This window comes from Rattus norvegicus, chromosome 14, assembly GCF_021556685.1.
Source record: "Rattus norvegicus strain SHRSP/BbbUtx chromosome 14, alternate assembly SHRSP_T2T, whole genome shotgun sequence".
NCBI classification, from domain to species: domain Eukaryota; kingdom Metazoa; phylum Chordata; class Mammalia; order Rodentia; family Muridae; genus Rattus; species Rattus norvegicus.
Window position 1 is genome coordinate 70,284,704 of NC_141547.1, and position 288,358 is coordinate 70,573,061.

At 40.2% G+C, this 288,358-nt stretch overlaps 2 long non-coding RNA genes and 1 pseudogene across 6 annotated transcripts; 1 reads left to right on the top strand and 2 right to left on the bottom strand.

The window, feature by feature from the left end:
* Positions 1-2,565: 2,565 nt before the first annotated feature.
* Positions 2,566-3,180, bottom strand: Kdelr1-ps1 (KDEL endoplasmic reticulum protein retention receptor 1, pseudogene 1; annotated as a pseudogene).
* Positions 3,181-24,214: 21,034 nt separating this feature from the next.
* LOC120096620 (uncharacterized) lies at positions 24,215-158,744 on the top strand. Of its 5 annotated transcripts, none has more exons than XR_015637458.1 (6): positions 24,224-24,311; positions 46,731-46,788; positions 47,591-47,689; positions 127,883-128,005; positions 128,238-128,303; positions 157,680-158,744. It is a non-coding gene; the product is annotated as an uncharacterized LOC120096620 (long non-coding RNA). The 5 variants fall into 5 exon arrangements; XR_015637455.1 differs by lacking the exons at positions 46,731-46,788; positions 47,591-47,689 and adding exons at positions 125,815-126,081; positions 127,658-127,759 and having other exon boundaries at positions 24,274-24,311; positions 127,896-128,005; XR_015637454.1 differs by lacking the exons at positions 46,731-46,788; positions 47,591-47,689 and adding an exon at positions 127,658-127,759 and having other exon boundaries at positions 24,215-24,311; positions 127,896-128,005.
* A 59,330-nt stretch (positions 158,745-218,074) lies between these two features.
* LOC148001381 (uncharacterized) lies at positions 218,075-231,706 on the bottom strand. The gene is made up of 3 exons (XR_015637459.1): positions 230,906-231,706; positions 229,391-229,482; positions 218,075-219,306 (listed from the first exon to the last, which is right to left on the bottom strand). It is a non-coding gene; the product is annotated as an uncharacterized LOC148001381 (long non-coding RNA).
* Between the last annotated feature and the right edge of the window lie 56,652 nt (positions 231,707-288,358).

Genomic DNA, 288,358 nt, shown 5'->3' on the forward strand with positions numbered 1-288,358 from the left:
GAAATTTATCTTAAGGAAGTCGACCTTGGAAATTCTGTGTTTCATGGAAATTCATCTCAAGACAATCTTAAAAGTCACCCTTAGCCCCCAGTTCCTCAAATTAGGCCTCAGCTTCCATATTTTCCACCACTTCCCAATAACTCCGTCAGTTATCAACCATTCAGTGGGTTCATTCATCTAATCGATCCATCAGATCAGATCCATCAGATCAGATCCATCATGAGTCCATCATATCCCTCAACTCTCATATGTGAAAATTGCATTTGGGACTAAATCTTCAACACACAGACCTATTTGTTTAGGGACACTTTATATCTAAACCATTTAAACATTCTGCTCTTGTTCCAAAAGTTTATGTCCATCTTACAATGTAAAGTATATTATCTATATTTAGCAGTCTCCAAGGACTTAAAGTTACAATATTTATCAAAAATGTAAGCTCAAAATCTTCTCTGAGACTCAAGTCAAACTCTTGGCAATGAGACTTTGTAAAACCATATTAAGTTTTACTCAAAATATTATATATTTAACATTCTCCCAACATGTAATGTCACAAAATAAATATTTCCATCCCCAAAAGGATGAGTAGATAATAGAAAAAAATAATCTTTTTCCAAGTGAAATTAAAAACCCCACAGGGTAAAGTTTAATCCCTAAAGCTTCATGTCTGGTCTCTGAGGTATATTCTGATGTAATGTAAGGTGTAGAGGTCTTGAGTAGTCCTGTCTTATGGCCTTGACAGGTATCTCTCAGGGGCTGTTTCTGTTCATTGCTTGGAACTTTCCTTGGCAGATCTTCCTGGCACCTTTAACTTCCTAAGCTCTCCACTATGGCTTTGATCTCCACACTTACAATTTCATACATTGCCATATCAAAGGTATCCTGAAAAGACTTCAAGTTTGGCTCGGTGATAAGTTGCCTAGTATTTCTTGGTTTCTTTTGGAAATATGAGTGAAAGATTTCATGATTCAATATCGTTTTCATTTTGCATGATAGCCAAAGCAGCATCATGTGGTTGATACAATGGTCTGCTGTTAGCTTAAACAGGAGACAGGCCTACTTGGATTATGGCTACAGTGGGGCTAGATTTGAATATGGGATACCATAGAACTTTTATGTTGACATGAAGCAATACCATGACTTATAAAAGAAACCATTTAATTTGGGTTTTACTTACAATTTTGGAGGGCCAGAATCCATGACCATTATGACAGAAAGTATGGCAGGAGACTGGCAAGAATGATTTGAGAGCAGTAGTTGAGAGCTTACATTTAATCCAACATCAGGAGATGATAGATAGATAGATAGATAGATAGATAGATAGATAGATAGATAGGTGGATGGGGCTGGTGTGGGTTTTTGAACAGATTTCAAAGTCCATCCCCAGTGAAACACCTCTTCCAACAAGGCCACATATCTTAATCCTTTCCTAACAGTTCTATCAGCTAGGGACCAAGCATATGAGCATATGGAAGCCATTCTTGTTCAAAACACCACATGGGGAAGCAGAAAAACTTAGAATTATCTTCCCAAAGTAATATCTTTTAAGTGAATTTACACTTCTGCATGCTTCACCCTTTGATAAGGATGGCGCAACTAATTCCCAAGCTTTTCCTACATCATCTTTCCTAATGACTTGATAAAAGTACATGGCTTCTTTTCAGTAGCTTTCATCTCGGCCAGCAGTTGTACCATCCTTGAACTAAACGCTAAAAGCTCTCCTATTTAACCCAGGCAGCATGTTTGTCAAATCTTTCTGCCCTAGTTTAATAGGTCTTACTTTTACTCTAAATATGGCTAAAAGAAGCCAACAATAACCATGCCATTGCAGGCACTCTAGGTTGCTTTGTAGAATAATGATCACCTTTACTTTCTTTTTTTGACAGTTTCCCTTGGTTTATTTAAAGAGAACAAAGAATCAGCCAGTACAAAAACATGTTGTCAGAGTGTAGTTAGGGTCAGCCAACCTCTTTCCCATGCCTAAACCCATAGCTTCTCCTTATTTATCAAAAGCATAACAACCCCCGCCCATGAAAGCTAACAAATTCTGGGGGAAAACTCATGAAAAATTAGTAGATCCTCCTTAACTTTCTTCCTTCTTACCACCAATCCAGGAACTCGTAGGGAAGCATTGTGGTCATAGCCAAGGTGGGCAGGCAGACATTAGCAGATGTAGTGTTTGACAACCATGGGGCTAGGGTGGAACCTTGGAGAAGGGGATAAACTTCCATCAGACCTGGTTCAGAGAACACTCAAAACACAGTTTATGAAAAATCATGGCCATGTAGAAGAGAAAAAAGTCATCAGAATCAAAAACCAAATAGTGGAAAGATTTTTTTTTTTGTTTTTCTTCTCTAAAAGAGTAAAGACTAGAAATAGCTCAGGTCCTGAGCTCCCCAGGAGAGGAGGTCTTCCATGGACCCCAAAACCCAGCTTTAGGGGTAGGGAGCCAGGAGAAGTGAGCTCTTCACAAAGTCAACTCTGGATGGGAAAGCTCTTGGTCTTCTGCAGCCTTTCTTTTCTCTGCTTCCTGCCCTGCCTCGGAGAAGGCTGGTGAGGCCAGGGTTATGGCAGCAAGTTCAGCTTCTTCCCTTTGAGGACTTTGGTGATATAGAGGTAGAAGAAATCGCAATAGAGGACTGTCTGGATCAGGCTAGCAAGGATGTCAATGAGGTCAAAGAAGCCCTAGAAGTGGTAACACCAGATCCAGTTGAAGAGATAGAGTGTATGATAGACACCCAGTGCAAACAGGTAATGGCTGGTGATGGTTTCTGCCTCACCAACTTGCTCACCATGAACAACCGTGGCAAGATAGTCACTGACTCCATGGAGAAAGTCCATAGAATCTCCAGAGGGGTGAAGTAATGCTATTTTTGAATGTCAAAATAGCAGTAGGAACAACGAAGAACTCCACCTGGAAAGTTCATGGTTTCCACCATAAGTAGCTTTGAACTTGCTGTAGATCATCCACACTATGGTAAAGGAACAAGCTATGTAGACCACATTTATGCAGGTATTGTAGAGTGAAATGTAGTTGGTGAACAGGTCCAGATATCAGGTAGTGAACACCATAGTAACAGGACTTGGCTCTAATGCCTGCACACGATCACGACTTACAGATTTTGAGTAGTAACAAGATGATAGGTGGGAGAGGTCTCCCAGGAATCGGAAGAGGTTCATGACAGGAGGATTCAGGAAGGTCTGAACTGTGAGGGAGGCTGGCTGGCCAGGCTGCCCTGGAGCTGCGGTACTGCCAGGTTGAGGGTGGGAGAGAAACTCTTCAGTAGCTCAGCTCTAAGGAAGGGTCTCTGGAAGGTGAGCCGAGGCCGGAGCTGGTGGTAAAAGTTGGCTGAGAGAAAAGGGAGAAGAGCCGAGGTGGGTAATGTTCATCTTTAATACATTAGCCTCTACAAACTCTTGGGAAATAGACAAAATCTGGACAAGTTATTCATTAGAATGAAATGTAGATGACTCCTAATCTAACTTTTAGTATAGTCCCAGTCACATCTGAAATTTCAGAGCACAGTTTCTGCTTTCCACATTACTATCAGCATTCTGGCATATTAGACTCATACCAGAATTTGTCATTAAGGTTGGCTTGTAAACTTCTAAGTTTTTCCTCTTGGCTGGCTTCTTCAAATCTTTTGAAATTCTTCCCTCAAGCCAGTTTGAAAGTCTAAAGAATATAGACAGGAATAGGCAGACAGGATCTCACTTGTGGCACACATTTTCTATAGTAGTCAGTATTTTTGTGATAAAATTCCACAGGGAAACTATTTAAAGGACAGAAGAATTATTTTGCTTCATAGACCTGCAGTCCATGGTTGACTGACAGTGTGTGTGCGTCATTTGGAACACCATGGTGGGGAGAACAGGCTAGAACAGAGCTTCTCTCACATCAGGCAGGAAGAAAGGAGCAGCAGAGATAGATAGAGGAAGAAGTAGGGAGTGAAATAGCTTTCTAAGTCTTGTCCTTAGTGATCCACTTTTTCCAATTAGGCACCATCTTCTATAATTTCTGTTCACTCACAATAGTCTATTCAATTAGGAGTCTCTCAGTAGATGGATCAATTGATTAGGTTAGTGGCCTCAAGATCCAATTACATTCCAAGTCATACCTCTGAACATTGCATTAGGGACTATATTTCCACATGACTCTTTTGGGGAGACACTTCATATCTAAACTGCAACAGTATCCATAACAGAGTTGAAATGAGACATGTGACTTCAGTTACTGATTATTTAGTTGCTGGTACAGGACATTTATGAATATCTTCTATGTCGGTATGGTAGCCCATGACATTCAATATGGTCCAGTTGGATCTGTGAAGAACTCGTTGAGCAGAAACCCCTTATTGACCCCTTCAAACTATGACATTAAAAAGAAATCAATCTTAGATATTTCCAGCCATCGAGGCACTGAAAGTTTGTTGTTGTTAACATGGTTCATCATGGTATATCTTGATTCATGCTGGAATTTATTAATTTTTGCTATGTTCTGGAAACTTAGAAAGTATTTTGCAATTGTTATTTAATGTTGATTGTATCTTCATGAAGTAAGTAAGCACGGTTATTGTCTTAAGTTATAAGCAAGGAAGCCGAGGCATTGAGCAAATATCCTGTCCAAGGTGCCAATTTAAACAGAGTTCAAGATCTAAGTTTAGGAGATCTTACCCAACTGAACTTCTATTCTCTGTTGGCCACTGAGTCAAGACTTTAGGAAAAAAAAACCAAGAAATAATATTAATTATCTCCAGACTTTGAAGCCAGTCCCAATTTATTAGTGAAGAACAAGAAACATTAAAAAAATGTTGTAAAAAGACAACTGAATCTTAGATACAAGGCATCACATGAATGCAAAAGAAAGATATGATCATTTTGAATTTTTCAAAACTATTTTTATAGTTACATTTCTTTATTTGCATGCATTGTGAGGGAACATGTATGTTCTGTGGAGTTCATGTGCAGGTCAGAAGACAATTTGGCTCAGTTGTTTTTCTCTGTCTATTGGGTGGGTTCAGAGAATTGAACCCAGATTACCAGACTTTGTGGCAAGTGCCTTTTCCCACTGAGTCATGCCCCTGGCCCAGCCTATAGTCAGGTTCAGAGAAGAGATATTTATGAGCTTAGAAAAGAAGAACACTTTTATAGGTTGGACTTGAGTTCTACAATAAAGAAAAGGGGGGACACTTGGAGAAAATTTGGATGGGCAAAATTTTTGTATTAGTTTGGAATTTAAACTAAAATCTGGATTTTGCTTGAGTTACCCAAGAAGTATGAATTTCTGAAGGACACGGACATGCTTTGTTCTCTAACTACATGATTGTCAAATTAGCTTTATCTTGTAGATGTTAAGCAAATCACACTGCTCTACTGACCATAAGATTTGCTGATCAGATTAATATTTCTCATTGTCTCTTTTGCATCAAGGCATGGCTTCTCTTTGGCATCTCATTTGTCCAAACTTGATCCTTCATGACTGATTATGCTAATTTCCACCTATCCACAAATATAGCAATCAACACATTGCTCGTTTCTCTTCTCGTTTACTCACCTCTATTAGATTGGCCAGAAATCTTGGGTGGGAGATTCAAGAAATAAATAATTCATGAGTTTTAGGCTGTTTGCCATTCTGAATAGAATGAGGAAGCTTTCAATATCCTAATCGATAACTCCCAGGATGTGACTCATCCTTTTTTTCTTTTCTTCTGTGTATCCATGTTGTATATACTACCCTCCCATTAGTCCCTGTGTAGCTGTGTGAGTTTTCAGACACTACTGAAATATTACAGTGCTTGTGCCGGACAACTTTTATTTTACGTAATCATGATATTTTCTTACTGCTTTAATAATTGTTCTACTATATTATCACTAATGTTCTGAGCCTAATGTCTGCAGTAAACTTTACCATAGGTATATACACAGAGAAATACATAGAGCGTACACAGAATACAATATTATTCAATTCGAAGTCTCCACTGGAATATATCCCTTCTAGTGGAGCTTCAGTATTCGGTTATTTGAGTCCAGATCTTCCCTTGTACTAGGTGGTAAAGTCTTCTCTTAGGAGCACACATCTGCAATCCCAGTACTTGTGGAACTGAGGGAGGAGGGTCAAGCTAGCCTGAGACCTTGTCTCAAAAAGCCAAACAAATAACAAACAAATTGAGGCAGCTCACACCACAGAACAACAGGTATTGATTTTTGTTTCCACTTAAGTTCTTTCAACATTGAGGATATTCTGTAGACTTTTACTCATTTGACTCTTAGCAAAATGTCTTCATTTATATATAGCATTCTTGGGTATTAAATTGACTGTGCTTGGAATGGATAATTTAGGCATGGAAAATAGCTCAATAAAAAAGAAATAATCATATACACACAAAAACCAAAAAGACCTGTTCACCTGGTTAGAACTGGTCTAGAATTTCGAGCTGTCCAGGGAGCATAATTCATTACCTAAACTTCAGAATCACACCATTACATTTTTTTCTTTCAAATCTATTTACATGGGAATATAACAGTTTAAAGTTGCATCTGGATTCTATTCTCTGGTGACAAAGCCCAAGGCTTGTGCCACCTTCCTTGGGTGGATTTATTGGGAGATGTGGCTTTTGCTTTGCTTGTCCTCTAAAGTAGATTGTCAGAATGGATATCTTCCTGTGCTTACAGCCTTGCTGATGGGATATGAGGTACTGAGGACCACCTCCACCCCCCATACATAAATTTTATATTCCATGTGGAAGAAAGATCAGTGGGTATGATCACTGTTAATCACGTGAAATTACATTAGATGTAAACGTATTTTTCAGAGAACACATCCAGTGTGTTTAAATGTGAACCCTTGAAATCCTTTGGCCATCCCTAGGGCTTATCCCATATAAGGAAACCAAGTTGTTTTCTATATTTTCCCTGTCTGCCATCCCTCTTCTTCCTCTGAACTTTTCAAGGTTATGTTTAAACTTGGAGTTAGAAGCAGGAAGTACAATGCCTTCTCTCTCTCTCTCTCTCTCTCTCTCTCTCTCTCTCTCCACAGACACATACACACACACACACACACACACACACACACACACACACACACACACACCAGTATTAGTTCAAAACAATGCAAAAAGATACCAGTAATGTGCTATAAAATTATTTTATACTCATATATACAACAGAACAGCAAAGTCTTTTCATTCCAAAAGCTAATTTCACCAGCTATTTATATTAAAAAAAACATTAGTACATATGGGGAGAAGTTTGTGATTCTACATTAACAGCTAGTCACTGGATATTTTTAAATAGTTCTTCAGATAAGGACAGGCCCTTGCTTTTGAACTTTTTGTGACACGAAGTTATTATCTTGTTGCAGAGTAGATTAGAAACAGTACCCAGTTTCTGTTTCAGCCACAATTAGAGGTGAGGTCATAGCCTGGTTCATTAATCTTAAGATAAGAAATAAACTTGTTTTTCCTCAAGAGTTATGAGATTGATGCCCCTGCTACTGTCTTGATTCATTTATTTGCATGTAAGCTGCCTGGGCTTGTGGGCATCTGGCTTGGTTTGTCACCTCAGGATAAGATAATTTGGGATCTTTCACATTTCCAGATTATGTGGAAGCCCAGCAGTTGAACCAGCTGACAAATGCAACGTGCCTGCAGTTTCGAAGCAGGGCTGCAGTGTGGGGCTGGTGTGAGGGGTGCGTTGGTTTATTAACCAATACACTTGACTCTTCAGGTTCATGCTTCTGTGCACAAGACCGATTACATAGCACATCATGTGCATCCCGAAAGGAGATACAGGGTGGTTGTGATGTAGGTTGAAGACTTGGTTCCTGTAAGTTCCTACAGCTCCATGAACAGTAGGAATGGGCACCCAGGTTGACTTTCTGTAATCAGATGCTTTCTAGCATTTTCCAATTGCCTATGTAAACCAATATTTTACTTTATAATTTTGGGAGGAGATTTTGAGAATGTGGGTCTGTGAATAAGGTTCAGTCAGTGAAATACTTGCGGTGTAAGCATGAGAACCTAAGCTGGATTGCCAGAACCCATGTAGAAGGGAAGGCTGCCTGTATCTGAGCACTGGGAAAGAGAATCGTTGAGGCTTGCTGGCCCACTAGTCAAGACAAATTAATGAGTTCTAGGTTTTATGAGAGATCCTGTCTCAAAGAATACAGTAGAGAATGTTCTAGGAAAACATCCATTGACTTACACACACACACACACACACACACACACACACACACACACACACACACCATTTTGGAATGTTGCTGGCATAGGCAACCTGTTTTTCTCTCAGTGATGCTGCATGATGCCATTGTGGTAATTTGTAATTCAGGTAGTGATTGTAAGGAATAGAGGGCATTTGTTGAACAATGGCTACTTGCCAGGGGCTGTCTTTAAGAAGTTCTTTGGTATTAACTTACCTGATTATCACATTAAGATGATGTGTATGCTTGCTCTTACCCTCTTACAGATGAGGAGACCGAAGCATACCAGTAATGAAATAGCTGTCCCCAAGGCAGTATTAGAGAGAAGCTGTATGAATAACTTTAACCTCAGGTCATCGCCGTGTAGCATGGGAGTGTGACAGCTATTCTGAATTATGGCGACATGCACCTCACCCACTAACAACACCCCACTTGGGGATCATTATAATTTCTTCTTCTGTTTCATGGGGTGCTAGGCACTGCTATTGGCTGTGACTATCAGGGTCTCCTTTGTCAACCTTTAGACTAGCTCCTGGAACATTAGTCTGAAATGGAAAGACATTTGGTTTGTATGGGCTTTTATGTCGGTGGCCAAGTTTCCAACCAAAGTTTCTAAAGGTTCTAAAGCATCTTCACTCCTTGGGTTGCTATAGCTCCAGGCTTCTCTTTACATGAGTAATTTGATATAAAATGGCGTCTCTGTTTTCCTCACCATTTTCTTCCTCTTGCTCCTCTTCTGTCCTTTTTACCTTTCAGTATTCCTTCTAGAACGGGGCTATTACCCTTCAGGAGTGTCTCAAAGCTTCTCCTTGTTTTTTGGTTTTTGTTTGTTTTTGTTTTTGTTTTTTGTTTGTTTAATGGCAGGAAATATAACTGGTTGCTTGATTACAGTCTAGGAAGAGTCTCACATTCCCTAAAGTCACTGCATTTATAAACAAGTGCCTTGTCCCAATTTGTGCCTTTCTGATGACATCTTCAGCACCTCAAATTTATGGTCATGAGTTCATTTCATGTCTGAAGTGAGTGACTGACTTCGTAGCAAAGCCCCACTATTATAATTTCTCAATTAAAAAGAGTTTGTTTTTATTATTTAAATTGTGTGTAGGTACGTGGAGTGCAGGTAACTTCAGAGGCTGGAAGAGGGAGTTGGATCCCGTGGCACTAGTTAATTGTGAGCTACTCCGTGTGGGTGCTGGGAACCCAGTTAGGGTCCTCTCCAAGAGCAGTATGCACTCTTAGCCACTGAACCATCTTTCCAACCACAGTTTCTCCATCTGAACATACACGCTTATCTCCATATTTCAATATCTCTGTACTTGTCACATACACTGCAATCTATGAGACACAAAAATTAAATGGCAACATTTCTTCTTTCTTAGGGATATAAAATAATTTTATATACCACCAACCAATGGGATTCAAATATTATCAGTAATTGGCAACTCATAGAAAAGTATTTTTCAAGCCAGTATATCTGTCACATATCTGCTAAACGCCAGACTTTTACAAAATGCTTTGGACACAAAGACAAAGCAGGCAGGTCCCTGGCCTCTAGGAGACTTGTAGATTGGTAAGAAAAATACATAACAGGTTGAAGAAATCAGGACTGCAATGTGTTAATGAACGTCAAAGAATCTTGTAAAATTTAAAACAGTTTATCCATGTAAGCTGTTATTATTTCCCAAGTTTTATAGCGTTAAAAGTGCCTTCAGAGTTATAGTAAGGACTGTCGCTCTTCAAAGCTGTCAGCACGCTCCCTTGATGCAATATTCTCCTGACAAGAATCTGACAGAAATCAATGTGTCCTCAGAGCTTTTACTTTTAGAATTTCTCTCAGCCTAATGAGGGACCCTTTATCTTAATTAGGTTTAAATATATCTTCTTTTGACCCTAATCAACCTCTCTCATGTAGAGCTGCGAATTTCTTACACGTTTCTTTGTCATCTTTTGATTGACTTTTCTTAGCGAGTTCCTTCAGCTAACAATTCCTTTTAGAAAATGAGGAGTTGGCAGGGGCAGGAGGAGACGAATGTGGAACCCGCTGTGGGTTAGTCATCTCCCCAGGGCCTTTGTTCCCGGAGACTCTGAGTATGCTCTGTGGGCAGCATCAGTATCACCTCCGAGCTGGGTGTCAGGCCCTACAGTTGGACCTGCTGCATCCAACCCTGCTTTTTCATGATGACGCCAGAGAGCTTGCGTACGGATTAAAATTTAAAAGCCCTAGCTTGTCATTACAATTAATATTGATAGTTTACTGATAAGATGTAGCTTTTAAACTCCATGTTGGAGTAGAGGGGACACAAACAGATGGTCTGTGACTTAGTTTCTTCCTCTTTTTTTTAATTTTATTTTATGGTGCAGTGAAAGTGGCATTCTTTCTGAAGAAAACTGACTATACTTGGAATTTGGATTTTTGCCTGGAATAGTGGTAAGCAGTAGCAGAACAATACCTTTCTCTATCTCCCTCTCCTCCCTTCCTTCTTGCATGAGCTGTTGGGTGGCCATGTGATCACATGAGTAGACAATTGAGCACTCTTACAGGACAGTGTGTTCCTCAGCTGTGATGTTTGGTAAATTAATTGCACTAAATACATTTTTTTTTTGGTTCTTTTTTCCGGAGCTGGGGACCGAACCCAGGGCCTTGCGCTTCCTAGGTAAGTGCTCTACCACTGAGCTAAATCCCCAGCCCTAAATACATTTTTGACTTGGGATATTTTCATCTTTTGCTGAGTGTTTTTTTTTTTTTTTTTGCTGTGAGCTCAAGGCTATCCTGAATATGATATTAAATAAGTATCTGCATTGGGGTGGGGTAACCTCACTCCTCACATGGTCAAATGCCCAGGGAGCCATGTGTCATTCCAAGCTCAGGGATAAATGACTGGGATGAAGGAAGTCTAGCTGTCTACACAAGACCTAACTCTGGAGATGGGTTTTGGAGAAGGTCTCTCCAGAGCTTTGAGTTTTGTGTCCTGCTTTTCCAAAAGACCAGTGGTTTTTAACCTGTGGGGATCAAATGACATTTCACAGGGGTTTCCTAAGACAATCAGAAAACAAAGAAATTTACGTTAGCATTTATAACAGTAGCAAAATTGCAGTTACAAAGAAGCAACAAAAATATTTTATGGTTTAAACCACCACATGAGGAACTGTGTTAAGGGCTCACAGCCTTAGGAAGGTTGAGAACCACTGCAACAGACAGAAAGGACAAGAGCAGAGAGGGTCATTCTCAGGAAGGGGGGAGGAGGAGGAGGCGGCGGTGGCAAGAAGAGGGCCATAACATACTGGTTGGCTGGCAGATGAAAGAACTGGCAAATGCTAAGACAAAGAGAGGAACGCAGGCCTTTCTCAGGAGGCTCTACTTACATCCAGAGCTCCTTTGATGGGGTAATGATCCTTGTCCTAGCCACATTATTTTATAGTCATTACAGAGAATGGTTTAGACAAATATGCCATTTGTACGCCCATTTTGTAAACAAATATAAGTTTCTCTAAGCTACTGGTATGGTTCTATGTCTAAATGGAGATCCTGATTTAAACCTTGGGTTTTTTGTTTTTGTTTTTGTTTTTAGCATCCCTGTGTTCCTTAAAGGGTAGTCATTATTGGTTAGTTCACAACTTTTTGCTATTTCTGCATATGATTGAATATATGTCTTTAAACTGATGTTTTAAAATTTAGAACAATAGGTACTATTATCTATGAAATTATAGGCTAGATGTACTTATTACAAATACTTAAGATATATTCTTAAAGATATATTATTAAAGTGAGCATATTGAACTTGATGCACATGGGTAAAACATGATTTATACCTGGATCATAGTTGTGTTAGTCACTTGCCTTGACATCCTGTTGCCAAGTTTTTAAACTTTATATTTGGAGATAAATAGAAACTTAAAGAAAATTTACCAGAAGTCCACAGAGAGTTCCTATATACCCTTTAGCATATACCAAAACATTTGCCTTATTATGCTTTCCCTGTGAAATATTAGCATTAACAGTATAATTATCTAATCTGTAGTCTCCATTCACATTTGACCTCCCGTCCAAAAATATTCTCAATAGAGAATTTAAAAAATCTGACCACAATCCTAGCTAGAATCAGTGCCATTTTTGTTTATGCCTTGAAGGGGTTCCTCTTTATTGGGGACACTTTCTTACTTTTCCTTTGCACTTCAGAACATTGAGAATTTGGGGGGTGGGATTCCGGCTTGTTTGTTAGAGAAGTCCTCTGTCTCAGTTTGTCTAATGCTTCTCAGGCTTGAGTTTAGGGATGTGTTTTTTCGTGGGAGTGTTACAGCAATGATGGTTTCTCTGCATTTGTAGTGTTTGACTTTTCCACACTAGGAGGATCCACAGAGAAATGTCTGGTTCCAGGGCTACATAGGGAAGGGACCAGTGCAGTTTGGAACACTGTATTGCCTGGAAAGTAAGGAAATACTTAAAAGATAGGGAAATCATTTTGAAGGGGCTACCTGTGGTCAAATAGAGGACAATATGAGTGTTACATGCAAACAACAGTAACGGTCACTTATTCACTAAATAAAATAAATACTTGTGATTAATCAGCTCTTTTCAAGGGTGACATCTCAAGTAGTGCATATAAAAAGGGGCAAGAGAGACACAACTAATAAACACAGAAGACAGAAATAATAAATATCAACAAATGTAGGAGTCAGAACAGTACCACTTTATACTTATGATAGGCATCATTTGGTTCAGGAAGGCTCATCCCTGGATGCTCAAAGTAGGGAGTAAAAGTTCATGAGGGACCAGCTAGTTACATGATATTAAAATATCTTTTGCCGTCTTCTATTGTAAGCAAACACACTTCAATTGGAAATAACTTCAGGGTTGAAAGGTGTTAGCTAAAATGTAAAGATTGAAGTCTGTGGTGGCAGATTGACCCACAACAGCTTTTCATTGAGAGCTCCAAGAAACTTCTTAAGCATGCAGAAGTGTGGCTACCTGCTACTCCATGAGGGTATGAAGTGGTCCTCACAGTCCCATGGTTTGAACATCCGTTCTCTGCTTAGTAGTACTATATGGAGAAGCTGGAGACCTCATTGGTAGGACTCTAGAGGCAGGCTTCTAAAGGTTGTACCCAGCCCCCAGTTTTCGAGTCAGTAAACTTCCTGATTTGCAATGATGTGAACAGCTTCTTCTGCTACTAATTGCCACTCACCAAGTGCCATGATGAACCAAATGCTTCTGGAACTGTCCTCCTAATCAAATCTCTCCATCTTTCCATAGTTTCTGTCAGATTTGTGGTCCTAGCCATGCGCTAAGAAATAACCACAGGCTGTACTGATGTTTTTGTTAACTTGGCACTAGTTAGAGTCATCTGGGAAGAAATAACATGCACTAAGGAATTGCCTCTATTAAATTTGTCTTTCTGTGGGGCATTTTCTTGATTAATGATTGATGTGGAAAGGCCAAGACCACTGTGAGCATGTGGTCCCGGGTTATGTAAGAAATGTCACCAAGCAAGGCAATAATCCATGTTCCTCTAGTCTTCGCTTAAGTTCCTGCTTCTGGGTTCCTGTCCAGACCTTGCATCATGATGGACAGTGAGCTTTAGGATGAAATAAAGCCTTTTCTTCCTAAGTTGTTTTGGCTATATTGGTTTATCACAGCAATAGAACACAAACCAGGACAGAAACTTAGTGCTCACTCACCTCTCAGTTCCCAAGACCTCCATGCTTCTCCTCTTCCTCTGAGTCTCATGAAGTTGGTTCGTGAGTAGAAACTTTCAGGTGTCAGTATTACAAGTCTCATTTCCTTTTTAGATATTTGTATTGCATTTACTTACTTATTATGTGTACATGTGTGGGCACACGTATGTCATGGCTTCTGTGTGGAGGTCAGAGAATAACTTGAAGGAGTTAGTATGGGTTTCAGGGACTGGACACAGGTCATCAGGCTTGATGGCTAATACCTTCGCCTGTGCAACCATTTCACCAGCTCTCATTTCCTTTTGATCCCTACTTTGATGAGATGATCTCAGACCAGGGTGAGATGCTCTGTATTAATTGGTGCCCTTGTGTTTGCCACAAAGCATCTTCTTCCCTTTTGTCAACCCAGCAACAAAGAACACAAGATGCCAAACACACAGTTCTGCTTGTTACCCGCATGGCTTTAATTAGGTTTTAACTGATTCCCTTTATGTTGTCATAGTGATTATGACTCTCTAAGTCATGTCACATTACTATGTGAACTAGTTTCCTGGAAGGTCTGGCAGAGGAACAAATCCATTATGACCTGTCGTGCTCATTTAAAGCCTGTTGTGGGCCGACTGATATACTTACACTTTCGACATTCTTTGATAATATACGCTAAAGGTGAGCAGAAGAGCAAGAGTTGCAGGCATCAGAGCTTCTTACCCCCACTGCCAATTCAGCACGTGGAAAGAAGTGTTGCAGATGTGAACACTTAGAGACACCAGCAGATGGAGGAGCAGCAGGGTGGCGCATTTTAGTGAAGCAATTGGTAGCAATCAAATAGCTTTATTCTGACTCAGACTTTCAGGGATGGCCATATGTTTCCTAATACCAATTTGACATATCATGGGCAATGGCTATACATCTTTTTCTGTTTAATAAATTCATTTTAAAGGAAGTATTGACAAAGGTAAACAAATTAAGTGCCATGTATCCTGTTGGTATTTATTGAAAACAGTGAAATGGAAAGTCCCAGGGATGATCCGGGAACTTACAGAATTAGTGCAGGTGAGGGCTGCGTTGGGGGTGAAATAGCAATGGGGCAGAGACCGTGTGCATCTTGCTGCTGCCTCAAGCGAATGCTGACTATAAATGCTATGTTCAGCACAAGCACTTTCAAAGTCTCTTGCTGTGCAGATCCTCAAGTGTCCTTATGGAGCTGGGCTGGTCATCCTCATTAAGTCCTTTTGCTGACTGATAGTTTGACACATTCTCACCAAGTAGCCAGCGTACAGTTTAAGAGAGTCTGAATTCCTAAGATAACATTATCACAATGTATCTCTACATAAAGTGGTCATCTACTGAGAAGTTGCTATAGGTTTGTGGGTCCTCTGCCTCCAGTCAATTTTATTCAAATTGAAAATCTGGAAGGTAAGTTCAGCATTCAAGCTGCCCCTGTAGGGGATGAAAGTTCTAAGTTCAGAAAGGTTAAGTTGTTTGCTCAGTATTTCAAAGGCTGAGTTAGGATTTGAACACCGGCCTGGGACTTCCAAAACCAGGATGTTTCACCTCGATTATCCACACTTTCCCAGGAGTCTCAGCATGCTGCCAACCCATCTGCTTTGGATTTGAAGCCATTTATCTTTTCCTTCTAGGGCAGGATTCTGTAAGGTGATGGGGATTTGAGGGCTTTATTCTCTGTTTCCTGGGCGAGTTCAGCCCCAGTTACTCCTTCCTGTTATTTTCCATGATGTACTGATCTTCTTTATCATAAGAAACCCTAAATTTAGTAGTAGTCATAGTAATAGTAGTAGTATGTGTGTGTGTGTGTGTGTGTGTGTATATATATATATGTATATATATATATATATATATGTAATTGATGTTTCACTTCCCACATTAACTAGCTCTGCCCCTGTCTTTCACAAATATGCAAAGGACACACAGTAGGTGTCCATTCAATAAGCAAGCGAATGGGCTAAAATGATCACCAAGTTTATGTTTTTTTTCTCCTTCAGCCTCTAGAACTCTCTCTCCTATTCACTACATCTTTTCCTTCTAGAATCCTCGTACCTGTAGCTCAAAGGCAGATCCTTCTTATCATCTTTCTGAATCCTTCCCTTTATCCCACAGTGTATGTCAGAGCATCAGGGGGGTTTCTCATTGTGGCTCATATGACACCATCGAATGGGTCTCCTCTTTCTAGCCTGACACTGATTTTTAACTGGCTGTAGCACATGGCAAGAAAGTGAGACTTATGAATGTCCTGCTTACTCAGCTGAGAGTAACAGCTGTCCCAATAAGCAATTTGATGCTCAGCACCTGAGATTGGCTTTCTCCTTCCAGCAAGACTGCAAGCTCAACAGAATGTAGTAAAGCATAAAAAAAAAGTTTCCTAGCCTATTTCCCTTAATGGAGTTGAGAAGCAGAGCAGGTTGGGAAGAAATACTCATATTTTCATCAAGAAGAACGGGTTTCTGAGAGGATAATTTCAATGGAGCTTCTTTGGTTGGGGTCTTGAGTATTAAGAAAGTCTTGCTGAAGCTTCTGTAAGGCAAAGGACACTGTGGTTAGGACAAAACGGCAACCAACAGATTGGGAAAAGATCTTTACCAACCCTACAACAGATAGAGGCCTTATATCCAAAATATACAAAGAACTCAAGAAGTTAGACCGCAGGGAAACAAATAACCCTATTAAAAATGGGGTTCAGAGCTAAACAAAGAATTCACAGCTGAGGAATGCCGAATGGCTGAGAAACACCTAAAGAAATGTTCAACATCTTTAGTCATAAGGGAAATGCAAATCAAAACAACCCTGAGATTTCACCTCACACCAGTGAGAATGGCTAAGATCAAAAACTCAGGTGACAGCAAATGCTGGCGAGGATGTGGAGAAAGAGGAACACTCCTCCATTGTTGGTGGGATTGCAGACTGGCACAAACATTCCTGAAATCAGTCTGGAGGTTCCTCAGAAAATTGGACATTGAACTGCGTGAGGATCCAGCTATACCTCTCTTGGGCATATACCCAAAAGATGCCTCAACATATAAAAGAGACACGTGCTCCACTATGTTCATAGCAGCCTTATTTATAACAGCCAGAAGCTGGAAAGAACCCAGATGCCCTTCAACAGAGGAATGGATACAGAAAATGTGGTACATCTACACAATGGAATATTACTCAGCTATCAAAAACAATGACTTTATGAAATTCGTAGGCCAATGGTTGGAACTGGAAAGTATCATCCTGAGTGAGGTAACCCAATCACAGAAAAACGCACATGGTATGCACTCATTGATAAGTGGCTATTAGCCCAAATGCTTGAATTACCCTAGATGCCTAGAACAAATGAAACTCAAGACGGATGATCAAAATGTGAATGCTTCACTCCTTCTTTAAAAGGGGAACAAGAATACCCTTGGCAGGGAATAGAGAGGCAAAGATTAAAACAGAGACTGAAGGAACACCCATTCAGAGCCTGCCCCACATGTGGCCCATACATATACAGCCACCCAAATAGACAAGATGGATGAAGCAAAGAAGTGCAGGCCGACAGGAGCCGGATGTAGATCTCTCCTGAGAGACACAGCCAGAATACAGCAAATACAGAGGCGAATGCCAGCAGCAAACCACTGAACTGAGAATAGGTCCCCCGTTGAAGGAATCAGAGAAAGAACTGGAAGAGCTTGAAGGGGCTCGTGACCCCATATGTACAACAATGCCAAGCAACCAGAGCTTCCAGGGACTAAGCCAATACCTAAAGACTATACATGGACTGACCCTGGACTCTGGACTCTGACCTCATAGGTAGCAATGAATATTCTAGTAAGAGCACCAGTGGAAGGGGAAGCCCTTGGTCCTGCTAAGACTGAACCCCCAGTGAACGTGATTGTTGGGGGGAGGGCAGCAATCAGGGGAGGATGGGGAGGGGAACACCCATAAAGAAGGGGAGGGGGAGGGATTAGGGGGATGATTGACCGGAAACCGGGAAAGGGAATAACACTTGAAATGTAAATAAGAAATACTCAAGTTAATAAAAAAAAAAGTCTTGTTGATCAAGAGCTATGAAGTTTGCCTGGGTAAGGCAATAGACAGTTTCATTGTCACTTTATAGTCTGTCAGAGCTGTGTGCTGGTCAACTCAATGTCCCTCTCCAAATCCTTGGTTTTTGATGCTTGCCAATTTCACTGGTGTAAATTTTCCCATCATGGCTGATATTAAGTTGGCAGATAATGTTTATCATTGGCTTTCATCAGCCTGTAGGAGTGAACCTAGAATATCAGTGTCTTTCCTGATTCAGTCAGTACCTCTAGGGAAGCAGAGAGGCTGGGTAAAGCTGTGAATTAGGCTCTGGGTTTCTCATAGGAGATCCTGGGTTGTGGGGGTAAGCAATGAGCCAAAACAGTGCATAGGGTAGAGAGAAAAAGCACATAGCAATGAGCTAGAGATGCATAGGCTGACATCTTGTCATGTAAGGCAAGGCTAAGCTCTGGTGAGAATCCAAGGTGAGGGTCAACACAGTGTTTTTTAAATTTTATATGCATGTGTGCTTTGCCTGCAATTATGTATATGTGCATGTGGGCCTGGTACCCAGAGAATATAGAAGAAGGCACAGGATCCTGAGGAACTGGAATTGAGAATAGGTGTGAGCCACCATGAAACAAAAGTCCTCTGCAAGAAGGGCAAATGCTTTTCTTACCCGCCAAGCCATTTCTCTAGGTTTATCACTGGAGGCTAGTACCACTGACCACCTGTGTGAATGAAATGGTTGCTTTAGAATGAATGCAGTTGCTTTAGCTTTAATATAGGGCTATGTAGGCACACCTGAGAGACCTAGTGGGTTTTGTTCTAGACCAGTGTATCAACACAATTATTTCAGTAGGATGAGTCACGCTAGTGTTTTCGGTTTCTCAGTGTATATCAAAGTTGTTCTTAATCTGTTCTCTAACTTGGTAATGGTACAATAGCATCTAGTCTAAAACACAATGCACAAACTAACCTTAATTTAAAAGACTTTATTGCTAAAATAACATTAAAACCTCTTAGCTGTTGGGAGGAAATTGTGTTCATAGGACTTACTCATGACAGCTGCCACAGACCTTCATTTTGCAATGCCCTAGAGTAACTGAAACACCATAAGCAAAGTCCAACAGGATGATTGTAAATATTGTCTATTTCCAAAAGGCTTTATAATGATGGGTTCTTAGAACGCTTGTAAAGTACTTACTGTGGTGCCTGGCATTATACTCATGTATAGCAGAATTAAAATAAGGTGGGGATACATGGGAATAAATGATGTTTCCTAGAAACAGTCTCACAAATTGGAAGATCTTTTCCAAGTAGATCTGGAGGGATGAAACAGCCCAAGAGTCAGGCCAGAGGTGGACTGTTCAATGGAATTATTGGTGGGAAATGAGTAAACAGAAGTTTTGGTATCTTTTTTCCCCTATCTTCCAAACCGCAATCTCTTTCTCAAGTTTATTTTGACATCTGGTACAAAAGTGGATCTGAGATGCATAAGAACCACTAAGAAGCACATTTTCATGATGAAGCTCTATTAAAGGAGAGGTTAGAAGGATATACAGTTTGCTCTGGACAGTGTGCTAATATAAGCATACATGCAATAAATATGCAGAAGCATATTGTGTAGACCTCAGGAAAGCTTGTTCTTCAAGGAGAGTCCCTCTTTTTGTGATTTTCTTTTGCTAATTCCAGTAGATTGCTGTAGTCATGAAGGTCCAGAGATACCTAGGGCCAGGGTCCTGGTTTTCCAGAATCTATATACTTGAGAAAAATCAACCACTGGGATTGATTAATTGATGTAATTTTTCTAACTCGTACTCTGTCATTCTAATGGGCTGCCATCATTCCTTTTCCATAATCATTCTTGAGACAACTGTAAAATTGATTCTAAATATGTAAGTCAGACTATGTCAATTTGCTGTTTAAACTCCAGAATGCCCAGCCAGGCAACCCAAATTCTGCACTGTGACAGTTTCAGCCTGGATATTTCCCAGACTTTGTCCTGCTCAGGACCTCCTGCCCTATAATTGCTTCCTTCTTGCTACAACATCCTTCCATGTGTTCTTCCTACTCGTCATCAGGGATGGCCCCTCTCTCACTGATGTTTGTCTTCTCATTCTTCCCAAGAAGGAGTTTCAAAAGCAGATTTCATCTCGACCCACCCCCTCTCTGTCTCTGTCTCTTTGTCTTTATCTCTCTGTCTCTTTGTCTCTGTCTTCTGTCTTAGTCTCTTTCTCTTTGCTCTGTTTTCTTTTGTAGCTGGCTCCTGAACAAAAATATCTGATGAGATACATGAGGTGAGATAGGAAATAACTATTTTTACTTAGCACAGCTTTCAGCCTGCTTGAGAAAGCTTTGCCAATGATGGGAGTAAAAGAAAATCCCATTTTAGAAGATAATTTATAAATATTAAAGTCAATTTGCTTTTAGTTACTGGTTTAATCCAACGTAATGTCCCAACTTCAGTTCCTCATCTAGTTTAGGTATTTTCCCTCCCTCCAGGCTTGAGCTTGACCAGTAGGAGCACAAGAATCCTCTTCAATTTGGTCCCTTTCTACTTTGATCCTCTGCCCAACCCTGAAATCCAGGATCAGGCTTGGTCCTGGTGTTTCATTACAGGCATAGTGACCCTATCTAGGATACCAGGCATCTCTGAATAGTGTATTGTGTCTATTCTGCCCACTAGAAACATTTTCCATTTGACTCTTTTTCTTAGAAGGCCAGGATGCCACTCAGGTAGCTGGCTCTCTGCTCTGCCATTGCAGCTGCCTAAGCTAGGTTCTCTAGTTTTGTGGTCTCTGTGAGCTGAGCTGGGAAACCTCTCTGAGGAATCTCCCTCTCACTTTCCTCTGATTTCATTGTACAACTGAAGACCCACAGCTTCTCTTTCTCCATGAGGTCCTCCTATACCTTCCTCTTTATAATTCTCCCAGGTCATGACTACAAGGGAGACTATGGCTCACATGACCAAAGTCTGTACCTTCATATGTTCCCTCAGAATTTGTTTGGGGTAAAATAAGCTAGCAAGTCTTATGTGTTATTCTTAGTTTGGTGTTCCTTTGAAAATTTGAAGTCAATTAAAAAATTACATTTGGTGTTGAGTTGATACACAGAGCCACAGCTCAGTGAAAGTGCATAAGTAAGAGGGTAAGCCAGGAAGGAGTACCTTCTCCCCCTGCTGTCCTGTGAAATAGTCCAAAGTTTAACAGTCAAACCTGGCCATATTTGCCGACTTGGAGCATAATTTTATGAACCCTGGGGGTTGGTGAGGATGGAAGTGAAAATATCCTGGGCATTGCGTTAGCAAATTTCTTGTTACTGTGACAAAACACCTGACAGAGAGCTGACACTGACCTAAAGGAGGAGCAATGAATTTGGCTTCTGTTGGAGGATAGAGCCCATTGCGGTGTGGAAAGATGGAGGCGAGACTGTGAGGCAGCTGGATGCATTGCACTCACCAGAGGAAGCAGAGATCAGTGCTCATACTCAGCCTGCCTTTTCCTTTCATTGCCTCCTTTGACAGCACAGGATGGTGTCTCCCACATTCAGGATGGGTCTTCCCTCCTCAGTTAAGCCTTTTAGGACATACTCTAAGAGATACAACCAAAGGCGCGTCTCCTAGGTGATTCCAAATTCAATCATGTTGACAATGAACATTAACCACCACACTATCTATAAAAGAGATTTCCAGGGAGGAATGTGACCTTAGAAAGAGAAGCTAGGAGTGAAAGCTATGGTCCAGGAATTAAGATATAGGCAGAAGAGTGCCAAACACTGGGGAGTGAGCATTAGTGCTCTTCACTTCTCCCAGTGCAGTTTCTCAGTGATTGTGTATGCCCACGTCTAGAGTCATAGACTTTAAATAGGAGAAAGATTCCACATTCTTATTTATGTGTTCATTGTGTTTCTTCTCTGGAGTAAAATCATCATGGACTCCAGACTTTCCTATGGTTTGCTGCCAATGCAAACCTCTATGGCATAGCACAGGGAAACTGGAAACTGGCAGGTAAAGGTGGGCTCAATACATGGAAGACCATCAGGGTAGACAGATACAAAGGGAAGACCTGGGGGTGGCCCTCAAAGAGCTACCTGATGGATGAAACCACATTTAATAGGGCACTACATGATCATTTTTAAATGATTAAATAATTATGGGGGAAAAAGCTTGGTGTTTAACGGAGCAGTAGAGTGGCATGGGCCTTCAATCTAGGTTGTGTGTTTCCGTGATGGATTTGGGAGAGATGGAACTTGGAAAATACCATTTGACTCATATACTTGATATCAGATCTCCTACACTTCCTAGAGCCATCTGTCCTGATCCCTCCCACTTCCTATCAGAACACCAGGAACATGCAAATATGTGGACTGCTTGCAGCTCCCCACCAGCACTAAACAGAGCAGGATACTTTTGAATCTCATTTGTCCATTTCCATTTCTGGCATAGGCACTTCATTTCCCTAGGCTACAGGTCAGTGTCTGTATATATTTCCCTTTTTTTCTTCAAATAATTTTTACTCGTTTTCATCTTCTGTCACTATTTCATGCTGCTACTGAATTTCAAACTTCTGTTTATTGAATGCAGGTGAGAGTGTAACACAGCTGAACAAAGGATTTGTTAATTCATGACAATCAGAGATGTATTCAATGAAGTTTTGATCCTTGTAAGCCTTGATCCTCTGTCTTAGGGTTTTACTGCTGTGAAGAGACACCATGACCAAGGCAACTCTTGTAAGGACAGCATATATTTGAGGCTGGCTTACAGGTTCAGAGGTTCAGTCCATTATCTTCAAGGCAGGAACATGGCAGCATCCAGGCAGGTGTAGGCAGAGCTGAGAGTTCTACCTCTTCATCTGAAGGCTGCTAGTGAAAGATTGACTTCCAGGCAGCTAGGAGGAGGGTCTTAAAGCCCACACCTAAAGAGACACACCTACTCCAACAAGGCCACACCTCCTAATAGTGCCCCTTCCTGGACTGAGCATATACAAACCATCACATCCTTGTTGGCTGAGTGGTAGGTTAGTGCTCTTTGTTTCTCAGGCAATTATCCATCTAAAGACTGTCTTAGTTTCTATGTCAATACTAAGTGCGTAGATGAAAACTTGACAAGTAGGAACTTCCAGGAGGAAGGGCTTATTTTGGCTCACAGTTTAAGGGGATGCAACCTATCATGGTGAGGAAAGCATGGGAGTCACCTGGACACATACCATTCACAGTCAGGAAGCAAGGAGTAAAGAGGTTACTAAACCTCAAAGTCCAACCACAGTCACTCAATTCTTTCAGTACAGCTCTACTTCCTACAGGTTCTATAACCTTCTCCCCGTACTGCCAGTTCATGCGAGCATGTAAAACATTCCACACTGGAATTTCAACAAAGACAAATCAGATGAGGCCACAGGATCATAGAACTCCGGAAATAGGTAATTTGGAAATAATCAGTTTGTTTTAAGTATTTATCTTTTATTTTTTAGACAGGGTCTTTCTACATATCCTGGACCTCACTATAGTAGACCAGGCTGGTTTTTGCCTTCATAGAAATCTGCCTGCCTCTGCCTCTTGAGTGCTGGGATTAAAAGTGTGTGCCAAAGATTAAAACAGAGACTGAAGGAACACCCATTCAGAGCCTGCCCCACAGGTGGCCCATACATATACAGCCACCCTATTAGACAAGATGGATGAAGCAAAGAAGTGCAGACCGACAGGAGCCGGATGTAGATCGCTCCTGAGAGACACAGCCAGAATACAGCAAATACAGAGGCGAATGCCAGCAGCAAACCACTGAACTGAGAATAGGTCCCCCGTTGAAGGAATCAGAGAAAGAACTGGAAGAGCTTGAAGGGGCTCGAGACCCCAAAAGTACAACAATGTCAAGCAACCAGAGCTTCCAGGGACTAAGCCACTACCTAAAGACTATACATGGACTGACCCTGGACTCTGTCCCCATAGGTAGCAATGAATATCCTAGTAAGAGCACCAGTGGAAGGGGAAGCCCTGGGTCCTGCTAAGACTGAACCCCCAGTGAACTAGACTATGCGGGGAGGGTGGCAATGGGGGGAGGTTTGGGAGGGGAACACCCATAAGGAAGGGGAGGGGGGAGGGTGATGTTTGTCCGGAAATCGGGAAAGGGAATAACACTTGAAATGTATATAAGAAATACTCAAGTTAATAAAAAAAAAAAAAAGAAAAAAAAAGTGTGTGCCATCATGGATGGCAAATATCTATTTTTTTTAATTGCAGAGAATGAGTGGACAAAGTTATGAGGAAAATGGGATGTGCTGTCTGTAAAAAGATAGACTTGCATAAACAAGTCTGTGGTTTTAAGGAATGAGTAGACATATTAGTTGGTGAAGGCAAGCTCCCTCTAATGCCCTTCCTATATCACTCAGCTCATTGAAGGGGTCATGATGAGCACAGTGCAGACATGCAGGTAAGACAGGAAGTTTCTGGGGTCTGGAAGCTTAGAGTATGAGATGAAGTATGTGGCTTCTTGGGGCGCTAACAAAGACAGCAATGACAAAGTGACCTGGTGCTCCACAGCACGGGTTGCAACATGCCTTTCTTGTTCAGTGTTTAACAGTTCAATTGAAGCTATTTTCTGCTCTATATAGAACTTCTTAGCGGTCTCCCCAACTTCAGCAGATATTTGCTCCCTACCACTGTCTTGTGTCTGTGATAAAGTGGATAACAAAGAGCGAGGTTTGTTGTGTGAGGGCGGTGACCAGAGAGAGAAGGATGCAGTCTTGGGAGTCAGAGAGACACCAGTGAGGCTGACTCAGATATGGAAGAGGAAGGAACACTTTCTTCTCAAGAAGTGGGCCATGGAGAGACAGAGCAGGGAAGTGACTTGGCATTTACCTATCTCCTTTCATTTGGAAACACCCATAGACTTGATGGATTCTCAAGTGGCAAGAGCCTGCTTTACTAAGGAGCATTCTGCCCCATATAGGTCTTACAGATCTGCATCCAACTGTCATGGGGATTCAGAGGAGAGGCACAAGCCATCTAAGTTATGCACCCTACAGCCCGTGCTTCTGTTTCCCTGTGGCATACGGGTCATCACCAGATGCCTCATGTCCCAAAGGTCCCCTCACTTCCTGGATGAAGAATGCCAATCATAGAGGAGTGGGTCAGCTAAATAGAGGGTTGGTTTTGTTCATGAACACACTGCTTCCCTTCAGCTGTTGTTGACATTCTAAAAGGATCACACATCTGTTTTCTGATAGACTTTTCTGCCAATCTGGGCTGGGAGCAATGGCGTGATCAATTCTCTTATCCCACAATATCATTTTGGAGCAGACCCTGAGCTCTGACTTGGCTAAGGTCACACATCCAGTAAAGATTCAGGGGTTGGATTTAGCTCATAATAAGTATCTTCTACAGTTTTCTATTATACTTAAACGTGTGTATGCATGTTGTAGCTCACTTGAAGTCTTTTTATTTTTTAAAAACACCCTTTGCATACCTTACAGGTCCTGTTTTGGTTTTGAGTTTGTATGGGATTCTTGAGTGTAAACACATGTGTGTCTCTGCATCTATATGTTTCTTTTTTTTTTTAAAGATTTATTTATTTATTATAGATGAGTACACTGTAGCTATCTTCAGACACACCAGAAGAGGGCATCAGATTCTATTACAGATGGTTGTGAGCCACCATGTGGTTGCTGGGATTTGAACTCAGGACCTCTGGAAGAGCAGTCAGTGCTCTTAACCTCTGAGCCATCTCTCCAGCCCTGCATCTATATGTTTCTTATGCTTTTTTCCCTTGGCTCCTATTTTGTTTGGTTGTTTTGTCATGTTCTGATTTGTTTGCTTTTGATTTGTATTATTATTATTATTATTATTATTATTATTATTATTTCTTATTTTTTAACCAGAGGCAAAAAGGATCCATATGAGGGGGGAGACAGGAAGAAACTAGGAAGGGGAAGGGAGAGGAGAAACCATAATCAGAATACATCATTTGAAAAAAATCTATTTTCTTTTTTTTGCATATATTTTTATTGGATATTTTTATTTACATTTCCAATATTATTCCATTTCTCAATTTATAAGCCTCTTATCCCATCTCCCTCCTCTTCTTCTATAAGGGTGTTCTCCTCCCCAAGCACATTCCTTCCTGCCCCTGCCCTCTGACATTCCTCTACACTGGGGGTTCCAGCATTGGCAGGACCAAGGGCTTCTCCTTCCATTGTGGCCAACAAGGCCATCCTCTGCTACATATGCAGCTGGAGCCATGGGTCAGTCCATGTATAGTCTTTGGGTAGTGGTTTAGTCCCTGGGAGCTCTGGTTGGTTGGCATTGTTGTTCTTATGGGGTTGTAAGCCCCTTTAGCTCTTTCAATCCTTTCTCTAATTCCTTCAATGGGGGTCCCATTCTTAGTACAATGGTTTGCTGCTAGCATTCACTTCTGTATTTGACATGCTCTGGCTGTGCCTCTCAGCATGTATGTATGTGTATGCATACATATTCATTCACATATGTATGTCCAGGTACCCATGGAGGTCAGATCAGATCCCCTGGAGCAGGGTTAAAGGTAGTTGTGAGTTACTTAGTGTGGGTGCTAGGAACCAAACTTGGATCCCCTGCAAGAGCAGTACAGCGTCTTAACAGCCGAATTGCCCCTCCAGTCAATGGTTTTGTTGTGTTTTAAAATGTACATATACTTTGGGGATAAAGGTGTGGCCTAGTGGTTAAAAGCAGAGGACCTGGGTTTAATTCCCAGCACTCATTTGATAGCTCCCGACTGTGTATAACTCTAGTTCTGGAATCTAATACCCTCTTTGGCCTCAGAGAGTACCAGGCAGGCACTTAATACACAGTTACACATTCAGGCAAAACACTTGGACACCTAAAAATGAGTAATAAATAAATGTACACATACTCTAGTGATATTGACTATCATATGAACTTTTCTAAGGTGGGTGCTGAAGTTCAGAGACCCTGTCAAACATCCTCTAATGCTCCAAGGCTTCATACCAGATAACTCTCTAGGCTGAAACGCCTTTAAGAACAAACTGATTCTTTCTAACTCACTCCTACTTGGGCACTGCTCCAAAGACTTCTGTAGAGAACATATGCATCTGTATTCAATGGAGATTATTTAACATTTTGCTGCCAAGTCACTGAGATTCCTTAGTTCTTTAATGAGAAGTGAGGCACTTGAAATCTATGTGTCTGTTGAGAACTGGCAAAGGAAATACACATATACACATCTGTCTGAAGGTGCTGGCCAGGTTAACAAAACCAGGAGAGTCCTATGGCTTCAGCCCTGAGAGATGCAGAAACAATGCGAAATAGTGCATGTTAGGAGCAGGTTTCCCTCCATCCAACGTGGCAACAAAAACACTGAGAAGGGAGTGGCATTTGAACAGTGTGATGGTTAGTGTTATTCCTCCATTTGGCCCGGATTAGAATTGCCTGAGAGCTGGGCCTCTGGTGAAATTATCTTGATTACACTCAGTGAGGTTTAAAGACTCTCCCACTGTGGGTGGCCCATTCCCTGGCTGGGATCCTGGAGGGTATAAGGAGAGAAAGGGGGCAGAGCCACCCCATGCATTCATTGCTCTCTTGTTTTGACTGTAGATGTGCTGTGTCCTATTGCTTCAAGCTTCTGCTACCTTGGTTTCTTCATCATGATGGATGGTGACTTGAACTGTCAGCTAGAGAATAAACATTTTCTCCCTTACGTTGCTTTTGTCCCGACAACAGGAATAAAAACTAAGACAGATCACTCTTGGGAAATTTTATTTGGAATCCTACAGAGCCATACTCTAGAACAACAATTCTCAATGGGGATTCTTTTACATCTTCAAGGGATAATTGATAATATTTGGGAAATCTTGTTGCTACAGTGAAAAGAAGCATGGGGATCTAGGAAGTAGGAGCTAAGGATGCTACAATAGCTTCCCTACAATGTTTTTGTTCAAAATGTTTGCACTGTGATGCTCTTATTGGGAATAAGAAAGGACTAGAAGTAAACATACCCCCCTCTGTCTCTCTGTCTCTGTCTCTCTGTCTCTGTCTGTCTCTGTCTCTCTGTCTGTCTCTGTCTCTCTGTCTCTGTCTCTGTCTCTGTCTCTCTCTCCGTCTCTCTCTCTGTCTGTCTCTCTCTCTCTCTCTCTCTCTCTCTCTTTCTCTCTCTCTCTCTCTCTTTCTCTCTCTCTCTCTCTCTCTGCCTGACAGAAGCAAAAGAAACCCACCTTGATGCAGGATAGTGTTAAGGGAACCTCAATATACCCTAAAAAGTGCATGTAAGAAAGGAAATAAAAAGGAGTCTGTCTTAAGGTTTCTGTTGCTGTTAAAAGACACTATGACCAAAGCAATATTATAAAGGACAACATTTAATTGGGACTGCCTGACAATTTTTTTTAGAGATTTAGTCCCATTATCTCCAGGGCAGGAAGCATGACAGTGTCTAAGGCAGACATGGTGCTGGAGGAGCCGAGTTCTAAATCTTGATCTGAAGGCAGCCAGGCAGAGACCCTTTTGAAGGTTGCCTTGCTCGCATGGATGTGTTTCACACTGGGCCTAACTTGATCATTTAAGCCCTCAAAGCCTTACCCCCCTGCAGTGACACATTTATTCTAACAAGGTCATACATACTTCACAAGGCTACACCTTCTAATAGTGTCACTCCCTATGGGCCAAGCATTCAGATACATGAATTCTTGCTAATGCTCATCTTGCTTTCTCCATTTTAGATAGTTCAGCATTGCCTACTCAGTGAAAAGTCCTACCCAGTCAGGATGGGTCTTCCCAAGTCAATTAGTACTATCAAGCTAATCTCCTACACACGTGCTAAACGGCCCATTTCACAGGGGATTCTAGGTTCTGCCAAGTTGACAATCAACACTATCAGGTACCTGAACACGTGTTCTTGCTGAAAGTAACATCTGCCTTATGTAATTCCTAAATGCTAAACAAAAACAAGACTGACAACTGCCCCTACCCCGTTCTTCCAAAAGCCCCGACATGGAAGAGGCCTGTATTCATGAGTTGGCTGCAGAAGGAAGTGCTTTCCTTTGTTCTCTGCCTGAGCAATACTTTTACACTTTGAAGTTTGCCTCCCCAGTAAGGTGTTTCATTACTTTTCCCATAAAGAACCTGTGCTTTATGAGACCCTCTTGAAGGTTGCCTTGCTCGCATGGGTTACTGCCTTTCTGTGAGTGATTGAGACTCCAGAGGATGAAGGCAATGGTGTGTGTGTGTGTGTGTGTGTGTGTGTGTGTGTGTGTGTGTGTGTGTGTGTGTGTGTAAGGGGGACGGGTCCATGTGGTTTGGAAAAACAGCAAAGGAGCTGTCTTCCCTCAGAGATTACCGAACACAGTTTTCCCAGTCAGGGAGTCTTCCTCTCTGTGCTATGTGTTTGGAGAATCATCATGAAGTTACAAGCCTAGGGCTGGGTCATTAGATCCACTCTCTTCTTTGATCCTTCTAGCTTCCTGCTGCAATTTTCATGATCAAATTTCCCTACTCCCTTGGACTGGCTCAAACAGATGTTATGAGGCCTCTCCATCATTCGGTCTGCTCCAAGACCCCTCCTCTTTTGATGCTCTCTCATTTTGCGTCTTTCCCCTGCCCACTCCTCGATTCTCAAAATTCCACTTTCTCTCTCCACAAGCTTTTGCATCTCCAAGGATTTCTGAGCATGGCTCCAGGCCATTCTCTCTCTGTTTGGTTCACAAAACTCCTACAGAGATTCTGTCTGAGTCCGTCCATCTATCTAAGTGACCGTAGTGGAAAATAGAAGATTTTTAAATCAGCACCAACGTAGAAGACCTGCTCAGGGCATTTGTTTGGCTTTTCCCATGTTGTTCTGGTTTGGGGCTGATATTTTCTGTTTCCCATCATGCTCTGGGAGAACTGTCTGCTCAAAGCTTGATGAATTTCTTGTCTCTTGCCAGTGGATCCAGTTTCCAAAAGCCAGTCTAGAAAAATGGGGAATTTATAAAAAATTATTTTAAACGATTTTTAATGCTCTCTTAGTGTTCCCTGTTTTGGAGAGATGTTTTCTTAGGTTTCAAGAGTCCCAGAGCAACAATGCAAGTTATGCACATTATGGGGTGTTGTAAGTGAGAACCACCTTTCTTCACTGTTCTCTGTGTCACCTTAGTTCTCTGTGAGTACTGAACCGGACTGTCACACAACTGTGTTTCAATTCTTCATCTCTAGTGTGCTTGGAGGCTGGGATCTTGTCTCTCAGGCCTGAGGGCCCATCAGAGGTACAACAGATATATGGATGAGAGATACTCTTACCCTCTTGAAGATTTGTTCTCAAAGCCCAGCTACTTTCTGAACATGTCCTGCGATCCTGTGTGACAACTTTAGCTCAAGAGAAACAAAGGAAGAGGTGGGCTAATGGCAGGAGTGAACTCTACTCAAAAAGACTTCAGTGAGGGATCCTTTAATCCCCCCACTTCCTGGGATCTAGTGTTTCTCAAATTTCCCTGCCTTTATGCATTACAAAAATAGCAAGAACACTGATAATAGCAGCCAATGATTGATACTAAGAGCATTGTGGGAACTGTTCCAAGGGTTTTATGTGTAGTAATTGACCTTATATTTATGACAACCCCCAAACATATGTATAGTTTTATTTACCTAGTGTCCCCATTTTATAGACAAGCAAACGAAGGCTGGGCAGCTTTCTCAAGGTCCCCTCAGCTGGTGCATAGGTTAGGAAGGACAGAAATCAGAAAACCAATGATAAAAGCAGAACTTTAGGCAAAACGGATTTGGCAGCGTTTGTTGGAACAGAGGATGATTCATGAATGAAGCAACTCTCAGAATACAAATCAGAGAACTGTGCTCTGTAGCTTGGCCAGTGTGTATTTATAGACAGCAAAAGGCTGAAGACAGCAGAAAAGGGGAACAGAGCATAGACTGCTGGCTCCAAAGCATCTTTCCCTGTAAGAGTTAAAGCAAAGAGCCCTGTCCTAGCACGGTGACTAAAACTGGTCTGTTTGCTAGATCTGGCTGCTATGGCAACTTTCTCTCCAGATTTCTTGGAAGGTCAGATAAACAGCTTAATTTTAGCGTGGTGATGTCAAACTTTAGTGCTAGCGAATCCATTTTTGGTTCGTTCTTTCTGGGTTCAGTGTGAGAGCACAATGCAGATGAACTACCTGGCCATTGGTAACTGCTCTGCTGGTCTAAGTGGTGCTTCTCAAGGTTGATAAAGATTGGCTAAGGAGGCAGCTTAGTTGGTAGAGAGCTTGTCTAGCAAACATAAAGCCCTGGGGTCCATCCCCAGCATTGGTAAACTAGTCATGGTGCAACGTACCTGTGATATACCTGTAGTCGTAGCACTTTCAGGTAGCAGCAGAAGGATCAGAAGTTCATCATCATCCTTCAATGTTGAAGACAGCTTGGGATACACGAGAATCTGTGCCAAAACAAACAAACAAAAAAACAAAACAAAACAAAAAACCAACCCACCTACACACCTCCCATGTCTGGTCTTTTATCTAGACTCGGCACTAAGTCAAGGGTGGAATCCGAGAATGTGTATGTCTAAGAAGCCCTCATGTATAAACGAATCCTCTGACAGCCTCACTAAGAGACTGAGCACTTTGTAGAGCCATTGAGCTTGTCTGTCCTCTAAATGGCATCCGAGGAATTGCCTGCAACCATGGAACTCTTGGCCCTTACTATTAGCCAGAGTTCTCTAGTCCTCTGGAGAAAGTAAAACATAGAACCAGATTACTGCCCTGTCTTGTAGGCTCAATGCTGCCTGCTGAGCTGTTCTTAGCTCCATACTCATACTCCAAGACAGCAATGATCTTTCCTCCAGTGATGGGGACATGACATGATAGATATTATTATCCAGTGTCCACAGAGGCACGGACTTTCTTCTTCGAAGGCAGGCCCTGAACTCTTTGAGTACCCCGTGGCTTGGCTGCAATTATTAATTCTCATAAGTAATTTGATTGTTGCTTTTCATCCTCCTCCTATTTGCCTAGGCTGGGCAGTTTTCTACTTTTTCCCAATCCTCCATCCCTTGGATCTTGCTTCTTTACATGTTTACATGTGTGCCACCCTAGGCAGATTAAATGTCAGCTCTGTACAGGGGAACTTACTTCAGGGAACTCCTGCTAATGAGAGTATTGATCCAGTGAGGGATCTTAGCTGGAGAGGATGGGCTTCTTCAAAGCTCCTGCTTTAGTCTCTTCCAGGGGGAAACCCTCAGTTAATTGCCCAAGTAATTATTGTCAATGTCTTTTGTGTTCTTTTTTCTGCCAAACCTGTGGGAAGTGAGAATGTGGAGCTGGGACAGGAAGTGTGGCTTATTTCATTCAGAAACTGCTTTGGCATATTCTCTTCTTGGAATCCTTTGAACTAGAAATAAAGCTCCCCTTAAAACATGGCTGTTCTCACTGATGGGATGAGGATCTTTCTGGCCCACTCCATACCCCAATTCTATGCAAGCCATGGCACAAATGTTTGGGGTGACACCACATCCTTCACTCACCCCTACCTGTTCCTTTTCCCATGGAATATGAAGCTTAGAGGGCATGAACTTTTTTGTATGTGAAACCCCAAATCTAGTCATTATGTGAAGTTTGGCTGTTTCTAATTAACTTTGCTATCTCCACAGCCTCTGGTTAAGGAGGCAGGGAGAAAAGTGAGCTCCGCAGGGAATCAGTGTGGATTCCCAAGTATTTTTCATTTATTTATTTATTTAATTTTTAAGGCCCCCTTCGGTCGTTTTCTTTGCAAATTTGTGGATAACTGCTTCTGTTCTACTTTAAATCTCATCTTCCGTTCACCACAATGCCTGTATAAAAAGGAAATAAAAAAGGCAGTTAAATAGATAACAAGGTCCCTTCGGCCATGTGACTTTCCATAACTGTTTGCCTTTTCAATTACAGTTTAATTGAATTTATAGGTTTCTTGGTCTTGTGTTTTGTCTGAACTTAAATTTTAAAAATTTCCTTTGTAATATGGAAATATTTTGTAAGCTCTTTTCTTTAAAAATGTTAATAAGGCTAAGGGGAGAAGAGGTCCTTTCTCTGCTGCATACTCTGAACTCAAGCCCACTAAACCCAGACACACTATATTTCCTTTTGCATGTTAGAGATTCTCTGTGCACAGGGATGGTGGTGTGCCATCCAGTTTCAACTTTGGGGAGTGTGATGGTTAACCTTGCTCATCAAATTGATGTATCTGTGAGGACATTTCTGGGAAGAATTAACTGATAAGGAAAGAGGAGTCTAACCTGGTCTACACAGCAACTGGAGCTACAAAAACAAACACAAGCAAACCAAAACCAAAACAACAATAACCCCAACCTTCAAACAAAACAAACTCTGGAGCCACTACCCCTGCGATTTTATGGTAGCATTCACCATCTGACCTGTGGCAGTGGAAAATGATATTGTTGTTTTGAACAGATGTGCTTCTCTTCTTCTCTCAGACTCAGGTCTAACATTCCTTCTCATCTGGCTTTCTAGTCCTAGCACCTAGCACAGTAATGGACACGGAGTGTGCATGCAGTGTGTGAAAATGATACAAACAAGATATCTCTGACCAGGTGGCTGAAAAGAGAGAAGTGGGTCATGTGCTACTTTGGGCAAGTAAAAGAGGCATTATAGTGACATAGGATGCTTAAGGAAGGACACCAGAGCCAGGGAAGAGTCAGAGAGCATCATTAGGGAGATAGAACTTGAGACAAAAGTTCAAACCATTTGCTTGCTCCTCAATGTACAGAAGGAAATAGACATAGTGGAGAGGACTCTCCCCCAGCCATCCAAAGAAATTTGTCATGACTCCCAGTGGACGCTTGAAACCACTAATGGGAATGAACCCTATTTATTTTATGTGCCCCCACATATACAACCAGCATAAGAATTAGTCTATAAGTGAAGAGATCAATAATGATGACTAGTAATGAAACTGGGCCACATGTACACTAGACCAATGTACTAAACTAAAAGTTATGTGACCATGGTCTAATTTTCTCTTCCATATTTCAGTGGTATCCTCACATTTGTATTTAAAGGAGACATGCTACAACTTCTCTTCCACATAGCTGACCTGCCAGTCTCTTGTGCTTTGTGGCCATTATTAAGTAAAATCTGGGTTATTTGAAAACAAAACTAATGACGCTTCCTTGGCTGATCTCATAACCAAGATGACTTCTGTGGCAAACAGACAAGTAGCAAATACAATGTGGATACTCTGGACAAAAGGATGCCTGACAACATGGTTAGGACAAAATTGGTTGGTGCAATAATTGATCATATTACCTAGAAGGTGGCACTATTTAAAATTTATGAATTATTTATTCTTACAGTTTTCTATTTAATATTGCCAGACTGCAGTTGACTCCAGGTGACTGAACATGTGGAAAGAAAAACCCTAAGGGGAGTTGACTTTATTTTTAGACACTTCAAAACTCGTCTACATTCAGTGTGCGTGATATTTAATGTGCATTGCTTTGCCTGTCTAATAAGTCCAAAGGGAATAATGTTAGAATTACTGTACGCTGCTAAGTAAGAGACAACATTCATTTGGGAAGTTCTTTGCTGTATCATAGATCCAGTCACAGAAAACCCAGCCCTCTGCATTTTGACATGGAAAATAAGAGCCTATCTGTTAATTCAGGTATAGGTTAATCTGCTATAACAAAGATAACACTGTAAAGGATAATTTAAGAGGGGGTTCCTTGTAGTCTCTTGTATTATTCATGAGGCCAGTGGTCAAGACTGTTGTCCTGGGTGAACTTCATGTGGATATCCTTTAATCCTTATTTCTCCAATGTCTGTTGTCCCTCTGTGGGAAGCTCAAGTGGACTACAGGATCTCTAGGGCAAGTGACTTGGAAATGGAGCAGACATCTGACATGTTTTGTCATTCCCATCTTTTTTAGATAATAGTGCACCTGTACATCCTGTAGAAGGGGCCCTGTGAAAGCCACCTGGCTTTGTCTGTGCTTCAGGTCTATTCTGAATGACAAAGGAAGAAATGGATTCTAGTTGGTAATTACAGTTATCTACAGAGGAGACAGCTTTATGTGAAACAGTTAGCTATTGGGAGCCTACCCAGGGACCTTTAGCAAATATCCAATCAGATGATCCAGAATCCAAAGAGTAAAAGGGATTTGGATGCTTTTTTAGTCCAGTGGAACTAAGGTGGGAAGAGTTAGTCTTGGTTTATCATGATCTACTGACACCATCGCCTCTCCTCTTGTACCTTCTCTCTCAAACCTGTTTATTATTTTTCATCCTGTTCCTTGTTTCATCTAATTGTGTCTTAGGCTGAAGAGATGGCTCAGCAGCTCAGACTTGGGAGTTCTATCCCTGAGATTCACATGGTGAGAGAGAGGCTATCACACATTATTCTCTGACCATACATGCAATGTGTCCCATGCTACCCTGAATAAATAATGGACTAAGCCTTTGAAAAGCCTCTGTCTTCTCCAGTGATTTAACTTATGTTGTCAGTCAGTTTTGCTCTCTTTTGTTCAACACAGGGTAACAAGTGTAAGAGACAGTAAGGGCCTTTATATCTCTAGATCAGAGAAGAAAGAGAAAAGGTTCTTGCCAAAGATTCAGAGAAGAGGACCTTTGAGACTCCTAACATCTTGTACTTCAAGAATCCACCACTGCTAGATATTATGCGCACAGATGGGGGGCTGTCTGTCTTATGGCTACAACATAAAGTTCTCTCTCACAGACTTATTAAGCTTTGCAGGTAGCAGAGAGAAAGAAGATCACCGAATAGAAATGTCTGCCTTGAGTAATGAAAAGAATTGTATAAGTGAATGGGAAAAGGAATGGATGGATGGATGAATGAATGAATGAATGATTAAAATAATGTATGGGGTTATAGAAGAGGGCAAGCCATATGTGGCTGCTGCTCTACTGTGGTAGTGAGATGAGCCCTAGCTGGACATTATGAATAGCCTAATATCCAGAAGGAAAGGAGTAATAGACTTTGACACCAGTAATTGAGTGAACTAGGTTATCATGAAGAACAAGTAACAGGTTATCTTTTAAAGAGGAGTTCAAACAAAAACTTAAAGAATGAGAATTAACCTGGCCTGGGGAGATGGCCAACTGGGCATGAGTACTTGTTGCATAAGCAGGAGGATCTGAGTTTAGATCGTTCACCTATGTAAAAGAGCTAAGCAAAGACACATCCTCCTTTAGCTCCAGTGCTGGGTGGTAAAGGAGAGAACGTGCAGAGACAAGCGGATCCCTGGGGGTCACTGGGGATCACTAAACAGCCAGCTTAGTCACAAAAGACTGAGCTCTAGGTTTAGTAAGAGACGAGGCAGAGAGTTACCACACCACACAACACTGCACCCCCCACACCATCCCCCAAAAATTAACCAGATGAAGAGTGGGTGAACGTTGAGGGGATGTCCAGAGGGGAACCATTACAAGAGCTCCGAGGAGAGGAGTATGTCCTCACGATGAAACCAAGAGAAGTTCGTTGTGGCTGGAAAGTAGGGAAGGGTGGGGTTAGGGTAGGATGAGGTCTAGAATATATAATTCTCTCCAAGGAGCTCCAACTTGATTCTGGGGGCAAGGGGAAATGATTGGAGAATTTTAAGTAGACAAGTGATATGAATAGATTTGCACTTTAAAAGAAATCCATCTGGAGTCATAGTTGAGGATATTGGTAGAGGGAAGGGGAGGGACACAGAGCTCAGTAGTGGGTGATGGGTACAGAAAGGGGACATGTGGGTACCTAGGACTGTCAAGAGGATGCATGAGAGGCCCAGAGGGTTAATGGGGGGATTTTTTTTTATCAAAGATCTAGTTTATGGAGGGATAGATATGCATTTAGATGTGTTAGAACCCCCTGGACCCTACTGTTTATTGTCACTCTCGATAAGCAAGCAATGATTACAAGACTTCTTGTTGCCACATACTGCTACAGATGAAGAAATGGAGGCAGTAAGGGTTAAATAACTAGCCTAACAATATTACATAGTTGGCGGTGGTTGACCTTCACTCGACCTGCCTGTATTAGTCTTTATTGTGGAGTGCCTAAGAAACGGCAGTGTAGGTGCTGCCCCTGAGTTTGCCACATAGAAGGAACAGGAAAGTCCTGAGTGAATGCAGGGTCATGTCAAGGACAAATGCCTCAGCTCCAAGGGAGCCTGGGTGGGGCTCATAGGATGGAAAGTCTTCCTCAAGTCTGAATGTATTACTGTAGTTTTTTTTTCCTCACCTAGAGAGGTTTACAGCCTGAAGACTACTCCCACTGGAGACTGCTCCTGCCTAGACAAGCTAAACCTGTCTCCTTGTTCCACAGTGTATAATATCCTTGCCTCCTTTTCATCTGTATGCAATAATCCCAACTTCTTGTTCAGCTGTGTTCAATAACTGGGTCACCATGCTCATCATTCTCTCAATAATGAAGACACTGGGCATCTCGGGGTACTGCAACCTCTCCATTAGAGAACACAGTCTACCTGATCCTAGCTTGTTTTGCACTTATGTTCATGTATCTGTTGTTTCCTTAGTGTCTATCATTCCTTCATTCCCTTGACACCCCAGTTAGGCTAATCCCTGAAACCATGCAAGAGTGTAGGGGCTGAGCAAGATGAAGGCTGACTCCTGCTGTGTATGAATCTAAGGGAGCTCGAGATTCTTTCTGAGTTACAGAGCACAGTACCTTCTTACATGTTTAGACTATGGACATAGCAGAGGAAAATCATGATGGGAAGAAGAGAGAAATGTTCATTTTACCGTAATCAAAATGAAACAGTTCTCAGATCTGGAGAGGGTAGAGGACCCATGAAGAAAATAAGGAGTGTAAAGTTATAGCAAGAGAAATGAAAGGGAATTAGGACCTTTCCCATTTCCAATTCTTTTTACCATCCAACTATGCAGTAGAATAGGAAAAAAACAGGTCTTGAATACAAATATAGCCTCTACTGGAGAATGGCTCTGAGGAAGTTAGCCATTCAGATAACTCTTGTGGTAACATGAATATACTACTCTTTGAGCAAAGCCTTGTGGACTGCTTAATGAAGATCACATATGAAAGGAGCTCACTGAGGCACAGAGAATGTGCAAAGCACAGGGTTTCCCCCTTTCCAGTTTGATTATCCAACTGATGATCTGAAGGAGCCACATGTGAGGATAGGAGAGGATGCTGCAGTCAATACCCGGGGGCAGCCATTGGAGACTGGAACCTCCCTACTCAAGTGAGGACATATGGCCACCTGTGCATACTTCACTCTTCTCAGAAGCCACTGATGTCACAGTTGCTGTCATTTGGCCTGGGCTTGGACTTTTGCTTAGCTTGCCACACTTTTTTGGACAACTTATTCACTCACATGTCCTTGCTTTTGCTCAGCAGAGCGAGCCAAATGCAGCATACCATAAAGCAACTACTAGATTTCCTGTGTTATGCAGGCTCTGGATACAGCCCTGGCTTTAGGGAAGGAGCCAGATGGACTAATAGCATAATAGCATTGTGTTCTCAGGCAATAGCAAGGTGTAGGAAGTAGGCTAAAGATGCATGGACTGCAGGGTTGGATGAACCTTTTTTTATACTGATTCTACTGCCTTCCGTTCACAAGAAGACTATAGAAACCCAGAGACATAAGTCAGCTTTACTAAGATCACCCAATTCATTGAAATCCATGTGGGAATTTAGGACCCATAAGGCCCATCCTGTTGTGTGATATCCAGTATTGATTTCCCTGACCATTCAGAGTGCCTGCTTGGCTTCTGACCTGTTCTCTCCCTTCATGTTTTCCACCGAGCTCAGCTCTAGACCAGCTCCCCCCACTTCCCTTTCTTCTTCTCTCACTAATTCTCTTCTCTTCCCCTTCTTTTGTGCATTTGGTTAGATACCATGGGGACAGAGGAGTCCAAGGGATTCTAGACCTTCAGAGAAATGGGGAAACAAGTCATAACTTGTTAATAGCTAATAAAAAAAGAAGACAACATTGCTCATTAGACTCACAGGGGACATACACCAGTAGTTTGAGGGGATGGATTCTGGTCTTCTGTAGAAGACCTCTTTGAAGGTAGCCTTAGAAGCTTAATTTTCACACATCCTAGAAACTTTTCTATGGATGGAGCCCAGCATGGGCACAAGCACTAGGAATGAGACTGTGTTTATATTTATGTGAGTACTGAGACTGACATGACATAAACAGAGTTAAGGAACTGTGAGAGGAGAGGCTGGTATAGTCTCAAAATGTTCTGGACAGGGCTTTCCTTCAATGCCAATAGCAAAGCACTATGATCAATATAATATAATCCAACTTAATAACTTAGTGTCTACTACCACCAACTGTTCCCATGACCATGTTGTTTGGGTTTAGCACTCTCACTCCCCTACCCCTGCCATGACAAATATTTGAGTTGGATATTGTAATTCTCTTTTACAGAAAGGAAAATTAGACTCAAATAGGCTAGGTAGTCATCTAAATTTATGGTTGGTTTTATAGCTACTCAATTCAGGTCCCTTCACAGTGTCCAGAGTCCGTAGAGAAGTGTGAGGTGAGAAGCAGGGTATGGCTTTATCACTGAAATGACCTGGGTTTGGATCTCATTGTTGCTTTCCAATAATGTGAACCCCTATGTCATCTCACCTCTGTTAGGTCATTTATGCATCTCTCACAGTCCTATCCCATGTATGTAACTTCAGTTAACTCGTGTTTAACTTCAGGATAGCATGATTTTGACCAGTCAGGATAGAGGCTGGCCTGAAAAGTTAGTGAGACTGTATTTGTAAATCACTGAACACTAAAGAGGTGTATAGTTATTTTTGCTTGCTTGTTTATGCATTATTACAAATCAACACAGATGAACAGCATAATAGACTCTGGCAATACATATGATGGCTACAAATTTATTATTTTAGAATATTTTATTTATTTATTTATTTATTTATTTATTTATTTATTTATTTATTTATTGGGTGTGGGTGGGAGCATGTGGAGGTCATAGAACAATGAGCAGGAGTCTATTCTCTCTGCCATGTGAGTCCTGGGAGTCAAACTGTGGCCGAGTGACTTTGTTTATTGTTTTAACGGACACTGAGAAATAAGAAGAGCAAAGATCAGTTTGGTAGAATTATGTCTGGCCTGGGTTTCCTTTGTTACCCAGTGTCCTGGTTGCTTAACAGGTTGCAGGTTCATGCCTATATGCTAAGCTTCCAGCATGGTTAAAACAAGAAGTGACAGAGTCTAGTTAGGGGTGGGAGAGGGAGGTAGGCAGCTGATCTTGGCTGACTGAGGACTTTGAAGTGAAGAGATTGCAGTTTAAATCTAGGATCCAGAGAGTGTGTGCCTTTAACATGTCTGGGTAACTGAGCATAAGGACAAGATGACGTAAGTAAGATGGTAAGAAGGAAGGGGGTATTGTGGGAAAATGTGCCAACACAACATACCAACACCTATATTTCAACATCATATTTCTACAAAGCAAAAAAGGGAGTAACTGCTTCCTGACTCCCAAGATGCTTGAACTGCCTTGACCATCTGGGTTTTGAATCTGAATTTTTCAGTTCCTATGTAATTTCAGTTAATGGTTGCAGGAGTATCAGTCCATAGTCCTGGTGGCACATTTTGGTGGTAGAATGTATGGAGGACTAGGCTATATTTTTTGCTGATGACAGACAGGAAGGACAGAGTTAAGACAATACTTAAGAAGAATAAAGGTCATTTTCCCAATAAGCTACTTTTTAAATGTAGCCAGAAACTCCCTAAGTAGTGTTCCCAGTTAGTTAGTAAACACTGAACATAGGATCCTGTGGGGTTCAGATTAAAACCCTGCTGGTATCTAGAGCAAAAATTCCTGTTTCATTTCCAAGCCATTTTCTACCTTGCCCTTGTGGAATGTCTATCCCAGGTTTCTTTTTTGGAAACTTCAATAAACCAAATGTTTGTGACCTTCCTCCTCCACATTGCTACCTTGAAGTCAAAATTCCTGTTGAGTGGGATCTGGAAGTGAGACCATTAGGGTATGAATTAGACTTTATCCACAGGGATAGGCTTAGTACCCCGTGTATTCCACCCATCATTCCCCAATCCCTCCTCCATGATGAGAAACCAGACACCTATTTTCCAGGAAACAGGCCCTCAAAAGCTACCGTATCTGTGAATGCTTTGATCTCTGATTTCTCAGCTTCCAGAACTGTGAGGATAAACTTCTGGTATTTTAACTCCCCCCTCCCCAGTACAGTGCCACTTAAAAATATACATTTGATTTTTTTTAAATTTTATGTGTATGAGTATTTTGCCTGCATATATATGCATATATATGTATGTGTGTGTGTGTGTGTGTGTGTGTACACTACTGTGTATACATGTATGTGGCATGTACATACTAGTACCCATGAAGACCATAAGAAGGCATCAAGTCCCTTAGAACTGGAGTTATAAAGGGTTTGCGAGTCACCATGTCAGTGCTGAAAATCAAACCTAGGTCCTTTGCTAGAGAGTGAGCACTCACTCTGAAGCACCAAGCTGTCCCTCTAGCTCACTGCACTTAAAGACTCATTCATTTTATCCTTTACGTGTCACTGTGGGAACTTGAGGAGGCCAGGTGGTTATGAGCTGTGTGACATAGGTGCCAGGAACCAAACTTGGGTCCTCTCTAAGAACAGTGAGCAGTCACTCTCCACCACTAAGCCACATCTCCAGCTCTACTCTCCTCTTTTTTGCACAGTAGCCTGAATACAATACAATGCTGTAAGCTTTGTGTACTTACAGCACAGCAGGTCTTCCATACCTGATCTAGCCTAACTTTCTCAAAAAACAGAAGAAGCAGCAGCAACAACAAAAGACCCTTCTCTTTTTAAAATTTGTTTTTGCTGGAATACATGAAGGAGTCCCCTGCTAAGTTGAAAATCCATAGGGTGATCTCTATGATGCCTTCCCAAGCGCCTTGGATAGTGTATTGCTCACGATATGAACTTTAGCTTCCTTTGTTGAATTACTAAATGTTTGCAGAAAGGCTGTCTGTGAGAAGGATTTGGAAACCCAAGTAGCACAGGAGAGCAGCTAGCAAGACAGGGAGGATTTGGGCGAGCAGGTTCAAGGCTCTTGTTATTAAAATATTTGCCCATTAAGACTTGTTGAATTTTTCATTCTTGCGGTGTTTGAAGGAGACCTGTCCTCTGCATAGTAATTCTATTTGCTTAATGCTCATAAAATTTTGTCACTGACATAGAAAATCGGATCTCTGTTATATTTATTTCCTGATAACGGGGCCCTGCCTTGTGATTTTGCATGGTTTTGTTTCTGACACACGGTCTTTGTTCAGACTGGCCTGGAATTCTCTGGGTAGCCTACACTACCTCCAACTACCTGTAGATCCTCTGCCTCTCCTGCTGTACTTATGCTGTTGCTGTTACTATTATGAGTCACATTCAGAGACTCTGTAAACTTTGAATGACCCGAGATAAAGCAGGATCCGACTATGATATGTGTCACAACTTTTAGTGCTTTTTTATTTATTTATTTATTTTTAAGATCATGAGGCACACAATGAAGGTACTAAGCTACACTGAATACTTTGGATATTCTTATGTTCTCATCATGCGGAAAGTCAGCCCCATGGTTATCATTGAGCAAAATACTGTAGCTCAGTAGCATATTCTACAGTCTTGGTTAGTGTGAGATTTGGAAAAGGCCAGACAAGAAGGTTTTGAAGGCTCAGTGAGATGCAAACACACAGAGCTCATAGCATCCTAGTTTGTTTAGGCAATTGTACCAAGGTAATGGAGGCTGGGGCTGGAGAGATGGCTTAGAAGCTAACAGTGCCTACTGCTATTGCAGTCTAAGTCTGCTTACTACCATGACCATTAAAAGACTAAATCTGAGTTCCAAATAGAGAAATTTCTATTTATTTATTTCAAGCTGTATGACCTCCTGAGTCTTAAGAGAATGTCAGCTCTTTGAGGTTAGGGCCTCACTCTTTAGCAGCTGGTCAACCCTCCTTATTTCTAGGTTCCTTGCCATTGGGTTTGGCCAACTAGGGGTGGAAAATATTGATGGAGAGTATGGTGAATTGCGTCTATGCTAAACATGGACAGACCTTTCTCTTGTCATGGCTTTCTTAACAACTATTATATCTGTACCCACCATTTATATAACATTTGCATGGTGTAGAGATGACAACGAATTTGAAACTGCACATCACTTTTAGACAAACACGAAGTTATTCCATATAGTGGATTTATGTATCTTTAAGTTGTGATATCTGCAGGGTGTCCTGGAACCATTTCCCTAGATACCAAGATATGTATCCATCTGGGTACTTGTTCTTCTCAGCTTTGCCAAGTTTCCTTTTAGAGCCACTATCAGGTGTTATTTCAAATGCACAGATTGCATCCTCGTTTGTTACGATGTGAACATAATGATTAGAATCCCCAGTGAAAGCTGAAGCTAGAATTAGAAACAAATAAAGCAGATTCAGAATGAAACTAGATCTAGATAGGAAGATAGAGACCAGCACAGTGAACCCAAGGTAAAGGCTCTCCCGTGCCTTGTAGATATCGAGAAAGGCATATCTGAGAAGCAGCAACCGTGAGTGCTAGTTAGCTCATGATATTTTTTCATTTAACCTTTTTTTGCTTACTGTTTTTTTCTTTATTTTATTTTCTGAGATCATAACTTAATCTCAACGTTTCTTTCTTCCCTTTCCTAACCCCAAACTCTCTTATATGCCTCTCCTTTGTCTCTTTTGAATTCCTGGCCCCCTTTCCACTAATTGTTATTTCAGGGATAGTATACATGTATTATGCTACCCGTATATATTCCTAAATATAATCATTTCAATCCAAATAATGCTACCTGTATGTATGTTTGCAGGACTGACTATTTTAAAATGAAAACTCTTTCAGTTTGGGGACATTTGCCTTCCTGTTTATATGCAAACATATTTCCCCAAGCATGCATATGCTAATTTCTAATATGCAAAAGATTTAATAGATACTCATGGGATGGTGAGGGCTACATTCTAGAGAGCTCGAAACACAACCAGGTCCTTATAATTGCATCTCTGCTTTTAGTCGCAATCTTCAACCATATATTATTAATAGTAGCTTGTACACGTTTAGCTTACAGCTCTTTTCCTTCACAATTAATCATGTGTCTGATTGACCCATACTCAGCTTCTTAAACAATGGACTGAAATAAAATTATTCTGCTTTGGATGTGCTAAAAGATTCCCATCTTAATTTTGCCTGAAATGTTTATATTTGGCTTCCTACAACTTACCTGATGACATCTATTTTATCTAATTCCTCTTTGATTTTATTTTTTAAAAGGATACATGTCACAAAACGTTTTTAAAGAACAAATTAGACATTATAACTCTCTTCACGTGTAATCAACCCTGGATCCAGTTTACAAGATGTACACAGCCTTGATGAAGTGGGAAGAGGGAAATGAGGTCTCAGAGGTAGCTCTGTGCCTATCCAAACCCAGTTTCAGGATCTTTTTAATGTTATATTCATCTGCATGCACTGAATACTATTTTACAGCCCAAGATGGTGACATTTTCTGAAAGGAACTTGAAGAATACTACTATTAAACAATTCAAAATGTTCATCTGTCAGCTCACACCAGAAAATATTTCTTGGGTGCATGAAAGGCAGTTTATAGTGTCAGCATGCGATTTGAAAATTCAGGTTGGCTGAAAGTAGAGATTTTGGAAGGAGGGGACTTTCTTGCATTCCACTGGTGTAGATCAAGTCACACTCAGAAAAACAACTTTACTGGTAGCTTTGGAATTGCCTTCGAGGAGGTGCAGGTACAGGCAGCTCAGTGTTCCAGGAGAGCTGAAGAAGGTGGCAGTTTATTGAGCAATCAGTGGTGATTTTGTAGAGAATGGTAGAGAATTCCTTTGTAGAGAAAGAACAGGGGGTAGGTGACTGACAGAAGACAGAGAGGAGATGTTGCTGTATACAAGTAAGAAGCCTATAGGTAGAGCCCAGTTGCCTCTTGACTTTCTAAGTACAATGCAATTTTCTGATCATCCTGGTTATTCAAGAGGACTGGAGCAATGAGAGTTGATCAAAGTTCACATTTCCAGCTAACAATCTGAGGCATGCATAATTCTGCTTTGTTGAAATTCTGTCTGTCTGTCTGTCTCTGTGGTGTGTGTGTGTGTGTGTGTGTGTGTGTGTGTGTGTGTGTGTGTAAGGAGGTATATGGATGTGGGTGTACAGGTATACAAACATGTATATGTGTGCATATGCATGAAGATTAGAGGAAGCTTCAACTGTCATTTCCCAGGAGTTCTCCACCTTGCTTTTTGAGACATGATTCTCACTGGCCTGGAGCTTGCCAAGTAGGCTTGACTGGCTGGTAAGCCCCAGGACCTCACCTGGCTGCTTCCCTAGCCCTTGTAGTACATCACATGCGGTCTTACCTGGTTTATTTTTACATGGATCAACACGGGGATCAAATTCAGTTCCTTAGACAAAGGTAAACACTTCAGTGACTGAGCTATTTCCCAGCCCCACCTCTGTTTCCTTAGTGACCTCACAAACTGATTAGTACAAACCCTCTCCATCTTTCCTTCATCACAATTTTTCTTTTGTTTCTGGTGATGCAGACCCATCTGTGTTAATTGGAGCCTCCAGATGGTCCTGTCTGCCCCCTCATCCCAACTCCTTATCTCATGCTCCTGTGTGCCCTCACATGACCTTGGCTCCCACCACACTCCTCTGCCCCCTTTCTCTAGCCACCTAAACTGCTTCTTAGATATGGAAGGAAAGGGACTTTTATCCCCTTCTGAAACTTGTAAAGCATTGTCGTTTGATAAGTATAATGCAGTTCATCACCTGGTACTAATTTTTAGGTTGGCATTATCACAAGGGCAGTTGCCTGCATCCCTGTCTTTGTTACGTTTATTTGAAAAACTAACTCTTTGCTCACCTTCCTCAGCTATGTGTGTGTATGTGTGTGTGAATGAATATGAATGTGGGCATGTGTATGCCAGAGCAAGGGTGTGGAGCAATGACCTGTGTCAATCCTTATCTTCCACCTTGTTTGGTTGGCAGTGTTTCTCACACAAGGCTAGCTGGTCATAGGAGTTTTGACTCTGCTGTTTCCTCCACCCATGTTCTGGGTACATGCTTATATGCTAATATGTCTGGCTTTTACTTGAGTTCTAGGGATCTGAATTCAGGTCAGTAGGCTTGTTTAGCAAACTCTGCATGTATTCCATGAAAGGGACCTGTACAGAGGGAAAGGAGGGAAACTCTCAGTGGAGTTACATCTTGGCACACATATAAGAGGAAGATATCTGTGGTCTGAAGCAGCAAACACTAAGAGAGATTCCTCTGCATGCAATTGTTTGGCTCTCTCCTTATTCCTCATCCCACAGCCCTCTCTGTCCAATTACAGCGAAGAGTCTTGACGGAGGGAGAAGAGAAAGTCAAAAATCAGGTCAAATGCCTTCCCATTCAGATTCTCTCAAACCCTGTGTTGGGTCCATGAGACAGAGGGGGTTAGCCCATGTGCATCAGAGATAGAAGGGAAGCACAAAAATGCAAATTCTTCCTAATATCTGAGAGTAATCATGAAGTTATGTATTCTACACAATGTCATCAAGATATGGAAGAGAGGAACTTAGAATATATAGTAAAAAACAGTAGCAAGAAAGAGAGAATAAGAAGCCATGTATGTACCCCCATGAATTAACCCTCTGGGACACTGTGGTTCAGTCTTCCGTGGGCTCACAGGTGAGTAGCGCAGATGTAATAAGGTCAGAAATAACACATATGGAAAGGAGGAGAATCAATGGATTCTATAATGTACGTGCTTTTGGGAATTCAAAGGTGGAATGCCTTCTTTTATTGGAGGACAAAGGCAGGCTTCACATGTTGTCTATAAACTTTCTTTAATGTCATCCCAGCAATTATGTGCTTGAAAGCAAGAAGTCTTCCATGGCTAACATCCCAGAATCATAAAAGGTATTGGACTATCTTTGTTTCATTTATTTTATATATTTGTGGATTTTTTTAACAAGGCTGGACTCTGTACAACTGGCTGAGGGCCAAGCTAAAATCACCAAGTTATGTGTTAGCGTCTCTTACATTGTTAAGTAATGGCCATTTAGAGAAATGGCTTAAACAGCCTCTACTCCCTCTCTCATCTTAAATGGAACTTCACTAAATCAGGAAGAAAACAGGGACGTTCTCTCTGTGAAAACACTGCAAAATAATAATGAACTCGATCCTTTTCTGAGAGCAGCACATTAATGTAGAGTCCTGGAAAATAAGTCTAACTGCCATTGGAAATTGCTATTGTTAAGGATATTAGAGTTGATCTAACACAGTCTAGTTAAACTGGTAGCTGTGAAAATGGAGGAGTAGAATGGAGTTTTGCAGTCTTCAGGACTTGATTATTGGTTGTGCAAACAATTCAAGGAGTGAAGATGTCTGGGGTTCTTCCTTGGAGAACTAGACAGGTAATGATGTTACCATGGAGTTCAGGAACAATGAAGAACAGACTAAAGAGAAAAGATAAAAAAAAAGTGAAAAGTATTTGAAGAGTAAGATAGTGAGACAATTAATAAATTGAATATTTGAATTATTTAACATTCATGTAAATTATGTAATACTAATTAGTTAATATTTTAAATATCAATTTTTGTGTGTATACAGACAGGTTTTTGTGTATGTGTGTGTGATGTATTCATGTGCACACATGTGTGCAGAGGCCTTATGGCAATATCAGGGCTTTTCCTTAATCACTTTTCCGTCTAATTTTTAGGAAGTGTCTCTCACTGAACTTGATGCTCACTGATTGGGTAGACTTGCTGGCTAGAAAGCTGAGGGATCCTCTCTAAACCTCCCCACACTGGGATTACAGGTACATGTTAAGTCCCTGGCTTTTAATGGGGGTACAAAAAGGATCTGAACTCAAGTCTTTTTTTAACATTTTATTGGTTCTTTGTGAATTTCACATCATGCACCTAAGTATAACTCATATCTCCCTCTCTAGCATCCACCCCCCATCCTTGCGACCTCTCCCTGACAGTGAATAAAAAAGTCTCATCATGAAAAAAAAAAAGAAAAGAAAAGACCTGGGTATTTCTTAGTTCTCTGTAAAAGCTTACTGTAGCCATGAGAGGTGCATCTTCTGAGATTATGGCCATGGATATGTAATTTTAGCTGGTGAATTCTCTTATTTGTCAAGTTCAAGACGAGACTACCACATAGGGTATCAGTTCACAACAAGTGTGCATGCAGGTACATTCTTGTATGATGTCAAAGAATTCATTTTATGTTGATTGTATGCCAGACACTATTCTGAGGCTGAGGAGTATCTGCAATGATGCAGGGTCTGTGCCATCATGGAGCTGATATTTGTGTGGTAGCATCAGAATAACAAACAAGAGAATTATAAGATGCTATGTAGGGATCAAGTTTTCTGTCGGAATAGTTCTTGACTGGGGAAATTTTGGATGGGATGCTCTGGTCATTTGTTTGTGTTTGTCCTTTAAGCCACTCCTTCCCCAAACATTGGCCTCCCTCTTTGAACTAGTTGGTAGAGTCTTGATTTTGTTTGAGTGGGTTCTTACCCTCAGGTCATGTTAGTGTTAATAAGGGTAGGAAGTTTGGATTTTATCTCTATATAGTGGAAGTCATGGAGGGACAGGCCTGTTTCTTCTGTTTACTCCTTGCATCTAACACAATAATTAATCACATTAACTTTTATCTTGCAGCTTTGTCATACGATCAAATTTTGTCTCCATTAATCACACTGATTGCTTCCATCTGACCAGTGGTTAGTTTTGGACTGTCAGATCCTAGTCTCTGGGATCATAGAGTGGCTATGCATGGGGCCAAGGAAATGTTCTTGTTAATGCAAAGTAATGAGTAGTCAGAAAACAATTACCTCTCACCTCAGTCCCCACCATGGAGCTCTAATATTAAGTCTAGAATAGTCGCAGTTGCTCTGTTCTAGAAGGGTATATACTGCTGATCTGTTGAAGATCAAAGAATTAACAAATGGGAAAGAATTAAACATTTGATGAAATTCTAATGAAGCTAAATTGTCCACACAACTACCCTGAATCTATGCCTTGCCACATTCCTTCTTGTTTCAGCTGTTCCTGCTTGCGTTTGATAATTGTATCTTACTGATAGTACACACGAAGGGCTAGATGAGGAGGCAGCTTTCAAGCTGATTGAAGAATGTGACAAAGGAGCCAGGGTGTATGAAGAGTTCAAGGGGAGGAAGGCTGCAAGGTGTAGCCAGTCTAGAATGGAAATACCATGACATAATTGAGGAAGAGTGCTGTGAAGAGTGGTGAGGACCTAAATAGAGGCCAGAGAGGGGCAGCGCTGTAATTGTTACTTATCTCGTTGTGACAAAATACAAGACAAAGCAACTTAAGGACCGAAAGGTTTATTCTGCTCACAGTTTGCGGCTTCAGTCCCACATGAAGGGAAGGTCATGGCTGCAGGAGTTTGAAGAGGCAGCCTGCTTCTACTGTCAGCAAGCAGAGACAGATGAATTTGTTCAACCAGCTTTCTCTTTTATGCCGTATAGGATTGCAGCCCAGGGCACCCTGTCACCTAAGTGGAGAGTGGGGCTTCCCAGTTCAATTGACCTAATCTAGAAAATCCCTCAGACACATCCCAAGAGGATTGTCTCTTCAATGATTCTAGATTCTGCCAAACTGTCAATCAACCTTAACCATCGCAAGCACTGTTAACAAGCATAAGTAGTTTGGACTTACTTTTATCTACATATACTACTAACCATTGGAGGGGCAGATCTGTTTCTTTCATTTTCTCATTATTTGCATCTAGCACTATAATTAATCACACTAACTTTTAGTGCAGAGGTTTTTTCTGTGTGATCAAAATAATTTCAGTATCGAAAAGATCACTTATCAGTGAATTTGTTCTTGCAGTGCTTCTGTGTAAAGAGATGAGACTTTCTCCTTGGCAGCAGACAAAAGGGGTTTCTCAGAATGCCTTTATCAGATGCAACTTCAGAAACTAAGTTTACAGGTAAAGAAAGTCAGAAATGTGTGTGAAACGGCAGCAATGACGACTCTTAATTAGCTGCCTCAAATAACTCTTGGCATCCTTAATTTTCACCTTTTTTTGGGTAACATTTCAATTCATTCCAAGGTTTTACCAGAGTAGACAGGCATGAAATGAATTCTCCATGGTAGGATACCAATGGCAAAGAAATTGCAAGCTTTGAAATGGCTGGAAGAAATCACGTGCATTCTTAACTCTGGCTTTTTCCTAAACCTTGTGAATTCTGTCAACATTAATTCTGGGAAATATGGAAGCTCCAGTATTTAAGAGAAAAGAGCACTTGTGTTTTCTCTAAGCCTTGTCTGGATTCCATCTTTCCCATAAGCCCCTTCCTGGTGAGGAGAACAGTCTCTGGTGGGCATGGAGCACAGGAGATGGAAATCAAGAATCACAGCATTGTGTTGTTAATCTGGCATGGTGAATAAAAATGTAATGTAGAGGTTTTAGCTACTGTTAAGTTCTGTAAACCAGTTGTAAATAGAAGTGAAGTGCTTTCATCAAATGTGGTGAGCTTTCTCACTGTCATCCCCCAGGATCTATTATATGCTGCTACATATTACTCTTCTCACTACTTCCCATTGAGTCTTTCCAACACTTCATTGGAATGTACTGTTAGAGATGATTTCATATATATATATATGTATATATATATGTATATATATACCAAATTACCAAATATATCTATTACCTCCCAGTATCCCTTGTGTTCTGTGCAGTTTATATGTTTGCAGTCAGAGCATTTAGCATAGGTTCTACCCTCTAAACATCTTACAAGGTGCAAAATATAATATTGACTTGAGGCATTGTGATAGTTTTATATAGTTTACTACCTCTGGAACTCATATTGAAATGCAGTCTTTGTTTGAGTGTTAAGAGGGTGAAAATGGAACCATTTCCAGTCCTTAAAGGGGAAAGGCTTTGATAGGTCATTAGGATTATATGAGAATATTAAAGTGGGAGCCTCTGGGAATGAATGGGACAAATGGCTGAGACTCTACATGAAGAACAGAGCAGGGCACATATATACTTCTTGATGCCGCATATACCACGCAATATCCTGGACTATTTTGTGGTCTCTTGGCCAGAAGGTTATCACCAAATATCTCAACCTTTCACGAGAACCATGAGCAAAACTTAAATTATTTCCTTTTATAACACAGAAAGCCTGTGTTGTGGTGTTATCAACTACAGAATATGGCCTGATAGCAGCATTCTTGTGTACAGTAGATTCTAATATGTTTCTCTTGCATAACTGAGACAATATTCATTCTGGACCCTGGGGACACCATTGTACTGTGTTCTTCTATGTGTTTAACTATTTTGAATTTCTTAAAGAGGCTAACTCACACAATGGGAGTTTCAAATTTGGATAATTTCACTTAACAAAGTACTCTCTGGGTTCATGATGTAATGTTATTTTTTTTTTTTTTGGACTTTTTTTTTTTCCGGAGCTGGGGACCGAACCCAGGGCCTTGCGCTTGCTAGGCAAGCGCTCTACCACTGAGCTAAATCCCCAACCCGTAATGTTATTTTTTAAAGGATAGGTACAATTCCAACCTACTTATATAACAACATTTCAACTCACTTCTTGGCTCACAGAATGGTTTGTCACTATGTCTTGAGTTTGTGAAAGTCTCTCCATTCATTAAAATGCATAGCAATAGAGATTCTGCCATCCAGTGTTCCAAATGCACCATTCCTTCTTCTTGGGATTCCTGTTCCATACTTCTCTCATTTCGAAGGCAAGAGATTTCTGTGTTAGCATTTCCTCACTATAAGGTCATACTAAGACAATTGAGTTGTCTTGTGAATCAATGTCTTTGATGCTCAGTTTTAGGGTTTACACACAGTGATGGCTTAGATGAGATTAGCCTGCATAGGCTCATATGAAGCATGCTTGGTCCCCAGTAGTTGAAACTGTTTGGAAGCAATTACAAGATGTGGCTTTGTTGGAGGATGTTGGTCACTGGGGTTGGGCTTTGAGGTTTTAAAATCTCAGGCCATTCTAGCTTGTTCTCTCTCTCTCTCTCTCTCTCTCTCTCTCTCTCTCTCTCTCTCTCTCTCCTTCGCCTCCTCCCTCCCTCCCTCCCCCTCTCCCTTCCTCTCTCTCTCTTTCTCTCTGTCTCTCTGTCTGTCTCTGTCTCTGTCTGTCTCTCTGTATGTCTGTCTCTCTGTCTGTCTGTCTCTCTCTCTCTCCCTCTCTCCTCACCCCAACTGTGGATAAGGATGTAAGCTCTTAACTACAGCTCTGATGTCATGCCTGCTATGCCTTGCTCCCTGCTGTAATAGTCATAGTCTCTAGCCCTCTTAAACTATAAGCAAGAGGAAAATCCAACTGTTTCTTTTGTAATACTTTGTTCATGATGTTTCTTCACAACAATAGAAAAGTAACTAAGAGACAGTCTAAGATTGGGTGGATTCATTGCTTTGGGCCTCTGGTCAGGATGCCAGCTGGCAATGGTGAGGACATGTAGTATAGAAAACTGTTCACTTCATAGCCAAGAAACAAAAGATTATGAAGAAGAAGCCAGAGCTCCCACAGTCTCTCCCCCTCAAGGGTACATTAGTAGTGATCTAAGGGTCATTTCTTATGTCTAACCTTTTAAAGATTCCAATACCTGCTAGTGTTACCCTGGAGACCCAGCCTGTAACACTTCAGTGGACTCTCAATATCTAAATCGTATCACTTTCTCTGTTGTGTTTTCGTTGTTGTATATCAGCCTTGATCATGTTCTCAGATCTTATCAGTTACTTCCTTCTTTCCAAGACGCTGTGCACCTTCTGCAGAAGGCTATTACTTTCATTCCTGACATTCTTGTGAGTTAATTCCATGAGCTTTTGGGTGTCTAAACTGGAGCCTTGAACCACCATTGCCCTCATACCTCATAAACTAAGTCCCTGCTATTTCATCCTTTTAAGCCAAAACTTAAAATCCTACTAAGGATAATGGGATATGGGTCGTAAGGGATGCTGAGGGGCTGGAAGGAGCAGCCTGAAGTGTGGGACAACGACCTGTCTATGACGAGATTCTTTACCAATATGTATCAGGAGATGAGCGATGGGGCGGGCCCCCAAACTCCAGCTGCTTTTGCTCCTTTTTGAGTCACAGCAAGCTGGAGTTTCACTTGGCAAGCATTGCAGAGGAATCTTGGACCGTGAGTGAGCATGCCTCTTGAGCTGCCTGTCATCTCTGCTCTTCATGGAGAAATAGAGGATACACATTCTGCGTTTCTCAATATATTCCCTTTCCTCCTCTTCTCTTTCCCATGGCCTTCAAGGCCCAGGGTTTGCCCCTCCTGTGCAGAATGACAACCCTTTAATTACTGCTTTCGATTCTTCTTTCTAGGAGACCCTGAGCTATGTATGAAACTTTCAGACACTCCACACTGTGTCTTGTCTATAACTTCAATGATGCAATAGTAGAGGCTATTCTAACACATCTCTGAACCTATCTTCCGGTTGTCCACTGTTTTCCAATTCTTCTGTAGAGCCAGTTGCCTTGATGCTGTATGCTTCTACTGGGAGTATGTGCTTATTAAGAATCCGTTATGGAGCTGGAGAAGGTTCCTCTGTTAAGAGCATTTGCTGCTCTTTCAGAGGATTACAGTTCAGTTCTCAGCACCCATACTGGATGGCTCGCAAGTGCCCATAACTTTAGCTTCAGGGGATCTGATACCTTCTTCAGCCTCTGTGTGGGTATCAGCTAAAGATGGGTCACAGATTCTCTGTCTCTGTCTCTGTCTCTGTCTCTGTCCCCCCCCCTCTCTCTCTCACACACACACACACACATACACACACACACACACACACACACACACCCACCACACACACACACACAGAGTGACAGGGAGGTAGGGAGACTGAGAGAGCTCAAACTTTTGTCAAATCACTGGTATCTCTGAAAGTTTTGCAGGAGTTGATGAAGCTTGAATAGGAAAAAACCCTTATACCTAGGTATTGGGTCTTGGAAAGCAGAAATTATTGATTGAAAAATCCGGCATTTAAAAATGAAATATGCTAAAGGTCATATATCAATAAGGGTAATTATGATTAGAGAATAGCTCTCAAGTATAGCAGATCTTTTCTAGAAAACCATGGTGCAAGATTCATCAGAATCAACAGTATCCAAGCTTACATCCATAGATGCTGCAGGCAGCCACACAGGTGGAACTCCAAGCTTCGTCTTTTTATAATGTCTAAATAAAGAGTGCCCAGAATTAAAGAGGTATAAATTGTTTGTTTTTACAAGATAAGTGCATTTCACAAAACCCAGAGTGCATAGATTCTGCAGTGCTCTATAGATTGCTAACCTGCACATGAGCCAGCCATTCTCTAAAGATCTGTTTGGAGGAAACAGACCTCTGTGAGACTTGTGCTTGCTTTATCGGTGTTTTTCAAGTTGTGGATCTTGGCTCTCGATGAGCCATGGAACAAATTTCTTGAATTGGGAAAAGGGAGTGGAATGAAAAAAAAAAAACAAAACCAAAAAAAAAAAAAACAAAATAGAAAGGATCAGTGTGCATTGCATGTTTCAAGGATGTCTTGTGAAAATTGTGCATATATGTGTGTATGTGAGCATGTATGGTTATGTGATGTGAAATTTCTAGCAGAGGTCTAAACTTTTCTTTGCCTTGATTTCTGGGGGGGAAAAAGCCTTTGAGGGATTTTCAACTAAAATAATGCTTTCTCAGGTTTGGATTATGAATAATGTAAGACATTTATTTAAATAAATGCCAGGTTTTTATAACAGAATGCAACTTCCTTGTTCCAAGTTATGGATCGAGAGGCTATAACATACCTTAAAAATAAGTTGTGAATCTTATTCTAGAAAAAAAAAAAGAAGAGACGGATGTGACAGTTCCTTGCACTTATTAGCAATCATTAACACTAATGGGACTTTTCTTTCTTAAGTCATATTTTGTGGGGAATAAAATTTTCAGTTCCAGTTTTATTATGTTATGAGAAGGAGTACCACTGCCTCAGATTGACAACACTGGATAAAATCTGAACTTCAGGACGACAATTAATAGCATAATTTAGTAACAGATCCCAAATGGGAATGTCTGGTGATTTACAGAAAGATAGTTTAAGACAATGCACTAAACATTCCTACTTACTGCAGTATGTACCCAGCATATGAGAAAAGTTTATACCGTGGCAGAAAGAAATGAATAAAAAATCAGGGAGTAGGAGATACAATGTCAAGCCTAGAGCCTATACCTCATTTCAGAAGTCAAGCTACTCTGGAAAGCATTTTATTTGATTGAACCAGTACCCACCTCTGTTACGACTCAGAGAATGTTTTGAGCAATGTACTGTTTTTTTCTGAAGCAGTTTTAATGATTAGCTCTATGGAATGAATGAATATTGATATATTTTAAAGAAAAAATGTTAAAGTGTATATGTATCCTTCTTTATCATGCCCCACTTTAAGTAGTGACTCCTAATGGTCAGCGAGGTCACTTGATTGTGTCTGTGTTCCTCTGAGCCTCCGGGTTTCTGGGTTTGGTCACCTTGTGTCTCTCGTGCCAGAGAACTTTTACCTTCAGACCTTATAGATCGGACAGTTGTACCTTTGCAAACCAGAATTAAGTATGCACAAGACCTGCACTTCGTCGTCCTCAGCCTGGTGTCTTTTCCCTTCTGACAAAGGGAGCTGGAAGCTCCCCTAGTTACATCCAGTTAAAAGGCAGTTGAAACATGGAGCACAGGATTGGGTCCATGGTAAATGCTCGGAAAAACGATTTTTTTTCACCAAGATCCATTAAATTTGTCATGAATATAATTGATACGATCTTTTTAAACTTTCAAAATATTTTTCTAGCATATGTTTCAGATTGCCTAGCATGGGCTAAAAAACCACTGTCAACGTTCCCAGAATCTTTAGGAATTTTCTCAGGATAGTGTCAGTTAAAAATACTAACATTAGCTTATATTTTTGATGCATCTTACATCAAAATAAATGTGGCATCATTTTCCCAGTCTCGAGCATGTTCAAGATTGCTGGGTGAGGTTAATTTACTCATTCAAGGTCACCCAGTTTCTAATGAGGGAAGAGGACTGACCTTCCCCCTCCCCCCACACCCTTCCGGCACCTAGCCTGGCTCTTTATGACGTCTGTTTTTATGTGCACAGTTTTCATGGCCCCCTATGTGATCCAACATCACACCACCTGGCAAAGCAGCTGTCCTCAAGAACTGGGAAACGGGTCCAGCTTGGAGGAATCTCATTATCACTTTTTGAAGCATTACCCTGACTGCATTTTAAGTTGTATAATTTTGCTGGATGTCGATCTGAGGTTGAGGCTGGCTATTGGCAAGAACTGTTTTTCATTTTGGTTGGAATTTTCCTTCCAATATGATTCAACCCCTATAAAAAGACTAGGAAGAACAGAGTCTTGAAATTAAAGGTGTATGGGGACTCTCCTGATATTTGACTTATAAAAATAATGGCGATGGTTTAGGTAAGTATATTACATAATTTTTCAAGATCCAAATATCTGTGCCATGCGATCCTCCTGAGTCATCTCTGTTCACTTTCTCCATGAAGCCTTTTAGCTCTTTGTAGCCCCAGTTGAAATGAATTACTAGGTTTCTCATAGTGTCCAAATATATCACATCTCTCTCTCTCTCTCTCTCTCTCTCTCTCTCTCTCTCTCTCTGTCTGTCTCTGTCTCTGTCTCTCTCTCTCTCTCTCTGTCTCTCTCTGTGCGTGTATATTTATATAAATATCACCTTTTATGGTACAGCTCTGGCAACATGAAATATCTACTCTGATTTGTAATGTGAATAGGTTACAGTGATATTTGTCTGTAAATTGTTCCCCAGTTGACAGGCTGCAGATGCCCCCTCCCACCCCTCACCATCCTGAGAATATTCACAAAGCAGCTACAAACATTTAAGTGTTTCATAAAGGGTTGTTCTTGACAGGTACTTTTACACATGCTATCTTTCCAATTGAACATCACAGCTTTGCCTTCATCGAAACAAGACACTATTACAGTAAAACAAAACTTGCTTTGGAAAAATCATATAGACAGATGTATATTTTTTCAATACAAAAGCTCCATGTAGGGTCAGGCTTCTTTACTGTCTGTAACCATACAGTCTTAACATTATCACTGCTATGAACTAAGAGAGCAAGTTCAATGCATGTTATTCGAGCAGTGAACCATTTCCTCAAGACGAGAATTTTGAAAACATTATTCAAGTTTCTGTGTATATCATGCATATGTACAGAGACAGAAACAGAGAGAGATATCTTGGGAGCTTAGTCAACCATTGTAAAATTTATGCATCTCATAATGCTTAGTATGTTTGTCTTGATGAGTATTTTTCAGTCCCACCTATATTTCCTACACCTTTGGTGACAGCCCGATCATTTCACATGCTTTTTTAGTTGCATTATTTTCTTTCCTCAGTCTTTCTAGTTTTAAAAGGCTTAACATTATCCCCAACCCCTGATTTCATTGACCCCATTTTCATTCTTAAACTCTTCAGAGTTCAATCCTCCAACAGCTTGCTGGCATTTTCCGGGATGGTTTTTTGAGAACAGTAAACAAATTCAATGAGTTATTAAATCTGTGTGTGTGTGTGAGTGTGTGTGTGTGTGAGTGTGTGTGTGTGTGTGTGTGTGTGTGTGTGTATGTCTGTGTGTGTGTGTTCATGTACATGTGTATTGTATATACTGAGAATAGAACCTAGGGCCCCTCACATATATCAGACAATTTTGTACCACTAATCTCCATCCACAACCCTCCTTTTACCTTTTATTTTGAGATAAGGTCTTACTAAATTTTCCAGGCTGATCTTGAATTCACTCTGTAAACTGGGCAGGCTTAATCATCTCTGACCTGACACCTATATAGCCCTCCCGTGTAGCAGGAATTCTGGGCTTGTGTCATCTCACCCTGCTATGCTAAGTTCCTTTCGGAAAATATGTGTGTTCCCCATCCTTGTTTTTGGTTTTACTGTTGAAAATGAACATAGAATTTTTGTTTTAAACTTTACTGTAAAGACTTGAAAGATGAGAAGATTTCTCCCTGTTTTTATTTAAGCATTTGTGCAAGTTTATGGGGAGCAGAGTCAGCAGGCTTCCCTCTGCTTGCTCCTCCTCCTTCCCCTTGGTCATACTCCCTGGACATTTTCAGTTATGCTTTTACGTCATACGTATGTGCTCTGTGCTTAGAAAATCTAGAACTACAAATGAGAGAAAACATAGTTGTCATTTGAGACTGGCTTAATACACTTAATATAATCATTACCTATTGTACCCTTCTCTTGCAGACAGCAAGGCTTCATTCTTTCTTATGTCTGAATTATGGTCCACTATGTATACACTCCACACTTTATCCATTCCTCTGTTGTTGGATTTAGAAAAACAAACTGTATTTGCTTAAGGACAGTGAGTTTTTTATAGAAAAAACACCTAATACTTCACCACAGACATCAGGAGAAACAAGGTGTCATGTGTTTGAAGGCTAGGAATACAATGTTTTTTCCTCATTTTAGCTTTTATTTTATTGTGTAAATGTAATGTGTTCCTTTGAGGTAAATTAGGAAATATGATATATTTTCTTATATTTAAGTCAATAAGTGTTTGGGAAAATATTATTATGCTATCATAATCTGAAGTTGAGTATTATTAAAATTCATTTCAGATTACATATAAAAACATGCAACACACAAATTTATAAACATATGCAACACATATTTATAATATGCAAATATATATTATGTACCAAAATGGTTTCATGTTGCTTTTACTGCTCTGTGGCATGCTTTTGTCACTAAAATGTACACTACAAAAACTCTCCCAAACAATAATAATGCTTATGCAACATTAAAGCAGACAATGTGAACAGAAAGACAAGCCCACAGGAAGAGATCCTGATCAACCAATTGCATCTCATCCTTCTTGCTTTTCAAATACACATTGTTATTAGTCTTATCCTTTCTATTACAGATGCCTCTGCTATAAGCTCTTCCATTTTTTTTTTTTTTTGGATCTTTTTTTCGGAGCTGGGGACCGAACCCAGGGCCTTGCGCTTCCTAGGCAAGCGCTCCACCACTGAGCTAAATCCCCAACCCCAGCTCTTCCATTTTTTAAATCCTGCCTATAAGACTGCATATCATGTAGACATCCAGTTAGACCAGCACCATTTGTTGAAGATGCTTTCTTTTTTTTTTCTATTGTATGGTTCTGACTTCATTAAAAATCAACTGATGGGAGTAGGGATATAGGGGCCATCTCCAAAAAGAGACAAAGACTCAGGATAAGGGAAGATGCCCAAGAATCAATGGGGGATGACCTTAGCTGTGACTCACAGCACTGGGGATATGGAACCTAAAAAGGCCACCTCCTGTAGCCAGGTAGAAACCTCAAAGGAGCAATAGGGACAGCAATGCACTCACAAAACGTTCAACCCCAAATTTATCCTGTTTTCAAGAAATGCATCAATGGGGCACGGAGCAGAGACTGAGGGAGTAGCTATCCAGTAACCAGCTCAACTTGAGAGCCATCCCATGGGGAAGCACCAATCTCTGACACTATTAATAATACTGTTACACTTGCAGCAAAGAGTCTAGCATAGCTGTCCTCTAAGATTCCACCTACTAACTGACTCAGATATAGACATCTACAGCCAAACAATGGATGGCCCTTGGGGATTCTTATGGAAGAATAGGAGGAATTATTTGGACCCCTAAGGGGATAGGAACTTCACAGGAAGAACAACAGAGTCAACTAATCTGGATTCTTGGGGCCCTCAGAGACTAAAACAACAATCAAAGAACATACACGGACTAGACCTAGGCCTCCCTGCACATATGTAGCAGATGTACAACTTGGTCTTTATGTGGGTCCCAAACTACTGGACTGAGGGATATCCCAAAAGCTGTTGTCTGTCTAGATGGGCTGCCTGGTCTGGCCTCAGTGGGAGAGGATGCACCTAGCCTTATAGAGACTTGATGTGCCAGGGTGGGAGGGATACCACCACTCACTTAGAGGAGAAGCGGGCACAGGGGAAGGATTGTGGGAGGGGTGACCAGGAAGGGCTCAGCAAGCATGATTCAAAGTAAATAAGTAAAATGATAATAATAGTAATAATAATAAATGAATTTTTAAAGAAGACTGCATATTATATGTCTCTTTTTTTGTTGTCATAGAACTAGGGAGTGTCATTTTGTCTATTCAGTTCTGGGCCATTGAGTTCATGAGACAACTAGCACGTGAACCTCAAGGAGAGGAGGAACAGCCTGTGAAGAGAGGGAGGGAGAAAACTCAGTCCTTGTAGTGGGAGAGACGGAGGGCTTGCTGTTCCCACACCCATTTTGTCTCATCCTCACAGTGGTTCTTAGAGGACTAGAGGAAGGCATTGGCAATTCTGTTTATGTGGATGTGCTAATCAAGGGTGAAGGGGACAGAGCCAGGCATAATCCTAGCACCAAGGAGGTAGAGCAGGAGGATTAGAAGCTCAAGGCCAGACAGCTATATTGTATACCAACCTGGGCTACAGGAGACTCTGCCAAACAAGAGCAACAGCAGCAGCAGCAGCAGCAGCAGCAGCAGCAGCAGCAACAACAACACTGTGTAGCATCATTATGTGCTGTTGAAAGAAACAAGCTTTCCCTCCCCTACTCTATCCTACTTTTTATTTAGTTAACCTCAGGGTCAGGTCTACTCTATCCTACTTTTTATTTAGTTAACACAGCCATTCATGAAGGTCTATTCTGAAGAACATAGGCCCTCCTAGGCCGTGGGTGATGCATGAGGCTATTTCTACATCTGTGTTCTTTAAAGTGTTTTTAAAGAAGAAAAGTCTATACCTCCTCTTCTTTTACCTCATTTTACAAAATGCTGTTGGATTTCGGGATTTTGAAGTATTCACGCCAGAGTGGAGAGGCTATACCAACATGTCCAGGTGTTGCCCATCTTTAACATTTGGCAATTAAAGGTTAAAAGTCTCTACACCACACAGACTCTTTAAAATAGCCGGAAGTTTGCATTTTCTACTTGATCATCCAAACAGAACCAAACGGAACCAAAAAGAGTATATCTTTTCTGCACAATCATTTTGCCAAACACATTCCTTTATATTAAAAATGAAAAGACCTTAAAACTCCCTAACGGAGAGCTAAGCCTTAGAGTGCACGTTTACATGCAGGGCTGGAGGTATTCATTAAAATTGTAATTAGACTCACGGTTAAATTCATTCACAGCCGAACTTTCGCGTCAGTGTGGCTACAGGAAGAAAGCTCCAGTCTGAAAATGAGTTCAGCAGTCGGAGCGGTTTTAATTATGCAGACTTGATTATCGCTCGAGAAGGAAACCTTTATTGCCGCAACAGAATGAAGATCTTTTCCCCCCTCTTTTTGGTTTCCTGAGCTAATATGAAGTACATATTTTGATAAGCAAATGTTTTTCTGGGCAAAGGAAAATGTGAGGAAACCTGCACAATTTGTTATTAAACGGCCCTCTTGCCGATAAGGCCGTGGTCTGTGGTTTATGACGGAGGCAGATCAGTATCTTTTGGAGAGAAAGGTAAAATGGAGGCTCTAAGCTTCGGCTAAGTTTGGGAGCCATTTTTTCTATCAGGAAGTTCCTCTTGAGGGATAGGACAGCCCTGCAGGGCGTAACTGAGCCCCCAAAGTCTATCTGTGTCGTTCTGTCACGAGGATAAAACCTTTCATCTTAGTTACTTCTTCATTGCTATGATAAAATATCACAATAAAAGCAACTTAAGGGAGAAAAGGTTCATTCCGGCTCACAATTGCAGAGGGATGCAGTCCCCTGTGGTGGGGAAGTCATAGCAGCAGGCAGGGAACCATACTAATGGGAGCAGGAGGGTGGTGGTTCCATTCCATCCACACTTAGGAAGTAGAGCATGAACAGAAAGTGACTGGGTTGTAAAGACCCAAGGCCCATCTTCAGTGACCCACTTCCTACAGCTTCACTTCCTAAAGACTTCACTATCTCCCTAAACATCAGCGGGGGCCCAGCTGCTCAGACACACGAGCTTATGAGAAATAGTTCACATTAAAGTACAGAAAAGAATCCAAGAGAAGAGTTTTGGATTTCTCCTCATTCAAGAATACGTTCTGATTTGTGATGTCCTTCCACTGACCTTATTACATCATGACTTGAAAATGCTTGCACCCAACCCCTTCCTCTCGCCAGCAAGTCTAAACTGAGGCTGAGAAAGCACGTTTGAGGCCACTTACCTTGGATTTCTGATAGTAGTACAAGCTACCCCTGTTCTGACTCTATTTCCCTTTTGGCCAAAAGCTCAAAGACTGCAAGGCTACACAATACCTGGCACAGAGGGGAGGAATCAGGCACACTTGAGACGATGTTAGGTCTGCCTGCTAGTGCTGGGGGACTTGGGCAAAGTCACTTTGTCTCTGGGGAGATATTCTCCTCTATAAGATAAGGGAGAGGTGAGTCACTGCCCCTGATGTTGTCATTGGGCTTTCAAAGCACATGAGAAGGATTTTCTTAGAGTCTACATGCTTCCCAATTCATCCCAAGGCCACTAGTGAGATATAGCTCTTTTAAAAATAGTTATGCCAAATGTCAAAGAGTAGAGAAAGCAGTGTGTTATCGGAGCCATCCTAGACTTGCTCGGTAGACACAAATATTTGTATTTTACTGGTTGTGTAAAGTTTTGTATGCTGAAATTTAAAGCAAATTAGAGATACAATATTTTTTAGCCATAAATACTTACAAATATGTAAAGAATGACGGCCATATTCATCAAATAACCAGTTGATTCCCTTATTACCCAATCATCATAGTTGATTCAGCCATACTGGATTCCAACTCCTGTCACAGTTGCCTGTTAATGTCCTTTAAGCATCTTTTAACATAGTTCAACTTCCATTTTATTTATTTATTTATTAATTTATTTACTTACTTTATTTTTATCACTCAGATTTGTTAAAGACTTTAGAGACATCAGGCCTAATTAGCCCAGAGCGCTCTTTTTTCTGAAGTTTTGAATACTTTGCTGTGGATTTGGATTTCTAATTCTAATTCCTGCACAAGTTGAAAATTGGATAAGTGCTTAATTAGATCCAGGGCAAGCATTTGGCAAAACCACTTGCTGCAAAGTGCTGTGTCCTCTGTATGCACTCTAGGAAGCAGGTAAGGCTGTGACAGCGTGAGCTGAACCCCACCCCCACCCCCAGCCAGCACTTGTCACCATGGAAACATCCGAGGCCTCTACCAAGCTTTCACTGAGGCTCCTGGTACTGATACTTACTGCCTAGGTTAGTTCATTAGTAGCCATCAAAAGGTGCTTTTCTATTTTCTTCTCTGTTGGTTGACATTTTCAGTGTAGAACTTTCTGAGAGCCTTTCTTCACTGGGCCACAGTCTCTACAGTTGGGCTGTTTGACTTCTTATATTTAGTCTCTTATCAGGATGCTCCTACAACAGCCTTCATTAACTAGAGAAAGAGAGGTTCTGGGAGAGGTTCCACATAATAAAGATTTATTTTCCCTTGGGGCAACTTTCTTCACTAAGTTAAGCCCCAAGTATTACCTGTATCGTTGTAGGTGTGTTAGCAGCATATGTGGGAGACATGGTCAAGTGGATTACAGCTGCAGGTTTGCTACTAATTGAGGAACACCTCATCATGTCTCCCAACATTCTACACACAACCTCAGGATATTTTCAAACTTTATAGACTATGAAGATTTGACTTCCTGGCTCATGATAACATACATTTCAGCATGGTAGAGCTTCTGTGTGACACCTAGGAAAGGAACGGGAAAGCCTTCTAAGGTGGTAGATGTACAGGACACAGTTACTGGGTGGTCCATGAGCAAGCCATGAGTAAGAACACTTCAGGGATATTTGCACTTCGATCCCTCAGCCTTATATGGAGAGACTAAATTAGATCCTGAGATGAGTCGGATGCACTGTAACCATCAGAACTAAAAGGAGAAGTCTGGCACTTTCATAAACTGATGTTCTTTCTTAGGCATGCTGCATAAGCTATGTTTAAGAAGTCTGAAGATGAGATCACTTAGAGTTAAGCAGACCTGAGGTTCCAACTCCAACCTGGAAAAAACTGCATCAACTTATTAACTTTCCAAAGCTTTGTTTATTTGTAGATAATAATGTCTCCTTGGAGCAAAAGTCGTAATCTAGGGATGCCTTTGTGCATGTGATGAATTTATAGCTGTGTCACCTGTCACAAGGGTCATTGGCTCAAGGAAATGAAAGGCATAGATTTCTGCAGATGCCTAATGAGAGAAAGAAAAAGCTGAGGCCTGAATGGAATCTGTGTTGGATGATGGCAGTACTTGGCAGATAGACTTGTTTCTCCTCAGTGAGAGACTGCAGAGGGGGCTAAAGTGTAGTGCCAACATTAAGGGTTGTCACGGGCAGTGCCTCGTGGGGTTCCCAAGGTTTGAGGAGTCTGTGAGCTCTAAGGACATGACTCCAGGGCTCTAGAGATGCCACAGAAGGGGTGTGCAGGAACCTACAGAAACTGTCATGATGAGAGGTAATGATGGTTTGAAATTAGTTTACATTTCTAGTCTGGTGTAATGTCCTCTCGAGAGACCGATTTACAGGACTTTGGTTGACTGTGGAGAATGGCTTGGCTTGGAGAATTAAATTGAACACAGGTCCTTGGCACAAACAGCAATTTTATACTTGTCATCCCTCTCCCATTTTGTTCGTATTCTTTTTTTTTTTTTCCCTTTTTTTTTATTTTTTATTTTTTTTTATTAACTTGAGTATTTCTTATATACATTTCGAGTGTTATTCCCTTTCCCGGTTTCTGGGCAAACATCCCCCTCCCCCCTCCCCTTCCTTATGGGTGTTCCCCTCCCAACCCTCCCACCATTGCCGCCCTCCCCCCATAGACTAGTTCACTGGGGGTTCAGTCTTAGCAGGACCCAGGGCTTCCCCTTCCATTGGTGCTCTTACTAGGATATTCATTGCTACCTATGGGGTCAGAGTCCAGGGTCAGTCCATGTATAGTCTTTAGGTAGTGGCTTAGTCCCTGGAAGCTCTGGTTGCTTGGCATTGTTGTACTTTTGGGGTCTCGAGCCCCTTCAAGCTCTTCCAGTTCTTTCTCTGATTCCTTCAATAGGGGACCTATTCTCAGTTCAGTGGTTTGCTGCTGGCATTCGCCTCTGTATTTGCTGTATTCTGGCTGTGTCTCTCAGGAGCGATCTACATCCGGCTCCTGTCGGTCTGCACTTCTTTGCTTCATCCATCTAGTCCAATTGGGTGGCTGTATATGTATGGGCCAAATGTGGGACAGGCTCTGAATGGGTGTTCCTTCAGTCTCTGTTTTAATCTTTGCCTCTCCCTTCCCTGCCAAGGGTATTCTTTTTCCTCATTTAAAGAAGGAGTGAAGCATTCACATTTTGATCATCCGTCTTGAGTTTCGTTTGTTCTAGGGATCTAGGGTAATTCAAGCATTTGGGCTAATAGCCACTTATCAATGAGTGCATACCATGTATGTCTTTCTGTGATTGGGTTAGTTCACTCAGGATGATATTTTCCAGTTCCAACCATTTGCCTACGAATTTCATAAACTCGTTGTTTTTGATAGCTGAGTAGTATTCCATTGTGTAGATGTACCACATTTTCTGTATCCATTCCTCTGTTGAAGGGCATCTGGGTTCTTTCCATTTTCTGGCTATTATAAATAAGGCTGCGATGAACATAGTGGAGCACGTGTCTCTTTTATATGTTGAGGCATCTTTTGGGTATATGCCCAAGAGAGGTATAGCTGGATCCTCAGGCAGTTCAATGTCCAATTTTCTGAGGAACCTCCAGACTGATTTCCAGAATGGTTTTACCAGTCTGCAATCCCACCAACAATGGAGGAGTGTTCCTCTTTCTCCACAACCTCGCCAGCATCTGCTGTCACCTGAGTTTTTGATCTTAGCCATTCTCACTGGTGTGAGGTGAAATCTCAGGGTTGTTTTGATTTGCATTTCCCTTATGACTAAAGATGTTGAACATTTCTTTAGGTGTTTCTCAGCCATTCGGCATTCCTCAGCTGTGAATTCTTTGTTTAGCTCTGAACCCCATTTTTTAATAGGGTTATTTGTTTCCCTGCGGTCTAACTTCTTGAGTTCTTTGTATATTTTGGATATAAGGCCTCTATCTGTTGTAGGGTTGGTAAAGATCTTTTCCCAATCTGTTGGTTGCCGATTTGTCCTAACCACAGTGTCCTTTGCCTTACAGAAGCTTTGCAGTTTTATGAGATCCCATTTGTCAATTCTTGATCTTAGAGCATAAGCCATTGGTGTTTTGTTCAGGAAATTTTTTCCAGTGCCCATGTGTTCCAGATGCTTCCCTAGTTTTTCTTCTATTAGTTTGAGTGTGTCTGGTTTGATGTGGAGGTCCTTGATCCACTTCGACTTAAGCTTTGTACAGGGTGATAAGCATGGATCGATCTGCATTCTTCTACATGTTGCCCTCCAGTTGAACCAGCACCATTTGCTGAAAATGCTATCTTTTTTCCATTGGATGGTTTTGGCTCCTTTGTCAAAAATCAAGTGACCATAGGTGTGTGGGTTCATTTCTGGGTCTTCAATTCTATTCCATTGGTCTATCTGTCTGTCTCTGTACCAATACCATGCAGTTTTTATCACTATTGCTCTGTAATACTGCTTGAGTTCAGGGATAGTGATTCCCCCTGAAGTCCTTTTATTGTTGAGGATAGCTTTAGCTATCCTGGGTTTTTTGTTATTCCAGATGAATTTGCAAATTGTTCTGTCTAACTCTTTGAAGAATTGGATTGGTATTTTGATGGGGATTGCATTGAATCTGTAGATTGCTTTTGGTAAAATGGCCATTTTTACTATATTAATCCTGCCAATCCATGAGCATGGGAGATCTTTCCATCTTCTGAGGTCTTCTTCAATTTCTTTCTTCAGTGTCTTGAAGTTCTTATTGTACAGATCTTTTACTTGCTTGGTTAAAGTCACACCGAGGTACTTTATATTATTTGGGTCTATTATGAAGGGTGTCGTTTCCCTAATTTCTTTCTCGGCTTGTTTCTCTTTTGTATAGAGGAAGGCAACTGATTTATTTGAGTTAATTTTATACCCAGCCACTTTGCTGAAGTTGTTTATCAGCTTTAGTAGTTCTCTGGTGGAACTTTTGGGATCACTTAAATATACTATCATATCATCTGCAAATAGTGATATTTTGACCTCTTCTTTTCCGATCTGTATCCCTTTGATCTCCTTTTGTTGTCTGATTGCTCTGGCTAGAACTTCAAGAACTATATTGAATAAGTAGGGAGAGAGTGGGCAGCCTTGTCTAGTCCCTGATTTTAGTGGGATTGCTTCAAGTTTCTCTCCATTTAGTTTAATGTTAGCAACTGGTTTGCTGTATATGGCTTTTACTATGTTTAGGTATGGGCCTTGAATTCCTATTCTTTCCAGGACTTTTATCATGAAGGGGTGTTGAATTTTGTCAAATGCTTTCTCAGCATCTAATGAAATGATCATGTGGTTCTGTTCTTTCAGTTTGTTTATATAATGGATCACGTTGATGGTTTTCCGTATATTAAACCATCCCTGCATGCCTGGGATGAAGCCTACTTGATCATGGTGGATGATTGTTTTGATGTGCTCTTGAATTCGGTTTGCCAGAATTTTATTGAGTATTTTTGCGTCGATATTCATAAGGGAAATTGGTCTGAAGTTCTCTTTCTTTGTTGTGTCTTTGTGTGGTTTAGGTATAAGAGTAATTGTAGATTCGTAGAAGGAATTCGGTAGGGCTCCATCTGTTTCAATTTTGTGGAATAGTTTGGATAATATTGGTATGAGGTCTTCTATGAAGGTTTGATAGAATAATGCACTAAACCCATCTGGACCTGGGCTCTTTTTGGTTGGGAGACCTTTAATGACTGCTTCTATTTCCTTAGGAGTTATGGGGTTGTTTAACTGGTTTATCTGTTCCTGATTTAACTTTGATACCTGGTATCTGTCTAGGAAATTGTCCATTTCCTGAAGATTTTCAAATTTTGTTGAATATAGGTTTTTATAGTAAGATCTGATGATTTTTTGAATTTCCTCTGAATCTGTAGTTATGTCTCCCTTTTCATTTCTGATTTTGTTAATTTGGACGCACTCTCTGTGTCCTCTCGTTAGTCTGGCTAAGGGTTTATCTATCTTGTTGATTTTCTCAAAGAACCAACTTTTGGTCCTGTTGATTCTTTCTATGGTCCTTTTTGTTTCTACTTGGTTGATTTCAGCTCTGAGTTTGATTATTTCCTGCCTTCTACTCCTCCTGGGTGTATTTGCTTCTTTTTGTTCTAGAGCTTTTAGGTGTGCTGTCAAGCTGCTGACATATGCTCTTTCCTGTTTCTTTCTGCAGGCACTCAGCGCTATGAGTTTTCCTCTTAGCACAGCTTTCATTGTGTCCCATAAGTTTGAGTATGTTGTATCTTCATTTTCATTAAATTCTAAAAAGTTTTTAATTTCTTTCTTTATTTCTTCCTTGACCAGGTTATCATTGAGTAGAGCATTGTTCAATTTCCACGTATATGTGGGCGTTCTTCCCTTATTGTTATTGAAGACCAGTTTTAGGCCGTGGTGGTCCGATAGCACGCATGGGATTATTTCTATCTTTCTGTACCTGTTGAGGCCCGTTTTTTGACCAATTATATGGTCAATTTTGGAGAAAGTACCATGAGGAGCTGAGAAGAAGGTATATCCTTTTGCTTTAGGATAGAATGTTCTATAAATATCCGTTAAGTCCATTTGGCTCATGACTTCTCTTAGTCTGTCTACATCACTGTTTAATTTCTGTTTCCATGATCTGTCCATTGATGAGAGTGGGGTGTTGAAATGTCCCACTATTATTGTGTGAGGTGCAATGTGTGTTTTGAGCTTTAGTAAGGTTTCTTTTACGTATGTAGGTGCCCTTGTATTTGGGGCATAGATATTTAGGATTGAGAGTTCATCTTGGTTGATTTTTCCTTTGATGAATATGAAGTGTCCTTCCTTATCTTTTTTGATGACTTTTAGTTGGAAATTGATTTTATTTGATATTAGAATGGCTACTCCAGCTTGCTTCTTCTGACCATTTGCTTGGAAAGTTGTTTTCCAGCCTTTCACTCTGAGGTAGTGTCTGTCTTTGTCTCTGAGGTGTGTTTCCTGTAGGCAGCAGAATGCAGGGTCCTCGTTGCGTATCCAGTTTGTTAATCTATGTCTTTTTATTGGGGAGTTGAGGCCATTGATATTGAGAGATATTAAGGAATAGTGATTATTGTTTCCCTTTATATTCATATTTGGATGTGAGGTTATGTTTGTGTGCTTTCATTCTCTTTGTTTTGTTGCCAAGACGATTAGTTTCTTGCTTCTTCTAGGGTATAGCTTGCCTCCTTATGTTGGGCTTTACCATTTATTATCCTTTGTAGTGCTGGATTTGTAGAAAGATATTGTGTAAATTTGGTTTTGTCATGGAATATCTTGGTTTCTCCATCAATGTTAATTGAGAGTTTTGCTGGATACAGTAACCTGGGCTGGCATTTGTGTTCTCTTAGGGTCTGTATGACATCAGTCCAGGATCTTCTGGCCTTCATAGTTTCTGGCGAGAAGTCTGGTGTGATTCTGATAGGTCTCCCTTTATATGTTACTTGACCTTTTTCCCTTACTGCTTTTAATATTCTTTCTTTATTTTGTGCGTTTGGTGTTTTGACAATTATGTGATGGGAGGTGTTTCTTTTCTGGTCCAATCTATTTGGAGTTCTGTAGGCTTCTTGTATGCCTATGGGTATCTCTTTTTTTAGGTTAGGGAAGTTTTCTTCTATGATTTTGTTGAAGATATTTACTGGTCCTTTGAGCTGGGAGTCTTCACTCTCTTCTATACCTATTATCCTTAGGTTTGATCTTCTCATTGAGTCCTGGATTTCCTGTATGTTTTGGACCAGTAGCTTTTTCCGCTTTACATTATCTTTGACAGTTGAGTCAATGATTTCTATGGAATCTTCTGCTCCTGAGATTCTCTCTTCCATCTCTTGTATTCTGTTGGTGAAGCTTGTATCTACAGCTCCTTGTCTCTTCTTTTGGTTTTCTATATCCAGGGTTGTTTCCATGTGTTCTTTCTTGATTGCTTCTATTTCCATTTTTAATTCCTTCATCTGTTTGATTGTGTTTTCCTGGAATTCTTTCAGGGATTTTTGCCATTCCTCTCTGTAGGCCTCTACTTGTTTATTAATGATTTCCTGTGTTTCCCTAAGTGTGTTCATGTCTTTCTTGAAGTCCTCCAGCATCATGATCAAATATGATTTTGAAACTAGATCTTGCTTTTCTGGTGTGTTTGGATATTCCATGTTTGTTTTGGCGGGAGAATTGGGCTCCGATGATGGCATGCAGTCTTGGTTTCTGTTGCTTGGGTTCCTGCGCTTGCCTCTCGCCATCAGATTATCTCTAGTGTTACTTTGTTCTGCTATTTCTGACAGTGGCTAGACTGACCTATAAGCCTGTGTGTCAGGAGTGCTGTAGACCTGTTTTCCTCTCTTTCAGTCAGTTATGGGGACAGTGTGTTCTGCTTTCCGGCGTGTAGTTTTTCCTCTCTACAGGTCTTCAGCTGTTCCTGTGGGCCTGTGTCTTGAGTTCACCAGGCAGCTTTCTTGCAGCAGAAAATTTGGTCTTACCTGTGGTCCCGAGGCTCAGGTTCGCTCGTGGGGTGCTGCCCAGGGGCTCTCTGCAGCGGCAGCAACCAGGAAGACCTGTGCCGCCCCTTCCGGGAGCTTCAGTGCACCAGGGTTCCAGATGGTCTTTGGCTTTTTCCTCTGGCGTCCGAGATGTGTGTGCAGGGAGCAGTCACTTCTGGTTTCCCAGGCTTGTCTGCCTCTCTGAAGGTTTAGCTCTCCCTCCCACGGGATTTGGGTGCAGAGAGCTGTTTATCCGGTCTGTTTCTTTCAGGTTCCGGCGGTGTCTCAGGCGCAGAAGTCCTGCCGCTCCTGGGCCCTCCCCCACGGGAGCCCAGAGGCCTTATACAGTTTCCTCTTGGGCCAGGGATGTGGGCAGGGGTGGGCAGTGTTGGTGGTCTCTTCCGCTCTGCAGCCTCAGGAGTGCCCACCTGACCAGGCGGTTGGGTCTCTCTCTCACCGGGTCTGGGAGCAGAGAGCTGCTGCGGGCCGGGATCCGCGGGTGTGGGACTTCCGGTAAACACAGAACGTGCCCGGTCCTAGAGAAATTCTGCTTCCGTGTGTCCCAAGCTCACCAGGCAGCTTTCTTGCAGCAGAAAATTTGGTCTTACCTGTGGTCCCGAGGCTCAGGTTCGCTCGTGGGGTGCTGCCCAGGGGCTCTCTGCAGCGGCAGCAACCAGGAAGACCTGTGCCGCCCCTTCCGGGAGCTTCAGTGCACCAGGGTTCCAGATGGTCTTTGGCTTTTTCCTCTGGCGTCCGAGATGTGTGTGCAGGGAGCAGTCTCTTCTGGTTTCCCAGGCTTGTCTGCCTCTCTGAAGGTTTAGCTCTCCCTCCCACGGGATTTGGGTGCAGAGAACTGTTTATCCGGTCTGTTTCTTTCAGGTTCCGGCGGTGTCTCAGGCGCAGAAGTCCTGCCGCTCCTGGGCCCTCCCCCACGGGACTCGTATTCTTATATCCAAGAAGATGCGTTGGGTATTGCTTTGAGGTCTAACTCTTTGGGTCACCATTTTCATTGTTATATTCATCAGCTTGTTTTGCCCAAGTTCTCTCTACAAGAAAGCCTTTTTACTGCCTCCTTAGAATCCTTTTCACTGTGCTTAGAAACAATGGCAATAACCACTAAGCATGGGTGGTCTTCCTTTAAGACCCCACAACTAAATGGGAATGCTTTTTAAAAACATGTGTACAATTTAGAGTGGGAAATATGCTCACACATTGTTACAGATATCTGACCTGCATGACTTTCCCTTGCAGTCATGAAAGAGGATGTAGTCTTAAAAACACTCATGGTCTCTTTGTTCTGCTGTTGATGACAGGGTCAGAGGAAAAAAAAATTACCTTTGCTGAAAATGAACTTGAAAAAAAAACCTTTAAGTCATGCAAAGCAAGTATATAATGTCGTATAATTTTTTTTAGGTTGAATAAATCACATCTATTATTTCCTTAGTGCCAGCCAGGCCATTTCTAGAGTGGAAGAGTGTCTTTTCTCATCGCCTAGAGGAACTTGATGCCAGGAGGAAGAGCCCTTGGTGATATGGTCAGGCAGAATTTTCCAGTGGGTATTAGTTATGGGAATAGATCACTTCTTAGGAATCTTTTCACTTGGATAATCAATAGATTCCAGTATGAATGGCAGTGCCAATACTGGTTTTGAGTATTAGTAACAAGTATTTTGTTAGAATCTTTCCTTTTTTGACCAGAATTTGGACTTGAATCACTGAATGTCCCTCCCATTCATTCAGATGGACTGCTGCTGTTGGGTTGTACCCCATCCGTGATAGACATTAACTACCCACTTTCCACACCACTTCTGCACTCTGGAACAAAATTTTGCTTCTTCTAGTATACCTGCCAGGTATCCTGGGAATTATTTTGTTTATGCTTATGTTCCTTAATGGATAGATGTTGAGAAGACTTGGTCTTTAATCACTGTGCCTCTGGACTCCATTTCATTTTCTGTGTCTACACTAATACTGGATACCTTTTAGTGTAGTGAGTCACCAAATCTCAGTCCGGGAGTCAAATGGTTACTTTTGTAAACAGAAGACTAGGTCAGGTGACTTATGAGTCTCACCTTCTGTTCAATTTCTAGAGATTTGCAGGATTGGAACCCTAATTACTGGAATGTCAAGAGTTGCTTGAAGAGAAAAATGGGTTGCACCTTCAAATTAGTCAGTCAGGCTTCTTCGATTTTCTTGGGCCTTGCCATGAGTGAGCTGCAGCAAACAGCATCTCTCTAACGCTCTGAAACTGTGCTTCATACACATATAACAAACTTAGGAATTACAGTTGTGGTGGGCAGAAAATGTCAACTACATTATCATACAGGTGATATTATAACAATGGGAGGTATTCCTGCAATCCAGGTAAAATAGAGAAGTTAGAGAAAGCTTGAAAATCAACTTTGCTCTAGATCTGGAGAGGATGGTAGCTCTCAATTTTATCTCCATGTAAACTGTGTCAGGTGCCAGACGTCCAGGTTGGAAGACATGCAGGTTTTGCTAATTTGTTGTAACAACAAGGAGAGAATTATTGCAACAGCTATGATGTCATAAGCTGTGCAGTTCTAGTCTCACTCATGAAATTTATATTTATGATTAAGTCATTTATGGTGTATGGTTTTTCCTAACTACACACAAATTCCTAAAACCAACTTTTATCAGGTTTTATAGGGACAAGAGGCAAAATTCCATATTATGTATAATGTTAGTCACTTTGACTTACAAAGAGTGGCATAATTCTTTGTCCACTAAAAATGGCAACATTTTTAACATACTGCAATTTGAACTCATTATTTTATCTCACTGTCTGGGCACAAAATTGAAAAGTTCTTTCAATGAAAGGACTCCTGCAAATGATTGACTTTCTCATAATTTGGAGGGAGCACATTTCTCCATCTATGGAGTGACAACACTGTCTTAAATTGGATACGGGATTCAGTTACTGCTGTGATTGACAGCAAAAATGACAAGTGACTATAAGTTTAGGGTTTCTAATTTAGTTTGTTGAGGATTCTTTGGCATTCCCAGATTGTACAGCCATATGCATTTCTATGGAGAATATTCTTGGACCTTTGCTTTCTAGGAATTATATATTGTCATGTAGGAAATGTTCAGAGATTTATTGGTGTGATGAATATATGTGCTAGGTGTTTGTGAGTAGTGTCACATTATGTTCTTTATCAAGAGTTCACTGGGGTTCAGAAAGTGTCAGTGGAATGCTTAGTGTGTCTACGAGTTGGATTAGAGACAGACTCAGCTAGCTCTTCAGCTGAACACCACACACATTCAGGTTGATTTAGTCAGATGTTAAGGAGTGGCTACACCTGTGTGCCAATCCTTCTGCGGGCGTTCATTCCTAGAGAAAAGTCTCTGTGTCCATGCAGATTTTATTTCTGTCTGAAAAGTAGAGTTTGATGGGTACTCTAATGTGGTTTCTGTTGCTGTGGTAAACACTATGGCAACAGCAGAGGGAAGGGTTCATTTCGGCTTTTATTTTTAGGTAACAGACAATTACTACAAGAAGTCAAGGTAGAGACGCAACCAGGAACTAAAATGTGGGGAATATTTCTGGGTCATTCCCTGTCTTATTCTCAGTTAGCTTTCTTTACAGCCCAGGTCTACCTGCCTAGGGACAGTGCTACTTACGCTGTGCTGTCTGTCCTTCCACACCCATCATCAATCAAGACCATCTCTCAGATAAGGAGGCCTCAGGCCAATCTGATTTGGGTAATTCTTCCGGACTTCCTCAGATGACTCTAGACCAGTAGTTCTCAACCTTGGGTCAAGATTTTCTGGGGAGTGTTGAATAACCCTTGCATAGGGATCATCTAAAACGATTGGAAAACACAGATATTTACATTACTATTACTGTTCACAATAGCAAATTACAGTTGCAATGAAAGTTCCAATGAAAATATTTGGTTTGGGAGTCAGAACAACATGAGGAACTGTATTAAAGAGTTGAAACATTAGAAAAGTTGAGCGCCAGACTGACAGCTAAAGTTAATTAGGACAACAAGGCTGGAAAATTTTCTTTCTTTCCTTCTCTCTCTCTCTCTCTCTCTCTCTCTCTCTCTCTTTCTTTCTTTCTTTCGGATGTGAGGCAAAATCTTGGAGATTCCCACATATATACTGTCACTAGCACTTGGTATGTTTTGGAGTCATTTTGCCATCCAACAAGTAGATATTTAATAGTTGATTCATGTTGGCTTGTACTACCAGCTAAGATACCCAGAATCATGATCTTTGGTTGGTATTTCCATATATGTGGATTGACAGGGACAGTCCTATTTAAACTTGTTGGCCTAGTTTGGTTATTTATAGTTACTCTCATTTCATGATCTCAAGAGTTGTGCTTTGAATGATAAATTATCAGTTCATCTTCTCTATGACATATCCTCAAACGATTTGTACACTCACTGGTAAGAGAGGTAACTCTCATGCATCTCTCTTCGCCTTTTATTGTACTACTTACTGTCTTTTATTGTGATGGCTAGTCTTAATACAAACATGATTGGGGGAAGAATATCTAGAGGATCAACCAATTACAATTTTAGAAATGTCTGTGAAACATATTTCCAGAAACTCTTAGAATATGGTAACTCTGACCTAATGAAGATATTAACATTCTAATTGATTCCTGATGTGATAGCGCTATGGGCAGTGGCAAAAGGTAGGAGGTGAGTCAGTTGGAGGCAGTAAGTAACAGAATGTGTTCTTTGGGACTGTTCTTGCCTCCAGACTATCCCTGTATTCATTTTCTCAGCTTTCCACATTGCCAAGATGGGAGCTGCTTTGCAGTAGCACAGTCTTCATCATAATAAACTCTACTGAAATCATGAGCTAAAATAAATATTTCTTTTCCAGAAGTTAGTTTTATTGTCAAGAATTTGTTTCTAGCAGTGCAAAAGTAATGGATAGAAGTAGTTGGCTTCTATAATGGTCTCTGGTAACCTTTGTCTTCTGGTCTCTGTGACTCTATGTAACTTTGTGCCCTTTGAATGAGATTAGGCCCAGTCACTTTCTTTCAATGAATGGAATTTTGCAAAACATGATTAGATTTTACTTCTGCATTTGGACTGTTAATATGGAGCTGTTTTTGGGAAGATTGACTGGAAGTCTTTCTTTAGGTATGAGATAGACTTCACCACCAAAATCATCCTGGCTCTTGGTTTTTCTTCACTTGAAGACATTTAACTGCTATGTCAATCTCTTACTAGTTTTTGTTCAATTTGAGTTTTTAAGAATATCTTCCTGATTTATACTTAGTTGTCTGTTTCTAGATATTGTCAACTTCATCGAAGTCATTGAATTTTGCATAAATAATTGTCTGTCATATATTCTATGGTCCTCTTTGTTGCCGTGTTTTGCAGTGCTGGAGGTTGAGCCCAGGTCTTCACACTCACTAGGTAAGACTGGGTCACTGAGGCTCCCTACCCTGAATATCCTTTTAACATATGTAAATTGCTTGAAATGGGTGTTGACTCTGCTTCCTTGTAATTTGCATACACTGTAGCTGCCTTCTGACACACCAGAAGAGGGCATTGGACCCCATCGATAATCGTGAGCTACCATGTGGTTGCTGGGAATTGAACTCAAGGACCTCTGGAAGAGCAGTCAGTGCTCTCAACCACTGAGCCATTTCTTCTTGTTAGTCGGGGTAAAGATTAGTGAATATTTTTAAATCTTTTACAGAACAAAGTCTCATTTGTTGATTTTTTTTCTCTCTCTCATTTCTGTTCTCCAGCTCATTTACCTTGGCTCCAATCTGTATTATTTCCCTTCTGCTGCTGACATTCCCTGACATTCATTCTTCTTTTTTAATTCCTTATGCCATAAAGTTAGATTTCCATATAGAGAGATTTTGCTCTTTTCAATCTTTTGAAAATGTTTATTTTTGAGGTAGGTTGTAAATATATAACTCGGGCAAGCTTTTAACTTGCCTTTCATTATTGTATGTATGTGCTACCAGACCCTATTTCTTTTTTTACCCTTTTTTATGTGTATATTTAAATTATAAACAATACTCATTTTGTGTCCTATGTTCTTTTTTTTTTGTTTTTTGTTTTTTACATTTATATATTGGTATAGTGTCAGCTGTGTGTGTGTGTGTGTGTGTGTGTGTGTGTGTGTGTGTGTGCGCACGCGCGCGCGCACGCATGCATGCACGTGCACCTGTGTGCGAACTTGTCGAGGTCATTTTCAGGCATCAGCATTCTTCTTGATCATGTTAGTCCCAGAGATCACACTCAGGTTGTATAGCTTGGTGGCAGGTACCCCTAACCGTTGAGCATCTCTATGGCCCAGATGGTATTTTATTTGCTAAAAATGACTATTTCAGCTATAAAAGACTATAACTTTTATCTTTTATTGTACTTTTCCAATCACTCCAATGGAGGCAGATGCCATGTTATGCGCTATACATTAGACGTCAGAGAAGGAACATGGGTCTCAGTACAACAGCTCACAGGAAACTTGCAGATTCATGTCAGCAACCACTTGAATGAACTTATAACTGGCACTGATTACCAGTTAACTTTTGATCCCCACCAAAGGGGTAGCACACAGTAAGGCAGCCTCCCAAGAGGTCAGAGCCAGAGCATTCTGCTGAGTCAAGAGCAGTTTCCTGATTCTCAGAAACTGTGTTATAGTTTGTAAGTGTCCTCCTCATCATTCCAAGCACTGAAGGCTTGAGCCTTAATGTAGTAATGTTAAGGAAGGAGATATGGTTAGACCAAGAAACCTCTGATTCATCAATGGGTTGATTGAATGTAATGATTCAATAGCTTTACAACTTAATTGGTTTTATTTTCTGGTGGTCATATGGTAAGCAGCTCTTCTTCCAGAGGTCCTGAGTTCAATTCCGAGCAACCACATGGTGGCTCACAACCATCGGTAATGTGATCTGATGCCCTCTTCTGGTGTCTGAAGACAGCCACAGTGTACTCACAAAGTGAGGTGAGCAGCTCTGTCCCACTATTAACTCTATACCCACAGATGGCCCAGAAACAAAGGGTCCTAGTGATCATAGTCTATCTCTGAAGTCATCATGAGCCAAATCCCTTATCACTTTAGATGGCTTCTCAGGTACTTTTAGTCACAGTAATGGGAAGCTGGCTCTCTGAATCACTGGTGTGTTTTACCTTAAGCATCTACATTTTTATAAAATTTGTTAAACAGCAATGGATAACTGTCATACCATCTTAACATTTTCTTTGGGTCTAATTCTAGTATACTTTACATAATTTTATTTTTGTGTGTATCTTCTGTAACCTTGAAAATAATAGCTTAAGAATGTTTTGGTATGTGGATCACTAAGGAACATGAATTGAGAGCCTGGTTAAAATTACATTATTTAAATAACAAACTGCATGTGATGAGAGCATCTTGTGAGTAGGCATTCTGTTGGTAATAAAATAAATAAATTATAAAGATCTTGAAACTTCTGGAGAGTGGGCTCCTAGAGGTTCTTCAGGCAGGAAATAGAAATGAATTGCACAGGATTTATGGTTTTTATTTAATGCGTTCTTTCAACGTAGTATACATAAGGAAGGGTATATGCAATGTTAATCTTAAATCCATATAGGTATAATATGTACTTAATTCTGATGTATTCATCAATGAAAAAAACTCTATGGTGTTTTAAAAAAGCTGGACAAATATATCTCTATGTATGGAAATTTTTTATTAGCAAAATGGTGATCTCTCCCCTCCCAAGGCTCAGAGAACATCATGGAAGAGAGGCTTGGAAGAATATAAAAGCTGAAGAGTGGGAAGGGGCGCCTAGAAACGTCTATTAGAGATTTCGAGCATGATTCCCAGCAGCTCTGCTTACCTGCATACAACCTGTCCAAGATCCATGGGTGAAATTCCAGCATAGACAGAGGAGGGGGTGAGGCCCTTCTCCCAGGTGAGAAGCTATTGGCACAGGGTGGGGGAGGGCCCTTTTTATTTTGCATCTGGCCCTTGGCTGGTTGCTTTTGCCGGAATGGATAGCCTCACCCCTGCACAAGCATGCACACACAGCACTAATTGGGCCTAAAGGCTCATAGATTTTAAAAAAGAGGATAGAAAGATTGGAGTTTGTGGATTGAGGAATGGAGAAGTTGGAAGAGGACTACTTAGGGTTGGTACGTGGTATACAAGTATGAAATTTTCAAAGAAAAAAGTTATATAACATTTTAGGCAAAAGGCTCATTTATTGTGATGATAAACAATGATAGAGAAATAGTTTTGTAGTAAATCTACATATTTATTATGACTATTTACCCAGAATGAATTCCTGGATCTAAGTTTACTCCATGTGTTAAGAGTTATGTGTTGGGTTTAACACCGACCACTCCGAGTAGCCATCATGATGGATCCTATGACTGTCTGTAGTGAGTACTGGAATACCTGTATGTTTCTAATGTAGGCCCCATTAGAGGGACTTCTTAATTCTCTTGCTTTACTTTTCCCTCTCTTTGTTGACTAGATTGCTACTGCTCTGCCTTGCTGGTTCCATTGCTACCCAGTAGTAGTAGCCTCCATATTTTCTTCTGAACACACTACTGCCAGGTTTTACACACAAGATATATTTACCAGAACTGGCCCTTTCTTTGCATATGTGTGAAACAGAACACAGTTGTTTATAATAAAAGGAAATCTAATCTGGCTTTAAAGTCTGGCACACACTTAGTGGAGCTGTAGAAATTAACAATGTATGTGTGGGGTTAACACCGTGGTGTGATTATTCTTCTTCTGTAGATAATCTCACCAACAAACAGCTTTATATCAACATAAGCTCCAAGTAGACATTTCCTCTTATGGAAGTACGGTCCCTCCTCCTTTCCTTTATGTCTGCTTGTCTCTCCTCAGAAACAGTCTTGTGGCTATTGTTTCTCCTCTGAGTGGCTATCGAAATATCCACCCCCACCAATAGTTCTCCATTACTATGTGAGCCATCAACAGCTCAATGCCTTGTTGGCCATCTTTCCAGAACACAGCACAGAGCTATTCCATTACCCTGCCATCCATCAGAGCAATAAGCCACAAATCTTTTTCAATACAGCACCAGACCTTTGGGCTAGAAAGCGGGGAAAGGGAGCAGTGTTTCAGTTTGGAGACAGATGAAACAGGTGGATTCTTGAAGCCTTGTGCTTTCAGATGTGTCACCATGGGCTTTTAAAGAGAGAACTTAATTGGAAGAAAGGGGAGGTTTCTGTGGTTAAATGATTCAGTCAGAGAAATTGTGTAAGTCTGTGAGACAAGAACCCAATGTATGCTTGATTCCCTTGCAGGATCAGGTAATGATTGGGAGGAGCACCTGCTCTTATTTAATACTTACTTTTCTTAATAATGAAAGAAAGGCCACATGCTGGGTATGCAGCATGCTGATAAACTCACTTGGAACAGTGGCCAGCAAGCTCGTGTGCTTTGTGCCCTGTGCTGTTAGAGGAGGAACACTAAACACCATTAAGAAGCATGCAGCCTTTGATGTGAATACCTCTTGACCATCAAAATTGATGTCAAGGTCAGCTAAAGACACTGTGTTGAGTTTTTATTAGTAAAAAAAAAAATTCTTTGAACATTTTTGACATTATAAATAACAGTGCAATAAGTACCTGATGAATTAAAGAGTTAAACATGAGAAAGAACCCCTGAGTTATTAGATAATACAGAAGTAAATGATGTGGGGCCTTGGGCAAAAGGCTCACTTATTTTTTTTTCTTTTTTCTTTTTTTTGGAGCTGGGGACTGAACCCAGGGCCTTGTGCTCGCTAGGCAAGCGCTCTACCGCTGAGCTAAATCCCCAACCCAAAAGGCTCACTTATAGTGATGATAAACAATGATGAGAGAAATAGCTTTATAGTAAATCTCTATATTTATTATGATTATTTACCCGGAATGAATTCCTGGGTCTAAATTTATTCCATGTGTTAAGAGTTATGTGTTGGGTTTAACACTGACCACTCAAAGTAGCCATCATAACAGATCCTATGACTGTAGTGAGTACTGGAATACCTTTTAAGGATGAAAGCTTCCTAAGCTTAGATATACTTGATTGACTGACCAATGTGAAAATTTCAAACTTTCATAGATAAAATTTCACTAAGACTAAAATATAAACAACAAAATTAGAGCTGAAATTGTAGAAGAAATTGCCAAGAGTAATATTTTATAATAAATATAAAATTCCTATAAGTGGAGGTAAATAAGTGGAGAAAAAACATAAAGCAAAAAGAAAGGTATGAAAATACTGACAAATAACTGTGGGGGAATACCATGGTTCTTCAGTAATCAACGAAGCATAAATTATGTGATACTAAGGTTTAGATTTTTCCCCTTCAACCAGATTCCCCATTAATTTATCTGATGTTTAAACTAAGTAACTTAATGAAGATATAATAAAGATGGTCACCCTTATTTTTAGATTAGGAGGAAGGTTACAGGCAACATGACACCTGGACTTTTAAAAGGCTGGAGACATGGCTTAGTCGTAAAGAGCATGGACCCAGGTTCAGTTCCTACCACCCACATGGTGGCTCATAGCTAACTGCAAGTCCAGTTTTGTAAGATCTGATACCTTGTCCCACACTCTTTTGTAGAGCAAGAACGCAGGAGTAAACCAAATACACATGCAGGCAAAGCACAAGACTAAAAAAATTAAAATGTATAACTTTAAAAATGCTTTTGAAATAACTTTATACAGTGAGATTTTAGGATGGCTTAAAAATGCTCATTGGTAAGCCTTTCTTTCCTATTTTATTCTTTTCTAACTTTCTATAATAATAGCATATTACTTTTGATGTAAAGCAGTTTCTAAGTTGTGCCAATTTGAGCCACATGAACCAGTCTCTTTCTTAGAACCAAAGCCTTTCTACATATAGAACAGTGATCGTCTTTCTCCTCCTTCCTGCCCTTAGTATGTCAGCCTATTCTGACAAATGTATATTCCCCTTTAAACTACATCCTGTTTAGCTTTGGGAATGCTCTTCCTTGAAATCTCATGGTATCCATAAACTGGCTTTTATACTCAGTTCTATTAATTTCTTTAAAATGTTTGTTTTTTTACTTGATGTATATGAGTGTTTTGCTTGCATGACTTTGAAGACAGAAGAAGGTGTCAGATTCCTGGAGCTGGAGTTACAGATGATTGTGAGCCACTGCATGGGTTTTGGGGGACCAAACCCAGGTCTTCTGGAAGAGCAAAAAGTGCTGTTATCTGCTAAGCCATCTCTCCAGCACCTCTGCCCCACCACCATCTTCCTTTCTTCAAGTTACCTTTTTCTTTTCTTTTATTGGATATTTTCTTTATTTACATTTCAAATGTTATCCTCTTTCCTGGTTTCCCCACTGAAAACCCCCTATCCCATACCCCCTCCTGCTGCTTCTATAAGGGTGTTCCCTACCCACCTACCTACTCCCTCCTGTCCCCCTGCGCTGGAATTGACACTAGGGTGTCAAGCCTTCACTGATGCCTGACAAGGCCATCCTCTGCTACATATGCAGCTGGAGCCATGAGTCCCTCCATGTGTATTCCTTGGTTGGTAGTTTAGTCCCAGGGAGCACTGGGGAGTCTGGTTTGTTGATATTCTTCTTCCGATCAGATTGCAAACCCCTTCAGCTACTTCAGTCCCTTCTCTAATTTCTCCATTAGGGACCCTGTGCTCAGTCCAGTGGTTGTCTGTGGGCATCTGCCTCTGTATTTGACAGGCTCTGGCATGGCCTCTCAGGAGACAGCTATATCAGGCTCCTGTCAGCATGCACTTCTTGTCATCCACAATAGTGTCTGGGTTTGGTGACTGTATATGGGATGAATCCCCATATGGGGTAATCTCTGGATGGTCTTTCCTTCAGTTTCTGGTCCACACTTTGTCTTCGTATTTCCTCTTTTGAGTATTTTGTTCCCCCTTTTAGGAAGCACTGAAGCATCTAGACTTTTCTTTTCCTTCTTCTTGAGTCATGTGGTCTGTAAATTGTATCTTGGGTATTCCAAGCTTTTGGGCTAATATCCACTTATCAGTGAGTGAGAACCATATGTGTTCTTTTGTGATTGGGTTACCTCACTCAATATGATATACCAGTAGCCAACCTCAAACGAAATGGAGAGAAACTTGAAGCAATCCCACTAAAATCAGTGACTAGACAAGGCTGCTCACTCTCTCCCTACCTATTCAATAGAATAGTCAAAGTCCTAACCATAGCAATTAGACAATAAAAGGAGGTCAAAGGGATAAAAATATGAAAGGAAGAAGTCAAAATATCACTATTAGCAGATGATATGAGAGTATAATTAAGTGACCCCAAAAATTCCACCAGAGAACTTCTTTTTTTTCTTATAAAGGACAACATTTAATTGGTCTGGCTTACAGATTCAGAGGTTCAGTCCATCATCATCAAGGTGGGAGCAGGGCAGCATCTAGGCAAGCATGGTGCAGGCAGAGCTGAGAGTTTTACATCTTCATCTGAAGGTTGCTAGTGGAAGACTGACTTCCAAGCAGCTAGGATGAGGGTCTTTGTTTTTTTAAAAAGATTTATTTATTATATATAAGTACACTGTAGCTGTCTTCAGACACACCAGAGGAGGGCATTACAGATGGTTGTGAGCCACCATGCACCAGAGAACTTCTAAGCTTGATAATGACTTCAGCAAAGTGGCTGGGTATAAAATTAACTCAGACAAATCAGTAGCTTTCCTCTACTCAAAGGGCAAATAGGCTGAGAAGAAATTAGGGAAACAACACCCTTCACAATAGTCACAAATAATATAAAATACCTTGGTGTGACTTTAACCAAACAAGTGAAAGATCAGTATGACAAGAACTTCAAGTTTCTGAAGAAGAAATTGAAGAAGATCTCAGAAGGTGGAAAGATCTCCCAGGTTCATGGATTCCCAGTTTTAATATAAAATGGCCATATTGCCAAAAGCAATCTACACATTCAATACAATCCCCATTGAAATTCCAACTCAATTCTTCATGAAGTTAGTTTGCAAATTCATTTGGAATAAAAAAAAACCCAGGATAGCAAAAACTATCCTTAATAATAAAAATACTTCTGGGGAGAATCACCATCCCTAACCTCCATCTGTATTACAGAGCAATAGTGATAAAAAACAAACAAACAAACAAACAAAAAACCCCAAAACAAAAAAAACTGTATGGTATTGGTACAGAGACAGGAAGGTAGATCAATGGAATAGAACTGAAGACCCAAAAATGAACCCACACACCTATGATCACTTGACAAAGGAGCTAAAACCATCCAGTGGAAAAAGGACAGCAAATTCAACAAATGGTGCTGGTTAAACTGGAGGTCAGCATGTAGAAGAATACAAATTGATCCATTCTTATTACCTTGTACAAACTCAAGTCCAAGTGGATCAAGGACCTCCGCATAAAACCAGTTCCCTCAAACTAATAAAAGAGAAGGAAGAGAAGAGTGTCAAACACATGGTCAGAGGGGAAATTTTTCTAAATAGAACACCAATAGCTTATGCTCTAAGACTAAGAATTGACAAATGGGACCTCATAAAATTGCAAAGGCATAAAATTGCAAATTGCAAATTGCAAATTATGGGACCTTATAAAAGGCAAAGGATACTGTCAATAGGACAGAACAGCAACCAATAGATTGGGAAAAGATCTTTACCAATCCTACATACAATAAAGGGCTAATATCCATGTTGTGGTTTGCCTTGAAGTTATCTGTATTTTGATGCTAATTCCACTGCCCCAAGGACAGCTGCCTAGTCACATACTCAGGAATCAGGTGACTTCACCAGGAACTTCTCCCCATTGAATTTGTAAAGTACAGGTGAGGGGCAGGCACAAGATAGAAGGAGGCCTGTCATTGGAGGAGAAGGAAGGATGGGTGGGAGAGAAGTTAGAAAGAAGAGGAGGAGACTAGCACAGAAAGAGAGAGACAGGATGAGGAAAGGGTGAGAAGCCATGGCAGGTGATGTTAAGATTCTGCTCTGTATATTTACAGGTTGTTATCAATGTTCCTAAGGGATGGATGGTACTGGGCAATTGACAAATGTTTGAGTGGGCAATTATATCTTACCAACTGGGTCCAAGATTATTGTGTTGTGTGTTCTTTTATGTGACGGTTTGAGTGTAGGAAAGTGTGCAGCGGCAGGAGACAATGGACCTCTGCGGAGTTGGGATGTGATTCCGCCAAGATATGTAGCAGATATCTTGGGGCACCTTGGTGCGGACCTAGCGGGGTAATAGACAACTTTACTTTTTTATTTTTATTTTTACAACAACATATCCAATATATACAAAGAACTCAAAAAGTTAGACTCCAGAGAATCAAAAAAAATCCTATTAAAAATGGGGTACAGAGCTAAACAAAGAATTTTCAATTGAGGAATGTCTAATGGCCTTCTCAGAAGGATGCATTGACAGATTGCTCCTTACTGAGTGTCTACCACAATTCACAGTATGCTGTATTCCCAGGAGCCCTGCCAGATCCAGGGACCAGAGATATGTAGAGCAGTCTCCAAATGTAAAGACTCTATGGAAAAAGATAGATGTGTAGTCTCTGTAAGAGATGGTTTGAGGCAAAGGGATAATTTGGCCTTTCCACTGCGTTTTCCTCCTGATTCCATTGCTCTCATTCAATCTCCATGAGACACTTACTTTATTACTATTTCATAGTAATTTGCTTCTAGACACTCTGCTTGTACATTCAAAATCCACCCAGGAAGTGTATGGCTCACATGCTTGGACTTCCTTCCCTGGACAAGTAAGTTTCTATTCATCATGAATCCTGTTCCTCTTGCACACTCTTCCATTATCAACTTTCACAAATTTTCTTTTAGGTGACCAATTATCTTTCTGAAATGTAACAGATTGTTTTCAGGTTAGGAAGTCATGATCCTGTGGAGGATAACAAGGCAGTGCAAAGCTGGCATCTGAGAAGGTTCTAGAACCCACAACTCCTTGATGAGTTAGCTTTTCGTCGCTGGGATGCTTCTTTGAAAGACCTAACTGAAAGGACAAAAGTCCTCATACATTCACAGGTTTTTATACATGTCCCCATGATACTAAGAAGTGCCTCATGGGGGCAAGGAGCGTGTGGCAGCACAAGCTGCTTACCTTCTGGAAGCCAGGAAACAAGAGTGGGACAGGAAGGGTTGGGATCTCAAGATCAGCCTCCTAAACATGCCCAGAACGACCTAACTCTTTCCCATGATGCTCCACTACCAAAAGGTTCTACTACTTCCGAAGTAACATCACAAGCTAGAAAAGCAGACTTCCCTTTACCCTTCGGGAAACCTTTAAGATCCAAACTGTGTCTCAGGTATGAAATCCTATACTAAGCATGGGGCGTTGATGAAATAGAACATTTCAGAAGTGAGGCTAGGGATGTAGCTGAGCTAACAGAGCCTTGCCTAGCACACGCAAAGCCCTGGACCTGAGCTACAGCACCACAGACACTGCATAAAGTGGTACATGATTGTAGTCCCAGCATTCAGGAGGTGGAGGGAGGACGATTGGAAAGTCAAGGTCCTTCTTGGCTACATAGTGAGTTGCAAGTCAGCCAGGGCTATGCAGGATGCTGTTATACATACAAGTAATATTACACAGACTGAGAAGAGTGTATTTATATATTTAGGAATACATGGGCATGCATATACATTTATACATAAATGTATGTAACAAGAATTACTGGAAAAGGGCAATAAATTTGAAAGAGAGCAAGGAGGGGTAAATGGGAGGATTTGGAGGGAGGAAAGGAAAGGGGAAAATGATGTCATTGTATTATCGCTAAGAAAGGAATGATAAAAACAGTTCTATTATTAAAAAACAAAACAGTGATCTTGAGTGCTCTTCTTTTTGAAGGAAAATGGGAAGGTGATGTCTGGTGGTTTTATTTTTATTTCATTATGCTTGACAAGGTGGCAAACAATTGATATTTAGATTCTAGGTTACATTTTGATACTCCGTCTTCCTGGCATTTACGAGTCTGAGTCTCTACTCCTTCTTTTCCAGCACAGGCTTTTGATATACAGTAGTTTGGTTATTGCTATTTTGGGACAATTATTTTACAACTGCCAGCTGCGTTTTACTACCTGAAGTGAGGGCTGCTGGGCACAATAGGAGCTAACAGTTGAGGAAATGCAACCAGCACTGTTACTTTTTAAATTATGATATGGAATCTTCCTTTCCTTTAGCCATCAAAAGGAAAGGGCCGAAAGGAAACCTGAATAATAGTTATAAAATAGCACATTGCCTGAATAGCACTACTCGGAGAAGATGATATTGCCAGTGTCTTTAACACACATTAGGTTAAGATATACTAACGTGGAAATGAGAAGAGTGAGCTAATATCCTAGTATACTAATTTGTGAGCAGACTTCATGGGCACCAGGCACGATAGCCCTTCCTCAGCTATCTGACTTTTCTTTGTCCCTAAATTTATCCACAATACTTTGCAGTAGGTACACATGAACTCGCTTTAAACATACTTTAGATGATCTGGAGAACAGTGTAGGGCTGTTTCTGGGCAGCAAGACAGAATTCTGACAGATATTTCATGGCAGAAGGTCACTCTACTTTGACCTGATGATTTTCCCCATGAATCTAACAGGAACTGGTCTGTTGGTTGGGCTCACTGGGCACTGACTTACGGTCATAGAGTTTCCTGCTCTGTAGAAACACACAGGACGGACTCTAGTCCCTCCTCCTACTTGTCATAGCACTTAGCTTCTTTGAGTGATGGTTCCTTTACAGGTAAAACTGCTATATTCACTCCAAAGACTGTGACAGTCTGAAAGATAATGTGGAAGTGCACAGGACGGTATGTAGTGAGGCATCTTGACCGAGTATGACAAGCAAAACCATGGCTACCTTTTGTACCTCCAAGCCCTTAGCAAATTTGAATTACTTAGAAGGGATATACTTTTGTATTTTCCCCTCATCTTTAGAAGGAAAATATTTGCTCACTATTGAGTATTTCGTGAAACATAATCTTTTGGTAACTATTTGTGATCATTTCCTTCTATTCCTAGTTTGAGGAAGGATTTTTATCTGCAACTCGTGCTACGGTCTGTCAAATGCTTTCTCTACATTTAGTCTGAAGCATGATACGGATCACATTATTTTTCTTTTTAAAGTATAGTTTTCTTTTTGAAAAGGTCATACATGTATACAATGTATCTTGGTCATACATACCCCACTCCCAAGATTCTTTCTAACTTTTAACTTTTAAAATAGCCCACTGGGTTTAATTAGTGTTATTCAAAAGTCCTTTGATGTGAGGCCAGTCACTGGGGTCTGGGCAACCTGACTAATTACATCCACAAAGAAAAGTGGCAATCCCTCCCCTGTCAGCCATCAACTGCCTATAGCCTTATATAGGAGTGCGTCCTCAGGATCACCTTCCCCGTTCAGACTAGAACCTTAACTGGTTTGATCTTGTGCAGGTCTTGTGGAAGTAACCAAGCACTCCTCCTGTCCACCGGCTCTTAAACTCTTCCTACCTCCTCTTCTGCAATATTCTCTGGGCCTTGCGGTGGATTGATAAGGATTTCCCATCTATGGCTGAACACTCAATGCTCACTTACTTTTTAGTACTTTAGTTAGTTATGAAACTCCATAAACCACAGCCCAGTGCAAAACGAAGCTTTTCTGACTGTGGTTGAGAACAGTATAAATTTGTGATTCTAAACATAAATGCTTAGAAGGCAGTTTGATAATATGGCTACTTAGCAAAACAACAACAGTATGTTCCACTCAGACCCCATGGATGTTTGATCCAGTTTACAGTACCAGGCAGAAATTTCCTCCTGTAGGCCAGGCCTCAGTCTAATCTAAAGTGGTTGGCTACCCTAGTCATAGTCATTCCCAGATTGCACCTGTGAGAGAATCTTTGCCAAGGAGGCTGCTTGGTATTACAGTATGCAGGAAGAGGAAGGGGCAAGAGAGGGAAAGGTGGCGGGAATGGAGAAATATGCCAGAGAAAGTACAGGTCTTGTATGGATCATGCTGTGTTTTTCTTTTTAAGAAACTAGTTTGTTTCCAGCTTCTGGCTATTATAAATAAGGCTGCTATGAACATAGTGGAGCATGTGACTTTACTGTATGTTGGAACATTCTTTGGGTATATGCCCAGGAGCGGTATAGCTGGGTCCTCAGGTAGTTCTATGTTCAATTTTCTGAGGAACCTCCAGACTGATTTCCACAGTCACCTGAGTTTTTTATCTTAGCCATTCTGACTGAAGTGAGGTGGGATCTCAGGGTCGTTTTGATTTGCATTTCCCGGATGTTGAACATAGGTGCTTCTTGGCCATTTGATATTCCTCGGTTGAGAATTCTTTGTTTAGCTCTGTACCCCATTTTTTAATAGGGTTATTTGGTTCTCTGGAGTCTAACTTCTTGAGTTCTTCATATATATTGGATATTAGCCCTCCATTGGATATACACATAGAAGGACCCATGGCTCCAGCTGCATATGTAGCAGAGGATGGCCTTATCTGGCATCAATGGGCGGGGAGGTCCATGGTCCTGTGAAGACTCAATTCCCCAGTGTAGGGGAGTGCTAGCTAGGGCAGTGAGGCAGGAGTGGATGGGTTTGTGTGGGAGCACCCTCATAGAATCAGAAGGGAGAGATGGGTTAGGGAGTTTGTGGAGGGGAAACGGGGAAGGGGAATAACATTTGAAATGTAAATAAATAAAATAACCAATGTGAAAACACTAGCTTGATACTCTCATATTTTAGTCTTTAATTTTTATAGTATATTTACATAAAATTTACTAGTAAGGACCTTAAAAATTGTATGCTTATTTTTGAAAACTGCATACATTTATAGGATGACAATATTCAGCCATCATTCCTTCCACCATTCAGCTTCCCCATTGTCCTTATCGAGTCTTGCTCTGACTATTTTGTTCTCAGATCTTTCTCTATTCCTTCTCTACCAATACCTCATTGGTATTTCTTCTCTTTATTTTCTCCATGATTATTTAATATCTTTTAGATTACAAACTTCATTTATTTTGGCTAATCTCTTGTAATTACACCTTAGTGTTGAGGAGACTTAACTTACCACACTACACTGCTAGTCCATGTTGAGCCGTCTCCCACTTAAAACTTCTTACTTTTGGCTTTTCCATTTTCCCCACTTTTTAATTGTAATAACTTTGAAGCATTTTCTCTCTACCCCCTGTCTTAGTTAGGGTTTCTGTTGCTGTGGTGAGAAACTTTGACCATGAATCAAGTTGTGGAGAAAAGGTTTGTTTGGCTTACTCTTCCATATTTTTGTTCATAAGTCAGGACAGGAACTCAAACATGGCAGGAACCCAGAGGCAGGAGCTGATGCAGAGGGCATGGAGGAATGCTTTCCATGGCTTGTTCAACTGTGCTTTCCTATAGAACCCTGAATCACCAGCCCAGGATGGACTGACCCCTTTCCCATCAATCACTAATTAAGAAAATGCCCTACAGACTTGTCTATAACCCAATTTTATGGAGGTATTTTCTTAAATGAAGTTTTCTCTTCTCAGGAGACTTTAGCTTGTGTCAACTTGACATAAGACTATCCAACACACCCCTTTATGCTCTTGCTCACAAAAGGTCTATTGATTCTACTTAGATTATGCTTCTAATAATACTGATATAAAATAATGTCAAATTGCAATCAATTAATATGTTTAAAACAATGATTTGGTTTCATTTTGCTTTAAAAGTAACATTTCAAAGACAAACTGAAAGATAAGTCAGAGTGTTGGGTCTGGGTGTGTATCTCAGTGCATGTGCAATGGCTTATTATGCTTCAGGCTCTGAGTTCAATCCCTGAACCAAATTCCAAAAGCGACAGCTAAATACTCCATACTTCACAATTAATCACTTATTTATAGCTTCTCATGCTCTTGAACTCTTTGTGGAGGTCTGAGGTTACACTGGATTTATTTTGCTTCTGTCCAAAGAAAACCTTTTTTGTTGTTGTTGTTTGTTTACTTTTTTGGTTGTTGGTTAGTGTATGTCTAATGGTAACTAAATCTTTCAGTCAGTCTAACCTAGAATTGCCTACACCCCACCTCCCCCTATTTTTCAGATGAGAATTTTACTAGACACGGATATTTTAAGCATGGAAGGAATTCTATTGTCTGTGCTCTGTGTTGTTTGTGATGACATGTAGTTGCTCCCAACACCCCAATCGATGGCCTCCTCTTGTCTGTGCATTGTGATGATTAGGGTGCAGAGCTGGCAATGACTGCATCCTTGTCCCCTTGATTACAGTGTGTCTTTTCGCTCTGGCTGCTTTCAAATTTTATCTTTTTTCTTTGATTTTCAATAGGTTTATGATGTCCTAGGCACAGTTTGATCCTTTTCATCAAATTTAGGGAAAAATTTGATCACTCTGTGTGCATTAGATTGAATTAAGCAACATCTAAATTATTTTCTGTATATAAAATTTATTATACTTACCCAAAACATCCTGCTGTGTGGAGTGTTAAGTGGCTCATAAATAAAGCTGAAATGACAAAATTAATAGCACAGCTGTTCATAGAAGAGAATTTGTACTCTAATTCTGTTTTGATTTTTTTTCCTTTTTGGTAGCTAGCTTGTCATGTACTGAAAGTTTGGTCAATTAATTTGCCTCATTCTCACTTTGCTATCTTTTGGGGGATTTTTTAAATATTTATGTTTGTTCTAGTTACTTTTCTATTGCTGTGATGAAACAACACTACCAAAAACAACTCAGCTTACATTTTTAGCTCATCACTCATCATGCAAGGATGTCAATGCAGGAGCTCAAGCAGGAGCTGAAAAGCAAAACCATAGAGGAATACTGCTTACTGGTTCACTTACTGGCTCATGCTCAGCTAGCTTTCTTATATAGCCCTGGCCCATTTGCTTAGGGATGGTGCCGCCCACAGTGGGCTGAATCCTACTATATTAATTAAAATAAAGACAATCTCTCACAGACAAGGCTTCAAGCCTGTCTGTTGGAGGCAGTTGAGTTTCTCTCTTCCTAGTGCTCTCTCTTACACACACACACACACACACACACACACACGAGGGGGGAAGAGAGAGAGAGAGAGAGAGAGAGAGAGAGAGAGAGAGAGAGAGATCCTCCATTAAGTCCATACCTCCTAATCCTTCTTTAAGAACTAGGGACCAAGCATTCAAATCAGGAGTCTATGATGGTCTTCCCAGGTGACTCTAGGTTGTACTAAGTTGTCAATAAAAAACTAGCAAGGACAATATTAGACTAATAGATTATGCCATAGGTTCTACTTATGTATTTTTATCATCATCATCATCATCATCATCATCATCATCATCATTATCAGTAGTAGTAATAATATGTAGTCATAATAATAGTGATGATGATGGTAAACACAACTACCAATTAGTACATATCTACCATGTTCAAACATCGTGTAAAGTGTTCTTTCATTTAACCATTACAATAAACTTTGAGGAATATAGAATTTAATTTGGGAGTGTATCATGCATGATGAAGACAACCTGATGACTTCAGAGACTTCTAGCTCTCAGCAAACACTTTTTTTCCCTCTCAAGCTTTTGCTCCCTAATTTCTGCTTGTGGTGGTTTGAATGACAGCAGCTTCCACAGGCTCATAGATTGAATGCTTAGTTCCTAGCTGTTAGAGAAGAATTAGGAGGTACGGCCTTAATGGAGGAAGTATGTCTCTGGGGGCAAGCCCAATCAGTCACCCCCCCACCACCACCACCGATGCCTGGGGATCAGGATGTAAGCTCTCAGCTACTACTCTAGTACTATGCCTACCTGCCTGCTGCCATGCTAGTCATGGACTATTTAACCTTCTAAAACTGTAAGCAAGCCCCAATTAAATGTTTTCTTCTAGTATTTGCTGTGATTATGCTGTTTCATCATAGTAATAAAACAATATTGGTTGTGCTGATGTGTCTTGAGTTTTGACCAATAGAATGTGGGGGGAAGTATTATAGACAACCTATGTGGTTAGCTAATAAAAAGTGTTCCAAGGGATCTTTCTTTCACATGGTGTCTATGTTTATAAGGAACTGTACTATCTTGTATTATTAAATCACGATATGGAAAAGTTTCTCAATTCCCTCCTCTCATTTGCCTTGCTTCTATTTATATATTACATGGATAATAAATTAACATTTTTCTATACTAATGAGGTTTTAGGAATCCTTCTAGAATCAGTATTTCCTTAACTAATGCAATATTGAGGCTCAGAGAGGTTTTGATTTTCAAGATAACATATGTGTGTGTTAGAGAGCTTAAAGGACATGCCCAAGGACATATAGCTAGCTGTAGATAGTGAAGCTTGGCTTTAAAAATCATATTTTGTGTGTGTATGCATGTCTGTGTATATGTGTGCATGTGTAGAGGCCAGAGGTAGACATTGAATGTCTTTCTCTATTGCTCTCCACCTTATTTTTGGGGGCAAGATCTTTCACTGAACCTGGAACTCTCTGATCTGGCAAAACTAGCTGGGTAGCAAGCTCAAGGTATCCTCTTGAGTCTGCCTCTCTAGGACTATGATTACAGACACATGCCACACCCCTTCTCCAAAATTTTTATATGGGTACCAGAGACTTGAACTTCAGGTCTTTTATGCTTAAAGTTTTTGTGTGGTACTTTATCAACTGAGCCTTCTCCCAATTTCCTTAAAATATTCTTACTTAAATCATGCTTTCGTCACTGTCTGGCTTTTCTTTTTAAGGCTTAAGAGATGTTTTAGTCCTCGATTTGGGATGAAAATGTTATTGGTCACACTTGAAATATTGTTAAAAAATAGTAGAAGGTCTAGAGCCTGGAGATCGGGGTCTTATTGTGGGGTCTGTTGCTTTCTGGCTTTTAAACAGGAGCAGGCCATATGGAACTTGCCTTATAAGATTACTATGAAGATTAAGTCCTTCATCACTTGCAACAGCCATACCAACAACACCTAATGCTTTAAAATTTGTTCTATGCATAGACCCACCAGTTTGTGAAACAAGTACTGTTATTATTCTCAATTGTGTAAATGAAGAAACAGGGATTAACTCTAAGGATTAACAGGGGTTTATCTTTAAGAGTTAAAAAGGGGTCTAAGGCTAGGGGTCTAAGGATATATCTAAGGACAATGTCAAGTAGAATATTAACACTGCATTCAAAATATTGTGCTTGGTATCTACCATCTAACAAATACAAGGTCATGTTATGGTTTTTCCTCTTAAATTTTTATATCTTGTTCATCAAAACCACAAATAACATGAGTTCAACCAAACCCCAGCACAGTTAACGTGCTCACATGACATGGGCATGCCCTCCCCCAACTGGTTTCCAATTCTGGCATAAACTCTCTACATTCCAAAATACCCCCAGCCCTGAACAATTTCTACTTCATTCAACAGCCAGTTCAATTGGAACTATTTTATTAACTGACAGCTTCTAGAATTTTCCATTGATGGAAGTCTGAGATGGTCATTTTATGACCTGTTACTTTACAGCTCAGGAAGGGTAAGAAAAAAATCATTTTAGCATTGAACTGCTGTCTAAATATCTCTGCTTTTATCCATAGACTAAAGCTACTTGCAACCATAATTAGAGATTTTTTTTCCTCCTTACAATGAATGGCAGTAAGAATATAGACCCATGGTTGCTTAAGATGATGAGAGTTATTGACAGGTGTGGGCTCAGCTCTAAACAAGACATTTATAGCAGTCCCTCTAAGGTCAGGGAACATTGTAGAAAAGCAGGTTTGAAGTACGTAAGAGCTGAAAGGTAAGGTACAGGACTATAAAATGCCATTTTTCAGACTTTATAAATTATTGCAAACAATATAGCTCATGACAGTTATGCTGGGCCACATAAGATTGGCCTATTAACAATCAGCTGTGGGATAGGGAGGCTATCCTAGCATCCTAGCCCTTACAGTCGAACTATTGGCTATTGGTAGATTCTGAGAGAGTGAGAATCACTGTCTTCAGTTATATACCCACTCTGAGCCCATCAGTGACATCCAACTGATATCTCCAAAGCCATGGTCACAGAGATGACCCCTGTTATACACAGTAGTCACAAAACAAAACAAATAGATATAAATATGTGAGACAGATTTGTGTGGAGAAGATGGATACATATGCGGTAGAGAGGTTAGAAGGAGTAGGGAATAAGTGTGGTCAGTAATGCACTGTATATATGTGTAGAATTCTCTAATAACAAATTTAATTAATTAAAAAACAATAACTCAAATAGCAATATGAATTCAAGAAAATGAAATTATATTTAAGCTGAGTTAATCTATGTGAATTGAATTGATATTTAAATTGTTTTCTTTATATGAATTTCATTATAATTATCCCAAACATCTCATTATGCAAGGTATTAAATAATTCATGAATAAAGCTGAAATGCCAACATTCGTAGCATGGTTGTGCACAGGGAAGAATTTGAGGCTTAAACTCAGAAATGATTGTTCTCCATGGAGATTGAATATTATCATAAGTATCTCAAGTATCTGAGAAAGATGACATTTTAGGCATAGAGCAAGTGATAAATTAGCTACCATAGTAAGATTTCAGAATGGGGGAGTTTAGTTGAGCATGTTAAGATCTTCTATACTCACTAGGAACCATCTTTCATTTCTAGTTTGCTTAGTTGGCCCATTCTGATCATGCTCTATTGGTCTTGGTATTTTTAAAATCGTGTGTTAACCTTATGCTACATGAGGCAGTAGCGGCTGAGTCTACATTCTCTACTCTTGGATCTTTGATATGCCTGAGACATCTGGATTTTTCTAATAAGGGTGATCACAGCTCAAGTACAGGCATTCGATTGGTCACTGTAAACAGACTGAGACAGCTGAAGCTCTACAAAACGAGTGTGCCCCAACCACTACAGAAATGTGTACAAAGTTCAGAAGATCAACGTGTCTCAGTCTCTGCCCTGTTGCTGCTTGAGCATTAGCCTCATCGTGATCATGATCATCAGTCAATCATCTACGTGACCCCTTCCTTATCTTTACTTAGGACACGCAGGTGGTACAGTACCTTATTTTTTTTCATTAAAACAGTCTACAACTATATATCCAGGTTAGCAGAGAGACACAACGTTCTTATCTCTGCTCTCATGAATTACTAAAGAGCTCTGAGGGTTCCCATTGCACTGATTCACTGCTTGCTTGCTGCAAGGTATTCTTGGAAAACTTGTTGCCAGTGTGGTAAATCCATTTTCAAGCCTCATTTTCTTCTATGTTGTATCTATAACTGTTGAATCATTTTAATACTGTAAACAGAAGGATATGCCTACCAGAGATCTTGTTTTTAATTACTGGAGACCCATTCATCTGGTTGCATGGATAGAGAAGGAAGAGTCCTTCATCCACAGTGCAATCTTTGGATTCCAGAGGTCTGTGTAATATAATAGGAAAATGAACAAGCTGTTCTACAGGCATTTTCTGGGGAGATCCTGCTGCTCCTTTGAGTTGTAATAGCCAAGGATTTTGTGAGTCAATGCTGCTTGAACTTGGCTATTATAACTGTTGATTCTTTTATACCATAGTACCAGGAAGTCTCCAGGAGAGCTATGTAAGAAAAAAAATCATGGAGCACATAATTTCAAGATTCCTTTACTTCACTTTGATTCCCTAAATAAGATGTCCTGTAAGTCCTTTCTCCCTCTCTGTCAAACCTAGATTTACTTTCTGTCACAAGAGAAAAGACATTGTATCTAAGATTCAAACCAGTTAGATCACATAACAAGAATAAGAAAAAGGCAAACATAGCAATGATGCCTAAAGAATATAGGAAGCAAGGTTTATTTTAGCATGGATTTTTGGATGAAAACACTGAAACCCAAGGGACTGAGTGGCTTGCTCAAGAGAACAGAGCAGAACTAGGGATGGATGCCCAAACAAAGAGGTTTGAACATTATCTTGGTTGTCTTCAGTTGGGACAGGCACATCAGTTTGGCTAGGCCTGAGTGTATAGAGTTTGACTCCAGTGTCTACATCAAGAATAAGCCTAGGTCCTGGCAAAATCCATACAGGTTGGGCCAGTAAGATGGCTTAGCAAGTAAATACATTCGCTGCTAAGCCTAATAATCACAGTTTAATCCCTGGGACCTATGTTAGAAGGAGACACATTCAGACACTCAAGCATGCATACACTAAATCAGTGTAATGAAATGGTTATTGAAAATCCACTCAAGTCATCTGCTGTAGCTATACCTTTCAGAGCTGATGCTGTCTACATTATTGTTGGTTTTTCCTTCTGCCAAGCATAAGGTTAGGATAAAAAGTTTCTATGGTATCCATACCTTGATGAATCCTCTTTCTTCTGAGCATTGTCCTTTATTGGAATATGAGGGGAGGACTGGATCTACCCCAAGGGCTCAGGTCTTGGTAGACACTGGTCCATTGTAGACTCTTGATTAATGTTTGTTGTGTGAACAGAGATGGGTCTCCAGCAGCCACATTTATCAGAGTAATTGCCAATTCACCACCACCTCAGAAGGCACCAGGGCCACACCAGAATGACCTGAGAGGGTTCCCTAAACAGAGTGTTGCACTTTATCAGATTAGCAGCAACCATTTGACTTGTAGGGAACCAATTTGTAAGCTGGCTATTGAGTCATCAGGAAACCTGGCCTGAAAAGCAAGGGCAAATGAAGTCAGAAGGATCACTATATTAGCTCCTTTTGCAAACTTGCTGGAAAATGCATAGCATGTGCCAGAAGAAATAAGAAAGAAGAAAGAAGAAGGCACAAATAGAAAGGGATAAAGAAGCAAGTCTCGGTATTGATGATGCTTCTTATATGAGTTGAAGAACTAGCTGCTTTTGGGACTATGCCCCCCTTGTTAAGCGCATATACTGACAAGATGTCTGATGTTTGTGGGGGCTTAACAGAACCTCTGCTTCTAGCAAAGCCAAAGGAATCCTCTCTGAATTGAATGGTCCTGCTTCAAGAATACTGACTTAATCTGACAAACCCTGATCTGGCCTGATTGTAGGTTTGGTCCTGTTTAAGCTGGACCTTTGTGCTTGCTGCTCTTTATCTTATCCACAGCAAGAAAATGGCCCGTGGCATTTTTAACATAGGAGTCTGAGATCCTAACATGGCTCCTGAGCTCTAGGTGGGCATTGAAGAGGTAGATGGTCTTAACAAGAGTAGTGTTCCTATTATCATCTCTGTTGTCTTAGGGCTTGGTTCGCATTCTGCTGCTACAGAGACTCGCGGCTATTTCTTCCCTGGGCAGCAGCTAGTCTTTCTTGGTCTGGCTCACTGTCGTCTGTTCTTGTGCTTCTCCAGCTCTCACGTGGCTTCTAGCTTCTTTTATCATTTAACGTCTCCCCGGGAAGAGCAGCTACACCAGCAGGAACCTGAGTGAACAGTGAGAGTGGCTTCCAGAGATTTGTGTTGAAAGGGACTTTCAAATCAATTGCACACTGGTAATTTCATTTTCAAGGAATTCTTTAGCCCTGATGAATTAAAAACCTTAATGCAGAGTTGATCGAAACTCATTTCTAGTTTCATTTCTGGAACAATAGAAGAACTCTGCATTCTAGGACTGTGCTAGAATAGCTAGCTGTAAGTCAACCTGACATGAACTAGAGTTATCTGAAATGAGGGACCTGCAATTGAGAAAACGATTCTCTAAGGTCTGGATGCAGGACATTTTCATTATTAGTGATTGATGGGGGAGATCCCAGTCCAGGTGGGTGATCCCACCCTTGGGCTGGTGGTCCTGTGTTCTACTAGAAATCAGGCTGTGCAAGCCATGGGGGAAAAGCTAATAAGCAGTACCCCTCCATGGCTTCTGTATTCACTTCTGTGTCCAGGTTCCTTCTCTGTTTTGAGTTCCTGTCTTGACTTCCTTAGATGATGAAAAATGAACCCTTTCCTCCCCAAGTTACTTTTGGTCAGGATATTTCATCCAAGCATTAGAAATCCTAACTAGGACCAGGACTTAGTATCGTAATCTGTCCTACATGGATGAGGACACTGAAGAAAAGAAGGGACAAAACCTTTATTTCCAGATTTCCTAAAGAACCCTTAACTCATAATCCCTGCTGCATGTCTTTCTACTAGAGGCCCTCCTGAGTCCACCATTTTATTGCTATATATAAATACTATGCAAATTATGTATAAAATCCATAGTTTTAAGTGTATCTTGACGTTAGAGCACCAGTGTAAGGAGAAGCCCTGGGTCCTGCTAAGACTGAACCCCCAGTGAACTAGACTATGGGGGGAGGGCGGCAATGAGGGGAGGGTTGGGAGGGGAACAGCCATAAGGAAGGGGAGGGGGTAGGGGGATGTTTGCCCGGATACCGGGAAAGGGAATAACACTCGAAATGTATATAAGAAATACTCAAGTTAATAAAAAAAAAAAAAGAATGTAGAGATACAAACTGCAGTGTGTGTATGTATACATAGTTTCATTTAATCCTTCCATTACCTCATAAATTGATTATTTCTGTCCTGTCTCCATTTTGTAAATAGTAAAGCAGGACAAGAGAGATTAAGCAATCATCTTTATAGCAGTTCTCACTTATTAAGTGTGGACTTATAAGCCAGTTCCAAGTGATCTGCATGTAGCAATTGAATCCTGCTTGCAACACCTTTACTAGGGAAGAACTATTACTAAGTGAATTGTCTGAGGACACATAGCCTCTATTTGGGTGTGATCACACCACTCTGACAACTGTTGTAAAGAAACACAGATATTCCTACAGCAGATCAGACTCCCATGTAAAAATGCATGGGAAATTTCACACACCCAGCATTAAACATACAAACACATTCCCTGTATTTGGATCCTAGACAGATAAGAGGCTCTGAAAGATGAGGGGAAAAGTTGATTTCATGTTTGTTTCCCAAGTATAAGCACTTAGCAGCCTGGGGCTCAGCAAGCATTATTAGACACTAAGTGAATGAATGTAAAATAATTTTGTTGCTCTGTCATTGACTGATTTTGTGATCTTGGCAGTAATTTGGTCTCCCTGTTTTACATCCTTTATGTAAGATGCTGAAAAAAGAATAGAAGCATAAAATCAGTCTTTATCACTGCGATTGCCCTTGATGCTGGCTGTTTGGGTTGGTGGTGGGAGGGCGGGTGTTAAATATTGAACCACTGAGTTGGGGAATCCAGAGGGCTAGGATAACAATATACAACTTGGTCCTACATTACATATTCAGGGTAATTTTCCCTGAACATCAAGCCTTAGCAGGAATCACCTGCATAGTTCAAGACATTATCAACTAAGCAAGACATAGAAGAAATGATATGATGCCCCTAGTTGGTGACTTTTTCCACCCCAGGATCTTTCCCTCCTAACATTAGGTCTATGACAGCTTGGATCCCGGGCAATGTGGCCTTTGCAGTTGGAATCAAGGCTGCTCCCCGTGACATGAGATCAGGAAGTTGTTCTGAGTTGTTTGAGCAGGCCCAATACATGAGCACTTAAAATCAGTAGAGAAGAGAGGAGTCAGAGAGAGGCGAGGAGGAGGGCAGAACAGCTATCGATGTTCACCTGACAGGGGCCTGATTCCAACATGTGAAGAACTGAAGACACTAAACACTAAGATATCAGATATAAAAATGGTCCGTTGAGCAGAATAGATTTTTTTTCAAGCAAAGAAATACAAATGGTCTGTAAGTAAATGAAAAAATGTTCAGTATCCTTAGTCATTAGGGAAACGCAAATCCAAACTACTTTAAGGGAGAGGGGCTTACCCGGTCTTCCCTCTCCCTGTGGAACTATTGGTAGTGAAAGATGATAAGAGGGAAAGTCTGTTTGCACCATGGTTGTGGCAACTTAGGTTTGCCTGCTGCTTTGTGGTCCTAGGACTATATACATGTGTCAGCACTAATTGGACTCAGGGAAGTTTACCAAAGAAGACCTGAAATCAGAGAGGGTTGATGAGAGCTATCTGGAGGAGTAAAAGGGTAGCAAATTACCAAAGAATAATTAAAAATCACCACATGAAGATTTCATCTTACCCCAGTCACAAAGATTATCATAAAAACAACGACAACAGCAACAACAAAAAAGAACCCCACAAAATATAAGTAGAAAATTCTGCTAAGGATGGGGGCGGGGAGGAACCTAGACACCAGAATGGAAATCAGCACAGTGCCATGGAAATCAGTATGGAAGCTTCTCAGAAAACTAAAAGTAGAAGTACCATATGATCCAGCTCTAACAGTTCAGCATGCGTCTCCGAGTCAGCTTACTATAGTGACACTCGAATACTCACATTCCTCGTGGTGTTATTCACCAGAACCAAGCTATGGGCTAAGTCTTGGTGCCCATCAGTGGATGAATGGAGAAAGGAAGTGTAAATATATACCCTTGCTTTTATTCCACTGCAGGAAAGAATGTTTTCACAAAGACAAGGATTATGTTTATTTTCTTAAGTATGAAAGTGTGGCACGCAGAAAGAACAAAGAGATAAGGGGTGGGAGCTGTTATGGAAGAGAAGAGAGAAATATAAAAAAGTTCAATTATGTAGTACTATGCTCACATACAAGTACCCATGCTTACAAGTACATGAGTGTAATTCTATCCACTGGAGAATGAGCAACCTTTCAGTGACCATACCCAAGAAAACTGACTGTCTCTATCTCAGTATTCATCAACTACCAATAGGGTAAGTGTGGTCAACAGTATTATGTAATATATAGAAATGTAATCTATAGACATATATAGAGATGAAGTCCTCTACTTTGTGCAACATAAAATTTAAAAAATGTAATAGAAGAGAAATAATTGAAAGCAATTGGAGAAATACATAGCATTGTGACCCTCAGTAGGCTAGCTTAAAAGATGAAGACAAGGACTGTGAGCTTCATGCAGGAAGCCCTTAGGGCTGAATATAGCCACTGGGTGACAGGCAGCAAGGGACCAGGAGCTCTATAATAACTGCATGCATGGAAATTCTTCTAGTACCATGAATGCTAGTAAACAAAGGGATTCTTCTCTTGTCTCCAAAAGAGAATTCAATCCAGGAAGTGCCTTAACTTCATCCTAGTGAGACTTGGAGTGCAGCAACCATTGAATCTACCAGCGTTTAGTCCTCAAATGCTTGTGACATAAAAGCTTGTTATGGGAGCTCAGTCCACCTACAAAAGCAGGAATATCTCTTAGCACCTCAATAATGAGTGTACTTGGGTAAATGAGCTGAAAAACCTAAAAGGAGACACCGAAGTGTCTTATTGAGAGTGGGGATAGACTACACCCTTTGGATCTAGTAACAAAGGAAAGTGTTTGGACTCTGAAACTGAGGTGGATTAACAGGCGTCATCTGAAGAAGTTCTGAGTTCTGTTGCTGGAGATGTCTTATTTGATGGGGAATGAAAAAAAATGTTTCCTGTTAGCTAAACCTGGGGTTAAGTTAGCAGTCATGGAAACCTAGGAGAATACAATTGGCAAGAAAGAGCACATCTGAGCAAGGCTGGGGTATGGGGAACAAGGTGGGGAGAAAGATGGATCTCAGATAGATAAGTCTAAGACAAAAATGACATCTCTCTGGAGATTTGAAAGGAGCCACCTTAATTACGGATCATATATTTTTCTCTCAGTAAGTTTTGTGGCTATAATATTATGTCTCACCAGTCATGATGGTTCTTCTATCTTTGACATAAAGGAAAATGTTTCTATTATATAATGATGCTTTTTAATTCTAGGGATGCTTTTGATCTTTATCTTTTCTTGGATATAAAGCCTGATTTCTTTCATTTACTTTTTCCTGATATATATGTTCCTCCCTATCATTTTGTATTCTTTTATCTCATATACTATTTTGCTAGGGTTCTACAAGCTCTTATTTATCTCTTTCAATTGGTGAACATACATATGTATAAGTCTTACATTACCGATTGATTCCGTTTTTACATTTTACTTGCTCTGCATTTTAATTTGTTCTGTTATTTTGTACACTTTTTCTATAATTTATCTTAGCTTGAAATTTTCTTTTGTCATAGTTTAGGGACTGAATCTCACTATGTAGCCCAAGCTAGCCTCAAGCTTGGGAACCTTCTGCTTTAGCCTCTTGACTGCTAGGATTACAGGTGTGCCCCGCCACTCCAGGGTGAGGCTCTTTCTACTTACCTGTTTTCCTACAATTTGAAGTGTATTTCTAGATGAAGACTTCAAATTAGCATTTCTACACTTACCCAGAATATTTTAAGGGTATTAGAAACATCTTCTGAAAACATCTTCTGAAACTCTGTTCTGGTATTTATTTCTAGTTTGTGTTTTACTTTTGATAATGTGTTCAAAATATTTCCATATATTTAATGATATATACAAGTTTAAAACAGAATAATATAAGGAACATTGCATTCCCACTTCCAAATGTATGGTTCAAGCATTACTTACAAACTGTTACATACTTTACTCTATCCTACCCCCTTTCTATCCTTTCACAGAGGGAAATACTTCTCTGAATTTTGTGTTAATTATCTAATCACAATTAGCGTAGAAACATTTTTACAGATTTATTTCTATTTTTATTCTTGTGTGTATGTATTATGCACATGTGCGCGCACGCATGCGCATGCGCACGTGCACTCGCGCATGCTCATGCACCCATACCTGCCTCATGTGATCAAGTTCTTGAAGAGAGTCAGAAGCTTTGGAGCTGGAGTTGTAGGTAGTTGTGAGACTGATATGGGTGCTAGGAACTGAACTAATTTCCTCTGGAAAAGAAACAAGTGTTCTTAACCACTGAGCTATAACATTTATTTTTAATTAAGCTTGCTTAAAAACTTTTGTTAGGGGTGTTAAAATGTTATAATCTCTCTTGGGCTTTGCCTTGATTTTTAAGCTTGATATTTTATTACCAAGAATACACATTGTTCTATGCCGCTGCTTTTCTTCCTTGCTCTCTACTATTTCATAGTAATTTGAGTGAGAAAACCATGACTGTATCCACTGCCCTCTTGAAGGGCATGCCACCTTCCCAGCCCTAATTCTTAGGTTATCTTGCTGGTGGGTATCCTGCTGCTCCATCCCTACCTTGCCTTTTCAGTTAAGAACAAAACTGCTACAAGCATTTCTGCCGTGACGGGAGCACACTGAGGAGTGAGGAACTGGGCGGTTGTTGAACACTGTTTGGCACTGTGTCCCTCCTTCCTGCTTTAGATCTACCACTTGCTTACTATTCCATCTTGAGTTTTAGACTTCCCATATGGGCGCCTTTTCCTTTCCTTGAATTATCTTCTGAGAGTTATTTTAATGACGATCGTCACACTTTCCCATCTCTGCTACGAAAATGTTGGCAGCCATCACCTTCCCCTGATTAAAATGTGAAAAATTCCGCTTTGAGGGAAATTGATAACTTTAAAGAAAGAACTCATAGATGATGATATTTGGGGTTCTCTCTTCCAAAGGATTGGGTCTCTGCTGTTTGCCTTAGCATGAGTCCTTCAAGACCTATAATACAGAACACTCAACATTTACTGTCTTAACCAAGAATATGGTAGACATTGATTCAAAAGAGAAGCAAACCAAATATCAGGGAGGCATGTGATTCTGGAACACACATGGAGAAAATGAGAAAAAAGCTAGGATGTTAGCATATGGCAAGACAGCAGAATAATTGGTGGGTGAAGAAAGAGAATTGAGTCATTGTGTCATTTGTCCCATCCATTTTCCTTTCTTTTGGTCTCAAGAAAGGACAAGGTTTATGAGGTTTTATATATCTAATTTCCTTCTTCAGCCTCTATCACCATGTAGAGATGATATTCCTGCTAGCTGAATAGTCTTAGGAGGAGAATAAAGTACAGATGAACCAGAGATGAACCTGGTTATGTCTTATGACAATGAAATTATATTGGAGAAATAACTACATGTAAAGATATCAAAGTGTTTTCAATTCCTGATGGCCAAGAGAGTAAGTACATGGTGTTTAGTTGTAGTGTTTCTCAGTTTTAACACCAAATATCTTCTAATCAAAATTAAGATATAATAGCTATATTTGGAGAATAGAATCCAAAGTGTGTTTGGGGGGGGGGTCCCGTGTGTGTGTGTGTGTGTGTGTGTGTGTGTGTATGTGTTTGTGGTTTGCTTATAAGAGTCAAAGTAGAACATATAGAAGAAGCTAATGGTTGTCTAGAAATATACAATTTTCATCTATAGTCAGAGAATTGTAGCTGACACTAAAGTTTCCAAGAACAATGGTCAATATTCTCATCTTCCTTGCAGCTAGTTGGGGCCATGAATGACACCAAATTCTAGGCAACGAGATAGAAAGAAGTTTAACTGATATATGCATAATATTATATAAAATATCACACACACACACACACACACACACACACACACACACACACACACACACATTTTCTGGACCACATCCTGACAATGAAGCTATGAACTCTTCTGTTCCATTCTCTCCACCATATGGGGTGAAATCATAGAGTGGCAACTGATTTTCAAGGCATCTAAACAAATGGATGCCCAGTCATTCATTAAAGAAAATTAAGCTTCTGTATTCATTCTTCTGTCATGGGACATCTGTGTTGTTTCCAGCTTCTGGCTATAAAAAATAAGGCCTCTATGAACATATTGGAACACATGCCACTGTGGCATAGTGTGGCATCTTTTGGGTATATTCCCAAGAGTGATATTGCTGGGTCTTTAGGTAGATCTATTTCCAATTTTTTGAGGAACTTCCAAACTGATTTCCAGGGTGGTTGTACCAGTTTGCAATCCCACCAGCAATGGAGGAGTGTTCTTCTTTCTCCACATGTGTTGTTAACTGAGGTTTTGATCTAATTAGTGTAAGGTGGAATCTCCGGGTCATTTTGATTTGCATTTCTCTGATCACTAAGGATTTTGAACATTTCTTTAGGTGCTACTCAGCCATTTGAGATTTATCTGTTGTGAATTCTTGGTTTAGTTCTATACCCTATTTTTTGATTGGGTTGCTTGGTTTTTTGGTGGTTAGCTTCTTGAGTTCTTTATATATTCTGGATATTAGCCCTCTATTGTATTGGTGTTAGTGAAGATTTCTATGTCCTTTGCCTTACAGATGCTTTCCAGTTTCATGAGGTCCCATTTATCAATTCTGGGTCTTAGAGTTTGAGCCATTGGAGTTTTGTTTAGGAAACTTTCCCTTATGCCAATGAGTTCAAGGCTCTTTTAACAATGGAATACTATTCAGCTATTAAGAACAAGGACATCCTGAATTTTGCAGGCAAATGAATGGAACTAGAAAATATCATCCTAAGTGAGAGTGAGATAACTCAGACCCAAAAAGACATGCATGGTATATTTTTACTAATAAGTGGATATTAGCAAACAAAATAAAACAAAACAAAACAAGTACAGAATACCCAAGATACAGTCTATAGAACTCGAAAAGGTCAACAAGCTGAAGAGCCCAAGTGAGGATGCCTCAGTTCCACTTGGGAGGGAGAAGAAAACAACCACAAGGGGGGAGGGAGGGAGGAACAGGAAAGGGAAAGAGGATGGGTGTGTGGCAAAAGTCAAACACAAACACATACACATAATTAAAATAGATAGATGGGGGTCGAGGGAGAGGAACACAATCTGATATTGGGTAAGGAACAAAGACTAAATCCCTGAGGGCCAGCAGAAAGAATGGAAACTGCCTGTGGTTGCCTACTTCAGAAGGAAGAATTTTGGGAGGACCCTCCAGAATGTACCAGAGACCTTTGAGCGACGGAAATGGAGAAGAGCCTGAGGAAAAGAAGGTCTAATGACAGGCCCAAAGTAGAATCCAGCTCAAGGCAAGGTCCTAAGACCTAACACCATTACTGAGGCTATGGGGTACTCACAAAAAGGGACCTATCATGACTGCCCTCCAAAAGACCCAACAAGCAGCTGAAAGAGTCAGATGCAGATATGTGCACCCAACCAATCAACAGAAGCTGATGACCCCTCTGGGTGAATTAGGGGAAAGCTGAAAGAAGCTGAGGAGGACAACCCTGTAGGAGGACCAGCAGTCTCAATTAACCTGGACCCCCGAGATCTCTCAGACACTGGACCACCCACCATGCAGCATACACCAGCTGAGATGAGGCCCCCAACACATATACAGCAGAGGACTCCCAGGTCTGGGTTTAGACAGAGAAGATAAACCTAGCCCTGAAGAGACTGGAGGTCCCAGGGTGTTTAGAGGTCTGGTGGGGTGGGTGGGGTGGAGACATCCTTGTGGAGAAGGAGTAGAGGGGGAGGGACATGTGGAATGTGGAACAGTCAGAGGGTGGACTGGGAGGGGAATAAAATCTAGAGTGTAAAAATAAATAAATAAATAAATAAATAAATAAATAAATAAATAAATAAATAAAAGCTAAGTTTCTATTTTAAAACCAGGCCATTTTAGTCTCTATCATAGTATCTAAACTCATGTCCTAACTCAGAAACTGGAAGTAATGTTTGCAGTTGAACAAATCAACAAGGAATGGTTATGATGTTATTTAGAAATATTGAAGAACAGCTAAAAGGCATGAAAAATTTTGCCAATGGGAATGGAGGAAGGGACTGCTATTTTTCCTTGTAAATTGTGCACAGGCATTATTTCTGTTAAAATTACATTAAAATAAGTCACAGGCATGCACACACAAATTTATAATTTGTGATTAGCATCACCTAGAATGAAATGTTGCCACACTAGAGCCTGTGATTTAAGGCACAGGAGGAAGCACTGAGATTATCAAAGGTTTTATTTCAAACTGTACAACTGCTGACAAAAGTTTGATCAACGACATCATTTTTGTATTTGTAATCCCAAAGCATAAATATGTTATCAGACAAGAGGAAGGCTACAAAACAACCAAACTATTACATGACAGTCAAGGCGTTTGGAAAAAAATAAAAAAAGGTTTTGATGCAATCATGGGTCACCATTTGTACCATTTCAGAGGTAAATGAATCACTTACTGCCAATGTCTCTGTGAGACTGCAAACTTTCCTATCTGAAGTGTGATCATGATTTTAAAAAAATATATGTGACCCGTTTGTGACACGGAATGAAAAATGCTGCATTAGTCCCAACAGCATCAGGAGGGATACGAATGGTAACAAGACACTTTGCTGATGCTAGTCTTTGGAAACACAGGACGACCACCACGGCCTCCTCATGTCTTCCTTTTACTTACAAACACCCCTATTTGATCTTCTGCTTTTTATGAGCTTGTGGCCAAGCAGCGTGTTTCAGAGTTCAAAATTACCAAGGCAATGGGAAAAGAATTGAACTGCATTCACCAGAGAAAAAGAAACTGAGACCCTTGAGAAAGTAGATTTGGAAGCGTCCCTAGGTGCTGTATCCTGTAGTAGTCTCGATTCTGTGAAGAAAATGAGGCCAAGTGATGGTTGTTAATAGTCTAAAGGCACACAGTGACTTGCACGTGCTCAGATGACGGGCCTGAAGCAGAGATCACAGAAAAAGACAGGGGAAAATGTAAAGAGAAAAGCTCCAGTTTGTCTCTTCTCCTTGGTATGGATCCCGGGTATAAAGAACAAACCTAAACGGAGGCAGTGCCTGGTACAAGAGGATTAAAACGGTGAGATTTAATTTTGATTAAGTCAAATTGGACTTTTAAGTACATGAAAGCAAAACACAGAGCTCAGTGAAGCTCTTATAACTGAACGGTGATCCAAAGGTGCTTGAAGTTTGGCTCCAGGGCAAGGATGGGTCCCAAAAGGAAGCAGTGTCTGATGGAGGACACTGTTAGAGGCAAAGGTCAAACTAACACACAACTGCACCTCCATCAGTTCCCCTGACCCTCCATTCAAAAAGTCCTGAGAGCCTTTACCTGTGAGCCTCTGGGAGCATAGTGTATGATTGATGTTGACAGATGAGAAGGACAAACAGAAGAGAGTAATAGAGAGTGGGGTGACTCCCTGCATGCCACATGCAAAGAAAGAATGATCAGCAAGCATGCACTCACTTTCTCTTGTAAGCGTGAAGCTTGGGAAACACTATGGCTGCTGCAGGAGACAGCATCATTCTTCTTCGAAGGCATGGCCACTGATAGGTTTCCTTACTCCAGTGCGTAGCCAAACTCATGCAAATACGGACAGCACTGATTGAACTTAATATGTTATAAAAATATAAATAAAACAAGACATGAAAGGAGGGATGTGTTGGGGGTGGTATGGGTCATGCTGGAGGGGCAAAGTGGAGATGTTATGATCATGTTTCACTATGTACATGTATGAAACACTCAAGAACAATAAAAACCATTCTTAAAAATAAAGAAAATGGAATGTAACATTTTCCCCTCAGAAATGAGAATGAAAATTGACTACAAGTTCAGGCCCAGAGGACATGCCATTTGGAGAATAGATTTAGGTGAAGGAACCCACCTATGGAATGGAAGGAGTGGCCAGAGGTAGAAGGAAAGCTGGGAAGGGCAATGCTCTGGAAGCTAAGGGGAGACAGTACTCTGGGGAAGGGTTTTTCAGTGTCTGATGGAGTCGTTAAAAGCAAAAGCTAGACTGTCCTTTGGATTTAGCAAAACAAAATCATGTGGGACCCTGGGAAGACAATGTGCAAGATGCTTTGAGGCCACAAACATAACATGGAAGATGTACACATGTGTACAGTCAAGATCATGCATGTGTGATGAGAGGCTCTTGAGTATTCTCAAAGCTATGTTGAAGGAGCGATAGACAAGAAGGGCTGTGGGTGATGGTGTAAACTCCTTGGAGACACAGAAAGAGATAGGTCTAGGAGTCACGTGGGAGGAATTGACATTCCAAGAAGGGATCTCTCTTCTTGGAACAGGAAATGGGAAAAGAGTGGGGCTGTGGGACATCAATAACATGATTAGTAGTTATTTGAAAAGCTAATGTACTTGGAGCACATAGGTTAAGGGATCATACCAATATCCAAGGAACTATTCTCTGCTGACATCTGCTCTGGACAGAATCCTAGGGAATGTAGCATAGAATTTAGATGGCACAGATTGAGTGGGAGAGAGATCTCTCAAAGGTCTTTAGAGGGCAGTCAAGTAGTAGCATCTGAAGATGTCTGAAGATCAGAGAAATGTCAGCCTGACAGAGAAGTCACCATTCTTACATTCATAGCGTAAGAGGTCAGAGATCTGCTCCAGAGTGACAGACACACAGGAGACAAGTGCCTTTTATAGGACACAAACTTTAGTAGTGATGGACTATGAATTGAATTTACGTGTGGATGGACTTTTGATCAGGATGTTAGGACAAGTGGTTAAGCCTAGCCAAGGTTCAATAGAGGGTTTAGGGCCATATAAATCTTTCATTCAAAAGTATTGAATTTTTATCATGTGCCAACTACCATGCTAGATTCGGACCACATGATTTGAACAGGCAATTAGCCTGGAATCAAGTGAGGGAAATAGACATATAAAAAAGATACTTAGAACACAACCAGCTGCACTTGGCAGTGCGTGCACTATTCTAGAAGCTAGCCACAGCATTCCTGAAATATTAATGTGTCCTATTTATTTATTCATATATTTCATCACAAACACAATTAAGAATTTCATTCTTCTCAGATAGAGTAGCCTTTTCAGCCTAATGATGGAGCTTTTTAGAGAAAACTACAGTTGCTATCCTTAGATAACTTCAAGTTTTAAAAATCCGAAGCCAAGTTGTGTCAGAGTTTCTGTTTTGATGAGGAGAGAGGATCAGAAAGAACACAGGTGCACTGTATTTGCAATAATTCACAGAGCTAAAAAGAGATGGGGGTAATTGATGCCTAGAGCTTCGGGAAGGTTGTATAAACACTCCCTAACTACCTGTCACCCATTTGTGTCAATATTTATAAGCCAACAGATGCAGCTTCAAAGGATGCCTGCATACTTATTGGTTAAAGCAACTGGGAGAAGCCAGGCATATATTAGTATTCTTACATTAGTTACCTTTCTGTCCCTGTGATAGAATATCCTGACAAAAGCAACCTAAAGAGAAGACTTATTTCAGTTTCCAGTTCTAGAGGGCTACAATCCATCCTGAAGGAGAAGGCATGGCAAGCAAAAGCACGAGTCCAGCAAGATAGTCAGGAAAGCAGAAAGCAAATAGGAAATAGGGCAGGGCTATGAATCCTCAAATCCCAACCCCTTCTTCCAGCAAGGCTCCACCTCCTCAAAGACTCCATAACCTTCCCAAACAGTGCTACAGACCAGGTATTCAAGTACATGAGCTTCTAATGGGCATTTTTGTAATCAACCCATAACAGCTGTAAGAGGATTTTGTTCAATGTCCCTGTATAGTTCAATGACAAGGACAGACAACTAGTAGTAGGTGTTGGGGAAATAGAGAAACCTAACCTCTGTTGGAGTATTGGGAAGGGAAGAAGAGGAACAGGTGCAAGAGAAATGATGGTATGGAACAGGAAGAACCAGGTGGATGTGAAATGAGTTCAATTAGACCTCAAAAGTAAAAATAGATCCAGATGTATACACCAACAGGGTGTGTGTGTGTGTGTGTGTGTGTGTGTGTCCACACCCATGCATGTGAGTGCATACAGAACAGAGATATGAAAATGAGTGTCAGAGATGAGATAAGGAAAAGACCTGGAGCATGGTTGAGGTCGAAGTGTACTTGGTGAGACAAGAGCTAGTTTAGAATCAAGGGCCCAGCAGTAGCCTGTATCTGGGGACTAGAATGAGATGACCAGTTGCCTGGATCACTTCAGTGAGCTGAGAGGGAAGGGAAATGATTTAGTTAAATACCCAAGACTTGGTTTTGAAGGTGATGTGAGATGCTGTATTCTATAGAAAAGAATCATGAGCAGAATAAATACCACTGTGATTTGGCCCTGTGTGACCATGTAGACACTGTTGGTAAATGCTTTCACCTAGTGCCCCTCAGATGCCTCCAAAATTGTAGTGTCATAAGAAGATGGTGTTACTGCAACCATTCAAGAAGCTATCGGTTTCATCTCTGTGTACCTGAGGGAAGCTCAAGTTGTACCCAGTCAACAAATCTGGCCTCCGCCATGCTTAATAAATACATCCTTCCATCACAGAGGTGCTTTGCGTGCTGATGCACTGACTCTGTTCTCTACTAGAGAGATTTTTACGTTCATTTTTATTCTCCCAGGAACCAGAACCTATGAAACATGATTAAACTGGACCTTATCTGGAGTTGAGGCTGGTCTCGGAGATAAAAATCCTGTGGACTACATTTCTAGAAAGGAGGAAAGAGCCTTCAGAAAGCTGCCATGCCAGGGCGGCTGTTCTGCTCAGAGTGTGTGTGGCATTAGGATCCATCATTTTTCTCCATCGTGATAATCTGTCTCTTTCTGAAAGCATTTTAGGCTATGCACATTTTACCACTCTTAGAAAGCTGGGATTGCTTTTCTTTCTTTCTTTTTTTTTTTCCAAATTCACAAATAGGTTTCTAATTCCATTTTGTTCCTATCACATTCCAGTAATTCTCACATTATTTCTGGAAGATTAGCAGGCACACAGTTGTAGTGACATAATTAGTATTCACAAGAGATAATGATGTCAAGGGACTTTGTTGCTCTTAGAATCTAAATGAAAAAAAATAAGAATAGCAAAAGTTGGATTGGCGATAATTTCTCATCATAAATTGGGTGCTTGTTAAGAAAGAAAAGAGAGTCGTAAATGAGATTAGGCAATACAAACATACTGGGTAAGTCATGTAAAAGAGAGTAGATTTAGTTTGTCTTCTGCTTAGCTTCCTACCTATAAGGAAACAGCATCCTCCTTTTGCCATGAAATGGTTAAGCCTGAGAAGCATTTCAGGCAATAAAACACTGACTGGAATCTTCCCCGACAATGCGTTCCTTCTTTTTTATGACTAATTGAAATGAAAGGCTGGGGAAGCTTAATGTTAAGGAAACACTGTGCAGCCCGTACTGTGATTCTGTGAAGGGGAGTCTGATGGTGGGGGCTGTCTGCCCAGGAATTTTAAGCTAGAGACCTAACCAAAGAATCAATATTTCAATTAGGTGCTGTGGTGGGTGGGCTTGCGAGTACTGTTATGGTGGCTAGAAGATTGCTAGGTATTTTCTTGGGAGGGTTCATTCCTGTGAAGTCTCTTTTATTTTCTTTTAATCAGAGCTTTCAGAGCCTGGCTGCTTTGTCTGCATTTGAACCACTGAAGGTGACAAAAGAATGAGAAATGTAAATTATGAGTGCTTCCCTAGAGGCTGCTAACAGCTTGCTCCATGGTCACCATCAGAGAGAGGTAACCATAAGCAACTATTTTATACAGCCCAGAGTCTCTGGCCTCTGGGTTGGCAGAATCAGTCCACCAATTCTTTTTTTTTTTTTTTCCCCCGGAGCTGGGGACTGAACCCATGGCCTTGCCCTCGCTAGGCAAGCGCTCTACCGCTGAGCTAAATCCCCAACCCCCAGGTCCACCAATTCTTAAGTGTTCATCTGGAGGTGTGGTCAGAAAGGAGACAGTGACAGTGTGGATGGCTAGGGCTTAGCTGACCACTGAAAGTTCCTATGTTGGAAACTCAAACCTCAAATTTATATATTAACATCGTCTGAAGATGAAATATGTTGGAAGTACTTGGAATTAAGTGATTTCATGAGAGTGGAGTCCCATAATAGCATCAGTGACTTTGTCACGGGAGAGAGTGAGAGTGTGTGTGTGTGTGTGTGTGTGTGTGTGAGAGAGAGAGAGAGAGAGAGAGAGAGAGAGAGAGAGAGGGAGAGAATGAACTAAACAAGAGTATTTGCTCTGTCTTTCCATTTGATGGTTTTGATACAATGAATTGAGAAGATCCCTATCTGATGCTGGTGCCATGCTCCAGAACAGTGAAATTATTTATTAATGTTAATTATTATTATTATTATTTAAATAAACTGGTCTCAGGTTATTTGTTATAGTAACAGAAAACAGACTGACATTCTTTTGATTGGAGTAACCCCTCTTTCACCTGTTTTGCATGAGATTTGGCTTGAAGTGTGATTGTGTTCATCAACCACAAAGTGGCTGATATTAAATGGGTCAACACATGCTTCCTCAGAACAACCACCCCCTACGGATCTACTTCCTGACTGAGTGTTCTTTCTGTCCTCAGAGCATCCACTGCCTCAAATACAATTTAGTAAAAGTAAGAGTGTTACCTCAGGTGACTGAAATATTGGATGAAAGCCCACAGAATATTGTTCCAGGGATGAGTGAAGAGATAAACAGATTATTTGAGAGGTTCTGTTTAATGATTTACCAAGATATTAGAATTACATCCAAGGATCAAATTAAACTGAAAAAGCTACATAGTTACCACCTATGACATGGCATCCTGTGGAATCTTCACTGAATTATTTTTCTATGTTCGGCATGTGCATATGCTTCTGTACATGTGTGCCATGTGTATAAGTGAGAGGACATCATCAGCTCTCATCCTCAGGAATACCACTCACCTCCTTTGAGACATGGAGGTCTCATTGACTTGGAGCTCACAATTAGTCTAGTCTGGCTGGCCTATGAATGTATGGCAAGCATTGTACAGTTCCAACCATCTTTCCAGCCCTCATCAAATTATTTTTAACTATACTTTCCAATGATTTCCATGTATATTGAGATCTATGGCCAAAATTATAAATGTCACACATTCCATTTTCTATATAAATACTGAGAAAGAAGATAGAACAATTCTTATAACACCCTATGGTCCATCCACTGAGCATTTAGTACCATAGGCACAGTAAACATTTTTTAAGGGGTTTAGTTGGGCAGTTGAGAATAACAGAACTATATTTTCGTTTGTCCCCTGTGTCCTGGAAATTTCAAAGACAAACAAGTTCAGTTGGAGAAAAGACAGTTCTTACCCAATGCTGAGGGTGTCTGCTCTAGTCGTCTGTTGGGTTTGTAGTACCTGTTCTTTGTTACATAGTATTCTTTATTCTTTAAAAATATACTTTAATCTCCTAAAAAGTTTAATGGTCTTGGGAGATAGCTCTTAATATTTTATTGACTTATTCTTGAGGTTCCTTATGGAATATGAAATGTGTCACTAAATATGTAAATGAGATAGCTTGATATAAACTAACCCTTTGAAAAACTTCAATCATTTGTGTTTTAAATGGCTAGCACCTGGATCAGTTTCTTATGAACCAGCACCAAATTGAAATTGACCTTAAAAGATAGCATACTTTTTAGGATATGGGATGAAACTTCTGATAGCCATAAGATTGATTGTCTTGGGGTTGGTAAGATGATTAAGGACATTGCATGTAGTCAAGGGTTGCTGAGAGACTCTGAGAGATAGCACATGAAGAATGCTGGAAGTGGGAGCAATGGTTGTAAAAACAAGAATTCCACTGTTTTAGGTACCAAAGATCTAGGTGAACAACCCTTTCCTAGTGGGCACAGATGTATGGTCAAGTGAGGAGTGTTAAGTGTCTTCCCCATAAGAGGTATTTCCCACCGTATGTGTGTGTGTGTGTGTGTGTGTGTGTGTGTGTGTGTGTGTGTGTGTGTGTTATAAACATTACTTTCCACTTTCAACAGATCTAGGTGTAATGTACAGGACAGCCTAGAGAATGCTGAAATAGGTTACAGACTGTATCCTATGAACTGTGCTCTGTAAATAAAATTCAGGACCACCACTGCTATAGAAGTCTTTGCCAGGAGTGGGAGGAAGAGCTCACAGTAAAAACAACAACAAAGGAGTTATTGCAGATTTAGACCACCTCACAATTCAGAGGCAGGTGGAAAGTGACTTATCACTGGACACAGGACACACCAGAATCTTTCTGGAAATCTCAATAATGGCAAGAGAGTCCTTAGAGGGACAGAGGCTGATAAGAGAGCTTCTTGCTTGAGAAATGAAATGACAGTATAGGTTCAAAAGGAAAGAAGAAAGTGCGAAGGGACCAGGATTGGATGAAGGGGACCAAGGTGAGGAAAGGAGTGGCTTGCAAGGAAGCTAATATTCCAATCCAAGGATTAAAATCTATAATTGAGAAAGCAGAGGCATTAGAATGTCCAGTTATGTAGAGAGCAAACGTCAAATACATATAAAGAGAAATAAATGACCATTCCTACAGTTGGGTCATAGATTATTTTATTTTCCTTTTTATTGACTTAAATATTCTTCTGTACTGGAGATGTATTTGTTTTGTAAGCAAAAATTGTTCTAATTATTAAGTTTTTAATACGTGTTCTATTTCTGTGTATGTAATAAATTCCCTTGCATATGCGTAACCAGAAAAACTTCCATGTTCCTAGAGAAGAATAATTTAAAACACTTTTTTTAAATCACAGTGACATAGATGCTGGTTCATCAGACAAAGACTTAAAACACCTATTGTGAAAGCTGACAGGAGATACCAGTAACATGACTGAAGAGGTAGCAGTTCTCAGCAGAAAGCTAAGAAGAAACAAAGGGAGAATTTACAACTGCAAAGTCAATAACAAAAAGACAATAATTGACTGAATGGGCTCTGTGGGAGGATGGGCTTGCCAGAGAGGGACTTCAGAGAGCTTGAAGACAGATGGGTAGAAATTGTCCATTGTGAACAATTTGTGATGGGGGTGTGTGCTAAAAGGTGTCTTCAAGCTCAAGAAGAGCGTGGAGCTAAGCAGGACAGCTGGACTGAGAGTTTTCTCATTTTGAGAGAAAAAAATCAATCCATAGAGTTAAGAAAAGTAGTAAATGCTGCCAAATAAAAGACAACTATGCTAAAAAAAACCCAAAAAGCAAAAAACAAAAAACATAACAATAACATTGATGAAAAGAGAGAGGAAAGAAAGCAGACAAAAAAAAATGGATGCCTTGCTTAGAGAAGCAGAATTAACCAATCGAAACAAGTTCTCAGTAGCAACTGTGGCGTCCAGGAGGCAGTGGCACAGCAGTTTTAAAGTACATTTAAAAAGTATCAAAAGATTTAAAAAGAAAAAAGGAAGAAATTCTAAATGGAGTGAAAATATTCTTCAACATAAAAGATGCCCCAGCTCAGAGTAATAGGAGAGAATTCATTCCCTGCTTCCGTTAGGAATTGCTAATGAGATGTCTTTAGACAAAGGGAAAGCTATGCTGGAGGGAGAGCTGGGACAGTGGGGATAAGAGAAGGATAAAGGCTGTGTGATAGCCTAGCCTTTCCTCCTGGCCTATTGGGATTATCTGCTGGATTAAAGCAAGATGATAGTAGCTCTTGATGAAACAATGTCAGTAGAGGCAACCTGTAATAAACTAGCAGCATCATACAAAGGGGAGCACAGGACCGTAGCATGCCCAGACCACGTATTGTTTCATGTGTTCCTGTGGGGGTGCTTACTGGGTGAGAGAGCTGGTTGAGGAAAGCAAGTTGCAGAGTGGGCCTTGTTTCTGATTGACAGCTCTAATAGGACACAAGTTTGATCATCTCTAGAGGAAGAGGATGCTGGGATCAGACAAGCTTTAGATCATAGCATCTGATCTTTTTCTGTGATGGCCTTCAGGGTAGGGCATAGGATTCTTCTAGTTTTGCAGTAAGTTGTCTACCTTTAGACTGGAACTGACATACACTGCAGAGTTACTCTAGTGAGTCTTAATAATAGCACTAAGTAACACCTATGAGGAGTTCTCTCTCTCTCTCTCTCTCTCTCTCTGTGTGTGTGTGTGTGTGTGTGTGTGTGTGTGTGTGTGTATGCATATCCTACTGGTTGTGTTTTTCGGTAGAATTCTGAATTGACACTAATATGTAGGAGAATAAGCACAGGATTATATCAATTGTTACATTAAAAAAAACTATTGACAAAGTTTAATACTCACTCAGGCAAAAGCTGTCAGCATTGCCTACAGAGCAACTATGGCATTATTGTTAGTGGTGAGGACTAACTGCTTTACCTCTTAAGTGCGGATCAGGTATAAAAGTATGCACTAATCAATGCCGAGCATATTCAGTGTCAGATTAAAAAAAAAACAAAACAAAACCTAACCAGTGCACCAGTGCAAAAAGGGAAGAAAAATACATCGCCCAAATAGACTAGGAAAGAAGAAACAAAACTTTTCTTACTTGAATATGACTTGATTTTCTACATAGAATACACAGTAAAGAATATAGGAAAAATGTTCTTAAAATTAATAAGTAAATTCAGCAAGACCACTTATCAAAAACAGATACAAAAAGCCAATTTCTTCTCTATGTACCAACAATGAAAATTTTAAAAATTTAAAATAATGCCATTTAAAATCCATCTAAACAAAATAATATACTTAGAAGGCAGGGACAGGAGAATTAGAAGTTCAAAGCCAGCCTCAGCTACACAGCAAGTTAGGGGCTAACCTGAGCTAAAGAAGACCTTCTCTCTAACTAAATAGCTGATGAGTTATAAGAGAAACCTCCTATTTGTATTTTAAACAATTAAAGTAAAGAACAATTTGAGGGCCAAAAGATAACTACATATTTGATACCATTTGCTATCGTACTTCTTTATATGTAAAATGTTATCTAAAACAAGCTAAATTTCAGATTAAAATAACAGATCATCTCGAAATGATTATGAAACCACACTCAGGAACTTTTGTCCAGCCTCTTCTCTGAATAAAAGCAAGAAAGAAAGATTAAAAAGAAAAAGATTCCAAAACAAAATGTGGAAGTCAGGAATAGTGATTTCCGTAGCTTTGCAACACCCTTCCCAAATGGCACCAAATGTGTGATCAACAATATTATGTGGCCTAAAACCTAAGCTAATACTATATGACCTAAAAGCTATATAAATAACTCTATACCTGATGATGGGAAGCTGATCAGGGTACTATATTGGAGGCCACCCTGTGCTTTCAGACTGTATTCTATGCCCCTGGCCTAACCTTCTAACAATTCATCTCTTATGTGAGAGAGTATGATGTACCTGTGTTTTCTTAGCTTATGCTATTAAGTTTGAGATCAGAGCAAGTTCAAATCTGAGGTAAGGTCTTGATAATGCCAAGTAGCCAGAGCACCTGAAATCAAAAGCACTAAATGAAAGCATGAATGTCTTTCATGTGACTCCTATAATTACAGTACATGATTGCATGCTGGGAACTTCTTTCATTCTCTCAAAGGACCACCTACCTTCTCCATTAGACAAAATCATTAGTCTTTCAAATCAGTTCAATCAGTTTCCTACCCTTGAGCCTGTGATGATAGATTCCCAACTCTTGAGTTATCTTGAATTATCATTGAGCCTTTAAGGACTCTCTCCCTTTCCCTCTTCCTCTCCTTCTCTCCCTCCCTTTCCCTCTCTCCCTCTCTCTCTCTTCCCCCCCTACATAAACAACAACAACAACAACCAAAACCTGGCAAAAAGCAGCCAGCAATACCCATAGTCTGGTCTACCTTAGAATCGCTTTGACTTGATTGATCTCACCACATATGCTAAATGCAGACACGTTGTTACATAGTGAAACATTTATGACCTTGAGTCTGATTTCTAATAGCCATGTTCCTTCCTGATTCCTTATTGCCATCATATTTTCTGCCATGTTTCTCTCTGTGCTCTGCTCATCCAAGCTCCCACAGTACCACTCATTAAGCGGTTTTTACAACACCCATTGGCTTCTGTAGTCTGCATCTCCAACTTTTCTAAATCCCTCCCACAAACTAATTCCAAAGTTCTATACTACATAGTCATGTAGTCACAGAAGCAGGGGAATTCTCAGTACCAATTTTCTATGTTGGCTCCAATGCTTCTGGGTCTGAGTGTGGCAGTATATCATGGCAATGAGGCTTGGTAGAAGGGGCTCCTTGTTGCAGAACAGCCAGGAAATAGAAAGTATTTATATATAGTATTCCCTTTATCAACCTCTTGGTTACTTGGAGAAACAAAGGAACTAGATAAAGAAGTGGATACAGATTGGTATTATTTTTCTATTTTAGTGATTAGTTTTTAGACTAAACGGCCTTTGCCCTAGCTACTTCCAATGACTTAAACAAAATGTTTTGTTCACACAGTTTTGGTTTGTTTTCCAATACCATTGTGAACTCTATAGCTTTGAATATACAGATGTGTTTCAATCCATTGCATTTAATTCTCTTACTCAAGTTCACATTATCCCTTACTTGGCTGGTAAGAGCCTCTTTAAGTGCCTCCCACCCTGGGGCTTATCTGTCACATTTTTGTCCCAGAGTAGGAGAGAGCTACTGCTCCTGCAATCCTTGGTTCCTGTTAGTGGAAATAGTAATTAGATGCCTCAGTGTGCCGTGTTGTTTTACAAAGATGTTTACATATTTAGAATATCCATCCTTCAAGTTTTGATGCTACTTAAAATTCTTCTTCCTGCTTTGTCATTTGGCTATGTTGTCTATAATAATTTTATTCCATACACATTTTGTTTCCATGTCGACTTTTAAATTAGTTTTAAAACTTCCTTAAAACTCAATATCCGGGTCTAGACAGATGGCTCAGCAACTAAGAGTGTGTGCTGTAGAGGACCAGAGCTTGGTTCTCGTCTCGTATGACTCATACCAACCTACAACTCACCTGACATCTGGGGGAGGGGGTGTCTCATGCTCTCCTGGCCTCCGTACCCTCTGCACTCACATTTATATATACAGAAGATTAAAAAAAAAGTTAAAAATCACTTTTTCAAAGCCACTTTCAAGATTTTGGCTGAAGTGGATCAATGATTAAGGAGACATCCCAAGTTGGGGATTAGGCTCAGTGGTAGAGCGCTTGCCTAGCAAACGCAAGGCCCTGGGTTCGGTCCCCAGCTCTGAAAAAAAGAAAAAAGAAAAATAAAAAAAAAGAAGACATCCCAAGAATCATGTGTAACCTAGGCTAATGTACCACCCAAACTGCCATTCAGGCTTAAAAGGAATGGCAGTTTTTCTTAAGTGACAAAGCCATTTGGGAGTTGAGCTAGGGTTTTGGAGAAGGTTTTCCTTGAGCCCTATGGGAATAGGCATCTTTTCTTCTCCCAGGTGCTATTTTCCTGAAGGAGACATTGAGAAAATGCCACTGCCATGTTAAAACCATGATGGGACTCAGTGGCATGCTGAGCATAGCAGAAGCACAAGCTAGGTGACCTGGTACCTTGATGAGACAGTGAAAGCGCCAACATTTCCAACTTGGGAAGAAACTGTGTCCATGGCTTATAGGTATGAGACAGAAAACACCACCATCTTACAAACCACTCCCGTTCCTTGCTGAAAATATGTCAATTGGCACATTAACTCCTCACAGAAGAGGTCAAAAATAACACGCAGATGAGCAGAGGAACCAACTGAGCTCATAATTGGGCCTAAATAATTGTTATTAATGAGGCTGAAATTAAATGGAAATCATTTCCAAAGCCTAAAAAAACACACTGTTTAAGAAAAAGGATAAAAGGAAATCTGGAAGAAGAGAAATTCCAGGTCTTGTTAAGAAAACCAGGCGGACTTGATGGTTCAGAGAAAAAGTAAATCTGTACTGAGGACTTTGCCATTGGGTGAGATCAATAGAGGAAATGCAGATCAGTAGATCTCAGCCTTGGCTGAGTATTGACAGCACATGCTTCATTAAGTGCTGCCACTTGGCCCACTCTCTACCAAGTGTCTGGCTGGTCCTGGTTATCATACTCTTTTAAGCATACATTACAGTGCATTATTTTAAAACATGGCTTAAAAATTTGTAAGTGATCAAAAGACTGACAGCATAATAATATTAATATCACTCACACAGTCAAGCTCAAAGATGGTGAGTGAGATTCGGGAAGATTATATTGAGCAACATGTACGAGTGGGTCTGTCATGTTTAGGATATGTTTATACTAATCCAAGTAACTTGGAGAAAATTTCTTTTATTGAATGCATCTGGTTGACAAGGAGACCAGTGGGTGCTGGTGGGGAACGGCTTTCATTGCCCTTCTTGAGGACGAAGAAAGGTTAACAGGTTATAGAAGATGTCCATCCCACTTCAACTCCAAAGAGTCCATTTCTTTTCCTTCTATCCTGCAATTACCCCATTAGCGCTGCTGTAGCAAACTTCAGAAAAATCTCTTTTTGCCAGTGGCTGCTGCCTCTCTGTCTCTCAACACGAGCCATGTGGCCTTTAGGAGGGATGCATCCCGACTTTTTCATGATACCTTAAGCCTTTCAGATTTAGTGTCATGTCTTCTGAAGTACAATCCATCTGCCTGACATCAAACGCAAATGTTGACCCTTTCTTTAGCTTTGAACTTGTTACAAGATGTAGCAAATTTTGTCGTATGAACTATCACCCCAAATCAGTGTCTACGAACAACCACCATTGGTGATTGCCCATGAGGTAATGGACTTGTTAGTTTACAGCCTAGAATAGGCTGATTATGCCTGGGATCTCGTTAGTCTGGGATGGTCTGAGTTGGCTTAACTTTCCTCTCTTTGATCCCTCACCTTCCGGTGGGATGGTTTGGGCTTTCTCATACCAGGACTTATTGTTACACAAGGAAAAGGACAAGCATACAAGAGCTCTTAGGGCTTAGGATTGGATCTAGGATAATGTGGCTCTAAGCATAAGCCACAAGTCAGTCTGTATTCATACTTTGAGAACACAAATCTCTCCTCTTGGTGGGCAATTCTGTCATTGGAAAAGTGCATGGATGCAGTTACAAAGTATTATATTAATTTGGGCTAGAGATATGACTCAGTTGTTAAGAGCATGTTATTCTTCCAGAGGCCCCTGGTTCAATTCCTAGTATCCATTTTGGGCAACTCACAAGCACTTGTAACTTTAGGTCTGGGGGATCTGATAACAACTCCTGGTGTTTATAGGAACCTTGCACACATGTGACAGATACCACTTACTAGACATCCACACACATATGAATAAATAAAAATATATTATTGATTACGTGTACACACATGTGTGCATGTGTGTACATGTATGTACCTGTATGCATGCCTCTGTGTGTGTGTGTAAATACATGTAACAAAATGAGTGTGAGGTCATAGAACATCTTGCAGTAGGCAGTTCTCTCTTTCCACTTTTAGGCCCTGGCGATTGACCTCTTCCTGTGTCCTTTATGACTTGAGACATTGTGACAGCCCATGGATGCACTTCTTCAACATGAGCCTTGTTTCTTTCTGGTATTTGGACAATAGTTACCACATTTGGGCTGACCACACAGGTCAACCTGTATGGGTTGCATTTTCACAGTGTCAGGGGGTTTGTTTTATATTATATTCACTTATATTCAATTATAATTCAGAATTATAATTATATTATATTTCAGTTTCACTAGGAAAAATATCCATCCATTTTCTTTGCTAGGAGGTATTTTTATCCTTGTAGAGAGCTGCCACACACACACACACACACACACACACACACACACACACACACACACTGACACATTGTTCCCAAGGGCAGTTTAGTTGACTACACAATCCATTTCTCGAACACGGGACTGAAGTCTGCTGTACCTACATTCAACAACCTGACCTAACATACTACAGATTTTGAAATACTGATTTTCTTTAGCTTCAGCTACTCTACTTGGTAGTGATACATTTTCTACAGCAGCGGAAAAGTTAGCCTATTGACCCTTTAAAATAAATATTTATAAGTTCCATTTTCAGGAAAAGTTTTTCTCAATGTCTATTGGTTTATATTATCCACAGCTCAATGTATTCTGCAGGTAGTTTCACATTAACATTTCCAGAAAATAATCCCCAGGCTTAACTATACATTTCTAGTGGGGCTGTGAGATCATTCATGTAAATGAAGAGCCTTGACTCTGTGGCAGCCTTTTCTTATTTCAGTGAAAGGGGAAACTTTCATTAGGGCAGGGTTTTCATTTTGCAAAGCTTATTGCATTACGACTGTTGCATTGCTGGAGAGGAGATGAGTATCTATTTCTGTACATTAAGATCCGCATTCCATGGATGCTCGCCGCCTCCTTGAAACTAACGATGCCATTAATAGGTTGCTGCAGTGTGCGGCTCACTGTGGAAAGCGAGAGTGAGGCAGCAATCTTTAATTTGCTGGGGAACCGAACACCTTTATGCAGCTATTATTTCTGGGAGCAACCTTTACTTTACTGACTGATCTATTTGTACAATACGATGAATGCTGCAAGTTTACATGACCAGAGGCTAGAAATCACACGTTTCTGAAATATCTCTGGCAGGCTGACTGCAAATGTAATTCTTATTGCACTGAACTTGAAGGCTTTCTAATAATTTCAAAAAATTTACTGCATTTATATTGATTATATATCATTAATATGCTTATAGCAAAAATTTACTAATTTGACCACGTCACCCAGGAGTTTGTGGTTATTTAGTCATATCCTAGGTTGAAGCTTACATTTAGTGGTAGCTGAATGATAGGTAAACATGCATCAGAATGGTTTGAACCCAATTTCAAGGAGAACATACATCTTCTAAGCAACATTACCTGCTTTTAAATGCTTATGTATGCCTACTAAGAACACAACCCTCTGGTGAAACTAGTATATTTGAGTATGCCAATTATGAAGCATTCTCACCCTCTTAATGAGGAAAACCTTGATATGCTTGAAAAATATAAACTGCCAAGAAAAAAAGCATATAACTTTGGCCCATGCTGAATAATAGTTTATAATGAGGGCTAATTCAGAGAGGAAGAGGAAGAGGAGAAGGAGGAGGAGGGGGAAGAAGAAGAAGAAGAAGAAGAAGAAGAAGAAGAAGAAGAAGAAGAAGAAGAAGAAGAAGAAGAAGAAGAAGAAGAAGAAGAAGAAGAAGTTGTCCAAGTTACATTTAAGTGAGTTTGTTTTGTTTAAAGTAGCATAAATTCAATGAGAAAACTGATGTTGCTTTTTGGCTACTAAACCAGTAGTATGAAGATTAGGAGAAGCAGTGGCAGAACATGGTATGGTGTCCTTTATACTTTTACAAAGTGGAGACCTTGTAAAGCTTACTGAAGTATGGCCTTATATGACACTTCGCTTTGAGAACAAGAAGTATTCTGCATAAGGACTGGGTCATTTCAGGCAGGTCTCTATCAACCACAGCCTGAAGTTGACCAGACACTTCTTGAGTGGGGGGCTGCTACAGATGCACCTTAAATAGTCAACATGCTCCATTCCCCATCTCCTGGGCAAGCCCATCTTTAGCCACTAAGTTCTATGTGTGTGAGATGAATGAAATTAAGGAGGTTTTTGAACTTTCCAAGCCTCAGGATTCTCATATAGAAATGAGAGGCTTAGAACTGATCAGTGTTCCAAAATGTTATCCTTCTAGGGACCATTTGCACAATTTTTGTTATGGTTATCACCTATCAGTATTTTTACTTTTTATTCTCTACAACTCCATGGACTATGGCCTCAAAAGGAAAATTACTATTTCTCTGATGAATGAAAAGCTAGCATCATGTGTCATAAAGGAACCCATAAAAATAATCATAACATAACACAGTGCTGATCAGTCTGGTGTCTGCTGCAAATCATCCAACTTAGGTCTTCTCTGTATCCATTAAAGAGGCGTGAACAAGGGCTACAGGGTGAGAAATGTCAGCACATCAGGGAGACTTTCTCCTTGACACATGCAAGTACTAAAGAGAACTGAGGTAAAAAGGAAATGTTCGTATCATTTACTATCCATGCATGCAAACCTTCTTCACCAGTAGTTGGAGTGTTGCACTTTGAAAAACACTAACAGGGGTGGGCCCCTGAACACTGAGAGCCCATCACTTATGTGATTTAGAGCTCTGAAAGATGGAGGGTCCCATGGCAATCAACACCTCCCTTTCACAGCTGGTAGGTACCAGAGTTCCCTCTCTACTTCAACCTCGCCTGCTGTTTTGAAAGCTCAGGTTCTATTAGCTGAGCCTCTCTGGGAACAGAGAGCAGCTGTTCACCATCTCCCCAGAAGTCCTGCTCTCATGTGGAAGATTGTTAGTGAGCCACTGTTTGGTCTTTACTTTTCCACACCAATGTATATCAGGTTCTTTACTCATCCCTTTCCCATCTCATCTTCCAATGTCTGGGACTCTCCAATTTGCAGCTGAGTGTAAGTCCACCTTTTAGCTTCTTGAACACTTTCTATGTTGACAATGGAATGGAGAAGCTTTCTTTTAGAGGTCTGTTGTCCTCTATCTTTTATTCTGAAGTGCCTTCCCTACGAGACTCACCAGAGTAAACGGTAAGTGCTTTTCTGGGACCAGGATCTGATGTGCTGTCTCCTGTTCTTACAACCTTTCTTTAGGTTTCGGGATCAAGGTACCAAGCAGGATATCTGGGACTGGCTGTAGCTTGCAGCTTGGTGTTCTTCTGAGTGATGGCAGTGTAGCACTGCCTGGGAGCTTGCAGAAACTGCAGACATTTCAGATCTACTAAGGCCTACTAAGTCAGACATTTTTGGAGAGGGGCCCCAGAATGCATGTTTCAGAAATCTCCATAGGATGATGACTTAGCTGGGTTTTATATAATGTCTTAAGCAGTTTTGCACATGACTCTGACTTGTAAGAAGAGATGATTTCACATAACAATACAACTTTTCAGCTTTTCCTCACATTCCTGCCATCTGGAAATGATTTTCAGACTCCTCCCTACTCCTGAAATTGAGCCTGTCAAGGTCCTGTGATAGCATCTGCTTAGAAGTCTAGGGTCAACTGCCATTTTCACCATGTATGCATCATTGTATCCTACTGTGGACATCAGTCAATGTACAATGCTTCATGTACATAGATCATTATCAGGAGAGAAATAGAAGTTAGACCCGGAGGATCATGTGACTGTGAAACTGGAAAAGAAGTTTTGAGTGGAATGGTGAGACTTGCTTTAATCTCCTACATTGTTTTCTTAGCTCTGAGGCCATCTGAAAACTCTTACCCTGCCGACTCTGGGTTCTGTATATTTGTCTTTGTAACTCCAGTTCCCTCTTTGACTCTACATCGCATCTTTCTGACCTCCGATTCTAGCTCATAATCTCCCACCTTGTAAATTCCTTGGTTCTAGCTTCTCTCAGTTTACCTTTACTCTTTGCTATTCAACCGCTACATGGCAGTAACGCCAAAATGACTCTTCAGTTGATCATCAAGCATGTGATATTGCTTTTAGTTTAGCATGCTGATTTATTTATTCTATTGCATGGATTTGGAAGATGGGACGTACCAGTGCAATTTGGAGCATGATTTCACTGGATTGTTGTAGAATTAAGTGAAAAATATATAGAAGCTCCCATGACAGCATTTGACACATAGTACATACATCACATCAATGGTGTTTATGAATCAGAGTTTATTGTATTTTTATTTGACAATAATGTTAATTATGTGCTTAGCACCTACACGAGCACACAGTTGTTCTAACTAGATGTCACTCAACCAAGATGAGGGGATAGAATCATGCATTTCAATAGTAAATATTGAATCACAGTTTATGGGAAAAATACCCTGGGGCTCATGGTGGGAGGGGCTTCTGAAAGACTTGGGATAGGTTGTATGTAGGAGAGAGAGAGAGTAATTTAGCTTCAGAGACAAGGCTATGCAAAGTAGTGCTCTAAGCAGAGATGGATGATGGACTGCCCGGTATAGAATACTCAGAAATATAAAAGAACATGGTGTGTTCTATAAATGTTCCCTAATTCCTGTTACAGTCCATGTTCCTGGAACAGACAGAATGTGCAAAGACTAAGAAATATGAGGTTGGAAAGGTAAATGAGTGTGAAGCATGAGCTTGCCCAAACTAGTCAAGTTTAGACATAATTTTAGGGTTGGAATTGTACTCTATACGGGTCACTCTGACACCCAAGCCATAAGAATGAAAGTTCAATTATTTTATATCCCACTGATTGTATGAGGAAGTCATGTAGGAGAGAAGACTTTTGCAAAAATTCCAACCCAAGATGGTGGACCAGAGTTTCGCTACAAGTGGAGGAACTTTTTTCCTTTTTCTTTCCACTGACTTCAAGTTTTCTGTGTCAAACTTTCAGCCAAGTCAATACAAAAATGTGTGATTGAAACTAAAAATTGCCATAGTGGCAGTAGTTACTGTTGCCTTGGCAACCCACACAAAGGTCCAGTGGAGGATTCTGGGAAGCAGGAGAGGCTCTGTAGGTAAATTACTATTTGGTCTACTTTGGTCTGTAAGTTAACACCACAGAAAAGCATTACTTGGCATTTCCTGACTTACAAGTGCTTTAATTTGCTCCTTTTGGCAAAGTATCCCCATGGGCTTCCCTCTGGGTTGCCTCTGTATGAGGCAGATGTGTGAGTCAATGGGCTTTGACAGGCCTTCTAGGCACAAAAAAAAAAAAAAAAAAAGACCTTAACCCCAACACTCAAGCTCTCTGGGCTTTCTGAGAGATACTTTTTTTTTTCTTTTGATTAACATGTTATTTCAGAAAACTGTCAAGATGTGACTGCATAGATGCATGACTGGAGAAGTGTGACATCTGAAACAAATAGCAGAGAAGAACACAAGTCACAAAAATCCTGAGGAAGCAGTTAAGTCCAAAAGATGATCTGGGTTTCATCCCTAAGCTACCTCTAACCCAGCCTTTGGGCGAGTCAGGTCTTTAACAGTACATCTGTTAGCTAGGGTACTCTTGTTATCATTAGAATCTCAGTTTTGTCTTACAGAGGCGAATAGCGATGCGTGTCCTCCACTGGAGCAACTGAGGGACAAGTCATATGGAACAATTGTGTGCAAAGTCTAAAGTGCTTTATGAAATACGTAAATCCTCTAAGGCGTAAGTATTTTGATTGGAGAAAGAGAAGTTATGATTACTATAGCAATGGCAATTGGGCTGTGACCGAGGAACAAGGGCTCCGGGAGAACACAGCATGACGCTTCATGGAACTCAGAGCCACTTTCTGTTGGTCACTCTGAATGATTGGCCACCCACCTTCAGATGCTGCTGCTTTATAAAGGTGCTTCACAGAAATCATTCTCTCCACTTAGATTTTTCTGTCTCCATCCAGCCCTGTGAATTACACTTTGTCTTCTTTCAAGATCCACCTGGATGGGTGAGATGCTTCACCACAGAGGTAACCACACCTTTATGGTATTTGTCCTATTGCAAAGCAGTTGTCTGTTATTAGGCTTGCCCTTTTAACTTAGATGGTGGCATGACTGTCTTGGGTTGTAGACTGTCTTCTGACATTCTTGCCATCAAGCTTCATATTTTATTAGTAGAATGGTTAGCTTTTGTCAACTTGACACAAACTAGAATCATCTAGGAAGATGGAGTGTAAACTGATAAAAGATCACCCTAAAACTGGCTATGCCTATGGGACCTTTTTCATTTTAATGATTGAAGACCAAGGGCCCAGCCTACTGTGGGCAGTGCCACCACTGGACAGATGGTCCAAAGTTGTATAAAAAGCAAAATGAGCAAACCATGAGGGGTAAGTCAGGAGTAAGGAAGGGAACTCCTCGATGGCTTCTGCTTCAGTTCCTGACTCAGGTTCCTACCTCGAGTTCTTACCCTGACTTCTTTTCATGGTTGACTGTACGTTGTAATTCGAAATAAATAAACCATTTTCTCTCCAAGTTGCTTTGATCATGGTGTTTATTTACAGTGAGAGGAAGACAACCATGGCAATTAGGACTTCATTTCGAGGCTGTTGTGATTGTATTTGGAGAAAAAGAGCCTTTGAGGAGACAATTAAGTTTCTGTGAGATTAGAAGGACAGGACCTTAGTTCAGTGAGGTAATTAGTATCCTGATAGATGGAAGAGGAGAGCCAAAAGAATGCAGGCTGAGAGAAAAGGATGTATGGTTCTATATAAGTAGATAAGGTGATTTTCTACCACTCAATGCATCACCAGACCTAGCCCTCCAGCACCGTGTGCTTGCACTTATCTCCAGAATGCTGAGAAGATACATTTCTATTACTCAAGCTCTCCGTTCTATAGGATTTTATTATGGCACCCTAAGGAATCAAATGTAGATGACAAGCATCTTCAATACAACCATTACATTTTACTAGTTTCTGAACTATCAGAGACTGGAAAATAATATGTGCTAAATAAACAAATCTAAATGAATGAATGTGGTGACTTGGACTCAGATGGGCACTTACATGAGGCCAGATGCTAAAACTAGCTCATTACTTGGCTCTGTGCATGACCATGGAGACTTGGAGATAGAATGAACGAGTTTTAGACATAAAGAAAGTCAGAGTAGGTTGATGTAGAATCAGATGAGTCCAACCAAGAGCTATGGGCACAGGCACAAGCTGCTTTAGAGTAGATGTCAAGGAAATTCAGTCTGACAGGAGCCTGGTTGGCAACAGTTGATTGAATCCTCCAAAGCCCCATCAACTATTAGGGCAAGGCAAGCTTTACACTTGCTACTCTATATGGACTTAACCTATATAATCAGCCTATAGCAGGAAATAGGCAATATAGTGGCTATTTATCTAATGTTTGTTTCTCAAAGGAAATGAGTGTATCTTCTTCACTTTTGTCTCCATTTTGTGCACCTAGAACAAGACTTGTATGTACTCAATACACACCTAACGAGTGAGATAGGCTAACCAAGAAGGTTATCAACTGCTGTGGCCTTTGCTTGTTAACAATCCCTTAGTGACTAAGAACCACTCAGGACAGGGCTTTCTTATAGGTTCCTGTATAGGTTTTAAAGGGATGCAGTAATTACCAAAATATAGGGGCTGAAAACAGCAGACATGTATTCCCTTAAGCCCCCCTTTTTGTCTTCAGTATTTAGTGGCTCTGGGTATTCCTTGAGGTCATTATAAGGGAAATTAGTCTGAAGTTCTCTTTCTTTGTTGGGTCTGTGTGGTTTAGGTTTAAGTGTAATTGTGAGGTAACCCAATCACAAAAGATGCCTTGAATTTCTGATCTTTCTAAGACTTTTAACATGAAGGGGTGTTGAATTTTATCAAATGCTTTCTCAGCATCTAATGAGATGATCATGTGGTTTTTTTCTTTGAGTTGTTTATATAGTGGATTGCGTTGATGTATGTCCATATGGTGAACCATTCTTGAATCTCTGGGATGAAGCCTACTTGATCATGATAGATGATCATTTTGATGTGTTCGTGGATTCAGTTTGTGAGAATCTTATTGAGTATTTTGGCATTGATATTTATAAGGGAAATTGGTTTAAAGTTCTCTTTCATTGTTGGGTCTGTGTGGTTTAGGTATAAGCGTAATTGTGACTTCAAAGAATGAATTAAATAGTTTTCTTTCTGTTTCTATTTTGTGGAATAGTTTGGACAGTATTGTATTTGGTCTTCTATGCAGGTCTGATAGATTTCAGCACTAAACCCATCTGGTCCTGGGCTTCTTTAGTTTGAGAGACTTTTAATGAATGCTTCTATTTCTTTAGGAGTTATGGGACTGTTTAGATGGTTTATTTGATCCTGACTTAACTTTGGTACCTGGTATCTGTCTAGAAAATTTTCCACTTCATCCAGATTTTCCAGTTTTGTTGAGTATAGGCTTTTTAAATAAGATCTGATGACTTTTTTTTTGATTTCCTCAGTTCCTGTTATTATGTCTCCCTTTTCATTTCTGATTTTGTTAATTTGGATAATGTCTCTGTGCCCTATGGTCAGTCTGGCTAAGGATTTATCTATCTTGTTGATTTTCTCAAAGAACCAGCTCCTAGTTTTGTTGATTCTTTGTATAGTCCTTTTTGTCTCTACTTGGTTGATTTCAGCCCTGAGTTTGATTATTTCCAGATATCTACTCTTGCGTGTATTTGCTTCTTTTTGTTCTAGAACTTTCAGGTATGTTGTCAAGATGCTATTGAATGTTCTCTCCAGTTTCTTTTTGGAGGCACTCCAAGCTGAGTTTCCTCTTAGCACTGTTTTCATTGTGATCCATAAGTTTGGGTATGTTGTCCCTTCATTATTATTAAATTCTAAAAAGTCTTTAATTTCTTTCTTTATTTCTTTCTTGACCAAGTTATCATTGAGTAGAGCATTGTTCAACTTCCATGTGTATATGGGCTTCTGTTGTTTTGGTTGTTATCAAAGGCTAGCTTTAGTCCATGGTTATCTGATAGGATGCATGGGATTATCTCTATCATCTTGTATCTGTTGAGGCCTGTTTTGTGACTGATTATATGGTCAACTTTGGAGAAGGTACCATGAGGTACTGAGAAGAAGGTACATTCTTTTCTTTTGGGATGGAATGTTCTATAGATATCTGTTAAATCCATTTGGTTCATAATTTCTGTTAGTTTCATGGTGTCTCTGTTTAGTTTCTGTTTCCAAGATCTGTCCACTGATGAGAGCGGGGTGTTGAAGTCTCCCAATATTATTGTGTGAGATGCAATGTGTGCTTTGAGTTTTAGTAAAGTGTCTTTCATATATTTGGGTATCCTTGCATTTGAAGCATAGATATTCAGAATTGAGAGTTCATATTGGCAGATTTTTCCTTTGATGAATATGAAGTGTCCTGCCTCATCTTTTTTGATAACTTTTGGTTGAAAGTCAATTTTATTGAATATTAGAATGGCTACTTCAGCTTGTTTCTTGAGACCATTTGCTTGGAAACTTTTCCCCAGCCTTTTACCCTGGATAAGTGTCTGTCATTGTCACTGAGGTGCATTTTCTGTATGCAGCAAAATGTTGGGTCCTGTTCATGTATCCAGTCTGCTAGTCCCCTGTTTTGGGGGGAATTGAGTCCATTGATGTTGAGAGATGTTAGGGACCAGTGATTGTTGTTTCCTATTATTTCTGTTTTTAGAAGTGGAATTATGTTTGTGTGGCTATCTTCTTTTGGGTTAGTTGGAAGAAGATTACTTTCTTGCTTTTTCTAGAGTGTAACTTCTCTTGTTTTATTGGAGTTTTCTATCTATTAACCTTTCTAGGGCTGGATTTGTGGAAAGATATTGCATAAATTTGGTTCTGTCATGGAATATCTTCGTTCCTCCACCTGTGGTTATTGAGAGTTTTGCTGGATATAGTAGCCTGGCATTTGTGTTCTCTTAGGGTCTGTATGACATCTGCTCAGGATCTTCTGGCTTTCAATCTCTGTTGAGAAGTCTGGTGTAATGCTGATAGGTCTTCCCTTATATGTTACTTGACCTTTTCTCTTACTGTTTTTAATATTCTTTCTTTGTTTAGTGGATTTGGTGTGTTGACTATTATATGATGGGAGGAATTTCTTTTCTGTTCCAATCCATTTAGAGTTCTGTAGGCTTCTCGTATGCTTATGGGCATCTCTTTCATTAGATTAGGAAAGTTTACTTCTTTAATTTTGTTGAAGATATTTACTGGCCCTTTAAGTTGTGAATCTTTACTTTCTTTTATACCTATTTTCTTTAGGTTTGATTTTCTCATTGTGTCCTGGATTTCTTGGATGTTTTGGGTTAGGAGCTTTTTGCATTTTGGATTTTCTTTGATTATTGTGTCAATGTTTTCTATGGTATCTTCTGCCCCTGAGATTCTCTCTTCTATCTCTTGTACTCTGTTGATGATGCTTGCATCTATAAAACCTGATCTCTTTCCTAGGTTTTCTATCTCCAGGGATGAAGATAATCCTTTGTGATTTCTTTATTGTTTTATTTCCATATTTGGATCCTGGATGGTTTTGGTCAATTTCTTTGTTTGTGTTTTCCTGTAATTCTTTAAGGGATTTTTGAGTTTCCTCTTTAAGGGCTTCTATTTGTTTCCCTGTGTGGTCCTGTATTTCTTTTTTTCTTTTTTTTTTTTTTTTTATTTTTTATTTTTTATTTTTTTATTAACTTGAGTATTTCTTATATACATTTCGAGTGTTATTCCCTTTCCCTGTTTCCGGGCAAACATCCCCCTCCCCCCCTCCCCTTCCTTATGGGTGTTCCCCTCCCAACCCTCCCCCCATTGCCGCCCTCCCCCCAACAGTCTAGTTCACTGGGGGTTCAGTCTTAGCAGGATCCAGGGCTTCCCCTTCCACTGGTGCTCTTACTAGGATATTCATTGCTACCTATGAGGTCAGAGTCCAGGGTCAGTCCATGTATAGTCTTTAGGTAGTGGCTTAGTCCCTGGAAGCTCTGGTTGCTTGGCATTGTTGTACATATGGGGTCTCGAGCCCCTTCAAGCTCTTCCAGTTCTTTCTCTGATTCCTTCAATAGGGGACCTATTCTCAGTTCAGTGGTTTGCTGCTGGCATTCGCCTCTATATTTGCTGTATTCTGGCTGTGTCTCTCAGGAGCGATCTACATCCGGCTCCTGTCGGTCTGCACTTCTTTGCTTCATCCATCTTGTCTAATTGGGTGGCTGTATATGTATGGGCCACATGTGGGGCAGGCTCTGAATGGGTGTTCCTTCAGTCTCTGTTTTAATCTTTGCCTCTCCCTTCCCTGCCAAGGGTATTCTTTTTCCTCATTTAAAGAAGGAGTGAAGCATTCACATTTTGATCATCCGTCTTGAGTTTCGTTTGTTCTAGGGATCTAGGGTAATTCAAGCATTTGGGCTAATAGCCACTTATCAATGAGTGCATACCATGTATGTCTTTCTGTGATTGGGTTAGCTCACTCAGGATGATATTTTCCAGTTCCAACCATTTGCCTATGAATTTCATAAACTCGTTGTTTTTGATAGCTGAGTAATATTCCATTGTGTAGATGTACCACATTTTCTGTATCCATTCCTCTGTTGAAGGGCATCTGGGTTCTTTCCATTTTCTGGCTATTATAAATAAGGCTGCGATGAACATAGTGGAGCACGTGTCTCTTTTATATGTTGAGGCATCTTTTGGGTATATGCCCAAGAGAGGTATAGCTGGATCCTCAGGCAGTTCAATGTCCAATTTTCTGAGGAACCTCCAGACTGATTTCCAGAATGGTTTTACCAGTCTGCAATCCCACCAACAATGGAGGAGTGTTCCTCTTTCTCCACATCCTCGCCAGCATCTGCTGTCACCTGAGTTTTTGATCTTAGCCAATCGCACTGGTGTGAGGTGAAATCTCAGGGTTGTTTTGATTTGCATTTCCCTTATGACTAAAGATGTTGAACATTTCTTTAGGTGTTTCTCAGCCATTCGGCATTCCTCAGCTGTGAATTCTTTGTTTAGCTCTGAACCCCATTTTTTAATAGGGTTATTTGTTTCCCTGCGGTCTAACTTCTTGAGTTCTTTGTATATTTTGGAAATAAGGCCTCTATCTGTTGTAGGATTGGTAAAGATCTTTTCCCAATCTGTTGGTTGCCGTTTTGTCCTAACCACAGTGTCCTTTGCCTTACAGAAGCTTTGCAGTTTTATGAGATCCCATTTGTCGATTCTTGATCTTAGAGCATAAGCCATTGGTGTTTTGTTCAGGAAATTTTTTCCAGTGCCCATGTGTTCCAGATGCTTCCCTAGTTTTTCTTCTATTAGTTTGAGTGTGTCTGGTTTGATGTGGAGGTCCTTGATCCACTTGGACTTAAGCTTTGTACAGGGTGATAAGGATGGATCGATCTGCATTCTTCTACATGTTGCCCTCCAGTTGAACCAGCACCATTTGCTGAAAATGCTATCTTTTTTCCATTGGATGGTTTTGGCTCCTTTGTCAAAAATCAAGTGACTATAGGTGTGTGGGTTCATTTCTGGGTCTTCAATTCTATTCCATTGGTCTATCTGTCTGTCTCTGTACCAATACCATGCAGTTTTTATCACTATTGCTCTGTAATACTGCTTGAGTTCAGGGATAGTGATTCCCCCTGAAGTCCTTTTATTGTTGAGGATAGCTTTAGCTATCCTGGGTTTTTTGTTATTCCAGATGAATTTGCAAATTGTTCTGTCTAACTCTTTGAAGAATTGGATTGGTATTTTGATGGGGATTGCATTGAATCTGTAGATTGCTTTTGGTAAAATGGCCATTTTTACCATATTAATCCTGCCAATCCATGAGCATGGGAGATCTTTCCATCTTCTGAGGTCTTCTTCAATTTCTTTCCTCAGTGTCTTGAAGTTCTTATTGTACAGATCTTTTACTTGCTTGGTTAAAGTCACACCGAGGTACTTTATATTATTTGGGTCTATTATGAAGGGTGTCGTTTCCCTAATTTCTTTCTCGGCTTGTTTCTCTTTTGTATAGAGGAAGGCAACTGATTTATTTGAGTTAATTTTATACCCAGCCACTTTGCTGAAGTTGTTTATCAGCTTTAGTAGTTCTCTGGTGGAACTTTTGGGATCACTTAAATATACTATCATGTCATCTGCAAATAGTGATATTTTGACCTCTTCTTTTCCGATCTGTATCCCTTTGATCTCCTTTTGTTGTCTGATTGCTCTGGCTAGAACTTCAAGAACTATATTGAATAAGTAGGGAGAGAGTGGGCAGCCTTGTCTAGTCCCTGATTTTAGTGGGATTGCTTCAAGTTTCTCTCCATTTAGTTTAATGTTAGCAACTGGTTTGCTGTATATGGCTTTTACTATGTTTAGGTATGGGCCTTGAATTCCTATTCTTTCCAGGACTTTTATCATGAAGGGGTGTTGAATTTTGTCAAATGCTTTCTCAGCATCTAATGAAATGATCATGTGGTTCTGTTCTTTCAGTTTGTTTATATAATGGATCACGTTGATGGTTTTCCGTATATTAAACCATCCCTGCATGCCTGGGATGAAGCCTACTTGATCATGGTGGATGATTGTTTTGATGTGCTCTTGAATTCGGTTTGCCAGAATTTTATTGAGTATTTTTGCGTCGATATTCATAAGGGAAATTGGTCTGAAGTTCTCTTTCTTTGTTGTGTCTTTGTGTGGTTTAGGTATAAGAGTAATTGTGGCTTCATAGAAGGAATTCGGTAGGGCTCCATCTGTTTCAATTTTGTGGAATAGTTTGGATAATATTGGTATGAGGTCTTCTATGAAGGTTTGATAGAATTCTGCACTAAACCCGTCTGGACCTGGGCTCTTTTTGGTTGGGAGACCTTTAATGACTGCTTCTATTTCCTTAGGAGTTATGGGGTTGTTTAACTGGTTTATCTGTTCCTGATTTAACTTCGATACCTGGTATCTGTCTAGGAAATTGTCCATTTCCTGAAGATTTTCAAATTTTGTTGAATATAGGTTTTTATAGTAAGATCTGATGATTTTTTGAATTTCCTCCGAATCTGTAGTTATGTCTGCCTTTTCATTTCTGATTTTGTTAATTTGGACACACTCTCTGTGTCCTCTCGTTAGTCTGGCTAAGGGTTTATCTATCTTGTTGATTTTCTCAAAGAACCAACTTTTGGTTCTGTTGATTCTTTCTATGGTCCTTTTTGTTTCTACTTGGTTGATTTCAGCTCTGAGTTTGATTATTTCCTGCCTTCTACTCCTCCTGGGTGTATTTGCTTCTTTTTGTTCTAGAGCTTTTAGGTGTGCTGTCAAGCTGCTGACATATGTTCTTTCCTGTTTCTTTCTGCAGGCACTCAGCGCTATGAGTTTTCCTCTTAGCACAGCTTTCATTGTGTCCCATAAGTTTGAGTATGTTGTATCTTCATTTTCATTAAATTCTAAAAAGTTTTTAATTTCTTTCTTTATTTCTTCCTTGACCAGGTTATCATTGAGTAGAGCATTGTTCAATTTCCACGTATATGTGGGCATTCTTCCCTTATTGTTATTGAAGACCAGTTTTAGGCCGTGGTGGTCTGATAGCACGCATGGGATTATTTCTATATTTCTGTTGAGGCCCGTTTTTTGACCAATTATATGGTCAATTTTGGAGAAAGTACCATGAGGGGCTGAGAAGAAGGTATATCCTTTTGCTTTAGGATAGAATGTTCTATAAATATCCGTTAAGTCCATTTGGCTCATGACTTCTCTTAGTCTGTCTACATCACTGTTTAATTTCTGTTTCCATGATCTGTCCATTGATGAGAGTGGGGTGTTGAAATCTCCCACTATTATTGTGTGAGGTGCAATGTGTGTTTTGAGCTTTAGTAAGGTTTCTTTTACATATGTAGGTGCCCTTGTATTTGGGGCATAGATATTTAGGATTGAGAATTCATCTTGGTTGATTTTTCCTTTGATGAATATGAAGTGTCCTTCCTTATCTTTTTTGATGACTTTTAGTTGAAAATTGATTTTATTTGATATTAGAATGGCTACTCCAGCTTGCTTCTTCTGACCATTTGCTTGGAAAGTTGTTTTCCAGCCTTTCACTGTGAGGTAGTGTCTGTCTTTGTCTCTGAGGTGTGTTTCCTGTAGGCAGCAGAATGCAGGGTCCTCGTTGCGTATCCAGTTTGTTAATCTATGTCTTTTTATTGGGGAGTTGAGGCCATTGATATTGAGAGATATTAAGGAATAGTGATTATTGCTTCCCGTTATATTCATATTTGATGTGAGGTTATGTTTGTGTGCTTTCATTCTCTTTGTTTTGTTGCCAAGACGATTGGTTTCTTGCTTCTTCTAGGGTATAGCTTGCCTCCTTATGTTGGGCTTTACCATTTATTATCCTTTGTAGTGCTGGATTTGTAGAAAGATATTGTGTAAATTTGGTTTTGTCATGGAATATCTTGGTTTCTCCATCAATGTTAATTGAGAGTTTTGCTGGATACAGCAATCTGGGCTGGCATTTGTGTTCTCTTAGGGTCTGTATAACATCAGTCCAGGATCTTCTGGCCTTCATAGTTTCTGGCGAGAAGTCTGGTGTGATTCTGATAGGTCTCCCTTTATATGTTACTTGACCTTTTTCCCTTACTGCTTTTAATATTCTTTCTTTATTTTGTGCGTTTGGTGTTTTGACAATTATGTGACGGGAGGTGTTTCTTTTCTGGTCCAATCTATTTGGAGTTCTGTAGGCTTCCTGTATGTCTATGGGTATCTCTTTTTTTAGGTTAGGGAAGTTTTCTTCTATGATTTTGTTGAAGATATTTACTGGTCCTTTGAGCTGGGAGTCTTCACTCTCTTCTATACCTATTATCCTTAGGTTTGATCTTCTCATTGAGTGCTGGATTTCCTGTATGTTTTGGACCAGTAGCTTTTTCCGCTTTACATTATCTTTGACAGTTGAGTCAATGATTTCTATGGAATCTTCTGCTCCTGAGATTCTCTCTTCCATCTCTTGTATTCTGTTGGTGAAGCTTGTATCTACAGCTCCTTGTCTCTTCTTTTGGTTTTCTATATCCAGGGTTGTTTCCATGTGTTCTTTCTTGATTGCTTCTATTTCCATTTTTAATTCCTTCAACTGTTTGATTGTGTTTTCCTGGAATTCTTTCAGGGATTTTTGCGATTCCTCTCTGTAGGCTTTTACTTGTTTATTAATGTTTTCCTGTGCTTCCCTAAGTGTGTTCATGTCTTTCTTGAAGTCCTCCAGCATCATGATCAAATATGATTTTGAAACTAGATCTTGCTTTTCTGGTGTGTTTGGATATTCCATGTTTGTTTTGGTGGGAGAATTGGGCTCCGATGATGGCATGTAGTCTTGGTTTCTGTTGCTTGGGTTCCTGCGCTTGCCTCTCGCCATCAGATTATCTCTAGTGTTACTTTGTTCTGCTATTTCTGACAGTGGCTAGACTGTCCTATAAGCCTGTGTGTCAGGAGTGCTGTAGACCTGTTTTCCTCTCTTTCAGTCAGTTATGGGGACAGAGTGTTCTGCTTTCGGGCGTGTAGTTTTTCCTCTCTACAGGTCTTCAGCTGTTCCTGTGGGCCTGTGTCTTGAGTTCACCAGGCAGCTTTCTTGCAGCAGAAAATTTGGTCTTACCTGTGGTCCCGAGGCTCAGGTTTGCTCGTGGGGTGCTGTCCAGGGGCTCTCTGCAGCAGCAGCAACCAGGAAGTCCTGTGCCGCCCCTTCCGGGAGCTTCAGTGCACCAGGGTTCCAGATGGTCTTTGGCTTTTTCCTCTGGCGTCCGAGATGTGTGTGCAGGGAGCAGTCTCTTCTGGTTTCCCAGGCCTGTCTGCCTCTCTGAAGGTTTAGCTCTCCCTCCCACGGGATTTGGGTGCAGAGAACTGTTTATCCGGTCTGTTTCCTTCAGGGTCCGGCGGTGTCTGTGGCAGGGGTCCTGCCGCTCCTGGGCCCTCCCCCACGGGAGCCCAGAGGCCTTATACAGTTTCCTCTTGGGCCAGGGATGTGGGCAGGGGTGAGCAGTGTTGGTGGTCTCTTCCGCTCTGCAGCCTCAGGAGTGCCCACCTGACCAGGCGGTTGGGTCTCTCTCTCACTGGGTCTGGGAGCAGAGAGCTGCTGCGGGCCGGGATCCGCGGGCGGGTGGTCCTGTATTTCTTTAAGGGAGTTATTTATGTCCTTCTTAAAGTCATCTAACATTATCATGAGATATGATTTTAAATCAGAATCTTGCTTTTCCGGTGTTTTGGGGTATCATGGACTTGCTGTAGTGGGAGAACTGGGTTCTGAAGATGCCAAGTGGCCTTAATTCTGTTGCTTATGTTCTTGCACTTGCCTCTCAACATCTGGTTATCTCTGGTATTAGTTGGTCTTGCTGTCTTGCACAGAGGCTTGACCCTCCTATAAGTCTGTGTGTCAGCACTCCTGGGAGACCAGTTCTTTCCCAGGGGGATCTGGATGCAGAGAGCTGTGACTCAGGGTCAGCTCTGGGTGCAGGCAGAAACTGGCTAATCTAAAGGGTCCAAACTTTTTAAATATTCTTTTCCAAATAAAGGCACAGTCTCAGATTCTTCAATAACATGTTTTGGGGGATCACTGTTTATCCAACATAGATCCCAGGACAAAATCTGTTCCCATGGATTAGGCTAGGGAAGTCATTGGCACAACTTGAGTGTGAGGTGAAATCTTAGGCTATTAAATTATTCATGGTGACAGAGTGGAAGGAAATTCAAGGTCCTGAGCACAGTTTGAGTTGATGCTAAATCCCGATAAAAGTTCCTCCCTTTGAGGAGAGAACCCAAGACATGAGAACCAGTAAAGAGATGGAAAGGCAGTAAAGTAGTCTTTAAAACCTTGCTTTAAAGTACAGAGAATGATACTAACCAGCTTTTTAGGACAGTGAAAAGAGGCGCACAGTGTAGTAAAGGTAAGGATGGATTTGTGAACCCATACATTGAAATTTTTAACAAGAAATTTGCATATACCTTGATTCAGATATTCCTTAAGGAAGGCAAAGATCTGGTTGGAACTATTTTCATAGCTCTTGGAAAAATTAGAAATAACTGATATTTCTAACAAGAGCTGATTGAATTCATGAGAGTTATCATCTAGTCAATGGATGGAAAATGAGACTTGCATAAGAAACAAAACAAAACAAAACAAAAAAACAATGGTGATACAGTGTACAGTTTAAACTGAACTGATAATTAGATATTATGTGGAAAAAGTTAGATTTAAAAATGTATTCAATATTGTCCAATTTTAGTTAAGATGTTTATACTTTGTAGAAACACAAGGATACATATACTCATGAAGAGTAATTACAAAAACTGCTAATTCTTGTCTTTGTTCTTTTTGTCATGAGTATATATTATTTATAGTATAAAACATCTTAAAATATAAAAAGACATAGTCTGGGATTCAATTTTCCCTAGACTTTATGCATTAGCTTCTTTCTTGTATATTTAGCTAAGCCTGTTGAGTTCTCATGTAATTTGCATGGTAATTATAAATAATAGCATTCCCTTTTACACTAGAACGAAGTGAGAGCTTAAGTAAATTCTTTAAGCATTTGCAAAGGGCAGGTTCCAGGCTGGCTAGAGTTCTCAAACTCATTTTGCTCTCCTTGATTCTTTTGAATGCTGAACCTTTTGCTTTGTCCACATGCTGGATCATTAATATCTGGAAATCTAACTGCTTCCCACCTTTGGTCTCTTTAGAAATGATCTGGGGTTACATTAGGTGGAAGGGGTGTGTGAGCACTTTAAATGGTGTGAAGCAGTGCAGGCAACAGGCTCACGATCAGTGTGCCTGAGGACACATGATAAAAAAATGTAGCGCTGAGGAGGAAAATTCCCTTCGAGTCTCAGATTGTCTTGGAGGCTATTTGAGGGAGAGTTATGGATTCGCTACTACAAACTGAGCTACCTGCCTTTTGTAAAAAGATTATTTGTGTGTGTGTGTGTGTGTGTGTGTGTGTGTGTGTGTGTGTGTGTGTGTAAGCATGTATTAAGGCACCCACATAGCTCAGAAGGGACATCAGATCCTTTGGGGTTACAGTCATGGATGTGGGTGCTGGGATCTGGACTGGGGTTCTCAGAGCCCTAAGAGTTTTCAAGCACTTAGGTTTTTCTCTAACCCCAGCCATGGATGGAATTATTTTTTTATTACCTTAGTGATATATTTTTAAGATGATAGAATAACAAACGTTTATTTTATACAATTCAAATAGAACATAATATCACTACAATGTTGCAAATAGTGACAATCCTTGTTTTTAATTTATTTATTTATTTATTTATTTATTTATTTATTTATTTTTCATTCATTCATTCACTCATTCACTTTACAGTCTTATTACAGCCCCCTCCCTTTATGAGAGGGTAAATGAGGACATAGTGGTGTCTAGAGACAACATGATCCAGTCCCACCATCTTACCCTTCTCCCCTCACTCTCCTCTCCCCTTCTCCTCAGAGACGATGAGGCCTCTCACGGGTACCAATACACCCTGGTTCATCAAGTCAAGGTGAAGCTAAGCACATCCTCTCCTGCTGAGGCCAGACAAGACAGCCCAGCAAGGGGAAAGTGATCCACAGGCAGGCAACAGAATCAGAGGCAACGCTTGATTCGGTTGTTGGGGGACCCACAGGCAACCCAAGCTTCACATTTGCTACTTACGTATAGGGAGGCCAGGTCCAGCCCATACATGCTCTTTGGTTGGTAGTTCAGTCTCTGTGAGCCCCAGTCAGCCCAGGTCAGTTTACCCACAGCCAAACGATAGGCAGAGCTTGGGGAGTCTTATGGAAGAATGAAGGGAAGGATTGAGGGACCTAGAGGGGTAAAGGACACCACAAGAAAACAAATGGAGTTCTAACGCTCATTTTAGAGAAGCTCGAATAGGCTCAAGGCCAAGATATGTGTGAGTCAAGGGAAAGAAGAGGATGATTCTCCCAAGGTCCCTTAATGCTACAGCTGGAAGTAATTATGAATCTTTGTATTTTCAACACTGTATCGTTGTCTCTAGATACCACTATGTCCCCATTTACCCTCTCATAAAGTGATGGTTACCTCTGCTTCAGCCCAAACTATGCACAGAAAATGTACCTTTTTTTTCTCTTTAAGAATAATGAATGTAAGAGTCTGGATAAATCTCCTTCTGAGACCTTAGTTAGCATGTGTTTCCACCATAGAGATGTGAGATGCTAGAATAACAAATGTTTATTTTACCCAATTCAAATAGAAAATAATCTTATGTGACCTGTGTAGACCATGGACTCCCAGAGTGTTCAGTGTTTTTACAGAGGTTCAGGGATGATTCTGGAGGACCTGCCTTACATTTTATTAAAGAAATACTTTCTCACCATCAATTGTACAGTCAGGGGCTGTGAAGAAGTCAAGATTATCTGAGCCTAACCTCATAGTAGTCAGATAGTTAGCTGTGTTTTATTGTTGTGAGTAAACACGCAACAGGGCAACTCAAAAAGAGGGATTACTTATTTGGCTTCTGGATTCAGACGGTTCGGTTCATAGTGGCCATGGTGAGGCATAACATCATGGCAGCTGGAACGTATTTCCTCATATTAGAGAGGAAGCTGAGAGAACTGAGGAAATGGCAGGAAACAGAATAAGCATCTTCAATGACCCACTTCACCCAAATATGTCTCACCTCCCACTTTTACCATCTCCTAACAATGCCACTATATCAGTCCAGGGAGCATTCCATTAATAGTTTGTACCTCGGTGATAGATTTTGACAACTAGACACAACTAGAGTCACCTGGGTAGAGAGAACCTTTGGTGAGGAACTGCCTCCAGCAGATGGCCCATAAGCAAGTCTGTGGGGGCATGTTTCAATCATTGAAGAGGGAGGGCCCAGCTCATTGAGGTTGGTGCCACCCCTAGTCAGGTGGTTCTAGGCTGTATAAGAAAGCAAACTGAGGTATCCACAAAAAGACACCATTAATAGCCTTACCCATGGTTTCTGCTTGAGTTCCTGCCCTGACTTCTCTTGACAATGGGCTATAACCTGTATGTCACATATACCCTTGCCTCCCCAAATTGCTATTGGTTATACTGTTTTATCAAAGAAACAGAAACAAAACTAGGACACACTCTGCCAATAACCATCTCTTCTACACGAATCAACCTGTAGTTACCGGCTCAACCAATGAGATCACACCTCTATTTTCACAATCACTCTATTAACTTCTGAAAATTTCCACACTTCCATTTTCCTGATCACTATGTTAACTTGTGAAAATTTCCTTCTTGGCCTTTTTGCACTCCAAAGTTTACCTCTAGGCAAATACATTGATTAGATCAGAGTTCTCAGGATCCAATCACTTCTCCAAAGACCAACGCACGCCTCCAACATATGAATTCATGGTGGGCATTACATAGTCAAACCATAGCTCCCTCACACCTTAATCCCTTATTATTAGAGATATAGAAGCAGTCCATTCTATTTACAGGCAGAATATATTAAGCTTGTATGCGCGCGTGTGTGTGTGTGTGTGTGTGTGTGTGTGAGTGTGTGTATGAGAGAGAGAGAGAGAGAGAGAGAGAGAGAGAGAGAGAGAGAGAGAGAGTTAAAAATAAACTCAGTTGGAAAGAAAGAAGAAAGAATGGTTCATTTTATTACTACTGAATTTGTGTGTGTGTATGTGTGTGTGTGTGTGTGTGTTCATAATGCAAATAAGGTACTGAGCTAGTGTTTTTGCAGAAAGGGTTTTCATTCACAATTTCCAACAGACTAATCAAAACTTAGGTTGCATGTGTGTGTGCGTGTGCGTGTGCGTGCGTGCGCGTGCGTGTGTGTGTGTGTGTGTGTGTGTGTGTGTGATGTAATGGAATACTAAGTTAAATGTTGTGTACCAGTGGTGTCCAACAAAGAATTGTTCATTAACAATTTTCCACAGAGATTGCCCAAAAGATTAGGGTATTTATAGTTACATATAAGTATGGATATGATAGGGGTGTGGGTATGGTTATGGATATGGATATAGATATAGATAACTAACTACTTGTATTTGTATCCATAAGTTAGAAATGTTTAAATCAAACTTGATACTCACAAAGTTGTACATATTCATAAGGGCTGAGAAAAGTAGAAATTACAGAAGTAATTCTGTATGTGACCCAATTTCTCTGGGAATCTGGTGAATTTTCTATCAAGTAAAATACGAAGGCCCTGGAACCACAGAAATGTAAAGTTCTCGAAACTTAGAAATCATGCAGAAATAGCCCATTCATTTCACAGATGATTATATATGATCACCTTTCCTATTGCATTGTCATTTGATGGTTTGGTTCATTTTTGAGTATTTATCATGTTATTGACTGACCCGGAAGATGTAAAGTTCTTTTTTCCTAAAACTCACCTGTGTTGTTTTTCATCAATTAAGGCAGCTTATTTGTCTCCCATGCCATTTCACCTCATTCTCCAGCATAGCCCTGCAATCCAGTGTCCAAGGCCAAATACAAGTACTACTTCTCAGAGAAGAATTTAGTGAAAAATCCACTCTGTTCCAAGTACATTAATTAATGACTTTGTGTGTGTCCAAATGTGTGTGTGTGTGTGTGTGTGTGTGTGTGTGTGTATGTGTGTGTGAGTGAGTGTGTGATGGTTTTTTGTGGGTGGTACCAGTTATTACTATTTATAAATAGCTGGCACGTTTATTTGTCCCTGTATAGACAATCTTGCTTTTGAAGACAAGAATGTAGTGCTGCTAAGGGACACTTACGTAATTCATATTATATGCTGGGAACTGTTTTGAGGGCTCTTCTGTAGACTTCCCCACTTATTCTTTATAGGAACCTATGAGGAAAGAATTCTTTGAATCCCATGTTAAAGACAAAGAGAGTGAGGTATAGAGAAAGCGAATTGCCCAAGATCCCAAGTCCTTTAGTAACGCTGCTTGCTCTTTGTGTGGGTACAAGTCTCATGGATTCTGTTCTCTTGTATAACCTTCATTCTAAAAATACTGCTTACATCTTTTTGACTGGAGAAGAAACAAAACAATGTCCAGAGTGCTGGAAACATCGCCTCCCCTTGTCTTCTCAGATATTGGCACAGTCCCTGTAATAAATTGCCAGAATTTCACAGGTGAATTGTGAGGAGGTAAAGCCATATGTTCTTTTGTTTACCAAAATCACCTTTCTTTTATTCAGTGTCTGAACTTTTCTAGCCATGACCCTAAAATCTTCCCAAGGATCAAAACAACAATAACCATCTTTGTTTTAGTGGGAGTGGTGGTAGAAAGATGTACTGTGTTCTTAGGAAGAAGACTTAAAGCTTCGCTTGCTATGGTCCATAAAGTATCCAGAATAATTCTATGCATAGTCATTAAAGAACTCTATAAAAGGCACTGAATATTGAGACCACTCAAGCAATCTGATTGCTTAATTAAATCTCTAGAAATGCTCAATATGCACCAACTGAAACTGTGTCACCCATGGAAAGAGCGGCATGCCTTCTTTTTCTTTCTCTCTTTTCTGTTTTACTTTATAATACCAATAATGACCTTAGCCCTGGCCTTCTCCTGGAGATTAATGACTAGCTAGGCTTTATGACTCTCCACTGCCCCTTCAGTGGACTACCAACTCCTCTCCACTTGCCATTCATCTTCAGCAAAACACCCCTCATCTTACCTTGGCTTGCTAAGGAATTCCAGTGTTTGTCAAAGCTGGTGGGGATTGGTTTGTGAATAGTGATTTGTGGATTCTTGGAAACCCTGTGGCAATATTGACATGGCTGAAGAGGATATCTTGACTAACCTCTGAGGCAGTCTTTTGATACACCCGGTGTGTACACAAAGAGCTTGCTTCTCTCCTCTCTGAATTTCTGTGTGATTTTTTTTTAAGTATCTTACAATAATGTTTTCTGCTATCAAAGCTTTGTTCTCTTGTCTTTTGGGATGCGATGTTTTAAAATGAGACAAGATCTCACTCTTTCACCTGTAGAGGTGTAGGATTCACAGTGCAGTTGAGGTGAACCTTGGACTCACAGCAATCCTCCTGCTTCATCTTCCTGTGCATTAGGATTAGACACGAGTCACTATGGCCAGCGTTAGTATGTTACCTTCTGAAAACAATGTATGTACATAAAACATTTTAGAATGGCCACAAAACCTGTGTTGAAATCAGACATGATAATATTACCTCTTAGAAAATAATTCTGAATTCTGCCCTGTGCAGGCAGGTTTTGCCTGACTGTTGCAGAGCCTGGTAGCACTGTTGGGATTGCCTACAAACCATTCCTCTTCTAGTTCTGCTTCCTTTGCTTTATAATTGCCAAAAGATAGGGAAAAAACCCTGTGTCAGTTTTCCGCAAATCCACAGCATGAACACATAAATCCAGAGCTTCCACTCGCCATCTGTGCACTGCTGTGTCCACTTGTGCAAATCTGTATCACTGGTGTGAATGACACTACTGTAACAATGCCATGGTATTTGCACCTAACAATTCATAACACGGAGAGCGTGGAGCTAAGGACTTAGCTCAGTTGGTAGACTGCTAAAAATCTGAAATTCATACCTAGGTTCTGTATAAAAAGATCTGAGTTCAGACACTCGAGGGTACCTGTAATCCTGGCGTTTGGGAAGTAGAAACCAAAGGAGGATTCTAGGACTCTCTGGCCAACCAGTTTAGTCAAATTGGTGAACTTCAGGTTTAGTGAGAAGCCCTGTCTGAAGACATAAGGTAGACATTAATAGAGAAAAACACCTGAGAGAGACCTCTTTCTTCCATATTATGTTTGCACACGTGCACCTACATGTGTGCAACCCCCCCACACACAGTATACACACACACACACACACACACACACACACACACACACACACATACTATAGGATCCTTTCTAAGGTTTATGATTAATCTTTTTCTACAGAAGAGGAAAATAGAATGAGTTGCCCCAGATCATATATTTGCTAAATGCCTCTTTCTTGTTTTTTTTTTTTTTCAATTTCCCATCTTCCAAAGAGAACTTATTGTTTGCCCTTTTATCTCTTACATTTCTCTCCTCTTGTATCAGAACAAGTGAAGGGTCTTACACAATAGCATCTCTTTACCATGAGCTGTGGGCACGTTCTCGTATATCATGAAATGTAATGAAGCAAGAGCTGCTGCCCTATCCCAGAAGAGAATGCTGAGACTCAAGCAGGACAAGTGTGGTACTGATGTCCAGGCTCCCACAGAGCTCATGCCAGGGTTTGTGCTCTATCGACTACCGTGTTTGACCTGTATATGTTTTATGATTTAGTATTTTCTTATTGCATAATATCAACTATAGCAGCAGGTCAGTGAGCTGACAATGAAATCTTTGACAACTCATAACCAATGGTGGTTGTTGACCACTAATAGATGAAAATACGCCCAGTTGGATGGTCACTCCAATAGACCATCTTTAGAAATGGCATGGAATAAACTTGGATAGTCATTTCAAATATGACAACCTAACAAGTATTTTCATAAAAATAACTTTTCTCATCTCTGACAATGAGTGATGCTGCACAATGCAAAGGCAGTTAGTTGAGTAGATCTCTGTAAAATTTTGAATCCTGGTCTAAAATCAAAGAGGGCATACTTAGTAAATTCATTGTGGGGTGAGATAGTTCATTTATTTAATCCAGTTCTTCGGAGGAAGGCAAATCTAAGAAGGCTAGGCAACTTGGCAACTTGCTCTAAACATTGAGTGGCAGTTGGTTTCTTTCTTCTTCTGCCAGAAAGTTGTTAATGGGTTATATATCATCCATGCTGTGGGGATTCTCTTAGGCGCTGGGAATCACATCACACTCCATTGTGGGCTGATACTGACCCAGGGCTGCCTTCAGAGAACTCAAGGTCTAAAAGATAGACTGCGGTCTTTTTCCTAACATCACCCCATAGTCAACTACTCTGGTCCACACCTGAGCCTGCTTCTGCTTGAGCTCACCCTGAGTCCAGCCTGATCCTTACATAACATCATGCACTTGTAACATAGAGAACTCCAGGTATATGCACACAATTCTTAGCCAGGGCTTTCTCTTGTTGTTCTACCAAATCAGGGTAGGATAAAATACGGAACTTCAAAGTGCCCATCACATAATCCCAGGCTAACCGTGGGCATGGATTGGCACACCTGCCATGTTCCTAAAGTTTTCTTTTTTTTCTCGTACTTTGATTGCAGTGCAGAGCTCTGCAGAGGTGACAAAGACCCATGGAAGTCTTCATACCCTTTCTTCCTTCCTGTTCTCTGAGCCTTTCTGTGTGCAGCTTATTCTGTGACTGAGTCATTGGGCATCATGGTCTTCTTCTGATATGAAGGATAGGAGCACATCCTCTTAAGGTCAAAGTCAGGTTACAGAAGTGATTCAAAGCATGCACCATGGAGAAAGAAGGAAATCTTGAAAAATAAAGATCGTTCTGTCCATATTCAAGTGTTCATATATGATTGTTTCATACAGTCTCAGGAGAAAACAAACATAAATGCAAAATCAAACAAAACCCTAGCACCTTGGGACTTCAGGGTTCATGGTAATTTGTTTTAGGCTCAGAGTTTCCTCCCATGTCTCCATACTCTGGAGAACTTGGTTTGCCATCAATATTTAAAATGAAAATAAAGTAGTTCTTAAGAAGGAAGATCACTTAAAACATAGTGCTACTTGAATGTCAAGAAGCCATTATGTTTAATAGCATTTTTTAAACTATTAAAGTTGAGTGGTTACTTTTTATTTTGCATTTACTCACTCATGGGAGACATTTATTTAGTCTTGTATGCTACAAATAATGATTCTGTTAGTACAGAAGATTCTCTTCTTGAATAATGGTCTCATTTCTATAATATATCTTAGAGTAAGATATTCATATATTACGTAGGAATGAAAATGCACAAACTGTTAAGAGGACAGAAATGCTGTGAAACGTATGCCCATAAAGCTACAGACTTGCAAAAATCAAGAAATGTGAGAACTCTTTTGACTTGGCAAGTATGTTTTAGTTTAACCACCTTTGGGGGAATTGGCAACATTAACAACAGAGAGAAAGATGTTTAAATTATCCTGTTGATAAGTCTCTGAGACCATTCCCCCTTCTGTGACATAATTTAGAAATACAAGAGCTGAAAATTCTAGAACATAAATCTTTAAATTTGAGAGACCGACAGAGAGAGAGAGAGAGAGAGAGACAGAGAGAGACAGAGAGAGACAGAGAGAGACAGAGAGAGACAGAGAGACAGAGACAGAGACAGAGGGGGACAGAGAGGGAGACAGAGAGACAGAGGGAGAGACAGATGCAGACAGAGACAGAAACAGACAGAGACAGAAAAAGAAAGAGAAAGAGAGTTATTGTACACGAGGACATTTTGTTTAGGTAATTTCCACTTTTGCCTTGTCTCTCAAACCCTTCCTTCTCTCCATGCCCTCTCAGAATCATGGATTCTTGTATAGATATTGCTGCATGTATATCTTTTCTTTTCTTACTTATTTTTGATTCTCCCATCAGATGCACAAAGTTAATTCTATGAGCCCTAAATCAGAGAACACTATGAATTTCAGACTCTAATGGCACCATATTCTGAGTCTGCATTATTCTGAGTATGAATCAGAAATGTGGAATGCACCGTGAGCAGCCAAGGGCACAAATGTGTGACATGGGACACAAAATAAATGATTATTTTGTGGACAGTAACTGTTTCTTGAGTATGGGCAGATCTGGGGCTCCATAGTGACCAAAGTGGTAACTTTTAATGGCCAGAGCCACTGGTGATAGAATGCCTAGTGAATGACAGGCATTGAGTCCTACACTTAATAATTTCACCCAGAGAGAAGTGACCAGCAGTGCCAATCCTTCTGATCTTCAGCTCTGCTTCTGGTGTTGTGAAATTTATCAATGAAATAAAGGCGGCTTCTAAGTTCTAGTACTGACACTGGAAGGAGACTTTCTTTGCTGGGGAGGTCAATTTTAGGATATTTAGTCATCTCTGGCCCTTCTTATTAGATGAGAATAGCAGTCCCTTCCACAGAGTTGTGACAACCTAAAATGTTTCCAGATATGGCTAAGGGCTCCCTGTGAGTCACTGGGAAACACTGAAGTGAGTGAAGATGACTTCCAGTTGCTCCTGAAGCCATCTTCCCAGGTTTAGACCCTTCAGTGACAAAGATATCTGGTATAGAACTGCCTGGGAAAAACATCCCAAGATTCATTGTTACTGGATTTGTTCAGGGAGGTTGTCTGTCTTTGAAGCTATCTCTGTGATGCCACCCCAGAAGCCAGTTCTGATTGGTTGGCTCAGATCACATCCTAGCACTGGAGGTGGAGTATCAACTACACAAGATAAATAAGAACTGAGGGAGAGAGAGGGTATTCGACCCCTAACCCCCAACAAAACCAGGTTGAGGGCATCTCAAGGTGGCGGAGAGACCACTGATGACAGAGAGCCAGTGTCTGTAGCAGAAAAATTAATCATGGTTATTTCCAGAGCAACTCTCTGAGGCACACAGAGAGTAACTAAACAGCCCAAGGTCACAGGGCTAACGGGTAGTCTGTTATGCAGTCTTTTTATTACCTGACTCAAAGTAACAGGTAATGAATAGCATAGAATAAAGCATCAGCTTCATGTGCAATTCCAGGGCTGTGAGAGTTAACAAACACCCAAGCCCAACATTCAAATGTATTTGCTGGGCCTCCCTGCTGCTCAGTGACTTGCCTGTCACTGATTCTAGAGGACAGGGTGAGAGACATGCTTTCAGGAGTCTGATGTAAAATTCAAATTAAAATATTTCTCTCTCCAGTTATAGTAACAAAGATGGCCGAATGACGTGTTTACATCCGTGCCACTGCTGTATTAGCACTGTCTTCTGGTTCATTAGGAGTTAACTAGGCTTTTTTTTTTCTAACTTAGGAAAGCTGTGGTAATGTCTGCAACTGTTTCTGTTGGGAAATGTGCTCTGAATACTAAACCACTAGCTCACCAACCGACTTTGGGAATTCAGTGTGCTTCTAGGAGAGGAGGGGGGTGTCTAAGTAGGAAACTCACTCTACTTTTGGGTGATTTATTTCTCCAGAAGATTTGAAGTATTTGTTCAGTTTCAACCTGCTGGTTGAATTTCTAATAATAATGAAATTTATACAGGTTCCTGTGCTACGGACCCAGGAAGACCTGAAGCTAAGTCTCTAGGTAGTGATGAGAACTTGTGCAATCAGCTACAGTTACGAGCCATCAATATTTCTGTTTTAATTGGAGGCCTTTGCTAATCATACCTAGACAGGATACGTGTCACTGTGTCTCAAGAGATTTCGACTCAATATTGAGCTCAGAGTTGATTTACTTACATTGGATAGAAAGGAAACATGAATGTCTTTGTGAGATACATGTATTGGTTTTATTTTACTTGTGTGTGTGTGTGTGTGTGTGTGTGTGTGTGTGTGTGTGTGTGTGTGTGTTGGGGGCATAAGATGTGTGCGTGTATGGAGGTCAGAGAACAACTTGTGAAACTTGGTTCTCTCTTCCCACCATGTGGTTGTCGGACTTGACAACATTTACTTGTTTAGTCACCTTGTTGGCTCACGGGACATTCAGAGCCATGAAAGTGGAGAGAGAAGAAATATTTTCTGGTCTGTGCTCTCTCTGGGGATAGAATCTTAGCTCTATCTGTCCTTGGAAGTTGATATGTGTAGCAAAAAAATGCTATTCCTACCTCTCACAAGCATCCTCAACACTTTAACACATTTCCTTAGAAACAGCCGCCATTTTGAATGGTTACCATTACTTCTCAACCTCAGGGTGACTCTTGCAAAGCATGATGGTCATGAGTGGGGGATATCTCATTACTTGAATTTGGCGAGAGTATTGCCCACTCATGCTCTCTTTGGTGAGTTATTATCTTGAAGGTATGAGAGAACATCTACTAAAATGGAGACGGGAGCGTCACCATGCTCTTTTTTACCTCTAAAGGACCAGTTCCTGTGCAAGAGCATTTCTATGAAACCTGTTCAAGAACTGCAGAGCAGCCACACAGAATCTTGGGAGAAAGCTTTTGCTTCCTATAATTTTTGCAGTGTTTAAGGACTGCACTGAAGGAATGTGAAATCAAGATGATTGACATTGCTAAGCTTTCCTTTTTTTTCTCTCTCTTAATGCTGCACACATGGTCTTTTTAAAAAGAGCACTCCACACGCAAAACATAATTGCTCCCTGCTTCTGCAAAGGTTTGCCTTCAATAGAGTTGCATTTTCCTGATAGAACTGATTAAAATAAATTAAATGAACCACTCACTTATTCTTCCAGTTTGCAAACTTTGAAAATTTTAACAGGGCTTTCATACAGGCGTACACTGTGCAGCTCTACATATTATGGTGGAGTGCATCATAAGTACACAGTTGAAAACCTAGATAACAATGTTTTCAGTAAAGTGGGGTGTGGGAGGGATGATGCAATGTCTAGCTCACAGGCTATCAAACCTCTGCTGATTGACCATCAAGCCAGGTACCTTTTGATGCCTTTTCAAGTCTGCTGGTTCTTGCCAGCACGGTCAAGTCCTTCTCTAAGATGTCAGCTGCCTTGGGGAAAATGTTATTTTCTTTCCAAGGTTTTACATAACCATCCCATAAATGTTGATGACAGAGGAACACAATTTTTGGGCTGTGCTCCCATTCCTATGTTTTCTATAATTGTTATGTTGACTCCTTAAAAGCAACAATGTGTATATTGGTAGGTGTATATGTGCCTAGATGCGTGCATGCATACATTCTGGACCTTACATTGTTATATCATACTATTCGTTATACAGAATTCTGCTAGTATTATAACTGTATTACCATTGTGGAGTGCCTTCCTATTATATTATTAACTATGTTCTGTCTGTGTGCATTGCTAAGATGAGCTTGTTCCAACACTTTTTATGAGGCAGTCTCAACAGATCTTGCTTGTGGCTTATACCACTTATGAACACATATATTACTTAATCCATGTCACAGCACATAAAATACATCGGAGTTTATAGAAATGTTGCAGAATAATACCTGCTTGGCTTAATGTAACTTATTGAGTTTGAGGCAGTTACATTTTCTCTTTTAGGAATATCCAGGCATTGATCAACTGAATGACTGCAAAGTGACTATAAACCAAAGTGAGGAAAAAGAAGGAGAAAATGCCAAAGAGGACAGAGTGGCAGAAAAACAATAGAAAAAAAATCCACTCATTTTCGGTTTTCTTTCTAAATCAGACCATATCTCACCTTATGTGTTATCACTTGATATGATTAGCCTTAAATATGTGGTTGAATTTCTTCCCCTTATGAAAAATTTGGGGGATTTAAAGGCAAAGGAGGCAGTGAGGTTGTTAAACATTCTGATCAGGTTTCCTCCAGGGTCTTGCTGCTGGGAGAATATCTTATGGGTAAATTTCCACTCTCTCAGCAGGGTGTGTTTTGCATGAACTGAGTCCCAGGAGAAAATGTTATTCCACACAACAAAGCCCTGGCAGTGACTCATATTAACTGACCAGGAGGAGGGAAGAGGACACCGACCTGGGGGAGGGAGGACAGGACAGAATTTACTTTCTAAAAACCGACTGCAGCTCTCTGGGAAATGAAAATCCTCCCAGATCTCTGTGTTTCTCTGCCATGCTTTTCATATATATATATATATATATATATATATATATATATATATATATATATAAAGTATTTTCCATGTGTCATAAAGATTTTCGGGGATGAAATGAAGATTCCCAGACAAGGGAAGAAAAACCAAGAGTCTTTCCCAGAGAAAAATCACAAAACAATTCTTTGTCACCTACTGCTGCTAGTTATAACACTTGTAATTGACAGGCTAGCTAATTTCATAAAGCCATTGTTGTCTCTCTACCAGAAATCAGACCCTAAAGTGTACTGATCTGAGATTGCTTACTTACGTCTGAATGTTTCAAACACCACAGAGCCTAAAAATGGATTCCTCTTGAATGTACTAAACCAACTTGAACGGCAAACGCCTTTCCTTTGCCAAAAGACTAGCAATTTACAGACCATAGCTGCCCCGATGTTTCCTATTGTTTCAAAACTTCTTGATGAAATGATATAGGTCTGCGATGTGATCCTTTTAATTATCTTTTTTATTATTCCAGCATGTACCAGGGTCCTAAACTTCCCCAGGATTTATTGATAAGGGCGTCTTCCACTTGTACTACCCTATTTCATTGCTGTTTTTATAATGGTTTCTAACTAATAAAATGTTATCTTATTCATTTTGTTTATACGTAATAAATCAGATGCCTTTCCCTTCTTTGCGAGGCAGACCTAGCTGAGAGAGACTGTCTCAATGTGTTAAATCCATGACGTCTTTTGCATACAAATAGAAATTAGTACAAGAGCATTTCATTAAGGAAAGTATTGCTGCTTCTGCCTGACCTAGGGAAAATTAATATTCTAAATACAAAATCACGTGACTCGGGTCTGTGTCTCTGCACCAACTGAAGCTATAAAAAGATGCCTGGAAAAAAAAAGGCTGGGTTTCTCCTTTATTCTAATACCAGTAATATTTCCTTGGTGAAGGAGACAGAACGGATGGAAAAAAATGGTTGGTGTGATTTTGCAGGCAGCTGTTAACCCCAGATGTTGTATTTATTCACCAAATATTTATTAAGCCCTAAGGACAGATGTGGGGTGGGGTTGTGCAAGAGACATGCCCCCACCCAAGAATTTGTATTTTTTTCCAAAGGAGAAATAGAAAACAAACATGATTATGTCAACAGATACCCACCTTTGAATTGTGAAGAAAATTGAGAGTATACAGCATTAGGTTTCATTCCTCTCTCTCTCTCTCTCTCTCTCTCTCTCTCTCTCTCTCTCTCTCTCTGTGTGTGTGTGTGTGTGTGTGTGTGTGTGTGTGTGTGTGTGCGTGCATGCTCATGTGTGAGTCTTTTGAAGATTGGCAGGGGGAAGGGGAAAAGAGATTAATGGAATATATTTATTCAAAAGCAAAAGCATGGGTGATTTGAAGGCAGGGATCCAGCAAGAGGGGAGGAGGGGACCAGAGGTGAGTTGGGGGATAATAAAGTGTAATGATCTAAATGTGTGAAAATGTTAAAGTGAAATCCATTAGCTTATATGTTAAAAAGAAATTTTAAAAATAGCCTCCCCAAATCTATCCTTCAGCTGCTCTGCCTGGTCTTGGGGACAAGGGCAGCTTGGAGAGGAGACTACTACAGCAGTTTCCAGGGCCCCGTAATAGAGATGCTGGGCAGCGCTGGGGAGCCGCAGCTCCATCCACTCTCAGCAGAGCGAGGGGGAATGCCTTAGAGCTGGTGGAAGGTGCTACCTTTCTTCCAGAATGTTGCAAAGCTTCGGGGTTAAGGGCAACTTGACCAAACACATGGAATTGAGAAGAATAGGTTAGAAGGAAAGGATAGTTAGTTTCAGGCTGTAAGGACAGGGATTTCCAGTGGCTGGGAATGAGGCAAGAAAAGTAGGTCGAAGGCACATGGAGCTGGGTACTGGGTGGATACTGGATGCTTTGCTATGGTAGTTTTTGTATTTTGGCTGAGCATTGGAAATATTGTAGGGATTTAAAAACTGAGGTTATAGTGTACGTAGTTAGTACATGGAGAGGATCTCCCTGCTGAATCCTTAACTTCAGTTAACCATGGTCAACTATGGTCCACAGATTTTAAATGTAAACTTTTAGAGTAAATAATCCCTAGCTCTTACATTGTACCTGTCTGAGCAACATGATGACATCCAGCCCACTCCTGCTTTGCCGTATGGGACATGAACTATCCCTTACTGTAAATGCCACTGACTTGTTAGCCCCTTGGTTGTTTTCATGGCTACCAGATCAAAGTTGCAGTGTTGCAGGATTTGCATAGAACTTCTAGTGTACTATTAGACTGACCCCATGTCACCATGTCTACACCACTAGGCTTACCTCACTATGCCACATAGGCACTGAGTCTTCACAACATCACCAGAATGGAGAAGTGTGGCAGGAGGACACTTACACACACACACACACACACACACACACACACACACACACACACACACACACAGAGAGAGAGAGAGAGAGAGAGAGAGAGAGAGAGAGAGAGAGAGAGAGCATGTTCATGTAGTTCTTATTACAAACCATTATCATATCTTTCTGTTGGTTATTACTGTTCTCTTATTGTGACTAATCTATAACATAAATTTGATCATAGACATGTAAATGGAGGTGGTAAACTATGTATTTAAGGGCTAGGACAAGGTGCAGTCTCAAGACTATTGAACCGCAACTTAGTTTTAGATACCCATCTCCAGACAGTCTGTAGCTCTAGGGGAAGTTGAGCCTCCTACTCTAGGGCTGGACCCCATTAAGCCTTATTCCCACTACCTCTTAACATGTCCCTATATCTAATCTGAAGCCTGTTGGTTCACAATTTCACCTCAGTTATAGATGGTAGATTAGAAGTGCATATATGAGTTACTCCTGCCATTTAGTAGCAAACGGGCGAGTAGGAAGGCAAGGTGGACTTGTGGAGGAAAGTTTTTCCATTCTTGGAAGAGCCTGTCCTCCACGGAAGTCAAAAGGTACAAATATGATGGCCTAGACTGATAGAGCTAGCTGTCCCATGCCCATCTGAGGCCAAAGGTCCTTCTCTACGTAGGGCACATTCTTCATAGGATTTGCTTTCCCGCTGTGGACCTCACCTGCATGTGCTTCTTGAGGGAAAAATACAAGGCTGATAATAGTCTTACCTCATAGATGACTTAGAAGCATGCGTGTCTCATATTAAAAGCTTAATGAATGTTAGATATTTCTATTCATCCATTTACGAAGATCTTATAAGGGACAATTATCCTACTAAGCATGAGAATATAGACTAAACTAGAAAGATCAAGTCTTCTCCTCGAGTCATTTGTAGAATGTGTCTTGTCCCTGGCTCTGACATGTATTTCTTTGTAGTTGGGTACTGGTACATGCTTTACTCATATTTATATCTGCCCCACAGTACCAGTAACATTGACTTATACATAGGAAGCACTCTCTGAGTGTCTGCTGTAAGGAGACACAAGCGCCAACAGCAATCATATATCCAGAGCCAAGACAGGGCAACAGTGCACACTGAGAAAAAGTACGGCTCAGTGGTTATGGAACTAGTGTGAGCTTCAAGATTTTCTTTGAATTCTGGCTCTTGTGTTTAGAAATTGTGTAACCCTAGCTGTGAAACCTTGAGTTACTCTTTCTTAGCCTTAATGAGATAATACCTACCACACTAGAAATGCTATGTAGAGAGAGTTCAAAGAGATAATGAAGATTATTTATATTATATATGATATATAATGCATTGCCTCAATGTATATAATACATAATATATTATATACCATATAATGCATTAGCTTAAAGAGATTAATAAGTTACAGGTACTTGTCATCGAGGCATCTCATTGACATGAAGTATTTATTTTGTATTCATTTGCATATTTTAACAGGAGTTCATCATCTGGACTGTTCAGCTCTTAAACACTTTCCTATTGGAACTGAAGCCAAAGAAGAGGACAGTTATTTTCTGTCTTTACTCGCTGACAGCAAGATCTTGGACCAAACTTTGAGTGTAATTATCTTTGAGTGGATTATGACAAATAATGCAAAGAGATAGGGATAAACAGACAAGATTCATGGTGTGGTATCTGATTGTAGTAAGATCAGGGTCTTTGTGGGTGCCACAGATCTGGGCTGTGATCGGACATCTTAATAACTTCTTTATTTTTTTTTAATTTTTATTGATCCTTTGTAAATTTCACATTATGCTCTCCAATCCCACTCATCCCTCCATATCTACCCTCTGCCCTCGCAACTTCTCCCTCAAAGAAAACAAACAGACAAACAAAGAATCTCACCGTGGAAGCTGCAGTGTGTCACTTTGTGTCACACAGTATACCCTTTTGCCCAAACAGCTTTTCTTGCAAATGCTCATTGCAGTGCGTCATTAGTCTGTTTGAGCCCTCTGGCTTCTGCTACATTATCAGTACTGGATCCTCACTGGGACTCTTTTGGGTATCCTGTTGTCCTCTGTTATGGAGATTCTGAAGCTTTGGTTCTGGAGGACCAGCCCCTTTATGTGCTATAGCAGTTCATTAATGAGGTAGATGTTGGGGTAGGACTTGATCTAGGCCTGGATGGCTGCTGAGTTGGTCAGCCTGACACCTCTCCAATGCTCACATTATTGGGACCAGCAATCCAGCACTGACCAGATGAGGTGCAGGGCCAGCTCTCTCAAGTGCTGCAGCTGGTGAGAAGCAGAGCCAGCTCTCTTGTTCTTACCTTTGGGGTCAGCTCCCATAATGCCCAGGCTCTTGAGCCTGGTTCTTCACTCATCAGATCCATTCCTTGACCATCCTATGCACTTACTTCCTACTTGATACTTAAGTCAATCAGTGTTGATTTCTATTGTTTGAAACTACCAACCCTGAGTAGAACAAAATAGGCTAGGAATTCAAATGTAGAGATTTGAACTTTATACTGTTATAGCATTGGTAGAATTATTAAAAAGTAAACTTGGAAACAAATCAATATGGAATCTTCGCTCTTATTCTTACTAAGCCATCAAAAGCCTGTTACCCAGCTGTGAAACTCACATTAAGGCAAAAAAAATATAAAAATAAAAATAAATAAATCAACCCTTATTTTATAGTCCTTGAGCTTGGCCAAAATTGAAACATGATGCTGCTTAGAAAATGTTATTTTCAATGTGTCAATTTGTCTCCTGGCTGTCTTCACTGTATATGGAACCCATGAAAACGTTGACTCTAAGTCAATGCCCAGAGCTAGTTCTTTACTTCTATAATGTGCCCCAGTCCTTTGTTTTATCTTGCTCATGCAATGCAGTACTTATGAGTGTCATTGTCTAAATCTCAGGAAAGTGTATCTTTTTGTGTCATCAACTTTTGTATGAGCTGTAGTTAGTACAAAGTTTTCTAATCTGGAAGTCAGTTTTAATACTGTTAGGAGACACCAAGAGTCTACCAGGACTTTTGTGCCATGGCTTCTGGGGTAGAATGGAGACTTCCATGATTTATTTCACATTGTAAAACAAGAACAAGGATAAGGTTTAAAAAACAGCAATGGATAAAAAGAAATTCGAAGGAGGGGCATTGGGAATTAGCCTAGTGATATCAAAGAACATTTATCAAGCATCTTGCTTCAGTCTCTAGATAGCTGTGCAGGGACTGTTACTGAAAATATTCAGAGGGAAGGATGCTGAAAGGCATGTGAAAGTCTATTATAGGACTGGCAGTGCTGGGTGACAGTATATATGCCTGTCAATTATTTGTCCTTGGATTAATCCTTTCAGCTTAGGGCCTTGGTATAGTTTGATAGAGACATTCTTTTCTAGATAAATATTTTCATTCCTCACTGGATCTTTGGAGAATGTAAGTTGAAGTTCCAGATAACACTGCTCTCTGCAATATAAATGGTTCTGTGAGGACAACAAGGTACCTTAAAGGCATTGATTGTAGATCCCAGACATACCTGGCTTCCAATCCCAGTGCCTTTACTCACTAGCATTTCTGAAATGTTGCAGACTTGTTTTATTTGCTTGCCCTTTTGTTGCTGGAATAAACACTTGGCAAAAATTTAGTGCCATCACTCATAGTTTCAGCCCATGATTGGTTTGCCCAGTTGTTCCTGACAAGAGGGCGGGACAGAGCACCACAGGGGCAGGGCATGTAGAAGAAAAGGAGTTGCTTGCACCATGGTAGCCTTGAAGCAGACAGAGTGTCAGAAGAAGATCTAGGATAAGAATATCTTTCTAGGGCATGCTATCAGTGACACTTTCATTACTGTAGCTCCACTGTCCACAGTTCTATTACCTCCCAATAATCAGTTAAAGTTTGATCCATCAATAGCTTAATTCATTGCTGTAGGTAGAGTCCTCATGATCATTTCCCCAAATTGTCACCTCTGCATACTGCTGCATTAGCGACCATACATATTCAATCCATGTATTTGGGGGACTGCATCATATACGAACTGCAATATCATCATAATTATCTCCACTGAGTTGTAAAGACTCATTCCTCTTACAAACATTGCTTGTATGCTTTTTATATGTCCAGTGAGTAAAACAGGACAAAACTTTGTTTTCTAGTTGGTTCAATGAGATGTTGTTTTGTTTTTACTTCCCTGGGATCATCTGGGGTATGTGTATAGATAAGCATCTAACAGTCGCTATCAAATCGGCGTTCATTCCTTTCCACCTTCTGGCCTCCAAGTGGATGTCTGACTCTGAGGTGGTCTGAGAGGGCAGAGCAAATGGGGTAGCCAAGAACTTCCTTAAGGACATATATTGAATCTGGTTAAGAGTATCCTATCTCATAGAAGCTTTGGGGAAGCAACCCTGGGGTTCTTTTGATGGCCTGAGCAGGCTTGGGTGTATTCATGAGTAGACACAGGGCAATGGTATTCTCTCCTTGAATGGCACATCTAGTCCAGGTCCTCTCCAGCAAGCCATTTGAACATGCATTTCTTTGTTTTTCCTACTTAATCTTTTCCCTTCTCACCATTCCGTGCCTCCACATACAGCAAGAGAATAAAACAATAAAAGCAAAAACCTTTTAGCTCTCAGAAAAATCTCTCTCCTCTCCTCCTCCTCCCTCATCTATTTGCGTGTGCGCGCGCGCGTGTGTGTGTGTGTGTGTGTGTGTGTGTGTGTGTGTGTGCTTGCAAATGGAGAAAATATTCTGAATTGCATATTCACATATTTGAGCAGGAAGGAGAATACTTGGAATAGAAATTAGAGATCAGGGCACTGCCTCCCACACTCACCAGCCTTTTATACATCTTCTTCCATTTTTATTCTGTAATTTTATGAAAGTCAAACTAACTGTTCATCTAGAAAATATAAGCTAGTCAGTAAGCAGATTCAGCTCGTGTTATAAGAATAAAGACCAAAATATAAGTTTAAAATGTCAGAGAATTACAGTGGACAATACCCAAAATCCAGAGGCATAAATATCAATGGGCATGGTTCTGGGATGGGTAGCAGACGAACACATGTGGATTAATCTCATTCCCCACTAAATTTAATTTTCTCCAGGTGTCTTATACTCTTGGAATAACAAAGAAAAGCTAGGGGAAGTTTTGGTTCTTTATCTTTCTTGTTTAGTTTATTTTTTTTTTGGTTTTGTGTGTGTGTGTGTGTGTGTGTGTGTGTGTGTGTGTATGCATGTGCACATATGTCTCTGTGTGTATGTCTCCCTCTGTATCTCTGTGGTGTGCATGCTTACACGCATGCACAGATGCATACATACCTCTGTGGGCAGGTGGAAGCCAGACGAGGATGTCAGGCATCCTGCTTTGTTACTGTCCACGTTACTCCTTTGAGACAGTGTCACTCAATGAACTTGGAACAAGGCTTTCAGCCTTCAAGCCTAGGGATCCTCTTTTCTTGCCCCCCTTCACAATGTTGGGCTTATAGGCATAACACAGCTACCTTCTTTTGTAGGTCCTTGAGATTTAAACTTAGGTCCTAATGCTTCTATAGCAAGCAGTCTTGCTCACAGAGATTTATCCCTAGCCCCTTACATAGTTAATTTTTTTTTGTTTCCTTGTGATACTAAGAATTGAGTCTTGGACCTTGTCCGTGTTAGGTAAGCTCTCTACCATTGAGCCCTCTACACTTAGACATCTCTTGTTTAGTTTTGCAGGGGTTCCATGGAAAATTGTTCATGGAAAATTCTGTTGTGTTGTACATACAGTTTACCAACAAGTAGAAGACAATTAGAAGTTGTGTTTTGTTTGTATGGTTAGAAATTTTTTCTTTTTCTCGCATGAGAACATCAATGCTCTCAGTGTGCGCAAGAGTTGAGAAGTTTCCTAGGCATGCACTCGGAAGGTCCAGTGTGAAGCTCGAAAACAGCTTCCATGTTACTTTCCATTCCTAAGTTGCATAAGCAAAGAAATTTCCCATATAGATATCATCTCTGTGTATGATATGTCACTTGTGTGAAAAACAACGGTGATGGCCAACATTTTGACATTGCAAATATGATGTTGTCATCATTGCCATACACAAAGTCATAGCTCTATTGAAACATATGTGGCTACAGGCCATAGGCTGGATACCAACACCAGTGAATTTTGTAGTGCATTTAAAAAGGAGGCTGGGCATAATTTTTTTCCCTTTCTTATTGGAAAAAATTAAGATTGGAGGAGCAAATTATCCATCTCAGGCTCAGTAAATAAAATCTAGGCAGGAGCACAACAGAAACCCATATCTCCTGCCCACAGACATCTCCATCCACTGCTTCCTGGGATAGCTGCCTATACTTGGGCAGAACCAGGCAGCCCCACAGTGGTTGACAGAGCTGTCGGTCCTAGTGTTGGGTAGATTGCAGTCCAGTCCCAAGGAAGAGCTCCTAGACTGCTACTGTTGCCAATGCCTGGACTTGAGCCAGACACATACTTCTCAATGTTGACCCACCTAAGTGTCCTGAGCATAAGAGAGCATAAGAATTCACTTGGCCTTAAGTCAAAGTCGTGATCACAGAGCTCTAAGACCTGGCTTTCCTGCTCGCTAATTTAAATCTGCTTAGAGTTAGGGTTTATCTTACAGAACGTCATGATGAAGACTTCTTGCCTCATGGGATTGTCTTGCTCTCTAAGGGAGAAAATTAATGTGAAAAGCTTTGTAAAGAATCAAGCACTGCATCAATGTAATTTATTCATGTATTACATAGCAGCGAATGTGTGCCAAGAGCTTTACAGACCTTTGCTCAAGTAATCTTCACGCTAACCCTGGGAGCCATTTTATAATAATCATCATCATCTTCATTTTGCAGATGTGGAGCTGTGTACTCATAAGACACAGTTGTTCAGGGCACAGCTGAGTGGTGAAACTGGACCACTTGTACCACACCAGAATCTACATTTTTGACCATCACCCCAAGCATCCTGTGAAATGTGATCATTAGTAGTGGCATTAGAAGCACAAAAGGGTTGCACATTTTCTCACTTATAATCTTGTAGAAAGTATAACAAATCAAGGAATGTTAAAGATAAAAACAGAAATTAATCAATGAGAAAAGACAGGCAGTGATGATAGGAATGTTTATGGGATGGTTCTTTGGAGAGACCCATAAAAGAAGGATTTTTTTTTTTTTGGAAGCCTCATGGAGAAAAGGACAGTAAAACCCACACATAAAAAATAGAGATGATAAAAGATATAATCCCAGATACAAAGGAAGGGGGAAAAGCAAGAGCATATTGTCCACAGATGTTCCTGGACCAACATCTCATGAGTTAGCTTCAGTCACTTAAATTTCCTGGTGAAATTGATTTGCATTCTTCTTCTCCTCCTAAAACTAACTCCTCCTTTTATTCTTTTCTTTTTCTCCTCCTCTTCCTCCTCTTCTTCCTCCTTCTTCTTGTTTCTCCTTCTCTCCTTCCTCCTCCTCCCGCTACTTCTCTCTTTGGTATAGAATGTCCAGCATAATCCATCCTGGTAAAACTTCAAAGAGTTCTCATGAATGTGAAATGGGTGATAATTATAATCATCACTCTACTTCAAACCTGACTGAAGAAAATGATAATGAAAAGAAATAAAGCAAAATTATCCAAAGAAATGAGCAAAGCTTCTGTGAGGCTGCTCTTAACAATACAAAATGAATAAGGATAAAGCAATATGGCAAAGGTTTAAAAAATAAACTCTCCATCTTCCCTCTTTTCTCTCCTTCTATTTATTATTAATTTTAAGAGAATATGAGTTTTATTCATTTTGAAAGTCACAGTCTTCCATATGTGGCATAAGCCTGAAGGTACAGCTGTATTTGTTTGCTTTCTCAATCTTACTCTTCATTAACCTTTGATCCCTAGTTTATTGTAAGTGATCAATTAACATTTGTTAAATGAATTAATAAGCTAAAAAATAAGACTTGAGTGATGTTCTTGAAAGAGATGAAAATCTAAGATTCTTTAAGTTCATTGTGAAAGATAAGAAAAATAAGCATATACTACAAAGAGAAAGAAATATAAACACGATAAAATATAACTATCAAAGAACAAAAAAGGAAAAGAATTCGAGCAGCCTGATACTGTTCAGAATGTACAAGTTGGCTAGGACAGGAATGAAATCTAGCCCCTGTCGCTTCCGAGAACTTAACATATGGGTAAACGTAGCATTTAAATTTTGTATGAAAAGGAAGAATTATTCAATCGCTTATTACAAATATTGTCCATTCTGGAGGAAAATTTAGGTCTCTGCTTTGCTCCATTTGCAACTTATTAGCACATTAAAGATTTAAATATTAAAATAAAAAAATTAGAAGAAAATACATGGGTACTTATGGAGTTAGGGGATCAAAAAGGTATATATTATATAGCTGGGGGTTAAATGTGAAATCCCCTACAGCCTCAGGTGTTTGAACACTTGGTACCCTGATGGCAGTCTTGTTTTGGAAGATTATGAGATCTTTCAGAGGTAGAGGTTTACTGGAGGAAGTGAGTCACTAGGGGTGAACCTTGAGGTTTAATAGCCTAGCTCTACTTCCTGTCTACTCTGTTTCCTGACTACAATTCCCAGCTACTTCATGCCCTGTTGCTGTACTTTTCTGACCATGATAAAGTGTATCCTTATGCTGTAAGACAAAAGAAACCCTTTCTCCCCTCTACATTGCATCTTCTTAGGTATTTGGTCATAAGAGTGAGCAAAGTGATACCGAAAATTGATTCTGTATGTGGGGACATTCATTGATGCTGCGATAAACCTGACTGTATGGACCTCTGCTTTGTGTGAGGAATGTGGAACAGTCTGGAAGTTAAGGTTAGAAAACATCTAAAATGCTTTTTTGCAGAGTTTGATGGGTCATCTTGATGGATGTTCAGAAAATCAGAATGTGGCAGGAAATATGTACAATCAAGTCTGTCTTATGTTCTTCTCTGGAATTGGGCTATTGGATTTATGGTAAAGTCTAGCAGCAAACAGTGTGGCTGTATCCTGCCTGTGTTGAAAGAACTTGGTGAGGCTAAATGACGAGCAATGGACTAATGTGTTTTGTGGAGAAACATCTCACGAGTGAAAGATATTCATGCTGTGTCATGGTTACTGCTAATAGCTCTTATCTAGTTCTATAGTGAGAGAGCATCAAATACAGCAGGAAGGTATGAAAAATAATAGTTTTACTGGGAAATGAGTGAATTGGAAGTTGTGGCATAGGTGGGTGGTTAGAAAGCAGCTACAGTTGTTAAAGAGATTAGCAATATTAAAGAGACACCTGTGTTGTGCACAGGGAAGATTTAAAAGATACCTTGAAAGAAAGACCCCATTCGTGGTGCTACAGTCAATAGAAAGCAGGGTTCTCTAAAAGATATTTATGTATATACATATATATACATATATAGAGATACAAATATCCATATATATGCATGAATATATACATAAATGTATATATGGATGTGTTTATCTTATATATCAGATTGTATATATATAGTCTACATCAGATATATGATATAGATTATATATGTAATATATTACATATTACATATATAATCTTTATATCTATATTATATATATATATATATATATAATTTGATAAGGTACACAATGGGTAATTCTTCAGTGTCTAACAATAGCATCATCTGCCGTGTGCATGCTGAAGGACCTGAGAACCTGATGGTTTCTCAGTCTACAAGCTGGAAATCTCAAAAGTTCCAATCTGATGCTGAAGTTTGAAAAAGTTCCCGAGACAGTCACTGATCATCAGTTCATTTTGCAAAGCCAAAGGAACTGGACTATGATGTCACTGAAGCCTGCCAGCAGCAGGAGGAGTGGGAAGGACACATTTATCAACAAGAAGTGAAGACAAGTAGGCAAGAAATGTTGCTGTTTCTCCAGACTTCTTTGTATCTAGACCACATGCCAGAAGATGCTGCCACTCTAGAGAAGGAATTCCTCTCATGCAGTCCTTCCTAGAAATTCTCTTACAACCTATCCAAAAGCATGTCTCCTGATTGGTGCTAGATCCTAGCAAGTTAACCATCAAGATTAGATATCTTAAATATGATGTTAGAGGCAACAAATGTTATATATATTTAGTTACTTAACAAAAACTCTGAATGTCTATACATAGGAAGATTAATAACAGTGGACCGTTTTTGACAAAATTGTTGGTTGAAAATTTATGTGTGTTGCATGTCACCAAGCTTAGCTCTTGAAGAATGAGTCATTGTTTTACATCTATGGGAAATTATATAATTCATAAATTGAGGTATCTTCAAAAATCAGTAGGAAAGTGTAGCAAAGGTCATTCACAAAAGAATTCATTTAAATAATTCAAAATATAAAAACATAACTTACAGAAGTATAATTAGAAATAATGACACATCATTTTACCTTCAAGTTTGGCATCAAATAAACTGGTAGGGAGCTTTGTCACGAACAAATTTGACACTGTAACATTAATAAAACATGGACTTTTAAGTGTCTTTTGATATGACTTCCTCCTTTATAATTTAATTTTAAGGGAAAGAACTATACGTAATAGCTTATATAAAGAGAATTGGAAACAATTTAAATATTCCACTTTAAGAGGTTTGTTAGATGAGAGGGCTGAACTGCTCTTGTAGAGGACCTGAGTCGTATTCCCAGTACCCAATCAAGAGGATTACAACCATGGACAGAACTAGATGTGAGTTCAGTTAAGCAGAAAGATGGTGGATTTCAATTTGAACATATGTGCCAAGATACCCAAAAAAAATGTCTAGTGTCAGTTTTTGGAGAGATTATTATAATCATGACTCCAGGGTCAATAAACTCAAGACCTTTAAGTCTTGGAACATGTGATTAAATGTTGTATCAACTGGTTCCCCTTGGAAATTGTGGAGGCAACTATCAGTGAATGGTGTTGAGAATTTGTAAGAATCTCCATGCAGGGAGGCATGTGTATGGCCTACTTACTCTCCAGACATGTTTGCTTTTTAATTTATATTGTTCTTTCAAGTAGCCCAAGCTGTCTTTGAACTTGGGGTCCTCACACCTCAGTCTCTGAAATGTTTCAAGTTGTTAAATGTGTTAAAGAATGAAATTACAGCCGTTCATAAACAATACATGGTATAATGAAGGTGGACACTATTAAACTGCCTTTCTTATTTTATTTTCCACAGTATACTTTTTATATGAATATATACATATATGTGTATATTTTATATGAATATGTATATGTTTACATGAATATATATTTTATTTTTTGTTTTTTTTTTGTTTTTTTTTTGTTTTTTTTTGTTTTTTTTTTCATGTTGCTTTTATTTTTTTTTATTTTTATTTTTTATTAACTTGAGTATTTCTTATATACATTTCGAGTGTTATTCCCTTTCCCGGTTTCCGGGCAAACATCCCCCTCCCCCCTCCCCTTCCTCATGGGTGTTCCCCTCCCAACCCTCCCCCCATTGCCGCCCTCCCCCCATAGACTAGTTCACTGGGGGTTCAGTCTTAGCAGGACCCAGGGCTTCCCCTTCCACTGGTGCTCTTACTAGGATATTCATTGCTACCTATGGGGTCAGAGTCCAGGGTCAGTCCATGTATAGTCTTTAGGTAGTGGCTTAGTCCCTGGAAGCTCTGATTGCTTGGCATTGTTGTAATTTTGGGGTCTCGAGCCCCTTCAAGCTCTTCCAGTTCTTTCTCTGATTCCTTCAATAGGGGACCTATTCTCAGTTCAGTGGTTTGCTGCTGGCATTCGCCTCTGTATTTGCTGTATTCTGGCTGTGTCTCTCAGGAGCGATCTACATCCGGCTCCTGTCGGTCTGCACTTCTTTGCTTCATCCATCTTGTCTAATTGGGTGGCTGTATATGTATGGGCCACATGTGGGGCAGGCTCTGAATGGGTGTTCCTTCAGTCTCTGTTTTAATCTTTGCCTCTCCCTTCCCTGCCAAGGGTATTCTTTTTCCTCATTTAAAGAAGGAGTGAAGCATTCACATTTTGATCATCCGTCTTGAGTTTCATTTGTTCTAGGCATCTAGGGTAATTCAAGCATTTGGGCTAATAGCCACTTATCAATGAGTGCATACCATGTATGTCTTTCTGTGATTGGGTTAGCTCACTCAGGATGATATTTTCCAGTTCCAACCATTTGCCTACGAATTTCATAAACTCGTTGTTTTTGATAGCTGAGTAATATTCCATTGTGTAGATGTACCACATTTTCTGTATCCATTCCTCTGTTGAGGGGCATCTGGGTTCTTTCCAGTTTCTGGCTATTATAAATAAGGCTGCGATGAACATAGTGGAGCACGTGTCTCTTTTATATGTTGAGGCATCTTTTGGGTATATGCCCAAGAGAGGTATAGCTGGATCCTCAGGCAGTTCAATGTCCAATTTTCTGAGGAACCTCCAGACTGATTTCCAGAATGGTTTTACCAGTCTGCAATCCCACCAACAATGGAGGAGTGTTCCTCTTTCTCCACATCCTCGCCAGCATCTGCTGTCACCTGAGTTTTTGATCTTAGCCATTCTCACTGGTGTGAGGTGAAATCTCAGGGTTGTTTTGATTTGCATTTCCCTTATGACTAAAGATGTTGAACATTTCTTTAGGTGTTTCTCGGCCATTCGGCATTCCTCAGCTGTGAATTCTTTGTTTAGCTCTGAACCCCATTTTTTAATAGGGTTATTTGTTTCCCTGCGGTCTAACTTCTTGAGTTCTTTGTATATTTTGGATATAAGGCCTCTATCTGTTGTAGGATTGGTAAAGATCTTTTCCCAATCTGTTGGTTGCCGTTTTGTCCTAACCACAGTGTCCTTTGCCTTACAGAAGCTTTGCAGTTTTATGAGATCCCATTTGTCGATTCTTGATCTTAGAGCATAAGCCATTGGTGTTTTGTTCAGGAAATTTTTTCCAGTGCCCATGTGTTCCAGATGCTTCCCTAGTTTTTCTTCTATTAGTTTGAGTGTGTCTGGTTTGATGTGGAGGTCCTTGATCCACTTGGACTTAAGCTTTGTACAGGGTGATAAGCATGGATCGATCTGCATTCTTCTACATGTTGCCCTCCAGTTGAACCAGCACCATTTGCTGAAAATGCTATCTTGTTTCCATTGGATGGTTTTGGCTCCTTTGTCAAAAATCAAGTGACCATAGGTGTGTGGGTTCATTTCTGGGTCTTCAATTCTATTCCATTGGTCTATCTGTCTGTCTCTGTACCAATACCATGCAGTTTTTATCACTATTGCTCTGTAATACTGCTTGAGTTCAGGGATAGTGATTCCCCCTGAAGTCCTTTTATTGTTGAGGATAGCTTTAGCTATCCTGGGTTTTTTGTTATTCCAGATGAATTTGCAAATTGTTCTGTCTAACTCTTTGAAGAATTGGATTGGTATTTTGATGGGGATTGCATTGAATCTGTAGATTGCTTTTGGTAAAATGGCCATTTTTACTATATTAATCCTGCCAATCCATGAGCATGGGAGATCTTTCCATCTTCTGAGGTCTTCTTCAATTTCTTTCGTCAGTGTCTTGAAGTTCTTATTGTACAGATCTTTTACTTGCTTTGTTAAAGTCACACCGAGGTACTTTATATTATTTGGGTCTATTATGAAGGGTGTCGTTTCCCTAATTTCTTTCTCGGCTTGTTTCTCTTTTGTATAGAGGAAGGCAACTGATTTATTTGAGTTAATTTTATACCCAGCCACTTTGCTGAAGTTGTTTATCAGCTTTAGTAGTTCTCTGGTGAAACTTTTGGGATCACTTAAATATACTATCATGTCATCTGCAAATAGTGATATTTTGACCTCTTCTTTTCCGATCTGTATCCCCTTGATCTCCTTTTGTTGTCTGATTGCTCTGGCTAGAACTTCAAGAACTATATTGAATAAGTAGGGAGAGAGTGGGCAGCCTTGTCTAGTCCCTGATTTTAGTGGGATTGCTTCAAGTTTCTCTCCATTTAGTTTAATGTTAGCAACTGGTTTGCTGTATATGGCTTTTACTATGTTTAGGTATGGGCCTTGAATTCCTATTCTTTCCAGGACTTTTATCATGAAGGGGTGTTGAATTTTGTCAAATGCTTTCTCAGCATCTAATGAAATGATCATGTGGTTCTGTTCTTTCAGTTTGTTTATATAATGGATCACGTTGATGGTTTTCCGTATATTAAACCATCCCTGCATGCCTGGGATGAAGCCTACTTGATCATGGTGGATGATTGTTTTGATGTGCTCTTGAATTCGGTTTGCCAGAATTTTATTGAGTATTTTTGCGTCGATATTCATAAGGGAAATTGGTCTGAAGTTCTCTTTCTTTGTTGTGTCTTTGTGTGGTTTAGGTATAAGAGTAATTGTGGCTTCGTAGAAGGAATTCGGTAGGGCTCCATCTGTTTCAATTTTGTGGAATAGTTTGGATAATATTGGTATGAGGTCTTCTATGAAGGTTTGATAGAATTCTGCACTAAACCCGTCTGGACCTGGGCTCTTTTTGGTTGGGAGACCTTTAATGACTGCTTCTATTTCCTTAGGAGTTATGGGGTTGTTTAGAATATATATTTTATATGAATGAGCATCTTCACTTTTTTCTATTTTTTCTCTCATAGTACATAAGTAATTCATGAAATTCAGGTAAGCAGACTGGGTTAGCTTAGCTGGAAAAATGCTTTCCTTCCAAGCACAAGGACCTCTGATCAATCACCAGAACTCATGAGAGAATCCGGGTGTACTGGCATGGACTTTTAATCTAAGAACTGTGAGGTGGAGGTGGGTAAACTCCTACAACTTACTTTCTAGCCAGACTAGTCTACTTGGCATATTTGAAAACCTTATTTCAAATTAAAGATGGGTAGATTCTGGGACATATCCCATGGCTTCCATTCAAATGTGGAAAGCCATACAAAAGTACTTACATAGCCCATATATGCATTTATATATATATATATATATATATATGTATATATATATATATATATATATATATATATATATATATATATATATATACATGGAAAAAAATTCTGGAGAACCCATTTTTAAACTATACCTTCTAGAAAGACCTCTTTTTTCCAATAGTCTTTTGGGTGGTGTCTTAGACAGTGTTCTATTGCTGTGAAAAGATACCATGTCCCTGGCAACTCTTATAATGCAAAACATTTCATTGGGGCTTGCTTACATACAAGGGCTGAGTCCATTGTTGGCATGGAAGAAAGCTGGACCTGGCTTAAGTATTTAAAACCTCACAACCATCCCCAGTGACACATTTCCTTCAACAATGTCACATATTACCTAACCCCTGTCAAGTAATGGCACAGCCTAATGACCAGGTATTTGAAACCTTGAGCCTATGCAGGCCATTCTTTTTCAAACCACCATATGTGAACATTCCTCTTGAAGGACTGACTAGTTTTTATTGCCCAGATTAATATTCTATAGACATGCCCATTATCAACTGGGCTTTGAGGTCCTCGATCACTAGACTACACATTAAAACCCCCAAAGTATAGAAGCTCAAATGCTTCTAACTAAGGAACTCTAACTTCATTGAGGATGATGACAACCACTTTCGCTTGACAACAACTTTATGGAGAGAAGCACTTTCTAATCTTTCCAGCATAGTGCAGTGTTATGGTTTCTAGACTTTGATTTTTTTTTTTTTAGCAATGGAAGCCTTTGGCGATATAACAATACAGAACCCCAGTTGATATTACAGACGTGAGTCGTGTGACAGCTCTTGGTAAGATGGGAAAGGGAGCCCAAAAATTCTCACAATCAGCCTCTTGTTTGTGGACCTATAAGCTGAACAAACTGGTATTAAGTTTCCCTTACAGCCTTGGTGGATAAAAATCTTGGCCCCAGTCCATCAACAGAGTATATACTTGCAAAGCTGTGGTGAGGGGTATACAAGGCAAAGGTCGTTGGAAGTGTTGTATTAGCTTTTAAAGCGAAGTGAGATCTCTACTGCTTTGTAGATTTTGTGCTCAAAATTGAGAGACATCTATCAGAGGGCCCTCTGAGGAAAAAAAATGACATATACAGGCCTCAAAGTGCTGATTTGGCTTTCTATATAATACCAAGGAGACAAAATGACTAGAGAAGTCTTGTCTAAAAATCTGGTTTAGTCTTACTAGGGCTTCAAAGATGTTAATTCCAAATCTGGTTCCTCAGCAGGCCTAGGGATTTTAGGAAGTTTTCTCATGGACCCCCGTCTCTTATTGTCTCTTGATCACCCTCATATGACAGATACCCCCCACCTCCCAAGAGGAGCAGCGTCACACAGGAGACCAAGGAGAATCTGAGCAAACCACTGCTGTAATACTAATACTGGAGAGAATTGAACAATTGTGCTTTCCCTCAGAGTGGTACTGGCAGCAGAGCAAGGAAACAAATTCCATTTAAGGTCAAATTAGGGAACCAGTGGGTTTATTGGGTTACTTAGGACACTGGATGATTCAGAGACATCTGCATCACCAAAGCCCCACCCATCACAGGTGACAACTCATGAATGCTGCATCCAGCAGCTCTCTGCCCACTGTTGTTGTGCCCTAACAATTCCCCCTCTGCAATAGCCATTTTCTGCTTGCATCAGCTCTGCTGGGGACCTCCAACGTCTGCTGGCTTTCTGACTTTCCTGCATCTTGCAATTCTCACTTTTTAAAAGCTACTTTAGTCTCAAGGGTTTCCCTCCTCTCTCTCAGGGGGACTGGGGAAGGAAAATAGGAGGTGCACAGCCCAAGCCACAGCCTTGCTGAATTCTTTCAAAATCAGCTGCTTCTTTTGTTAACCCGTTTTCCTTCTGCAACAGTGTCTATATCAAGAAGTTTTCCTCTGGTCTTTATGTCTTAATTTCTAAAATTCCTGTGCGGTAAACACAATATTGGTAAATTTACTATGTTTTTCTGTTTCATTATGTGAGTACCACATTATGTGAGTACCAGGGATGAATCTTGTTTAGTTGACAAAAAACATTTTTTTTCTCCTTTATAGACCTATGCACCTTCCTTCCCATCACTTAAATTCTCTTTAACTCCTCTTCCACATCTTCCTTTCTATTCTCATTGTGGTTTCCTATCCACTCTAAGAATAAACCCAAGTACAAAGGCTGGTAAGCCCAGGATTGATGGTCTACTTCATCAATACCAAATAAAAGGTAATTAGTGCTTCAATAGGCCGCCTGGCAGGTGTTAAACATCAGATCATCAAGTGAACCAGCACCTTTATTGTGATCAGTTCTGTAAAGACAGTAAGTAAATAGTCCCCTGACTGTTTCCCAAAGCCCAGATTATTCCGTTTCAGATGTCCTGATGCATAAAGAAATACTGAAGTCAGGTATTATCTCACCAACAGAGGTCAGCCAGTGGAAATACAGTTGTCATATACAACCAACAAGAAGGGGACTACAGCTGTCATATACAACCAACAGGAAGGGGACTACAGCTGTCATATACAACCAACAGGAAGGGGAATACAGCTGTCATATACAACCAACAGGAAGGGGAATACAGCTGTCATATACAACCAACAGGAAGGGGACTACAGCTGTCATTTACAACCAACAGGAAGGGGAATACAGCTGTCATATACAACCAACAGGAAGGGGAATACAGCTGTCATATACAACCAACAGGAAGGGGACTACAGCTGTCATATACAACCAACAGGAAGGGGAATACAGCTGTCATATACAACCAACAGGAAGGGGACTACAGCTGTCATATACAACCAACAGGAAGGGGACTACAGCTGTCATATACAACCAACAGGAAGGGGACTACAGCTGTCATATACAACCAACAGGAAGGGGACTACAGCTGTCATATACAACCAACAGGAAGGGGACTACAGCTGTCATATACAACCAACAGGAAGGCAGGAGATTTCGATAAAGTCCCATATGGGTTAAGACACCTGTGGGTGACGTCACGATCATCACTGGATTTGAAGGTGATCTGCAACCTTAAAACCAGTTCCTGACTATAAAGCCAGTTCTTGATGTCCACAATAATGTCTTGGGAAAATATAATAAGAAAACCAGGAAAAATGACTATTAAATGTCTGAAGAGAGACTGATTAGAAATATCTCTGTACCTATTACTCACTTTCCTTATTACAAAGTAGGCTGAAGGGATAGAGAAATGGCTTAGTGGATAAAACAACTTGCTATACAAGCATGAGGACCTGAGTTCAAATCCACAGAACCCATGTAACAGATGCAGAACTTAGACCTCTGTAATCGTCACACTTCTACAGAAAGATGAGGAGTAGAGACAGGAGACTCTCCAGAAGTTCGTGACAAGCTAGTTGGTCATACAGAGCATAGAAACAACACACGTGTACACACACACACACACACACACACACACACAAAATTGATAGACTTTGCCTCTTACTATTCTGAAGAAGGTCATTCACCCAACTAGAAGGGATAGACCAGCTCTTGGCTCTGGAAAGAGAAAGAGGCAGTGTGGAGGATTGGGAGAGCTATCTCCACTTCAGATGAAAGATCGCTAAGGAGCCTTCTGTAATAATGGGCCAAGAAAATGCACAAAAGCTTCATGTGGGAGGAAGTTTCCATGACCAGGACACTGAGAAGTGTCTCTCTTGTCTTCGACAGTCCATGAAGCAGTGAATATGAAACGGTTACACTGTGAGCCTTTAGGCTATCCAGGCAGCTAAGATTTTTAATTATCTTTCTGGAGCCTAGCACTTGGGATCTGGGTTCCTATACACTTCAGGTCCGTCTGAGAGCTGGGCCTCCTGCAGCCTCGCTGTGCAGCTGCAGTTGCTCCTGCCTAGTAGCTCTTGCTGCTTGGAAAACAGTTTGTCATTCAGAATAACTGCTGCTGCAGATAGACTCCGTAATAGCATCTCTTATCTGGAGGGACACATGCCACATGCTAGGCATTTTCTAAGCTGCTGTGTGTTCATGAATCAAATTTCTATCATCGCCCTGTCACATGGCTCCTGGCTCTCATCCTCCTCTTTCTTCTGTAGAAAAGGTACAGAGGCATAATGTGGTAAAATGGCTTATCCGAGGTTAAAGATCCTTCAAGTGCCAGAGCTGAGTTCAAATCCAGCCAAGCTGACTGGCATTCCATACAGGCCTTCCTGGTTTCAACATTTTTACCTTTCCATGAAGGCCTTATTTATTCTCCCTGTACCTTCATGTTTCCTCATGCAATAGAGTCCTAGTTTGCTTCCTTGTTGCTGTGATAAAACACTGACCAAGAGCAATTTGGGTAGGAAAGGGTTTACTTCATCTGACATTTTAAAGTGATACCAATAGTGAAGAGAAGCCAGGGCAGGAACTCAAGGCAGGAAGCTGGAGGCAGGAGTGCTTCTTGCTGGCTTGATCTCAATGTACTGTTCAGACTGTTGAGCTCCTGCTCAGGGGTGGCAACATCCCATATTATACATTCATCATGCAAATACCTTATAGACATGTCCACAGGTCAGTCTGATTGAAGCCATTCCTCCACTGAGCTTCTCTCTTTCTCGGTGACTCTAGTTTGGGTCGAATTGACAAACACTGAACAGAACCTGTAGGATGCCTGTTTAGCACAGAATTGCTAGATATCTCTCTGAAGACAATGGTTCAGTGATCATAAACAAACAAATATAAAAAATAGGGTAGCATGTATCTACCATAAGCATTCCTGATGCTTTAGACTGTGGTGTGGTCTTCTTGGAGAGAGCAACAAGGCACAGTGTATCTCAGACTTACACAGTCACGAAATCTGCTTTTGGTTCACACCTCTAACAGCTGAGGGAACAAGTCCACGCCGAGCACACTGGGGAGTCCCATCTCTCCTCCACAGCAGTCGGACCTGCAAGGAGTCTTGCTTCCTCTTTGACTGAAGGCCGAGTTTCTCTCATATTTGAAGACTCAGGGGGATCCAATTATAGATTTTTTTTTCTGCTTCTAGATCAGGACTCTTATAGTTGTGGACATAAAGCCCCATTTCTGCAAGAGTAAATGATACCTATCCAGACCCTTCTTTATTATCTTTGTTTCTTAACTCCTTACCTTTTTCCTGTATACACAGAAGACCCTAGCCATTGTGCAAACCCTCTCATCATCTCCAATTCAATTCCTTCAGTCACCATGGGAAGCATCTGGGCAGATGAACCACCCAACAGCCAAACCACCATGATCATGTCTCTTTGTGTGATCTTTCTATTTACTTCCCCTCATTCATCTGATGCCAGGAATCCTACACCTGCAATACGGCAAGCACTGTGTCCCACAATAACTTGTTTCTTTTAACACCTAACCTGTTTTCTTTTTAAATTGCCGTTTTGATAATATTTTGAAATCTCAGCTCTGTTGCAGCTGCTCTCTTCCCTGGTTCCCCATTGCTACCAAAGTCACTCCTCCTTTTCTTGGAGTTTCACTTTCTCTTTTGTTAAGTCTAGGTTGAATGGCATGAACTTCATCAACTCCACTGCTGGTTCTCAATTTACCCACATTCTCTTACTTGACTTCTCTAGTTGTACTTAGTCATTTTTTCATCCCTCCTGGCAAAGATTCTTTTTACCAGTCTTGCGCTCCCCATGGCTTAGATAAAGAAGCCAATACACACCATTTTTTTCAAGCCTTGGCATTCAGTCTAAACAATGACAGGTTTATATGTATTTTTTTCTTCGAAGGGTCAACCTTTGGTATCTGGGTTTGCTTCCTGGGAAATTATTTCCAGGAATGGATGTTTATAATATGTTATTTTCTGCTATAAAAATACACAGATGAGAATCAATAAAATTTCCAGCAAGTTCTGTACCTTCATATTTTCGACATCACTTTTCATTACAGTTGTCAATGGATTTAGCCCACCACTTCCAAAAACACCCATGTCGCTGAACAATTTCTGCTTCTCTTAACACCTTTTGTTGCAAGCCAATTTAGGCCAAATTAGATTTCTCCTATTTAATTAAAATTCCTGCTGTTCAGGAAACCTTTATGATGTGAAGCCAGCATGCTCAGAAGAACTGTGTGTGTGTGTGTGTGTGTGTGTGTGTGTGTGTGTGTGTGTGTGTTCAGAAGGTACTTTCAAGGTTTGTACCTTCTGGGTGCTAGACTCTTGACTTGGTAAAAATCACAGTGTTCTTGAAGACCCAGTATCTTAATATAGCAATACCTGGGTATGTTGTTGACTTCAGGATTCTCTAGTCTAGTGCTAATATAAAAGATTAGCTGAGCAAGATCCATTCTTCCTCATGGAAAGAGAACGAACACATGTGATTAGGTAGAAAGAGATGTTCTAATATTGATATTGGAGAAGAGAGGAGGATGTCTGCTGTCATAAGGCTTACCATAAGGGTCACAGTGAAAATTGCTATGACAAAGGAGCAGGTTAAAAAGGTAGAAGACACAATAAGTAGATGTGCCAGCCCTCAGAATTAAAACTTAATCACAGTGGAAAGCCTGCTTGTTCAGTAAAGCACAGATAGCTATGCATAGCTATGACCAGACAGAATGGGCATTGTCTAGGAGGAAGAGCCTCCTAGACAACTAAGAATTAAGCAAGGCCTCTTTGTTTAGAAACTTCTGATCACTGAGGTACAGCATTTGTTCCTCTTAGGGTTGGTTCACAAATCCCCTGAAGGAAGGGTCTCTTGGCCCACTAATGGCAGATGAAAAAGTTTCCTTGGGAGCAACTCTGTGACAGGTGAGTGAAGGTTACACTGATGGTGATGGTTTTAAACGACTGGCTTTTTCTTTTTAAGGGGAAGAAGGTTCTGAGTTTCCAAGTTCTGTTTTAGAGAAGAATCTGGTTTTTGTTACTGCTTTATAGTGAGAATGAGCCAAGACCAGAAGGACCAGGCATGGTGAGCGAGATACTGACACTGTGGTTGCTTCTGAGACCTTTGAATGTCTTTTGTTACAAAGTACTTAACATTCCAAAGCGCCATTTTTCCCATTTCCCCTTTCTGATGATCCCAACCATCATCATATCCTCTTGTGTGAAAAGTTAGAGGTAGCCTTGAGTCTGCTTGACCGAGGATCTCTCCACGCCCCTGATCACATGTGTATGCCCTCTGCCATTCTTGCCCTCTGATTTTTTTCCAGCTATTGCTCCTGTGATTAATCACTGCTCACTTTCAGTTGAGTCTTTACCAATTTATGTTTCTTTCCATTTTGCCAAATGCTTTTGATGGGCTCTGTAAATCTCCAGGTGCCCATTTGTTTTTGTCCTTGTTGTTTTGTTTCAGTTTTGGCTAATTGTATGGAAAGCTTTTGTTTGCTGAGTGCTAGCACTTTCTTCCTCACCAGAGTGCTGGCTCCTGAAACTCACTGTTGTGTATGGCTGAAGGATATAGGCTTCGAGTAAACTTCCATATTTCTCTTCATAATTTAAGAGTCTGAGTCACTGCAGCATCATATCCATACACATAGAACAGTGTCTACCTCTGTGCATAGAACGTTTTCTATCTTTCCCCCAGGTAGACCAGCCACAGTGAGAAGCAAAAATGATCAACTTAGAGGTTGAAAAAATCTAGCCAATGACTTTTGGGTGTGGCTGTCTGTACAGTATCTGACTCCTTATTTTTGCAGCAAGATATTTGTGTCTTGTCATTTCCCTGGATGAAGCTCTGACTCTCCACTTAGGAAGCTGGTCAAAGAGCACATACTTTAGCGGGTACCTTCTCTTCCTGAGAGAATCTCTTGGTTCCTAGCATATTGGAAACAATTTCCCGACTGAAGTCCTTATTTTAAGCTTTGTTTCTAAAATGACCAAAAATTGAAACAAAACAAAACAAAATAAACAAGCATAAATAAAAGCCCCCGCCTTGTTTACTAAGCAGTAATTCCAGGACATGTTGTTTAACCACTTAACACACTCATTGGCAGGGACTTCCATTTTCCTTTTGAATACTATAAAGACACAGTTTTAAGTCCTATAGAAGTGGTTTAAAAAAACAATTAGACCCACAGAAGGATTATAGTTTCTAGTTAATTTGTTTAATCTAAGCCCTATTTACTGTTTTGTTTATTTGTTTAAATCACAGACTGTAAATGATTCCTGGAATCACAAATAGATAAATTTTCCAGAGGGGAAAAAATGTCCAAAAAGACTATTGATGCTGAGAGCAGTATGAACTTTCTGAAATGTAGTTCACTGTAGACTTAAACCAATTTATTAGAACCTGGCATGGTGGCCTATGACTATAATCCTAACATTAGGAAGACTATGACCGGGGGTGGAGGGATTACTATGAAGGTAGACCAGGATGGGCTAGATCATGAGTTTCATGATCTAAAACCAAATATCTTGCTTAAAACCAAATATCTTGCTGTGATGGTTTATGCTAATTGTGCTCTAGAATTAACTCAGAGACAAGTCTCTGGATATGCCTGTTAGGGATTGTCTATATGAGATTAGTAGAGGTGGAAAGACCAACCCTTGGCAGTATCATTCTATTGTGGTCTTGAACTGAATATGAAGAAAAATGTGAGCTGAGGACCAGCGTTCATAGCTTACTGATTCCTGACTCTGGATACCATGTGACCAGCTACCTTAAGATACAGCAGCCATGATGAACTGCACCCCCAACCGTGAGCCAAAATAAGTCCTTTCCCTCTTAAATTGCCTTTGTCAAGGTATTTTGTTACAGCAGTGAGAAGGTAACTAATATATTCTCAAAGCACAGCTTAGTGGATTATGTTCTACATAGCTCAGCAGTATTGTCAGTGTGATCAGAGAAGCTGCTGCCATGGTCCAGAGTACATTCAAATGTTTACTGCTAATAGAGAAAGCATTCTGAGGTGTGGCATCCACTCATTGATTTATTTTTGCTAAAAACAGTTTGGAGTTTCTACTAAAGGAAACACACCATGTTAAGAATTGATATAGGGACCCGTGGATCCCGGCCCGCAGCAGCTCTCTGCTCCCAGACCCCGTGGGAAAGAGACCTCACCGCCTGGTCAGGTGGGCACTCCTAAGGCTGCAGAGCAGAAGAGACCACCAACACTGCCCACCCCTGCCCACATCCCTGGCCCAAGAGGAAACTGTATAAGGCCTCTGGGCTCCCGTGGGGGAGGGCCCAGGAGCGGCAGGACCCCTGCCTGAGACACCACCGGAACCTGAAGGAAACAGACCGGATAAACAGTTCTCTGCACCCAAATCCCGTGGGAGGGAGAGCTAAACCCTCAGAGAGGCAGACACGCCTGGGAAACCAGAAGAGACTGCACTCTGCATACACATCTCGGACGCCAGAGGAAAACACCAAAGGCCATCTGGAACCCTGGTGCACTGAAGCTCCCAGAAGGGGCGGCGCATATCTTCCTGGTTGCTGCCGCTGCAGAGAGCCCATGGGCAGCACCCCACGAGCGAACTTGAGCCTCGGGACCACAGGTAAGACCAACTTGTCTGCTGCAAGAAAGCTGCCTGGTGAACTCAAGACACAGGTCCACAGGAACAGCTGAAGACCTGTAGAGAGGAAAAACTACACGCCCGAAAGCAGAACACTCTGTCCCCATAACTGACTGAAAGAGAGGAAAACAGGTCTACAGCACTCCTGACACACAGGCTTATAGGACAGTCTAGCCACTGTCAGAAATAGCAGAACAAAGTAACACTAGAGATAATCTGATGGCGAGAGGCAAGCGCAGGAACCCAAGCAACAGAAACCAAGACTACATGGCATCATCGGAGCCCAATTCTCCCACCAAAACAAACATGGAATATCCAAACACACCAGAAAAGCAAGATCTAGTTTCAAAATCATATTTGATCATGATGCTGGAGGACTTCAAGAAAGACATGAAGAACTCCCTTAGGGAAACACAAGAAAACATTAATAAACAAGTAGAAGCCTACAGAGAGGAATCGCAAAAATCCCTGAAAGAATCGCAAAAATCCCTGAAAGAATTCCAGGAAAACACAATCAAACAGTTGAAGGAATTAAAAATGGAAATAGAAGCAATCAAGAAAGAACACATGGAAACAACCCTGGATATAGAAAACCAAAAGAAGAGACAAGGAGCTGTAGATACAAGCCTCACCAACAGAATACAAGAGATGGAAGAGAGAATCTCAGGAGCAGAAGATTCCATAGAAATCATTGACTCAACTGTCAAAGATAATGTAAAGCAGAAAAAGCTACTGGTCCAAAACATACAGGAAATCCAGGACTCAAAGAGAAGATCAAACCTAAGGATAATAGGTATAGAAGAGAGTGAAGACTCCCAGCTCAAAGGACCAGTAAATATCTTCAAAAAAATCATAGAAGAAAACTTCCCTAACCTAAAAAAAGAGATACCCATAGGCATACAAGAAGCCTACAGAACTCCAAATAGATTGGACTAGAAAAGAAACACCTCCCGTCACATAATTGTCAAAACACCAAACGCACAAAATAAAGAAAGAATATTAAAAGCAGTAAGGGAAAAAGGTCAAGTAACATATAAAGGCAGACCTATCAGAATCACACCAGACTTCTCGCCAGAAACTATGAAGGCCAGAAGATCCTGGACTGATGTCATACAGACCCTAAGAGAACACAAATGCCAGCCCAGGTTACTGTATCCTGCAAAACTCTCAATTAACATAGATGGAGAAACCAAGATATTCCATGACAAAACCAAATTTACACAATATCTTTCTACAAATCCAGCACTACAAAGGATAATAAATGGTAAAGCCCAACATAAGGAGGCAAGCTATACCCTAGAAGAAGCAAGAAACTAATCATCTTGGCAACAAAACAAAGAGAATGAAAGCACACAAACATAACCTCACATCCAAATATGAATATAACGAGAAGCAATAATCACTATTCCTTAATATCTCTCAACATTAATGGCCTCAACTCCCCAATAAAAAGACATAGATTAACAAACTGGATACGCAACGAGGACCCTGCATTCTGCTGCCTACAGGGAACACACCTCAGAGACAAAGACAGACATTACCTCAGAGTGAAAGGCTGGAAAACAACTTTCCAAGCAAATGGTCAGAAGAAGCAAGCTGGAGTAGCCATTCTAATATCAAATAAAATCAATTTTCAACTAAAAGTCATCAAAAAAGATAAGGAAGGACACTTCATATTCATCAAAGGAAAAATCCACCAAGATGAACTCTCAATCCTAAATATCTATGCCCCAAATACAAGGGCACCTACATACGTAAAAGAAACCTTACTAAAGCTCAAAACACACATTGCACCTCACACAATAATAGTGGGAGATTTCAATACCCCACTCTCATCAATGGACAGATCATGGAAACAGAAATTAAACAGAGATGTAGACAGACTAAGAGAAGTCATGAGCCAAATGGACTTAACGGATATTTATAGAACATTCTATCCTAAAGCAAAAGGATATACCTTCTTCTCAGCTCCTCATGGTACTTTCTCCAAAATTGACCATATAATTGGTCAAAAAACGGGCCTCAACAGGTACAGAAAGATAGAAATAATCCCATGCGTGCTATCGGACCACCACGGCCTAAAACTGGTCTTCAATAACCATCAAGGAAGAATGCCCATATATATTTGGAAATTGAACAATGCTCTACTCAATGATAACCTGGTCAAGGAAGAAATAAAGAAAGAAATTAAAACTTTTTAGAATTTAATGAAAATGAAGGTACAACATACCCAAACTTATGGGACACAATGAAAGCTGTGCTAAGAGGAAAACTCATAGCGCTGAGTGCCTGCAGAAAGAAACAGGAAAGAGCATATGTCAGCAGCTTGACAGCACACCTAAAAGCTCTAGAACAAAAAGAAGCAAATACACCCAGGAGGAGTAGAAGGCAGGAAATAATCAAACTCAGAGCTGAAATCAACCAAGTAGAAACAAAAAGGACCATAGAAAGAATCAACAGAACCAAAAGTTGGTTCTTTGAGAAAATCAACAAGATAGATAAACCCTTAGCCAGACTAACGAGAGGACACAGAGAGTGCGTCCAAATTAACAAAATCAGAAATGAAAAGGGAGACATAACTACAGATTCGGAGGAAATTCAAAAAATCATCAGATCTTACTATAAAAGCCTATATTCAACAAAACTTGAAAATCTTCAGGAAATGGACAATTTCCTAGACAGATACCATGTATCGAAGTTAAATCAGGAACAGATAAACCAGTTAAACAACCCCATAACTCCTAAGGAAATAGAAGCAGTCATTAAAGGTCTCCCAACCAAAAAGAGCCCAGGTCCAGACAGGTTTAGTGCAGAATTCTATCAAACCTTCATAGAAGACCTCATACCAATATTATCCAAACTATTCCACAAAATTGAAACAGATGGATCACTACCGAATACCTTCTACGAAGCCACAATTACTCTTATACCTAAACCACACAAAGACACAACAAAGAAAGAGAACTTCAGACCAATTTCCCTTATGAATATCGACGCAAAAATACTCAACAAAATTCTGGCAAACCGAATCCAAGAGCACATCAAAAAAATCATCCACCATGACCAAGTAGGCTTCATCCCAGGCATGCAGGGATGGTTTAATATACGGAAAACCATCAACGTGATCCATTATATAAACAAACTGAAAGAACAAAACCACATGATCATTTCATTAGACGCTGAGAAAGCATTTGACAAAATTCAACACCCCTTCATGATAAAAGTCCTGGAAAGAATAGGAATTCAAGGCCCATACCTGAACATAGTAAAAGCCATATACAGCAAACCAGTTGCTAACATTAAACTAAATGGAGAGAAACTTGAAGCAATCCCACTAAAATCAGGGACTAGACAAGGCTGCCCACTCTCTCCCTACTTATTCAATATAGTTCTTGAAGTTCTAGCTAGAGCAATCAGACAACAAAAGGAGGTCAAGGCGATACAGATAGGAAAAGAAGAAGTCAAAATATCACTATTTGCAGATGATATGATAGTATATTTAAGTGATCCCAAAAGTTTCACCAGAGAACTACTAAAGCTGATAAACAACTTCAGCAAAGTGGCTGGGTATAAAATTAACTCAAATAAATCAGTTGCCTTCCTCTATACAAAAGAGAAACAAGCCGAGAAAGAAATTAGGGAAACGACACCCTTCATAATAGACCCAAATAATATAAAGTACCTCGGTGTGACTTTAACAAAGCAAGTAAAAGATCTGTACAATAAGAACTTCAAGACACTGAGGAAAGAAATTGAAGAAGACCTCAGAAGATGGAAAGATCTCCCATGCTCATGGATTGGCAGGATTAATATAGTAAAAATGGCCATTTTACCAAAAGCAATCTACAGATTCAATGCAATCCCCATCAAAATACCAATCCAATTCTTCAAAGAGTTAGACAGAAAATTTGCAAATTCATCTGGAATAACAAAAAACCCAGGATAGCTAAAGCTATCCTCAACAATAAAAGGACTTCAGGGGGAATCACTATCCCTGAACTCAAGCAGTATTACAGAGCAATAGTGATAAAAACTGCATGGTATTGGTACAGAGACAGACAGATAGACCAATGGAATAGAATTGAAGACCCAGAAATGAACCCACACACCTATGGTCACTTGATTTTTGACAAAGGAGCCAAAACCATCCAATGGAAACAAGATAGCATTTTCAGCAAATGGTGCTGGTTCAACTGGAGGTCAGCATGTAGAAAAATGCAGATTGATCCATGCTTATCACCCTGTACAAAGCTTAAGTCCAAGTGGATCAAGGACCTCCACATCAAACCAGACACACTCAAACTAATAGAAGAAAAACTAGGGAAGCATCTGGAACACATGGGCACTGGAAAAAATTTCCTGAACAAAACACCAATGGCTTACGCTCTAAGATCAAGAATCGACAAATGGGATCTCATAAAACTGCAAAGGTTCTGTAAGGCAAAGGACACTGTGGTTAGGACAAAACGGCAACCAACAGATTGGGAAAAGATCTTTACCAATCCTACAACAGATAGAGGCCTTATATCCAAAATATACAAAGAACTCAAGAAGTTAGACCGCAGGGAAACAAATAACCCTATTAAAAAATGGGGCTCAGAGCTAAACAAAGAATTCACAGCTGAGGAATGCCGAATGGCTGAGAAACACCTAAAGAAATGTTCAACATCTTTAGTCATAAGGGAAATGCAAATCAAAACAACCCTGAGATTTCACCTCACACCAGTGAGAATGGCTAAGATCAAAAACTCAGGGGACAGCAGATGCTGGCGAGGATGTGGAGAAAGAGGAACACTCCTCCATTGTTGGTGGGATTGCAAATTGGTACAACCATTCTGGACATCAGTCTGGAGGATCCTCAGAAAATTGGACATTGAACTGCCTGAGGATCCAGCTATACCTCTCTTGGGCATATACCCAAAAGATGCCCCAACATATAACAAAGACACGTGCTCCACTATGTTCATTGCAGCCTTATTTATAAGAGCCAGAAGCTAGAAAGAACCCAGATGCCCTTCAACAGAGGAATGGATACAGAAAATGTGGTACATCTACACAATGGAATATTACTCAGCTATCAAAAACAACGACTTTATGAAATTCGTAAGCAAATGGTTGGAACTGGAAAACATCACCCTGAGTGAGCTAACCCAATCACAGAAAGACATACATGGTATGCACTCATTGATAGTGGCTATTAGCCCAAATGCTTGAATTACCCTAGATGCCTAGAACAAATGAAACTCAAGACGGATGATCAAAATGTGAATGCTTCACTCCTTCTTTAAAAGGGGGAACAAGAATACCCTTGGCAGGGAAGAGAGAGGCAGGGATTGGAGCGGAGACTGAAGGAACACCCATTCGGAGCCTGCCCTGCATGTGGCCCATACATATGCAGCCACCCAATTGGACGGGATGGATGAGGCAGGGAGGTGCAGACCGACAGGAGCCGGATGTAGATCGCTCCTGAGAGACACAGCCAGAATACAGCAGGTGCAGAGGCGAGTGCCAGCGGTGGACCACTGAACTGGGAATGGAACCCCCGTTGAGGGAATCAGGGGGAGGACTGGAAGAGCTTGAAGGGGCTCGAGACCCCATGTGTACAGCAATGCCGGGCGACCGGAGCTTCCAGGGACTAGGCCACTGACTAGAGACTGTACATGGACTGATCCTGGACTCTGACCTCATGGGTGGCAATGGGTATCCTGGTGGGAGCACCAGTGGAAGGGGAAGCCCTGGGTCCTGCTAGGACTGAACCCCCAGTGAACTAGACTGGTGGGGGGAGGGCGGCAATGGGGGGAGGGTTGGGAGGGGAACAGCCATAAGGAAGGGGAGGGGGAAGGGGGATGTTTGCCCGGATACCGGGAAAGGGAATAACACTCGAAATGTATATAAGAAATACTCAAGTTAATAAAAAAAAAGAATTGATATAGGAGCTGGAGGGGTGGCTCAGAGGTTAAGAGTACTTGCTGCTCTTGCAGAGAACCTAGGTTCAGTTTCCAGCACTTGTACCAAGTGGCTTAGGACTACTGATAACACAAGCTCCAGGGAGTTTAGCATTCCTCTTCTGGTTCCCAGTGGCACCTGTACTCACACACACTCCCACCAAGACACACACACATATTCATAATGAGTTTTTAAATCTCTTTTATATGAAAGAATATATATAAGAATGCATATGTATATAAGAATGTCTACATAAGAAAAAATATATATCAAGATTCTATCCCTTCTTGGGACACAATAACAAATATGGTAAGCAATAAATAAGCAATTAAATTGAAATTTGAAAGACATAGGAAAGTAGTGAAGGCATAGCAAGGTATATCACAAACACTGGATACTTAAGCCTACATTTTCAGAGCGGTGATAGGCAAGCTAAGTCTTGAAGGATGTCTTGGAAAAACAGAGAAGAGAAGACAAATGTACTTTGGGAAGAAAAGTTGTTAGAAGGAAAGCCTGGGGTATAGTTTGGTGAAAGATATGTAAGGACTTGGTCATAGCTGAACCCAATGGCACAACGTTTGTGTAGCATCGAAGATGAGATTGGAGAGCGGCCCAAGTTGCTAAAATGATTATATGTTGAGCTAATAAATGGGGAGTCAGTGAAAAGTTTTAATATTGGAATATAAGCAGTTTTATGAAACTATCTTAAACCATTATGTGATAGTTTCCATGTTTTAAATTGTGTGTGAGGATGCAGGTAAGGAAAAAGAAACAAATACTTGTCTCCTAATGTGAGAGGGTGTGTGTGTGGTAGGGGGGAAGGGGACCTTCTGTTTTCCAATGTGTTTTAATAATACTACCTCAAAAACAAATGATCAAACAACAACAAAACACAGAAAAACAAACAAACAAAAACAACCTCAGCTTCAAACACACTCCTTCTTCTTCCACATTAACCACCTTGATCTTGGTTAATGTTTGTCGAACCCACATCATTGCACTGATGCTCTGTCTTGCAGGCAGGCTGGATCCTGCAGTCCACTCAGCTGTCTCAGAAGGGTTGCTGATAACTCCTAGGCTTAACCACCAAGATTTCCTCTTTTGTTACCCCCTTCTTGTCCTTTATGTCCTATGCTGTGCTTACCAATGCTTGATTGTCACCCACAAATTAATTAAGGTGTAACTGACAAATGTTATATATTTTAAGACATGCAAGCTGATGTCTTGACATCTGTATACGTTGAGGTAATTACCATATTTAAGCTAACTCCCTCACATAGTTGCCATTTTGAAAATACTGTATCAATATTGAGTCGTATTAGCACCACACTATGCATTAGATCTCCAGAACATATTGATTCTGTGTAATCCAAACCTTATACTGCTGACCACCATCTCCTTACTTTCCTCACTCCCACATCCTGATAAGCAGCATCTTATAATAATCTGTTTCTGGCATTTAGATGTTCACAGCCTCCATGCATCATCAAGACCATGAATCATTTCTCTTTCTGTGTCTAGTATATGGTCATTTTGGTGGCATTCTGTGAGTCTCATAGGATCTCTTCCCTTTCTTCATTCTTTCTGTTTGAGTTCATTCTTCAGACTGGGTGGCTGCAGATGAGCCATCACCCAGTTTGTAAATTCTTTCCTGTGGTCAATTTAGTCAGCTGCTAAAACTCTCCAAAGTTTTTGTTTGTTTGTTCCGTTTCTGTTTTTTTTTTTCCAATTTGGACATGTTTGTTGTCAATATCAAAATGTCTGCGCGGTTCTTTTTATGTAGTTCTATGTTGTTGAACTTTTCAATTTTGTTTCTTTGTTGTTTTCCTGATCTCATTTTGCTGTGTACCTATGTTTTCTACAGCTCGCTGAGTTTCCTAAAGACTGTCAATTTTAATTCTCTGTTGGGGATTTCACAGATCTCTCTGTAGGGTAAGTTTCTGGTACTTCCCTATGTCCCTTTGGTGCTTCAATGTTTCTGTGTTCATTCACCGTTCTTTTGACTTATGTTAGTGTGAACATCTTTGATGAATATTTAGTGATTATTCACGAGCTGACTAGCAGGGTATTTGGGTGAAATTTCTGCTTTACTTCTCAAGTGGGCTTGCCTGGTACCCACTTCATTAGATTGAGGCAAGCTTAGAGTTGGGTTCCACTTGAGTAAGCCTGGATATGAAATCCACAGGAATGGGCCTAGTGGGTTCTCAGATTTATACCTTTTACCTGGAGATGCAAGGGGCATCCAAGGCTGAAACAAGTCTAGAGGTTGGCTCTACAAGTGTTTCCTCAGAATCTGAATCTGTGAGTGCAAGGCTATTGCCTGGGTCTGTGAGTTGTACCACAGAGTCAGGGTTATTGGAGTGGGCCTGGCACTGCCGTGAATACAGTTTGGTGATAGGGAATGGGCCATTGTGAGGGTTTGCTGATGTTTAGATTTTCAGGAGTCAGTCTGGTGTAGAGTTGGTGGAAAGCCAGGAGAAATGTGTGCTGGCCTAGTCCTGGAGTGTGAGAGACATCCTTGTGCTGAGGAGAGCTGATCCTGTAGCGCACAATAAAACTGCAAGCTCACTCCACTCTCCTTTCCTGTGCTGAGTGTATCTCCTTGGTAGTGCACTTTGTGGGCATGGAGCATGGAGAAAGAAGAGTATGAAGAGGAATTGTCCTTGCTACCTTCTGTCATCATTTCTGGGCTGCACGCAGGGGATTCAGCCTCTCACCATCTGGAGTCCGTATCTCTTCCATAAAAGATGGTTACTCAAATGGATGCTTTTGACATGAGAGACACAATGGAAATTTTAGTTCCATAGACTCATTGAACCTCATATTGTTCATCCCTGTATTTTCTTGTTTGGTTTGACATTTAACTTTAGGAAATAGACTCTATGCGGGGAGCTGAAGTTTTTATTTCCTTCGACCTTCACCACTTTTACTAGTGCCCAATATAGTTATTGAATAAGCAGATACATAGAACCTAGAGGCATGTGACTGAGTGATCCTGAAAATCTTGATGGAACTTTGATTTAATTTTATAATCATTCTGCCTAGGACTTAGGTGTTTCTTGACCATTATGCTCATAAAAAGCCACCAGCCATTTCTATAACAGTATCAGCTCACAGACACATGCCTTTTGCTTTACTTATGTACTGATTGCAACAGCGTAATTAAAATAATAAATAAAAGTGGCACTATCCACTGGGGACTTGGAATTCATTCCTAAGGGGATTCCATAGGTCCTGACCCTGTTCACTAAATACACATTTCATTGGGGGTTGGGGGGAAAGGGTTCATATATAATTAATGAACAGATGCGTGTCCACTGACTATTGTTTTCTATAATTCAAGGCCATGGCTTCTCAGAGGTTTGGTTCTTTCTGCTCTATGAACTTGAAGACGAGGCTCAAACTGTTTTTTTCTGGGGCTGAAGCTGTTTCCAATTTGTCTCCTTTGTATGGCCCATTTACGGCCATATAACTGTTTCATTTCCTGAACGCTGGTGTGTGTAGTGGGTACTGGAAGGCGATTCTTTATGGTGTTTTCACATTTCTGGACATTGTGAAAGCGGAGACCTTTGCAGACTTTTCTGAGTGATCTCTGAGCAAGTTTGTATAACACAGGCTTGGAAGATGAAGAAAACGTCCTCCTTTAACCAACCTTCAGGCAGGCTTGCTTGCAGAATAACACAGACTGGGAACCTCATGCCTGTTATTCTTTGTCTTTGATGCAGTGTTCTCCAAGTATGGACGTTCCTGGTCCTAATCATTTATCGTTGTAAATTAGAAATTAAAAAATGACCCAAGAATATGATAACACCCTGCTGTTCATTTTGGCTGTACTGTCTTGTTTCCGATCAGGAGATCTTCTGTCTTCCATCTGCATCCTTTAAATTCTGACAGGATCCTTTAAATTCTGACAGGATCCTTTAAATTCTGACTTGGAAAGGCTACAACAATCTTAGTCATTTACCGTCTTGACATATTTCTTTCTTTTTTTCTTTTTCTTCAATCAAGAATGGTATATGTGATAAAAAACACAAAGGCTGGTGACCATGTCTCATGAGCAGCAGTTGAAAGGACTCAAAGAATTTAATGTAGAGAAGAAAAGGCCAAGGGAGAGCCTAAAAGGAGTCTTCTAATCTTTGAAGAGTGATGCTCAAGAAAGAACACTTTGCCTGGACTGCTAGAAAGGACAGAGTTCAAACTATGATGTTGAAGGCCGAAGGAAGCACATCTCAACCAATTTTAAAAGAGAGCTATCTTTTATGTACAAAGGGCTATAATCACTGCACACAAACATTAGATTTTATAATTAAGAAAGACATGGTTCATTCCCAGCTTTTCTTAGTTTCAACAATAAGATAGGTTTGTGCTCATGACAATGAGAAGCATTTAAACACGCCACCAGAGTCATTTATAACGATACCCATCTCTTTCTAGATGTGAAACCATTGCAGATTTTCTCACTGTTCTCTTGCTGACACATCTCTTCTAGACCACAACCATGGAAAAAGGAAGGTGGACCTCATTGTCTTCAGTGTAAAGTCAGTATTTATACTTCTTTCTGTAGTGTAAAGAGGACATCTCATAACAACAGGATTCTACTTTAGAGAATAACTGGAAACATGTGAAGCCATGGGCAGGAACCAAACCAATCATACTGACCACCTTGTCATCCAGTCATCTGTCCCTTGTGCGGTTGTTTAGCTCTGGACTCAATGCTCATCTCAGTATGGAGAATATGGAAGAACATAAATGGTTCCTGTTCTTAAAGGACCATGTATGTTGGGCCTCAGATAACTAAGTCTGAGTCTGTGTTTATATTTCATTTTTTCTTAGTTTTGAGCTACGCATAAACCAAGTACTGAAGCGGTGGAGATGGAAACAATCAAAAGAAACCGAGGCTCAGGAAGGTTAGGAAGAATTTTAGAAGTGAAGCTATGCTGTAACTTGCAGGAGGATAAGAATTTTCTAGTGTGTAAAAATGGTAATTTGGACTTAGTTTGATATGTTTTGGTGCTGTAACAGTTATCAAATGAGAGATACTTAAAAGGGACTTATTTAGCTTACAGTTTGTGGGTCTGAATGTCTAGGTGGCAGAGCACTAGTTCTGGAGATGGCCCCTGTACTATATCACATCATGGCATGTAACATCAGGGTGAATGTGTCTATGAGGGCACAGATGTCAAAGAAGGAAGCCAGAGACTCTGACTTTTCTATACCCAAATTCCCAGACATGTGTATGAACAGCACAAGCATGTGTGCATGTGTGAATGAATGTATGTGTGCATATGTGTGCATGCACATGTGCTATATTCATGCTCTTGTGAGTATGTATAAATATTTATACACATGTATGTACATGGAGAGGAATAAGTCAACCAAAGTCAAGTGTTTTCCTTGGTCATTCTTCACACTATTCTTTGAGATAAAGTCTTTCACTGAGCCTCAAATTCACTCATTTAGCTAAATTAATTGGCCCCAAAGCTCTAGAGATCCTTATCTCCAATCAATTCTGAGTTAGTCACTATCATCTAAGGGAAAATATTAATGGTAGAGCAGCTGTGTTTCATGAAGCCTCTGAATATATGAGCATAAAATACTTTGGATGTAGAAACCATATAGACAATTCCTAACAGGCATATTCAGAGACTTGTCTCTGGTATAATTCTAGAGCACGTCAAGTTGACAATCAATATGAACCATCAGGTTTTGAGACAGAGTTTATGTAGCCTAGCTTGCCTGAAACTCATAATGTAGCTCATCCTGGTCTCCCTTCATAGTAATCCCCCCTGTCATAGTCTTCCTAGTGCTAGGATTATAGACATGGGCCACCACAATACCAGGCTCTAATAAATTGGTTTAAGTATAGAGTGAACTACATTTCAGAAAGCTCACAGCACTCCATCTTCTAAAACTCAGCATCAGTAGTCTTTTGGACAACTTTTTCTCCTGAAAACTCTTCTATTTGTGATTCCAGGAATCATTTGCATTCTAAGATTAAAAAAATGCAGTATATAGGGCTTAGATAAGACAAATTAACTAGAGACTATAACCCTTCTGTGGGGTCTAATTGTTTTTTTAATCATTTCAATAGAATGAAAAAAAATATATGTCTGTATGTCTGTCTGTATATGTGTGTGTGTGAGAGAGAGAGAGAGAGAGAGAGAGAGAGAGAGAGAGAAAGAGAGAGAGAGAGAGGGAATATTCCAGGATCCTGGACTCTGTAGATTATAAGAATGGGGGCTGGTGTTAAACATGAATGCATCAGTGAATGCATCAGTGGTATCAGGCCAACCAGGTTGCAAGTGCAGTCAATCCTCTTACATTCATGGGGATGGACTTTCTTGTTCTTCTGAAAGGCTGTGTAGGTGTGGATTCTGTTCTCCAGTGCCTATGGGGATCATTTAAGGATCTTGTACTGAAAGACTTCTAGTTGGGAAAGGGCTTTGGTTGTAGGAAACCATTAGCCACTGAGAACCACACCTACAGGGTAGCTTTAGATGAGATCCTTTCTCTTTAGAAAGGACTTTCTAATTCATCCCTAGAGCTGTCACTGCCTACATATTTAATTTCCTTTTGCAGGGTGGGTGCTGCAGCCATCTGGCCTGCTAACAAAAGGTTTCTAACTGATTATGCAAAGTGTTCAGAGTTAAAACTTGGCCAGATGTGATTCTTTTTTTTTTCTTAAAATAAGAAAATTGAACAGTGAGCAGGTTTTCTCTCCTTTCCTTTCTCCCTTCTTTCCTTCCTTTCTTCTCTCTCTCACTAGCGAAGAGTAAATTTCATCATGACAGTGTATTTTAGAGAAGTGTTTCTGAATAATTTTAACCCAACATACATAACTTTAGACAAAGAACTTAGGTCAGCATGGAAGCTGGTAAGCAGAAAGAATAAGAAGAAATTTTCTATTAATTTATAATCCTTTTGGGAAACGGACAAGAGACCAGCAATATGGGCAGTAGGGGAACATAGATACCAATCTTCTTTATGCCACAAACCAACAATTAGCCCAAGAGCACATTGCCTAATTTTTGGGGTATACTGAAAGTAGACTAGTAGCAGAAAACAAAAATAATCAGAATTCACAATACAGAATTCTCCTGTGCACCACCCATCATGTGTGTCCATCAAAACAAACAGCCAAAGCAAGTCAACCAAGTCCAGTAACAGGAATCCATGATGAAGGAAGAAGCCTGGGGTGTCCTCTCAGCTATGGAAGGCTTCCTTTCTGTGTTTATGTCAATGCTAGGAGAGGACATTTGACAATCCCTTGGAAATAAGAGATGTCAGCAGAGATCCTAGCAATGCTTCACCTGGCAGAAGTGTTTGCATACTGATGACTCCTCTCCTCTGCTCATACTCACACAAGACCTCAGGCTCCTGTGTGAGCGGGAAAGGATGTGCTGAAAAGAATATATATGATAGCGACCCTCAGAGGATGTTTTTGACAGAAAAAAAAATGACCACGACTGGCTGAGCTAAGAGTGATTCTGTCCAGGATGAACCAAAAGATGTTCTGTTCTAGTTAGTAAGAGCAAGGGGAGGGAGAAAGAGAGAGAGAGAGAGAGAGAGAGAGAGAGAGAGAGAGAGAGAGAGAGAGAGAGTGTGTTGAGGCATGACCATTCTACAAATAAATTATAGGAAAAAAAAGATTCAAAATACAGATAGGAAATCCAGTCAAGAAGACAAGGCAGCACAAGAACAGGAAGCAATCCCAAGCAAGTGTTTATAGGTGTTGCACAGCCCAGTAAATGAGAATTCATTATACAATAAATAGGCTCAAGGATGAGAGAATTAAAAAAACAAAAAAGCAAACCATCACCCAAAGGAATATAACACCCCAGAGGGGAAATGGTAGGATAAAATATTTTCACTAAAGGTCCAAAAACAAAGTTCAATAAGTAAAGACAGGGCCAACATTATTGGAAAGTCAGTTACAGAAGAAGGGCAGAGGCTTGGTCCAGAACAGAGAGTACAGGTTGTAAGGTGCAAAGCATGTAAACAGATAGGTGGGGATAGGGAAGGAAGGCAGAGAATGATTATTCACAGTTCAATTCTTCTGACAAACATTACAAAGTATGCGTGTGAGTCAAAGTCCTCAGACTATTGTATAGATGGGCAGGGATGTGGATGTTAAAGTTCTCAGAGCAAAGGATGGTAGTGACTTACAGCTGAGAGAGCTAGCATTTGAACGCTTTCTCCATCTTGAAATGTAGTTGGCATTTGGGTCTTTTAAGAATGATTAGGTCAGTTGGAGTGCACCACGATGAAAGAGCTAATGTCTTGAGAGTGGGTTGGTTATCATAAGACAGGTTGTTAGAAACTTGAGCTCTTGAACATGAACTGTCTGGATTCCAACTCTTTTGTACCCGCTTCCCCTGTGATACCTCCCCGAATCCCTGCTGCCATGATATGACACAGTAAGAAGGCTCACAGATGTTGACACTACATATTTGGACCTCTCTGCTTCTACAACCCAAGCTAAAACAAGATAAATGTTCTTCCTAGAGCTCATGGTTTGAGTGTTTGGTCCTCTGCTTGTGGTGCTATTGTGAAGGCTGTTAATCATTTAAGCCACAGGGTCTGGCTGGAGAAAGTAGGTCAGTAGGGCTGGATTTTTGAAGGCTGTAGTGTGGCTCCTGGTTCTTGCCTACATACTTGCTTCCCGTCCTTCCACGATGGGAAGTTTTTCAATCAGAATAGACTAAGCCCCTCTTACCCATCCCCACTAGGATAGATGGTACCACCCCAAATGTACAACACATATAAAACTTAATTCTTTTAAGTTGATTATGTCAGGTATTTGATTATGGTGATACAGAAGCAAGTAGTCAGCCTCTGTTACTTATAAAAACCCAGTTTATGAAATTCTGTTTTTGCAACAGAAAATGAACTAATAAATGGGGATTGGAGAAAGTCTGAATATTTTGAAGGATAAGATAAGGATTTGCAGAATGATCTGATATGGGGTAAAGAAACTGGAGAGAAACCACAATAACTGTGGAGAGGAGGCTAGCCTGGTCTACAGACTGAACTCCAGGACAGCCAGGACCACACAGAGAAGCCCTGACTCATAAAAACAAATAAACAAATAAACATGAAAATAAACCAGAAGATTAAAACAGGTTGCTACAATTGGTTTGAGGTCAAGCAGAGCAATTCAGGAGAAGTTGGGAGAAGCCAGATTGAATCAGTTAGCACTGAGAGGAGTTTTGAGCCAAAACAGCTGAGTTGACCAACCAGCCAGAGTTCAGAAAGAAGAAGAATGGTGATCTTACTCAGTAGCAAGTCTCAGAGGCTGAAAACATTCTAGGCCTAGATTAGATTGTCCGGAGGCTAGAAGCTTCCAGGACTAGGCTTAGGTTAGCAAACTGAAGCAATACGATCCTTTGACAACAATTAGAGCACGAGAACAAAAGTTATTTTTACAAATAACTATAAGGCTTTGCCTGAATGTCTGGATGGATTGTGTTCTCATGAGATTGAGATGAATGTAGTAAAAGCAAGTTTGTGATGGGAACCAGAGTGTGTTTTTAACTGCAGTTAAACTCTGATTCATGCAAAGATACAAGGAGATCGTTGGATGCGCAGATGGATTTCAAAGAGAAGTCTGACTGAAGAGATAAATTGGAGGCTTATCAGTGAATGTAAATTGAAGTCCTCAAAAGAGAGACTATAATAAATAGAACTGAGAATTTATTCAAATATATAAGAAATAATAAAAAAGGTACAAGACTGTAGATTGAATCAATGTTCTGTGCTCCAAAGCAATTTGATGCAGAACATCTAAGCAAAGAGAGCCAGCATGTAAAAATACCTTTGTTCAATTGCTGGGCTTCCAGGAAGAAGAATATGCTTGTCCAGCATCCAAGAAGAATTAAGTCACAGAGACAGACAGGAGACAAGAAGCCTGACCACAGCAGCATTCTGTAGGTGAAGGGAACAGGCTAATGACTGCATTTTCTGGGGTGAGGCATGAGTCAAGAATCACACAGGGCTGAGGGGATGGCTCATTGGCTAAAAGCACTTGCTTGCTGCTCTTGCAGAGGACTCTGGATTAATTCTCAGCATTCGCATTGGTACCTTATCCTGCCTGTTACTCCAGTTCTAAGGAATCAGACTCCCTCTTCTGGCCCCTGAAGAAACCAGATGTACCCGTGGTGCCCACACATACATGTAGCTGCTCACATACACTCAGTCAATAACAAGGGGTCTTTAAAACACATGTCAGATGTACCCAAGAAACATCTGTTAAGAAACAAAGTAACAGGACAGGTATTCTCATATAACTCACCAAACTCAGGAAAGCGTTAACAACTACTGGGGGTAGAGTTACTTGAAAATGAAATCGGGTTGCTTACAAGATGAATCAAAGCATTCAACTCCGGAATGATGGATGCGGTGAAAGGGAGGATTGGATATCTTTGAGTATAGATCTAATACAAACAACTGTGAGTTATTCTTATGGAACAGAATGCAAATACTACAAGCCTCGATAATATAAGAGTGACAGACACCTTAACAAAAGCCAGGAGATGGTAGGAGGCTTGGTGGGAGGAAGCATGAAAATACTAAAGTCTCCTTGTTCCAGAGAGTCAGCTAATACTTTGTAAAACCCAAACCTGTAAGTTAGAAACACCTAATGTCACAAGTGACAATTCTGTTTATTCCCTAAAATTGATGGACCTAAAAAATAATGTCACTTCATTTTAATTTATTTGTTTGGATAAATTCAAATAAGAGTACATATTTTAGGGGAAGTGTTGCTTATAGCATCATTCTATTTTTAGAAAATCTGCCCTTCTAGCATTATGAATTTACACATAGGAAACCATGGGGAACTATTATTAACTGCAGCACTAATGATGAGTTCAGGATGTGTAGAGGTTACTCTTCTGTTGCTGTGATAGAACACCATGTCTGAAAGCGACTAACAGAAGAAAGATTTTCTTTGGATTATGGTTCTAGGGTGATTGACATCCACTCTAAAGGAGGATGTGTAGCAGCAGCTGGTCAGGGCAGGAGGCTGAAAGATCACATCTATAGCCACAGAAAATGAAGTAGAGACAGAACTGGAAGTGAGATGCCACTATGACCTCTCAAAGTTACACCCCCGTCCCCTGCAGACGCATGCTTCCTCCAACACTACCTGATGGCCTCCCCAAACAGCTCTACCAACAGGATCAAGTGTTCACCTAGGAGAACCCAGGAGGAACCTTTCTCCTTCAAACCACCCACAGAACGTGATCATTTGAGATGATGTCATCCAGTTTAGGTTTTTATGTGGTGGTACTTTTCTCCTTGTTTGAGTTCTCAAAGCACATCTTGTTTTGGTTATGTTTAGTTTTTGTTTGTTGTTGTTGGATTGTTTTGTTTTTGTTTTTTTTTTTTGATATCTATAAGTATCTATAAGTTCCCAGAGTGAGAGAGAAAGAGTATTGGTGCTGTGGAATTATCCCATGGGGAAAGTCTTTGAAGAAGAACTCTAAAGAAGCAAGTTATAGCCAAGGAAGATGTGGACAGGCTTAAGGAGGAGGAAAATGGAGGAGCACAAACAGGAATATCTTTAAAAACCTTACACTCATTCAGTGGGGATACGCCAGATTACTCTGAAAGGTAAAGGCTGTTACCTCCTGTGTAGCAACAGGTGAATCCAACAGACTCGCTGCATTCAAAGAATGGTCCGGGACCAGCTTCTGAGATAACCTGTACCTATCTCCCCTATGGCAGATCATTTGCATAATGGGTTGGATGCCCAACACGTTCATTTAAGGTAATCGGCCAATTTTGTTCAACTGGCACCTTGTCTGTATTGATTTGGCCTCGGGAGGTGCAGAAGACTGAGTAAAGTTTGCATACATGGCTGATACACATTAAAATCCTCAGACATCACAGCTGCTGGGAGCTTCTCAGGTTGACATGCTTTATCCATGCTGCTGGATGTCTTGTCTGGAGTCACGTGAGGTCTGTATGGCACCAGTGAGATGGGGCACTGGAATTCTGTTCTTACGTTTTGTGGAGGAGAGAGCAACCTGGGACATCTTCCTCATTGGTGACTTTATATTTGTCTTTACATTCCTCCCATTGCTGTAATGGGCCAACACCGAAGTAAAACGGCATTTCTGATTTCTGAGTTCTTCTAGTGAGTCATCAGACTTGTGGTTGGTCTGGGGACTTTGAACATGACCCAGATTTTAGAGACAAAACCAGGGCTCAGAGAATTTATGTGATATGCTTGTGATGATACAGTCAGTAAATGCTTTGGGATTTGCATGAGATTTTCCTCAATCTGAAGTCTAATTTCCCCTCTACAACAGAGATTTCCAACTCTCTTTGTTTTAGCTACAGGCCGTTTTGGGTTGTGTGTACAAGAAAACTTACAGTATGCAAATTAACAACCAGAGCAGTCTTTTCTGCTCGTAGAGGTTGTGGGTGGAAGGTTTTGAGCCATATCATTTGTTCCCACACATGGTCCTCCTGATAGCCATTAAAGTGACACACTTAGCTACCTCTGAGATAACCTTTGTGCCTTTTCCCTGCCCCCCATCAGCCTTCTTGAATCTGCTCAATTCCTCCACGGTTGTCTAGCTCAGTGTGTATCTTGTGTAGGGTGCCTGGCCATTGTGAATCACCTAGAACTATGCAGTTTCTGTCTCTACAGCTCCACTATGCCAAGACACCTTGAGTCCCACACAAACTAGAATGGCTGTCTATTCTGCTCCAGTCTTCTGTAGCAGCACCACTCAGACATGATCCAACAATGCAGGCTACTTTGTTTAGGGCTGAGTCCAGAGGTTTCTATAAAACAGACAAGCAATATATCACTGAGCTGCAGGCTCTGCCCAAGAGAGTTTTGGCTTTTTGTCAAGCTTGTAGGTGGAGTCAGGACTACGGTTTGTGTGCGAAGGCTAGAAGCACACATTATTTCTCAGCACTCCTTGCATTGGATTTTAGTTCCCTGTTGGTATAGTTCCTTCACTGGCCTCTGAGATTCCCAAGGAAAGCAGATCCTCAGCCTCTGGGTAACTGGTGTCAGCAGGATGGTGAGCAAAAGAGTAGGCACTAGGAAAGCCTTCGAAATGACTAGAGAAGGGAGTAAAATTCCTGAAAAGGGGGTGCAGGGTTTGTGCCTTAGGACTAAGCTATGAAAGGGACAAATTCATCCAATAAAAGACTTTTGTGTGTAGATCAAAGCAGGAAGCATGAGGTGGGATCCTTGAGTCTAGCCTGATATCTACCTTATTGTACTCTCATGGCCAGGAGCCAGGGAAAGGAATATGTGTGTGTGTGTGTGTGTGTGTGTGTGTGTGTGTGTGTGTGTGTGTGTGTGTGTGTGTGTAGAATACTCTGGAGAAGTGGTTTCTGGGGAACGGCCCCTGAATTGTGCCATCAACACAGCTGGAGTGTGAACTGTTTCCTTGGGGACACGGTTCTTAGACACTGAAGTGATAGTTTGTGGAACCTACCTGGAGCCCAGGTAACTATGAGTCTACAGTTCTAAACTGGGCCATTGGTAAGTACAATATGGGCCTGTGGTTTTTTGTCAGGTAGAATTCTCATAGCCCCAGGTAAGACTCCCTGTTTAGCCAAAAATGGAAAAGAATGAGTAACTGAGTCAGTCTACCTAAGGTCACAAACACAATATGCTGGCAGAGCTGGACACAGATTATCTCTCTTTCCCCTCCTATCTAGAGTCTACTCCTAATCTAGGCTTCTTTCAAAGGTGAGACCTCAAATACTAGAGTGGAAAAGCATCCTCTGCCAGCCAGAGGGAGTGCCGATTTGTCCTGTTTGTTCTATGTTTTACCCACAGCCAAAGTTGCAAATGCTGACCATAGAATTCTATGAAATGATCACCTGTCAGTGACCTTTGTTTGAGCTCACTGAATCTCAGCTAGGCACCGCCCAGAGCCTGCTTGACTACGGCCTGATATAATTCCCCATTTGATCCAGAGATAAAGGAAAAAGACAAGTTTCTCCTGATCTTACAATTCCCTAGATATGGAGGATTTTGACTACAATTTGATGTTAATTAAATTGTTTTTAGAGCCTAATGTATTATATGTAATGTTTGCTTTCTAATGACCAACAGATGGTTTTTCAATGCTAATGAGGGGTGTATAATGACTCCCAGACTCCTAGTACAAGCTGTACAAGTCAGCATGCTGTCAACTAAATGGATTCTTTGGGCAGAGTTAGCACTCCCAGGAGTTGGTCACTAAGCCAGGACTCTGTCTGCAATGGGTCAGGAGACTCGCCACCCTTGCGGTACCTTCCTGCTAGGTTCTTGCAATGAAGGCCTGCTCAGATAACATTGACATTAAATGATAACATCCAGAATATACTAGGTAGGGTTTGCCTGCTGGATTCATAAAATGATGTCATAGTTGGAATGAACTGTAGAGTCCAGATTTCCTCGTCTTTGAGGGGTGTCAAAGTTCTCTTGAATTGCTTGAGAAGAGTCCCATTTAGATAGAAAAATGAGAAAAAAAAGTAAAAGACAAAAGAAAGAAGAAACTAAAACAAGAAAAAGTATAAAAACAGAATTTTAAAAGATGGCATCTTCAGGCTCAGTATACATAGATCATTGAGTCTAAATCTGGTCTGGAGTAATATAATCAGTTTGTTCACCAGCCATTTGCCAATTTGTGTTTGTCTAAAATTCAGTCATCTTTTAAGTCTTTGTTTTTCAATTTCTCCTCTGGCTCTTCATGTTATGGGCAAAATTTCTAATTTAAAAATAATTCAAATCTAAAAATGAAGTTGTGTGTGTCTGTGTATAGATATATGTGCATGTGCCTGCTGTGCCCAAGGAAGCAAGAAGAGGTCAGAAGATGAACCTAGAGCTGGAATGGAGATGGTGTTGCAACAGTTGTGATGTGAGTGGCCTAATGTGCATGGTGAGAACCCAACTTGAGTCCTCCGGAAGAGCAGAATATGTCTTAACTGCTGAGCCAGCTCTCCAGTTCCTTAACTTGCTTTTATAGACCTTATTAGAATTTAACCACAAAAGTGCTTTTCTTGTAGCAAGAAGAGCTAACAGAAAGCTCAGAGATATCTAACAGTAGCTTGGAGATATCTAAAAGTATGATCTTTGGAGAAGCTAGTTTTAAATGAAGTGGCCATGACTGTATGCTTTCTGTTAAGTATTTTTGTGGTTTACACATATTATAATAGAACACAGGATTTTAATTCTATATATATGTATATATATATATATATATGTATCAGTTTAGCTAACTATACATGTTTACATATGTGTATGTATACGCATGTGCATATATTCACATGTGTTTCACTGTGTCTAAAGGTTATAGTTTATATCAGCATGAATTAAGTAAAAATGACGATTTATTTCAAACCTTGCCTAATCAGTATAGAATATATATCACGAGGAACTGTGGAGCAGTTTGTTTGTTTCTATTGCCAGTTGCTGAAGCTTATAGTCGCTGTCATTGCTGTTATGAGCAATGTGCCTGACAATATACTTTACTTTTGCATTTGATGATGTATCACAAATATCTTTCATGCAGATGATTTCTTTGGACAGCTACCTAGTGGTCTACAGAGAGGATGTGCTCTCATCTTAATCCTGAAGAATGGGCTTGTATGGTCATACATAGTATTTCCTCATATTAAAATACTAGAGATAGTGTCTTAGTTTGAGATTTACGGCTGTGAACAGACACCATGACCAAGGCAATCCTTATAAATGACAGCATTTAATTGGGGCTACCTTACTTGCACTCTTAACTATAGAATTGGGCATTTCTCTAGTGTGCTTGGCTAAATGATCTTTGTCTTTTGGTTAACTATAGCTGAACTACTGATTTTTGTCAGTTGAACATGAGCTGAAGAAATTTCTTAGCACTTCTGCTCCGAGGGGCTTAGATCTGGATAGGTCTCAGACCGTGAGCGAGAGGCAAGTGGAAGGATCCAGGGTCCTAGATGACTGTGTGGAGCAGAGACCTCCTATTCACATTCGACTGTGATAGAGGCAAGAGATAGATAGGGTCAGGAGCAGTTTATTGTGATTTGGCTCTTGATTTTTATAGGCACTAACATTACTTTCCAGAAAAATATATGGTCAGGCTCCTTGCTATCTTAAAAAATATTCCTGGCCCTCAAATGATAGAAATTTTATTTTTAGTGTTTAGGAAAAATAAGCTTGCTTAAATTCAATAGCTTCGAGGCATTTTCTCATGCTGAGAGCATTTTTCCCCACACAGCTGGCTGGCAATTTTTCATCTTTCAAGTCTTGGCTTAATCATCCTAACTCAAAGATACCTCCCCTGACCATCAATCTAGCTAAGTAGCCTCCACATTCCGTACTGTCCCCACACAGGTAGGAGGTAGGGACAGAGGGATGGCTTTCTTCATAGCACTTGAAGCAACATCAGGTTCAGCGTTTACCTGTGTGCTCACAGAGAGACTCCTGTTTTCATGTAAGTACTTGAAAGAAGGCATGGTGGCAGGGTAACTCTCACTGCACATCAAACTCTTAGTAGAGTCTGACCTAGGCTGGGTGCTTAGTAAATATTTGTTGAGAAACAAATGCTCCCAAAATTCTCTGTGTGTCTAAAAGTAATACTTAGACACTGCTTGCTATATAGATTGACTCATTGATTTCTTATTTTAAATCAATAGCTTTTGGAAATTTTTGGGCCAAAGAGTAGAGACATTGGTATAGTCAGATAAGCTCATATAGCACATAGCATTGTTGAGACTCAGAGAAAAAGAACTTGTCCAAGAGTGGCTGCCTACTCTTCCCATACATACTGCAGGACATCAGTGGGTGAGCAGGCTCTAGAGACATTTAACTCCAGTCCCTGTTTCTGTTACTTCCCATGAGGTCATTCAGCAGTTGAATATATATATATATATATATATATATATATATATATATATATATATATATATACACATATATATATATGCTTTGTTTCCACTCATTCCATTGTGTGTTTTTATGGTTTTTATGTATGTGTGTTTCTTGGTTTTTTTTTTAATTCTGCTTTCCTTATTTTTGATGCTTTTTGTTGTCTGTTTTCTAAAGGGAGAGAGAGAGAGTAAAAAAATGGTTATGGAGTTGGGTGAGCAGACAGTAGGGAAGGATCTGGGAGAAGTTGGGGAAAAGAAAACTATGCAGGATATGTTGTATGAAAAATTGTTTTCAATTAAAAATGTATAAAAGGGGGGACTGCAAGTTAGGTTACACTTTAAAAGCATTTTAAAAATCATTTAGAAATAAATTTTATTTATATTTTTGAACTTTTATTTATGTTAGTTTTTTACAAATATGTTTATCAATTGTTTGAGCATTTCATATAATAAATTATGATCATGTTTGATCCCACTTTCCCTCCTAACTCCTCTAAGGTATATCTACCTTATCCACCTACAACCCCACAACTCCATGTTCTCTTTCATTAGAACTCATACCCATTAATATATGAGCAGTGCAGAGTGGACTCAGTGGTCTATTAAAACAATTAGTTAATATTTAAAGGTAGTGAGTGATCCTGGGTGTGGTAGCACTCACTTTTAATCCCAGCACTCTGGAGGCTGAGGCAAGAGGATAAGTGTGTGTTTGAGGCTAGCCTGGTCTACATGATAATTCTAGGATAGCCAGGGTTACGTAGAGAGACCTTGTCTCAAAATAGATTTATAGGTAATGAAAGAACAAAAGAAGGATCAAGGGCCTGTGCTGGCAATCTGTGTTGGAGGACAGGATAGACAGCCATCAGTGGACAATCCCTTCCTGACAATCACTGGTATTTTTCTACTATTTCAGCCCAGTCCTGGAAATGCGAATTCCATCTCTTCCTCCTATGGTGGCAGCCTTGACATTTTTGAGTGAATTCTTCATTGATGTAAAAATAACATAAGTAAAAACAGCAACAAGACCACCTGAGTATGGTTGGGAGATTTAAGTGGGTGAATGGTGTATGCTAATCATTAAAGGGCTCTTCGCCGAGAAGGTAAAGCTGGTCAATAAATTATGATGACTATAACAGTTTGTGTCAGGTGACTTTACTCATCTCCACTCACTTAAACCTCATTCATATTTATTGACCTTTTGTTTAACTGTCAGAGCCTCACTAGATGCTGGGACAGCAAAGACATTATCTCTGTCCTTGAGAGGCTCAGGGTCCAGTGGCCTGGAAAGGACATCTGAGCAGGTGATGGCAGTAAAGCAAGAGGCTGCTGGCCACAGCTGTGCAAAGACAGTGACAGGCCCTGTCTGAGGTGGGTCTGTGAGGCAGAAGGAAAATCCCTGCGTTCTCTTTCTGGAAAGCCAATACTTGTTGATCCTCTAACACGGTGGTTGTCCACTTTCCTAACACTGCAACACTTTTATACAGTCCTTCATGTTGTGGTGACCCCCCAAACAAAATAATATTTATGAATCATAATGTAGGTCTCTGATATGTGATCGATCCCCAAAGGGTTGTGTCCCACAGGTTGAGAACTGCTGTGCTAACACATAGAGTAGCCTCAGTACAGTGGACAGAGTACAGGAAGGCTCGGGTGTGACAGTGTTTTAAAGAGAAAGGGGATTTGGAGCCTCTGCACACCTCCAAATGCAGCCACCCACACGACTCCCTTCTCTATCATCAGTGCCCAGTCTGCGATTTGAGAGCGGGTCAGAGTCACCTGGAAGGGCTGTGAAACACCCATTGCTGGTCCTCATCTCCAGAGTTTCTTACTGAGAGGCTTAGGGCAGGGTTCGCAGCTTGGCCCTTCTGATGCTAACCTGGGGTATGAATGGGTTTGTCAGGATGTTACCCTTCGACGTATTTGGTTTTAGTTGATTTAGCGTAGACTTACAGGGGAGATATTTTTGTTTTGTTTTCATTTGAATAGGCTTTGTGTCAATTTTTTTTAAATCAGTTCACAGCAAAATTGAAGGACAAGTACAAAGATTCCTCTCCAATCTCCTGCATCCCCATTTAACCACCACACACTCCTCCTCCACTGCTACCGATCTCTGCCAGCACAGCTCATTTGTTATGATCTATGAACATTCACAGACATATTTTCACCTAATACCCATAGTTTGCATGAGAGCTCAGTTTTGGATGTGTCTATGTGTTTCAGATTTGCTTCTTACACTCAGTAGTACATATTTACGGTCTCTTCACATATTTTCTCTCTTAATAGCTCACTTCTTTGGAGCACTGAGTAATATTTTGTTGTCTGTGTGCACCATAGTCTATTGAGGAGTACGTTGGTTGTCTCCAAGTTTGGGGAATTATCAACAAAACCTCTATCATCATTTTTGTGTAGGATTTGTATGGGCATACGATCTGAACTCCTTTGAAGTTCAAATAAATACTGGGAACATGCTTTTAGGATTATATGGTATGCTTCATTTGGTAAAAAGAAAAGCTGCCAAAGTATTTTGGTAATCGACCATTTTTATTCCTACCAGCAATAAAGAAGAGCTCCCAGGGTTTGAGGATTTAGCTCAGTGGTAGAGTGCTTGCCTAGCAAGCGCAAGGCCCTGGGTTCGGTCCCCAGCTCTGAAAAAAAAAAAAAAAACAAAAACAAAAACAAAAACAAATAAAGAAGAGCTCCCATTGCCATACTTCCTCGACATTTGCTTTCATTGGTGTTCTGAATTTGAGCCGTTCTTATAGAATTCTTATAGAATAGTACATCACGCATGTTTCCCCGATGGCACGTGGTTTACAACATCTTTTCCTGTGCATATTTCCCAATCATACGTCTTTTGGGGAATATGTTAAGACCTTTGTTTTATTTTTAAAGTGGGTTATTTATAATTTGCAATTGTGTTTTAAAAGTTCCTTGTGTATTTGGATGTCAAGTTTTGTGTTTTTAGTTATGCTTTTAAAATATTTTATCTCCTGAGCAGGGGAAGTTCTCCCCTGGGTATCACCCCAGCCTGGTATATCAAGTCACTCCAGGGCTAGGCACATCCTCTCTCACTGAGGCCAAACAAGCCGGCCCGTTAGAGGAATAAACTCCTCAGGCAGGCAACAGAGTCAGGGACAGACCCTGCTTCAGTGGTTGGGTAAGGAGCTGTGTGTGAGGGAGGACTGGAAGGAGGAAGGCTGATATTGGATGTTAAGTGAATAAATACCTTAATGGGGAAATAAAGATGCAGAAGGCCTGTTGCTAGGGTGGGAAGGAGGGTAATGTAAACCCAATCTTCTCTTGCTGTGGGTGATATAAACTGAAATAAATAGACACTAAAATAAATAAATAAATAAATAAATAAATAAATAAATAAATAAATAATCCCAGTTGGTGAATGGCTGTTCATTCTCTAGGCATTAGATATTAATGTTAAAAATATCCTTCTCACCAGGTCCTTCTTCCATGTGTTGTGTACTTGCTATTTTATCTAAAAAGACATTTCCAAACTAAAGTCAATTTAAATGTCCTTCTACATTATCTTCTATGAATTTTATATTAGTGTTTGACATTGCGATCCTGGTCAATTGGGGGCTGGCTATGCCGTAGAGGTTTCTGTTGTGTTGGGAAACATGGAATTCCCACCACCATTATGTAATCTTCCTCTTTTTGGTAATATTTCTTGTTCTGAAGCCTACTCTGTGTGAAATCAACATCATTAATCTTCCTTCCAAGGACTTAGTATTATCATGACATTTATACATCCACTTACTTATTCTTCACCAGTTTGTATATCTAAAGTGAGTTTCTTACGGACAGTATATACTAGGAGTGTGGTTTTAATCTACTCTAACGCTATCTTAATTGTACTTTAGAGCAGCAATGTTAAAAATTATTGTTAATATTGTTTTTATTAGAAGTTATATCTGTTACACGTTTATTGTTTCCTGGATGATCCCCTTCTTCTTCTTCTTCTTCTTCTTCTTCTTCTTCTTCTTCTTCTTCTTCTTCTTCTTCTTCTTCTTCTTCTTCTTCTTCTTCTTCTTCTTCTTCTTCTTCTCCTCCTCCTCCTCCTCCTCCTCCTCCTCCTCCTCCTCCTCCTCCTCCTTCTTCTTCTTCTTTTCTTCCTCCTTTGTTCTTTTTCTCTACTATAGATTGAATATTCTATGTCTTCTATGTAAATCCTAAAAGTATTCAACAGTGAGGCTTTTAGGAAGCAATGAAGTCCGTATACATAGATTAATCTGTTAGATAAGGCCCTCAGTATGGAGCTGACTCCCTCCATTCCTTCTATTCTATGAAGACCTGACATTTATTTCCTTCTGAAAATGCAGCAGCCAGGGGCTAAGTTGGAAGCAGGAAATAGCTGTTGGTAGGCACTGAACCTGTTGATGCTTTGACCTTGGACTTTCCAACCTCCAGAACTAGGACAAACAATTTTCTGCTGTTCATAGATAATCCAGTTTGTGGTATTTTACTATAGCCTTGTTAAGAAACTAGTAATCTTTTTTTCTGCTTCCTGCAGTTTTAACTGAATATTGTTATTTGGTTGGATTCTCCCCTCCCCCCTTTTAAACATATACATTATATTTTTTCAACTTCCATAGGAGCTCTAGAATGAGGAAGACACTACCCAAGCTTACTTTTAAAGAACCTCCTACCGAACAAACGGGAATTTCTACCTCCTTCCCTGCATGTTTGCTGTCATTCAAATCCATACATAAGCACATGTATGTGGAAGCACATTCTCACATGCAGACACTCACGCATTTTATTGCTGTAATCTAAAGAACCTGCTGTCTATCAAACCAAGTAAGAAGAACAAAAGGAGCATTTGCCTTTGTCTTTCCTGTTCTTTCTTTGTCATTTTCATGTAGATACAACTTTCAGGCATAATTTTTCTTAATCTTGAAAAGACCTGTAATATTTTGTTAGTGTTGTTTTGTTTGGTCCTGAATACTCTCTGCCAGGTAGGTGACCTGGAATCAAATTGCTCCAAGTTTTACATGTCTAAGAAAGTTTTTGTTTTTTCTTTATGTATGGAGTGAATTTTTCTTGCTACAGAATTTTATGTTGGTAGGGATTTTCCCTCTCAAACCCCTGTTCCAGTCCATTGCTATTATATTTTTTTTGTTACCTGGGTGTCCAAAAGAAACTTGATATGATTAATTTTTTTTCTGTCAGTAAAGTGTTTTCTCACTTAGGTTTCTGTTGTGTGATACATTGTGTGAAGATTGTTCATTGCTGAACAGGCAGAGAACTGAGTACTATTTAGACCTTGGTATTGTTCTAATGGTCCATCACTGGCCTCATATTTTATAAACATTCACCTTCCTCACTTGCTGATTGCCTTTAATAAAGATCTCATGGTCAACAGCTAGGCAAGAAATGGAAGGAGGAACTTGCATGTAGCGATTGGGACTCTGGGAGAAGAAATCAGAGGCAGGAGATTCGAGAGCAGGACTCAGAGGGAGCAGAGCAGAGAGGTAAAGAGCTAGCTGCATGGTGGGTCATAGCCTTAGTTAGTCTAGTTAAATTTAGACTGAGCTAGCTGAGAGTATGCCCAGCTAAAGGCCTAAACTTTTAAATAGTATTAAGTTCCTGTGTTATTTAACTGCTCATGGTTCCAGAAAGTCCTTGTATAGGTTTCTGTCAAATTTCTTTCTTCCTTCGTTCCTTTCTTCCTTTCTTTCTTCCTTCCTCCTTTCTTTCTTTCTTTCTTTCTTTCTTTCTTTCTTTCTTTCTTTCTTTCTTTTTTTCTTCCTTTCTTTCTGCCTGCCTTTCTTTCTTTAATTTGAATATTATTTTCTTTTGCATTTATTCTTCTTGGGTTTATTAACTTTCTTAGATCACTATATTTGTTTTTTTTTTGTTTACAATGAGTTTGAAGGAGTTCTCAGTCATTATTGTTTCAAATACTAAGGTTTTATTTATAAATAAGTGTAGATGTTTCAACTGTGTGTATATCTATGTACCACATGTGTACAGTGCCTGCAAAGGGTAGAATAGGGCATCAGATTCCCTGAAACTGGGGTTAAGGATGGTTGTAAACCACCATGTGGGTACTGGAAACCAAGTCTGGGTCCTCTGCAAGAAAGAGGAGAGTTCTCACCTGCTGAGCCATCTCTCCAATGCTGGTTTAAGCATGTTTTTATGTTTACATTTCTCTGTCTTTTATTTCTGATATTCTCATTATGCATTGAAGAAGAGAAATTGGGAATTTTGGAGAGAAGTTTGAGTTCTCCAGTAGACACATAAGTGAATATTTTACATGATCCTAGAGTTTAGTCAGGAAAATTTGAATTACAAATACAAATTTGGAGATGAGTGGTACATACAATATAATGAAAGGGGATCTTAAAGATATCTCAGAGTAAGTACAGACACAGATACAGAACAAATATGGTTCAAGGACAGAATTTAATGTGAGGCTTAACAGCTTGGTAAGAACTTTGTCTTAGTGTACTTACTATGAATGTGCAAGCTCAGGACAGTGTAGTAGTGTCAGTGTTGCAGATTTGAGAACACAGCATAGCAAAGGAATGAAAGTAAGGAAACTAAGAAGACATATGAGTGATGGACTTCATGGATCACATATCTAGCAATTTAGATCAGAATGTGGTATGAAAGAGAATGAAAATGGGGAAGAAATGGTTGAATAGATGTTCTTACTGGCCTAAAGGATTGTGCCTGGAGGGATGAACAGGATGACTCCAGAAGGTAGAGATGGCTAGATGATGAGTGTTGGGTATTGGTAAGGTCAGAACCTACTGGAAGGTAACTAGTGGCTCATGTAGCTGACATAGATAGGGAAGTTGATCATCCAAGGAGAAGAGGTAAGGAAGTGAGATGATACTACTAGGAGATTCATTAGGATTACTCACTCAATCTTTAGTGTCTATTGCACTAGGCCTTCCATTCTCTTGCCTTCCTGTGTCTGTCAGTCCAGCCATCTTTATCACAACACACTCTCCTGGCAGCCTGATGCTATTGGTCCAAGATATACTTTGAGAATGATTCCAATTAGCACCAACAGAGGTATTGAAATCTCTAATAATCTTGTCAGAAATAGCATCTTATACATCAGGGAATCAATTAACTGCTCCCCTACCCCAGAATACATTTATATCACCAATTAAAGAGATACATAGCAAGAACAGTGAGTCTCAACTTCATTTTGAATCTTTTTGTGGGAAGCTTGTGAAGACTACAAGGTCCTGGAGAATATTAGACATTCTGAATCTAGAGGTTTCAGACATATGCATCTCATCAAATTTCAGGAGGGTTTCTGAGCCCAGAAGTAAAAAGACTGATAAAGAGTTAAGTACACAGCACAGCTGTTTGATTTTAGTTCAGCTGGTTGGTTTGGGCTTCATTGCCATCTATTCTGAGCTGCAGATACCTAAGTAAAATGGGAATAAGTAATAATGATGAATAATAAATAAATAATATTTGCCTGCAAGATTATTGCAAGGATTAAATGGAATAAATAAAAGAAACCTTATCCCAGCATTAACTTTCTATTAGTTATTATTAATATAAATAGTTTGTTGGGAGAAATTTTTCTATCCATTATATCAAGCATACAGAGAAGAGGGAAGGAAAGAAGAAAGTAAGATCTACTTTTGTTGATTCCCTGTGTTTTTAAAGGGACAAAAGAGTCTCTTGGGATTTGGGAGGAGTGGTATGTCACATGATCCTTTTGTATTTTTAATTAACTGAGAAACATAAAGCCGTCACATAAGGAAACCAAATGCCTTAAAACAGGGTAAATTAAGGTAATTTCCTACGTTCTATCCCTAGCTCATACCAGCACCATAGGGACACACACACACACACACACACACACACACACACACACACAGAGGCATGCATGACACATGACATGATTCATTCGAATTACTGCACTATTGTTTGTGGAGTGCAAATCTGTATTTTATGTTCAGCTCTGATAATGAAGCTAGGTCTGTGATTTGACTGTCAGAGGCTTCATGGTAGGAGGAGGGGAGAGACGAGGAGAGAGAAAGAGAAACTGAGGGGGGGTGAGACAGAGATAGAGGCTGAAATACAGAGACAGAGATATAGAGACAGAGAGAGGGGTGAGGGCCAGAGGGAGAAGGGGCAGACCAGACCTGTCTAGGGCTTTCCGTCTTCTCATTCTTATGAGCATCACCCACCCTCAGATTTTTATTCTGGAATGGGCTGAACTCCAACCTGAAGCTATTTCTAACATTTGTGAAGCTTGTCTCATCATACTCCCCATGACCCTATCATCTCAGGCCAATAGGTGCCATTCTGTAGAGGTCTTCATCCCAGCTCCATGAGTCTCTTCCAGATTTTTGAGTTGTATTGATACAGCAGTCTCTTCTTGTGGCCCTGGCCTGTGGGTGGCAGTTACTACCTCTGTAATGCTCCTGTATTCTGTTATCCTGTCAGTTACCTAGGTAACAGCCTCATAATTCTTTGTATTAAACTCTCCTTTTCAAATAACTGGTGTGATTTCTTTTCCCGGAGTGTGCTTTGATTCACACTTACATAAATACACACGGGATGGAGGGCAGATAAAGAACTCTAACCCTTCCCATGTCATCTCCCCCAATCCACAGTCAATGTCTGCCCTAGATATGGGCAAGATTATCCTTAAGCCAAGAGGCAAGATGGAATCAAAAAGACTGGAATTCTGTGTACCAGTTCTCTGCTGAAAAAAAAATACTGAGATTCTGGGTGTGTCACCTTCTCAAACCTCGAATTCTTCACTCAGTGATATCATCACCTTGGTCTTTCTCTTCTTCTTCTTCTTTAGGAATTACTATAGGGGTATAAAATTCATTCTTCTTAGCAAAGAGTTACCAAATTAGATTATATCACTTGAAAACATACAGGCTGACAACTAGTTTGATGATGCAGCTGGATGATATAGGGTCTCCGTTCTTTCCATTGCCTGGTGTGGGCTTTCTTACAAGAAAGGGCCCCAGGAATGGGGCTAGGAAATCTTCCCCTTACAACTCTGGGGCCTAATACTCCCTCTTAGGGAGAGAAATTTTTTCTGTGGCCCAGAAAAACCTATTCATCTTGTCTACCTCCTGCCTCAAATAATGGTTTATGCTTTTCTTATTTTGTTTTTATTGTTTAGCAATGGCCAAGCTTCCTAAAACACAGGCATAATACTTCTCATTATGTAATGGTGGGCTTGGGGGAGAAAGGTGATACTGGTTATTGAAGTTCTTATCTTTCTCTCTCTTCCCTATCCTTTCTTCAGATTTGACTATTCTTTCTCATGCAACCACAGGACTTGCTATGTTCCTCCAGGGCTGACTTAGATTAACTCCATTCTTTTGAAGCCTTCACCATAGTCTTCCAGATTGTTCAGCTAAGGCTTGTGATCTTGTGCTGGTGTTGTCTTCTGTCACTCACTGGAATTCCATTTCTTTAGGAACAGAAATCACATTTTATTCATGTATGCATCTCTCTAGCTCAGGAGTTTTTTTTTTTTTTTTCACTGCAATTGAAATACAAGAGGCTGGGAGTTTGAACAAAGGCAGAATGTTTCTTTCTTTGTACCAATCTTTAACAGAAAGTTAGCATGTCCTTCAATCATGAGAACAGACAACAAACACACCACAGAATCAGAAATCTCCCATGTTCTCCTATCACATTTCAAGTTGTTGCCGTCATCTCAGAATATCTTGAGCTCATCAGCACTCTGACACTGTGGGAGCTGCTAGACTTTTTGTTAAACTATATTGTGAGACTTAAATCAACCTTTATGCTACTGTTCACGGCCTTTTAAACATGTTTCAAAAACTCTATTTCATATAATCTACCTCCTTTGTGATCTTGCTTTTATTCATGCTTGTCAATGCATGATCTTACAACAGAGTTTATAGAGTTCACCAAAGGAATTCCTTTTGTAGTACTTAACTTGGCATGTGGTTCAAAGTTTCGTCAATGAAATATATGACCGATAAAATTACTAGACTGAGTAATTGCTGGTCAATGAAACATATTTTATCTAAATTATTCAAGTGGATGTAATGTATATAATTTAGCAAATAAACCATTTAAATTCATAGTTCTTACAGTATATCAAATAATTTGTAAATGATTTAAAGAGTTATACAGGAAAAAACCAAATTAACAATTCATTAATTTTTCAGATATTTATTAGATTATCTGATATGTGCCAGACATGGCTACAGTTAGTGAACTATAGCAATAAAAAGAAGCAAATTTCCAGATGTTATGGTTTGTACTTGAAATGTTCCCCCAAAGGCTCATGTATTGAAGGCTTGGTATCTAATGCCAGTAGTGTTTACAGATGGGGCTCCGTGGCAGCGATTGAACCATGCAGGCTTATGAGTTGGCCAATACACTGGCATTATTGGGAAGTGATGGAAACAGCGGGAGATGAGCCCACCTGGGAGGAAGTAGGCCATTGCTGGCGTGCCTTTCAAGCCTGTGTCTTAGCTCCTGCCTCTTCCTCTCTGAGTGTCACTCTGTCTCCTGTCTGCTTTGTTCCAACACATGTTTGCTTCCTACATGATGTCACCTCAGGTGCACAACCATGGAAGAGCTGATCGTTGGTTGAAACCTTTGTAATCAAGAGCACAAACCAACTTTTCCTCCTTTAAGCACTCCCTTTTCAGGTATCTGGACACAGCAGTGAAAAGCCAAACAGTGAAACTGGTCTTATCAACAATTGGTGCTGAAATATTTGGACATTCCTGCAATGGATTCCAATCCATATCTTGCATCATAATACAAAAAATATTCCCCAAATGGAGCACATACATAATATTAAATCTTAAATCTATAAACATGGCTATATGAAACTAGGTTGGAAATATTTGTAACTTTGCTTAGGCAAATATTTATTAGGCATAACAGCAAAACCATGGCCAAAAAAAGAATTGATAATTTGAACTTTATTGAAATTACAAACATTTTTATTGGCATCATCAAATGAATAAAAGGCAAACTATGTATTGAAATAATTCTTAAATTATAACTAATGGAAGACCTATGTGTAACCTGTAAAAAAAACTATCTATAAAAAGCTCTCAATATTCATAGAAATAAGGAATTAAGCACTCCAATTAAAAACTGACAAGAAATTCAACAAACATATCTGCAAAGAACATGAAGAAGCCAAAGAAAATTGACAACTAAGAATGAACGCCAGTGCTGATTAAGGTTATGGACTAACTCTTCCGTACTGACTGCCACTGAGATTGCAAAGCAGCACAGCAGTTTCGGAAAATGGTTTGGCAGGTTTTTTTGTAAGACTAAACATATGCTTACTCTCTGAAATTGCTATCCCACTTCCAGGTATCTACCCCAGAGGAATGAAAGCTTATGTTTATAAAACAGTTGTATGCTAATATTTACAACAGCTTTGTTTGTAATAAACCAAACTGTAAACAACGCAAATGCCCTCAAACTTACAAATGACTATGGAACTATCTATGCAAATGACATATTTCTTAGCATTAAAAAATGAGAAAATATGTTGACAATATGAGGCAGGGAAGAATCCCAGATGCATTTTGGCACAGGAAAAACATTAATAAGGACTACATTGCATATGAGTTCATTCTTATCATATTCTGGGATGGGGTAAAGCTAGATGCCAGGGAAGGGCTGGGAGGAAGGGTTGGCTACTAAGGGACATAGGAATTGGGCAGAGGGGATGTGTAAGGCCATAATAAACTCTCCCTGTGTCTTGATTATAGTGACAGTTATATAACTCTATATATTTGTCAAAATTTACATAATTTAGCAAAAATAGATTTTAATATCTTATAGGTGTTTCAATTGAAAAAAATCTAAAATTTGGTTAAAATGCCCACAAAATAAGTTTCAAGCTCTAATCACAACAAAGAAGCAACAGCAAAATGAACCATACACGGTGATGGTGACGGTGAAGGGCTGAGGGCAAGAACTGTGAGAAAAGGTGAGCATTGTGAATAAAAATGGGGAGATGACACCTTGCCTGTTGATACGGAATGCTCAGGCCAGTGGGGAGCAATTTGAATATGGTTATTGCAGCAAGAGGAAAGTGAGTGTTCACCAAAATCTCGGCGAGAAGATAGCTTTCTAGATGCAATGGTGGCAGAAACCAGAAAAAAAGAACCAGGTTATTCTTACTAATCTATGAAAAAAATCCTAGAAAGCCAATCTCTTAGATATTATAGAAGACAGAACCCACATGAATCAGAGAAAAAGTACTGGCATTAATATATAATTAAGAACCCAGTCCCAGAGTGGCTTTCAAATGACAGCAGTGGAAAGGGACTTAAGGAATGACAAGGTCCCTTTTGCCTCTAGCTTGGGGTCCTGATTCTCACTGCAGGCTCTCTTCCAGAGCCTCAGGACCCTCCTCCCTCTGATTGGAGTTTGGGAGATTAAGGGAGTAATTTCTCTTGCAGGTGCTGTGATCAGGTGTTCCGGTTCTATATATAAAACCCTGGTGCTCATGTGCAGATATCCAGAAAGCTCAATTAATCCTAAACATCCCTTCCCACAGAGATATCCCAAAATAAATTCCTCAGCACATGTAAAGTGGCTTAACTGTTTCCTTAACTTAATGACTGAATTTAAATTTATGAAAAAAATTTTATGAGGCAGATGCTGAACATCATTTCCCAGGTTCATGGGCAGCTGAACAAGAAAATGGATACTCAGAAGAAAAGAAAGAAAGAAAGAAAGAAAGAAAGAAAGAAAGAAAGAAAGGAAGGAAGAAGGAAGAAACAGAGTTGGGTGAACAAGAAGAGAAACTTTGCAACCCATGGGGAGACTAAACAGGCTTGATGGAGCAGTTACCAAGGTCCTAACTCAAGAGTACTAAAGAAGAAAGAAACACGCTAGTCACCTTATTGACATTTGGTGGCACAGAGAATGTGTCAAACAAATCTTTAAAATACTCTAGTACCAGGGCTGTAATGGGGGAGGCTGGGGAGGGGAACATCCATTTAGAAGGGGAGGGGGAGGAGTTAGGGGGATGTTGGCCCAGAAACTGGGAAAGGGAATAACAATTGAAATGTAAATAAGAAATACCCAAATTAATAAAGATGGAAGAAAAAATGAAAAAAAAGAGCGATAAAAATATAACATAGTAGGTAGACAAACCTGCTTAAAAGACAGATGAATGATGAGGGAGTGAAATGAGTGAGTGGTGCAGTAGCTATGGTTAGATGTAAGGATAGGAAGAGTTGGTGATTCTCTAAAGAATTTGTTCTAATGTTCTGGGACCACACTAATGCTATGGAACAGACAATTACAAGCCTTAATCTCATAGAAGGATAAGCATTTAATTCTCCCCATGGATCCACAAGTTAGCTAAGTGCCATTTTTGCTTCTGCCTTGGGCACCTGGCAGAGCACTTATTAGGCTATTTTGACTCTGATTCATGAGGTCTCTTTCCCAGAAGTTTCCAAGTATGGGGTTCTCACAGTGAAAGTAGAAGCCTAAGAGAGCAAAAGCTAGGAAGAATGGAACCTTGTGCTCTTCTCCAGACCAAAGCAAGTTCAGGGCTATATCAGATTTAACATATGGGAAATGATTCCATTTATGGATTAGAAAGGACTGCTTAATCATATTGTGAAGCTTGCAACTGAGGTTCCCCAGAAAACCAGAACCAATAGGAATCACAGATAATTAGATAACTAAGAGAGGAATTGCTCAGGCAATCATGGAGAAGAGACTATCTAAAAGCTGGGATCCCAGGGAAACTGGTAGGGTATAATTCAGTCCATGCTTAAAGGCCTCAGACCAAGGAACTGAGAATAGAATTCTCAGCCTGAAGCCAAAGACCTGAGATAGGATTATGGAATCGGCTAACGTCCATGGTGTAAACGTCAGAGAACAGTGGATGTATAAGATCAGGGAAAGACTGAGGGAGGCAAGAAGGAGAGGGGAGGAAAAGAGAGATATAGGGAGGGAAAGAGAGAGAGAAAAAGAGGGAGAGAGACAGAGACAGACAGAGAGAGAGTGAGTGGGAGAGAGAGAGAGAGAGAGAGAGAGAGAGAGAGAGAGAGAGAGAGAACATGAGTGAACGTTCTGCCATTCTATTGTATCTTGAATGAGAACATACTTTTGTTCTGCCGTTTTGTTCTATCTAAGTGTCATCCCATTATCGCTCAGGTCTCATAGACACTGGTGAATGTGAATCTTTCTTGCTTAGTCCATTGATGAAATGTGAGTGTCTTCCAGAAGCACCCTCACAGATGAACCCCAAATGATACTTTAGTACTAGGTACTGTTTTTTATTCTCTATTATTTGGTACAGTTTTTTTTTTAATTAAGGTAAGTTGACATTGACATCTATATATGGGGGAAGGGCAAAATCCTAGAGATTATTGATAATCAACCTACAGTGCCTCCACTGTACTCCCTTCCTAGTAAAATGATGACAACAAAAATATGACCATTCTATGAAAGTTCTAGATATACAGAAGCATATGTAAGAATAAGGAAATAAAAATGAAACCCTTCATACAGGAGAAGGTGTGAAAGATATCTGAGAAGATGAGAATGCATTGAAAAGTAGACACAAGTCAAGGTGTTTCAAACAAAACAAACAGCAAAGACAACAGCACAGAGGTAGGAAGAAACACACTGTACTCAGGTCTAGAGAAATGCTGTGGCTTGGAGGGTGGAAGCGTGGAGGCAGGGGATGGTCTAGGACTATATTGTGAAAGTAACCGCATTTTTTATTTTATTTCCTTAGGGAATAAATGCCAGAGAGGCGGGAGCTTTGACTTCACCAGGGCAGAGTCCTAGCTAGGACATTGTAGGGCTCCATAAATACTTGTTGATTGAATGGATGAAGAATGGCCTTGCACACTGCGGGAGAGTAGTTGACCTTTACTCCAAAGGCTTGGGAGAAAACAATCTTTTATGAGCAGGTGCAGGTTGTGATGTGATATGAGGGAAACTATGAAACTAGGAGAAATAAAGAAAGAGAGAGAGTAGATACGGGTAACAGGAAGTCAATGAAGAATTTCAACAGAGAGGAAGTTGCAGTTCTGGGCTTTCTGGAACATATGCTTACCTGAGACCTAAGCGGGGATCACACTGAACTTGTAGATCTGTGGAAATTTTGAAAAATTGATGATCTATTTGAATTTTTTCTTTTTCTCCCTCACACAGCATATATCCTGATTACATTTTTCTCCCCTTTTACTCCTCCCAGTTCCCCCTCACTTTCCCTCCCATCCAGATCTACCTCCATCCTGCCTTTTGTTAGAAAACAAACAGGCTTCTAAGGAATAATACTAAAATAAAATTAGAAAAACTAACATATCAGAATAGGACAAAACAAACCAACAGAAGAAACAAAGCCCCCCCAAAAGGCACAAGAAACAAATATATACACAGAGACACATTCAGTCATATACCCAGGAATCTCATAAAAACACTAATCTGGTAACCATAATATATACTCAAAAGACCTATATGCTAAAAAGGAGTAATGAATATGCATATATATGCACACACATATATACATATATATTTAAATTTACATAGTTATACATATGAATTACATATAGACATAACACTTATTTATTTTAAACAAGCCATGACCTGACTTTATCAGACAAGTAAGTACCAAAAATGCCATTGAGTTTATTGCTTGTTGGCTGTCTGCTGCTTGGCATGTATCCTACTCTTCTAAGTAGTTTATTTCCCCATTGAGACTCCCTTGGAGAAAACTAACATTTCATTTGCAAGTGGTTATCAATTGGAGATAGCTTCTGGGTTAGCGATGGAGACATGAGTCCACTTTTCCAATTGGTGTCCCATTTGGTGCAGATCAGGGTGGACCCTGTGCCTGCTGCCTGAGTCTCTATGAGTTCAGATGTGCATTGGTCCTGCTGTGTTTAGAGGGACTTGTTTCCTTGGTGTCCTCCTGACTCTTAGAGTCTTTCTGTTTCTTCTCCCACAGGGTTTTCTGCGCTCTAAAGGGAGGGGTTTGATAGAGAAATTTAACAAAATCAAGAGTTATTAATTGAGTCTTTCCCTTCACTGAATTTTACCTAACATCTGTTATTTGTGTGTCACCATTTAGAAAGTGCTATGATATACAGTTTTTATTCCTTAATCTGCAGAGATATTTTAGAGTATTTTCTAAGTCAAGGCTTGCCTTATAACTCAAGTGTGTAAATTAACAAGGGCACTGTTGTCAGAAGTCCTGAATTCAAGTTCTAGCTCATTAACTGCTGATAGCCCTGAGGAGGGAACTTCACTCCCAACATTATCCTCATTGATAAAACAGAGTTAACTTGTCACATCTTGATTATTTCATTGGAATAATCTTATGAGCCAATGTAGAGGAAAGATCTAACAATTAGATGTCACATGTGTTTCTAAGCATTTGATGTGCATATTTTCACTTAATCCCTTGAATATTTCAAGGCACCATGACACTATTATCATAGTGTTATTATCAGTTACAATACTGACTGTCTGCAGATTTCATCATGGAGACTAAAAGCTGATGAAATCCAGTATGATTTGGTAAACTGTAAAGTGATCCTCAAAAGGAAAATGTCAGAATGGTTATGATCTTTGCTTTAGTTGGGATATGTAAAATATTTCAACAAATGGACCCCGTCTTCTGAGACAAGACTGGAATACTCTTTAGTTATTTGAACAAGAAAAACAAAATGCAGTAAACACCACAAACAACAATAGCAGACAAAGTGGTACTCTGTGCTGGGTCAGGCCAGCAGCAGGCTTGGAAAGAAAGTGAAAGTCTGATGTCAAAGGAGACATCTGTAAGATGTTGCAGAAAGCTGGTGTCCCTAAACCTTGGAATGCTTGGGCCTGGTTAGAGTTGTGTAGACAGCATCAATATTCTTCTTCCAAATTGGTTGCTAAGGAAACATGAAGGTCTTTAGATCATGATGAGAAAAGGCTTTCTCTAGATGCTGTTCCTGTCATGAGAAGCACTCCTATCAGGCCCTGAGGGCTACTTGTAGTCATAGAAAGAACCATTCAGGACAATGATGCATTGATCTCTGTTCTCTGGAGAAATGGAACCAGTAGAGGCAAGGGAATGTGTCAGAGGGGACTAGCACGATAGTTGTGGTCAGTAAGTGCTTGTCATACAAAGATAAGGAACAGAGTTCAAGTCCATAGTACCATGCTTTAAAAGTGGGACAAGCATAGTAGTTCTGTTAGGATGAAAGAGATGTGCAAATCTCTGGGGCTTGCTGGACAGCCTGCCTAGCCCACTTGGTGAGCACTTCGCTAATGAGAGATAATATTTCTAAAACAAGGTGGATAGCATATAAGGAATCACACTTGACATTGACCTGTGGCCTTCATAAGCATGCCCTCACGGAAACACACAAACACAGATACACACAGGGAGATAGGAGATACATACATACATACATACATACATACATACATACATACATACAGAGAGAGAGAGAGAGAGAGAGAGAGAGAGAGAGAGAGAGAGAGCAGGGAAAGACAAAAGCATAGACAGAGAATTCTCAAGGAAATGGGAAGTAAGAAGTTCCAATTCTGAGGGATGGGCTTGTAGGCTAGAGACCTACGTGGAAGAGTAGATGTTGTAGTTCTACCTGCCAGCAAAATTTGTTCCTTTTCCTTTTTCTTAGGGAAGGTCAATCTTCATGTCCATCAGCCTTCAACTGACTGGATGAGGCTCTCCTACATTAAAATGGTTAATCTGTTTCAAGTTCATTAGCTTGTATGTTAATTTCATCCAAAGCACACAGAAACATCCATGGTATGAAGTTTGAGTACATGCATGGTCTGACCAAGTTGACACATACATTAACCAGTACACCTATCTTCTGAGCGAGAATTTTCAATTTCAGGAAAACTACTCAAAACTGGATTTTGTGCTACATTAAAGCAAGGCCATGACCTATCAACCCATTATTTGAGCAAGTGAAAAGATCCAAGAGGCCTCATCTGGTTTCTTAATGACTCTCACCCTTTAGAGCAGGGCCAGGAAGGCAAGTCTACACACTGATTTCATATTCTGATCTCACCACCCAATCTCTTTATTCCTTCCTTTCCATTCAGCCCCAAGACTGTGCTAGGATGTGAGTGCATCATGGTGTACTCATGTACAACACTTTCAGAGACCTCTGGCACACATTACAAGCCTGATGTAATCCTGCCTCCCTCTGGCCATATCCCTGGACCTTACACAATATGAACTCACGATATGCATGCTACCATCCAGGCATTGCTCCCCTTTTTTTCTCTCATGAATCATCCCTAATCAAAAGGCCAAAATTGACACTTAATTCAAGGGTCACTTAAGTGTGTCTTTTCCTATATGACTTCAGACTTTTCTAGTTATTACTCTGAACTGAATATACAGTATACTGGCCCTCTAATGTAGAATCTGTGATACTCTGTTGCATTTACTTGTCTGTTTTCCTTTGGCTCCTCCATTGAATGACAATTACTTTAAGCATATAAAACATGCTCAATGCTTGTTTACTCAATCATGAATGAAAGAATAATTAAATATATGCAAGGACATGGGTAGGAATGAATAAATGACTGTATGGCATGGACAGGAATAAGTGACCTTCAAGACTATACTACTTTAGTGACAGAGCTGGGATGTAACCCACATAGTTCTCTGACTCCAGTGATTAATGCTTGCCTTAAACAATGACTAGATGTTAGTAATTGCCAATGGTGAGTGGATGGCTAGATCCGAATCTTCAGGGCAGATGCGTGGCAAAATTACAGAATCCTGGGTTCAGTCTACACCTAGTAAGTCAAATCCTTAATAGTGAATGTAGGAAGGAGAGAGGGTGTTAGGATGGCTCCTTAAGCAGACATTTGTATCTAGATGCAGGTGGATGTGCTTTAAGAGGGTTGCTGCCAACTGCTGGAGATGGTAAAATTATAAACAACCTATATTTTTATCTAATAGGAGAATGAGGATAAAATGAATTATGTTATATTCATACTCTGGAGTAGAGAGATTAGAGGAAAATGAGAAATATAAATTGACATGAAAAGAACACATGACATAATATTTTTATCATTTATATAATTTATTATAATTATATAGCACCAATAGCTCAGGCACTAAGGCAAACAATGAATAGATGTGACTTATGAAACTGAAAAGCTTCTGTAAGGTAAAGGACACCGTCAAAAGGACAAAAACAGATGGGAAAAGGTATTCACCAACTACACACATGACAGAGGGCTGATGTCCAAAATATAAAGAACTCAAGAAACTAGACACCGATGAACCAAATAACCCAATTAATGAAGTACAGAGCTAAACAGAAAATTCTCAACAGAGGAATCTAATGGCTGAGACACACTTAAAGAAATGGCCAACATCTTCCATCATCAGGAAATGCAAATTAAAACAACTCTGGAATTCCATCTCATACCTGTCAGAATGGCTAAGATCAAAAACTCAAGTAAGAGCTCATGCTGCCAAGGAGGAAGGAAATACTCCTCTATTGCAGGTGGACTACAAACTTGTACAGCCACCTTGGAAATCAATTTGGTGATTTCTCAGAAAACTAGGAATAGATCTACCCCACGATCCAGATATACCACTCTTGGGAATATACCCAAAGGATGCTCCACCATACCATAAGGATACCTGCTCAATTGTATTCCTAGTGGATTTATTCACTAATAACCAGAAACCAGAAACAACCTAGATGTCCCTCAGTCAAAGAGTGGATAAAGAAAACATGGTACGTTTGCACAATGGAGTACTATTCAGCTATTAAAAATGGTGACATCATGAAATTTGCAGGGAAATGGATAGAACTAGAAATGATCATCCTGAGTAAGATAAGCCAAATCCAGAAAGATAAACATGGTATGTACTCACCTCTATAAGGGGAATCTTGGCCATAAAGTAAAGGATAACCATGTTCCAATCCACAGACCCAAAGAAGCTAAGTAACAAGGAGTGCTAAATGGAGGAGGAGAGTTGAATCTGTCTAAGAAGGAGAATTAGAATATTTATCATAGGTGGATGGGGAGGAAAGGACTGGATTGGGGAGGATGTTTGGATCAAAACAGGAGGGATCAGGTGGGGATAGGCGGAAAGAAGAGAGTACTGGGAGAGACTGCTGGAATCAGGGTGAAGGGGAGAGCATCTCTGGGACAAACTAGTAAACCTAGGGCATTGGAAACTCCTCAGAATCTATGAGTGTGACTCTAAGACTCCTAGGCATGTGGGATATGGGACTCGCCATCTCTTAACCCAGCCACAAAATCTTTAACCTACAACTTGTCCTGCCTACAAATGTGCAGTGATAGGAGCTTAGCAAAACCATCATCAGAGAAGCTTCATCCAGCAGCTGATGGAAATGGATGCAGAGACCCACAGCCAAACGTTAGGTAGAGCTTGCTGAAGATGGGGAGGAAGGATTGTAGAAGCCACAGGGGCCAAGGACACCACAAGAAATTAATCAACTAACCTGGGACCATAGGGGCCCACAGAGGCTGACCCACCAACCAGGAAGCCTGCATGGGACTGACCTATTCTGTGTACATATGTAACAGTTGTATAATATAACCTTCACATGTGACTCCTAACATTGGGGGGCTGTCTCTGACTACGTTGCCTGCCTTTGGGACTCTTTCCCTCTACTGGACTGCTTCTTTTAACCTCAAAAGGAGAAGATACACCTAGTCTTATTGCAACTTGATATGCCAAGGCAGGTTGCCATCCATGAGAGGATGTCCCTTCTAAAAAGAAAGGGAGGAGTGGGAAAGGGGGCAGAAAGACAGGGAGGAGTAGAAAGAGGGGAGACTGATGTCAGGATGTAATGTAAATTAATTAAATTCAGTTGTCATTATTTCCCATATATTTTTCTTGCCCCAACAATCTTGGTTCCAAGAGCCAATCATCTGTCTTATTACTAAAAATTCTATTTACAGAATTCCCTCTCATAGCAATACAAATTTACACTCTGAAATAATGACCTTTAATTACTTGAGGAAAATAATTTAAAAATTCATATATATGTATGCATATATATAAAGTTTATTATGTATACATATATGTATATATAAAGTTTATTATACATTAATTCATATACACACATACACACACACACACACACACACACACACACACACACACACACATATATATAATCTGTTTTCATTGTTGAGTAGAACACCATTATATGGACACATTCTTAACTGAGGTAAAGAATAGTCAACGTAAGTGAGACCTTATATTAAAAAATTACAGAGACCGGATAAACAGTTCTCTGCACCCAAATCCCGTGGGAGGGAGAGCTAAACCTTCAGAGAGGCAGACAAGCCTGGGAAACCAGAAGAGACTGCTCTCTGTACATACATCTCGGACGCCAGAGGAAAACACCAAAGGCCATCTGGAACCCTGGTGCACTGAAGCTCCCGGAAGGGGCGGCACGCGAGCAAACTTGAGCCTCGGGACCACAGGTAAGACCAACTTGTCTGCTGCAAGAAAGCTGCCTGGTGAACTCAAGACACAGGCCCACAGGAACAGCTGAAGACCTGTAGAGAGGAAAAACTACACGCCCGAAAGCAGAACACTCTGTCCCCATAACTGACTGAAAGAGAGGAAAACAGGTCTACAGCACTCCTGACATACAGGCTTATAGGACAGTGTAGCCACTGTCAGAAATAGCAGAACAAAGTAACACTAGAGATAATCTGATGGCTTATGCTCTAAGATCAAGAATCGACAAATGGGATCTCATAAAACTGCAAAGCTTCTGTAAGGCAAAGGACACTGTGGTTAGGACAAAACGGCAACCAACAGATTGGGAAAAGATCTTTACCAATCCTACAACAGATAGAGGCCTTATATCCAAAATATACAAAGAACTCAAGAAGTTAGACCGCAGGGAAACAAATAACCCTATTAAAAAATGGGGTTCAGAGCTAAACAAAGAATTCACAGCTGAGGAATGCCGAATGGCTGAGAAACACCTAAAGAAATGTTCAACATCTTTAGTCATAAGGGAAATGCAAATCAAAACAACCCTGAGATTTCACCTCACACCAGTGAGAATGGCTAAGGTCAAAAACTCAGGTGACAGCAGATGCTGGCGAGGATGTGGAGAAAGAGGAACACTCCTCCATTGTTGGTGGGATTGCAAATTGGTACAACCATTCTGGAAATCAGTCTGGAGGTTCCTCAGAAAATTGGACATTGAACTGCCTGAGGATCCAGCTCTACCTCTCTTGGGCATATACCCAAAATATGCCTCAACATATAAAAGAGACACGTGCTCCACTTTGTTCATTGCAGCCTTATTTATAATAGCCAGAAACTGGAAAGAACCCAGATGCCCTTCAACAGAGGAATGGATACAGAAAATGTGGTACATCTACACAATGGAATATTACTCAGCTATCAAAAACAACGACTTTATGAAATTCGTAGGCAAATGGTTGGAACTGGACAATATCATCCTGAGTGAGCTAACCCAATCACAGAAAGACATACATGGTATGCACTCATTGATAAGTGGCTATTAGCCCAAATGCTTGAATTACCCTAGATCCCTAGAACAAACGAAACTCAAGACGGATGATCAAAATGTGAATGCTTCACTCCTTCTTTAAATGAGGAAAAAGAATACCCCTGGCAGGGAAGGGAGAGACAAAGATTAAAACAGAGACTGAAGGAACACCCATTCAGAGCCTGCCCCACCTGTGGCCCATACATATACAGCCACCCAATTAGACAAGATGGATGAAGCAAAGAAGTGCAGACCGACAGGAGCCGGATGTAGATCGCTCCTGAGAGACACAGCCAGAATACAGCAAATACAGAGGCGAATGCCAGCAGCAAACCACTGAACTGAGAATATGTCCCCCGTTGAAGGAATCAGAGAAAGAACTGGAAGAGCTTGAAGGGGCTCGAGACCCCATATGTACAACAATGTCAAGCAACCAGAGCTTCCAGGGACTAAGCCACTACCTAAAGACTATACATGGACTGACCCTGGACTCTGACCCCATAGGTAGCAATGAATATCCTAGTAAGAGCACCAGTGGAAGGGGAAGCCCTGGGTCCTGCTAAGACTGAACCCCCAGTGAACTAGACTATGGGGGGGGGGAGGGCGGCAATGGGGGGAGGATTGGGAGGGGAACACCCATAAGGAAGGGGAGGGGGGAGGGGGATGTTTGCCCGGAAACCGGGAAAGGGAATAACACCCGAAATGTATATAAGAAATACTCAAGTTAATAAAAAAAAAGTTCATTAACCTGGACCTCACCTTTTGGAACTTAAATTCTGTGCAAGAAGAAATTGATGCTGCTGCACTTCTTCAAGGGGAGTTTAAACTGATAGGCAAAGGTTTTTATCCATTCCCCATCATGGACCACCAGAGACTGCCCAGTAGATTGAAACATCTACGTATACCTTTGATAATATTCATATAAAAATTACCCAGGGAGAGACCATGAAGCTATTGTCATCCACAGATACTTTAAGATAACAAGAGAACAATTTTATCACTTGCATTCCTAAGAGGTAGCTTTCATGATATTTATCAAATAAATAAATAAATAAATAAATAAATAAATAAATAATAAAAAAATTACAAATCTGTCCTATGGAAGCTATTACTTATGCAGTAACTAATATTTTCTATATGTATTGTAGACTGAAGGTTTTTGACTCTATCTCCATTCATATTTTGAAATCTTAATCCACAAAGCAATGAGAATCTTTACATTATGATTAGGAGGCAAATTTTTGCAAATGATTTGGTCATGAGGATGGAGCCCTTCTGACAGGGATTGGTGCCCTCATAAATGACATCCAGGAGAGCTGTGTTGCCCCTTTTGCTGAACACAATGTGAAGCATCATCTGTAAGGAACCAGCCCCCAGCAGCACCAGATCTTGACTCTGGACTTTCTAGCATCCAGAATTATGAGAAAGAGCTTGTTGCTTATAAAATATATCCTTCATACAGTATTTTTGTTTTAGCAGCCGGGATGGAACTAAGTCAGTTTCTAAATGAATAACTTCATTGATAAATTCATGGCAAAATATTGATGGTTCTGTCAACAGTAGTTCATGGTTTAATTTGAGATTAAAATGGTTTTAAAAATCCAAACCAAAAAGAAAAGCTTTTCTGATGTGTCAGAGAATTTCCAGGGTCCTATGCATGTTCCAGCTGCATTGTGGGAATGTTTGCAATGCTGTGTACATTTATTGAATATTGAATCATAGATAAAAGTCATGAAATTTCATGGCATGTAAATACAGCCACAAGAAAATTCTATGTAAAGCAAACTTCCCAGGTGATTTTAATATATAACAAACTTGGAGAAGCCCATTTGGAGAATGCTATTTTGCACTCCCTCCCTGTCCCTCAAATGTCACTGTCCTTGCATATAAGGGTGTTTGGTTTTTTTCATCAGACAAGGTAATAATAAAATCAATAACAGGTGGTAAAAGTCAGAATGTCACAAACATTTTTGTAAAGTATTTATTAGGGTCACTTAAGAATTAGTGAAATGAAAACACTCCAGTGTTAAAAAAAATCTCTTAGAGAATTATAATTTTCAGCCTCACTTCTCATTGGATCCAATGGATGAGAATGGTCTTGAAAATAATCAATACAGTAGTAAAATGAGCTTTGAAACTTGCCATCATATTTACTTCACTGGACTGTGTAAGATACAACGAATTAACTCCTCATCTTAGATGGAAATCTACTGCACTCTGTGTACCTGTCATACTTTGTCCTGTCTCAGTTGGCTCTGAAACCCTCCCCTGTCAAGCTTCAGTTCATTGACTCATTGAGCCAACATCGGTCATTTTTCTTTCCTTTGTGTCTGTACATGTATATGTGCTATATATCCACATTTGTGTGTGGATGTGCATGCATGCCTGTGTTAGTGCACACATGAATGCCCAATGCATTCGTGTTTTCCTTGATCATTCTCCACGTTATTTTTTCAGTCAGAGTCTCTTATTGAACTAGGAGCTTATTGATTAGCTAATCTAGTGCTCAATAAACTCCAGGAATTCTTAACCCAGTGCTGAGGTCACAGATGCTTGGAGCTGTGTACCTAGCTTTCATGTGAGTGCTAGGGATAAGAAACCACTCCTTTCCTTTGTGTGACACTCTATCCACTGAGCCTTCTTCCTAGCCCCCATGAGCCTCTTTCTAATGGGGTTGAAAGCACTACCACTAGAGTCCCTTCACTGACCTAACAGCCCAGTGAAAGACGAAGATGCAATGCAAAATGCATCCATTCGGTATGAGTGTTTCCAAAACCCTCAATTACACCCCGGCCCCTTGTGTTTCAGCTGCACCACTGTTTCCTCATTTTCATTTCTACAGAATTTTATGAGATGTTCTTCTCCCACACTTCAGTCTGAATGAGATGTTGCACTGTGGAGGCAAAGCAGCCTTATTTATCCATTTGGGAAGTGACCAAGAGCCACAAGGGGCCTCACAAAGATGGCTTTTGTGGTGCATTTAAAATACACTGTGGTGTTTATTTGGAAGAAGTTGTACACACTGCTTGAGGCAGGGACTATTTCTACCAGTATTTTCTTTGTAGAGGTATGTAAGTTGGGGCAAGAGCGTGGGCCTGGGAGTTAAACCAAGGCAGTCTTGGAGCAGAATTCACACTCTAACTACTGTAAGGTCTGTCCTTAATCCATACTATCGCCATTTCCTTTCTGTTTTCTCCCCCCCTCTATAGTGGAATTTCTTAAGATTCTTCCATCTGCTGTGGAGGTCAAAGTAGGTCAACATTTAGTCTTTCTACTTATCTTACGACTCAATAATTCAAAACCCTTCCGCAGAGCATGCTCCACCTACCCCTCCTCCAGCCTGCATGTTCCTCCTGTGATTTGCATAACAGAGCATCTCACATTTCTTGTGCTTTAACTCAAGGGAGCTCAATGTGCTCTGCTGGAGAAAGGCCCGAGATAGAGGGGAATGTAGCAGAGGCAGAAAACTTCAATATCTGACCTATTTTCCTTTCGATGTTAGAAGTAAAAGGAGGAATTTAAAGGGGGGGGGGACACAGACCTTCATCATTCTGTGCACACGTTCGTTCAGCCAGTTCCTCCAATTGAAAATGTCGAAGCCAAAATGTTCCTTTCCCTTTACAAATGCAAAGTCTATGAAAAAGAAAAAGCACATATGACTTTGATAAGAATAGAAATGAGGTTGTTTCTGATATGAAAAGCTGGCCCAAGTTAGAGGTTGTTTCTGCTGGGGCCTCATCCTGGCAGTGGCAGGCTGGGTGGCTTTCTGAGCTCCAGGTTCTTTTGTATCAAGATTGCTTCCTCTTTTGACAGAGGGGACAAAACAGCACTAGTGTAAATGTGTGCGCCTCAGTTGGATGCACTTCGGTGTGATTCTGGATTGTATCTGTCACAGTAGTGCAAACGGGGACTGCGATATGCCCCTAAACTTAGGGGAGCAACTCTACTCTCATAAGCCATGAAATTTATTCATTTGGGGAAAAAAAATCTCACATTTTCTGCAAGCTTCTTAGCAAGATTAAATGATAATGCTAGGCAATGCCATGGCAGACACAAGCGATCAGTAAACATAAAGGTGTCCTAATCTTACAATGGAGTCATGTAGTGATAATATATTGCCAAAGTTGAAAATGTTAGCAGAAATACATTTATGTACCTAATACACCCATATTATATCTTATCCCAGTCTATGTTAAATCCAGTAGGAATAGTTCTATTCAGTGGGGTGAAGTCATGGAAGGAAAATCTATTTGTAGTGAAATGCCAAGCTTCTCTCATAATGAGTATGAAACCCGAATGAAGAATGCAGCATGTGGGTCCTTGCCTTACTGAACACATATCTCTCTTTGATCCCTGTAAAGCTGAAAACCCATTTAGTTGACCACCATTAAGTCAGGAGGTCTCTGTAAGTCCACCAGACTAACAACAGTTCTTGAAAAGTGCAGTGTGCTAGAGACAGTACCGTCATGGTAATCCTGTTACCACTCCCACACCAGGACAGACATAATGACCCTGACAGCGTATGAGCCACAGAAGAAGGTAAGACTACTACAGACTTGAAGTGGGTGCTGGGAAGGATGATGGCAGAGAAGGATACTTGGTACATAGGTAAGGTTGGGTGTGAATGAGGGTAGTTGAAAGAAGATAAATATACGCAAGGGTAATCTAGGCTAGACAAGGTTAGATCAAGACAGCTGAGGGGAGATTAGTGGATCTGAAGACTGATGGGTATAGCTGAGCTTCACTAGTTCAAGGGAGTTTTTGAAGTAGTACAGGGCAAAATCTGCCAAAGAAGACAGTGGTTTGGACACTAAAGTGATATCATAATCGTGGATTTCCTTGTTGACATGAGGCTGAACTTCACTGTTGTTGAGGGTTCTAAGGTTCTAGAAGCTCAGGGTCTCACTGGGTCTTGAAACAGAGAGTAAGAGCAATTATGAAACTAGACCCATTCCTAAGTAGTGTTACACCCTGTTGGGCTACAAGAAACAAAATAGCAGCTCCCCACCTTTTCCCCCTCAATATAAATGTTTCATGATGTTATTGATTGACCTACCTTTTGGCTGGGCTGTGTGAGAGACGATGGTATGGTTTCTCTGTGAATAGCTGTTTCGGCCTCTACTGTGATGTTTTTGGCAACTCACTGCTGAGGAGAAAGTTGAGGAAACTGAAAACAGGTCAGAAGTGGAGAGCCCTGCAAAGCCCTGGTAGTGCATGCAATGATTAAAGACTAGCAACAATTGGTCTCTTGGTAGTCTGCAGGTAATGGTTAAAAAAAAAAAAAAAAAGGTCATGTTTGTTTCCTGGGTTGCTTGTTCTGGGATTCTTCGTGCTGTTACTGTCTCAAAAGTGACTTCTCCAAAAACATTGTGTCATATAATAGTACTGCTTGCTTCTCAGCCTCCCCTGGTACCCCCCTGGCTGGGACGGAAGATGACAGTTCCAAAGAAAGTGCTCCTTTACTCCACTAGGCTAAGAGCCAGAAGGTGCGGTTGTCCTGATGTCTTGCATCTGAAATTCTCTGTGTTTACAGACCTTATTGTTGCATTCAGGGAGGGAGAAAAGACCTCAACACATACAGAAATGACAAACGGCGTAAATCTCTTAGAGCTTGAGCAAAGGACAGGCTAGATCTGCAGATGACCTGATTTCTGCGGGTTGATCAGCAGACAAGGAAGAACCTCTTCCTGCTAGCTCTGGGATATCACTTCAGGAGTTCAAAATACAGCCTGGATGCTTTTCTGTGAATTTCTAGGCGATACCTGCCCAACTTTTTACCCAGACTATGTTCAGCTTGCCTTTCCTTGCTAGTACTTTGAGATCCCTGCCCAGTGCTTATTTTGTGCGACTGGCACACAGTAATATTGCAGTGTGCTAGAATCTTTGCTCAGAGAGAGGTATATTGTGTTTCCATGCCAACAAACTCCAAGAAGCAGCCAATATTCCCTCCCTCCCTCCCTCTCCCCCCTTCTTTCTAAGCATTTCAGGCAACACTCAATTTATGCAGCTCTCTAAAGGGTAGTTCCCAGAAGGCCAAGCACGATGCAGTGAAGAGGACATGGGGAGAGGGAAGGCTACAGGGTGGCCTTTATACTTTACCAATCAACCTGCTTTCTGACCATTCAGTTCAAGAGTCTGTTTTTCCATATGCACTTACAAAAATAATTATCTGTAACCCAATTGTACCCATACATGGAGTATACGGTGGGAAAGACACTGAGGGAGCCTTTGACAGAGGTCTCAAACTCTTTGTTCATGTTAGAGAGAGCAGCACGGAAAGAAAGAGCAGGGGGTAAAGGCATAGGTTTGAGTAGGGCAAATCAAGGGGTAACACATTTGGTTCCAGTTTAATGGATTCTAACCATCTTAAGGACACAAATCATTTCCTTTCTTCCTTCGTTCCTCCCTTCCACCCTCCCCACTCCCTCTTCTTCTCCCTCCTCCAGCATCACCATCACCTCACCTCCTTCTCTTCTTATGCTGAGTATTGTACTCAGTGCCCCAAGTATATTAGGCAAGCACTTGATCAACTAACTGAGCTATCTCCCAAGTTCTTATTTTTCATAATCCTCATATCCCTGCGTACTATTGTCCAGCTCACTTCACTTCACACTGCAAATCAGCAGTGACCACTTACAGGGTTGGATTAAAATATGAGCTCAACCTTCCTTATTGTTTCCTTCCTATGGAGACATACTCATCCTGCCCCAGTTCGCTTTGGACTGCCCAGCGAGGCTTCACTGTGTGATGAATTATACAGGTGACAGAGACTCACTTAAAATGGCCTTTAGAGGAAAGTTGGAGAAGGTATTTTCTCCGCAAACTGGACATTCAAGGCAAAGAAACTAGATCCAAAGGGCCAGTTGGTGCTATCAGGATCTTGACTCCATTTTCTTCAGACAGGGCTTGTTCTTGCTCCATTTGATGACTCCTACAGCTTTCCAGGCTTCCATTTAAACACCACGCAAAGTGTGTCTTGGTTGAATAATGACAAGAAACAGACCGGGGCTCAGTCTACTTGTCAGTCCTTACACCACTGCCTATGTGAGAGCTCACTACGCCTTGTGGCTGTGAGAGTGGAGTATGAAAGGGCATCTGTAATATGTGAATACCGCTGGGAAAAAAGAGGCAAAGCAATTCTTTTGCAAAAAGTTGGAAGCCCAAAGGAAATGGAAATAAAGATATGTGTCAGCAGGAAAACTCAAATGCTGCTTTTCCTTTCTCCTCGTGAACCTCTTTACTCCCCACTGACCATCTTTGCTGGAAGTATTGAATCTTGGGTTAGCCAGGTCGTCAGGGAGAGAGAGTGACATTAAAAGATCATCAACCTACCTGGTATGAATTAGCTCCCGTTTGATACTCGATGGCGGCTATCAACTTCAAAGTGTCATTTCTTTGCATGCGGCCACTTGTAAGTGGGCTCACAGTTAAGGCCAGATGCTGTAATGACAGACTCAGGAAGTGTATTTCATAGTCTGTGGCTCACTCATTCCCAAAGATGTTTATGAGCACTTAGGGAGGCAGCTTCCGGGCACCGGGAGAAAACACCACCATCACACAGCATTATGATTCTAATGCCAGTAATTGGACAAGGAAGCATAAATGATAACAACCTGGGAAAAAGCCATCTCTCCTCATTTCCTGCCTGTTTGCCATGCATGGATTTGACAGGAAGCAGCAGCAACACATTTACATCTGTTCCCTCAGTCTTTGTCAACACTGGTCCTGCTGCAAATAGGTGTCCCTAGCTTCCTTTTTTTTTTTTTTTTTTTTTTTTTTTTTTTTTTTTTTTTTTTTTTGCAGCTTTTTGGCCCCTTAGCTCAGAGCTCCGTCCTTTTCCTCCTTTGGTCCACGATGCCTCGCTGCTGCTTGAATGACCTTTCCAAAGCAAAGCCCATAGATAGTGTCCTGTGGTGTTAGCACTGCAACTCCTGGCTCCCTCCACTCCACAGAGTCTCCCAGACTTCTATTATAAGCTCCCCAACTTTATGCTGCTTTCCATTGTGTGCTTTCTTCTATATTTCCTATAAATTTACTTACTCATGTTTGTAACTTGCCCTTGTCCTAAGAATAGACTTCATTAACCCTCAATTTGAAGATTTCAAGGGTTTTTTTTTTTTAAACAATGGGAAGGAAAATTGAGGCTATTAAATAATGATTTTAAGACTGCTTTAGAATGATCATAGCATTCTGCAGCCAGGAAGATGGCTTAGAGGGCAGAAGGATGTGCTGCCAAGCCTAGAGAAAGGAGCTCAATCCCTGGAGCCTGCTTGGTTAGAAGAAGAAAATTGGTTTCTATAGCTAGTCCTTTGACCTCCACATGTATCCCATGGCATATATACACCCATGCCCATTCACTTCCCCATGCCCATACAGAATAAGCAAAATGTAATAAAAAGATTTAAAAATAATCTCTTACACCAACAAGGATCCATACATGTTCTTCTTTGGAAACACGAGGATTCAGTTCAAACACAACATAGTACTGGGTCATTTCAATTGCCCACATTTACCTGTCTAGGCTCCTCCACCCTGCTTGATTTGTTAGACTCCCTGAAATCTTCACAATATACACATCTTGACCTTCCAGGATCTGTGTTTTCTTTTACTTTTTTTCTTTCCCAGACAGACAAGGGATGCAAAGGTTTCTTTGTTCTTCTACCGTTTGCTCCATGAACTGAATGTTTTCCATTGTGTCTGTGGCATAGTTGTTTGGTTCTCTCTTACCCTTGTACCTGGGAGCTCCTGTCAGGAGTGAGAGCTCACTCCTGTAACTGAGCCTGTGCCCAGCACACAAGATTCCCTATAAGGGTGTACTGTGCTTGTGAGAATCAGGGTCATACCTCTTTGATCTCTTCTTTCTGAAATGCAAAGACAGTACTTTCAGTTCCACAACTACTACAAAAACCTATTTGCAGCAAGCCCAGAGCCCGTTCTGTAGGTACCATGTCTGTATACAGAACCACCTATTATGATGAATTCTTCAAAGCCCAGCTTCTTGTTATTTTTTTCCTGGTCCAGTATAACAAAGAGTCCTGACAAACAATATTCAGGTACAGGCCACTGGGCCCCAGAATAATTACTTACAATTTTATAAGGACTACTGAAAACCTCACCATCACTTCTTTTCTCTCTTACTTGGCAAATTCAAATAGGCAGTGGGAGCTACTACCAAAAATAAAATAAAACAAAGAAAGAAGGAAAGAAAGACATACACACACACACACACACACACACACACACACACACACAAACAAATAAAGTACTACCTACTCTAATTCATTTTTTAAAAAAATGTAATCACCTACATATTTGAAAACTTGATTTGTAGCAAAATCATTTGTGAAATACTTCACCTGTGAGTCACGTCTCCCCTCAGTAGAATTAAAGCACAGATAACTATACTTGAATTTTCTCTCCATAAGGATTTGCCCAAGGTCTAGCTCAAAGCCTCACATGTAATACAGAAAGGGCTACAGGTATACAGGACATAACTTAGTTGGTAGAATGTCTGTATAACATGTATGAAGTCTTTGGTTCAGTCCTCAAAACAGTGTGAAACTAGGCATGTTTGTAGTTCCAGCACTAAGGACATGGCAGCCCAGTTATGGGTGCAAGAGTCAGGCTAAGCCCCGGCTCCAGTTGTTGGGAGAATTGGTGTGTGTGTGTGTGTGTGTGTGTGTAGGTGTGTGGGCATGTAGGTGTGTATGTGTAGAGTTGGAACTTTATAGACATGCTACCATGTCCAGCTGGCATTTACCTGGTTTGGGGATCCAAACTTTGGGTCTCATACTTGTATGGCAAGAGCAAAATGCCAAGCCATTTTCCCAGCTCATATTTTTCATTAATGTTTTTACCTGAATTTACTCAACAACACTGTAGTCCTGACATAGTACTGTACAGATAAAATAATACATTTTGTAGGGAGTTGCTAAAGGGAAGGGAGACATTGCATGGTAAAGAAATATGTAGCAAAACCTCATCTTTCAGTCAGGAAAAGCCACCTATGTCCAGGCACTGTTACATTCCAAATATCTTACATTCCAAATACCCATTGACAAACTCATAACAGCTGTTTCCCACTTTGAATTTGACAGTCAATTAATACTAACAGAACAACAGCTCATTCGTGCTAGAATAAACTGTGATAGCATCATCTGAGACATTTTCTCCCAGTTAGTAAACATCATTTTTAATAGGGAGTCCATAAAATTATTAACTTTGAATTGAAGATATTCATGGATGTATATTGTTTCATGGGCTGAAAATTATATTTTTGCAATTAAAATATTCAAGAAGCTTTTATTTTGAAACATGTGTGACGTTCTGCACAGCCCCTCTTCATTGAGGTGGTGTTTTTCTCTGGTGTTGGCTTAAAATGAGCAAGGGGCGGGGAGACTCATTTGAGCTCCTCAAATTCTTTCTGCTTTGCCTTTTCTTTTCCTTTCACAATATTCGTTGATGTCACCAGATGATAAAAGCCCGCCTGTTAATAATATGCTAAGATGATCATCATTTTTAAAAAGATTTAATTTTAATTTTGCATCTCTCCATCTGTCTGCCTGCCTGCCTCTCTCTCTTTCTCTCTCTCTCTCTCTCTCTCTCTCTCTCTCTCTCTCTCTCTCTGTGTGTGTGTGTGTGTGTGTGTGTGTGTGAGAGAGAGAGAGAGAGAGAGAGAGAGAGAGAGAGAGAGAGAGAGAGAGAAAGAGAGAAAGAGAGACTTACAGCAGAGTTTCAGACACACAATGCATGGAACCTTGACCAGGACAATACTAGAGATCCTGATCACTCAAGACTGTCCAGCACCTCTAACATTTTTACCTCCTCCCATGCAGAAGTTGGGTTCTTAATGACTTCTGAGCCCAAGATTGCAAATTCTTTCTAAAGAAAATACACCTTAAAGTCAATATCATGTAAAACCAAGGAGAGTATTAGAAGTCACTATGCTACAAACCAACTAAAGGAAAGTAGAGGACTCTTGTGGGGATGTCCCTGGCTTTACCTGGCTAAGGTTACCCTATATCTAAGACATCTTCTTGGTGAATAGGCCAGTGGTCAGAAATTGAAAAAACTCCTATTGGTCCTCTAAATTAAAAATAGTGTTCTGTGTTAGATACTACTCTCAGTGTTGTGACAAAATACTCAAAAAAAAAAACAATTAAAGGGGCAAAGGCTGCCTCAGTTCACAGTTTGAGGGTACTGATCATCATGGTGGAGGGAGCATGGTGGCAAGAGGTTGAGATGGACAGTTGTGTTGCATCTCTAGTCAGGAAGCAGAACATGCTAAAATGCAGCACTCAGTTAAGTTCATGCTTTTTTGTCCTTTTTTTTCAATCTAGGACTCCAGACTCACATTCAGGGTGGGTCTAGGCATCTCTGTCAAACCTCTGTGGAAATAGCCTACAGCTTTCTTGTGCCCCGAGGTGTGTCTCCTAGGGGATTCCAAATGCAACCAAGTTGAAAACAAAGGTTAATCACGTCATGTGAGCTTTAATACCTAAGTGGAACATCTGCCAGCCAAGCCTCTGCTCGAAGTTGTAACAAAGGTTCTATTTTTACCGTTGTTAAGATCAGAAGTGTACTCATGTAAAGGGGTCATATTTGAAAAGAAAAAATAAATCGAAGACAAAAATATTAGAATTTAGAAACTTAATCATAATAAAGCCTACGGTATTCCATCTGCACTGCTGATTTATACTTCACACAAATACAGATTGGTAAATTGAAGGTTTTTATTTGGCATTTATTATACATTTTCAAAGATTTGTAAATCTGGCTCTTGATTTGTGGGTCTGAGGGCTGCTTTGTGTGGCCTGTAAATCATCTTTGCGATGCTCCAAATCAATTCAATTGTAGGGATAAAGCTCAGGGCCTACGTGAAGTGGGGAAGTTGAGGGACATATAACCATGATGACCTTTAGACAAAGAGCATCTGCAAAGGACCAGTGGATACCACACTACGCAATGGGAGGATGAAGGTTCCTATAATATTCTTTTCTGGTGATTAAAAAATCTTAGATTATGGTTTAAAAATTGGGTTTCAAAGGCCACAATACAGTAGTCCTGTGAATATATTTTGCATGGGAAGTGGTTTCTTAAGAGATAAGAAGAGATGGCCAATGTTCCAGGGCCTCATTTTGGCAGCTGGCATAGCAACATCTTCCCTGAAGAGTTCTGTTAAAGCCATCACAGATTCAGTGGATCACCTTCATCCCCTCTGTGGAGGAGTGCTAAGGAATCTTAAGGAATCTGCACTACTTATTCTCAATCATCAACCTATTATTTCCCTGTCATTGGGCCAGGTGATCATCCAGAGTCATATTGTTTTGAGAAGCAGTTGTAAAATATTGACTGTGGTTTCTGTGATAAAGTAAAGGATAGGAGATGATTTGGTTAATGAGGAATGTGGCTGAGGCTTGGCTGTCTGTAAGGGTGTATCTGAGGCTTGGCTGTCCATAATGGGTACACAGTTCAATGCAAAAATTGTTCTGGAGTTACTTATCAATATGTTTTTAAATGCATTTCTGGTAAGAAAAAAAAACAAAAAACAAACAAACAAACAAAAACCAAACCCATGAAAGAATTATTGTTAGTACCCAGGAGACAGGAACCACTGAAGAGCCAATTTTGTACAATCCTATGAAGAAATGTCCTGCCGACTAGTAGAAACATTTTATATGTTCTCTTCAAGCCAATGTTAGGTGTAGGAGGAGCCTAGGATACCCTCGTAAGAAGGGAGATCTGGTGTCCCTGGGAGCATCTAGTTACCCTTATTTATATAAAGGATCAGGGCATGTTATGCAAGGGGGAAAGAAACACAGGGAACAGTAGTGGAGCTCAGACCATTACAAGTAAGGTCATGCTAAGGACCACATCCAGTCCAGAGTGCCTAGGCATTGCTCATTGCCCATCCAGGCTGGTTTCAGGTACTGGAGGGAGATGTAGACTCTTACAGGAAAGTATCTCATAGTAAATATCCTCTGAAGGTTAGGGCTCGGGGCAAGAATTCTTCAAGAGGGTCAGTGAGGGCCTTAAACTCTCTGACCTAAGTCTAGGTTAGAGGTATAGTAATGGTGGCAGCTGGAAAAAACGAAATAAGTAGACCATTAAAAAAACGTAGCATGCAAATTGAAAATAAATATCTGCTGTCAATCAAGTCTATTTCTCTAGATACCACAGAAACAATGTAGAGTGATCTACATAGATGATTATGGCATTCATTGTCCAGTACACCACACTCTTTCTCCAAGAGACACGATCCTAAGAGGATTCTGGTTTTAGTATCTCAACCCTAAGTTTGGTTACTTCATAGAGCAATGGGCCTTGGAATTTCATCTATTGAGCAGGAAGAATGGTCTTCGAGGTTCACATGTGGCTACTTTTATAAAAGGATGCTAGCTTTTCACAGCCCAAATGAAATAACTGACCTGAACTCCTCATGAAGAAGAAATCTATTTTGACAATTGTGGTGGTTCAAAATCCAAACTGACATTTTGTGGTCCTCGTGAGGGCCACTCATTTCTGTTGAACTCATGGCAGATAGCAGTGGGAGCAAACTGGTAACATCTATTTTTAAGATTTAATTATCTGTCTGTCTGTCTGTCTGTCTGTCTCTGTCTGACTCTCTTTGTCTCTGTCTCACTCTTTCCCCTTCGTGTGTGTGTGTGTGTGTGTGTGTGTGTGTGTGTGTGTGTGTGTGTATGATAGCAGAGGTATCATATCCCATGGATCTAGAGTTACATACAGGTTTGAGCTACCCAGATATGAACTCATGTCCTCTTCAAAAGCGATATGCAGTGTTAACTGCTAAGCTGCCTATCCAGCCCCCTGGTGACAATCTGATTCCAGAACAGAGATGAGAGGGCCCAGGGTTGCTCCTTTTGTAGCAATCCACTCTGGGAAACTACCATGGGACCACAAGAAGACTACCACATGTCCTAGTGACCTAAGCTCTTCCATTAGGCACTACTCATAAAAGGTTATACAACACCCCCAAATTGTTACCCAGGAAACCTAGCCTCTGATCTCAAGAAACTTTGAGGGGACACAATTAAACCATCACCAGTCCGTAGCAGACTGAACTCACAAGAAGGTGGAATGCAGTATTTGAAGCAGTGCACAGATGGCTTTTTATGTACAATGAGAGAGATCACCGGAAATAGAAGAGAAACAAGCTGAAAATGCAAAGGAAATGAGGGATCAGTAAAGACAGCAAGGAAGGAATGGGGAAGGGAGGACTGCACTAAATCTAAAGCCACACAGAAAACACTTAGAATTGGTGTCCATCAACTCTCTGTTGGTTTTGATTCCTGTGTTCTTTCTGCTATGATATCATGTCTCTCGTTTCTATTACACGAGTCTGTGTATTTTTAGAAGGCAGATTTTGCTGTTGTTGTTATTGAAATGTTCCAGTGATCAGAATGAGGTAGATCTTAATGAATAAAAAGGACTTTGAAAGGGAAAATTAAAAGAATAGAAAGGAGCAGTCTAGGATGGTGATGAGCCTGAAGTTCTGAATTATGGGAAATGAGCGTGGACCATTGTGAGCTGGGATGTGGAGGTTCAGATGACATCCTGGGAATCAGTGTCAACAATATCCCAGGATAAGATTCCAACAGGGCGAGCATGGAGAATAACCATAGAGTAAGACTGCATGTAGGAAGGGCAAGGGCTTGTGTGAGAATCCAACAGAAAAACTATGAGAAGCCTAGGAAGAACCATTTATTAATACCTCCGATTTTCTTCAAGAAATAATAAAAATGTATGCAAGCAATGTATATAAAAGATGTATACTGTGTATTTTAGGTATAGAACCTATACAAAATCCATGTGTGCAGTATATATATTTTATGGGTATATAGTATATGCATTAGATGTAATTTATATTTATATATTCTGTGTGTAATTTTAAAATTGACCTCTGAAGTGAAGTTAAATTTTCTTATTTTATTAAAACATATATAATGAAGTAATTTGTCTTTGGAAATGTGTTTGTAGCAAGAAGAAAGTCGATTGACTATGGCACAGACTGTGCATGACCCAGATTATTTATCTCACTTAGTTTTTATTTATTTATGTTATTACTTCCACTCCTTTTTTTCCACTCTGGTTTTTGTTCTGAAATGTGGTATAGTGCAGTATCCTGAATAACAAATACATACGCCTCACCCATCTTCGTTGCTATAAAAAATTTTTTTTGTGTGTTAAACCACAGTTTATCTGTTTACTTTGCAATGAAAGTTTGGTTCATTCCCAACATTTTGCTACTTCGAATTGCATTTTCAGAACACTGTTATACAGTTATACACCTCTCTTGGTACATATGTGAATGAGCTTCACTTGAGTATGGAAAAGAAGAGAAATAGGACATTGATGGAAGATGACAAATGTTTATGTGTATCAGAGATTTCCAAATTAACTCCTGAAGGTTTGTGGCAGCTTTTATTCTTTTTCAAAAAATATATTTTAGATGAGATAGAATTACGTCACTCTCCCCCCACCCTTTCCCCCTCTACTCCTTCCAGGTACCCTCCCTTAAATCCCTCTTATGCCCCTCTCTCAGGTTGGCAACCCTTTTATCTTTATTATTGTTACACACACTTACACACACTTGCACACACACACACACACACACACACACACACACACACACACACGCACCAGTCATTAGTTGCCTGTACTTTTTTGTCTCCAGTTCAACCCCACCAACTTTTCCACCTTCCACATTAACATGTCCACTGGTGTTGCCATTGTTCAAGACTTGTTTACGCAGCCATTTTTAAGAGTCTGCTATTCTGGGTTTTAATTTTTCCATCCTCTGTTCTGTGATGTGCTCTGAGACACAGATCCAGGAGTTGTGAGATAGATGTATCTGCTGGACCTGAGCTCCCCATGATCTATTATCAATTCACTGTGCCCAGTTGTGGTATTCTGTGATGGTCTCCATTTGTTGTAAAGAGGAGTTTTTGACAGCAGATGGTAGCTATACTTATCTGTGGGTGTAAGGATAGGGAATTATGCTGTTTTGCATAGTAATAATAGATTATTTTCTAAGGTCCATGACCTAACTAGGTCTAGGAAGCTGGCTATGTTTCCAGCACCCTCTTGATTGGGCCTTAAAACCAATTAGACAGCTGTTAGTTTACCAACATGTGGGTGTCTCTTGTTTCTGATATCTGGTCCTAGGGCTTTTGTTAGTCTATGATTCTGGTGGAGAACATAGTAAACCCAAGTGGTGTAACTATTCTTTTAAAATATATATATTATATATATATGCATTATATATAATTTTAGGTAAATTTAAAATGATTCATTGAGGCTTTACCAAAAAATGTTGATGTTATTTTCCCCTTGTTATCTTCCTCATTCTGTATTGACCTCCCTTGCTCCTCATCAGTTGGGGACCTTCCTCATTTTACTGTTCCCTAAATCACATAATCTTTATGCTGCTATTTTCTTTTTAATCACCTCCCCCCCAACACACACCTATGATCTACTTATACTTTCTGCTTTATGTGGTTACTCCATGCACTGTACATGCACATGCACATCTGAGGGTTTGAATCTAAGAACCAGAGGAGTGAGAACATGCAATGTTTGTTTCTCTTTCTTAGCCCGTGTTTCCTCATTCAGTATTATCTATTCTAGGTCCATCCATTTACCTACAAATTTCATGAGGTCCATTGTGTTATCTGTACCACATTTTGGTTTATGGTCAGCTGAAGAACATTTAGGTTTTCCCCACTGCCTGGCTATCCTGAAGAGAATGCCTATGAACAACGCTGAGTCAATATCCGTGGAGAAAGATGTTGAGTCCTTTTGGACACAAGCCAATGAGTTGTGCAGTTGCATCACATGTTAGATTTATTTTTAGGGTTATTTTTGGGGGAGGGCACTTTTCATACTGATTTCTAGAATGACTGTCACTCAGTTGCATTTTTACCAACAGTAAATGAAGGATTCTTTCTGCACAACCTCACCAGTATTTGTTGTCAGTTGTTTTGTTGACCTGGGTCATTGTGACTGAGGTGAGATGACATCTCAAGGTTGTTTTAATTTTTTCTTTCCTGATTGCTAAGGATGATGGACACTTTGAGGTATTTCTTAGCCATTCTTATTTCTTCTATCAAAAGCTAGACCTCCTAAGACTTGAGCTAGGAACTGAAGCAAGCTCATTTCTGTGGCCAGAAGGTAGTAGCTAACAAATGTTACAGAGAGTACATAATTCAACTTGTGAACAGGACAGAGAACAGTAAAGGAACATGTCAAGAGGAATGATCACACTGAGGAGTGAGAACAGAAGCCATCACTACAGTCAGTCCACCAATGCTCCCGATTATCAGCACGAGGTCTCCTATTTCCAGTCTACCTATGTAAGCTGGCAACCACTCTCTGTTTAGATTCATAGACAATATTTCAATTGGGTGACTTGTTTCCTTGACTTTTTTCAGTTCTCTTCTATTCTGGATATTGATCCCCTATCAGATATATAGGTGGCAAATATTCTCTTCCATTTTGTGATTTTTTTCATTCATTTGTTTCCTTAGCTATATAGAAGTTTTATAGTTTTCCTTTTTAGTCCTGATTGTCAACTGTTGCCTTAATTCCTGGGCAAATGGTGTTCTGTTCAGAAAGTCTTTTTTCTACATCTGTCTCTTATACAGAACGGCCTATATTTTTGCTCTAGATGTTACACTGTTTTATGTCTCAAACTGAGGTCACTAGGGTCTGGGTTATTTCACTCATGACAATATTTTCTAGTTCATTGTATATACTCACTTATAAGTGGATATTAGCTGCAAGGTTAACGATAACCATGCTATAATCAACAGATCGAAAGAAGCCAAATAAATAGGGCCCAAGGGAGGATGACTAAATCTTTTCCAGAAGTGGAAATAAAATAGATGTTGGAGGTCAATGGAAGGAGGTAGCTGGGTGGAAGAGTGGATGGGGAGGGGAGGGAGAGAGCATATGTAGGGAGAGCAGGGAGAGAGAAGGAAAGTTGAGGTAGGGAACAATCTCTAGAATGTACCTGAGACCTAGGGTGGTGAGTGTCTTGGTTAGGATTCTATTGCTGTGAACAGACAGTATAACCAAGGCAACTCTTATAAGGACCACATTTAATTGGGGCTGCTTATGGCTTTAGAGGTTCAATCCGTTATCATCAAAGTGGGAATATGACAACATCCAGGCATGCATGAAGCAGGGGGAGCTGAGAGTTCTATATCTTTCTCTGAAGGCTGCTAGCAGAATACTGACTTCCAGGCAGCTAGGATGAGGGTCTTAGAGCCCAAACCCACAGTGACACACCTACTCCAACAAGGCCACAACTTCTAGTAGTGCCATTCTCTGGGCTGAACATACACAGACCATCACAGGGAGAGGCCATAGAGGGTCTATGGGATTGACTATGCTGACTGAGATGCCTAGCAGTGAGGGATATGAATCCGGAAGCAGCCACTTCCTATAGCCAGGCATGACTCCCAGTAGAAAGATAAAGACAGCAACCCACCCACAAAACTTTAGACCCAAAATGTGTCCTGCCTATAAGAAGTGCAGGGACAAAGCTAGAGCAGAGACTGAGGAATCGCCAGCCAATGATTGCCCCAAATTAAGTCCCATCCCATGGGCAAGAACCAATCTCTGACACTATTAATGATGCTCTGTTGTTTTTATAGACAGTTACATAACATAACTGTCCTATGAGAGGTTTCACTCAGCAGCCAATCATAACAGAGAGGCCCACACTCAAACATTAGATGGAGCTTGAGAAGCCTAAAGGAAGAATTGGGAGGCTTGAGGGACCAGAAGAGAACATAGACCTCACAGAAAAACCAACGGAGTCAACTAACCTGGACTTCTGGGGACTCCCAGAGACTGAATCACCAACCAAAAAGTGAGCATGGGCTGGGCTAGGTCCCCTGCACATATGTAGAAGATGAGCAGCTTGGTCTTCATGTGGGTTCACAAACAACTGGAGCGGGGCTGTTCCTGAGCTAGTTGCCTGCCTGTGGATCCCACGCCACTAAGTGGACAGCCTTGTCTGGCCTCAGTGGGAGAGAATATATCTAGTCCAACAGCTATTTGATGTTCAGGGGTTGGGGTAGGTATTTGACATCCAGAGAGGGTTTCCCCTTCTCTTTTAAAAAGGGAAAGGTGGAATAGGGAGGGAGGGCTTTCCTGAAGAGTACTGGGAGGAGAGAAAGGGTAGATATTGGGTTGTAAAGTGAACAAATAAGTAAATTTAAAAAATAATAAAAATTCCAAAATGAGGCCTTTGATCTACTTGGATCTAATTTTTGTACAGAGTCGTAGAGATGGGCCTAATTTCATTCTTCTTCATGTGGACATCCAGTTTTTCCAGTGCCATTTAGATGCTTTTTCTCCAGTGAGTTTTTCCTCATTGTCAAATATCAGATGGATAAAGTTATTAGAACTCATATATGGGACTTCTAATTTATTCCACTGTCCTACATATGTGTTTTGTACTAGTTCATCTAGTTTTATTACTATGGCTTTATCTCTGGAACTCTGGACTAGCAATTCCCTGAGAATTCTGTTTTTGGCTCAGGATTGGTTTGGCTCTCTATGATCCTTTCTAATTTCATATGAATTTTAGAATTGTCTTCTGTCAAGAATGTGGATATTTTAAGGTTGCACTGTATCTGTACATTTCTTTTAGTAGGATGGTTACTTTATATTGTTTTCACAACTAATTCTAATGGATTTATCAATCTTTCTTCAAAGATTTGTAATTTCATTGTAGAGGTCTTTCACCTCCTTGGTTAGTTTTATTCCAAGATATTTTACTGTCATCGATGCTGTTGTAAATAAAAGTGCATCTTCAGTGTGTTTGTTATTGATATATAGAAAGGCTGCTGATTCTTACAAGTTTATTTTACTTATTTACTTATTATAAGTATTATTAGAAGTGCTCTGATTCGCTGCTGAAATTGTTTCTAGAAGTTTTATTCTAAAGGACTATGTATAAGAATTTGGGGTATGTGAGATAGTAGCTTAGTGATAGATGTCATCTCTTTGACGTGCAAGTTCCAGGGTTCAAGCTCAAGGACCAAAAAGGGAAAAAATTCCCTTTGATTCTCATCATTAAAATTTGATATCAATCAAAATATTAAAAATTTCATTGTCAATCAATTGGCTCTGAGATTGTGTTTTTGTCTTAAGTTATATTTTCGACTTACTATGGATGTTGGACATCTCTGTATATATTTTTGGCTAGTTGTAATTTTGCATCTGATCCTTGCTTAGTCTTCTAAAGTCCAGCTTTCATTTGGGTGTTAGTCTGTTCATTATGCATCTAAATGAACTTTCTGAATATTGTTGATTCTAGGCATTTGTCCACCAGTCATTTTACAGAGGCATTCTTCCAGTTAGCAATGTGTTGTTCTGCATCCTTTAATGTGGAATCGATGACTAAAAATATCTTCCTTGTCAAAATTTCTATAAGTAGTATATGGGAAAAAATAGAAAATAGAAAAATATTAAATGTCTCACGTGAAATATTTATGCATAGCTTTATTAGAAAATGTAAGTACATATGTGCCTTTGTGTTCAGTTAGAAGACTCCATCAATATTTTTAAAGCTACTATACAAATATTATAAACATTAAGTACATTTATGCTTTTGTTGAGTTAATACTATTCAGTTAATATTCACTTTTGAAACAGTAAAAAATGCCTGAAAATTAAAAAATTCTAACAAGAAAGGAATAAAATTCTTTCTATACTGAAGTAAGGTGATATAAATACTTAGTATATAGTTTGGATATTTATATATTGGGGCCCCATGGCATTTTTTTAAAAATCTAAAACACATAAATTTTGTAATTTATTAAAAGGCATAGCTGTAGAAACATTTTGAATATAACAGTTATTGTTACTTATTAGAATTTACTATCCCTGAATGAAAAAAATGAAATTGAACACCAGGGCCTTATGATAAAGACCAACACAAAATAAACCTTATATTTCCTGTGTTCCACTGTCACCAGATTGAATTGAATATCTGGTTCTTTTTCAGGACCGGATACACGGCTTCCATAGGCTATACTTGGGAAGAGTATCCTAAATTCATACATGAAAAGACAAGTGGGTAACAGTAAGCTTAGCTTTCTGTCTTACAATTTGCTGAGTATGATTCTGAAATCTGTAAGCCTAATCACAATCTCAACTCACACTTTCTGGTATTGGGAGAGGAGTTGTCAAAAAAGTTCCTAGGAAAAAAAGGAAGATATCAAGTTTAGGATATATTAGAAATATAAAATTGTGTTGATTTGGGTGTTAGGAAATTAGTGGTTGGTTATATTTGATATTTTCTAGAAATATACTGATTGTTTAAAACAGATCAATGGTTGAGTTTGATTCAATTTGATATTTCATAGGTGATTAAAACTATTATTGGTATAATACATTAAAATTTTAAACATTTTTCACTCTCATCAATTTTTCTAGCCCCCATAATAATTCAAGTAAGCATACAAGAATTTTCCAGAGAGGAAATCAGATCTCAGCAGGTGAACATTTTCTCCTAAAACACAGGCAAGTGATGAAGCCAGGATCACTTTCCTCCAAATTCTATGGTTTCATTTGCTTGCTTTTTAAAAAACATACAGAGTAGGTGCTGAAAATTCTGGCTACTCAGCAATTGACTGAACTTCCAGGCATATGTCTCAGTGTCGCGAAGATGTAGTTGCAAAATTAATTAGTTTTATAAGGAAAGATGAATTCCATTTAGAAATAATTAAGGCAGATTCCCTCTCCCAGGGAAGAAAGAAGGTGGCAGCTTAGTCACTCAAAGAGACCAAATGAGAAGCAAATTAAAATCAAGAAGCTAGTTTGAGAGACCCTGAAAAGGAACACAGATGTCAAAGCATGGACACATGAGGGGAAATGAATGCAGGACTCTGGCCAAGGCTCTGTGTTAATTAAGCATGCAGTTATACACATGGGTCTCTTGCCCTGCAAGGTAAGAGCAGACAAGGACGAAGCAGTGCCGCTAACTAGACCCCAGTGTCTGGTCTCAGTGAACAAACTGAAGCTGGGCTGGAGGAGAAGAACAAAGGGCATAGGCAAAGACTATGTAGGAGCTTGATGAAGAATGAACTTTAATACAAAACGTATGAGCCTAGAAAGGTAGCAAGAGCAATTGAGAGTGATTGAAGGACTACCCAGGGAAACACATGTTGCTAAAATTGACCATAGAAGAGATGGAAAAATCTACAAAGTCCAAAACACACAAGATGTATACACACATGGGACATAAAATGGATTTTTGTATTAATGCTTAAAAACTTTTGTGACCACCCTACAAAAACAGACGAGGTCTTTATTTGCAGATGTTAGCGAAATGAACTTTTATTTATAATTAAAATATATAAAAAGACAGATGCTGAAGAAAACTCTAAAGTCAACGAAATATTATAAATCCCAGGAAAATAATGCAATTTTGAATCTACATATCTAATAGATTTCCACCAAGAGTTCTCAGCTGCCTATATTTTTTATTTCTTTATTTAATCATGCATTTTGAACACTATTTCCCATAGAAAGTTGAAAAAGACAATTAAGTCCATCCTCTGGCAATAGTCAAAAGAATTAATTTTTTATTGTTATTCCTTTATTGACTCTTTCAACTTCACAGCTCATTACTGATAATATAAAAACATGATAGTATTGTTGGCAAATTTGGGGAAAACACTATTGAGTTTCTTTCATAGATGTGATGTATTTTCAGGTATTTTATGTTTTCTTATGCAGTGTCTAATCTTAAATACTATTTGAATGAATGTTGCTCATTATCCAGAGCAATTTAAATGCATTTCTAAATTGCTACTATGTTGTATTGAACTGCATAATTGTGTAATCAAATTACTCATAAAGTACATGCATTGAGATATTGATAAATACATGTGGTTTTCTCACTGGAATACTTGTTTATTCAAGCTCTTTCAATTTGGGGTAGCAATTTGGCCTGCCCTTCATGTGGAATTTCTAAGATGTACTAAGGTACAATTCAATGCACAGAGATTCAGATATAAACAAATAGGCAGTGTGTGGCTGCACATGCAAATTTATCTGTTACTTTCAGGACGGTAGCAGATTCTTGCCCCATAGGTGAGGCTTTGATTTTTTTCTATACAATTTAGTTTCGTAGTGACACTTAAATTAAGTAGATGTGTTCTATATTGATAATTTTCCTCCCCAGTAAAATCTTCCAATTTGACTGAATATTAATCAGACGCTATTCATTTGCATATTTATATTTGTTGTAAGTGGAAGCTTTCTACAGGTTAACCTTTGGGCCCAATACACTTCAAACTTTGTCCTCTGCTTGCAAAATTTCTAAAGCTGGGTGCCCCAAGGCAATTTTATCTTTTAGGAAAACCTCCCGATTTCTGCTTTCATGTTGTAATTACGGATGACCAAAGCCAGTGTGTGGGGAAGATTAGACTTGGAAATCACTATTATTCTCCAAATCTGTCAAAGTAACAAAACACTTCAGAAATTATGAAAAAGCATGTATGTTTGTATATATTTATAGTATCACATTTTTAAAAAGGCTAAATATACCAAAGTCATCATTCTTCTTGCAGCTCAGGTTGTCTAGAAGATATAAGGAGGCATTTTAGGGTATAGGTTAGTCATTTGGTATCAACAGCTGGCTTGGAAGAAAGCGCAAAGTAGGGCAGCCTTAAAGAAGACATTAGTTTCTAACACTAAGAAACTTAGAGACAGCCTCAGTACTCAGGGTGGGAGTGCATCTCTGAGATGACCTGAAGCACCCAAGCCTTTACATTCTCTTCAAATAGCTACCAAATGGGAGGGGGTGTGGATAACTAGAATGCTTGCCTCAGATGGCAAAGTAGATGATGGCTGTAGGTTGTCTGTGTGTACACTTGCGAACCTTCAAATTATCTTTAGCTAGTTCTCCTGCTCCAAATATCTGTGGTTGCTCTAATGACACCTCCCCTCCAACCAGAAACTTTCAAGGGAAGAGACAGTGGCCTGAGCTAGTTAAGATAGAAACCATCTTCCAATGCAGAGGTCACAAAAAACTGTGACCTAGGACTGTATGTGCAAATTGGGAGAGCTCTTGGAGCATGAATTAGGCACCAGGGAAATGAGCTCTGGAGTTGAAGTTTCACTGATATCCACTAAACTTAGGAGTTTTTTCAAAGTGTGATACCCAAGAAGCAAGCATCCCAGGTGGCTTCAAAGACGAAGGCCAGCAAACATTAAAAGTAAAGGATCCCGGAGAGATGGCTCAGTGGTTAAGAGCACTGACTGCTTTTCTAGAGGTCCTGAGTTCAATTTCCAGCAACCACATGGTGGCTCACAACCATCTGTAACGGGACTTGATCCCCTTTTCTGGAATACAGGTGTCCATGCAATACTCAGATACGTTAAATAAATAAATCATTTTCAAAACAACAACAACAACAACAACAAAAAGTAAAGGATCCATTGCTGCTGAAACTGTTCCAGAAGGAGTTTTAAGGAAACCTTCAAAATTCACATTTTATGAAGTTGGTAGCATTTGAACTTGAACCAGGTATAAACAGAGAAATAAAACAAATTGCGGAACAAACTGATTCACCTGTATGAATAGCTAACAGAATTCAGAAGTTCATTAAGAGGTGAATGCACTACAATCAAGTGGGAATTAACTCCAGGATGCTAAATGTTAGAAAAGCTGCTCATATAATTTATCATAGAAATGTATCAAAAGAGAACAATTGTGTGATTATCTTGAGATGATGAACTATTCAACAAGATTCAAGGGTCTATCATAATAAATATGTGAATAAAAAGGATGAGTTGAGCACTTTTTTATATGACAGACAACTATAGTACCATGTGTGTCAAATACACTTTTCCTTCAAAGTCAAGATCATCATCAATGAATAAACAACAGACTTGTTAAGTTCAGTTGAGATAGAATTTTGGCAAGATGTGGATAAATGAATATAAGAAACACAGAAATTAGGCAAATGGGTAGAGTTAAAACAGAAAGGTGAATTTTAGACACATTCTGGGTATTAGACATATTAGAACATGTGCATCTTCGTTAATTAAAACTCTATGATTTTGCTACATGCAGGTACAACTATTGCCATGAGATAAAGAGAATGTTCTAGAATGTAAACTCAGTTTCATACAAAATATAATGTATGAATAAAACAGGGGAAAACATTCAAAAGGTATAAGTGAAAAGATAGGGTAGCCACATAAAATATTCTCTTTGTCTTTCTCTTGCATACACACACACAACACACAAACACAACACACACACACACACACACACACACTCACACACTCACTCATTCATTCATACAGTTGCCCACATGGAACCTAACTTTTCCACACAGATAAAAAAAGAGTCCCATATCATTTTTAATGGTTCTCTACAAATTGAAACCATAAAATACTATAAGAAAATATTGAACAATTCTTTAAAAATAATCTTGGAGGTAGGAAGCCATTTCCTAACACATAAAACTAACATGAAAACCATACAAATTTAACCACATATATGTAAGAACAGAATTGTCCACAGAAAAATAATGTCAAAGACAAAGGGACAGATATTGCAGTACTTATTATAAACATGGAGATCATTGTGTTTTAGAGAGCATATACAAATCAATGAACAAAAAGGATTGGAACCTGAAAGAAAAACAGACCAATTATTCAATAGAAAGTTAATATAATAGGAAATATAAATGCTTCTTATAACTGTAGAAAGAATATTTGCCCAATATAAAGAAAATGCAAATTAAAACTACAATGAAGTATCATTTTTCTACCTATCAAGTTTGTAAAATTAAGAACATTTTATAACATTATGAGCCAGTGGGGTGTGGGGGGAAATATGAGTTCTCCTAGAATAGGGTATAATTGGCACATAGTCCTTGAAAGAAATTTGACAATACTACCACACTTATATAGATGTTCATAACCTTTAGTCTAAGGATTCCATCTCTAGAAATTTATTCTTTTAATGTAAATTGAATCAAATGAAACTGTTGGTTAAGTTGGCCAAAATTACTAGAATATCTGCAATTATAGACAAATGCTCTACCACTGGGCTGTATTCCCCACCCTCAATATGTGCAATTTTATGATCAAACTCAGTTCTTGAAAATGACCAAAACAAGGAGTGTACAAATTTCTTTAGTTATGGTTTCTGTTGCTGTGATGAAAACACCATGACCAAACAGCAAGTTGGGGAGGAAAGGGTTTAGTCAGCTTACACATCCAGATCACAGTCCACCATTGGAAGAAGTCAGGAGAGGAGTTCAACCAGGGCAGGAACCTGGAGGCAGAAGCTGATGCAGAGGCCATGGAGGGGTGCTGCTTAATAGATTGCTCTTCATGGCTTGCTTGTTCAATCTGCTGTTTTATAGAATGCTGGACCCCTAGCCCAGGTATGGCACCATACACAATGGGCTGTATATCTCCCATTGATCACTAATTGGGAAAATGCCTTACAGCTGCATCTCATGGAGGCATTTTCTCAACTGAGACTCCTTTCTCTCTGAAGACTCTAAACGTATGTCAAGTTGATAAACTAAACCAGCTAGTGCAACAAATATAGCACATACTAGGAATAAACTCTGTGCTCATGAATGGAGGACAAATTAAATTATGGTAGATCATTTCATGTAGGTATTATTTTCTTTATATGAAATATTTCCACTTAGAATTATCTGAAATAACTCCATGTTATAATATTCAGCTACTAAAACAGTGTACATAGTATGTGTCCACTTGAGTGAAACCATCAAAATTAATGCAAAGTACATTAAAGTATATTAAAACAAAGTACATTTTCTTACGTATGCTAAATGTTTCTGTGATGTGACATATATGAAAATCATCATGTTGCTTACCTGTGAAGGGAAGGGAACTGGGAGGCTGGAAAATGAGATAACAGACATTCATAATCCTAGCAAAAGTACTACAAATAAATAATCCGAATTTGTAGGCTTTGGCATTGCATACATTTACTTTCTCATCAAGATATTTATTGAAATATTACATTCTGTATTAGCAATAGTAATTAGTGTTGATGTGAATAAAAGATAATACCTGAAAAAAATATATATATATCCTGAATTCCTTGTGAATCTAGTCCGGTAGAAGCAAAACTGTGCATAAAGCAGCCTGTGGACATGGAGGTGATAGTCACTGTGCAGAAGAATGAAGGATATACAGAATGGGTATTAACTACTAAGAAAGACTTGGATCAAAGGCTTCTGAGAAGGAAAGGTGCCATGGAGATAGGGGAGGATCTTTTTAGGGAGAAAGCAAACACAAAGCATGAACCTTCTGTGACAGGCATGTTTGAGGGGCAGCAACTGGGAGATAGCATGAAGAATGGAGCATTGAGGAGGGAATGATGATGTAGCATTCATGTTGCCCTTTTCACCAGAGCAAGGAGTTGAATTAACGACTGGTTTTGCTACTGTCCATAGCCCTGTGTACATACCTGTATGCACACACACACACACACACACACACACACACACACACACACGCACACGCACATGCACACACACACGCGCGTGCGCACGCGCACATATACACGTACACATACATGCACACGTGCACACACATAAATTAAAAATAAAATAACACTTTACAGGTTAAAAAATAAAGCGAACTGGACACTTGCTTGAGAATAACAGTTGGTGACAGTCTCAAGCCTCTATAGGTAGATATGTGTACATGCATGTTAATGTGCACTTGCACACAAGTATGAATACACATGGATACACACCTACAGACACATGGAAAGCACATTAAGATATATATGTATATGGACACATATTTCATGTGATATCTGTCTATATTTCATACTAAGTTAGAGAATGGCCTTATTTTAATGAATTGGCTAATGCAGTTACAGGGTTGACAAATCAAAAAAAAAAAAAGTAAGACAACTGAGAAGGCTTGAAGCAGGCATGATTTTTGACAGAGAATTTTTCTTTTCTGGTAAACCTTAGTTCTGTGTTCTTAAAATACTGACCTAATTGAAGTAGGCTCACCTGTTACCAAATGTAACTTTTATTGATGGTTACCTGTCATCAGAAGCTAGCCACATCCCAAGTAATTTCAAGCCAAGAATCTAGATTCATGCTTTGTTAAATCATTGGGTACATGTGTGACATTGAAACCTGACAATTATGTATAATACTTCAGTGGATTTTGTAGGTCTTAGCAGTACATCCTAGAAATTTTAGAGAGTGAGTTTCCCTACTGATTTTTCTGGTTGTTATTAAGATACATGTGTGAACTGAAAAACCAATTTTCACTTCTAGTCCATGCCCAAGTTAGGAATCTCATTGTATTGCTTGACTTTAAAGAAGACATGACACAAGCAAACCACGTGATGCTGTGTTCATGTTACGGTATAAAGAACAAATCCATTAACAAGAGCCCCATGTATAGTGTTTTGGATGAATAATTGTCTCTCAGCTCAAAAAAGAGCTTGTACCTATCTGTGAATTGTCATTGACTGAGAGGGGTTTAGCTGGAGAGCAAGGCTGCAAATCACAGGCACTTGTGAATGCTGCCACTTGTTTCCTGACTGCCTGGCAGGCAGGGCTGTAATGACACACATGGGTCCTCCTTTTTCTACAAATGAGGGTTATGTTTGACAACAGAAAGTTAGCTCCGACTTTAAAAGTTGACAGGTCTCAAATGTTTCACAACCAGTTCAGCTGAAGGACACAGTTCTTCCCATTAGTAACAGAGGTTAGTTATTTACAGAGTTGATAAGGGAAATATCAGGAGGGAATCTCAGTGTATTTAGGTGAGGCAAGCTATATAAATTACAATGTGGTCATTCTCCTCTGTCTCCTTAGTGTTATAGGTCCATTAAGAGTCAAATTTCCAAGCATAAGAATTGTGTTTAAGAAGTTGTTGTACATATAATAGATGCCCAATGTGTACTTCTTAAGTGGAATTGAATGCTCTAGGACCACTATTTCAGATTGAACCGACAAACCAAATGAATGTTAAGATTCCTCCCTTTGATGCTTTGACCTGAACCATATGCAAGATCTTCATACATGAATTTGTTTTTGTTACTTTTGAATGCAATAGTAACTTCTAGAAGAATATGATTTATTCGTGTGCACAGTAATGCTTCAGAGCAAGTCACAAGTCCTTCCTGACAAATATAAATAAGGAATATTTGGCTCATGGATTTCCAGGGTTCCTCCAATCTTGGCTGTCTGTTAAATGCCTCTGTAGATATTGGCTGAACTAAATTCAAGTTGTGCAGTTTGATAGCTACTGGTCAATTTTAGGTGGCACTAACTAAGATGACTGAAGCGTCTCAGCTCTGCTTTGTCTCCTTCTTCAGTGACTTGGCCCTGGCAGTTTCCTGACTATAAGAGTAGGTCCTAAGACTTGAGCTAGAAACTGAGGCAAACTCATTTCTGTGGCCAGAAGGTCAATAGCTAACAAATGTTACCAAGCCAGTCCATAATTCAACTTGTGAACAAGACAGAGAAGAGAACAGTAAAGGAACATGTCAAGAGGAATCATCACATTGAGGAGAGAGAACAGGAGCCATCACTACAGTCAATCCACCAATGCTCCCGATTATCAGCACGAGATTTCCTATTTCCAGCCTACCTATGTAAACTGGCAACCATCCATAGTATTAATTAATCAAACATAATTACTAGAGTCATTTTATCCTGCTTTAGACCTCTAATCTTTTATTGGGTACCATGCCAGCTGGAGATGTTTCTAAGACAGCTTTATTTTGAGGGTGTTGGGCACAATGGAAATTCTCAAACTTCCCTCCTTTTTTCTATATTTTTTGAGTTAAGGTCACAGCAAGTCATTCTTGCTGTGACATTTTATTCATCTTATTAATATCATATTTGGACTGGTAGGAAAATTAAACTGGTAATCATAACAATTGGATGGCTAGCACTTTGTAATTGTTTGATAAAGAAAGCCATCATCATTAAAATGCAGATATGCGGAATAATTTCTTGGTCAGAAAAGTACAAGAAAGATCTTGTAAGTCCATCTGCCCCATTGATCATGGTCTCCCAAGACAGGATTATAAAATGCCAGGAAAGATAACCCATCATGAGAATAGTCTGCTGAGGTCACCAATGTCCCTGTACTCTTAGTTTGTAAACTCTATGCCCATGCATTAATTTCATTTAACTTTTTCACCTACATACATACAACTAGTCCATTGATAATTTCCTATAAAAAAGAGAAGCCTAAAGAAGGTAAAAACCTATTATTGTTCATGGCTGCCAGGTGTTAATTTATCCGTGCTCACAGACATCATTAATGAGCTCATGCAGCTTGTGACAGCTGGTTTGTTACAGCCTCAACCCAACCTTACTAAGTTAAGATTTGGAGGCTTGCCATAGAGGCTAGTTAAACCTGTCAGTAACTCCTCATTTAATATTTTAATAGGCTTCCTTGGCACGAGAGCGAGAGTGGGATGCCTGGGCTCACTCTCCTCTCCATTCAGAGGGAGGGAGTTCAGCACTGTCACCACACATTTCCTCATCTTGTCTCAAACACTTGGAGAACGCAGGTTTGAAAAGGTCAAATCAACACAGAAGAGAAGTTTATGCAAAAACTCAAATAAAAACAGGACGAAAGTGCATAGACAATGTTTAACACTGGCAGCTCATAAAATTGTGCTGTTAACTTGTCGGGCATATCAACAATTCCCTTTCCCAGAACTTTCTCAGGAAGAAAGGATCAGAAACAACAGTGGAGGGTGCCATTGCAATCCTCTCCCAGTTTTTGTGGCAGAACTGATGTGGCCTCCTTCAAATGAATGAAGAGAATTCTTAATGCATTCGGCTCAGCCTCTACTCTGTGGCACATATCACTGGTTTCACAACACATGGGGAAACTGAGGTTCAAAGGGGTTCAAGAGCTCACTTGGATGAACATAGCAGACCAAGATGCTGAACTCAATATTCAATTTCAAAATGTCTTTTCTCCATGGAGCAGGTGAGTAAGAGGCCCTTTATCCTCATTTTGATGGCAAATGGTACCCATAGCCCATTCAAATATATTTACTCTGTTATAGCCTGGAACCATATGAGAGGCTAGGGTAAGTGTTTAGAAAAGTCTTCCTTTTATCATATATCTAACTATGTGAGAGGAAATTATATTTAGAAATGGAAATAAACCAGATGGGCATGTGCTTACCTTCTTTACAAGGCATTGATTAAAAATTCCTTGTACTGGATATAGACACATATTTTTTTAATTTTTCCATTAATTACATTATTTATTTATTCACTTTACATCTCAATCACCGTCCTTTGCCTCCCAATACCCCTCTCACATAGCATTTCCCTCCATCCCCCTTGTCCAATGATAGGGGAGAGATTCCATCCTGGCACATCAAGAGTGACACGTTAATCCTAGCTCTCACAAGGCTGAGGCAGGTGGATTTCAATGAGTTCAATGTCGTCTTTTTCTTCCTAGTGAGTACCAGACTATCCAAGACTCATATTGAGACTGTCTTCAGAAAAAAATTAAAAAGAGGAGGAGGAAGAAAAGGAGAAGGAGGAAGGGGAAGGGAGGAGAAGAGGAGGAAGAGAAGGAGGTGGAGGAAGAACAACAGCAAGAACAAGAACTTCTTAAACACTTTGTAGGTATTATTGAGGGGTGTCTATTTCACTTTATAACCTCTTTTAGTGGTAATTAAAAGCATCTTCAGTATTACATTTTTTTGCAATTAAGATGGAGAGATGCAAAGTGACTCATTCAAGAATCAAGGCCAGCTATTCATGGCCCTGGACTTGATCCTATCTGACCTTCTAACCAATCCTTGTTTGTGTTGTATTCACTCCCCATTGTTTCTCATGAGACTAGATGTGTACCTTGATTTGCCAGTTTACCTAAAAAGAGTCTTAAACTCATCAGCGTCTGTCTCTTGTCTGATCAGAAACAAATTTTCTGGCACTTCAGATGAGTCATAAAAGGGTTAGGGTCACCTAGATGGGGCTTCACAAGTTCAGTTTGGGATGAGGACAAGGAGGAGGGTTAATGAAGTCCATGGATCCATGACCTGCATTGTAGTCTCCCAAAGACAGAAGTCTTAACAGGCCGTGCTTTATGTTTCCAAATGTAGGGAAAGGTGGACAGGGTGAAATCCAATGAGATTTCACATCACTGTCCTAGTTCCCTCTCTTAGGCAGAAGCATTTCAGAAGGTTTTAAAATAGCATAAATGCTTTAAGTGTAGCAGAGACCATGAGATCCTGTCCAGCTTGGTGAGTTGAGGTGGCCAGTCCACTGGGAAGAGGTCAACCAGTAGTCAAAGCCACTAGGGCCTCATTTTTGAAACTCTTGGTCATCAAAAAGGACAAAGGTCATATTACATATTAGTTTGTGTGTGGATTTTAGATTGTAAGTCTTTGATAAATAGGCTACAACTCATATGACCACAGAGTTTAGGTCTAGAGCAAAGGATTATGGGGAGGACGGATCTCTCTAGTAAGGGGAAATAAAATAGATAGTTATAGATGGATGAGGGGGCAAGGACTGAAATGAAAGAATCAAATCAGGGGGAGAGGGTAAAGGAGGAAATAGGGAGACAGACAGCTAGAACTAAGAGTCATTTTCAGGGTCATATGATAAGCCAATACAATAAAAGCTTCTTAAAGTTTCTTTCATATACATATATAAAAAATCTCAATGGATCACCAAATAATGGAGGAGACAAAGCCTTTTGCCCCCAAATATAACCTTCAGTTCAGGGAATTTATTATTGGCCAAAGGGGACCAATAGACACCTACAAATAACCCAGGCTTTTGCCAAGCCTATTTTTTGTTCTCCACAAACTGATGGTAAGGCTTTACTGGTGAAAACAGCACCTAAATGTCTTACTGAACGTGGAGAGGTCAAGCTGGTGTTTATCTAGAGCCTACAGCCCTACTGACTACTGTTCACTATACTATAAGGTATTTTGCACACTACCAAAGGAAAAAGGTAAAAACCAACTCAGCTATAAATTCTCGATTCTACAATGGTGACCTGTTTAAAAGAAATGCTGCTGCAATAGTGTAAAAATTGTAGGAGTCACCAACCAACATATAACTGGATTTAAGGCCTATCCTGTGAGTTGAAACCCACTCCTAAAATTAATCAGGTGACCAAGAACTTGAGACTAAATAGGTAATGGATCTAGGGGAAGAGGTAATATTACTGTTCTGCTAACGAAACATAACAATAAAAAGACTTTTAATGACATTCTGCTATACCCCATAGAGCAGTGTCTTGCTTACCCATCATCAGAGAAGCTTTCTCTGTAGATGGGAACAAATACAGAGACCCACAAACTGGATGATGTGCAGAGAGTGAGAGATGTTGGAACACTAAAAGGTATGTAGCCACCAAACCACTCCACTCAAGGGTCAGGGAACTCTGCAGAAGAGGATACAGAAAGATTATAAGAATAAAAAGAGATTGAGAACACCAAGGAAACAAGACTTTCTACACACGGTAGTACAGAAGCTCATATGAACTCACAGAGACTATGGCAGCATACTCAGGGCCAGCATGGGCCTCAGCCAGATGGGGGTCACAGCACTGATAGAGGGAGTAGACACAAGGCTCCATCCCTAACTCAGAAACTATCTCCAGTTGATAACCACTCATGAAGGAAAACACTGCAACAGTCTCACTGAATACACAAACCACTCTTAAGGACAGGTCTAATGCCCAGCAATAGATGACTGAGACAAATTGAACTCAATGCCTTTTTTTCCCCTAATCTTACAAGTCCTTTGTGTGTGTGTGTGTGTGTGTGTGTGTGTGTGTGTGTAGATAGATAGATAGATAGATAGATAGATAGATAGATAGATAGATAGATAGATAGATAGATAGACAGACAGATAGATAGACATAGATATAGATATGTTTTCCGATTTGGTGATTTCTGTGTGTGCAAACATGTCTTCCTCTTCCTCCTCCTCTTCCTCCTCCTCCTCTTCCTCCTCCTCCTCCTCCTCCTCCTCTTCTTCTTCTTCTTCTTCTTCTTCTTCTTCTTCTTCTTCTTCTTCTTCTTCTTCTTCTTCTTCCTCTTTCTCTTCCTCCTCCTTTTCCTCCTCCCCCTCTTCCTTCTCCTTATTACCCTCCTCCTCCTTCTCCTCCTTCCTTTCTTTCTCCCTTCTCTCTTCCTCCTCCCCCTACCTCTCCATCTTCTTGTCCTAATCAGTTTTATTTTTATTTTATCTTATTTTATTTTTTACATACCTGTTTACTTTCTAATGAAAGAGATAAAAATTGGTATGTATTTGGCTGGAAAAAGAGGTAGGGAGTACCTGAGAGGCATTCTGGAAGAGGAAGACATAATCAAAATTACATTGTATGAAAAAAATATAATTTTTCTTATTTTTCCCATAGTTTTGTTGGTTTTTGTTGTTCTTTTGTTTGTTTGTTAAGACAGGATTTCTGTGAAACAATGTCTGTCCTAGAATTCACTCTGTAGACAATGTTGACCTTGAACTCAGAGATCTGCCTGCCTCTGCCCCTGAGTTATGGGTTAAAGGTATATGTCATCACTGCCTGGCTGGAAAAAAATCAACTTTTAATAAAAGAAACTAGAAAAATAAAGAAATGCTGTGTCATCTAGCAGAAGAGAGCTAGAGATGTGTTGTGGAGATGGTAGTCAACATGATGGAATCTTAAGAAAATGGTCTCTCAGTGAGAACTTCCTTAAATCTAGACCACTGCAGGGGTCTTTGTGGGAATTAGAAAAAGGTAGTTTTCGTAGGAAGGCTTTCTCTTACCCTCTGCATAGAAAATAAATTCTTAGAATGTGTCAACTTCCCCTGGAAACTGAACTTTTCCCTAAGACAATCATATATTGTTAGTCCACAAAAATTTGCCTTAAACTACTATGTCTGTGCACATAGAAATATTGCCTAGATAATGAGAGGAAATGGGAACAGAATCCTTTCATGTTATTGGCATCACAGTAACAGTATGTAAAAGCTTTGTACAGCTCAGAAGAGAAAGATTAAACCAATCATAATAGACTAATAATATAATATAATTAATATAATGTAATACTATATACAGCCTGGTACACAGCACGTTCAAAGTCAATGGTTCACAGTACATTATCGTCAAAGCTTACCCCAACACTGAGATTGTATTTTGTTCATAACCACAGGGGATTCAATATTAAAGGAAGAAAGAAATGAAGGAAAGGTTATACTTCCTTTATTATTCATTGTTTTCTCATTCTATCCCTTTCCCTTTTCTTATTGGCTTTACAGTTTTGGGAACCTGTGGCCAACTAGCCTTCTACTGTTTATATTCAACATCACTTATTAATACTCTCCTTCAGGCTTCTCTCTCAGGAGATAAGTAAATAAAGAATATCTTATGATGTGACGTTGGAAGAATGATTGTTTCTCAGATACTTACTATGGTCAACAAATATGAATGAGCTTTTGGTGATGTCCCTTTTCTTGTGTCATGACCCTCCTATGTGGTACTAACATTCTTTCTTTTTCTTTTTTAGAGCTGAGGACCGAACCCAGGGCCTCGCGCTTGCTAGGCAAGCACTCTACCACTGAGCTAAATCCCCAACCTCAGTACTAACATTCTTAACATACTCTATCTTTGCACCCAGGGAGCTCTATTAGATGCCCCTTCCAAATCTTCCATTGTCTTCACCAAGACCATTATAATAGTTCCCTAACTCATCTTTGGCCACCAAATCATAATTTTTGTACTTCATCATCCTACTAGAAGAAACTTTACTGATGCATTTTTGTCTTTATTTTGAGACAGTGTCTCATTCCATAGCACAGGTTAGCCTGCACCTCACAACACAGCCGAGGCGGCCTATTTCAGTCTCATTATGGGCATGAACTACCATGAGCAACTCAAAGAACTCCCATAAATTAAAATGGTATCACACAATTACTGAATCTATTTACAGTATTTAAGTAGTACCCACACACATTTTACTTAATATTTTATTTGAGATCTTGACATGTATTGACCTCTGTCTGACCTCCCAGCCTCATCAGCATCTGCTTTCCCTTGCAGACCATATCAAGCCCAATGTGGGTTTCTCTGTACTATTTCTGGCTTCTATGACAAACCCATTGGAATGAAATTCTTTGGGCATGTCTATGTTTCCAGTGTTCTACTATGATGCCTTCACTCTTATTAAAGACTCAAGATTTTCTAACTGACTCAAGTATCTCCTAACTGATACTTTAGTTTTCCCCTCCCCAACATCCATTTTCTTGTTGCAATAATGTGTCTCTTCATTTCTTTTTATTACTATACTTAGTTTTGGAGAACAGAAGGGTGAAGATGCATTCCATTTATCTCTCTAGGTTGCCTCTCCACCCTTTCCCATAGTGTTATGTCTCCAGATGTTTCCATGAACATTCTTGCTTCAAACATCTTAGTAGTTTCAACCAATGGGAGGACTCAAGTTGGAGACAAATGGGCAAGGGGTGGTTTTGCCATAACTTCCTTCCCTGATACCCAATCTGTGCATTTACTTTTTTTTTTATTAACGAGTATTTCTTATATACATTTCGAGTGTTATTCCCTTTCCCGCTTTCCGGGCAAACATCCCCCTCCCCCCTCTCCTTCCTTATGGGTGTTCCCCTCCCAACCCTCCCCCCATTGCCGCCCTCCCCCCATAGACTAGTTCACTGGGGGTTCAGTCTTAGCAGGACCCAGGGCTTCCCCTTCCACTGGTGCTCTTACTAGGATATTCATTGCTACCTTTGGGGTCAGAGTCCAGGGTCAGTCCATGTATAGTCTTTAGGTAGTGGCTTAGTCCCTGGAAGCTCTGGTTGCTTGGAATTGTTGTACTTTTGGGGTCTCGAGCCCCTTCAAGCTCTTCCAGTTCTTTCTCTGATTCCTTCAATAGGGGACCTATTCTCAGTTCAGTGGTTTGCTGCTGGCATTCGCCTCTGTATTTGCTGTATTCTGGCTGTGTCTCTCAGGAGCGATCTACATCCGGCTCCTGTCGGTCTGCACTTCTTTGCTTCATCCATCTTGACTAATTGGGTGGCTGTATATGTATGGGCCACATGTGGGGCAGGTTCTGAATGGGTGTTCCTTCAGTCTCTGTTTTAATCTTTGCCTCTCCGTTCCCTGCCAAGGGTATTCTTTTTCCTCATTTAAAGAAGGAGTGAAGCATTCACATTTTGATCATCTGTCTTGAGTTTCGTTTGTTCTAGGGATCTAGGGTAATTCAAGCATTTGGGCTAATAGCCACTTATCAATGAGTGCATACCATGTGTGTTTTTCTGTGATTGGGTTAGCTCACTCAGGATGATATTTTCCAGTTCCAACCATTTGCCTACGAATTTCATAAACTTGTTGTTTTTGATAGCTGAGTAATATTCCATTGTGTAGATGTACCACATTTTCTGTATCCATTCCTCTGTTGAAGGGCATCTGGGTTCTTTCCAGCTTCTGGCTATTATAAATAAGGCTGCAATGAACAAAGTGGAGCACGTGTCTCTTTTATATGTTGAGGCATCTTTTGGGTATATGCCCAAGAGAGGTATAGCTGGATCCTCAGGCAGTTCAATGTCCAATTTTCTGAGGAACCTCCAGACTGATTTCCAGAATGGTTTTACCAGTCTGCAATCCCACCAACAATGGAGGAGTGTTCCTCTTTCTCCGCATCCTCGCCAGCATCTGCTGTCACCTGAGTTTTTGATCTTAGCCATTCTCACTGGTGTGAGGTGAAATCTCAGGGTTGTTTTGATTTGCATTTCCCTTATGACTAAAGATGTTGAACTTTTCTTTAGGTGTTTCTCAGCCATTCGGCATTCCTCAGCTGTGAATTCTTTGTTTAGCTCTGAACCCCATTTTTTTTTTATTAACTTGAGTATTTCTTATATATATTTCGAGTGTTATTCCCTTTCCCGGTTTCCGGGCAAACATCCCCCTCCCCCCTCCCCTTCCTTATGGGTGTTCCCCTCCCAACCCTTCCCCCATTGCCGCCCTCCCCCCATAGACTAGTTCACTGTGGGTTCAGTCTTAGCAGGACCCAGGGCTTCCCCTTCCACTGGTGCTCTTACTAGGATATTCATTGCTACCTATGGGGTCAGAGTCCAGGGTCAGTCCATGTATAGTCTTTAGGTAGTGGCTTAGTCCCTGGAAGCTCTGGTTGCTTGGCATTGTTGTACTTTTGGGGTCTCGAGCCCCTTCAAGCTCTTCCAGTTCTTTCTCTGATTCCTTCAATAGGGGACCTATTCTCAGTTCAGTGGTTTGCTGCTGGCATTCGCCTCTATATTTGCTGTATTCTGGCTGTGTCTCTCAGGAGTGATCTACATCCGGCTCCTGTCGGTCTGCACTTCTTTGCTTCATCCATCTTGTCTAATTGGGTGGCTGTATATGTATGGGCCACATGTGGGGCAGGCTCTGAATGGGTGTTCCTTCAGTCTCTGTTTTAATCTTTGCCTCTCCCTTCCCTGCCAAGGGTATTCTTTTTCCTCATTTAAAGAAGGAGTGAAGCATTCACATTTTGATCATCCGTCTTGAGTTTCGTTTGTTCTAGGGATCTAGGGTAATTCAAGCATTTGGGCTAATAGCCACTTATCAATGAGTGCATACCATGTATGTCTTTCTGTGATTGGGTTAGCTCACTCAGGATGATATTTTCCAGTTCCAACCATTTGCCTACGAATTTCATAAAGTCGTTGTTTTTGATAGCTGAGTAATATTCCATTGTGTAGATGTACCACATTTTCTGTATCCATTCCTCTGTTGAAGGGCATCTGGGTTCTTTCCATTTTCTGGCTATTATAAATAAGGCTGCGATGAACATAGTGGAGCACGTGTCTCTTTTATATGTTGAGGCATCTTTTGGGTATATGCCCAAGAGAGGTATAGCTGGATCCTCAGGCAGTTCAATGTCCAATTTTCTGAGGAACCTCCAGACTGATTTCCAGAATGGTTTTACCAGTCTGCAATCCCACCAACAATGGAGGAGTGTTCCTCTTTCTCCACATCCTCGCCAGCATCTGCTGTCACCTGAGTTTTTGATCTTAGCCAATCGCACTGGTGTGAGGTGAAATCTCAGGGTTGTTTTGATTTGCATTTCCCTTATGACTAAAGATGTTGAACATTTCTTTAGGTGTTTCTCAGCCATTTGGCATTCCTCAGCTGTGAATTCTTTGTTTAGCTCTGAACCCCATTTTTTAATAGGGTTATTTGTTTCCCTGCGGTCTAACTTCTTGAGTTCTTTGTATATTTTGGAAATAAGGCCTCTATCTGTTGTAGGATTGGTAAAGATCTTTTCCCAATCTGTTGGTTGCCGTTTTGTCCTAACCACAGTGTCCTTTGCCTTACAGAAGCTTTGCAGTTTTATGAGATCCCATTTGTCGATTCTTGATCTTAGAGCATAAGCCATTGGTGTTTTGTTCAGGAAATTTTTTCCAGTGCCCATGTGTTCCAGATGCTTCCCTAGTTTTTCTTCTATTAGTTTGAGTGTGTCTGGTTTGATGTGGAGGTCCTTGATCCACTTGGACTTAAGCTTTGTACAGGGTGATAAGGATGGATCGATCTGCATTCTTCTACATGTTGCCCTCCAGTTGAACCAGCACCATTTGCTGAAAATACTATCTTTTTTCCATTGGATGGTTTTGGCTCCTTTGTCAAAAATCAAGTGACCATAGGTGTGTGGGTTCATTTCTGGGTCTTCAATTCTATTCCATTGGTCTATCTGTCTGTCTCTGTACCAATACCATGCAGTTTTTATCACTATCGCTCTGTAATACTGCTTGAGTTCAGGGATAGTGATTCCCCCTGAAGTCCTTTTATTGTTGAGGATAGCTTTAGCTATCCTGGGTTTTTTGTTATTCCAGATGAATTTGCAAATTGTTCTGTCTAACTCTTTGAAGAATTGGATTGGTATTTTGATGGGGATTGCATTGAATCTGTAGATTGCTTTTGGTAAAATGGCCATTTTTACTATATTAATCCTGCCAATCCATGAGCATGGGAGATCTTTCCATCTTCTGAGGTCTTCTTCAATTTCTTTCCTCAGTGTCTTGAAGTTCTTATTGTACAGATCTTTTACTTGCTTGGTTAAAGTCACACCGAGGTACTTTATATTATTTGGGTCTATTATGAAGGGTGTCGTTTCCCTAATTTCTTTCTCGGCTTGTTTCTCTTTTGTATAGAGGAAGGCAACTGATTTATTTGAGTTAATTTTATACCCAGCCACTTTGCTGAAGTTGTTTATCAGCTTTAGTAGTTCTCTGGTGGAACTTTTGGGATCACTTAAATATACTATCATGTCATCTGCAAATAGTGATATTTTGACCTCTTCTTTTCCGATCTGTATCCCCTTGATCTCCTTTTGTTGTCTGATTGCTCTGGCTAGAACTTCAAGAACTATATTGAATAAGTAGGGAGAGAGTGGGCAGCCTTGTCTAGTCTCTGATTTTAGTGGGATTGCTTCAAGTTTCTCTCCATTTAGTTTAATGTTAGCAACTGGTTTGCTGTATATGGCTTTTACTATGTTTAGGTATGGGCCTTGAATTCCTATTCTTTCCAGGACTTTTATCATGAAGGGGTGTTGAATTTTGTCAAATGCTTTCTCAGCATCTAATGAAATGATCATGTGGTTCTGTTCTTTCAGTTTGTTTATATAATGGATCACGTTGATGGTTTTCCGTATATTAAACCATCCCTGCATGCCTGGGATGAAGCCTACTTGATCATGGTGGATGATTGTTTTGATGTGCTCTTGAATTCGGTTTGCCAGAATTTTATTGAGTATTTTTGCGTCGATATTCATAAGGGAAATTGGTCTGAAGTTCTCTTTCTTTGTTGTGTCTTTGTGTGGTTTAGGTATAAGAGTAATTGTGGCTTCGTAGAAGGAATTCGGTAGGGCTCCATCTGTTTCAATTTTGTGGAATAGTTTGGATAATATTGGTATGAGGTCTTCTATGAAGGTTTGATAGAATTCTGCACTAAACCCGTCTGGACCTGGGCTCTTTTTGGTTGGGAGACCTTTAATGACTGCTTCTATTTCCTTAGGAGTTATGGGGTTGTTTAACTGGTTTATCTGTTCCTGATTTAACTTCGATACCTGGTATCTGTCTAGGAAATTGTCCATTTCCTGAAGATTTTTAAATTTTGTTGAATATAGGTTTTTATAGTAAGATCTGATGATTTTTTGAATTTCCTCTGAATCTGTAGTTATGTCTCCCTTTTCATTTCTGATTTTGTTAATTTGGATGCACTCTCTGTGTCCTCTCGTTAGTCTGGCTAAGGGTTTATCTATCTTGTTGATTTTCTCAAAGAACCAACTTTTGGTTCTGTTGATTCTTTCTATGGTCCTTTTTGTTTCTACTTGGTTGATTTCAGCTCTGAGTTTGATTATTTCCTGCCTTCTACTCCTCCTGGGTGTATTTGCTTCTTTTTGTTCTAGAGCTTTTAGGTGTGCTGTCAAGCTGCTGACATATGCTCTTTCCTGTTTCTTTCTGCAGGCACTCAGCGCTATGAGTTTTCCTCTTAGCACAGCTTTCGTTGTGTCCCATAAGTTTGAGTATGTTCTATCTTCATTTTCATTAAATTCTAAAAAGTTTTTAATTTCTTTCTTTATTTCTTCCTTGACCAGGTTATCATTGAGTAGAGCATTGTTCAATTTCCAAATATATGTGGGCATTCTTCCCTTATTGTTATTGAAGACCAGTTTTAGGCCGTGGTGGTCCGATAGCACGCATGGGATTATTTCTATCTTTCTGTACCTGTTGAGGCCCGTTTTTTGACCAATTATATGGTCAATTTTGGAGAAAGTACCATGAGGAGCTGAGAAGAAGGTATATCCTTTTGCTTTAGGATAGAATGTTCTATAAATATCCGTTAAGTCCATTTGGCTCATGACTTCTCTTAGTCTGTCGACATCACTGTTTAATTTCTGTTTCCATGATCTGTCCATTGATGAGAGTGGGGTGTTGAAATCTCCCACTATTATTGTGTGAGGTGCAATGTGTGTTTTGAGCTTTAGTAAGGTTTCTTTTACGTATGTAGGTGCCCTTGTATTTGGGGCATAGATATTTAGGATTGAGAGTTCATCTTGGTGGATTTTTCCTTTGATGAATATGAAGTGTCCTTCCTTATCTTTTTTGATGACTTTTAGTTGAAAATTGATTTTATTTGATATTAGAATGGCTACTCCAGCTTGCTTCTTCTGACCATTTGCTTGGAAAGTTGTTTTCCAGCCTTTCACTCTGAGGTAGTGTCTGTCTTTGTCTCTGAGGTGTGTTTCCTGTAGGCAGCAGAATGCAGGGTCCTCGTTGCGTATCCAGTTTGTTAATCTATGTCTTTTTATTGGGGAGTTGAGGCCATTGATATTGAGAGATATTAAGGAATAGTGATTATTGCTTCCCGTTATATTCATATTTGGATGTGAGGTTATGTTTGTGTGCTTTCATTCTCTTTGTTTTGTTGCCAAGACGATTAGTTTCTTGCTTCTTCTAGGGTATAGCTTGCCTCCTTATGTTGGGCTTTACCATTTATTATCCTTTGTAGTGCTGGATTTGTAGAAAGATATTGTGTAAATTTGGTTTTGTCATGGAATATCTTGGTTTCTCCATCAATGTTAATTGAGAGTTTTGCTGGATACAGTAATCTGGGCTGGCATTTGTGTTCTCTTAGGGTCTGTATGACATCAGTCCAGGATCTTCTGGCCTTCATAGTTTCTGGCGAGAAGTCTGGTGTGATTCTGATAGGTCTGCCTTTATATGTTACTTGACCTTTTTCCCTTACTGCTTTTAATATTCTTTCTTTATTTTGTGCGTTTGGTGTTTTGACAATTATGTGACAGGAGGTGTTTCTTTTCTGGTCCAATCTATTTGGAGTTCTGTAGGCTTCTAGTATGTCTATGGGTATCTCCTTTTTTAGGTTAGGGAAGTTTTCTTCTATGATTTTGTTGAAGATATTTACTGGTCCTTTGAGCTGGGAGTCTTCACCCTCTTCTATACCTATTATCCTTAGGTTTGATCTTCTCATTGAGTCCTGGATTTCCTGTATGTTTTGGACCAGTAGCTTTTTTCCGCTTTACATTATCTTTGACAGTTGAGTCAATGATTTCTATGGAATCTTCTGCTCCTGAGATTCTCTCTTCCATCTCTTGTATTCTGTTGGTGAAGCTTGTATCTACAGCTCCTTGTCTCTTCTTTTGGTTTTCTATATCCAGGGTTGTTTCCATGTGTTCTTTCTTGATTGCTTCTATTTCCATTTTTAATTCCTTCAACTGTTTGATTGTGTTTTCCTGGAATTCTTTCAGAGATTTTTGCGATTCCTCTCTGTAGGCTTCTACTTGTTTATTAATGTTTTCCTGTGTTTCCCTAAGTGTGTTCATGTCTTTTTTGAAGTCCTCCAGCATCATGATCAAATATGATTTTGAAACTAGATCTTGCTTTTCTGGTGTGTTTGGATATTCCATGTTTGTTTTGGTGGGAGAATTGGGCTCCGATGATGGCATGTAGTCTTGGTTTCTGTTGCTTGGGTTCCTGCGCTTGCCTCTCGCCATCAGATTATCTCCAGTGTTACTTTGTTCTGCTATTTCTGACAGTGGCTAGACTGTCCTATAAGCCTGTGTGTCAGGAGTGCTGTAGACCTGTTTTCCTCTCTTTCAGTCAGTTATGGGGACAGGGTGTTCTGCTTTCGGGCGTGTAGTTTTTCCTCTCTACAGGTCTTCAGCTGTTCCTGTGGGCCTGTGTCTTGAGTTCACCAGGCAGCTTTCTTGCAGCAGAAAATTTGGTCTTACCTGTGGTCCTGAGGCTCAAGTTCGCTCGTGGGGTTCTGCCCAGGGGCTCTCTGCAGTTGCAGCAACCAGGAAGACCTGTGCCGCCCCTTCCGGGAGCTTCAGTGCACCAGGGTTCCAGATGGTCTTTGGCTTTTTCCTCTGGCGTCCGAGATGTGTGTGCAGGGAGCAGTCTCTTCTGGTTTGCCAGGCTTGTCTGCCTCTCTGAAGGTTTAGCTCTCCCTCCCATGGGATTTGGGTGCAGAGAACTGTTTATCCGGTCTGTTTCTTTCAGGTTCCGGCGGTGTCTCAGGCAGGTGTCCTGCCGCTCCTGGGCCCTCCCCCACGGGAGCCCAGAGACCTTATACAGTTTCCTCTTGGGCCAGGGATGTGGGCAGGGGTGAGCAGAGTTGGTCTCTTCCGCTCTGCAGTCTCAGGAGTGCCCACCTGACCAGGCGGTTGGGTCTCTCTCTCACCGGGTCTGGGAGCAGAGAGCTGCTGTGGGCCGGGATCCGCGGGTGTCGCATTTACTTTTTATGTGTTACGTTGTTGGAGAGCCATTTCTACTGTGTTCTCTATCCAAGGGCTGCCTCTATTGTCCTGGCCTGGTTCTGACAGACTCCCTGATGATCAGACCTCTGGAATAACAATTCCAGTCTCCACTTCTTTTACCTAATACAAGGCTTCTGTGCCATTTTTTGCTGTGTTTCACATTTTTCCAAAATCAAATACTAACAAATGTATAGATGTTCTGTTTTCTGCCAGTCCCCTGATGGATACATGGCCCCTGCTCTCCTGATTTTAGTATCTCACAAATCCTGGCTATGAGACACTCTATTCTCAAAAAACTAAAAGCTCATACTCTGGGTTAGTCTGAGCTGATTTTCATCTCTGTGAGCCTATGCTTCCAAACCTTCAACATACAAAAGAATAATGGTAGTGTTTAACCACAGATTTTTTTTTATCATTTGAAATTACGTATATGTAGATAATGTGTTTTGATCATGTATATCCCTCATGTCCTCCCTTCCTATTCTGCCCCTATCTCCCCACCACTCTTTGCTCCCAGTTTCATGTATTCTATTATATTTTAGACTCAGTAGATCCACATAGCACCACCTGTATGTGCATAAGTATGGGGAAAGCTTCTCTAAGGAGGATTGTGAGATGCATTAATTTATGAGTACAAATATAAGTGCTTAATGGAGAGTTTCTATTTCTTGTAAAATAACAACAATAGATTCTTTACTAAGACCTATGTCCTAACCAGCTTCAGGTTCTTGACCCATTAACAGACATAAATTCCATTTTCTGGAATGGGCCTTATATTCAATCAGATAGTAGTTGGTTATCCCCATAACATTCATCTCACTATTGCACCAAGGAGCATATCTTTCTTGGCCACTTGCTATTGCCCACAGATTTTTGAAAACTGATAGGAAGGTGGAGACGAAATGTTAATTACTTGGTTGTGTGTAGTAAACATTTACTTAACTTACTTTGTAAATCATAGGAGGTCCCTGGACCACACCTGATAGTTTATTATGCTAATGATATAGCTTCCATTGGACCCATTAGTCTATATGACCACAGAGGAAGCTACCTGGAGATGGAGGGCAACCACAGAATAATAGTTTTCCTCTATAGTGTGGTAAATCACAGTATAATAAATTTTTAATTTGCCCTAATAAAATGGAGTGAAATAGGAGGTGAGCTTCCCAGATTATTGTAAGGCATGTATGTATGCACTGTATGAACTCTGTTAGGGAAAGACATTCAGGGAACAAGAGATATCATGCTTAGAATCCTCCCATATACAGAGACTGTTTCTATTTACATAAATAAAATATCATAAAATATTTATCTGATCTTAGTAACAAATTACAGGATTGCAGAAAATTTTGTTTAAAAAGATTTTCTGGTTAATTTTTACCAAATGTAATTTTTTAAATCTCATAATTAAATTTTATTTAAATATCTTCAACCACCAAGATATAACATATGTTGGTGCTATTTATATATTTTCTCACTGCAGTAAAAATTTTCCATTGTCACAAACTCCCATATTAGCAATAGAAATTTGTATTAGAGTTATTTCTGCTTAGGTCATTTATGCTATGTTATACAGTAATAATGAAACTTACTTTTGTGGACAAATATTCAAGTGTCTATAAAGTTGGTATATTGTATAGATTTTTTTCTTTTCCTTATGAATCCCAGTCCTCTGAATTAGTAGTTAAATGAATACTAAAAAATGTGAATTATTAACATTGGCTAAAGATTTTGGCTTCCATAGTAATCAACCATAATGTCTGAGTTCATCTCTGTTAAAGGGAGACAGTTTAAACCATTGTAAACGACTTTTGAAAATGACAACTAAAAATTAAGAACTGGTTGCACAGTCTTTCCATGGTGAGTTGAAGGTAATGGGAAACAGGAAGAAGAGAATTCTAACTACTTGTTTTGTTACTTAGGAAAAAATGCTGCACCAGAAACTCCTTAGTATGAAGAAATCTACCTTGTATTTCCAAGCACCACAGACTTCAGGAAATAAACTTAGAGTCTTTTATACTTTAAGTTAGCATTACCTTAACTTTATTTTTTTATTTTTCTTTTATTGGATTTTTTATTTACATTTTAAATGTTACCCCCTGTTCTGGTTTCCCCTCCAGAAACCTGATCGAACTTCTGTATACTATAGAGTAATTTTGGCTCTAATGGCACTTATGGGTGATACCCAAGGTTTTGAAAATATTTTAGTTGACTCTTTTATCCAAATTATACCAAAGTAATCACTATTAAATAGTGACAATATCCACAGTAGGAGACTGTTTTATTGTTGAATGAAAACTGTCCAAATGCTGAAGTTAAAAGAGAATTCTCTAGGGACATAGATACTGGACTAGGAATTTTATGCTAGAATGTAACTAGTATAAGGAAAATTTTAAAGCCATAACCTTAAAAATCATTAATGTTGAAAATGTTATAAAAGATTTAAAAAGTAAAAAGAATTGTAACATAAGAGAGTGTGTATTAAGGGTCTATAGTTCAGTTAAATGACATGGGAAAAATACTAAATAATTCTCATATTTTGCCACTAAGAAGTTATAGGCACTGCACTGCCACAACATGGCTTCTGTAGGAGCACCATAATTATAAAATAAGGAATAAGATTTGGTTATTCCCACAAAAAGCACAAAATTTTGATTTCTTACAAATCTGGCCCCATCATACTTGATACATAAAATAGAGATAATTCGAGTAGAAAAAAAATAGAGTATTTTATGATTTCTTTTGCAATACAACTGTCCACTTGACCTCCCCCAAGCTAAAATTGGTCTAGCACGTAAATTGCAGGACAAATACGAATATTAGCCACAAATAATAGGTACAATAATTTCAACACGAAAGACCAGTCCTTCTTAAATTAGAGCAAGCCACTTTACATGAAGTTGTGACTACAAAGTCAAACTGTCCAAAAGAGAAACTAAAATATACTCCTCCAAATATTAAACAAATACTTAGCAGAGTAGAGATGGGTGTGTACACTGGTGAAAACATAGTTAATCTGATGCAGGAGCATGATGATAAGTAGAAGGTTTCCTAAGCGTGGGATGGTGCCTCCCTAGTCACCTCCCTTTACTTCTTTAGGCTATGCTATTCTATTTTAGTTGTAGTGATCCTAATATATGTCACATGTAAATGCTATGTCATATATGGAGGGTAGGGAATAAAACAACAAACCTAGATCATGATGGTTAATAAAATTAATATGATCAAGGTGATATTTTCTCCAATGGCTTTACCAACTAATCTTCTCTCTTAAAGACTGTTCAATTCACTACTGAGTCTCATATTGACTAGATCCAAGCAATGAAGTCCCTAGCACATTGGGACATAAAACAACATTTAGCCTCCATGTGCACAGAATGTGATACATGGTCAACACGGAGACCTGTGAACTGAAATTCTCCAGGGAAAACCTAACCTACGTTAAAGACCCTGCAAGGTTCATTTGGCTGAAACTTGTGATTGTGGAGTTGGAATGTTACAGATTTAGAGTCAAATTACCTTTTGCTATTTTTTGTGCCCATTTTAGCCACTAATTGGCCACTTCTGCTTTTCAACTGTGCAGTTAAAACTTTGGAATATATGAACTTAACGTAGCACTAGCTTCTTCAAACCCCAAAGCTAAGCAAATCATCCAATAACATCTAAAAACCTACATTGGTTTGGTTCAGAACATATGATTTCTTATCCCCTTTGAGCTGATAATAGTGTTTAAGCTTTATGTTGAATTGACAGAAGACTCCAATCTTGTACGTTGGACAACTCTGGGTAGCTTCATATACTATGACATCTACACAAAATTCCCTACTAAATGACAATTTAAGGAGTCAATGAAAAAAATGAATATTGGAACTCAGCACAGCTACCAGTTTGCACAGTCTGAGAAGTATAGTGTGTATGGTTCCTTAGACTTTAAAACTGCTTTTGATTTTTTTTTTTTTTTTTTTTTTTTTGCAATCAGCAAGAGGGTTTATTGGAAAACACAGGTACCTGCGGGCACACAGTCACTTCGGAGGACTTGCGCGCCCAGCAGCTCCAGCATGGGGCTTTTATAGGGATTGGGGAAGCAGAAGCGGGCGTACAGAAGCAGATGCATAGTTATGGGGATTGGTGGATTCAAACGAGGCACATAGACATGTTCACATATGATTGGCTATTTCACATGATGAGGTAATAAGGTATAGCTACACACATTGGCAGGTTTGGGGCGTCCTGGATGTCGGGGGCTGGGGGCTTATCTCTTCCTGCCAGGTGGCCTGTGAGTCAGATCCGGTACTCCTGGTCTGTTCTGCATTCCTTTCCTTTTATGGTCTGTTAGTTCTAGCGGCAGGGCGGGGCTGCCTGGACTTGCTTTTCACAGTGTTTAGTCCTGAGTTGAAACATACTCTTTTAACTTCATATTTTTAAACCTTAAATCTGTATAATTTTCCTTTCATTCCCCTCTTCTTCTACTAAGTAATTCTAATCTTAGAATTTTGATATCAAGTCTTGTATTTGGTCTCACCAGTTATCCTAACTGACTGGTACTGTTGTCTCAGAACCATCAACCGCACAGCACTCACTCGATTTGTAACAAAAGCAATTAACCTGTTTGTCACGCAGGGTCCAAAAACTAAAACCAAGAAAATTATTAGTAATGGCCCAGCCATATAGCAGAGAGTAGGGTAGTCATCCAGAGAGACCGAGTGAACCAAGACTCAAACCAACCTTGTTGAGCGTCTCTATCTTTTTGTAGGAGTCAAACCTATTAACTAGTTTCTCTAACACACATGGACCTATAATCAGAAGCAGAAGCAAAACTAAGAAGGGTCCCATAAGGGAAAATACCAGAGTAGTCATCCAAGGAGATCTACTAAACCAGCTCTTGAACCATCCCTGATACGCTTCTCTGTCTTTTGTCTAACCTTTCTCTAAGTTTATTCATGGAGTCTTTCATTACTCCTGAATGGCAGTTCTGAATTCTCTATAAGCCTTGCATTGCAACAGCAGATGTCCTAGATGTCCTTGTGCTGCCCTTGCAGCACCTAGATAGCCTTAGCCCTAAGTAATTCTCAACTCCTTTTTTGTGTCTTACTAAGTCTTTAGCATCAGGATTCCAATCTGGACACTATCTAAACCTACACACCAAGGTCATGACTAGCTTTTAGAACTTCTAAACTTATACAGATTGTGATCCCTGAGGCACAGTCCCAAGAAGTGTTAGGAGTACTAACATATGCAATGTTACATCATTTGTAATACAAATCAAGCCCATCCCCACACCTATCTTGATAAAACCCGGAGTAAACATGAAATTAAGTCTAGGGAGCTTTTTGAAGATCTGAGTTTCCCTCTAGGTCTCAGCTCTCAGCCCCAACAGCTAGTACATGGCTGGTGAGGGCTGAGAATTGACGGCTGTCAGGGTGGTCAGCAGCACCAGGTACGGTCCTTTCCAGTGAGTATCTGGGTTCGGTGCCATCGTATGTAGCCGAGTCTCCGACCTGGAACTGATGAGATGTCTCAGGGATCCCCAGGGCATAGGCTGCTGCCAGCTCTGAGCAGATTTCTTTCTGTATCACCTGTAGGTCTTTTAGCCTCCCGGTGGGTGGTCGGTGATCTCTGGGCGGAGGGTCTCCAAATCCCGGATGAGCCCCCATAATGAAAGACCCCCGGAGAGGACCTTTCCCTCAGGAGGAGTCCCAAGCGCCCAATGACTGAGCCGAGTCCACTCGGATGCAATCAGCAAGAGGATTTATTGGAAAACACAGGTACCTGCGGGCACATAGTCTCTTCGGAGGACTTGCGCCTGATTTTTTTTTTACTTGACTTGGTCAGCAAGTTTTTTTTTGAACCCTAACACTGTATTTGATTTGAGACCAGGGGTGAGTATTTTTAGATACAAGCCTAGAAATTTGGAATGTAGTAAACATAATAAAAAATTCCAATTTTGTAGATATGAGAGATTTATATTTCTAAAACTTTCATTTGAAAGATCACTTGAATCCCACATACCTCCAGGACAGTCCTCTAAGACAGATGGACTATGGGAGTCAGGAAGACCTTGGCAGACTACTGAGCTCTTCATTTTTTGCTGTGAGAAGTCCTGTTTCACTCACATCTCCTGGGCAAAAATCCCAATTTTGGGACTGTAGAGGGTCCCTGGTTGTTCTAATTTGCACTCGGCTGAAGGAGTTCCCAGGACATGGATCTTTTAGTTTTAAGTCTGGTTTAAGATTCTCCTGGGATGTAGGACTTTCATTGACTAAGTCAAGAAAGTTTGAGAAAAACAGGAATGAGTTTATTAGTCCAGAATTCCAGGACTCCAGTTTTGGCTTCAGGAGTCTAGAGAAGGCAATGGTTATAATGACAACCAATCTTGGCTTGGAAGCTGGTCCAACAAGGGCATCAAAGGCTTGCTAGCTAATTACACCTTTTCACTGACAGAGCTAAACTTTGATTTAGAGCCTTGGAAAACCATTGAGGAAATCCAATGACCAAATAAACCCAGAGAAAACCAAGAAGGTAAAACATATTATCATAGTGAGCTGGGTCTAAGCAGTGGATTCTACTCTGCTGGTGAGACACAGTGCAGCCAAGAAATGGTTTCAATTCTGAGAGCTGTTGGTTTCTGATCCCAAGTCTGCAAGGCCTGATGACTTTCAATGCTGCTCTGCTAAACAGCCGAGATTCCTTCTTTTCATCTTCTAATTTGCATGTTCATAATAAAAATCTGTTCACAAGTTAAAGGAAACAAATCTGTCCCATCTTGTGAAACAGAAGGCTTGCTGGACCATCTACACTAAATGTATTGGTGATCTGTAAGGGGAAAGAAGATTATTCTAGACATGCTGGAAAAAGTAAATTAAAAGGTGACAATAATTATGGCTTTATACTATCTTGGGTATTGTTTTCTGAGATGGGGTTTCATTATACAGCTCAGACTGACCTGAAACTCACCATCATCCTGCTTCAGACTTTCAAGTTCATGTTGAAATTATCATCATATGCTACCTATCATATGATACCATATGCATACTCAGGATAGCACTATGATTTTTTTTAAATTATTTTCTTTGGTTTTACCTAATGTAGAGGTAAGAATAAAGGGTCACTTGTTCACTTCATGTCTACTGTGTGTTCGGCATTTTACATAGATCATTGCATACACTTTGGGCTTCTTAAACACATTGTACTTTTTTCAGCTCACATAGTAAGGGATCTTCACTTGTTAGGTCAGTAGCTTTACCTTGATTTCCTATGAATGGGGTTTCAATTCTAATTAGCATTAGTGCAATGGCATTAGATTATAATAGCATATAAAGATTACTTGAGTGACCCTTGGGGCCAAGACAAGTCTGTGACAATAGTTGACAATTCCTTTTAAATATTTGTAGACAGTGGGCTCTATAGTCTATTTATACACCTTGAGCAACAAATCTGTCTCCTGTCATCGCCATCTGTCTCCTCACCTTGGTTGCACTTGTCATGTGGTTATTACTTTTGATTCTTCAGAATATTTTCACTGATAAAAGGTAGCCAATCTTTTCACAACAGCATAGAAAATATAAGTTCTGACAATGAAAAGAAAAAAGTAACATTCAATGTCACACATTGAGAATCCTGCAAGGTTTATTACAAGAACACCATGAAGTGTACATCATGAAGAAGAGAGTCTCCTAGGATAAAAAAGGACTCCACAGATATACAAACTTTGGAAAGGCTAGTCTTTTAATCCTATGTGTCCATTAGTTGGCCATGTTACCCACAGATTGGTTACTGGCCTTCTCCAGGCTTCTGTTGACTAATTTATCCATAACCACTGTGTCTTTCATTATGAGACTTGGCATTTGCTGTGAACTAAAGCCACATTGTCTCCTCTCCTTTCTTTCTCCTCAACATCATAATTTATCTTGATCAGACTCATGATAGATGTCTCAGAGAACCCTTTGTCCAGGAACCTTCCTTGATCCCCCAGGAAAGGGTAAAGTTTCTCTTCTAGGTGCTTCTCTAGCATCCTGCTCATTTCCTGTCCCATTTATTGCTCTCTTTTCTCCTACCAGAAGGCAGATATTTGGTCACTGAATCACTGCAGCTCAGAATTACCAGGTACAAAGTAGAAATTCAAACACTTATGGTGAAATAAGTTAATTCATACATGTTTAAAACTCACAGCCATAAGCAGTACCCAGAAGCACACCAAACAGGTATAATTATAGTCTTGCTTGACGAATGGATAGCAGCTGATCTTCCTCTACACATTGCACTATATTGTGTAATTTTCACAGTGGTTCTGTGAGAAGGGCATCCTCCTTTCAACTCGAGAGGCTCACAGAGAAAGTAAATCACTTTCCCAAGTCATGCATAATCAGAGCAGGGATCCGAAGCTTGCATCCTTAAGAACCTCTGCTTTCAATCCAGTAAACATCGGAGAAGGGCAAAACAAGAGGGTCTCGTTTTTCTACCCTCCTTCAAGAGGAAAGTGACGAGGTCACAAGGGCCTGGAGCAAGTCACCAGCCTGGATTCAAAGTCCTTGCTAGACCAGCGGATGGCTACAGGCCTGGTTCTTTGTGAGCCTCCCTCAGCCTGCATGGAAATCAGGGCCTGGAACTCGATTTTGTTTGTCAGCATTTCTCGTTCTGCCCGTGCAACCTTTCTTAGGAGTCTGGAGTGGAACCAGCACTGTTTTTCACAATCCAGTTTCTCCCATTACAGGAATGGAGCAAGCTCGTTTCATGTGCTGTTTTTCCAAGGGCTTTTGTGCTTCCCCCTTGGCGGGCCTCTTTCCCTTCTCTCAGTAAGGTTGAATTCCCTGATGGTAATCCTAATTATAAGCATATGGTGTTGCTCCCAGCACCACCCGACTTGCAAAAGGCAAAAAATAGAAAGCCCGCCTTTTTTTTTTTTGGAACACAGTCTGTCAAGGGGCAGTTTCAGTGGACAGAAAAGTGATTGTCAAACACATTCTTGGAGCAGATTTGCATGCTAAGCACAAGTTTGAACCAGGTAGCCATGTCAGGCAATTACTGCCTCAGCAGAACTCTGTTTTATAGCTTAATGTGATGGTCACAGGCTTTGAATCTCAGAGACTTGTTGGCTTGTCAAACGCTAATAGGGAATTCAAAACTACAAAAAGCATCCCATGATCTTTTGCAAATCAGGCCAGGAACTTTTTTTCTCTTTTTAAATCAAACATTTACGTAAACAGTGATGATTTCCTTAACTCATTGTAGCCCTCTTCTTTCAGATTCCTCCTTCTCTTAGCCCACATTAAGAAATAAGTTGCCCAAGCTTGAGTTACTCCCAGAATTCTTCAGAGGTAAGGGAAGAAGGATGTGGATAGGGCCACAGAAGTGATACAGTAGGTCTGCTTAGTGAATGTATGGCGATTTTTGGCTTGGTCAACCTAGCAGTCTTCCTCATACCATCTTTCAAAATTCCCACCACATCATACAAAAATAGGGATTACACATATCTTATGCCCCACCCACCCAATATATCTACTTAACATGAGTCAGGTGTGCTCAGAAGTGAAAAATACCTTGTGTGAGATAGCTTTTTGTTACTATAACAAATACCTAAAGGAATCAAGTTATAAAGAGGAAAAGTTTCTTTGGGCCCACAGTTCCATGATTGGTTGGTCCCATTGGTTTGGACTTAGGGTGAGGTAGCATACCATGTTGGTAAGGAGCTACCAAGTAAAATCATAGACCACCTGACAAAGAAGTAAAAAAGGAAAGGAAGACAAAGCCCTAGTAATCCCCGGTAAAGCCAAAACTCCCAGTAGGCCACACCTCTCAGGGCTTTCTTTCCAATACTTCTCAAGCCTCTAACATGTGGGCCTTAGACATAGATATGAACTGTGATGCACATGCTGGTATGTATGTTGTAGGTTGAGGTCTTCAATGCTGCTTCTCTGGTCTTTACTGCCAAGGTCTCAATAGTTGCTGAACATTGTTATTCTGATCTTTGGAATCCGTCATGCAGCTTCTGGATTGCTGGGTGAATGTTGGTTCAGTCGGTACGTTTTCTGGAAAGGCAGCTTAATAATAGTTTTCTTTTATTATTTCTGACAGGTTTATAGTTTGTTGAAGGAGAAAGAGACCTTTGAAGCCATGTAGACTGCTACATTCTCTAAATTTGAAATTTCTAAACAATTTTATTTTTCTAGTTTTTTAGCTTTTCATTTTAACTTGCAAAGATTTTTAAAAGAAAGGGTATTTAAGGGCATCACTTTTTTGCACAAAGTGAACAATATCATATCAATCTAAGGAATATTATTGTAAAGGCAAAACATTACATGTCTTGAGAAATTTATTACAGATTTTTTTCCTTTATTTGCAGGCAGATCTGAGCTGGAGTCTTCCTCCGATTAAAGTCTCTGTCAAACATATCACTGTACAGGAAAAACATACTGTATTTCATCTGCTGTTCCTACATACCAAGCAACATAAAGACTTCACCTACTTGGGGGTATGAGTACTTCTCCCCTGACCAGCAAGCAAACTGGCAGCTCTAAAGAAGTGAGAATAAACTAGGTGTCCACCAATTTAGTGTCCCCTAACACTGTCTATCTGCTAGGCTGAGGGTCCCTTTACTGACTACTCTCTCCCCACTTCAGATACCAGCTTTTATTGTGTTTCTGACAACCCTCTGTAATCCAGGGCTCCTACAACTTCTTCCTTAGGTTTGGGGAATCTGTTACAGTGGCTCTTGGAAATCAGGAGAATATGCCTACTGGTTTCTTATAAAGGATATTTTTAAACATTTAAAGAAAGGTTAGATAAATAGATAAATGGAGAGATCTGTCTGGCTCTCCAAGCACAGAAATTCCTGTCTAAGTGTTAGGGAGAGTCTGCCTCTAGGTACGTAGATGTGTTTGTTTCACTGTCCTGGAAGCCTCCATGAGTTTAACATCCCTAAGTCTCTAGAAATGATTGATTAAACCCATTGATTGGCCTTGATGATCAATTTACCCTGAGGCTTTTCTTTTCTGTTCTCAGAGGTTGGGGAATCCCACTGGAAACCCCAACCTTCTCATCTTCTTTTGGTCTTTACAATGATCAGTTCCTATCTTGCTTGAAGGGTACCTTTTGGCAGTCACTCTGTCAGCCCCACAGCATACAAGAAGGTATTATCACTTTACCTTGGAGTATTCAAGTATTTTAGAAGTTATATACCAGGAAATGAGAATGAAGCCACTCCCACATACTCTGTACCATACACATACACCCTGCAATACAGTGACTACTCCAAACTTAATTCAAGTCAGAGCAAAGACTAGAACCCAAGTTTCTTTCTGGCCCAAGGGTTTCTCCATATCAAGCAGATGACATTTGGGATCAAGTCAATTTTGCAGTGATGTGGCTGTTCTAGGCATTGTCATCTGTTTGGCAATATTCTTGATCTCAACCCATTAAATGCCTGGAGTTCTCCCAAACCATGACAAATAAGAATGTGTGCAGGGAGCCAGACATTCCAGGATAAGAAGTGATACTCTGCTCTGTGGAAGTTTCTCCCATCCTAAGCTACATATGGATTTATTTTCACTTTTTCCACTGATAACCAAATAGTAAAAGCAACAATTTTAATATCAATTATCTTTTAGCTAAAGAAGACTTTTAGGGGTCGATAATGGAAAAAAGTCATACAGAGTAACTGTGTGGAACATCTATTTGGCTGTGCCCATAAGAGGAATATTGGGAAATCAGTTCCCAGAACCCTACTTTTTAAATTTTGTGTGTGTGTATAGATATGGTCTCAACGATATCAAAGCCACCTACCTAGGAAGCAGATGGTTAGACAGACCTACTTAATAATTACTGCACTGTTACTTCTCCAGGTAAGACACATGTCTAAGTTTCACTGGACATCATCACCTTAGCTTGGGGTGGCTAGGTCTGTGGACTATGCTTATGGAAGATATTTTTCAGAATAGCAGTGAGGTTTAGGAGCCCATGAACACCACGACTTTGAGATCCCTAAAGAAGCATCTACAATTCCACATGGATTTTCTACTTCTGTTCAGGAGACTCTTTTCTCTATCTGGGCATCTTTCTCCCATGCCAGTAACTCAGGTACCCATATTCCCAGTCTATCCATCGCGTTCTCCACTTAATCTCTTACATCCTTATCCAACTTGCCAGGTTTATGAATTTTGTTCTTTGAGATCTAATTCATGTTTTTTTTCTATGAAATCCTCCTCTGCTAGACAAGACTTTTGCAAAACCCTTTACTCCCGCCATCTTCATACAGCTCAGAGTTCTTATCCCATGCATTGTTATTAGAGTTACTAGCCTTGCCATGAAACCATACATTGGTTTTATTTTCAAATACACACTCCTGACGACAAGAACCTGAGTCTCATCATGGAGCTGTACTTCTTAATTGTACCATCTTGACATTGCCATCAAGACTTCCTGACATCCGCTTTCCTCACATTAAAGAGAAGGGATAAAGACATTCCCCTCGTTGGTTGCTGTAAGGATCGAACCAAAGGACAGGAAGAAAACTTTTATAAACAGCAAAGCTCAGCATAGATGGTTCCATAATGATCATCATTACAATCATAAAAATCCATAACTATATAATGTTGTCATCAAATATTTCTAGATTTATTGATTGGAGGTCACTGACTGCAAGTAGCGCCCTTATTCTCTTTCCCCTGGGCTGCAAAGAAGTCAGGATTCTCACAGACAGAAAGGAAAATGGGGTATTTGTAACAGGCAGAATTCTACTTGACACTCCAGGAATCATACCTCTCTATAACCCTCTCTTCATGAGTACAGTTGGAATCTGTCTTGTTCCAAACCAATAGGGCAAACAGGACAAAGCTGATAGGGTTTACTTCTGAACATTATACCCTGGGAGATGAAAGGTCACGATTCTATGGACTTTGAGCTGACACATTGTAAGAGGGAAGACAGGAAGGAACTAACTGCAGGGAGATCACTGAGTCACCCTGACTGTCGCATCTTCCAGGGGCCATCTGAAAGGACCCAGAAGCAATAAGTGTCTCCAAGTCAGACACGAGACATATTTCAATCCCAGTTTCTAACCAATAGAACCCCAGAAGTTCCAAGCCTGAGGACCCTACTAAGCCACTGCATTCTTTTCCTCAAGATGAAGGCCCCAAAGATGTTGTTTACTTCCTGTTGGTCTTTTCCAATCACTTCTTTTCTTCAGATCATACTGGGTCTTGCCCCTGTAGCTGTTGAGGAAACAGCATCCATGGAAGCACTTACTGGATGAAGAAACCCTTGGATCTGAGTGGTGATGATACTGCCATAGGAACAGGTCTAGTAAACAGTTTCCTGGTCCAGCCCACTTTGCCAAGTCCCTATAATAAGGCTAGACCCTGGTGTCGAGAATGGTGGTTGGTGGCAGTGCCCATTTTGTTGGGTCATTGTTTATATCCATGCAACTGTATTGTCAATACTGTTATTCTTAGTTCATTTAGAGTTGGTGATAGGTCTGATTCAGTGTTGAGAGGGACGTGGGAGGAGAATATGAAATGATGCTCAAAGGCATTTTTGTTGAAGTACTTAAAAGCAGATGGTGAAAAGTATAATCCAGAACTGTTTAAAATGTGTGTCCGGTCAAACACTTCTTAAAGTCATAGTGCACAGCTGCTCAGAGATAGAAAAAAGAAGGGAAGGTTAGACATCCCAGGGGGTCGCAGAGGTTGAAGGAGTCTGCAAGAGCCCCTTACATTTGGCTTGTTTGGTCCAGGTTGATAGCAGCTGTGGACAAACTGAAGGGAAACAAATTTAAGAAGAGAAGAATGCTGACAAGAACATCAGAAAAAGCCGATTGCTTCTGAGAACTCTGGGAATGTAAGGGAACATGGGAAGGCCTCTCATTAAGGATGCTGCTGACAGCTGCACGCGGCCTCCATTCACCACAGTAGTATCAATGTCAGATGCCTGAACAAGTAGGATTCCTTTTTTTCTTGCATTTTCTATTCTTGTCTTGTAACCTGAAGAAAAGATAGGTCCTCCAGGCCAAGGGTCTAGACTTGGAGTTGTGTGAAGATATTGAGAAACAGACACTTGAAAACCTAAAGACATCAGGACATTTTATTTCAGACAACAATGAGATGGCAAAGCTGTAGGGACATCAAGGGTCCAGGAGTTCAGCGTTCAGCATTAGCTTACGGGTTGTATCTTGATTGGTATCACTGGTGATTTCTAAGAACAGATAGTTCAAGGTGACTTCGGTGAAGGACTAGTAATGTCTGTCAAGGAGCAGAATTGAGGTATGTGGGCATCCAGGTATATACCATTTGACTTCCTGTTTTTGTTTTACTTTGTTTTGAGAAAGAGTCTCATATACCCAGGGCAGATTTGACACCACTAGATAGTACCAAGAATTAACACAAACTCCTGATCCTCCAACCTCTACCTTCTAATATTTGGGACTATACTTACAGACCCCATGCCTAAGGTATGCTTTGCTGAGGATTGGTAGGCTGGTTTGTTTACATGAGATAAGGGTTACTTGGCATCCCAGGCTGGTCTGGAGATTATTTTGTAGCCCAAGCTAGCCTTGTGTCACTCCTTCTGTCTCAGCCCCTTAAGTACTGGGATTTAAGGCATAAGTTCCCACACCCTGCTGCATATAACTAACTGGTAAGTATAACACTGTCCCCTTGAGCTATACTCAATTAAGTACTAGCCAACCTTCAGCTTCTAGTAAAGCAGACAGAAGTTTAATTTAGCAGCAGTATTTGGATATACAACATAGCACACTATTTCTTTTAATATCATGGAGGCTGCACATGTCCTTTTCATTCAATCTTACTTGGTGACATCACATCTCTGCCATGAAGATCATTTTCCCAACTCAGCAGGTCTTCTCCTCCATAATGTGCTTTTGGAACACAGAGGCACAGTACTGGGGCTGTTCCAGCTCCTGGGGTCCAGTGTCCAGATACTCACAAGTCCTGGTACCACTTTCTGGAACTACAGAGGAGAACTGTTTTAAGGAATGTTCCACTACATCTTCCTACCAATAGGACATTGCTTCGTTCTCAAGAGAAGTGCTCAGTTTCTGCCTTCCCAATTCCCTATCTGAGCCCCAGCATCTGTGACAACTCATATATAAGTTTCTGGAGACATGGAGAAAGGAAGAAGGGTTGCTGATGTCATTGTGTCTTAGAAACTCTCAGTTTTCTCAATGAATAAAAAATCCACTAACCAGTCAATCATGATTCTATTTCTTTAGATTTAAATATTTGTTATTCTGAGAAATTCATTCATGAGTTCTGTATTTACATCATTTCCAACGCTTTCTATATCTTTAATTTCCTTTCAAATTAATGAATCTTCTGCTATAATTGTAAACACACACACATACACACACACACACACACACACACACACACACATCCCTACTGAGTCCATTTAGTGTTGTTTGTAAGTATGTATGCTTAGGGTTGACTCCTTGAGACTGAATAAGCTATTGCAGTCATCCCTGGCAAGGGTACTGATTCTATTAAGCAACCATATTGTTGGAATTTCATGGTGTTGGGATTTCACAGCATCCCTGGTGTATCTAGAAGACATTTCATAGTTACCTTCATCCTCTGGTTATCTTCCTACCTGAAAGGGTGTTAGATATAATTAAACAGCTGTACACACCTCCCCAATATAAAAAGTGCCACTATTGTATCTTATGAAATATCTTGCTAGGCTATTCACTGTGACTCATAGTCCTTACAGCTGAGCAGGAGTACTGATTCCTTTTCTGCCTTGGCAGTTGCAGAATTCCTTCTGGTGATGTTGGAGCTAGTCCATGGGGAGACTTCCAGGTTAATTCCAGCTTGATTTCTTCAAATCCTGTGTCTAAAACTCAGAAATGAGTCTTACCGTCAAGTTCTGGGAGGTAACTAAGGGCCTATATTATTTTGGCAGTCCCTTGGAAACTCACAACAACCTCTAAAGGGGTTTCCTGTCCCTGGCAGTAGAGTTTTGTTAGATAATCTACGACTTTTTGGAGGAATGTGATCACCATGTGTCATAAGTGTGTGTCATAACTCCCCATCCCTTCTCTTTGGGGTGTGTGTGTGTGTGTGTGTGTGTGTGTGTGTGTGTGTGTGTGTAAATGTATAGAATAATGTGTTTCAAACATATTTATTTCAACCATCTTTGGTTTTGTCTCTCTTCTCTCTCCCCTTTGTTTACCTTTCTCTCCCTAAGAACCCTCATATCCCGCATTCTCCCTTCCTACCATTTGTATCCTACTATCCACCTCTTTAGAGCTCTTTCTCCTCCCACTCACCCCCCATTGTACCTTTCTATTTTTCTGGCTTCTGTGGCCTACTACTGCTTATATGCTCAAGTCTAAAAGATTCAGAGCTAGGATCTGCACATAAGAGAGAACATATGACATTTGGCTTTCTGGGTCTAGGTTACCTCATTCGGCATAATATTTTCCAGTTCTCTCTGTGAATTTCATGATGTCACTTATCTTTACAACCAACAGACATTTGCATCCAATGGCCCAGTCTTTCGGTTACTTCCAGCAACTGTAAGACACAGATGAAACCAAACTGTGGAGCTAGAATTGCTCAGGGCATTGGTTTGAAAACATGAAGAAACATGTTATGTTCTGGATGTGAACTGTCCCCACACAGCTCATGTGTTAAATTCTTGGTCCCCAGCTGGTTGGGAGGTTTTAGACACTTTGGAAAATGAGGCTTAGCTGTTGAAATTAAAACCTTGGGGATGGATGCTTGTGGATATCTTGTCTTTGGCCCTTTCATGTTTCGTAGTCTGCTTCCTGTCTGCCCTGAAATGAACAGCGGTCTTTCCCAACATAGTCCCATCATAATCTTGTTCTGCCTAAGCATATGGGGCCACGCGACCATGACTTGAGCTCTTGGAAGTCATGAGTAAAAATCAATCCTTCCTCTCTCTGGCTGTTGAGGTCAAGTACTTTGTCATAACAATCACAAAGTAACTGATGTAAGATGAAGAGGCTTATGGGTTCTAAATTAAACTCTCCCTGGAAGTATGTATATGAATACCTAGGTTTGTACACACATCTAGAAATCTATAACATGAGCCACAACTGTTAACTTTTAGAGGAAAATCTGTGAAATAAAGGTGGTCATGGGCACTTTATGTAACCTTTGTTTTTTTTTTTTTCTATGGAGGGACATGCAATACCTTTCAATTAAAATATGATTGATTTTAAAAATTTATGCAAGTGATTGTTTTCCCTTATATAATTTGCAATAGCAAGATGCAACCAAATAGAAAATTGAGGTATTTTAAATGGTTTTAATTAAAGTGTTGTCTACTACGTGCCCGCAAATCAGTGTCCATGTGTTATTGCATTTATCCTTCACAGTGACCCTGCAAGGTGGGCACCATTTTATCTATTTTACAGATCATAAAACTGAGGCCAATAAGATTAACAACCTGGCCACAAATTACATGGACATAAACAGCAGAGCTCAGGTTAAGATCTGGATCTGCTGAGCTTAAAAGTGTCTGGCTTTTTCAAAAACATAATGCTTCCTTTCAGCATAGGAAGGGAATGGAGGTGCTGGAGTTGGTCTTCAGTATTGCCTGTATGGTATCCTGTGAAGTCACTTCAGAATGACATGGAGACCACAGACAGACCACTCTTTCTAGGCAAAACATAGGATCTAGTTTTTCTTTAGGTAACTCACATACAACTTTTTTTTGCATTTAGTTTTGTTTGAAGACACAGCTTTAACCAATTTTTTATTTTATTATGTACACACATGTGCTCGAGTGTAGGTAGGCTCTCTATGTGAATGCAGTAGCCCACAGACGTTAAGGACCCCTTGTAACTGGTTGTAGATGGTTGTAAAGCAGCGTGTTGGTATTAGAAATGGAACCTGGGTCTTTTGAAAGAGCAATAAGTGTTCTTAACTGCTGAGCTATCTCTCTATTCCCTTTAAAAATCACCCTTTAGAGCTGTGGCTCTCAGTCTTCTGAATCTTGCATTCCTTTAATACAGTTCCTCATATTGTTGTAATTTTGCTATTCTTCCCAATTGTAATGAAAATATCTATGTTTTCCAATAGTTTTTGGTGACCCTTGTGAAAGCATAGTTTGACTCCCAAAGGAATTGCAACTCACAGGTTAAGAACTACTTCCTTAAAGACATGTTGTTGCTTATTGACATATTACTCTAACATG